Consider the following 240,816-nt stretch of genomic DNA (forward strand, 5'->3'; position numbering starts at 1 on the left):
ACTATATCTTCATGGGAATATTACTGTGAGTATTACTGGAATTAGAGTTCATTGGAGAAGCTTTTTTCATACATATTATGGGATATTTAAAAGACACATAGACATGGAACTAGGCCATTTAGTGGTAGAATTGGCAGTGTGAGGGTAATGGTAATTGAGTGACAACATGAAGCACATATTTTGAGTTTGGATTGATCCTGCTCAGGTTTCCATGCTTCCCTCACCACACTGTTATATCAGAGATCCTTGTGGCAGCAGGATTTTATTCCAGTGGATGGTAACAGACATTCATATTGCTCTACCCTTGTTTCTAAACAGTCTAACTACAGAGAGCTCCTCCAGTGTAAATCAGAGCCCTTGCTCATAACAAACCCCATCTCCTCACTGCAGGGAGACATTTCCATCTTACTGATTTTCCTGAGGCAGGATTTCACACTCTGATGACAGGGATGGGGGCTGCAGGGTCAGTCAGACACTCATTTATTACAAACAGAAGTGACTGGGATTTTGCCCCTATCCCAGGATTTGCCCATCCAAATCCTTGCAGTGGACACACAGCACAGCACATACAGAGCAGAGGGAAGTTTGGCATTTTTCCTGGGATGCAGTTTCTTTACTAAGGATCAATGACTCTGGATACAGAACCCCTATGAGCATTATTAAAAATATTTTTGGATTGGTGTCCCTCAGATTGAAGCTGGATTGAATTGAAACATGTGGTTAGTTTTACAGAGAAATACAGGGATTTTTCCAGAAACCAAAGTCTGACCCTGCAATTTCCTGTGCTGATGGTAGCTGAAAGATTCCTCTTTCAAAGAGTACTTATGACAGTAACTGCAGTAGAAACAGGGCCAGTATCTCCAGAGGTAAAAAGCATTTTTTCTGTGTTTCAACAAACTAAAACCCATCCAAAAAGTTTTTAATTCGTTTCTGTTTAAATCAACTCAAGGCAATATAATCCAAAAGCACTTTTCCCTGTGGAGAAGAGAGAGCCCACCACACCCCAGGTCCTGCTGTAACCTGAGGAAAACCCAGACCACCACTTTCTAATCTGCATATTGAAGGGTGGTAAACCAATATAACTGAAACCTGCCCTGCTGGGATGGGTCAGCAGACTGAAGTTACCTTCAGAGAGATAAGGAAAACCTTATCTCAGAAGTGTCAATTTCCAAACTAAGTGTTCTACATGCACATCTATCACAAACCCTTTCTTGAAACTGAAAACGAAGGGACACATGGATCATTGCCTTTAAGTGGCAAAATCACCCACAAAAAACTCTCCTATTTTTCTGACACTCACTGTTCCACACAAGATGACTTTAATGTTGCAATTAGCAATAGTCTTGCTTGTTTACTTGAGTTACAGTGCCATTCAATACATAACAACACCTGCTCAAGTAAGACATTGCTGGTCCTTAAGCATATAGTAGCTGAAACAGGACTTCCATTGTCATGACTTACTAAAACAACATCACTTCTAAGCAGAAGAGAAAATCCTCAGCAAGAAACAATCCAGATACTGAAATGCAAAGTCAGGTATCCCATCTCATTTTTTCGTTATTATGAAAAAACACCTTTTAGTATTTTCAGTGGAGCTCTGAGCATGTACATACTATAGCTTTAGTTTCCAGTATATCCATTATGTTTGCCTAGAACTGATGGCAGTTGAATGCTGTTTTGGAAGCCCCAAGTAATTTATGAATTCTAGGGATCTGAGTATACTTTCAGCAGACCCTGCTACCTTTCACAAGTCCATGCTGGCTGGGCCTAGAGAACTGGAATGCCATTGGCAGGGAAGGTGGGAAGTAACATGCTAATTTATGGAAAGCCAGTCTCATTCTGCCAGTATAGAAATTCCTCAGCTCCAAGGTAGGTCTAATACACCAAGCAAGTTTCTCACTGCATTAAATAAAATCTGATTCATCTTTCCAAGTACCTAAAAACTGGATTGGAACTGGCTCTCCGAAATAGGTGTTTTCTGATTTCTAGTCCTTCAGCTAACAGAACCTTCCATTGAAAAAGCTGGATCTTCAGAAATCTTTCAAGAAAGAAATATGCATTGCATTAATCCCAGAGAACGGAGATGTTCACTAGGCAACATCTGTGAAGCTAGTTAGCAAAAGCAGCAGATAAACACAAGTTTTGTCCGAAACAAAGAACACATAACAAAGTTTACTTTAATGTTGTTTTTACTTGTTCGAAGTACAGAATTTATTTTACATTCTCTCTATCTTGTGCTCTACAGCAGTGCACCAGAAATGAAAAAATGCCAAACAATGCTGTACCTAACACAGACAAGAGGGAATGTTGGGGGTTTTTGTGGTCACATCTACTGGTAGTTTTTTACTGTAACAGGGAAGTTAAGATTGGCTGTGCTCACAAGTAGTGTGGTGGATCAGTGGCCCCATTTTCGGGGCAAAGCAGTGCTGCAGACCCAGCACCCACACCACACACAGTTCTGGTGGATTATTTAATCCTGGCTTAATTTTCTGTCACAGCCCAAATGCCCTAAAACACCTACACAATGTATTTGATGCACTGCTGCCTCACACTTCTCAGTTCATATGCTGCATGACTGCCTGCTTATGCGAGCCAGAACAACGTTTAAGCAGGTGAGATCAGGGGATTCCATTCATAAAGTTCATTTCTGGTCTGAACTAAACCCCTAACATCAGTATCAGTAGCATGTCTTATGCTCCTGATTTCCTTCCTGAGTCTTTGCTCTTCACAGCTGTCGGGGTTTGGGACTTTTCCTTTCGCTTCTTTCTCTCACGGAATTTTGTTTCATTCGTCGCTAAGGTCGAAACCACGACGATCGATAGTTCAGAGAGACGAAAGGAGCCGCCGCGGGAGGGGTGCGGCTGGCTGTGAACTCAGCTGGGGGTTTCTGCTGGGGGCGGACAGACGGACAGACGGCGGGATTCGGGCTGGGGATTTGGGCTGGGGAGCAGGGCTGGGGGCAGCCCCGGGCTCGGTGCGGCTCAGGCTCTCCCTCTCTCTCGGCATCCCCGGCCGCCGCGGGCAGATGTCGCCGCCCCTGCTGGGCTCCCGCTGCCTTCTCCTCCGCGAGTGGAGCTGTGCCTGTGGGAGCGGCTGTTGCCCTGGAACCTGATTTACACCTACCTCACTAAGAAGGACCCTTCACCATCTGCGCCAGTGCCACAGGGAGTACCCCGGGCGCTTTCCCCTGCAGGGAGCCTCTCCCGGCCGTGTTCGGGAGCCGCTGCCGCCGCCCAGCCCCGCCGTTTCTTTCCCACTTGTCCGGGTTTTGCTACACCGTACCCACGGACCGTGCCCGCCGGGACCCCCGCAGCTCCTGCCACAGCTGCCGAGTGTCCGCTGCCTCTTGCCTTCTGCCCGGAGCGCCTGGCCCGCCGCTCCGAGGCTCCGGCCGCAGCCATCCCGGCCGTGCTGCCCCGTCCGTCCGTCCCCGCCACCCCCGCGGGACGCAGCCGGCGGCACAGCGCCGCCTGGCGGCGCGGGGCAGCAGCGCAGCCGAGCCCGCAGCGCCCCTGGCGGCGGCGGCCGGAGCTGCAGGCGGGCCGGGCCGGGCCGCGCTTCTCTGCCCTGGTACACAATGCGCACACCGGCAAAAACCTGTCCGGCCTCTCCCCAGAGCTTTGCCCGAAAGCCCCCTAATTAAAAGTCATAGTAATTCGGAGGGAAGGGGGTCACATTCTCCATTCCCGCCTTCCTTGGCAGACGCCTGTCTTTCCAACGAAGACACCTGCATTAGGAGTAGTCTCAGAATCACAGAACCATTCAGGTTGAACAAGACCTCCAAGATGAGTCAAACCTTGGACCCATCACCACCTTGTCAACTAGACTAGAGTGCTGAGTGCCACATCCAGTCACCTTTTGAGCACCTGCAGGGACTGGGACTCTATCACTTCCCTGGGCAGCCATTCCAGTGTTTGACAACCCATTCCAAGAAACTCTTGATGCCAACCTGAACCTCCCCTGGCACAGCCTGACCCCACTTCCCCTTGTTCCCTGGGGCAGAGCCTGACCCCACCTGTCTGTCCCTCCTGCCAGGAGTTGTGCAGAGCCGCAGGTTCCCTCTGAGCCTCCTTTTCTCCAGGACAAACACCCCCCAGCTCCCTCAGCTGCTCCTCACAGGACTTGTGCTCCAGCCCCTTCCCCAGCTGTTTCCTTCTCCAGACACACGGCAGCCCCCCAAGGTCTCCCTTGCTCTGAGGGGCCCAGAGCTGAGTGCCAGGTTCATGGAGTGCCCTCAGCACTGCCAGGCAAGGGGACAGTCCCTGCTCTGGGCCAGCTGGCCACACCGGTGCTGGCCCTGGGCAGGATGCTACAGCCCCTGCCCCGTGGGCGCAGCTGGCTCGTCCTCGCTGCTGCCAGCCAGCACCCCCAGTCCCCTCCTGCTGCCTCACTGCAGAACTCCATGCAAACATGGACAGATGAGCTAAACCCAAACATTTAGCCTATTTACAATTGACTTGGATACAATGAATATTAGCAACAGTATCGATTGTTCCAAGGGTAACTTCCAAACAAGCCCAAGAGACAAAGTGCTGTGTTGGTGGGACTCACTGCAGGCAGCCAAAGATCCCTACCCTTAATTCCCTACACCACACACTGCAAACCAGTCACATGATTTGTTTGGTGTATCGCACTCCAGCCCATAACATTATTTAGTCTTTTGGTAAGATTAGAAAGAAGGGGAAATAATCCCAGCAGATCTACTCTTTGGCTCAGCACCTGAGGGCTGCTTGAGCAGAACACAAGGGCTCCTTTCTGCTCCTGCTGCTGAGCAGCCCAGCGGCACAGCCCGCAGCCCAGCCCGGCTCCCTCACCCCGCCTGCAGCACCACCCTGCCCCAGTCCCGCTCCTCTGCTTTTTGCCAAGCTCGCACAGCGCTAGCGCCTAAACAAAGAGCTTTTTCAAGCATCAGAAAGTTACAACCTGGCTGCAGGAACCGTGTCAAATCCTATTTCTGATAGCTAAACTCCATTTAATCTATCCATAATCCTGAAAATACTGTAAATATTTGTCTTTCGATTAAGAAAACAAAGCTAACCCACGGGCCGGGGGGGTCCGGGTGCTTTTTTTAAAGCTTTTACAGGAGTATCTGGGGATGCACGCGTGCTCCCGGCTCCCTTTGAACTGGTATTCATGGGAGCAACTCCTTCCCGGGCAGGCAGAGCATCCCGAGGGGCACCGACTGCTTCCCGGGCAGAGCCCGCGGACATTGCTGCAGCGGGCACATGGCGAGGGGCGGGATGGAGCATGCAGGGTGCGGGTATCGGGGTGCGGGATGAGGCATGTAAGGTGCGGGGTGAGGGTTTCGGGGTGCAGGATGGGGCCTGCAGGGAGCGGGGTGAGGGTTTCGGGGTGCAGGATGGGGCCTGCAGGAAGCGGGGTGAGGGTTTCGGGGTGTAGGATGGGGCCTGCAGGGAGCGGGGTGAGGGTTTCGGGATGCAGGATGGGGCCTGCGGGCTGCGGGTTTCGGGGTGCGGCCCCGTCCGGTACCGCTATCGATGGCTCGGCGCTCAGGCGGCGGGCCCATCGATCAGCCGGAGCTCGGCTGTGACCAGCGGCGCCCCGAGGCCGCGGCCCGATCTTGGAGCCAGGCAGGGCGGCCCCGCGGGCTTAATAAGGCCGGGCTTAGGGGCCGTACCTGGCGAGGGACAGCCATAAATACCGGCACGGGGTGGGCGGGGGATCCGCTAGAGAGCAGCTCTGTGAAGGAGGATGTGGGAGTACTGCTGGCTCATAAGCTGAGCACGGTAATCAGCGTGTCCGGGGCGCTCCGGAGCGTGGCCGGCAGGTGAGGGGCCATTCTGCCCTCTGCTCGGCCCCAGCCGGGGCACACCTGTAGGGCTGGGTGTACTGCTGGGCTCCTAGTATAGCAGAGACAGGGAGCTGCTGGAGAGGGTCATAGAAATGCTGAGGGCTCCGGAGCGTCGCTAAGGAGAAAGGACTGCGAGCTGGGCCTGTTTTTTCCAGAGAAGACTGAGAGGAGATCCCATCAATGCATGTAAATATCTCAGATGGGTGCCCACTGACAGAATAAGGAGCTATGGCCATGAAGTGAAGCTCAAGGAGCTCAATCTCAACGTGAGGCAGCGCCTCCTTGCACTGAGGGCGGCAGAGCCTTGGAACAGCTGCCCGTTGCGGAGTCTCCCTCTCTGCAGGAAACCCCCTGAGCCCCTTTCACTGTCCCCTGCTCTGGGTGGCCGTGGCCCGGCGGGGGGCTTGCCCTGGCTCCTGTCCCGAGCTCCCTTCCAGCCTCGGCAATCCCGGGGCTCCTATCCCGAGCTCCTGTCCAGCCCGACCATCCCCAGCCCGGTCCTCTACCGAGCTCCCTTCCAGTCCTGGGCCCGGTGCTCCTGTCCCGCTCCCGTCGGCCCGGCCGGCGCGGTGCGGCCCCCGCGCATGCGCAGCGGTGCCCGCCGCTCCATGGCACAGGCGCGGTGGCGCTGTCGCTGCGGCCGCGGGAGGAGGAGGAGGAGGAGAGGGGGGGCACGGGAGGAGGAAGATGCCGGGGAAGCTGAAGGTCAAGATCGTGGCGGGGCGCCATTTGCCGGTGATGGACCGCGCCAGCGACTTGACCGACGCCTTCGTGGAGGTTGGTGGTGGGGCAGCGGGCCGGGCCCGCGCGGGGAGGCACCTGCCGGGCCCGAACGGCGCTCCGGGGAGCGGAGCGGGGCTGCGGGGGCGGGCGGGACAGCGGCGGGAGCCGCTCCGGGAGGGGGTGATCAGCCATCGGAACGGGCTGCCCGGGGCAAGGGCGGGAGCCGCTCCGGGAGGGGGTGAGCAGCCATCGGAACGGGCTGCCCGGGGCAGGGGCGGGAGCCGCTCCGGGAAAGGGAGACCGGACATCGGAACGGGCTGCGGGGCGGGTGGGCCAGCGGCGGGAGCCGCTCCGGGAGGGGGTGATCAGCCATCGGAACGGGCTGCCCGGGGCGGTGGAGCTGTCCCTGGAGGTGCTCGGGACTCGGTGCCGGGGTGTGCTCGTGGTGGTCGGTCGCAGCTTGGGCTCGGTGGTCTCAGAAGGCATTTCCAGCCTAAGCGAGTCTCTGATCAGACAGACGTGTTGCAAGGAGGGTGGCGAAGTAATAAAGTCATCTTTAAAGCAGTTCTATTGCTTAGTATATGAGTGGTTGTACAGACTTTACTTTTAAGGCCAATATTTGTCTTTCCTTTTAAAATATTTGAAATACTAAAATGTTTTCAAAGGGGGCTTTTAGTCAACAAACACTTAATATTATTTGCATGTTTAAATCACTTTATTGCACCCAGAGTATCTAGCTTCAACCTTCTTCTTTACAATCACATAGTTTGCAGGCAATATGTAGGGTCTTTTTCAGGAAGGCACTATAAAATAAGTTGAAGTGCAAAATAAGTGGAATTATTTAAGGCCCAGGTTGGATGGGGCTCTGAGCAATGTGCTCCAGTGGGAGACATCCCTGCCCATGGCAGGGGGTTTGAATGGGTCTTTAGGGTTCCTTCCAATCCAAGCCTTTTTATGATTTCTCTTACATGATCCTTATGAGTTTTGATTCATTTTTTCCAATATGAACGACTTAGAACTTTCAGAAGCATTCCATAGGTTTGGGACTCATACTTTGAGAAAAATCAGAGCTATTTAAAAATGGTATGCGCTGGAAATGTGTGTCTTGTAGCCCACAAATGAGAGGTTGAAATTGTCACAATGCAAGAATTAAAGCAGGAAGACAGAAGGTCTTTCTAGACCTGTATACACTGGAAATTATGATAATAGTAATGTAGAATAAATTTGGGGTATGCAAGTCCTGATTTAATTTGGTGCTTCAAGACTTGGTTGATGACAGGCTCTAAGGACATTGCTTAATGGGAGAGTAAGCTGGTGGTAAAGTGAGGATGTACTCCAGCCTTTCAGTGGAGCAGAAATAGTGCATCATTTTATTTGATTCCATGAAACTTAGTGTTTCACTGTTTTGTCACCTGTTTCACTGGTCAGGTTTTAATTTTTAAAAGCTTCTCTTGCAGGCTGCCTGTTAATCCAGTCTAAAATTACAGCAACTCTTGATGCTTGCTACTAGGAGACAGGGAAAACAGGACTAGGAAATGCAGTTCACTGAGTTTCATTTGGCCTGGTTTTACTCTGTGTTAGGAGAAACAGCTCTCCTCTTCTGTGGGTCACTTGTTCACAGCCCTACTGTCAGTGTAGCAAAGTAGATTGTTGAAATTCATATAGTAAAATGCTAGCATAGCAAAAAAGGAAAATAAACATTTTCAACAAGATCAGCTTGCTTAGCTCGGACATGCAGTTCCATGGGTGTAGAAATACCCAGATGGGGGCCTTGCTTTCAGGACTGTTAATTAGGAACAGTGCAAAGTAACTTCTCTTTCCACTCTTTTACATGGAGTGGGCAATACAGCAGGTGAGATTTATTGCAAAGTAAGTTGAGACTGAAACTATTGTTTCATTTTTTCTGTGTGAGATTGCTGAAAAACTACAATGTGTTTTTCCTTAAATAAAAATGAAAAGATGTTAAGGCTGTAGTTCTTTACTAACCTTAAATTTCCTTGTTAAATATTACAATATAAACTTAGAACTAGAAAAGAAAATGAGAAGAGACTGAAGAGCTCTTACTTGGCTCAGGTTATGCAAAACTTGGACTTCACCAGTGTGAGCACAATGATCCTTGTCCCAACTCAGAATATTTTGTTACCATTTCTTCCATAAATGTGCTTTTAACTTTGCACAGGGGACAGCAGTGTGGTGTTTTATTATCTCTACCAGCTTCAATGACCTAGCTGGAGCACTGGGGAAATTCAGTTATAATTGCCTGGGGCTCTAAGGGAACTGATTTACTCCCAAGATAACGCCTTAAAATAGGCTGGGTGGAGCTCAGGACTGTTGGATCCTGGCTGCTTCTGGAGCCAGAACTGGTATTTAATTGGCAGCTCCCTTGCAGCCAGTGCTAACATCACCTGATTGTACTTAAGCAAGTGTAGAATCCTTCAGAGCTGGGAGATGCACCTATGCAAGATAATCACTGTGTTACTGAAACGTACCAGGTGGTCACTTAACACTGTCTTCTCCAAAATTACTACAGTGTTCACATCCAGGCCTAAATTTAGTTTCCAAAATGGCTTTAGCCTTTTAAAAGATAAAAGCTGTCAAAAATCTACGTGCCTCTAACTACAGCATTTCTTTTCTATCTGCCTAGTCATTATCTTCCTTAAAAATCTTAAATAAATTTAAAAATGTATATTTGAGTATTTGTAAGTACTTGCTATGAGGTGCAGTGCTCATTTCTTTGAGAGGCAGCACTCAGAGAACTGCAGGTGTTTGTAAATGGTTTGAAATGAAAGCTGTGGTGAAATAAAGGATCTTCCATGTGCTGTGTGGCTTCCTGATGTACGGAGCATCACAGAAATTCAGTTTCACTTTAAAAAAGGAAGTAAGAAGCCCCCACAAAACCCAAAAGGGCTTAGCCTGAAATAGATGCCTGTGGAGACCATATGGATACTGCTGAAGTAGGTTATTATGTGGTTGAAGGTGCAATAAGCAATAAAAGTATGGCAAATATTCATTTTTACTGGTCCTCTCTCTCAAGTACAGTTTGTTTTTATATTTATTTCGTCAATCGTCTCTGAAGCTGATTGAGAAATCCTAGAGAGAAGAGTATTAAACTATCAATGTTTGGAATATTTTTCCTTGTAGAAGGCAAGGAGAGTATGTAAAGTGACTTTGAATAGCCAATATAAGTGATATTTTTGCCTCTCAAATGATTGAGGAGGAAAAGAAACAATTTTAGTAGTATGACAGGATGAGAGAGAGATTGATTGGAAATGTCATTGACACATAGATACTGATATATGTAAATTGAATTTAAAAGCAACTCAGTGAAAAGAAAATGATTTGTTGAAATAAGTATTTGAAATTATTTGCATATGTCAATTAAACGAGTTTCAAAATTTTTGTATTAATATTTGTAGTTGCTAATTGAATGTTTGTTTTTTTAGGTGAAATTTGGAAATACAACATTTAAAACAGATGTGTATCCCAAATCGCTTAATCCTCAGTGGAATTCCGAGTGGTTCAAATTTGAAGTAAGTGTTTTTTAAGACTTGGCCTGTAACTGTATAGACAGTCTGGTTTAGCTGCCTTAATTAAATAATTGCATTTCCAGCAGAGAGTGAGCACTGAAGTGTATTTGTGTTTACATGCACAAAGCCTTTCCAGCAAACCCAGCTCCAGTCAGACCCTGTTTGCTAAGGGCGTCTCTTTGGCTTTTTAGGAGTGGTTGTGAAGATAAAAGCTTGCCAGGTTGGATCCAACTTGAATGTTGTTCTGTTAGAAAAGAGAGTGCTGTGGGGAAGGACAGCAGGGGATAGGCTTTTCAGTACATTTATAGCACAAGGATGTGCAAATAAATGCATATATATGAAAGTGCGGGTGTTCTTGTGGGCTTTTTTTAATTTTGAGCACGGGAAGTTAATTGGTATTTGAAGTGTTACATTTGGTTGCAAGGATAATGCAGAGGAGAAAATGGAAAATTCCTGTGTGAAGATTACAAAATAAAAAGCTTGGACGACAATTGTTGGACACTTTCTCTTCTTGTTTCCTTATGTAATAATGAGGGCACGCAGCATTTTCCTGTAATTGCTTGTTGCTTTCCAGGATCTAATTTGTTGGTGTCCTTTGATATTATGCCCTGAACAAGTGTTTACATGTTTTTTCATTTTTTTACTACTTAAAAAATGAGGATTATGTTTAGAATAAATTAATTATTGAAAACACTTGAGTGTGTAGTTCTGGTTCATTTACCATGCACTAAGGCACTATCACAATTCTGCAGACACTTAGATGAGTCATCCCATTGCAGTTAGCAAACTTAATTCTTGGTTTGTGACATTGAACACAAAAATTTGTTAAATGACTCTCTTAGTCCTAAAAGAAAATAGGTATCTGTGGATGGATTGTTGCATTTGTTTAGGAAATTGCATGTGTAGAATTACTGAACTTTTACTGCAGGCTGTGTAAAACACCTGCTTTTAAGCCACTGACCAGTGATGGGAACACCATAAACTTCAGAGCATAATAGTCCTCTGAGATATTTTGCCTTAAATTTTCTTTATTTTCCTTTCTTCCTTATTTATCTATTTGTCTATCAGTATGTATTGTGGAGATAGGTGGACAATATTTTAAGTGCAACTTAAAATATTGTGAAGTTTTACAATGAATAATCTCTGTAATCATGCTTTTCTGTTCTTCTCCCAGTGATAGCTCTGTTTCCAGGATCTCACCAGTCTCTGAAGGATAAAACCAAAATGAGTGAATGTGCTGTTTAGCTTCAGGAAGCTGAATTACAGATTTTTCTGTGTCTCTGTTCATTACTAACTCTCTTCTCCTCTGTGTTTGTTTTTCAGCAGTGTTTCCCTGCACGTTTTGAAATACTCAGATTTTTGTTACTATTTGCTTTGCAGGTGGATGATGAGGAGCTGCAGGATGAGCCTCTGCAGATCACAGTTCTTGACCACGATACGTACAGTGCCAATGATGCCATTGGCAAGGTGTACATAGACATCGATCCTCTGCTGTACAGTGAGGCAGCCACCGTTATTTCAGGGTGGTTTCCAATTTATGATACCATTCATGGTAAGCTTTGCTGATTTAACCAGGCTTGTTTGAAATCTAATCTGCTTCGTACAATCTCATAAGCTCTATTCAGAAATTTGTAATAACTTTAGCTTTGAAGTTGGAAAACTACTTGCCTGGCTTTTTTCTCCTTATTTTCTGACATGAGAAAATTTCTGGCAGGGGAGTAAAGACTGGTGCTTGCCTTCTATAGGACTTGTGGCAAGTGGGTAAACATCTTCACTAGTTACTACAAATTTCAGGTTAAAAAAAAGACTCAGACATATTTGTCTAATTACCACGTGTTTGCTAAACAAATGTAATTTTGCTGGGGTTACTTGAAGTGTGCCTTCCTGGGATTTGGGAAAAACTTCACTTGAGATGAAGGGACAAGGATGTGAGATCTTCAACAGGATGAAATTCCCTTTCCCTGCAGTAAGTGCTCTCAGTGCTAGGTGGATTTCATCAGAATGTCTTGAAGGTATGAGAAAATAAAGGCAATGATATTTTTGCTTTTGATTTTAATGGAACAGCTTTTGTCTCAGAGAGCCCATGTCAGTTTACAGCAATTAACTTGCTGTTTGGATACTTTGTGCAGAACATCTCTGTGGCTGCCATTGTCCCTCTCCTTCGTTATTCAGGGTCAATTAAATGACCTAATGATGTTCAAAGGTAATTATAAATCATTGTTGGGAAATAATTAATGGTGTCCACCAGATGCTCATCATAACTGATGCAAAGTATTTTTTGCATTTAAACCAGTTATAGCAAGCAGAAATATCAGGAAATATTGCAAAAATATTGGGTTTTTAATTACCTTTTTATCCTATGCACATTTTCCTATCACACATTTTCTTCTGGAGCTAAATTATGCAAGCACCTGTTTCAGGATGTGTACAGCTGGTAGGTCAGAGTTAGATTTCTCTATATTTTTCCAGATATGTTGGTATTTCATAGCTTTTTTCTATGTAAGTAAAATTGGAATTCTTGTATTTTCATGCTCATAGCACTAGATTCCAATTATCTTTATTCTTGGCAAACATTAATTGATGCTTCCTTAAGGAATAAATATAATGTACATAAGTTTGTATTAAAATTTTTTTCACCTCAACATGATTGTTTGTGAAAATGCCTGAGGCATTTTCTGTTACAACAACTGAAGGCTTCTTCCTTTTGGCATTTTGGAAGGGAGATGCAGCTGATTTTATTGAAGTAATGTCTGAGCTGAACAAGAAATTCAGTGCTGCTGTTTCAGTGTCATCTGCTGATGTGCTAAAGGCTTCTGAAGACGCGAGAGATCAGACTCATCAAGTTTAGTCCTCAATATGTCAGAACCTATAATGTGTGAAATGATTTTGTTACTGGGTGGGGAAAAAGAAGAAAAAGCTCAGAACAGGAAAGTAGAGAAGTCAGAAAGGAATGGCTCCGTGTTAGAAAACATTCCATTTCTAGTAAGATTTAATCATAGTTGAAAATTGACCTTTATCTGAAAGGACTAATAGCGTATTTTTATGTACTTCTTGTCACAGTTAAAGGATTTTGCGAACACTTCGTGTGTCACTTTGTGGTTCTAGAAAGAACCATAAATATTTCTGCTTGGGTTGAACTTCAGAGGGGAGCTTTAGTACAGTTTTGAAATCATTTCAAGGAGGAAACTGAGCAGAGAGAGCACCCTGCAGCAGAGGCCACTGCAGCATGAAGAGGCTGATGGCTTCTCTTTTCCCAGTCCCGTCCTTCTTATCAAGTTCTGTTTGGCCTAGATAGGCATTTGAGGAGTGTTGCTTTCATTGCTTCAGCCCCACAGGCTTGGCAGAGCTAGAAACTTCCTCTGAGCCAGCGTCTCTGCAGCAGACCTGAGAGGCAAGACTATGGCTTCCTGCTCCTCTGGCATTAATTACTAATAACAGGAAATTATTTATAGGTCTAGTTTTGTATTGATGCAGTTATATTGTTATAACTTCTGGTATTTTATGGTTTGTATTGATAGGTATACGTGGGGAGATCAACGTGGTGGTGAAAGTAGATCTCTTCAATGATTTAAACAGATTTAGGCAGTCATCCTGTGGAGTCAAATTTTTTTGCAGTAAGTAGAGGAAAAAAGTTTATTTGAACAAAAGCTTTTTCCCTCCTTTTCTTTCTTTGCCTCTTCTGTCTCCTTTCTCATGGCGGAGAAGAGAGCTCATTGCATAAACCTAGTGGAGATAACATTGACACAAATTGCTTTTCTTTTTTAACACATTTTTACTGTTCATGTTTCAAAGCAATGTAAATAACTGATGGGATTTTTTTAATGTCCAGAAGTTGCATTTCAGTGCCTGTGCATGCACATGTGGTGTTATTTTGGACTCAAATCCTTTTAAAGAGGCCCAAAGTGGAAAGGTTTCATAAAGGTACCTGCTGTAACTGGTACACTGGACAGTTATCTTACCAGGGTTCCACAATTTCATGGGCAAAACTTCTTGGGTGTGTCCATATTTTCACAGAAAATTGTCTGGATGAATCGTTTCTTTGTGTAATTTGATGTTTTTGTTGCTGTGCTTGGCTGGGAGGCCTGTCTCTTACCCCTTTGCTGTGTGTGTCTGTACCAGCCACGTCCATCCCCAAGTGCTACCGGGCCGTGGTGATCCATGGCTTCGTGGAGGAGCTGGTGGTGAACGAGGACCCCGAGTACCAGTGGATCGACCGCATCCGCACCCCGCGCGCGTCCAACGAGGCCCGCCAGAGGCTCATCTCACTCATGTCAGGTACTGGCCCGGCCCCTCGGGGCACAGGCACTGCCCCAGGCAGAGGCTCTCCCTCTCAGGGTGCTGACACTGCCCCTGGTACAGAGATATTTTCCACTTTAGTTATTACCAAGGCAATCCAGCTACACAGAACCGTTAACTTTTTAATTATGTCCTCCTAAAAAAGCATCGATGACTGACCAGTTTCTTATAGTCACAGTCTTTCAGTCCTTGTGTGCAGTTAATAGGAGTTGGCAGTGTTTGGTTTGCAGTAGAGGGGCAAAAAGTAGAAAATAAGTTGAAATATGCTTAAATAAATTGGTAATTGAAGAAATTATAGGTGCTTGTTCTTATAGATTTTAAAGATGTCAGAGTCCAAGACCACAAAAGAGAATAGAAGTTTACTGCAACTCTGAGCTTTTTACCTTTTGTTTTGTAGGTGAATTACAAAGGAAGATTGGCTTGAAGGTGCTTGAAATGAGAGGAAATGCTGTTGTTGGTTATTTGCAGTGTTTTGATTTGGAGGGAGAGTCTGGACTCGTAGTGAGAGCCATAGGAACAGCCTGCACGTTGGATAAACTAAGTAACACATCAGCATTTTTACCTGCATGTAACTCCCCATCCAAAGAAATGAAGGAGTAAGTATGAATTAGTAGCTTGTAGGAAAACAAGTTTCACCTCTCTTCCTTTCATACTCATTCAGTTTTTCATAACCAGTGTGATTTCTTTTTTTCCCCAGAATTTGTTTTTCTTTTGTAGTTTTATTTGTCTGCAATAAGTTTTCTATTGCACAATTCTTAAATGTTTTAGGTTGGATGAGTTGTTATTTCAGTAGAAGCTGGAGTGGTAGTTCTTACTTAAGATGACTTTCTTTGTATTTATGTAGCAATAGTACTATATATCCTTGGCTTGTGATCCACCAGTTTAACTGTAATTTGTTCTGCTTTGATGCTGTGTTTGTGCAATGAGCATTTTTGTGAAGACCTCTCACAAATATACTTTTGGTTCAAGCTTAAATGTTTTTAACTGTATAAGAGAAGATAAATTTTGAATTCTGATAGTTCTGTCCGTAATTTAGACAATGACCCCAAGGAGGTCTCATCTTTTATTGTGAGCTTTGCTTTTTAGTGTTGTAAAACAAGAAAGGCTATGGCAAAACAGGTAGACAGTGAACTTGCAGAGACATCTTTTTACTATGAGAATTAGAATTTTGTGGGTTTTGTCGTATGTACTGCAGCACCAAACAGCTTGAATGCAACGTTTTGATATGCATACAAATTAATAGAAGTATACTTGCAGTCTTCTTTCAACTGTTGCTATTTTTTGCATGGATAAATTAGTTATTTTCTGTTTGGTAGAGCAATACAGGAAGGAAAAAAACTGCACCAAGAAATGTATTACATATCCTGTATTTCTAGATGTATTAATTGAAGTAGCCATTTTCATTAACTTGAACTGTTCTATCACTGCAAGAGAGATAAGGCATTTTTGTTGTGCATCAATTGCTCTGCAAAATTTTGCAAGATATGAGCTGACTTTTAAAAATCACTGGTTTCTATTTCATGGCATAGCTTGTTTGACTTGTCTTGATTTTAAAACATTGCCTTCAAAAGAGCTTCAGGATACAGTGCAGCATAGAGCAACAGCATGGTGTTTAAAAACAAAAAAGGTAGACCTAGTAACTATCAACTTTAAAAGTACCCATAAATAAGCCAGTGGCTTTCATTCTGCAGCAAAATGTGGAAATTCCACCTCCCAAATTATCCGTGTTCAACTCGGTGATGGATATTGTCTCAGTTCAAAAAATGGGAATGTTTCTCTAAGGCAGCAAAATCAATTAATTTGATTCTTCTTATTCTTGGCTTTACTTACTTGATGGCCTGTTGCCAGAAATCAATGATGCAGTCACAAGCAAGTGCTTAAGCTGTTCCTTTCCCTCCTTTTATTTCATCTGGACTCTTGCATGCTAGGAATTGCAATTCTTAGAGCCTGCTTAGAGTAAGAGATCTCCTCTATCTAAATTTCCCTGAAATCATTGGTAACGTAACTTTGCAACCTGTTTGTATGTATTGTTTTCTTTTCTTCCACCCTGGCTGCAAACTCTCTCAGGTCTCCGCTGGTTCACGCGCCGAGCCATGGATGCCGCTCGACCCACAACAGCCCAATTCACACTGCTACTGGCTCACGGCTCACTCAGAACTTCTCTGTGTCTGTTCCCACTCTCATCTACACTGGTACGAGTCTGCTGACACTCACAGCTGGGGAGAGGCAGCCGCAGGCACAGTGCCCCACAGGGCAGGCAGGCAGGGTAGGCAGGTGCTCTCTTCCCTCATTGCCTCACGGACACACCTGCTGTTACCAGGGTGCTGCAGCTCAAGGAAGTGCAGGATAGGTTCTTGGAGATGCTTCAGAGTCTCTTCCACAAAACCGCACTCTTCACTTTAACACGCTCTTGCTTCCTGTGAAATTAACTAAAATAAGGTGATGTAACTGGGAAACATTGATTTGAGCTCCTAATTGCTTTCAAACATAATTCACATGCAGTAGGTTTTAAAGTGGTTCTAGGAAGGGTCTGTGCCATTTGTGGAAGAGAGGGTTGTAGAGAGCAGGTAAGTCAAGCTGTGCGTAAATAAACTGTTTGTCGATAGAGTTGTTCCCATAAAGATTCTCCTCTTTGCTCTGTTTTTAGCTGTGGCATGCTGCTGATGCTATAGGATAAGGAAACATTTTTTTTTTACCTTAAAATGCATATGTGTATATACATAAGTGTATAAATATGTATAAACACAGCTATAATTTGAAATCATTTTTATTTATTAAACTAACTCAAAGCATTGTGTATTTTACCAGATTTTTAAGCCATAAACTTTTCAATTTTTTTATTTTGCATATATATATATATATGATTTTTTGTCACATCTCATGCCTTTCATTTGGCTTAATTGTTTCATTGTAGATGATGAGCATCTGTCTGTAGGATGCTGAGAGGGTAAAACAGCATTTCTTTGCCTCTGGCCTCATTCCCAGCCTCGCTCCTAAGGAATAGCTGCTGGCCCTGCCCCAGTCCCATCCTGGTGTTTGGATCATGCTGCTGTCAGCCAGGTCCTTTGGCACAGGATTACTGAACATGTTTCCACCTTCTTCTGGCAGGATTCCTTTCAATGAAGATCCCAATCCCAATACATATTCATCAGGACCCTCCACCCCTCTGAAAAACCAAACCTATTCCTTTTCACCTTCCAAGTCCTACAGTCGACAGTCCTCTTCTTCTGACACAGATTTGAGTTTGACACCCAAAACTGGTAAGGCACTTCCACCCACTTTTTGTTTAAGTTGTTTCTCTTTTTATATTTTCATTCAAACCCTTTTGCTTTTCGGCATTTAAGTTATCAAAATGATGTGAAAATTGGAGACCTCACACAGCCCACCTCAAGCGCTAAAGGGTTTCTGCAGGGTCAGAATTTCAGTCCTGCCTGTATTTCCACTCTCCTGGATAACATGAAAATTACTTTTGTAACACAACTGTATTGCAGTCGAAATAAAACATCTCAGAGCATTAAGGGAGTCCTAAGTAATTGCCTTTTCCTTATTTCCTCCATTTCATATCACAGATCATAGGAGTGTATTTCTCGCCACAATATGTTAAGGATGGTATTACTAAAGCCATGTAGCCTTCAAGCCTACTGTGTTGGGCCCTAAGTTTACTGCATACATTTATCTAATTTTGAACTCCCTTTTGTAAATTCAGAACTAGAAATGTAGCAGCCACCGTCTTTTAATTCTCTTGGTATATGGAAATAGCTTTACATACAACAGTATACACTTTCAAAGTACCTTAAATTGCATTAGAGGTAATCCAGCCACCTTCAAAAAGCATTTTTCTTTTTCCATTGCTTTATCATAATTTATTCACCTTGTTTTTTCCTCCCTCTTTATTTTCTAGTCTGTGGTTAGAATCGTGTCAGTAATAATGTCAGCAAAACTCAAAGAATTTGTATTGCATGTTTATTTTTCATCATATGACCAATGCTGTGAATTTCGCTACCATAGGGCAAAGTGTTTTGTACAATTGTTTATAGAAGTGTGGTTAGTTTCTAAATGATGTTTTAAATTGTATTTGAAGCCCAGAACATTCTTGGCTTCATATAGTTAGACAAATTTTAAGCGCATAAAGGTAGTTGATTCAGCTTTACTTGATTGCACTCCTTTCAAGAATTTTTCCTAGCAGATAAATTGAATATTACATTCAAATGCAGTTGTATTAAATATTTCATGCAGTTTATTCCCTAGATGTGTTAAAAATATTCCCAGGTAGCAAGCCGTCTTTCTTTGCACTGTCTTCTGTCCCATTTTTGAAACAAACAAACTAGCAAAAAAAGCAGACTTCAGTTTTTGTCCTTTTTAAAGGCTGTCTGTCCTCTGAGTAACCTGTGGTGGTCACTCATTTTAAGGACCTACAGATAGAACTGGATGCATATGACTTGGGAGCACCCCAAATTCAGGTGTTTGCCTTACTGGATCTTTGGAAACCTGTTTCTTTTGCTCAGGTTTCCATGGTAAATGGAATGTAATGTAGGTGGTCATCTTTCTAGATGTAAGTGTTGTGAATTTAGGCATGTGCAACTCACTGTGAATGTGTGAAGGTTTTAAAACAGCAGCCTTGTGTATTTCCTGGCAATATTAGGTAGGTGGATAAATCCTGTTGTCTTTAGTCAGTTCCTGCAGAACTGAAACAGGTCATCATTGGTGCCTCTTATTTGTAGGGATTTTTCAAGTATGTAAAGATATTTTCAGCTATCTTTCTAGTATTAAAGCGAACTGGGGGCATAGTTTTGCTTATTAGCAGTGTCTTTTTGGCAACTTTTAACTCTGCTTCTGAAACTTTGGTCCAGAGAGGATCTTCTAGTTACATTTTAACATGCTGTATCTTGCTATGACAAACTCAATTTTGAATCTTAATAGATGAAAAGGACAACACCTCATGAGTAATTTGCTTTACTTTTACCCAAAATTTGATGAGATGCAGAAGACATATGCCTAACATATTAAATACAGTATGTTTTTCTTAACAATTACTGTATATGTTTAGACCTCTGTTTTCATTTCCCAAGGCTGTTACCAAGTTCAGGTATCTCAGTGTGTAAGTTGGTGATCTCAGCAGTTAAAGTTAAAGAAATGCAAACTTCTCATGTGACACATCTAATGTTACCAGGTTCAAGATACCCATTACTCAGGTTGTCTGATGTGAAAAAAGAAAAGTATTTTCTGCCATTTCTGCAGTATATTATATTCCTCTTTATTTCTCAGTCAGGTAGTTAGTGTGCTGACATGTCTGAGATGGACGTTACCCTGGAGAAACAGTGCAGATACCACACTTTTCCAGTACGAGTAACGAAACACTGGATGCTGGAACTTGGATCTGCTTAAGCATCTGATTTTTAATAGCTCCAAATCTGGAGAATATTACCTTGATGTCTTCTGTGAAATACAATTGTGCTTGTTATCCATTCTCGTCTATAGATCCATTTGCTGAATTAGGGTTTGAAGGTAGAATTCTGGGAGCAGGGATATATTTTATACCACTGCTAAATGAACAGAATCAGGCTGACAAAAAGCATTGTTTTTTAATGAGATAATACATTCTGATGTGCCATAGCATATGTTTGGAGGAAATGGGTAAGGTGGGAACTCCTTTACTTGATGGGAACTTAGAATTCTACAAGATTTATTACTCTAGAAAATCGTAAAACGAATCTATGGCCTCTGTGGAAAATAAGCTTTTCTACTGAGATAATTTAAGTAATCAGATTAAGTGTGTGCAAAGACTCTGTTGTTTGGGTTTTACTCCATACTATTTGCTATCAAATTTTGATTGGCATTTAAAATGTTTAATTACCATGTCTCTAGAAAATTAATTTCAAAATGAAGTTAATCAAGTAATGGTTTTTAAAGACACGCTTCTCATGTACGTTGTGGAGCTGTATTGTCATTCCATTTCTTTGTATGTCAAGAAATAATTGCAGTAAGTGTTAATTCATTTAGAGAAAACAAATATGCTTCATTTTGATTTCTTTTGTCTGTTTCTTTAGTCATCTTCTGAATCTACATCTTTGTCTCTATTACTTTCCTCCACAGCACCTTCCCCGCAGGGACCTAGGATTTTCCTGTTTCCCAGCTCCCCTACACTCTCTTGTGATTCCCCACATCTTAAAAAGTCCTGTCTCCTCCTCTCGGGGTCTAGCATTAAACCTCTACACTCTAGCCATGTCAGCCCAGTTGTTCTGAGGAAAAGTGTTTCTTTCACTGAAGAGCTGCTTCTGGCTGCTTCTGGTAGGATCTATCTATTATGGCCTTTTAAACAAACTTTTAAGGAAATGTTTTTATTTGATTAACACACAGATGCTTCTATAACCCTGGGTTTGCTCAGTTAGCCTCTGAAAACTGCTGGCTACATGACTATGCATTCCATCTCTCACCTCTGCCCCAGAAGCTTGAAACACCTTCAGAACTTCTTAGAGGATTTGAAACAATGTCATTTATGCTACAGAATTACTTCTTTACCCTTGAAAAATATCCTTTGCTAATTGAACTGAAATAATTTGCTTTATTTGTTATCCCACACATTCTCTTCACTTTATTGCTCCTCCATTTTGCATGGAGCAACTGCTCATTGCACTTGCTCGTGAATTCATTCATAATTTGCTGAAATAATGGTTGTCAGATGCTACCAACTCTGCTTTTTAATTTAACCTTTTAGACAAAGCCCATGCTTTTTATTTTTACTGCCCACTTTTTCATTTCACTGATTAAAAATAATCATGGATTATTTTTATAGATTTCAATTAAATAGTTGTTGATATTACTTCGCTTTTTTTGTAGAAACTCTTTCGGTTAGTTTGTATTTTTTGAGTTTGTTTTGTGTGCAGTATTTATGCTATGTTTGTTTGTATTTAGTCTTGTATAGTCCCTGACAGGTATGTTTAGAATCAATGCTAAATAGTAAAAGCAATTTAATCTTGTTTAATGGGACTATACAGATACTAATAGTTTTGTTTCCTTATCCAAGAACAGCTAAAAATACTCATTGAAAATTGTAGTGGTTTTATATCTAATTACATGGTAGTGTAGCCTTGTAACACTTGAAAATGAATGAATGAAGTTAAGAATGAATTTACATACATTATTAAGTTTAGTATTATTTCTGCATCTCCCAGTCTTTGGTAAAAACAAATAACTGCACTTCGATGTATATTTCACTCTTGTTCATCCTTACCAGATTCCTGATCAGAAGGAAAAGGAAACTAGCAAGGAATTTTTATGTTGAATTAGTTAGCAATTCTGGAAAAGAAAATCTTGCCTTCCTTTCTAACTGTTTGCACTGTGCTGTTTGTATTTCATCCTGCTCCTGACACCTTTCTGTTCTTTACGCTCTGCTTTCCTCTGCTGCTTAGGGGCTTCTTTTGCTTTGTCATGTTAGCCCTGTTGGCTTTAGACATGAGGAATAGCAAGGAGAGTGTGTTTTAGGCATGACATATTACCAAGAGAATCTGAGTCACTAGCACTGTTTGTTTGCTTTAGGAGAAGCACAGCCTTGGCATGTGTTTGCAGTGCTGTGTGACCAGAGAGCCCCCAGGTCACTGTCAGACACATAACCTGCAGGTCAGCACACTCTGTGGAGGGAACATGTCCCTGCTATGAGTAATGCCACAGCAAAGGTGTGCAGCTGTCAGCTTCCTCTGCACAAACCTCCTGTGCACAGGTAATGCCACAGCAAAGGTGTTAGTGCAGCTGTCAGCTTCCTCTGCACAAACGCCCTGTGCACAGGTAATGCCACAGCAAAGGTGTTAGTGCAGCTGTCAGCTTCCTCTGCACAAACCTCCTGTGCACAGGTAATGCCACAGCAAAGGTGTTAGTGCACTGAGCAGCTTCCTCTGCACAAACACCTTGTGCACAGGTAATGCCACAGCAAAGGTGTTAGTGCACTGAGCAGCTTCCTCTGCACAAACCTCCTGTGCACAGGTAATGCCACAGCAAAGGTGTTAGTGCAGCTGTCAGCTTCCTCTGCACAAACGCCCTGTGCACAGGTAATGCCACAGCAAAGGTGTGCAGCTGTCAGCTTCCTCTGCACAAACCTCCTGTGCACAGGTAATGCCACAGCAAAGGTGTTAGTGCACTGAGCAGCTTCCTCTGCACAAACCTCCTGTGCACAGGTAATGCCACAGCAAAGGTGTTAGTGCACTGAGCAGCTTCCTCTGCACAAACACCCTGTGCACAGGTAATGCCACAGCAAAGGTGTTAGTGCAGCTGTCAGCTTCCTCTGCACAAACCCTCTGTGCTAGGGGGAGGGCTGGAGGTGAAACTGTGAAAGAAGGAAAGAGAGAATTACCATGTTATGCAAAATTGGAGTTGATCTTGTGTTCAGAGTCTGCAGGTTATGTGTGTGCCAATACAGTAATCAAATAAGTGTAGTTTTAAATGCTGAACAGTAGTAGCCCCTAGCTTATTGGAATGAATCAGATGAGTATTTCATAGTGTAAAGTAATTTGTAATTGTTTTCAGAGTTTATATTCAAATCAAAGGATATGCATTGCCTTTGTACTTTCTTTTTGTTCCTAATCATGCATTATGTAACTGCTGCTGTATTTGTGTACAGTCTCCTACTTGTAGTTAGGAAAGGTGGTTTAGTTACCTGAAACTCTCTGAAAACCAGATATTTATTACTTCTATTAAATAAAAATATTGTCATAATATTAGTGAGAGATACACAACTATAGAGTAGTCTGACAGACTTTTTGATAAGGGCAGATAATCTGGTTATATAAAAAATGAGAAAATTAGATCTCTATTTAAATCATAGGCAAAACAGCATAGCAAGAAATAAAAAAGTTATATGTTGTAGAAAAGAATTTTAAATCAACATCTTTAAGTTTTTATGTTTTAAAGTTGATTTTAATTCAGGTTGACAACAGGAAAAAATCTTATATTGGGGGGGTTTGTTCAAATACTATAAAATCACTGCTAGTTGTGTGAAAAGGAAAACCTAGAACAACCCTCAAACCAAAATTAAATTTTTGATGCTTTTTTTCCTTAAAAATTAAAATTATGGGGACAATTTGACTGTTTTCAATGACTCGTTTTTATCTATTTTGAACTGACCTTTTGATTACAAATTATAATATATGTTTCTTTGAATGTCATTTGTACTGATATTCTTCAGGAATGGGCAGTGGGAGCGCTGGAAAAGAAGGGGGGCCATTTAAAACTCTTTTAAGACAACAGACTCAGTCAGCTCTGGAACAAAGGGTAAGGCATTTTATACTTCCATTTCTGGTCTACTGAAGTGAAAATTTATCTTGTAGTAAGTTAATGTTTGCTGTTACTTTGTTTGAAAACATGTAATTTTAGGTCTGAACTTAAAACAAGTATTGACTGTTTAATAGCTCTTTTATACACAAATTATTTAAATATTAGTATATTACTAAAGCACTGGGAAAAGTGGAGCAACTAACTGTGCACAGCACTCAAGTAATTCCCGTGGTATTAAGAAGTTATGGGAGAAATTACCATTGTGTGATCTCTGAAAGGTACTGATGCATGTTAAGTTTAATACTTGAGTAAAGACATGATGTTAAAGTTATTACAGAAGCCAAATTCAGAAACATTGGCATAGCTTTAAACAAGCTGTAAATCATATTTGGGTTTGGGAAAGGTTTCAGGTTTTGGGAATGGAGTTGATACCTTGTGCCCCATTTAATGGAGTAGAAGGTAGCCTTTAATTGGGAACTTGAACCTGAACTACTTGCCAAGCTGTAAAAGGCATTTATAGATTTAAACTTTTCATCTCTTGGACTAAAAATGCCATCTTTCATTATGCTGAATAGACTATATGGTGAAAATAGTGGTTTTAATTAATTGTTTACATGTGGAATGACTTTTTTTTTATAAACTATAAACTGCTTTGATCAAATGTTGATAATGGAGGAAGAAATGTGAGTGTATTCGTACCCAGAAATTAATGTATTTCACCTAAGCCAGTGTCATGGGAGGATGTGTGCTAGTTGGGAACAGAACCACTTGCAGCTGTGGGATCGCAGTGGGAGCTGCTGTCTGCAGTGAGTGGATGATTCTGTTCTCCTCTCTTGTGTTGCCATGGCTGAAATGGGAGTCTATTCATACCCAGGAATAAATGTATTGCACCTAAGCCAGTGACATGGGAGCATGAGTGTTAGCTGGGAACAGAACCACTTGCAGCTGTGGGAGCTCAGTGGGGAGTTTGTGCACACACAGTACCCTGTTTGGGTGAGTGGATGACTCTCTTCTGTCTCTGCGTTGCCGTGGCTCAGGGAGGATCGCCCCGCAGGTTCTGTGCCAGGCGGGTACGTGTGAGCAAACGGGACCCCTCAGCCCTTTCCCTGCTACTGGGGATTGCTAAAGCGCCATCTCAAATATGGGGGTTTGGGAGCCTTTGCAGATTTCTTTGTGATTTTGTTCATGCAGAATTTTTAGAATTTGTTGTTTTTAAGAGCATTTTTTAGATCTGTGTATTTTGCATGTTAATACATTTCAGTTAACATTTTAGTTTAGGTATGAATACAAATCCATGGCTTTTTGCTTTTAATTTTTTAATTTGGCTGAAGGAATGCTTTTAAACAAGCCTTTTTTCTGTTTACCTTTGATTTTGCTAGCATTTAGATGTTCCATGGCTGATCTTTTTATTTCCTTAGGAAGCTTTTTAAAGACAATAAAAAAGTAAGTTGAGAGCCCTTAACGTATTTTTAGAGCCTGAATTATTTGCACATTATTTTGACAAGGTCTTTGTATTGGCTTGTAGAAAAACGATACTGTAAAATGAGATGGAGATATGTTGAATCTGTTATTGATGGCAATTATGATGTAGCAGCAAAGCATGTGGACAGTTAATTGATAAAAAATATGTTCATTTTACCTTCTGAAAAATTCATATTGGATGTGGTTTTGCTATGGTGTTACCTCTTTTGGTTACCTCAAAGTTAACTGGAATCAATAACATCTATAAGTTATCTTGTCTGGTTTAGTACTACACACATAAACAGTTCACATAAGCATCTACTTGTCTGGATTACTTAGGATAGCAAGTATTTGGGAAAACCAAGAATAAATTCAGTACATATAATGCAGTTTCACATGTATTAGATAGATCATAAAATCCCAGAATACTTTGAGTTTAAGGGACCTTAATGGTCATCTTATTCCAACCACCCTGCCTTGGACAGGGACACATTCTGTGAGACCAGGTTGCTCAAATAGTTCTTTTGAGTCTTAGATTATTGGGGTATATGGTAATCCTAAGGTACCTGAAAAAAAGTTCATTTAGTTGCATGTCTCAACAGCTTTTTTTAAACCAAATGTGGTTTTGGTGTATTACTTAAAGAACCCTAACTGCAAACTGACCAGAGTTAGTTAGAAGGGTAATATTCCTCAGTTGCTTCCCTGCAAATAAACCTGTAGAAAATACAGCAGTGGAAAATTCAGGTACATGTTACATTGTACATTGATAACTGTTGGCAATTTCCTGGACATCTGTAAATAGCAAGAGTAACTGTAGCACAGCTGTCTTTCTGTCTATTTTTAACTAAAAAAAAAAATGCACGCTGCATTTCCACGAGTAGGAAAATTTGATGTTATCTTACTCCTCAAATGTTAGCCTATATTTTTGTAGAAATGGCCAAAAGCTGCTCCTCTCAGTGGTATTTCATGTCTCGCTTCCACATTCTGGACAAATTCTGTTTTCTTCCTGTTTTTACATTCTGCAAGTGCTTGAGTGATCTCTTCTGCTGCCTTTTTGAAACGGGGATCTGGTGGCCTTCATCTCTGAATGGCACCACAGGAAATCTGTTCTCTGGAAGATTTGTTTGGCTGAAATCCTAACTTGAATATCTTTTCTTTGCAGTGACGTCTTACCCACCCATCCCCTCAGTTCAGGTCAAGAAAAGCTGTGAGGTTGTTTGGCCACCTTATGGGGTGGCACAGTAATTTTGAACTCTTACAGTTTACAACATGTAATTGAGGCTGGAACTTGTATTTAAGTAATATAATAGTAACATTTAAAAAAGCTCTAAATAAATAAACTCATATGAAGTGATGGAGTTCAATCTGTGTCAGAATGACTGAGAGATTGTTAACAGAATTCTGTCACAATGGTTCAGTGATTCTGTTACCCAGGTTTGTCTGTGGTTCAAGTTAACTGAAGAACACCTTATTTTATCATGTGTCATAATACAGGTTTGGGAGTAGTGATATATTTGGTGAGATAGAACCAAGTTGTTATTTGAAGTTTTACCTGGTTTCTAGTGTAGGGAATCGGGCAAACTGGAAGCGTGAGCATGTTAAAATTACTTGCAGTACACAGCCTTATGGAAAGGAACAGAAAGGGGAAAAACTTCTAAATTCCCATTTAGATTAAAAACCATTGGATTTGCTCAAGCTTTAGAGCATGGAGTATTGTTTCCTTTGCTCACTCCATACTGCTTCAGCCTGGTGTAAATGTGTGTGTGTATACATAGAATGTAAGTGTAGTAAAGGCTTAGTGGAATTCCATATAGGTGGCAGAAAACTCATTTATTCATTTCTGCAGTCCTGGGAAAGCAAGTATTTTGAGTATTTTGACTATTCTGATAGCTTGCAAGGCACTTTGCTATCTGTTAGAATCTTCTGGGGGAATCTTCACTGCATCCCTCTCTAGAATCCATCTCTGCTCCTGGAGACCCATCAGTCAAGCAGGTTTGCAGAATCCTGGGGTGAAATCTTCTGCCTCTCAATTGCATCTTAAGGCAAAACTACAGGGTTTGGCTTTTGTGATTGTTTTTCTTTTTCTTCTGATTATTGATGCTATGGTGGCTGATTTCAAAGTTTGCCTCTTAATTTTGGAAGTTTAAGCCAAATGAAAATCCAGAGAACTTGAAGTTTGTAGGAGCTTTTAAAAGTTCGAAGAGTTCCGATAAGAAGGGTGGCAAGAATCCTGAAGTATTAATTTTTAAACCTACGCTGGGCTTTAGTTTAAGATGATTTTTCATGCCATGTATTGCTGGAGGAACCTGATCCTCACTGAATCTGCAGCATGTGGGCTGTTCAGGTAGAAGCTTGGTTGAATTGTACTCTTTCCAAGTATGTGAGAAAGGAATCTATCCTGTACTTTCTCTCATATAAAAATACGGTGTTTATTTGTTCCATTTAATCAGTTACTGTTATACAAAACATGATTGCATGATTTTTCTTTTTTTTTTTTTGCTTTCTGCATTTAAAATTGCTGAACATGAATTGTTGCCTTTCCCCCATAAGTGTGCTATTTTGTATAATTAGACATTTCACAGAATGTCTCTGGAGCAATTAAAATCTAGGTTCGGGCTCAGCTTCTTTGAATGACTTTTATTCCATCAAATGTGTTTTGAAAAATTGCCATTATTTCCTTTACCCCTTTTATGATCTAAAAGCTGGACTAGTTACTGGAAGTTAACTCTTCATTTTACTTATTAACTGGAAGTGAATTATTGTAGTTTAAGAATTTACAGCTGTGTTTCAAGACCTATGCTTTATTTTAAAAGATGCATATTTACTTGTTATATTTAGATCTTACTCACAGAGAGACCTTTGATATTTTTTAGGTATGTTTTCCTGTAATAAGACAGACCACATTCTTGCAAGACTACAGTTTTTTTCACCCTGTGCTTCAGAATTAAACTGCAGTCAGTTGTGACAAGAACGCCTAAAAATGGAAAAAAAAATTATTTTTTTATGAGCAATAAAAGAAAAATTCTGGGGTTTAGCAGCATGGTAAAAGTGGATCAATGGAGATTTTGTTAATATCTAAATATCTAAAGTTTTGGTTGTTTATCACTGTTGTGCTGAGAAACAACTCTGTGGGGGAAAAGTATTCTTTGAGCGTGTGGAAGCTGCGCTTTCCTGGTCCATGGGTCCACGGGGGACACGTGGCTCTGGGGGCCTCTGGCCCGGGGCACTGCTGTGCTGGCATTGCAGGGCAGCGAGAGCTCGGTGCATGTTACTGCCGCTCTCGGGGCTGGTCCGCAGGCAATTAATCCCTTTGGCTTTAATGCCCACAGGAATTCCCCTTTTTCACCCTGACCACCTTCCCACCCGGCTTCCTGGTCCACGTCGGGGGCGTCGTCAGCGCGCGCTCGGTGAAGCTCCTGGATCGCATCCACAACCCCGGTACGTCGGCACGGGAACGCGGGAACTGCCTGGCACGGGCACACAGGCCTGCCTCGCTGCCTTGCTGACACCAGGCTTGAGGAGAGGCAGGGCACAGCCAAACTGGCACAGGCCTGCCTTCCTGCCCTAGTGACACCTTGAGGAGGGGCAGATCCATTCCAGCAGGGCACAGCCTGCCTGGCACAGCCTGCCTCCCAGCCTCGGTGACACCTTGGGGAGGGGCAGATCTGTTCCAGCTGTGCACAGCCAAACTGGCACAGCCTGCCTCCCAGCCTCGGTGACACCTTGGGGAGGGACAGACCTGTTCCTGCTGTGCACAGCCAAACTGGCACAGCCTGCCTCCCAGCCTCGGTGACACCAGGCCTGAGGAGGGGCAGATCTGTTCCTGCTGTGCACAGCCTGCCTGGCACAGCCTGCCTCCCAGCCTCGGTGACACCTTGAGGAGGGACAGATCTGTTCCAGCTGTGCACAGCCAAACTGGCACAGCCTGCCTCCCAGCCTCGGTGACACCAGGCCTGAGGAGGGGCAGATCTGTTCCTGCTGTGCACAGCCTGCCTGGCACAGCCTGCCTCCCAGCCTCGGTGACACCTTGGGGAGGGACAGATCTGTTCCAGCTGTGCACAGCCTGCTTGGCACAGCCTGCCTCCCAGCCTCGGTGACACCTTGAGGAGGGACAGATCTGTTCCAGCTGTGCACAGCCTGCCTGGCACAGCCTGCTTCCCGGCCTCGGTGACACCTTGAGGAGGGACAGATCTGTTCCAGCAGGGAACAGCCTGCCTCCCAGCCTTGGTGACACCTTGAGGAGGGACAGACCTGTTCCTGCTGTGCACAGCCAAACTGGCACAGCCTGCCTCCCAGCCTTGGTGACACCTTGAGGAGGGACAGACCTGTTCCAGCTGTGCACAGCCAAACTGGCACAGCCTGCCTCCCAGCCTCAGTGACACCTTGAGGAGGGACAGATCTGTTCCAGCAGGGGAGAGCTGAAGCAGTGCATTGCAGAGAGCCATTGAGGCTTGCAGAATGAGTTACTTAAAGGTTGTGGTTTTAGTGAGAAACCTTTCAGCAAATTAAACTAGTTATAAAAATGCTTTAAATCAGTAACTCTGCACTGAAAACTAGCTTTGAATTATTGAGAGTTAATTAATTTTTTGCCACTTTTTGTGATTAAAACTCGATGCAAGTTTTTCCATTCAAACAAAAATGAGATTAAATGCTTGATCTTAACTTTGAATGTTTTCCCATTTTCAGCTCCTTGAAATCTTTAAGGACTAATGGCTACGGCTCACAACATGGTTTTTCACCTTTACAGCTATTTTTCTGTTCTTAAAAATCTTTACTGAACAGTACTTAAAGATTTTTATTTATTCTTTTCCTGGTATTCCCAGCACAGGAGCACGTGGGGTTTGCATGTCCTAGTTCTAATGTTAGAACTGAGTGACTTTTGGCTCTGAAGACTTGGTGGGTTTAGTCACTGAGACCAGATTGAGGAATGTTTTGCAAAAAGTTGGAGTAGACAGTGCACTTAAAAATGCAGAGGAGAGTAAAAATAGCACCTGTAGTGGTTTTGCACGCACTAGTCAGGAGTAATAAAAGAAAGTTTATGCAAATACATCCTTAAAAACAAGTACAAAAGAACGAATCTTTTCCTTTTCTTCCTATGGCCCAAGGCAAGCAATTCTCCAGGCAGGTAGATCAGGTTGTTGCTGATCTAAAGATTCAGTAAACTGGCAACATGTACACAATATTGCTCTTTTGTTTTCCTATTCTAAGATCTATTTACACAGTGAAGAAAAGATTAAAAGAAATGTCAGAATGTAATTGATATGTGAGTCTTCCTTTGCCACAAAGTTATTTTAGGATTCTCTGCTTTCAACAGAGAATCAATTTCTGATACAGGTCTCTTATGTGTAAAATTTACTCTGTGATAGATGTAAGACAGAATATAAAAAAAAATCAATTCAATTTTTCTCAAAAGTATTAAAAACTAATTTCTTGCATTATGCACTCCTTCCTTTTTGCCAGCTGACTGGAAGCATATAAGCCATAAGGCAAGAAGAGATATGTGTTTGCAGAGCTGCGGTGTTTTTGTGAGACTTGCACATTGCTCCTGACAAGTGAATGTAAAATGCATGATCCTTGGAACTCCCATTGCAAAAGAGCAGGAACAAAAGGGGGAATGAAGGCACATGGCTGTGGGAGGGAAGGTGGAGGAGTAGAAAAAAATTCTGATATAGTTATGATTGTGAAGTATTTGAGTCAAATAAGTCTGTAAAATATTAAAGGAAGCAAACAAACTGGCAAAATAATGAATCAGGAAAACATGGAAGAGGAGAGAACATTTGCAGGTGGATTAAGAGCTTGCCAATAGGACCAAACTGCCATGTACTGTCCACTTTGGTGACGAGTGCCAGATTGCTATATAGCATGCTCCTTTTCCCCTTTCTATTTCAGCCTCTGATTAACTCTGCTGTCTGTGTCTTTCCAGTTCCTGTGGAGTGGTGTTGTCAATTGTGTTCTTGTTGGTAGTTTTTTTCACTATTCTGCTTCTATAACTGATCTACTAATTTGCTGTTTTGAACTCAGCCTTTGTCGGAATTATGGGTAACACAAGATCATACAAACTGCTAGACTGGAATAGTTTCAATTCAGGTATTTTATTAGTCATTCAGTACTACATATGCTGACAGAAATTATGGCAGCTCAGTGAAGTTATTAGAAATGCTCTAGGACACTTAGGTTAATGCCTCAAATTTAAATCTATTTAATCATCAAATGCTTAAATGTCACATTTTCATGCTGTTAAAGACTTTCTTTAAAATTACAAAACATTGTTTTAGTATAACATAGTGTTGCTAAGAATAATTTAATATCCATCTGGAAAGCTGAATGTTCAGGTGTTTATTTAGTAGTCACTTTCAGCTCAGCATCCATGAAGGAAGTAATTTAGGATAAGAGAATGGGTTCTTCCTTACACAGTTGGGATCATGTCAGGTGTGATTTTTTTTGTTGTTGTTGTTTTTAGTTTGGTTTAGGGTTTTTTTGTGTAACGGGGTTTTGGGTGTTTATTTTGGCCTATTGGTTTGATTTGGGGGGATTGTTGGTTAGTTTTGTTGTTTTGCATGGCCTTGCACTTTCTTCAGCAAAGGCTTTCCTTCTGTTAATTTCAGGAAATCAATGAATGCATTTGTTCTTAATGCTAGCTCTAAAATAATAGTTGTAGTATAGATAATAATAGATCTATTAAAAAAAAAATCTAAGAAAAATAGAGAACTATCAGTTTAAAGAGAAGGGTATTATGTAACCCAGGATTTGTTGGTTCATAAATCTTGTATTGTAAAATGCAGCCAGTTACAGGACTTAAAACATAATTATTTGAACTTTTTAATCACTTCATTACCCAGCTTGAAAAAAGCCCCAGTATTCTTTTTAAACAGTTGAGTAATCAAAGTGTGCAATTTCCTTATACAGCTGTAGAAGGAGTGGATGAGTTGATGCAGTCTAGATGCAGTGAAGACTTCTCTCTGTCATGTTTTCCTAGTGCAAAGAACGTGCTGTGGAAGAGGGGCAGGCATAACTTCCCTGCGCAGAACATCCAAGCCAGTAGGCCTTGTCAGACTTGGGTGTTTATAAAGGTGGCACCATAAAAAGGTACAAAGCTGACCTCTGAGGGCTTGCTTCCCCCAGAAACTTTCCTTTTTGGTAATTAATTCTTACCATGCAGCTCTGTATCATGCTCTAAAATTCAGTTTAAATGTGCAGTTATTAAAAACCAGACATTTTCATTCTGCAAATTGTCCAAAAGTAGAGAGGCTTAAAACTATTGGCTCATTTTTATTGTTCCTTTTACAGTAAACATAATTTGATATTATGATTATGAGCTTTTCTGATTTTGTTGTTTGCTTGTTCTAAAGTGATAATCTTTTAAAATCACCTTTCAGTATATAAAAGAATATTTTCAAATTCTCAGGTCTGTGACTGGTATGGCATAATCTGATCCAAGGTGTTAAAAATGTGTTGAAATTTTTGTGTATTGTGTGCGCCCTTGAAAAGCTGGAATTCATTGTTGCTTTTTCTGGATTTAGTAAGATGTTTTTATTGAAAGGATTTTATTTGAATAATGGAGTAAATGAGTTTATGTACAGACACTAAACATGCCTTGACTAGGCTAGAAAGTGATCCATAATGTAAGATTAGTAAGTAAAGTGCAAGTCAGGAATTCAGTTCTTGACAGAATATCCAAAACTGTTGTCTGAATTTTTTTAGAGATTACAGGAAAATGAATGTGCATTTCTATGTATATAAAACATTTTCCCCAGAGTTGTTGGTTGAGTAGAGAGGTCTAAACCAAGGAGTAGCTGTGGAGTTAATCCCTCCTGAGATCTGGCAGTGTTTCTGTAGCCTTGGTGTGTCTGTAGGAGAGCTGGTTTGGGATGAGCAGCTTACACTCCTGTTCCTGGAAGTGTGGATGGGGCTTTTGCAGTGCTAGGTGTGCTGCTGGACAGAGAATGTCATCATAGCCATAAGTGGGCTAAAATTATTTTTCTTTTGGAAAACATTCAGGCTTCATTTCAGCTTGCTTAGTATCTGTGTAGTGCAGAAGGATTTTTTTTTTTTTTAATTTGTCTTGCCAATGATTTAATTGTGTGTAAGGTACCACAGGAGCATCCAGTGGTAGGGAAACATCAGAGATTTGAAGGTGTTTGAAAATCAAATGTGGAAGTAAAGACTGACTATTTCATGAATGGAAAAGAAGCTACTTAAGTATCTGTGAATTGCATATAGTTCAATGAAGAATTGTTTAAATGTTTGTAAAACACAAAAAGGTGGATATGAAGATGAATTTACAAGGTAAAAGTTGGGAGTTGAGCAAAAATTCATGGAAAAGAGGGCACATAATACAGTGGAAGATAGCCTCTGGGGCTGTCTCTGGGAAAGAATGAGCTCTAAGGATAAAAGCATGCAAGGAATCCTCAGTCCAGGAGGCTGGATCTTTGTTGAGGGATGGCATTGAGGTTAAACACAGAGCACAAAGGTGGGCAGTGCAAGAACTTGCTGACTAGAGGCTGCTTTTCCATATGGCTGTTTCATAGCACCAACACATCATGTCTCACATAATTAAATTTTACACTCCTCATTCAGGAAGCTGCTCCAGCAGTGCATCTTCAGCTCCAGTAGTCAGAAATATGGAAAGAAAAAAGATTGTTAAAACCTTCCTAAGCATCTCCTGAGCTCCTTGTGCAATATCCAGTCCCACTGTTGGAGTGTGAAATTCCCCAGAGTTAGTTTTGCATATGAGGAAACACAAGAGGAAAGCTTGGCTGTTTTGTTTCTGTAACTGAATGTTTTTCTTCCACAGAAATACAGAGAATGTGCAGATTACATTTTCAGCTGCTTTCTGGTGTGTGTGGCCCAGTTGTGGTAACACAGTAGGAAATGTCACAATGTGCCTGCTGGTGTTTGGTGTGGTTATCCTTCAGACCAAGTAGTAAAAGCCCCAACATTTTAAGGTTGACCTCTTGCCTTTTCTTGGAGAATTTCCAGGTTGGCTTCTTGCCCATCAGAGTGTTGAATGAAAATGGGAGGTTAAAGCAGTTGCCAGAGGCTTTTTCTGAAAAGAGTGAGGGGTGTGATGGTCTCCAGTAATAATTGACTCCAGTTTTCTGCAGCCTTTCCAGAGGAGTGGATGTTGCCAAGTAATTTCTATGGTTAATGTGAGTGGTGTTTGAATATTATTTCTGGAAGCAGATACACCCTTATGTTAATGAAATCATTTTCATTGGGACTGTGCTTTTTTTTTTTTGAGAGAGAGTTCTAAGTAGATATTTATGTAACTGAAGAAAGGGTAGTCACTGTCACTGAGCACAGAACAGTATTCACATGTTCTGTTAGAGATTAATAAATAAACTTGGCATTTCAAATCCTTGTTTAGAATTCTTTGCCTGCGTAAGTAACGCTATTTCATACTGCTTTAAAACTCTCCCTAAATTCTGGCTAATGGTGTGAAAGCCAATAGAAACTTTTCTTTGCACAAGTGCTCCAGAAAAGCCATTGCTTATTGCACAACTACACTTTGGTTTTGAATTGATAGTACACAAGAGAGAGAACCTTGGTCTGGCAAAAATTGCATTTTTGCACATAACTTGTCCTAGTTTCAAAATACTAAAACTATTGTCTTCATAAAATTTCCTTCATGGATTACATTGAGTTTTTTCAGCCTTCTGATATTTGCTTCTGTGGTTGCAAACATACAGTTGTAGAACTATCTGCCTGGCTCAAAATGTACTATTGTTAGAAGAGAGCCAGAATGATTCTGGTTGAACCAGAACTAACTGCTACATAATTACAGCTAAAATGGCCTTGTAAAATGTCTGCTGAGGTTTTGTAGGAAGATATACAGGCAGAGAACACAAGTTCTAACTGACTGTAACAGGATTACAGCCATGACTGATAAATGTCAATGGATAATAAATACGAGGCACAAGAGATTTTCTTTTCAAGTCTCCTTGCATCCAGAAGTTCAAAGTTTGTCTTAAAACAGAATAAACAGTTGGGAGTGCACAGAAATAATGGATGCAGAGGTTCTGCATTCCTGAGGAGTGCAGACAAGGAATGGGAAATTCAGAGACCATTGCATACCAACTGATGCCATCCCCTTCCTGCAGCAAAAAAAAACATAAAATGGGATTTAGAAAGCCCTGTCTTGTTACAGCATGGAGTCCCCAGCTCTGGGTAACAGCCCGTGGTTGTAGTCATTTAAATCTTTTCTTTGAAGATTGTTCATGTTTTAAAATAGGTTGTACTTACTGTGCTAAGGTAACAAAACAACAGAGACACAGAATAAGTAGTTTCTTTATGGCCTGCTGAGTCACCATTCTAGGATGAGCAACTGAAATAATCACTAAATCACTAAAAGCTGGAGTAACAAAGGCACATATTTGTGCATGGAAATGATTTTCCACAGGCAAAATTATTTCCTATATTTAATGTTTTCTAATTTCTGGCAGTATTTTTGAGCTTTTATAATCCTAAGTATGATGCAATTGAAACCTTCATTTTTAAGTGTTTTAATTTTTAATATATGCTTGTTTAATTTTTGATATATTCTGAATATTGAAATGCCTTATATTTTGACGTTGTATTTTTCATTTTATTTAAGTTGTATTACATGGTGGTTTCTTTTCTTTTAGCTCAGCACTAAATTACTACTGCTGCTTTCACATTATTACAAGATTTTTTTTTTTAGATTGTACTTTTTTGAGCTTGTGCTCTTCCTATCAGAATTTCATCTACATTTAAAAGGAAGAGTTACAGCCACTGTTGTGGCTGTGCTAAGCCTTAAGGGGAACAACCCTTCTGCTTCTCCATCTTGGAGTATATTTTGGGATTGAAGCTATCACTCCTCAACAGAGAGCTGCAACTGAAAGGAATGCTCTATGGAGTTTTCTGTGTGGTTTCTCTTGGAGGCTTGGTGCTTATGTAGTGATGTGGCCTGACTGACCCAGTAGAAAACTGCCCTGCCCATGAAGGGGTTTGTGTTTAATCAGCCAGCCAACAGCTCATCCTGTAAATGCAGTTGTAGCCTGAGTGTTCTTAAAATTGTCTCCTGAGTAATTGAAGAATTCCTTACTTTCAAGCCTTGTTTTGCTCATTCGGCAATTTGGGTTTAAGAGGTGAGGTGTGTGCTGCTCTCTGACTTCATCTGGCAGAAGAGCCCTGGTTATCAGTAACATTTTGCAGGCTGGAGGTTTTGTGTGGAGTTTACCTTTGTAAGAGTAAGTGCCTGTTCCCTTTGGGTGTGGCTACACTATTTCCTGCTAGTTTAGTGTATCCTAGTTTTCCTTTGATGTATCCCTACAATCTACTTCCTTCACTTGCTGTAACAAACTTTTCATTTGTGCATCTTTCAGTCATAAGGATGAATCTGAGGAGTAGTATTTCTAAACAAGGAGGGAGTGGCTTGGAAACTGTTTTGAAAGTTTTAGGTTAATCTGCTGTAGGTTTAATTATTTGCTACCTGAATTTTGTGTTAATCTTTACAGACCAGAGGATTTGTGTTTCTGTACAGTTATTTAGTTATTAAGTGTTTTAGAAAATCGATAATGTCAATGTTAATGGGATAACCAGAAAGGATTAAATAAAACTTCAAGGTCCAGGGAAGGTTGCTTATAAACCTAACAAAGGTGTCTGTTAAAAAAACCCAACCTGCCAAACCTACACAAAAATCCCACGCATCTTTCTGTATAAGCTGTCAGTAGGTTTTTAATTAAGAAGACATAAAAATAAGGGAATATTGAATGTGTGGATAAGGGCTTTGCCTAATGAAAGATTCAAAGATTGAGTTTGAAAGAATATTGACCTCCATTGCCATTTTTGAAACAACAGAACAATGAGTCATTTATAGATCATGAAAATTTTCTCCAGATGGTTGTCCTCCTCCTGTCAGCATTGTGTTATACATGTAAATATTTCCTAAATTATGCAATGTAAAATTGGCTGAAATGAATCAGACAGTCCCTACTTTGGAGCAGGTTGTCTAAAGATTCAGCTTTACGCATACAGCAGCTCTTGGGTATGAACTGTTGTCAAGAGGCCGTTCTTCTTAATCCGACTTCAGTTTCAAAAAATCTGTGTGGACTAGCAAAATGCAGCTTCTGGCTAAATCTTAAACGAACTTGTACAAGTGAACCTCTATATAATAACTATAATAACTTGGGAGAACTCTTGAATCAGAAAGTGGTAGTGTCTAGGTGAAAGATTTGTACAGGATATTGTCCCCTGGATAGTGCAGCTCAACCTTGTATTCTAAAGGAGATGGGTGACTTGGTGGTGGATAGAGCTAACTCAACATTCCAGGTACAGAAGGGCTGTCTGTGTCTTATAAAACTGCTGAATAAAATCAGTTTGGAAGGTTCCGGTTGGCAGAGATTTGAGTTCGCATGATTTTTATAGAACACTGTACTTTTGACAGCATTGTTTCTCAAGTCCTCAACCATAGAAACAGTGTGCTTTGCTTCCACTTGGTTATAAGTATCCTGCCAATTTGGAAACAGTAATACAGTAAGTTTAGTGTTCAGCCTTTGGTTTCCCACAAAGGGGACATAGCTAGCAGTGGAATTTCCTGCAAACCTTTCTGCTTAAAGTTGTAGAGAACCCTTGGTCCAAAGGACTCGGTACATTTGCTAGAAAAGCTTGTGACTGAGTGCTCTGTATGCTTGCCTTCTTGCTTCCACCTAGAATCCAGGGCCATTACTTTCTGTAACCATTTCAGTGAGCTGCCATAGTTTTCAGTCTGTACTGTCACCTGATCCAAGCATGCGCCAAAATACCCACCGTTTCTGGCTCCTGTCTGCTGAATCTGCTTTGCAAACCCTTAGTTCTTGAGCTTTTGCCTTAGCAAAGCAACCAACAGGCACTCTCATGGAGTGTGCTGGACACATGCCATCCTGCTTCCCTAACTCCTCTAATTGTTTATGTAAATCCTTAGCTTTACTAAACTTGTAAATGCTACAACAGCATCCCCATGTGAAATTGTGTGGCTCATGTGTCAAAAAAGGCTGCTTGTGAAAATATTTGTCAGAAGGATATGAATGCTACACATTGCACTGCATTCAGTGTTTTGTATCAACCTATTATTGCAATGTCATGGTGTTTGATTTTAATTGTAGACAATTATTTTGTGTTTTAATACACGAAGGTAAGTTCATGTAAATGTGAATGTACAATATTTATATATAAAGATAATAATTGTTATTTTTTGGCCTCTTTCTGGAAGAAAAAAATAGTCAAATATCTTAAGCAGAGGTCACAGTCTTCTTTACAAACAATTGTTTCTGCATGACTCTTATAGAAATATTTGTTCTTGTACGATAAGGAATTGTTGGATTCTTTGAAAGATATTGGGCCTGATCCTGTTAATGCTGAAGACAATGGCTGGAAAATGCTTCTTACCTCTCAGAAGAATGAAAATGATCGATTACGTTCCTCTAGTTACTCTAGTTAATAGTTTTTTTAGTGAGGATATCGAACAGATTCTTAGAATAAAGGATTAAATGTTGTTTTAGCCAGACACAGTGTTGAGCAACTTCACAACAGTATGTGTTAGCCATAATGGTGAGGTGTCCTTATAGAGGTTAGGTAAGAAAATTAAGTCTCTTAAGTTCAATAATTTAAACTATAAATTTTTGTGGAGGAAAGCTAAATGTTTGCATAGAATTTGGGACCCGTCACTATTTCTACCTTTTATGTTCACTTTAAGGATCCCTGTTTCCTTTCAACATCTCATTCCATTTCAGTTTTTACTGTGGCTGCATTCCTTTCCAATGCCATTCTTGTCTTTATCACTCTTACCTTTATTTCACAGCACTTTTTGTGTTCATCCTCAGTCACCTCACCTGTTGCTAACTCTCAAATCCTCATCATGACTTCACATTTTCTTGCACTTTGATGTTGAAATGTCACTGGTGATAAGTAGAAGCAGTTTTTGCCAGATGGAGCCAAAAGGTGTAAAAAGTTGTAGTTTTGAAAATTGGCACATTTTAGTCTAGAAAAAAGGGTATTTCTTCTTTGCAGGTGTTTTTCTGTGAAGTACAAGAATTTGTGTGGCTGTTCAGTCAATGTTTCTAGCCAGCTGCCTGTGATCCAGTCTCATTGAGCAGGTGTTTTTCTGCATGGTCAGAGAACCACTTTTGCTGCTACTTGAACTTTTCATGTATAAGGAGAAACACGTTGCTTTTCAAAACAATCTCTGGCTGGAGGGGAGAGGAGGAATTGTTCCCAAGATCCATGTCCATGTCACCAAAAAGAGCTAAAAAGAACTTTCACCGAATGTGCCTGTGGTCTCACATCCTCCATACACTGAATTTGTCAGATATTGTGGCCTGGCCTTACAGTCCCTTTCCAGAGATCTCCCTTGGTTGAGCCAGCCCTGCTGCTGTTCCCTGCTGGCAGCAGAGCAGCCTCTGTCCAGAGGGGTACCTGCAGAGAAGGCATCTCCCACTTTTTGTACCACAGGTGGTCCTGAGAACTGAGCTGGGAGCTCCAGCCCTGTGTGTGATGGATTATTTCTGTAGGAATCTCAGCAATTCCAAAGCTGGGAAGAGCAGGTGCTCCAGGAATCTGAGTCAGGATTGCTGAGTATCTTCTTAAGCATTTATTGCCCCAGTCACTGAGAGGATTTAACAGTGTTTTTACCCAGAGAGTGAAGTGCAGCACCTCAAGAGTCTGCCAGTAGTGCACTGAAACCTGCTAAAGTGACCTTGGATTACAGAACATGATTGATACAGTTCATAGAAATCCCTTGGTTGTGTCCTGACGTGTATACTTTTGTTCATTGCAGAGAACATGCCTAAGAACTCTCGCTGTAAGGTTCTTTCTTAAAGAACCTTATAGTGTTCATTTCTTAACTGTGTTCATTTCTTAAAGCAAAGGTTGAATAAACTTTAGTCTGAGCATCCAGGCTGCTGCTGCTCAGTGTAATGCTGAGTTACACAAGCATTGCCATCTAAAGTTAGGTATAATTGAATATGCAAACCTCTGTGCTCTACCTTTGAACTAGAAAATAATCATTAGTTTAGTTTAGAAAAATTAGAGCCTAGTTCTAAATGCAAAGGTCAGGTAAAGTCATGAATGAATACATTTTACTTTACAATATTTCTGTTTCAGTAAATTTTAAATTATGTGTATATCCACATCTTGCATTTTTGTTTGTCATGTTGTCAAGAACCAAGTGTATGATAATGTGGTTATCATACACTGTGTTGGTAAATATTCCTGATAGTACAAAATTGGTTCCAAATAAATTCCAGGTTTTGACTGATATTTAAGTTATGATTCAACAAGAAGAACTCAGTAGCCAGAAGTTTGTATCTGTGTAAATGTAGTTAATTTCAGGGAAATTCCATAAGAATCTCTCTATTCAGAATCCTTGGTAATGATTGTTTGTTACTGGTTTTCCCTTTTTGTATCAACAATTAACACAGTTGCTAACTACATTCATTGAAACAGGTAAGTTTTGAAAGAAGAAACAGCTGACAAATTCTAGTTGTAAATTCAGTATTGGCTCCATATGTAAAAAGCTTGTAAGTCGAGAGCTTTAGTTGTGAGAACTAATTGCTGAGCAGTTAAAAAATAAATGGACTGCATGAACTTACTCTAGCAGCACACTCTTTTTGTATTTTTGTATCTTGTGGTTTTCAAGAAAAGCAGGCAGGATATATTTAACATATAACCTTGAGGAATTCAAATCCATTCATGGGCATGGAGGGAAGGTGCAGTTTCCAGGATACTGACTCAAAAAAGCACTGGCAGCATACTTCCTGTATTTCTTCACTTCCTAAATGTAAAAGTAGTTTCAAATCCAAATGGCTTCTCACAGCCAGAAGTGCCACAGAATTGTCTGTTTGATTAGTGATACGGTTTGGAACAAATATTTTCAAAATCTGGTTAACAGAGAGAACTGCTTCCAGTAGGAAAACTTATTGAGGTTATTTCAGAGATAAGTGCACAGCAATGTAAAATATTAGTTTACTACTAGAAATACTGTTTCTTTACTGTTAGTTTTTCGGTATTACAGAGTTTCTGATGTTACACACTGCTCTTGTGTTGTTGGAAACTGAGGGTGTGGTTTGGGACTAAAACCAGGTGGAGATTGGAACAGTATCTACAGTATTTTAGTGTTACCTGTCATATGGACAAGAAGAATGCAGTAATTTGTGAGAGTCTGCTCATGTGGGGGAAAAACAAGATAATTAGTGAAAAAGCCCTGTTAGTGTTTCCTTGAAGTGTGATAAATAGGAAGGAAAAAGTGTCCACATTGGAAGCATCTGAATATGAAAACCTCAGCTTTTCAGGTTAATTGCATGAAGCTTTGTGTCAGCCTAGTCCAGAATAGTGAACTGATTTATACTTTGTCTTTCAGATGAACCAGAGACACGAGATGCCTGGTGGGCAGAAATCAGACAAGAAATAAAATCCCATGCCAAGGCATTGGGTTGTCATGCTGTAGTGGGCTACAGTGAATCAACCAGCATTTGGTAAATCATGACGATGATTTGATTTTCAAAATGCCACAGAAAACGTATTTCATCATCAGTGGATTAAAAATTAACTATTCCAGTACAGGTGTTGGTACTGTTTAAGTGAGATTAGGAAATTTCAGTATTAGGCATTTTTATATATGTTTAGATCTGGGTTTTAAGTTTTTTCTAATGAATGTTTAAATTTTTTCTTTTAAACTCAACCCTACAATTTATTTTGTAGTAACAATATTAATTTATCCATGAAGTTTTCTAAACCTAACCTACTGAAATAAGACTGTTCCTGAAAGTATATGTATTGAAGTTTCATTATTGGATAACAACTGGCAGACCAGAACTAAAACGCAAAACTTCACATTTCAGGCTCAAAAAAAGCTTGTACTAGAGCCAGATGTGTCTGCTGATATTAAACAGAAAATTACTCTGGTTCACTATTTCAAATTGCATTTGGGAAGTAGCAAGCAAATTCCAACATCTGAATTTATTTTCTTTCAAGTTGATTTTGCCTAAATATTTTAAGGTAAATGCACTAAAAATTTGCATTTTAAGGAGAGAAGTTGGAAAAGTTTTGGTTTACCATATTTTCCTCAATTACTCCATCAGTGAGGGATGAACATACTGACATGAAGCATTTATTCCTTTCCTTGTCAGTCTCCTTGTAAAAATCATGAATAGCTTGTGTTCTTTTTCCTACCCTAACTATGGGGAAAGAATGTTTAGAGCATAGACAGGCAGTCAAGTATTGGGTTATTTAATCCTTGCATTTCTCTAAAGGAATTGAATGTGGTAGTGTTTGATTATTGATAAAATATTTATTGGAATTCCCTTACTTATTGCCAGTCCAGCTTTAGTCCATGCTCAAAGCACAAGCCTGTGTGTGTAAGTACTGGTCTGCCAGACATGTTATGTATGAGAAATTTTGGAACGAGAAACAACAAATGAAATCAAGGCCCATGTATCATTCTAGAAAATGTGGGAAAAATTTTCTCTTTAATTTTTTTCAATAGTAAATAGTAGTTTTATAGTGAATTGTTTCTTATTTAACAACTTGAGAATTATTAAAGCTCTGTGGTCATTCTGAGAGATTGAACTCTGCTAAATCCTAAGTATGGTTGGTTACTTTACATGCAAAATATATCATTTTTGTAATTCTTCCTAGTAAAGTTGTACTGGTTTGCCACTTTTTATCCTTCAAGTACTCTTGTCAATGTTGAGCTGCAACTTCATTTTGAAAATTGAATGTTAATAAGATGCTGGGGCTCTCAACTTCTCTTACTTCTGTAAAACTTTATACCTTGGGTTTTTTTAATGTTTAGTTGGTTTGCTGTATTTCTTTGCATTGTTAACCACAGAACTGAAAACCATACTTAAACCTCGTTAGCCTTTTTGTTGCTATATTATTTGTAACATGAGGCAAAGCTCTTAAGTCTTTCTGTGCAATCCTGCTTCACCTTGTACTGAGGCAGTGGTTATGGTTTAAATACCAGAAGAGGATTGTTTGAGAGTTTTAATGGATAAAATTGCACAAGTGCACAGAATTAGTGGTGATGTTTAACTTCACTGAGACTTGTAGTAGCCCTTTAATCTGATAATTTGATATAAAAGCAGCCACTCAGCAGTAGGAATTCACTGTGTTGTTGTTCTTTTCTCTTATAGTGAAGAGGTCTGTATTTTGTCCGCATCTGGCACAGCAGCTGTACTGAACCCTAGGTTCCTTCAGGATGGCACCATGGAAGGCTGTTTGGAACAAAGGTTGTCATGGCAGCCTGGCTTCTTTTCCATAGGGTCAGAGAAGGGAGAGGTTGATTTTTTTCCTCAGAGCCAAGATAGTTCTTCTCTATTAGGGTAGGTTACAGTGTTACAGTGCAGGATGCGGGACCAACCACTTTACTGCTTTTCACTAACAACAACCACCACAGGAGTAATGGAGCTCTGCACCCATTAGATACTCTGTTTTTATTTCTAACAGTCTCAATAAGGTAACACGTTTGACTACTAACACAGATCATAACTCAGTTTTTCCCTTTGCTGCTCTTCAGGTCTCTTTTCTCAATTTTGTATCACACCATAAAAAATGACAGATGTTTGATAACTTATATAAGCCAAAAGTGGCTGTGTCTGTAATGTGTGTATATCTGCTCCATTAAATACTATTTATGTGTAGGAGATAAAGTGGCTTGGTTATTAAACAAATACAATGCCAGGTTTTTCCAAAATAGGTATGTGTTTATTGAAATTGATGAACAAAAGCATGAAACTGAAGTTTCCCTTTGTTTCTGCTCTTGCAAGTAGAATTTGAAGAATGAGTATTGCTACAAAGTTATTTTTGGGGAAAAAAATTAATGCTTTTTGGTAATTTATTATGTATTTATCAGGATAGTAATCAAATATTTCAAGGGATAATTATAGTTATAATCAAGGCTATTCATTACACTTTAGCACTTGCATTGCTTTTTCCATAATAAACCAGTCAACATGGTTTATTTAGAATTCATTATTCTTTGTTAGCAGAAGACTGTTGTCTTCTAGTGTAGATACTTTTAAAAACAGTAGCCAAAACTCAAATACTTAGTTGTGTAGTCACTCTATGATGGAGAGAAAGAAATATTATGTTCGTAATGTAAAGAAAATATTACTTTTTCAAAACATGTATTTTGGGGCTGCTAAGAGTCTTGGCATGGATTAGAAGTGCCAGAGGGAGGTAAAACAGGTAAACAGACAAAGCATGCTCAACACTAAATCTGTTTGCCAAAGTCTTATGATAGCTAATGTTCCAAATCTGACAGACATGCTTAAGCACCTCTTCAAAATCCCTGAGAAGAACTGTTGTTGTGGAACAGAATCCATTTGCAGTGATGCAGTTGGCCTGTGTTTCCCTGTTCATATTTTTATAGTGGTCATTCCTGGGTGTTCCTCATGATGGGGGAGAGACTGTTATAAGGAAATAATTCATTTTACCTTATTGTGCTGCTTCTCAAAAGGATGTTTGGTTTGTTGTTTGTATTCTGCTCTTATGGGCTTTTGGACACAATGAGAAAAAGAGTTTTTGGTGTGTTTGGTACAGCAAATTCTGTGTACAACTGTTGTATCACGGATTATATTTGGAAGTTACACTGCTTCAAGCCAGTTCAGTGATGTTACTGATTTTTATGAATTGTTGGTCACTGAATGTCGTTTTTCTCAATCCCTGCATAAGTAGTTTCAATGCAAGTTTTATTGATAGCATTTTAGCAAGTAGTGTGCAAGCTTTTCTTCTTGTAGTTGGTGTATTTTAATACTTGTCACGCTGGTGTAATGGAGCAGAGTTCAGTTGTGGTGTATGATTTGAGTAGGTCTCTCTAGGTGTTTATACACATGTGCACTTACTGATCGTGGTTAACAAGATGCAGATGTTTTAAGTATTCTCTCCATAATGTGTTTTTAGGATTGAAGAAGCTTCACCACCAGGTTGTGGATTTTGCCATATCCCATATGATGAATTGAACATGCCATTTCCCGCTCACCTCACTTACTGTTACAACTGCAGGAAGCAAAAAGTTCCTGATGTCCTTTTCACCACAATTGACCTTCCTGTAGAGGCAATAGTTGTTGGGAAGGGATGTCTTATTCAAGCCAGGTATCTGTCAAAATCCTTCCTTAGTCTAGTAAAGTTTTGGAGAGCTCTAAAAGAATTCCTGTTGCTAAAATCCAATGTATCGTCAAATCTTATATTATAAAACACACAATTGGCATGTGTTCTTGAATGAGATTTCTCTCTGAAAGTGTCACTGGTTTGGGCTTTGAATTTCAGCTTGTAGGACTAAACCCAAAGAGTGGAAGATGACTAACATATAGTCAGAGATGGGATTGCTGTGCTCTGTTTTATTTTCAGATAAATATGGCTCATGCTTTAGCTGTGAGGGCACTTGGGTTTGGTTTGGGGATTTTTTTTCTTCCTTCCAATGTGTATCTTAAATAACTGTACTAATAGGAATTTTAACAGTTCTACCACTAGAAATTACAGTAGTAATTTTCTATACTTGTATCTGAAATGTTTGAGGCTTGCAGCAAGAGAAAGATGTTGCATGGGGGATCTTAGTAGAAGAAGAGCTGAAAACAGAAGTTTCAGATGGCACTGTCTCAAGGGGTTCTTGTAAAGAACTGGCTTTTTATTGTACTGTTGCAGCAATCTAGAAGAATTGAAAAGAAGCTGCACTAGCTTATGCCATGAGGAAAGAATTGCAGATACCTGTGGTCCCTCTGAGCCTTCCCAGATCTGCCAGAGCCCTGTCTGTGCTGTTGTGTTCCAGGTTGTGCCGACTGAAGAAGAAAGCTCAGGCTGAAGCAAATGCCACCTCCATCAGTAACCTCCTGCCCTTCATGGAGTACGAAGTGCACACACAGCTGATGAACAAACTCAAGCTGAGGGGAATGAATGCCCTCTTTGGGCTGAGAATTCAGATCACTGTGGGGGAAAATATGCTGATGGGCTTGGCAGTAAGTACTGTTGGGATCCTGGGGTGGTTCTGCTTTCTCCCAGTATTTTTTCAGGACGACACGCAAGTGTTGTGGGATTCAGAGTAATCAGACGTACGAAAATGTCGTTTTAAGAGCAAGTATCTTAATTATTGTGAAATCAGGACAGACTTGTCTTTCATAACCAGCAGAAGAAGATTCAAATCTCTTGAAAATGGTAAAAGACAAGATGATTAAAAAGAGGATGAGAGGAAAAGAAACTTCAAACAGTTAATTGGCACAAATTGTAGAAAAATGATGGTATTTTTTAAAGGTCCTGTCAAAGAGATCCCTGTTCTTCAACTTGAATTTGCAGTTCCATGACAAATAAGGTCAATTAAGCCTGCCAGGAAATCTTTTGGTTATTTAGCAACAAGGGGAAGTCGTGTTGCCTCTTCTTTGATGGAACTGAAGAAATAAATTAAAGATTTGAGAAAGTCAAGAGATGTTCATTAACAATATTTTCTAACCCCATTCTTTCATGCAAGATTAGAATAGTGAAATATGCTGCTTCTTCCTGCATCAGGGGATGCCTGGGTAATTCTGGCTGCCATCTTCTTTTGTCTTTCATGATCTGTTTTCTGTAAATAGAAATAGGGTTGTCACAGCCTCACTGATGCTGTAAATGGTTTGGCCAAATTTTAGATCTTCAAAAACTAAAAAAACCTATTTGCTTATGCAAAACATACTGGGGCAGAGGCTTTAATTTTTAGTTTGTTTGGAATTTTTAGGCAAGTTTTAGAGTTCCACCATGAAAAATGAAAAAGAGGGAGTTTTCTAAAAGAATAGTGAAGTTTTTTCATAGGTGAACAGAAGAGAAAGATCCATTTGTTTATTTGCAAGAGATGCTGCTGTTATTTGCATGCTACAATGCTGTTTTAGCATAAGCATTATGGAAAGCTTTATATGAAAATATTAGGAATTCATGCTCATATACTTGTCTTTTTCTTTGTGACTTTTTAAAAGTCTGCAACAGGTGTTTATTTAGCAGCTTTGCCAACACCTGGAGGTATTCAGATTGCTGGCAAGACTCCAAATGACGGCACCTATGAGCAGCACATATCACATATGCAAAAGAAAATAAATGATACAATAGCAAAGAACAAGGAACTTTATGAGATTAATCCTCCAGTAAGTAAATCTTTGATTCTTAAGAAATAAAGCATTTTGATTCAGCTATATGCACCGTATATCCATTTTTTCTTACTGAGTCATTCGGAACAGATGTTTATTTGCAAATAGAGATACAGACTACTTTCACTGGATTCTGAAAAGCTGCTGGAATTTTCAGATCCCTTTGCTGCATAGCCAAATTGCTGTGGTATTATTTAGATATATTTCTCAGTAGAATGATTTTCAGAATGATCTGATTCTTAGAATTGTTAACAACTTGTGGAGAGTTGAATTTTTTTTAAGCTGGGCAGAACATCTCTTAATTCTTACATTCTTTTTAGGAGTTACCTGAAGAAATTATTGGGTCTCCCATTCCAGAGCCAAGACAACGTTCCAGGTTATTGAGATCTCAGTCAGAAAGCTCTGATGAAGTTACAGAGCTTGACCTTTCACATGGAAAGAAGGATGCTTTTGTCTTGGAGGTGATAAACATTTTCACTACTCATGTTCATACTTTTCTTCTCCTGAAATATATATTTAAAAAATTTTCTTGCTCATCTCCAAGAACAGCTCCTAAATTGCGTATTTTTTCCCTTTTGTATCAATAGAAAAAGGGAAGTATTACATTTTGCTTTGTCTCTCTTTTCCTTACTCTATTTGCTTAAAGCACAGCTCTGTCTACAGACTATCTGAAAAAAGATTGCCCTGCTGTTCATGAATATGTAGCAGTCTCTAGATTAATAATTAAGAGCTTTTAATAAGAAATGTCCTTCTGCTTGCTTCAAGCAGCAGATCAGACTAATCAAAAGCTCAAGATCTATTTTTATAAACACTGAGGTTCTGTGTTGCCACACTTATATCTAGCAAATAAAAAGATTGTATTTTCTTCCTGTTTCAAAGCTCTTACTGTGGTAGGTGAACATTCAGAATTATTCATTTCCAGAATGGGATGTATTCAAAGTATTCAAAAAAACTGCATGTGCCAAGAGAGCACATAGATTTTCTGAATTTCAGCTATTGCTTTTCACAATTTAAGAATTCACAGCTTGTGACAATACCTTCCAGTTCTTTCTACAGCTGCAACCAGAAAGAGCAACCCCTGCAGATAAATAAAGGGTATAGATTTCTGTTACCTCTCTCTTCACCAACATTCAAAGACACAATTGAACATTGTCTGTTTTGAAGTCTTTAATACTCCAGCAAGTGTTTAAAAAGGGGCTGGAGTTTTGGTCATCCTGTAGAGACAGACAGTACAAATACCCATCACTGACTGAAAACCACTTCAAAATACAGCCTGCAATTGCAGCCTAAGGTACATCTAAGGCTTTGTTAACCTTCACAAATCACCATGTTCATGGAAAATAATCTGGAAGAAAGGCTGTAGAGAGGAAGAATGAGGAAGCGCTATAACAAGAGTTTGTTTGAAAACGGAAGTATGAAAGGAGAGTGAAAAAATAACAGGTTGGGAGAGTTTGGGATAATTAATTTAGATTGGTTGGTGCTTTTGCAAAAAAGGTCGAATACCTTTGTAAAAAATTGAGGATTTTTGTAAGGTACTAATAGAAAAAAACTACTTGTTATCTGTGGAATAATTTACTACTTTCTTATTTGGGAAGTTGGGTTTATGATTAATTGGTTATGAGAGACAATACTCCAGAAGATTTAGTTGAACTCCTGACAAAGCTTTCAAGAGTAAAATCATTGTTCACTGGAGCTGTATAAGAAAAAGTAGTAAAAATTTCATTGGGATGAGGATGTGCTAAAAGAGGCTGAGAAGGCAGTTATGAGAGGTAAAGATATCTGGGTTAGTTTTGTTTAGTTTTTGGGTTGCTTTTTAAAGAAAAGAAAAAGACAAGCCCTTTTACGTGGAGAGGGAGAAGGAGACACATTACTTGACAGAAAACCCCTCAATACTGGAGTTAAATTATAAACTATTTCTAAAACCCTTGATAAGAAAATGTTGGCAGTTGGAGGTAAATGTGGATCTCTTGCAGGTCAGCAAGACAGGATGAGTGTAAAACCACACCAGAAGTATTTACAGCAGGGTAGCAGGGCTCTCAGTCTGATCTGAAGTAAGAGTGTTAAAGGTTGAATGGAATGGAGGTTATTTGAGTTCTTTTGGAAATTTCTTACTGGCACAGCATGATTTTCTGAATTATTCCCTTTTTGTAGATTGATGACACAGATGCAATGGAAGATGTACATTCTTTACTGACAGATGTTCCACCACCTTCTGGTATAGTTACAACCATTTTTTCCTCATTTATGCTGTAGGCTGCAAAATGACAAAATATGACTAGTTTTATTAAAAGTTATTTTAAAAGTTCCAAGAGAACTGCCAATATTACTGTTTCTGAAGATTTTTAGACTGAACTACAGATTTGTAGTTTCAGGGTAATGGAAGTAGAATGGAGAACTAATTATGGCCTGGTATCAGTTGTCTTTATGCTATTTATTGTTGTACAGATGTCATACCTTTCCCAGCAGAACTGCTGGATCTGGATAAGAGGCAAATATAGGTGTCCATTATTGGAAATTGCTCTGGACATTTGATTTGTCCTTGTCCTTCCTCTTTTCATTGTAAATTTCCCTGTGTTTCTTCTGAGAAAGTCTTGATTTCATTCCTGATACCAGTGCTAATCTTGTCATGTCGAGCTCAGAACTGTCCTTGTATTATCTATTGCTGTCACCAAGCCTTGGTTTCCTCACTGATTATCCTGTTCTGCTGCAGTTGATTTTGCTGCTCTAAATTAAGGCCATCAGCCATCATCTTGTTTTATCCTCTTCTGTATATAAGTTATGAATGTGTTTGAAGCACAAAATCCAAAATTACAGATGCCTTCACTGTGAAAATGAAGCATTGTTGTCCCTCTTTTCCTAGTCTTACATTTACATTTCATTTGATGATGCTTCACTGTTAGTTTTTTAGGAGACCTTGGTGAGGGATTGTTGGTGCTTCCAGCTGCTCTGGGCTGAGCAGTGACACACACCCCTACAGTGAGGAGAGCAGGAGGAGCAGTGCGTGCTCCTGGGAGGTGACAGTGCTCTGCAGTGCTGTGCTCCCTGCAGTGAGCAGTGACACACACCCCTACAGTGAGGGGAGCAGGAGGAGCAGTGCATGCTCTTGGGAGGTGACAGTGCTCTGCAGTGCTGTGCTCCCTGGGCTCAGCAGTGACACACACTCCTACAGTGAGGGGAGCAGTGAGCAGTGCCTCTCCTGGGAGGTGACAGTGCTCTGCAGTGCTGTGCTCCCTGGGCTCAGCAGTGACACACACCCCTACAGTGAGGGGAGCAGGAGGAGCAGTGCTGTGCTCCTGGGAGGTGACAGTGCTCTGCAGTGCTGTGCTCCCTGGGCTCAGCAGTGACACACACCCCTACAGTGAGGGGAGCAGGAGGAGCAGTGCTGTGCTCCTGGGAGGTGACAGTGCTCTGCAGTGCTGTGCTCCCTGCAGTGAGCAGTGACACACACCCCTACAGTGAGGTGACAGTGCTCTGCAGTGCTGTGCTCCCTGGGCTGAGCAGTGACACACACCCCTACAGTGAGGTGACAGTGCTCTGCAGTGCTGTGCTCCCTGCAGTGAGCAGTGACACACACTCCTACAGTGAGGGGAGCAGGAGGAGCAGTGCTGTGCTCCTGGGAGGTGACAGTGCTCTGCAGTGCTGTGCTCCCTGGGCTGAGCAGTGACACACACTCCTACAGTGAGGTGACAGTGCTCTGCAGTGCTGTGCTCCCTGCAATGAGCAGTGACACACACCCCTACAGTGAGGGGAGCAGGAGGAGCAGTCACTCTAGCACCTCATTCCTTGGAGATTAAAGAATGTTCTCTGATAATGGAATAACTTGACGCTTCAGTGTCACTGAGCTGTTTGATCTTTTGCCTATTCTGTGGTTTATAGGAATCCTTCTTTTTCATTTGCCTTTTTGTTCAGTATCTCCTTCAGACACTGGTTCAAGACAAACAGGGGACTGGTTTTCTGCTGTTGTGGAAAGCTCTACTACACTGCTGTCAAAAGAGAAGCATGTTTTCTGCTCTCATATTATTGTTTCTGCACATCCTTTCTAAATCTTACTTGATTCTTCAACAGAATTTCTGCTTTTGATGTTCTAAAAGACAGTCCATTAATATTTATACCCTCTGCAAGCTGCTACACAATTTCTTTTCTAGCTCATTTTATGCTTTTATATAGGGCCTACCAGATTGGCCTCTTTTCTGCTTATTTAACTCTATCTTCAGGATTTCAGAATCACTGACTTGCTGTTAATAACTTATTTTACTTTATTGTTTAGCCATTATAGTTCTGTTTTTCATTTGCAGTCAGTCACTATGGTAATTCCTTTACAGCCTTTTCTGTGCTCTCTATTAAAGGTTGGCTTTTTAGCTTTTCATATCACACCTTTTTAAAAAATTTCCTCATTTGTGCATAGTTTATCTAATAGAACTAGGTGGAGCAGTTGTGGTTTTGGGGTGTTGGCCCCTCCTACAAGGATTTTGTATTTGTTTTTGGAATGTTGACCTCATTTCTGGGGTACTATTCAGTGTATAAAATAGATTTTTTTCACAAATATTTTCCTCACAGGTTTCTACAGTTGCAACACAGAAATTATGCCTGGTATAAATAACTGGACACCAGAAATTCAAGTAAGGCTATTCAAAATTTTGCTAAGTTGTTTGAAATATGCTGTAGTAATTTAAATATATTTTTTAAAAGCTAAATTCAAAGGATACCCTTGTGACAGAAATAAAAGTAGTATTTTGGTAAGAACAATAATGTATGAGAACCTGGGCTTTTGTTGGTTTTTTTAATGCTGTCATGTAACAAATAACCTAATACAGGAATATTAAAATAATTACAGTAAATTTGAACTTCAAGGTTTTGGCTTTTTCAAAGGTTTGGCTGGGTTTGAACCCCCTTAAAGGGAACAGATTGTTGACTGTGTTGCTTAGCTAACTTTTGTTACTTATTGAACATAAATGTTAACATATTTTACATTATTGCCCTTCTTTATGAATTTGGGTTTAAGACAGTGGATAAAATATATTTGCATATGTTGGCAAAAAATCCCCTTGTTTGTTTCTAATTCAGATGTTCACAGCAGTTAGAGTGTCCAGATTAAGCAACATTAACCCAACAAATCAAACACTCAATAAGAACTTCAATGATCTCTGTGAGAATCTGTTGAAGGTAAGAATCTTATTTCAAATACTTTGTGTTCAAATGGGAGCCAAGGAAAATTCAGCTGTACTGAAATTAACATGCCCCTCAGTTTTGAAAATAGAATGCAAAGTGTCTGTAATTAGCTTGTGAGTTTCTGTAAAGACAGATTTAGCCTGTTTTAGTATATTAGGGAATTCCAGAGCTTGTGGAACCTGAAGGAGTCCTTTGACTAGGAGGAAACTCTAGAAATAGACAGCTCCACAGTAAATTGCATTCTGTCCTGACTTTCTATACATGTAATTCTTCAAGAAAAAATTAATATCATTTGGTGACTTCTCCTATGAAAAGAGTTTTGATCCCAAATTTCTCTGAAATGAACCACCTTTTTTTCCTGAGTAACACAGAATGATCTCCTGTCTCCAACAGAGTTTGTATTTCAAACTGCGGTCCATGGTTCCCTGCTGCCTTTGCCATGTGAACTTCACAGTGGCTCTGCCAGAGGATGAATTGGTTCAGGTAAGGGAATTGCTGCCTTCAGCTCCAGGCACAGCCCTAGGTAATGTTTGCTGCTCAGAGTAACCTGGGCTGGGATCTGATTTACTGCTGGGGCTGCTGAATTCTTAGATGGTTTTTTCCCTATTATGTTTCTATGCAAAGAACTGCTTGTTTGCAAAGTTATTTTTCAGATTGCACAAGAGATCAACTTCCCTAATATGCCAAATGTTTCTGATTTGCAGATTGCAGTCACAGCTGTTGCCATTACATATGACAAAAACCAAGCACTACAAGCCAACAAAGCACCTACAGAAAAATCACAGCAAAGAGGTAAATATTGTGAGGCATCTTTCCTTTTTTATCCCCAGTGCCTAATGAGTCTGAATTGTAATTTCAGTTACATGTACAGATCACAGAATATTCTGAGTTGAAAGGAACCCACAAGGATCATCAAGTTCAAATATACATATTTTTCAGGGAAGGTCTTTCAACACATAGAGGTCTTTTAGAGTTCATGTACTTGACCTCCAGCGGGATGACTTACTTGTCAAGCATTATGTATTTATTTTACATAATCAACACGTTTATAGTACTTTCTTATTCTGTCTATGATACTACTTTGATTAAATGTTGGTGTAACAGATGATGACATTTCTGTTGTATTTTGGAACATGTGTAAATCATCAGGGAATACTTGCTCTTATAAGTATAAATTTTTCTGTACTTGGAGAAGGTGGAAAATAAATTATTTGTAATACTTTTTAAAAAACCCAACCTTCTGCAAACCCTTAAGCAGATCAGTAATAGTTTTGGAGCTCAGTGAAGCACATGCAGGGGATGGAATAGACTGCTGTGGTCTGCATATGTCACCTTGCTAATGAAGTACCAGCTCATGCTAGAAATGCAAGTGTGCAGTCTGAAGTGGGGATTCAGACAGAACTCTGAGCATACTCAATTCTTGAGACAGGAATTAGATAGTAGAACAGAGTCACTTGTTTCTAAAACATTAGTTAGAGGTGACTTCTTCAATACAGTGAAGTGTTTCCTTTCATGTGAAATAAGTGCTAACTTTTATTATAATAGCTGCCATAGATCCAACTGCAGAATCAAAATAAAAATGCGTGAATGGACCTAATTTTTCTCCTAAAAACTTCAAATACTTTTCAGTGGAACACAAGCTCTGTTCAATGTTGCAGCTGGATTTGTTTCTTCAGAACTGCATTATTTTATGCACATGCTGAAAATACCTGTTCAAGTCAGACCTGACTAAACTGACTTTGCTTGTAATTACTGGCAAATCTTATTTTGGGGGTTAATTATCAGTTGGCCATGTTTTCTTTGTTGAAGCATCTACAGACAATGAAGAACAGCTCCAATTTCCCTTGGAACTTTCCTCTGATCCCCATTCTTCTCAACCATTCTCTCCAGCTAAAGGTCAGTTAAGGGGAAGAATATTAAACTGTTGTTTTTTATGGATTTTGAGTTCTGCTCTTTCATAGTTGTAGAGGCTTTAAAATATCTGTACTTTCACAGGCTTTAAATGTGCTTTGCTGCCTAAGCATAATGGGTATATTTACTCCTGTTGTGAAATTTTTTGAGTCACAGAAGATGGCTTGGCTGATCATTCTGTCTATATTTCCAGTCTTTGCATTTAGAATATTGAAGATGCTGGAAATCACTGGGTGTTGGGTGTCATCTGACATAACTATCAATTACCTAAAAATTAGTCTTGTCCCATACTGTAAATGGCCCATATAAAGTACCTCCATGTTTTCTCAGCCTCACAGAATTGATCTCATTGTTTTCATGATGGGAAATACTTCATCTGCCAGATTCTGATTGCATGCCAATTTCCTTTAAGTGAAAGGAGCCTAAACTTGTATAGTAAATAATCTGTACAGTGCAGCACACTGTAGCTGTTAAACAGCTGCTTTATTTTACCTGAGATTGAGCTGCATTTCAGGAAGGGTTATCACAGTTCTTCTATGACTGCATTAAAAATTCAATACATGGAAATCAGCTGTCTTTAATTCCTTCTCCCTTGTTGGATTATCTACCAAAATGGTTTCTGAGAGGAAATTAAATATCTGGGAATTACTGTAATGTTCAAGCTTCCTTTTTTGCCTGTACTTCTGTGTAAAGAAGGGTGCCTACCATGCTTACTTGTATTTTCAGAGGCCAGATTAATTTCAGCAAAAAGATTCTTAATGGTTTTGGTTTGTTTTTTTTTTTTTTTTTTAATGCTTAAATTTTAATTTGCTACATTTTTATTTTCAAAAAGAGAAGCTATCCAGAAATTTCTGCTGGTGTCTCTAGCCATGACTGGACTGTGCTCTGTGTTCTGGGCACTGACCAGAGGAGGGCAGCCTGTTCCCATGTACCCCTTTTCCTGCTGTACTTCATGTCCCATATCATGCTGTAGGCAGAGCAGTTCAGCCTGAAAATTATTCCATCTGTCATTTCTTCACGACCTTATTGTAGTTACATTTGCTTAACAGGTTATTTAACATATCTCTACTTTTCTGTAGGACTGTTGTTTTAAAAATACTGGTTTACAGTCTTATACAGTAGTGACCTTTGATGGATAAACATATTAAAATTGCAAGGTAGATTTAGTAAAGTGAATTATTTATACTAACACTGTTATCAAAGTACACAGTACATTATATAGAAGGTGGGTTTTTTTCATGCTTGACTCTAAAATCTTCTATAAGGGTCACAGAATGATGGAGTAGTTTAGGTTGGAAGGGACCTTAAAGCTCATCCCATCCCACCCCTGCCATGGCAGGGACACCTCCCACTGTCCCAGGTGCTCCCAGCCCCAGTGTCTAGCCTGGCCTTGGGCACTGCCAGGGATCCAGGGACAGCCCCAGCTTCTCTGGGCACCTGTGCCAGGGCCTGCCCATCCTCACAGGGAGAAATTCCTTCCCAATATCCCACCTAAATCTCCTCTCTGTCAGTGTGAAGCCATTCCCCCTGTCCTGTCACTCCAGGCCCTTGGAAATAGTCCCTTCCATCTTTCTTGGAAGCTGTTGTCCTGTAACTCTGCTTAATAGATGATCTGAATGCAATTAATTTTGTTTTGTTAGAAGCCCTGGAGGGTGCAAGCTCCCACACAGGTATTCCTGCTGCTCAGAGAGGTGAGTTTCCTTAATTTAGCCATCTGCCAGAACAGAATGAGCATTCTTGGGATATTGGTATACTCTTTTTGGATGTCTTACTCCAGGAAGTGTTTACTACTTAACTGAGAGTGCATGCTCTGGTGTGGCCTAATGAGATCCTAATATTTTGATGTGATTTTTTCATTATAAAAGTTAGATTTGTAATAATAACAGCCTCTCTGTCAGGTACATGGATATAACTTGATTTGACAGAAAATGAGTCCCTGGGAAGAGAGCTGTTTTGCCTGTGTTAATTTGAAGTTAGCATGTGTTCCTCCCGTTTCTTCAGGAGAATGAAGAAACAGTGTTTGCAACCCCCCCCCTTTTTTTTAAAGATGTGCAAACACCCCTGCAACTAATACCAAAAGTCATAGCAGAAACAACTCTTACTTCTTATTTTAATGATAATGGGAGGGATGTTGGAGGGAGGATGTTGGGGCAAGGAAGACTGTTCTGTAAGGAAGATTCATTTGTGTTTTAAAACAGAGGTGTTTCAGTTTGTGACTCTTATCCTCATCACCAACGGTTTTTTTTTTCACTCTGTAGGTTAGTTATTGATAAAGACATTTGGGAAATTTAAATCCTGATCAGCAGCTCTTTGTAAGGGAAAAAAAACAATGAAAATTAAAAAAGGCTTAAATAAAGTTTAAAAAGCCATAACTTACAGCCTAAATTGAGATTATTAAAAAAAACTAATCTAGCATAAGTCCTTAATGACTGTATTTGCATGTTTTTTCAGTGCTGAAGTCCCACTCAGGCAGTTGGTTCAGAGCTGGGACATCACCAGAAATCGGTACTTTGGTTTGGACAAGTCCAAGCCTACCCTGTAACTTTTCCTCTTAGACAGACCTGCAAACGGATGGTTGTTCTCTCTCAGACAGGAATCATTGCCTCCTCAAAAAGGAGCACTAAGATGAGCAAGAGACATCATCCATATATTTTTTTCTGTTTTTTTTTCTTTTGTTTTTCTGTCTGTGTTTCCAGCAACGTCAGTTGATTACAGTTCCTTTGCAGACAGATGCAACAGCTGGATAGAGCTCATTAAACTGAAAGCTCAGACCATAAGGCGCGGATCAATTAAGACAAGTAGGCGGCTGTTTCTACCACGTTCTGATAATCTGAGACATATCTCTGATTTCCCAGTGGTGACTTAGTCGAGTGCCCTGCCCAGTAGGAGCATTGCAGATCACGTGTGGAACGAATTCCCGAGGGTGAAAACTGCTGGCATTGTTCTGTAACCTCATGTAGGGTTGATGAACCATAGCATAAAAAGCAAAATAGAAGTCTTGCTCTAATTAGTTCTCCCTACATGTGTACGCCTACTAATTGTATAACATCCACTGCATGGATGTAGGTGTATGTATGATCTTGGAAAATTGGGGTTGAGAAACAGGAAGCAATCACCAAGGGGACAGTCAAGGCAATGGTCACTAAATTAGCAAGTGGTGAGTTGGTTTTCAGTAGTTCTTTGGCCACAGGTCTGACTATCTTGCTTAAATTAGCAGAGATTAATACCTGTTTTAATGGAAAATGCTGCACTGGGGAAACACAACAACTTTCACACTTCCTATAATTTGTTCTTCCAGCAGAATACATGTTTCAAAATGTTGGCACTTTTTCCTTTACCTTCACATTATAACTGATGGTTGTCTGTGCAGCTGCTCGCCTCAATGTCTTCCTTTCGCAGGAATGCCACTCTTTCAAATAAATGCCATTTCAGCTTCTTGTCTCCTTTTGCATGCTTTGCATGATGATTTCCTTTCTCACATGTATGGCTGAGCATCACAGGCAGCTGAATGTTGTCACCAAGCTATTTGGAAAACCATAAAGAAGAGTTTTTGTGTTTTGAGGAACACTGATGGATCTTGATAGTTATTTTCTGCTGTTTTTCCCCATTTTTCAGCTACTTCCCTTGAAAAAGCAAGTCCACTGGCTGAGGGATACTTGCGGCACCGCTCTGTCCCGTCGGGCACCAATTCCACTGTCTCAGTTGTTAAGATGACACCTCTTTCCTTCCTCCCTGGGGCGAAAATAACCAAATACCTTGGGATAATCAACATGTTTTTTATACGAGAAACCACTTCTTTGCGTGAGGTGAGCTGCGTGGCACGGATGCCTTTTATGGGAACAATTTTTTGTTAATTTTAGGAATCAGAGGTTTGAATTGAGGTGTGGCACAACCAGGGAGTAGAATTTGTGTCACTTGTGGGAAGGTGCTGAGTGCAGAGCAAGTTCCTTTGTGCTGCTCTTGTTACAGAGCACATGAAGCCATTTTGTTTGGCACTGTTAGGAAGGGGTTAGTTAGCAACTGCCACTGCTGTTGAATTGGGTAGAACACTAAACCAGTGAGTTCTTAAACAGAACTCTATGAAAAAATGTCTTTGACCAGAAGTGGTAGAAGTTGGGATCATTTGAGCCCAAATTAAATGCTAAAGAAAAAAAGTCCTCTATTCTCTCGTGTAGCAAGCTCAGTGAGGAAGTTTCACAGTGTATCTGGTTAATATAGCATTGTCCATATCATAGATAATGTTATGCTGATTTTTAACATTGCATCCTGTGCATTCTCTGTAACTAAACTTTGTGTGTTGAGCATCAAAAATTGCACCATAACTCCGTGACCCCACAGCCAGCTTAGAGGTGATGTTCAAGCCCCGATCTCCATTCTGCATTGGAAAACAAATAATCTTCTGAGCATGTCAAAATGCAAGCCATGTTCCTTTTAATTTTCCTGTTCTTTTGGAAAGTAGCTGTATCTTTGCTTTTGGCCACAGAAAGAGAGCATATCTCTTGCCTGGTTTGTCAGTGCTGAAGAGTTTGCTGGTTTTTCCCAATTACACATTGCTGAAATTACAGAGCAGATGTTAATAAAAATGATCAGTCTTCCTGAAAATGGGCTGTGAACTCTCTAGAGAAACTTGGATCGGACAAACATTTTGTTTAGATCTTGCAAGTTACTTTTAACTTCCCCTTTGAACTTGAGAAATCCATGTGTGAAAAGGACAGTGTTTTCAAAAGGATGTCAGAGCAGGGAAATGGTCCCAGGACATTCCTGGACTAAGTGCAGATTCTGTAGGTACAAATTCAGTAGCTGATGAGCTTTGGTATCTGTGATAGCAGATCCCAACAAGCATGGGTCACTCAGGTGTGTGATTCAGCTCCTGGCTGAAGCTGGCATGTTGCAGAGTCCCTAGCATGCTGTCACTGTGCTCTTTCCAGCACCTAGGGGAGCTAATTTAAATTATTTCAGCTACACAGGCTAAGTCACAAGCTGCTCTTACTACAGGATTGCCTTGAGTTACAATGGAGTCAGAACAGAGCAGTCATTATATCCAACTCCAGCAGTGTGCTTCAGGTCCTACAGGAAAGTAATGACCAGCATTTTTCTCTGTATTGCTTTGTTTTGCTTGTGGTAGTGCTGAGGTATATACCAGAATAAAACATTAATGATGGAGTGAGACGTTAATGATCATTTCAAGTCACATTAATCCATTGTTCTCAGGCTTTGCTGTTTGCAGGTGGGTGTTTTACAATCATTTTGCTACCTCTTGTCATCCAATGTTGCATTAGGTTTGTAATTCATATTTTTTTCCCCATCAGTTGCTGTACCTTTAAAAGACTTGGACAAAATCAAAATTCCATGAGAATTATGAGCTTGTATTGCATTTTGATTTCTTGCTGCAGCTGACTTGATTCCAGCTTTATGCTGGGTTGGATAAAATTGTACCTGTCCTTTTTGTTTGTAAATTTTCATCAGAGATATGGTTTTTTAATGCCTTTGAGTCTGTTCAGGGCACATGATACTTCTAGGAATGAGCACAGCCCTTGGAAATTCTGCTTAATTCAATCTCTTCTTCTGCCTGCCTCTTCCATTTTCTCCAGTGGCATACACACACAGTCATGTGGGAAGTCGGCTGGTCTTGCCCTTCACCTGAAGTTTGAAATTTTATATGTATTTTGAACTGACACTGAGCTCTGTTTGGATCAGTTTCTTTTCTCAGCATTTTCATGGATTATTATTTCTTTGGTTGGTTGCCTGGTTTGTGTGGAATAGATTTTTCCCCAAAAAGGTAGTTGCTCACATTCTTTCATAAGGATTTTCTAGGAAAATCCATATTTGGTTGTTTTCCTTCTCCTCTGACATCAATTTAAATTCTTCAGTTTTGCACCAAAGAAGTAAAAATGCCCCACAAGCACCATCAAGTCAAAAAAGTTAACGAAATGAGATGGCTAGAAGTTCCCTTGCACTTCAAGGGGGAAAATAAAAAAAAGGAACAGCCTGAATAGCTCAAGTCTCTGCTCTATCCCTTGCTTACTTATTTTGAGGAGTCATTTCTTTAGTGAGTGTTCAGAACTAAGGACAGTCATTAACACACATGAAGTTGCAGTGATCAGAGCTAATGGTCACTCCTTAGTGGGAATCGCCAAGAATTTCATATAACCATGGAATGGTTTGGATTGGAAGGGACCTTAAACCCTGTTGTTCTACCCCCTGCCATGGCAGGGACACCTCCCACTGTCCCAGGTGCTCCCAGCCCCAGTGTCCAGCCTGGCCTTGGGCACTGCCGGGGATCCAGGGGCAGCCCCAGCTGCTCTGGGCACCTGTGCCAGGGCCTGCCCATCCTCACAGGGAACAATTCCTCATTGCCAATATCCCATCCAGCCCTGTCAGTTTGAGGTGTGCCATCTTGTCCTGTCACTCCAGGCCCCTGTGAATGCTCTCTCTCCATCTGATTTGTGACTGTGACCCTTCAAACTGTGAATGCCTTTTAAGTTCTCCACACCATGTGGGATTCACTGAGTTTTTCAGCTGATAAAGATGTAAGAGAAGTACTCAGCATCTTGTGGCTAGACTCAATACCATATGTGTCTTTTTTCCATTCTAGGAGGGTGGTGTCAGTGGCTTCCTGCACGCTTTCATTGCTGAAGTGTTTGCCATGGTGAGAGCCCACGTTGCAGCTCTGGGAGGGAACGCAGTTGTGTCATACATAATGAAGCAGTGTGTTTTCATGGAGAACCCAAACAAAAATCAGGTACATCGGGGTGTGAAATGACAAGTGCTGTTGTGGTTAGTATGATACAAATAGGCATTTTATGTGTTAAAAAACCAGTGGTGCTGTAAAACCAGAGCCTGCACAACATTTCTTGATATCTTGGATTATGTTTGAAAAATCCAAGAGTCTTCTTGTATTAATACAAAATTATGAGGATGCTTCATAAATACCCCAGATGGGTATTTACGCTTGCTAGAATAAGTAAATTGCAGGAGACAGTTGCACAGCAGTGCAGAACTTACTTGGTATTTCTGATATTGCAGTCTAGGATTTCCATTCTAACTCCATGTAAAAGTACCTGGAATTGCTGATGTAAAATGCTCCGTTTTGTACGTAAAGGAACAAACCTTGATATGTGAAGACAATAGCAGAATATTCAGTAAATTAAATATGCTCAAAACAGTAAGGAAAGCAGGTACAGATATGCAGCTATTTTACTGTGGTGGTCTCCCAGGAATCCATCTGCATGTTTGGTAGCATACAAGGGAGCATATAGAAAAGAAACTGGCACAGGTTCCCTCACCAATAAATTTTTATAATTTGTCCTACTCCGGATCCCTGTTGATTTTTCTGTGTACTTATATTTAGCAGCTATAAGTAAACATAAAATCTGTGATGGCTTAACTTTGGTAACTGGGCATTGTCATTTTCCAGGCTCAGTGTCTCATCAATGTCAGTGGGGATGCTGTCATCTTTGTCCGTGAGTCTGAGCTGGAGGTGCTGCCAGTGCAGCCTCCTGCAGCTGCTCCTCAGCCCACGGGCTCTGCTGGGGATGTCACCACGTGAAGGCACAGCAACTGGAGTGCTCTCTGCTCAATAGAAAGGTTATTTAAAATGTGGGAATGTTTAGGTTTGCATCTTCAAAGTCAGTGTCTCTCCATGGCATTCACAGCCAAACTCCAGGACAATCACTCTTCTTTTGTTGTCATATAACTGAGGTAAGTCAGAGCAGTGGGCTGGCAGCTGTGCTCTGGTTCTTTATTACTGTTCCTGGCCTCTGTGAAACCAGGCAGCAGGTGAAGCACTCACAGGAGAATTTGGATTAGAATAGCAGGCATCTCATGGAACTGTGGAAGGAAGGAAGGAAAAATTCTGTTCTATTTTTGAGCTGTTCAGTGGGACCATGGTAAGTTGTCATTCAGAACCATTTCTGAGTCTGAGTGTTGTCTGTCTCAGCTCAGGGTGGGAGGGAGGCGCCTGAGAAGTCTGTGTTGGAAACCTTTGATGAAGAAGGGAGAGATTTGTGTGCAGGCCAAGGAAACATGGGCTGGACTCTGAAATTCCTTTACATCTTAGAGTGTGGAGAGAAAAAGCAGTACCAAAACGTTACAGTTTGAATTTCTGCTCATTGAAAATATTTCTTCTTATTTTGTTGGTGTTTTTATATCTGGGAGCTGGGGGGTGTTGTTTGTTTCTTTAATTGTTTTTTAAAAGCTGCCAGACCACAATACTGTGATCCTGGGCATCCCTGTGGTGGGACAAAATAACCCCAGAACATGACAAAAAGTTCCAGGGTGTGTCTGGTGCTAATACAAGATGTTCACTCCAGTATTTACAAAGCAGGTCCTTTTGTTATTTAAGACTTTGGGAAAGAATTATCCTGAGGTTCGATTTCCTATGGCAGGATCTGTTTCGAGGATGACATAAACAGTCCCCCAAAAATCAGTTGTGCAGAGATTATCCTGCAGCCTCCTTCCTGTTTGAATGCCTGCCTAATTGGAGATTGATTTATGTGTGTGACACTGGTTCCACTGGGGTTTCTTTGTTCTTTTCCAGTGCTGTAGCTGGGAAATAAGGGTACTGCAAAGACAGGAAATCTGTCATTTCCAGTAAAAGTATGAAAGATGATGATACTCTATTGTAAAAAAAAAACCCACACAAAAAACCCACAACAAAAAACCTTTGATTTGAAGATGCATTCTTGCTTAATTCTGACAACATTGTACATGGAACTTGAACAAAGATGTAAACTTGAATGTAAATATTCAGTTTAGAGTTGAAATTAAGAAATGGCATGATTATTTGTTAAAACTAATTATTTCATTGTAAATGAGCATGAAAATCATTCTTGCACAATAAATATCTTTATAAAATTCACTGGCTTAATGTACATGCATGAGGTAAGTGTGTAAGCTGGATGTACTAAAGATGTCCCAGTCCCATTCTCCTCAGAGGAATCTTTTCTGTACAGCATGTAACAGCCTGGGCTGAAAACTGTGTCCTGGGCTGAAAATTGTGTTGGGCTGCATCCAAAGCCCTGTGGGCAGCAGGGCAGGGGCTCTGCCCCTCAGGTGAGATCTCACCTGCAGGGCTGGGCCAGCACAGGAGGAGCTGGAGCTGCTGCAGGAGCCCAGAGCTCACCAGGGTGAGCAGAGGGCTGGAGCAGCTCTGCTGGGAGGAAAGGCTGGCACAGCTGGGGGTGCTCACCTGGGCAGGAGAAGCTTTGGGGGCACCTTGGTGGCCTTGCAGGGCCCAAAGAGAGCAGACAGGAAACATGGAGAGAAACTATTCCCAAGGGGTGACAGCGTAGGAAGGAATGGCCTCAACTGACAGGGAGTGGGTTTGGATGGGACACTGGGCAGGAATTGTTCCCTGGCAGGGTGGGCAGGCCCTGGCACAGGTGCCCAGAGCAGCTGGGGCTGCCCCTGGATCCCTGGGAGGGTTTAAGTGAGGTTGAATGGAGCCCAGAACAACTTGGATAGTGGAAGGTGTCCACTGCCAACATGCACCCACAACCTCCTCAACACCTCCCCTCTCCTCCCAACAGATGAACTTTTAAAGCTGTTCTGACCCAAACCATTCTATGATCCTGTAATTATGATATTTTGGGGATTAATTATCCTTTATATGTGAAGTGTGTGAATTTGGCCCTTTCCAGAACACATCACTGACACAGTAAAATCATCTTGCTAAATTCTGTAGCTGTTGCAACCAAAGCTGCCATGAATTAATTTGCCTGTAAATAGCTGCAACTCTTGATTGTTTTGCAAGGCAAATCTTGTTTCCCTTTGAAGCTAATGGCAGAATGTGAAAAACTTCAAAAGGTCTTGGACTGGCATAAAAAGTTGTATACAGCATGAGTATTCAGCATGAAATATCTGAAGGATCACACTACAGTAGCTGGTTTTGATTATTTTCCCTTCTGAGGGGTGGTGGTTGCTTCTATGGAAGCATTAATGCCATCTTTTCTTTTCTAGCTGTGTAAATGTCACAGCTTCCTCTAGTGGGTTTCTTTAGACACAGAGGAGCTTTCTTATCTAGAAATTTTAATTCTTCTCAAATTATTACTCCAGAAGTGACAGATCCAGTTTTTAACTGCAAAAAGTCACAAAATTGTCGCTTCTACTTTGTTTGTCAGTTGTGCAACTGACAAAGGAAAAATCCCAACTTCTACCACATAGACATTGCTTCTTACAGTCACCTATCCTAGAAATAAACTAACATTATTTTAATACTGTAATTAGAGTGGCATCAAATTCAATGTAGTTGTTATTTACTTCCTTGGAAGAAAGGTTTGTTATGATTTGTCTTAAGCAGGCCCCTCTGAAATAAAAGGGGTCTGTACTCCAGCAATTAAATCAGAGTCCAAACTTAATGGGAATGTGAAAATAGCCTGGACAGAAACTTGCTCAGATCCCAGCACAAGCAATAATTCAAATTTAACCTGGTTGATTTTACCTGATATTCTGCAATAAAACAGCTACATTGTCTCGTGGAATTTAATGAAGCACAAAGTCCAGAGTTTCTGCAATTAAAAAGGTGTGTGGGACAAGCAGCTGATCTCTCAAGCACCCTGGCTGTGCTTTAGGGACCAGTCTGACAGGAAATGATGTGAGACTCTCAAAGCAGTTGCCCAGGCTATTAGGAAGTCTGACATTAGAGTTGGGAGTGATTAATGGCTTGGGTGGGTTAAGCAGTGATTTGTTTGATAACAAACAGCTGCTCTGGGGAAGATCCCAACAGTGTTCCATTAATTTCTTTGTAGCTCGTTCTGTTGCGCAGCCAGCTGATCCCAAATGCCTTCTGCAAAGTGGCTGGGTGTGTGGATCCTGCCACTGAGGTCCTGGGCTGCCTCCGAAGCGCCCAGTGAGTCTCTGGGGCAGAATTAAGAGCACGGTGCCAGCCCACTCCAGAAACAGCAGTGCAGAAGCCACAGCACCACACAGACCTTCTGAGGGAGCAGGAGCTGCCTTCCTGTGGTGCTGGAACACAAGAACCTGCAGGTTCAGGTAAAAGGGATATTGCAGCTGGGCAAACACAAAAGAAGGTGTGTGGATTTAGTGCCTTGTTTGTTTAGAAGTTTGTTCAGGATGAACAGTGCCGCAGTTCTGTAAGAGCTTTGAGGAAATCAGAATAAATATTTTGGGAGAGAGTTAAAAGATTGTGCTTAAAAAGGAAAAAAGTTTGGTTTTTGTTCTTCCTTTATGTAGTCCTTGCCCATGGAGTAACACAGGGAGCAGTTTTTTCCTCTGTCTGCCCAGGTTCCATCTGGGATAGGGTTACCAGAGGGATGGGGCACTCTGGTTCTCAGCTGCTGGCTGGGCTTAAACCACAACACTCTCTGGTGATGCTGCTGGAGAAGGAAAAAAATGCACACTCCGATGACAACCACAGATATTTTTGGCTGGCTAGACACAGATTTAATTCATATGATTTGCTTGAATGGTATAATTATGATATTAATTTTCATCATGTTTCCTAAATACAAGTGCAGAAACAGAAAACTGAATTGGCAGCCAATGAAATGCAGTTAACACACAGGAAATATCTCAGACTAAAGTAATTTGCAGATTATGAGAATAGGTGGGAGTGAAGCAGCAAGAGAAAGGGAAAATGGAGATGACAAGAAAATCAAATTAAATTAAATTTTACTTCTGTGCATTTTACCAGCTATGCTTACTTTTCCCATAAGAAAATCTCATGTTATATTAGCCCTGACTACCTTAATGACAGGGAATTCAAATATTTTTTGACTGTTCTCTGGCATCATGTCCAAAATGATTCTTCAGTTGCTAAAATGAGGGGACTGAAGGTACCTGAAGCCTCAGAACAGTCAGAATTAGTGAAAAAAATGCAGTCATGCAAAGAATAGAAGTGTGTATGGCTGGAATGAAGAGGAGAAACACCCATGTGCTGAGACAACTTCTGAGTAGCGGCATCTGAGCTGTAAACCTTCAAACACCTAGAACAGACTGGAAAGTTATGATTTCTGGGATTAAAGAAACTTCTGACAATTAACTCTTGGTCTTAGATGGATGAGGCAGTAAAATATTCACAAAATCTGTTTTCTTCCTTAGCTTTCCAGTTTATCAAGGGAGGGGGCTCTGCCCCTCTGCCCTCAGGTGAGATCTCACCTGCAGGGCTGGGCCAGCACAGGAGGAGCTGGAGCTGCTGCAGGAGCCCAGAGCTCACCAGGGTGAGCAGAGGGCTGGAGCAGCTCTGCTGGGAGGAAAGGCTGGCACAGCTGGGGGTGCTCACCTGGGCAGGAGAAGCTTTGGGGTCACCTTGGTGGCCTTGCAGGGCCCAAAGAGAGCAGACAGGAAACATGGAGAGAAACTATTCCCAAGGGGTGACAGCGTAGGAAGGAATGGCCTCAACTGACAGGGAGTGGGTTTGGATGGGACACTGGGCAGGAATTGTTCCCTGGCAGGGTGGGCAGGCCCTGGCACAGGTGCCCAGAGCAGCTGGGGCTGCCCCTGGATCCCTGGCAGTGCCCAGTGCCAGGCTGGATGGGGCTGGGAGCACCTGGGACAGTGGGAGGTGTCCCTGCCATGGCAGGGATGGAACTGGATCATGGTAAAGGTCTCTGCCAGCCCGAGCCATTCTGTGATTCTATCAAATAAATCTGTGCTATGTACATCTGTGATGTACATAATCACAAACATAAACGAGCAGTGCAAACATATTTGTGCTGAGGGGATTCCTACCTAAAGATACACACACATGCATCTGATTTCGTGGGGTTTTAACTGTTGGAAATTTCTAGTTAATGCTTGGAGGTGACCCAGCAAAAAGTCGAGAGGCACAACTGGACAGCTTGCGGAGAAAAAAGGAGAAAACCTGCTGCTCCTGGAAACTAGGGCACAGAATTGAGACATGGGAAATCAAACTCTGGGCAGACACAGAGGTAACACAGAAGCCAATAAATCAGTGAGTGGCTGATAATCATGGTAATTATGTTATTTTTTGAATGTTTAAACTTATGTTTGGGTTAATTTCTATGAGAAAATGGAGTTAAGTCAATTAGGACACTGCCGTACAGTGCTCTAGTACTCTTGAGTTAACAATCAGGGGAAAGAAAATCTTAACAGACACACTGAAAATCAGCTTAACTTCTAAATGCTCCCCTTTTTATTCACATTGTGACAAATGTTTCAGTTCCCTGTGAAATTAGGTAATACACTTAGTTGAAGTTGGTCTAAAAGATCCTTCCTTTATTAGAAGGGATGATGGGTAGTTAGTTCAGAAATGTCTTGCTGAATTTCTCTAGGTTTAATATGATCTTCCCATGGTTTTGTAACAGTATTTTAGAGCTAATGAATCATTTGATTTGTGATTATTTAAACCCTCTGGAAATCTGACACCTGAGGCATTTCATGTTAAATAACCACAAAATGAATCACTGGAATTAGGCTTGGAATATTTGGAACTCCTCACCCAAAAATCTGGAGACACTGTTTGGACACACACTGACTGAAAACCCAAGGGAATCTGCTCCTGCAATCTGTGTCATGCAGGAAAAAACAGTTTTTGAATTAATGTAGATGGCACCCAAGGCAGAGCAGCACAGGCTATAGCTAAATCCTAGGGCTGAAATTTTGCCTGACTGTAGCCCTGATCCCTGCTCCAAACCCAGCAATCATAAATCCTGTGACCCCAGTGACAGAACACCCTCTGTTCCATCAGCTCTGTGCTGATGAAAAGCATCACTTGCAGATTGACCCAGCTGTCCTTCCACATTCACCTCCTCCTCAGCCTCCATAAATGAACTTATCCTTGTAAAGCTACAAACAGATGCCAACAAAGCTCCCAGATTTCCATCTGAGGAGTTATCTGCTTATTCAACATTTACAGTTTGAAAAATCTGTGGAAGGAAAAGAAATGCAAGATGTTTGATGTTTGTAATTACTGTAAGTGCAGAACACAGCACATTGTTTTTTCCAGTAATCGCTCTCAGCAGCAGCAGAGTGTTTCTCTGTCCTCCAGGTCTCAGCTGTGGGAAGTATTTTGACAGCTCCATCCACAGTGTGGAACTCCATGTGGGCAGAGTTGTGTTTTCTTTTTGCTGCTGAAGAGCGACTTTCCAGTTTGCCACAAATGCCAGGCAAGTGAGCATGTTCCTACTGAAACACCTCCTTACACTCCCTGGCTTCCAAGGGAGGGAAGCTGATCCACACTGGTGCTCGGCGCTGTCACCCTCTGGAACGCTCCCTGCTCCTGGTGGGACACCCAGTGTCTGCTCCAGCCTCCTGTCCCCAAGCTGTGACCCTGTGACGCAGCTGGCACAGTGGGACCACACTGGGCTCGGAGCCTCCCTCACCCTGCCCTGCCCAGCCCTTGGATGTGGGCACTGAGCTTCCCTGGGCCCTTCCAGGGCACCTGCCACCCACCTGGCAGCAGCTGCTGTCACCTGACCCTGGCACGGGGACAGCGCCCTGCGGCCCTGGCGCGGCCGTGCCAGCTCCTGGCAGAGTTTCCCCTCCTGTTTGGGAGGAGAGGTGGGTGGTGCTGTGGGCTGAGGTCCCTGCAGGCACCAGCCAGCCCAGGGCAGGACGTGGGACAGCTGCTGCTTACACTCCTCACAGGAACCTAAAGCCAAAGCCAGCTCCGAGCCTGCAGCTGGGGAATGCAGGGCCAGCTGAGACGCCCCCATGCTGCAAATCCTGGCTCTGCTCTCTGCTCCTGCAGTGACAGGCTCCTTCTCCTGTGCACCCTGCCCTGCCCAGCCCAGCCAGCTCCAGCCTGGGCATCCGCACATCATGTTTGCATTTCCATTTCCTCTCTGAAGACAGCTCCAGAAAGATAGCCGTGTCTTTCTTTTCCCCTCAGTTTGTGATTACAGTGACTAAAACAATAGCTTTTACCACAATTTACAGCTTTCTCGTGTCCTGACATGAAGGACCTTGGCGGTTTCATGTAGTTTGGTTGAGTGGCCTGCATTCCAAAGCTGTTTCAAAGCACTGTATGGCACTTCACTATGCTTTTTTCCCAACACTTTTTTTCATGTCTGTTTGAATCTTCAAGTCTGCAAAAGTCATCATGCTATGCAAGTAAGGACTTTATTTTAAAAATTGATTTTTGAATTGCGCTCAATAACATGTTTAGACTGGTTATTTTACACAGTAATGTATGTTTTGAGCCTTCCAGTTCAGCAGAAATCATGTTAATGATGGTAGAATTACACCTGCTACCAGGTGACTGATTATTTGCACATCAAAGATTTTGTTCTTTGCTCAATTTCTGATACACTGGCAATTTTCTGTTACCCCCTCCAAAGGTTATTCTTTGTGCAACACTGCAACAATACTGTAAACTTATGATGTCATATTTTACCACAAAGTAAACAGGCAGTTTGAAAAGTATGTTGAATCCCCAAATAAAAGGGCTTTGTTGATATTTATCTTCCCAACCAGTTTATGTTATCTCTTAGACTCTCTCCCACCAGCTGGCTGAATTAATGACTTGTGAAACCTCCCTGCCTGACACATGGCAGTGTGACATTTTGTGAGACAAAGCCATCCATCTCCGGGTCTCTTCTCAAGAGAGAAAACTGTTATTTCCCTGCCTTTCAAACGGTTTATAGGACTAATCTCAAAACAGAGGGAAAGCACAGCCCCTCAAATCTTTTCAAAGGGATTCACATTTGAGTAAGTACCTTAAGAAAGATAAGAATGATGAAGCTCCACAGCTAAAGATGTGTGTGTGTCTGCAGTCCGTGGTGGGATGACGTTATCTGACAGCTGGGAAAGAGCTGCTGTGGCCTGGGATGCAAAGCATGGCTCGAGTTCAGCAGTGGAATGTGCAGGTTGGTCCCTGGTCCTGCTTTTCTGGGGTTTTTAGCTGTGGTGTTGATGCTGTGTCTGGGCAATAACTGCAAATCCCTGTGGGAAGCTGCTTTCCCTTGGAAACCACACTCAGGCCCAGGGTACTTCCTTCACTTGCAGTCTGTATTGTCACCCAGCATGAAAAATAATACTCCAGCTGTTTTCAGTTTCATCTCTGTCCTTTGGTGGACAATTTCTGTGTCGAGCCTTGCTTCCATCTTAATTATATTTGTGAAGAGACAGAATGAATTTTCACTATTATTTGCCCATTAACTAAACTTTAAATTTTCTGCCTGGGTCCCAGTGAAGTGATGCTGCTTAAATTTAGAGGCCATAAAAAAAATCATTATGATTTTGAAGCACTTCACTAATATTAGCTGTTGGTGCTTCCAACAATTTGAATCACAGCTGAATTTCTCTGGAACGTGTGTCCCACAGCACTGCACTAGACTTGAAGAAGTCTCTGTTACAAATCTACCTTGGTCATCAGTCAAATATTTTCAAGTCTCTGTCTCTGTTTTCTCTGTTAGATGGAGATAAGGGTAATAACAACTTCTTCCCAGAAGTTTTAAATCACTTCTGAGGCCTGCTTAAAAATGCAAGGAGGTTGTGGTTGTGGTGCCAGTATCCCAGAGCTGCTGTGTGCGTGCTGCTGCTGCACACAACTGCCTGTCGGTGTATTTGGAAGGAGTGTTAGAGGCCAGTAACCTTTGCTGTTGATGAATGGGTTAATGGAGAACCTGGCCAATGCAAACCTGCCAATCTCTGCACAGAGCTCAGCTCTGCACTGCTTCTGTCCCTGAAGCGCCACCTGGCCAGGTTGTTTCACTTCCATCACTGAAGCCTTGGCTTTTTGCTCAATTTGAAGTCATATTTCCATTTTCCCTCTGGATGCTGATCTGGTTTTGCCCATGATCCTGCACCCTTCAGAGCAGGAGCTGTGCTCAGGGTCTAGGTGTTTGCCAGAGGAGGCCACTGACACCCAGAGTGCTTCTGAGGCTTCTTTCTAGGCACTTCTCTGTGCAGGCTGTGAGGGTTTCAGCCACCCTTGGCGAAAGCTTGTCTTTAAACACATTTCTGCATCCTCTTTTTTGCTTCATCCTTTTCTCTGTCACCTTTTCCAGGGTGGACAGCTGAACAAATCCCATCCGCTAGATCTGCTGTTAATTCTCAGCAGAGGAAGGGTCTCCTGATGCCTCACACAAATTCAAGTTTCTCCCTAGTCAGAACTAAGGATCATTTGTGATAAGAAGCAGAGATATAGCAACAGCATTAACAAGCTTTTTCCTCTCTTCTGCTTTTCTTCTACCCACTTCACCCTGGTCTAGAGGTATTACTTATTATGAGACCAAATTTATTATGTCCCCTCTACATCAGACACAACCTTCTCACAAACAGGATTCTTAACCAACACTGGGTTATGAATGATGGCTTCCTGTCAGCAACTGCTCAAATTGAAACTTCAGCAAATGTCAGACATGAGGTCAGAATCTGTTTGAGCTCCCAAGGAAAAGGAACTGCCCTTGCAAGGGAAGAGCCTGTTTGCTTTAGAGATGTGTTTGTAGTCTGTGTGCACGTGGGTGTGCATGCTCCATTGTGCCTTTTATGTGCATTTTATTGCCTTCACAAATTGTGTGTTGTACCATAGGACCTTCCAGCCACAACATCTTTGGCATGTCAGTTCTAATACACAAAGTCATAGAATAGTTTGGGCTGGAAGAGCCTAAAGGATCATCCAGTTCCAGCCCCCTGCCCTGGGCAGGGACACTTCCACCATCCCAGGGTGCTCAGAGCCCCACCCAGCCTGGCCTTGAACTTCCAGGGATGGGGCAGCCACAGCTGCTCTGGGGAGCCTGTGCCAGGGCCTCACCACCCTCACAGGGAAGAATTTCTTCTGTAAATCTAACCTAATTCTCCCCCTGTTTGAGTCTGAACCCATTCCCCCTTTTCCCACTACTAGAGTTCCTCATGGAAGTCCCTCTTCTGCTTCCTTTGCAGCCTTTTCAGATGCAGGAAGGCTGCCATGAGGTCTTCCTGCAACCTTCTGTTCTCTAGGCTGAACAGAACTTAATTGGTACTACTCCAGCAAGTCCCTTACCCTTCTGAGGAGCTGTTTCTGTGAGGAAGCCCATTAACTGCAGCACAGCTCACTCCTGTTAACAGTGAGTACAAACCCATAGAGCTGCACAGGCAGGAATTTCTCCCAGAATTTCCCTGCACTTGTCTTCACCTTACTGGTGCTCCTGCCCACCCACATCTTACATGGGCATTTTCACCTGCATTAAAACTTGCTGAAGAGGCATCCTGAAGCCAGAGCTGTAGAACTGAAGTCTGGGTTTTATGCCTTACTTCAATAATGTACAGCAGTGATGGTAAGGTTGTAAAAATTGCCTGTGTAGAAACACATAAAATTCCATTTTATAAGAAAACCTTCTTTCCATGGAGAACCAAAAAGCAAAGTACCTGTGGCTAATGCCTGGACACATTCCTTGTCATTACTCCTGCATGTTTTCACTCATTCTTGTTCCACCTTTTTACCAGCCAACGTTACTGTCGGCATAAAAAGATGTTTTGAAAGTCCTTTCAACTCTGCTCGTAGAAGAGGTTCTCAGTTTTAGAGGATGATCTCTGTCTTTCATCAGTAAGTCATTTTCCCCATTTTGTGCTTCACTCTTGGGCATTCTGACTCCTGTGTGCAGCTGGAAGGATGACTGTAGATGTTGTCACAGCAATGGTACTATCACAGCATGATAGCTGAGGGGAAAAATTGTGGCAAAACTGGAAATGTTTTTTCAGAGGACTGGTACAAGCCAGGTAAAAACTGATTAGCTTTTGGACACCAGGACTTTGCAGGAATTAATTTGATGTTGTAGTTACAATTCTCCCCGTTAACAGGATTATATAAAAAGTGTCTGTCAAATTAGGAGCTTGAAATGCTTTATCAGTGAGAGCATACATTTGTGGGTGGTTTCAACAGAGCTGCAGAGTAACTTCTGACATAGGGAGATGCATAATGGGAATTTGCCAACAGGGCAACTGTGCATCTATTCATACAGTTCGGTGTTTGTGCTGTTCTTAGGAGGGAGATTCAGATGCCAGTTTCAGATCTGTGTGAACAGAAGGAATTCAGAGAAATCAGCCTGTTCACAGGTAACACCACACCAAAGCGGGCCTACAATGATAGTTCAGGCAGGTGGTGATTTCTGAATGTTTGTGTGTTGTACATCGGGTCAAAAAAAAACCATAGCAGAGGAGCACTGGTTATTTGTGGCAGTGGGAAATTAGGGCTGGGCTCCCTGCATCATTTCAGCATCATTTCTTTCAGCATTATTTTCCCTTGAAAAATAACATCCAATTTCCATGTAGACTCTATTAACACAGTATGAAATACTTGCAGAACAGAGGGCACAGCAGAGCAAGGAATTTTAATCAGGTGGTAACTGATGCATTGGGAAGGTACTGGATTTGCCAGGAATAGGGCATGGTGACATTTTCATCACTAAAAGGATGCCATACCCTGAAAACTGATTCCAGTGCAACTCCTCTGCTAAATTCTGCAGAGCAGAAAGTGTGTGGGATGCTGAAGTGGAGGGAAATTCCCTGTTATTTTGGAAGTGAGAGAGCTGAGAGTGTGAAGACGAGGTACAGGGGATGCCTGTAGGAGTACACGGTGCTTCAAATGAGAGCAGGCAAAGGCTGCATCTTCAGGAGAATGTAATTCTAATCTTCGCCAGTGTTTTGGGCTGGCAGCAAGGGCAAGAAGGAAAGCTGGATTCTGTGGCTGGAAAAGGTGTTGGCCGAGCAGAGTGTCAGCTCCACCCACAGGGACAGCGGAGGAACGCAGGGGATGCTGCTGGTGCATTTTGGGGGGAAACCGGGAAATCCTCAGCACGGCGTCTTCCTTCCGAGCCGTGAACCGCCACGCTGTGTCACCTGAGAGTTTAAAAGGCGTTTTATTCCACCATGCTACCACACTTTACTTTTCTCTGTGCTGCTTTTTAAAGGCACCTCTCAGAACAACTTTTTTTTTTTTTTTTTTTCTCTTTTTTTTTCCTGTAGTGGACAGATTCTGCCCAGGATTGGCTCTTTTCTGGCTGGGATCTTACTTGAACCAAGTAATGGAGGTGAGTTTAAACTCACCATTAATTCTCACTTAAATTGAGTTCAAAAGAGTGGAATCATGCCTGAATATCAATTTTTTGCTTCAATTTAAAGATATAGATTGTTGATCACATCTCTTATCTTCTCAACAATTGCAAAGTGCCACTCAAGTATTTCAGGCTATTTGCTTGTAAGGCAGGTTCATTTTTGGCAGTTTATTCTTCCCTCCTGTTTATTGCCCACCCTCAGCCGTTCCAGCCAGCAGAGAGGAGCGTGTGCTGCTCCTCAGGGCTCATGCCAGAGGGAAAGGACAGAGTGATGAGGCTGCACCGGGCTGGCTCTGAGCTTCCCCTGGTGTGGCTGCAATGCCCAGCTGGGCAGGAGCAGATGCCAGGCCTGTCCAGCTCCCCGTGGCCCAGCACAAGCAGCGCTGGCCCAGGTGTGTGCTGGCCCTGCAGGCAGCACAGGGGGATGGACCTCCTGGAGGAGCTCCTGGAGCAGCCTGCCTGGGGCTTCATGCTGAAATGGACTCACAAAACAGGGCAGGAAATGCTTAGGAATATCTCACAGGATCACAAATAAAAGATATCCCAAAATCTTGTGTAAATTTGGTGTACTTTAACTTAATTCATTGCAAGCAATTGCATGCTGAAAGAATAAGTCATTCCTGCTTTCTCTTGTTCTTTTCCACTTTCTCATTTCCCAAGCAGTACAGAGCCTCCAGTCTGTCTCTTCTCAACCAAAGGTGAGCAAACAGTCAGGATCTTATTTAAGATACAGTTCTGTTCATCTTTTTTTCAATCACTTTTTTTGTTTTACTTTTCATGGCTCTAGCTAACTATGTTTTGAATTAGTCTTCAGAGACTGAATGGTTCTGTTTGTTTTTAACAGACATGACTGAACAGATTCTGGTTTATTCTGCTGTTGGTTAATAATTTCCTCACCAAAATGAAAATATTTACCTGGCTCTAAATATTTTTTCCTAGGGGTTAACTAAAATGCCTTGTTCAGTTTCTTTTCCCACTTTTGTCATTAGAGAACAGATATAACGCTCCAGACAACTGTAGCATATCAAATATGAATGAAAATAATATTTCTTCTGCAATTATGTTTCTGGCATTTTGATGTTCATTAAACATCATGAAGTAAGTGTTCTGTTTGTCAGTGTATATTTCTATGCAGCAACACGCTATGAATGAGAAAGTTATTCCTTCTCTCAAGCACTGAAAGTGCATTGAGATTTCCAGGTTTATTTTTGCACTGAGAACTAAGCATGTTGGGATCTCTAGCTGAAAACATGTGGAAACACCCAGCTAGTATTTATGGTATTGTATTGCTGCCTTAGGGCCAGGAGATACCAAACTAACTGTATCGAACTTTCTTCGTGATTTCCTTCCTTCACCCCATTACCCCTTAACTCCCTTAATTACTACTCAGCCCCAAAAGCTGCCCCAGAATAGCCAAGGCTCGGTGTGCCGAGTCTGGAAAGCACTGGCTGCTGTCTCAGGGTATGTGGCACTCTGCGGTGTTTCCAGGGGTCTGGAAGGTGTGGCTGAGATGGTGAGCACCAGGGATGGGCCAGCCTGGGCTGGATCTGCCTTTTGTGCCAGGGACTAGAGAGTGGCTCTGAAGGTAGGATCTGCCCCTGAGACACTGAGAGGAACTGAGCGTGCCTCCCCTGTTTCAGCCTGGTTATCAGAGAGGCGCTTTCTACTGCTGGGGTGGCTCTGCTGGCATGAAAGCATGGCCCCGGGGATTTAGGAGGGCTGAGGGCTGCGCATGTATCACCCTCACCCTGGTGTGCAGATGGATTCCCAGCGGGAAGCCTGAGCTGGGCACTGCCGCAGGTGTGCAAGGGTCATGCTGCTGCTCCTTGGTTTGTGCGTGGCTTCTCTGCCAGCTCTCCCTCACTCCGAGCACTGCAGCAGCAGCCCCAGAGGGCTGGAACACCATCAGCCCCTCACTGTGCTCCCTTCACAGACCAAACCACCCTAGCGGGCACAGAAAATCATAGAATATCCTGAACTGCCGAAACCCAAAAGGCTCGTCGAAATCCAACTCCCGCTCCTGCACAGGACAACCCCAAGAATCCACCGTGTGCCTGAGAGTGCTGTCCAAATGCTTCTTGAACTGTGTCAGGGTTGATCCCATGAGCACTTCCCCGGGGAGCCTCTTACAGTACCCACCACCATCTGGGTGGTGACACAGACACTGACACAGCTTCGTATCATTCCCTCGGGTCCTTCAGGAGTCACCACGGAGATGAGAGCGGTGCTTGTCCCTCCGCTTCCCCTCACAGGGAGCTGCAGAGCACCCGCGAGGTGTCCCCCCAGCCTCCTCACCTTCAGGCTGCGGAGAGCAAGGTGCCCCCCGCCGCTCCCTGAGGGAGCCGCTGCCCCCGTGGAACGGGCTCTGCTGGCAGGGCTCGCTCTGCGCTGGCTGCGCCGTGCCCCCGGCTGGCTCCATCCTCCCCGAGTCCCTGAACCCGCGGGTGTTCCTGTGTGCTGTCTGTGCGATGTCCTTCGGGCGGGACACGCTCTGACCGGCCGGTGATCGCGGCCCGGGGCTCTCGGCTGTGCCCGGGGCCGGTCCGGAGGGCTCGGGGGTCCCGGCGCGGGAGGGAGGGCGGCACAGGGCGGGCGGGGGTCGGTGCCGCCAGGGCGCGTTGGGGAAGCTGCGGCCTCTGCCGGGGAAGGGAGCCAGGCGCCGGGAGGGAAGGAGAGAGAGGGAGAGCGGTCGGTGGGAGCCGGGCCGAGGCCAGAGCGGGAGCTCCCTCCGTGCCGGGGTCTCCCCCTCGCTCGGTGCCCGCGGCGAGGCGGGGCGGGCGTGGCGCCGAGCGGAGCCCGCAGCACCGAGGTCTCCGCTCCCTCCCCCGGCGGCTGAGGGCCGGGCAGCGAGGCCGGAGCACCCCGCGTCCGGGGCGGGGTGGAAATTTACCGTGCCGGTGCTCAGCGAGGGGCTCGGCAGGAGGCGGAGGGAGGGCGGGGAGCGGCGGAGCATCATCTGGCGGGGAACGCGAGGGACCAAATGACTGTGAGCAAGGGCGGCAGCCGCCACCGCCGCCGAGAGAGCAGCGAGCCGCAGCGGCAGCAGCAGCCCCGCTCCCCCGGCGGCGATGGCGGCGGGCGGCGGCGGGGCTGAGCGGAGCTGAGCCGGGCCAGGCCGGGCCGGGCCCCCGCCCGCGGCCCCGCATGGCGCGGGCCTGATGTCGGAGCGCGGCCCGGAGCCGCGGCGGCGCTGCGGGAGCAGGAGGAGGATGGCGGGGCTGGCGTGGAAGTGGCCGCGTACCCGCCTGCCCGTGGGCGCCAGCGCCCTGGGCGTCTTCGTCCTCTGCTGGCTCTACGTGTTCCCCGTGTACCGGCTGCCCGACGAGAAGGAGATCGTGCAGGGGGTGCTGCTGCAGCAGGGCAAGGCGTGGAGGAGAAACCAGACTGCGGTCGCCCTGTTCAGGTACCGCCGTGCGCGGCCCAAGGGCAGCGGGGACGGGCAGCGAGGACCGCCAGCCGCGCCCGGACCCCGCCGGCCGCTCCCCGCCCCGCCGAGCCCCAAACTTCATTCTTTCTTCCCCGACCCTTTGTTCTGTCACGGCGGGCGGCGGGCGGGCAGGGCCCCTTCTGCCCCGCAAAACTTTTTTTGGGGTGGCTCCGTTGGCTGCGGAGGAGAAGGGGCTCGGCGCGGGGGATGGAGGCTCGTCCCCACAGGGATGCGCTGCCAGGGGGGTGAGCGTTCCGAGGGTGCGGCTGCCGCCTGCACAATGGGATGCTTCTGGCTTGGCGGATTCCAGAGGCACCTAACAAAGCTCCGCGGTTGCTAACAAAGCCCGGGGCTGCCGGCCCGGCTCCCCCGCTGCCGGGGCTGCCCGGAGAGAGCCCCCCCCGTGCGGCTCCCGAGATGCGCAGGGATGGATGTCTGTGCAGAGAGCCTGGGATGCGCAGGGATGGATGTCTGTGCAGAGAGCCCGGGATGTGCAGGGAAGGTTTCCGGGATGTGCATCCGAGCAGCCTCGGCAGGCTCCGCGCTGCTCCTGGGCTCTGTGCAGTTTATTAGAGAAGCCACGTGAAAATGCACCTTTTCTCTCTCCTCTCTGCTCTTGACGTAGCTGGGAAATGGCGATAATCCTTGTGGCCCGTTTCGCTTGCCCAGCTGCACAGGAGAGGGGAAGGCTGCAGCCGAGCCACCCCAGCTGCCAGCCGAGGAAACCGAGCGGGTCCCTGCGCTGGGCAGGAATTTTTAACCACTCTTCTTTAAAAGCGTCTGCAGTGGAGACCTGCATCCCCTCAAAAATTTCTCACATGGTTGGGTAAAATACAGGCAAGTGGAAGAGAGGCAGATTTCCCTCCCTTTCCTGGAGGGAAGCTGTTTTTTTGTCCCTGTCCTCCAAATAACAAATTAAAGATCAGAGTGAGTGGTAATCAAACTGCCTCCAGAAATACCCTCTTTAGTAAAATGAATCAGATCCAAAATTCAAGGGACTTATTTCCCTTTTTAAAATATTTTTGTTTGTTTTTAAGTGGCATCCAGGTTTCTTTTAAGTTCTTCAGTATTTTCTGAAGGGCCGGGCATGCCTTTGTCATGAACTGGTGCTGATGTTAATATCAAGCTTAATATCTTGTCTGCTGGGATAACAGAAACCTTACAGTTCTTGAAACACACATTTGTTGGTTAGCCCCCAACCCTGGAGGAAGTCTGAGCAATGATGGTTGATGAGCAGGAATGTGCTGATACTTTCTCATTAGGCAGGCCTGGAAGAAGTCCTCCCTTTAATACAGAACTGGCTATAAGTTCTAATAAGATACAGGATCCCTCTCCTAAAGCACTTAACTAACACTAGAAGCTATACTGATCTTCTTGACTATTAGTTAATCTTGCTCCTGTGCCCCAAATCCCCCCATTTTTGGGGGTACATGAATCCAGCTTTCTAAAAAATTACCCCACAGGTTATACAGGAAAGGGTTTGGTCTATTAGTTGTCATGTTAGTAAACCAAATGTTGTTTGAAGAATGGTAGTGCTGCTGCAGTTCCAGTTTACAAAACATTTCTAGACCATTTCCACCACATGGTTTAGTAACAAACTCTGTGTAGCTTAGCAGCTATTCCACTTGCCCACATGTTTTTCTACTCTCTAAGCATAGTGATTATCTCAGAGATGCTATTGAAGAGAGTCTGATGCAATAAAAGGAGCTGTTGTTTCTTGTCTGAGCCTCTTGATGAGTTGGTGCAGCACTAAATACAATGAACTTTAAATCAATCTGCTTTAAAAGTAGTTTTTAAGAGAAATTGTATGCTGGAGATATGTAGTGAGTACAGTAAACAGTGTTATTCCTACTTGTGAAGTAGAACTCTGTTTTTGCTTCTTTAACTTGCTTCTCTTTGTGATGGAAGATTTTGAAGTTGAAGCCCGTGTCAGGCAAGCTGCTGTATCTTCAAGGTTAAGAGAAACTCTTTGCTCTGGTCCTGCTGTCCCTAAGCAAGCCAGCTGTAAAAAGTCCAAATTTAACTTTCTGCTGGAAAATTCCAGAGAATGTCAGTCTCTGTTGGAATGGGAAAGGAGGGATAGAGCTTCACAGAAAACCTGCATGTGAACTTTCAAGTAATATGGCTTTCCATAATACTCTAATATTAAGTGTGCTTTAATGTATTATTAATAAAATATTATTTAAGAACAGTGTTAATTGCTGTTCTCTCTAGCCTTCCTGCCACATCCTGGTTAACAGGCAATTTTGGTTTCACTCAATTTGAAGCATAAGTTGGAATTAATCCGGGCTAAAAGTCCAGGTCTGCTTTGTCTAATAGAGTGGCATTTGTGGGATTGTATAGCCAGGCTCTTGCTACACAGAGCAAACACCCGCTAGGTTTGGGACTTTCTCCTCCCATAAACTCACTGCACTCCCATTGCTGAAGCGGATGTTGGGCAATTAATTTGATGAAATCATATTTTCAAACCTGGGAAAGACTATTCCCTCTTTGCCTTCTGTACCAAGGACAACTTCACTAAGTGACTTAACAAGTTCAGCAAAACCATTGGGGTAACTTGGGGTAGTTTGGGTTGAACTCTGGCAACCTCAATCTCCACTGCTGCTTCCTTCTCCTCTCTGTACAGCTAGAAACCTCGAGGAAAGATCTGACCCCTTATGCAAGAACTCAGACTGGCCTGGTTCTCGTGGAATGATTCAATGGGAGTTTTGTGTTTGAATGAATTTCCAGAACTGCTTTTCAAACATAAATATCTGAATAATTACCCATGGACGCCTTTAAATTTCAAGACACTAGAGGCTGAGGGTAGTCATACAGTGACAGCATCTCCTGTCTGACAAATGCTGAATATTCTGTCAGTCAGATGGTAAAACTGCTCAATTTTGAGCTGCAAAGTGGTCAAAATAGGAGTAAGACCATAATTAGAGCCACTAATAGCTAATGGGTCTAATCTGCCTACAATATAATGGCTTGTCATCCTCTGAGGTGGTTAATGTTATTGAGCCCTAATTGTTTTTACAGATTGCTTAGGGGTTTTTTAGGGCCTAGTGCTGCTGAGATTATTTAGGCAGAAATGTTTTTACTTGTTGTCTGTTATTTGCTGAAGTAAATTGCATACAGTAATACCTTTAGGATGATTTTGTTTAAAATACTGCAATTCATTAAAAGCAGAACTGGATCTTTTTATCTGCCTTACAGGCTCCATAGAACCATGAATCCCAAGCACTGTGTGTTTCTATGACACTTTCATTTGTTTGTGGAGGATGGAGCTCCTCTGGGGAGTGGGTGTGCTGTGGGGTCAGGGGGTTTGGGCTGCCAGCTGTCCCCCTGGAGGGACTGGAGGATGGTGAGAGCCTTAGAGGCTCTTCAGGAAGAGATGGGGCAGTCCCTGCCAGACACCAGGAAGGCTTCTCTGAGATTCAGCTGTGTTCTTGCTTCTGCTGCTTCAGTTTTGTGTGATGCTGAAAGGTCACCAGAGATTATTCTGGGGGTGACTTGATCAAACTGGTGGCAGATGTCCCCTGTGAACTCGCTGCTCATGACCTGACTCCAGCCAGAGCTACAGCTTGTCTTTGTGTCTTTGCTCCCCAGTGATGGCTCTGACACGGCCACGCTCACCTTGGCTGAGGTGAGCCACTCCTTCCCACCAGATTTGTCCATTTTCCATGGGCAGAGCAGAGCGGCTGCCCTGGAATCACACAGGGCTCAGTGCCTGGGCTGGACAGAATTCCCAGACTCTGGTGCTGGCAGAGGGGATGTGCACGGGCTGTGCAGCCTCTCCTGCTGCAGCCTCTGTGTGCCCTGCAGAAGCCCTGCTCTGCTCCCAGGTGCCAGAGGGGTTTGCCCCGGAGCTCCCTCCTGCCAGCTGCTCCCGTCTGCAGGGAGTGCAGGCACAGCAGGGCCAGCCCCTGTGCACATCCCTGCTCGTCCTGGATTGCATGAGCACAGGGCTGCAATTCCAGGTCACTCCCCCGTGGGCATGGCAGATGCTATGGCTGAGTCAGCAAGGTTTTCTTTAGTTCAGATGGGTTTTTTTCCTTCTCTTTTTATGGCAACAGGGCAAATTACGTGAGTCTGGGGATCCTTACTGGGCTATTTCAAGGCAAATCTGAGATTAAACTTTGTATTGCTCAGCTTGACTTTAGATAAGAGTTTGGCCCTTCTTAAACAGCTTCATCAGATACAGAATTATTCCTGCTTTCCTTAAATGCATATGAAGGACAGAGCTAGGAACAGACCTGGGAGATGCTGGAGTAGGTTAGTTCTGCCTCTATGCCCTGAGAAGCCCTGCCCTGAAAGCGATGGGTATGCCCACGTGTTGCGTTAAATCCTGTTCATTTTTCTGTCCTTTTCTGTTGCTAGTGCCTGGCTGTGCTTTCATCAACATTTTACTTGATTTTGTTGTTGTTGCTGTTGTATTTGCTTCATTGGTGATAATATTTGCAATTTGTGGTTTCCAGCTGAGATGAGAAGTTGTTTTGGTAAAGAGGTACAGTTTTGAAGAGCAGGTTAAAGGTGAGAGGAAAGAAATATTCTTATTGCATGTTATTGTTTGGAGGCTGTGATGAAGAAAGCAAGCTGTAGAGAGGCTTGGCTCCACATCTTCAAGATGGATACTGAATGACATGAAAACAATGAGAAATAGTGATCCGAGTTAACGCACAGTGTCTTTGCAGATGAGAGCTGTGCTGGCAAGATACGAATTGATTTAAATTCCTGAGTTCCAGCTCCTGCTCTCCTTCTTCCTTGACCCTAAGCAGCATTTTCTTACAGACTCTGATTGGCAGGCCTGAAGAAACAGACTGCTGAGATCCCCGGTATCTTGCACCGTGTTGGATTGCTGCTTTCCTTTGGATTTGTACAAACCCAGTCTCCCAGTAGGTATGGGAGGATGTGGCCAGCTCCCTGAGGCTCTTTTCCTGTTAGCTGGGAGCAGCCAAAGGCCCACGGCCAGGCTCTGGGGAGCAGAGACTTTGCTGGAATTCAGGTTACCCAGCTGGGGCCCCCAAAGTCTGGTATGTACACACCAGGCACTGCTGCATGTATGGATTTTCCCATTTAGCTTTTCCCTTCCTTTGCTGTGCAGGGGGCACTGAATCACCCATACAATGGAGCAGTGAGTGATTTATTCCTCTCCTTGTAATTTTCATCTTCAGAGCAGCCAAGAGTGTTGCTCCCATTTGATGTGTGTTCAGTGACATACATGAAAATTCCTATTTTTGAGACTAGTTGCTAGTAGGTAAATGCATGGAAAATTGTCTTTCACCCTTTAGAATTTGTCTTTCCCCAGTGTGGATGAACCTCACTGAAATGAGGAAGCTGTTTGGACTACAGTCTTCTGTTGTTCCAGTTTTCTGAGCACCAAAAAATACTTACATTTTAAATCCCTGGGTATACATTTTCTTTTTCTGTAGGCTGTATGGGGTTCTCAAAATGCAAGGAAATTGCTCCTGATGCTAAATCATTTTAACACAGATGCACACAGTTAAATTCAGACTGAAGATCATGAATCTAAGCTAAGTAGTGTTTGTAAACATCAGTGTAGATTCAGCTTTTGTCATGTCACGATTTTTACATACAGAAGACCAGAGGTTCTTCTCCCAGGTCCTGGAATCTAACCTGATCAGATAAACAGCAGATGGGGTGGGACAAGGCACTGATAAGTCTCTGGACCCTGGCAAAGCGGATTTTTCTGTGAAGTGTTTGCTGCAGAAGCTCTGAGCTTCCTGAAGAAGCTGTGTGAAATTGTTTACTCCTCTATCTCCTTCCCTGCCTGAACTAACAATACCCTTCTCCGGAGTATTGCAGCTCCCACTGAGGATCAGGGCCTCTGTTGTTTTGCATCCTTGATGTTCCAGCAGTTGGCTATCGGGCTTTCCAGGTAAATTGCAGACTTTGCCTTCCCCTATTAGCAAGATAAAGGCTTTATTTATCAGCTTGCCTCTGCTCTGAGGAAGCTCCCCCAGCTTTCATTTAATAGTTGCTGCATAGATCTCCTGTGAGTGCTGGGAAAACAGATCATCAGCTATTTTCCTTGCTTTCTTGTGGGAAAAACTTGCTCTGCATATTTCTGGAATTCCAGGAGTGGCCGTTGCTGTAATAGAGAAATAACAGCTTTGTATTTCCTGTCAGAGATGGAAGACAAACAAACAAGACACATTTATTTTCTCCAGTGAAAAGATTTTAATATTTTCCTATGGGGTCCATCTTGGTCAAATGTCAGTTCTGGGAATTCTGTTCCATCTGCCTCAGTGTTTGGAGGTCCCGTTGTTCTGCTGGTGCTGTGGTCCTGCCCTGTGGTGGTGTCCCAGGGCAGGGTGATGAGGGACCCTCTGCTCTGGGCAGTGCTCAGAAATGCCAGGAGAGTTGAGGAAACCAGTCCAAAAGGCTGAAATGTGCAGTGAGTGGTGATGCTGAGCCCAAAGCTCTCTGCCTGATGCCTGCCTTTCTCAGTGAGGCAGTCAGATTTAGGCCTAATGGCAAATGGAATGAGGACTATTGGGGTTACTCATCTGGGCTTCAGTGCTCCTGCTTTGAACTGCAGGGGACACTGGGTTTGGTTCCCCATGGACTTCTGTACAGCAAAGGAAGCAGGGTTATAAAGGGAATTAATAAACTATGTACATGGCATGGTTATCTCTTGTAACAACTTCACATCTAGGTCAACAGTGGTGCTGGTTGGGAATTCTGTGAATAATTATCATTGTCCAGAAATTATTGTTTTTACAGTGCCATAAGCTTGCAGAGAGACATTGTGTGCTCAGAAGGATTTTCTTTCCAAGAATGTGCGTAGTGAGATCCTGGCTGTGCAGATGATGAATTTTGATGAATGGAATGGGTTTCCCATGTGTTAGTGCATTTTTTAATGCGAAGGAATGTTGTAGTCCCAGAGTCAGTGGTGATTGGAGTGGGCTGTGCCCAATCCATCCCCCCGAATTGGCTCCAGCTGTGCAGGACAGGTGAGCAGCATTGAAGGGAACGAGCCCTGGAGTGCCCAGGGGCACTGACCAACCCCAGAGGGCACAGAGGGCACACAGGTGCACTGCATCAGCACCAGCACATAAAAGGCTGGGCTGGGGGATGCTGCAGAGCCTTGGAGCCCTCCTTTGTGCTGGTTGTGGCTGTACTGCTGTGCCAAGAAAGGTGAGTGCCAGGCTGTGTGATTGTTCTTGGGGGGTGTCCCAATAACTGAGCTCAGGGTTTGGTGGGTACTGGTTCTTCCTGCTGCTAGAACCTGGGGTACCAGCTTACTGCTTGTGATGTGGGCAATGCATTTGTTTCAGTATTTTTCTTCTTTCCATGACTTCTATTGGAGGGTTTATCTATTTCAGAGAGAATAGAAGAGCTCTTTATTCCATGCGTAGCGTTCACTGAGGATCTGAATCCCTGTTCCTGGATAGTAGCTCACAGTTACTTACAGTATAAAGAATGAATTGCCAGCTATTGGTGAATTTCAGATTTGCTACTGCTGCTGTGCCTGTAAGTTTTGTCACAGCTGAGCCAACAGTGAATGCTGCAGCAGACGTTCCTAATTGGAATGCAGTCTGTAGATTATCCCTGCTCCTTGTGGGTGATTTACTGCCATCCAGTCAGGCAACGTTACCTTTTTATTTGTCTGAGCGAGGTTCAGACCCTGGAGTCTCCTGTGTTGTGCTATTTAGTACCTAATGGCAATGTAAAAAGCATGGGAATTAATTTCTCTAGAGTGTGGCTGTGACATGGGCTAGAAAGGAGATGCAATATTTACGAGACAGGAGCAGAGGAATGATGTTGGATCAGATGAGAATGGGAATGATGAAGTGAACACTCTGTCTACAGCTTGTTTAAAGATTGATTTGAAAAATAATTTTGAGATTAATACATACTGTATTTAATTTTTATTTGCTTTTAGACCTCTGTTATTTCTATAATACAATTAAGAAATGGGTTGAGAAACTTTGGTCTGTCTACCTGTCTGTAAAGCAGATAGCTCACCTGTAAGTTCTCAGAAAGTTTCTATATCTACCGCAATTCCTCAGTTACCTGGGAAGGAGTTTAAGGTTTATCACTGGGGTGGTCTCAATTTAGGGTTATGAGGAGGGCACCTTTTGCCAAGGACCAGGATCCCAGCTTTTTTCAGGCTCTGAGGCTCAGCAGGCAAGGGAATGCCTCCTGCACAATTTCACCTGGCTTGGTGATGCTCGCTCCTCCCTTAGAGCGAATCAGCAAAGGATGCTGAAAGATTTGAGGCGAGGGGCGCTCCATGTAACTTGGAGAATACCAACCCTTGTAAAGCTGTGCCCGCTCCTGCAATCAGGACTTTGTGACAGTCTTGCTTTGAAATGAAACTGAATGTTTGAGTCCTCATAACTGCAGGGATGTGCTGGAAATGTGAATGGTGGCTTGGCCCCTGAAAGGCAAGTAAAAATCCACTGTGGGCTGTTGTAATTCAGATGCCTCATTTCTGTGCTTAATCATCATTTTGGGGGCCTGAGTCACAGTTCTTAAGTGCTAGGGATTGCTATAGTGAGAATTACATATCAGCCTATAATTAGATGCATTTTTTTAATTAAGGAAACTGCAACAGTGAAGGGAATAAGAGAAACAAAACCAATCTGGGCATTCTTTCATAGGTCATATTATTGAACATTTTGTCTTGGCAGCCAGCAAGCATCCAGCACAAACACACTTGCTGAGCCTTATGGACAAATGCTGAACATCTCCAGGTTTATGTATGCCCAGCTGGATGAAGCAGTGAAAATGCACAGGGGGTGGTTATCCTTCCTATCCTGTTTCAGCCATTGCCTTTAAGTGTATCCAGAAGGGAATGGCAGAGTGCTGTTGGAGCTTTCTGATCCACAAATGGTAACAACAGCAAGGAACTTAACCTATCAATAGAGAAATTGTGTGTTTTGATAAATCTGTTTAGACAACAGAACAAGTGGAAAACACTTATTTAATGAAGTTCAGTAACTGCTAATGGGTCCAGCATCTGAGAACATGTTTATTTTTGCCTTGGGTCTTTGATACTTTCTTTCATTTACAAACTGTTTCTCTCACAAACAAACTGTTTAACGCTTCACTTGTCTAACAGGCCATTGCTACTGAAAGTCTTGTACTGAAAGGGTTGAGTTTGTTGTTGTTCCTCACCTTAATCTGTGGGAAAATGTTGAGTTGGTTTAACAAATTGAGTACAAATTCAGTTTTCTCATCTGCCGCAGAACAGCAGATCTGCATCATGGAGAAAAGCCGAGTTCCCTCTGCAGTGTGGGGCTGCTGGGCTCTTCTCTGTGGCATAGCCAGGAGAACATGGGCAGTGTCTGTCACCTGAAATCAGGGCTCACCCTCGATGAATTTGAGCTTTCTCAGCACTTTGGAGCTTAATCAGTTCTTTCCCAGGGAGCTTTCAGCTTCATCATTTGGTTTTAGGTGGTGTCTCTGCAGTCTGCCTGCTGAGAATCTTACTCCCCTCCATTCAAGATCAATAACATGTTTTGCCTTGGAGAAATTAAAAAGAAACCCCAAAGTCTTGAGAAGTTGTTTCCATTCATTAATTGCTGCCAGTGTAGAGGTGTTTCTCAAAAACCTGGATAACTGCTAAGAACAGACCAGCTTTAAACATGCTTTAGGAAGAAATTGCCAGGGATTGTAATTTCATCATCACCTCCTTGGGTCTAAAGGGAATGGGCTGAAAGTATTGCAGTGGAAGATCTCCCAAAACACACTGGACAAGTAATTGAGCACATAAACATGATTTTAAAAGTATTTTATAACCGACTTTCAGGCAATATTCCTGTCTTAAGATGCCGTGTTGCAGGACTAAGTAGGTTGAATGATTTATTTAGTGGATTTTTACTTTTATCCTCATACTGAGTAGATATGTTGGATAAATTTCCTGAAGGATGTTTAGGATTTTTGCTTGCTCTTTTTAGCAGCAGCTTTAAAATGTTAATACTGTAAAAGACCATAAACCTTCAGAAAGTTAACTCCCAGTGAAAAGCACTCTGAGCCCTCTGGGCTTGTGTTATTCCTGAGCAAGCTGATAGACCTCCTCTGAAAAGGGGAGAGGGGAGGCACCCTTGGGAGTTTTCCCTGCTTTCCCTGGCACTGCCCTGCATCCCTCCCTGCTGGAGGTGCTGGCTGTGCCTGCTGTCCCTTGGGAACTTACAGGTGACACCACAGGCATGCCAGCTCCAGAATAACTTGTGCCCTGGTGTTCTGGAAAAGGATTGCCTTAATGCTTTGGATCCTTTCCAGAACCACCTCAGCTGTCACCAGCAGCTCTTCCCACTTGAAAGAGTAATATGTTCTATAAATAGTGGTGCAAATTGGGCTCTGGTTGTGTCCCAGATCCCTCAGCTTCTTCCATCTCTGGTGACAGGAGTGTGGGGTGAGAGGCAGCAGGTGCTGGGCAGGGCAGGGGCACAGCTCTGCCAGCTCTAGCCTTGTCCTGCTGCTCTCAGGGCACAGCTCTGCCAGCTCTAGCCTTGTCCTGCTGCTCTCGGGGCAGGGGCACAGCTCTGCCAGCTCTAGCCTTGTCCTGGCTGTGCTCAGGGCACAGCTCTGCCAGCTCTAGCCTTGTCCTGCTGCTCTCGGGGCAGGGGCACAGCTCTGCCAGCTCTAGCCTTGTCCTGGCTGTGCTCAGGGCACAGCTCTGCCAGCTCTAGCCTTGTCCTGCTGCTCTCGGGGCAGGGGCACAGCTCTGCCAGCTCTAGCCTTGTCCTGGCTGTGCTCAGGGCACAGCTCTGCCAGCTCTAGCCTTGTCCTGCTGCTCTCGGGGCAGGGGCACAGCTCTGCCAGCTCTAGCCTTGTCCTGGCTGTGCTCAGGGCACAGCTCTGCCAGCTCTAGCCTTGTCCTGGCTGTGCTCAGGGCAGGGGCACAGCTCTGCCAGCTCTAGCCTTGTCCTGGCTGTGCTCAGGGCAGGGGCACAGCTCTGCCAGCTCTAGCCTTGTCCTGGCTGTGCTCAGGGCAGGGGCACAGCTCTGCCAGCTCTAACCTTGTCCTGGCTGTGCTCAGGGCAGGGGCACAGCTCTGCCAGCTCTAACCTTGTCCTGTCTGTGCTCAGGGCAGGGGCACAGCTCTGCCAGCTCTAACCTTGTCCTGCTGCTCTCAGGGCAGGGTGTCTTCCTTCACACATTGCTATTTAGAAGCTGAGTTTTCTCCTGGGAGAAATGTCAGGGCCCTCCTGTCGGCTGGAAGGAAAGGATTGTGGAATGGAATGCTCCAGAAGGAAGGAAAACGCTCTTGGGGGGCAGGAGGGAAGGTGGTGAGATGGAGAAACCTTGGGAGGTGGAAGATTGATAGAGGGCTTAACACAGTAGAGATAAGGAGTTTGTGGCAGCTGGGGCACTGAAGAAGAAGAAACACAAAGATCAGAGAATAAAATAAAGAAACATTTCTATGAAGCAGAATAGCAGAGAAAGACCACAGTTAGAAAATTTGAGAACAAGTATGTGGCAAAATCAGAGCAGCAATCAAGTAAGGGTAAAATATTCAGTGAAGTGGACAATTTAAGGACTACTCTGTTGGTTAAGCAAGGTTACCCAAGGAGATAACAATTAATTAAAACAGTGTGAGGTAAATGATAATTTCAGTGAAGAAGTTCGAGTGTCAGATGGAAGCAGATCACTTGAGTAAATTGAGGGTCCAGTTTCAATGGCCAGAGGTATGAGAGAGGCTATGAAACCATAATAGGAAAGGGCATTTTCATGCCACAAGAGAGGAGAATCATTTTGCTCTAGAGATGACTGTTGAAGTGGTGAGATTTGGAAGTGGAGTGATGAAATATGTGGAGTACAGCCCACTCACTGCAGCTATCTCTGGTACCTGTCCTACTTAAGGGCTGTGCTAGGGAAAATGTCCATATGGTTAGCAAAAAGACAGGAAAACAACATTTGTTGCTCTGTTGTTTTTTTTTTTTCATTCTCTGATTGCATTTTGCCAACTAGGCAGTCCGCAGGCTTGGCATCTAGTGAACTTTGTTTGGTGAGGGTTAGCTTGTCCTTTGGGGCACCAGCAGCTCAGGCTGAGGGATGATGAGTTACAGCAGGCAGTTCCTTGACTTCTCTCTCCAATTGGGCTTGGATACTGTGGTTTTGGGGTGAGACTTCAGAACAAGGCATGCTTTGTTCTGGCTGGATGCAGGTATTGCATTTCTGATGAGATGACTCCTCACTGTCTGCTCCAGCAGGATCAGGCACGCTGCTGGCATTGCATAGATGCCCCGAACGTGCCTACTTCCAATGGTTTGGGAACCCTCTGGGGATCTGCAGGAGATCTGTGAGAGGTGTGCAGCATGAATCTGCTGACAGTGGACTTTTATTGCAGTGTATGAAAACACAGAAATGTCTTTAGCAGGACTAATTACACATCAGGTCCTTTAAGTTTAGTTTCCTACCTCTGTCAAGGCTTGGTCCCAAATGCTGGAGAAAAGTCGTGCAATAAATGCAGTAGTAGCATCATCTCCCAAATAAATCAATGTCTCAGGTTCTTAGCATTTTGAGACTTCATTTAGCCTTCACTAACTTACTTCAACACCTCATTCCAAATTACTGTTGTTACTTACAACAACCTTCCATATTCTTGGAGCTTATGTAAACAATCAATTCCTTCATTATGCTTAATTAAGGAAGTGCAGGTGGTCTTGGAATGGTTAGTTCTTAAATATATTTGTCGTATTCTTAGATCACTGTTTAATCACTTAAAAAAAAATGTGTTTCTTCTTTGGCTCATACACTCTTTTGTACTAATTTGCTGTTTTATCTGGTTGATTTTTAGATTTTGACATTGTACCAGAAAATAAAATGTCACCATGCTGTTGAAAACTAAATCACTCATCTTCAACCCTGTAGTAAACAGTTTAATTGCTGTGGAAACTGAATTGCTGCTCTCTAAAATTGTTCAGTTGTTGCTGATCTTTTTTTTTTTTTTTCCAAAATAATTTATTGCATAAGTTTCTTGAAATGAGTAGCATAGACCAACTGGTCATGATGCAGTAGAGCCCTGTAATTTGTCATGCATCTTGAGCTGCATGGTGAATTTTCAAGATGAATTTGAGACCTAAAAAGGTGGCAGTTGGACTGCCCAGCTGGAGGATGCTCTCAAATCAGCTGTCAGGCCTGGGAGCTGAGGCTGGGTCAAAGAAAAAAGCATGTTGGGTTAACTTCTGTGTAGTGCACATCCTGTAGGTGAGAACGTGGGAGTCTTCTCATGCAGGTCAGGAGGCTGACGTTTATCTGCCTGATAGGGCACATTTTTTATCTTTACTTGGTAGCAGGAAGGAAAACCACAGATTGAGTCAGTTCATTGTGGAATAAGTCCAGAGCTGCCCCAGGAAGCTGGGAACAAAGGGGTCAGATAGAGAGCATGTTCTGGGGCTGGGGTTCTTGTTCCCAGCACAGTTCCCACAGTGTTGCTGAAGGATTGAGCTTCCTCCAAGTTAACTGACCAGTTCAAGATCAGTCAATAAATTCGAGGATCTGCCTCCTCCCTTCCTCCCTCCCCTGGGGATCCTGAATGCAGTGTTCCATGGGCCAGTGCTTTTATTGATGATATATCCCCATCAGGGCTTTCTGCTGATGAGCAGTTGTTCCTGCTGTCAGCTGACCCACCTGGTACCAAACTGGTCCCTGACACACCCAGAGATCTCCCAGGCTGCTCACATCACTCTTAACTTTCCTGAGGCTGACAAGGAGAGAGATACAAGTCTCCCAGTGGACAGAGTTTGTGATCCAGGGGTTTCCTGGAGTCTTAAAGGAGGTTTCTCCCCAGCACTGTGCCTCATTCTTTGGGAATGGTGGATGTGGATTCCTGGGTGAAAGCAAACTCAGGTTGGATGCACTAGCCTGAGAGACTGCATGTGTGAGTTTTATGTCTTGTTGGAAAGAGCTGGTTTAGAAATTCCTCCCTCAGATCTTTTCAGAGCCTAGTTCAAGTATTTTTAATATTTAGATTTCTTTGGATTACGGGTAGTTTGTGAAATCTGTAGCATGGCAGCTAATTAAACTCAGGAATTCAACAGTACTTCAACCCAAAATAGTTTCCTGTGATCTGTGATGTGTGTGGCTGTATATGTCAAACTCTTCAGGCTTGGCTTTAATTTAGAATTTCAGTGTTGCAATATATATAACTCTTGCAGGCATTCCAAGGTGGCATGTTTTGCTTTGTTGTATGTGCTTGGCAGCTCCCTGAACAGCACCAGGTCTCCTGTTTACTACCTTTACTCTAATGCATCCTGTAACTGTGTTCTCTTAGAATAAAGAAGTCTGTAAGATGGGAAGCTCAGTCAGAAAGAGGAGGGGAAGGTGAAACTCCAGACTTGATTTCTGCCAGGAGCATTTCCTGAAGCTGTTCCACTGCACTTGGAAGCCCAGGGTTCCCCTGACCCCCCTCTGGTGCTGGGGATAAGGGGAGATGTGATGGGACAGCTGGGGGCAGGGCTGGCAGAGGCAGGAGAGCTGGATGGAAAACAAAACATCTTGGCAAGGTGGGTGGGAGTCACAGCATGCAGTAATCTCTGTGGTAGAGTTGGACAGGCTTTTAGGAATTCTGATCTCACATGGAGTGCTCGCTAGTTAAGGCCACCAGATTGTGCAGGGGGGAAGTTGGATAAATTACATTTTCTGCCAGGACTTCAGGCTATAAGAACGTAGTACATAAATCATGTTTATCCCCTGGGAAGCCGTTTGATTGCTCTGGGGAATGGGGTTTGTGCATTCCCAAGTTATTCACAGCAAACTGGTCAAATTGGGACAGACTCAAACATGCTTCCTCTCTTGTGCTCACCCCTTCTTTTTCACTGTCAGCTCTGTTTTCTACTTCTGCTGCTGTCCCTGTGCCTGCACAGGAAACCTCCCCACTCCAGAACCACTGACCACTGTGGTGTGTTGTGAAACTTCCTGTTTGCAGTGAGTGCTGCCAAATGTCATTTGCTGAATGATAATGGCAGTGTGCAGTGGGCTGAAAGTTGTACATAGGTGATGACCTTGATGGCTGGAGGTGTTTGGATTATATAATATATGATATATAAGGACTCTTTCAGAGCCCTCACAAGCTGTACTGCTGCCTGTGAACTTCTGGGTGCTTTGGAAGGGTGAGTTTTGGAAACTCTGCTTTCAGCACCGTGTGAATATTTGTAGTGAAAGCCAGGTTTATGCTCCTTGCTTACACTGTTGGTTGGGGGAAGTTCTGCTATCTTTTTTTGGGTCTGGAATAGCTCAGATGATAAGCCTCAGCATGCCTTTGTTAAGTAACAGAAATAGGGATGAATGTTTATATGCAAAAGGAGTGCTTAGATCTCCACTGCTTCAGTCCAAGCCGGGGAATTCCCAGTGTTTTGTACCCTGGAATCCAGGGGGTGTTTGTGGCGAGCAGGGGATGTGCTGTGGCTGAACAGGGGGCTTGGCTCGGGTTGGGCGGCCAGGGAAGGAGTGGAGTGGCTCAGAAATGGGGTGGTGTGGGAGGAAACCCAGGAAATGTCTCCTGGACCCCTCCCCACCTCCTGTTAGAGACTCTTGGGGTTTCTTTGCCATAGGACAGAGAGGAGGTTTGAGGATGCTGTTAGTAATCACAGGAGGCATTTTACAGAGAATTGCTGGTAAGCTGGCAGCACTGTTAGACCAAATGGCAGAAGATTACTTCTGCTCCTGCATTTTGTCCTTTCTAATGTGGTGCTAGCAGGAGTAAGGCGGCGTTTGTTACTCAGATATGTTCAGAGAGAAAAAAAAAAATCACTTTCCTGAGTGCAGAATGGAGCTGTGACCATCTCAAATCAATTAACACAGCACACAGCTGTCACTCAGCCCCTGGGAATGGGAGTAGGAGAGTAGCAAAAAGAAATTCTGTGATCCAGAATTTGCTTCTGTTTCTGTTTCATGATAGCAGAGTCCCTGATGATCATCAATAAACTTGATTTTTGGGTTTCACTGGGTCTATGGGAGAGGAAGGTGTGAAGACAAAAAGGGTGTGTGGCCTCTTGTTCGTGGGACGGGTGAGGGTGGGGATTTGTGAAAGCATCTCAGCTGATCTTCCCTGTAACAACAGACTCATTTCAACCCAGAGCTGGGGAGATCCTACCTCCTTTCAGTGAGTCTGTAAAGAAGCAGAAGAATCCAACTAGGATGGAGTTCAATATGAGTGCAAGACGACTGCCATATAATTTTTTCTGTGGCGTCACCAAAAGAGACTTTAAAATATTTGGAATTGGAGTTTCTGATAAAAAGAGGCTCTGGTTTAGATACGTCTTTCCTTTATTTTAATCTACTTAGGGCCCTTAGCAAAGTGTTTGCATTTGTGATTTTATAGCACCTAGTGCTCAGGCAAGGGTTAAAACACATTAGCAAAATTTCAAAAATGAAGCTTTTAGCTGCAATCACAGGAACTGAAAGTTCAAGGTGTGTTTCAGATGAATGGCTCTCTGTTTATCTATGATAGTTTTACTGCTCTTGTTTATCTGTTGGAAGCCATCTGTCAGCACTCAGAAGGAGCCCTGAGCTCAGTTCAGTAACATCTCTGGGTCCCTGGCCAGCTGGGGGTCAGCTGCTGGCAGAAGTGATGCTGGAGGTGGCAGCAGCTAGGGCTGTCAGTGAAGTCCAGTGTCAGTGCTTGGTGGTGCATTAAATCCTGGCTTTCACCCAAAATCAGACTATACAGCTTAGCTGGTATGTAGTTCTGGGTGTACAGAAGCAACAAAGAGCACACTGTTCCGTCAGTGTCCACTTCAAGGAGGCTGAAGCAAGGCATTATTTGGCATTTATGGATTATTTTTGCCTTTTCAGCCAGTAGGAAACGTGATATAACTGAAATCTCAAATCATAACCCACTCACTTTAAGAAATTTCTCTCACTGGTAGATTTCATCCAAATGAAACAGAATAATAGAGGTCTTAAGGGTAGTGAGTTCCTACAAGTTTAATGAGAAACTGGATAAAAGAGAGAGGTCAAGCCCAAGGTTTCCTATTTTGTTTGGCCAATCAGCTCATCCTCCTGGCTGCTAGGCAAAACTCATTCCATTCCTGAACAATTGAGAGTTATGGATGTGGGAAGCAGTTTCTGAGAAATGAAAGTTTCCCTTCAAATCTGGGCTTCCTTCAGTCTGTTCCTTCATATTTATTCATCCATCTTTGATGGGTTAAAACTGTTCTCCAGATGTGCACCTTCGTATGCCTTTGAAGATGTATTGGTTTTTCATACCTTTTCCTGTGGTATTTTTACATATTCTTGTCTCTGTCACATGCACAGGCAGTGGCTGCTGGGTCATACACAGGCTTTGTCACTTGGAGTGACAAGTGCAAGAGTATTCCTTTCCTCTTCATTTGTTGTCTCAGCTTTTAGGAGATCTGTCTAATGAAGGAACTTTTTGTTTTCTCTCTGTCTTGTTCACCTTTTTTATCAAGGGGCATGACTGAACTGATCAAATTAGTGAAAAGCACTCAATGGACTTTTTTGGATTGGAGCACAGGGGCACTTTTGCAAGGAGCATTACTTACATTGCTTTCATCTGGCTTGCTGAAGCAGGTGGAGAAGTCACTGTGGTGTGATAATTAACTGCTTGGATCCAGGTGGGACCTATCAACACTTTAGTGCAAGCTCAAATGTAAGATTAGAGCTGCTCAATTAATTTTTAGTGGATCTCCTCCTGAAAGAAAACAGCCACCCTGTGCCCTTGTTGAGGCCAAATATTTCTCTGTGCTTGTGGTGGCACAAAGCAAGCAATGGTTTCTTGGGAAGGAAGGAGGGAAGGGGTGAGAACAGTTGATTTTTGTCTCCTGCAGCAGCACCTCATGCAGTGTAACTTTGTGTCTCCATTGATGGTTCTGCTGTTTTGCAAGACAGCTGTTCATTAATTTCATCTCATATCTGTGAAAACTGCTCTCTTCCTGCCAGATTTATAAGATTAAAAAAAAAAGGATAGCACATGTAGCAATTAATCTCCTCCCCTGCCCCGCTCCCTTTGCCTCTGAATTCTCTGTGACAAAATCTCCTGTCAGCACAGCTGTTCCAGCTCATTCTTGTGAGGGATGTGTGAGCAGAGGTGAAAAACAATCAGATGGGGCTGCTGGCAGGCAGGATCCCCCATGGGGTGCTGCAGTCCCCTTCTCAGGGCTCACCTCTGCTGCAGGAGCCCCCACTGACTTCCCAGGATCTGCAGCAGCTGGCCTGGCTCCATGGACTGGAATAGGGAATAAAGCTGGCAGATGTGGATGTGTGTGTCTGAGGCAGTCCTGCCTTCATGGTCCTCACAGGTCAGTGTGAGATGAAGCCCACCCTCGGGGGGGTCTCTGTGGGGAGGGCTTGCAGGGAGCTCAGTCTGCATGTCCAGTGCTGGGGCACAGCTGGAGCCCTGGGTCTCCTGTGGCACAGCTGTATTTGGGGGCTGCTGGTGCTGGCGTTGGCAGAGCAGAGGGCAGTGCCCCGGGTTTCAGCCTTGTGGGAGTTTGTGTCTGCCTCCCAAAACCATCCCTGGAGCTCAGGCTCCTCACTCCCCCCGGGAATGTGGCTGTTCACTGCAGCTCCCATGTGAGGTGTCCAGCCCCTGCTGCTCTCTCTCCTGGATGTGGTTGGGAACAATGCAGACAGCTCAGAGACATGCTGCATTCCTGTAGATTTTACTGCATGAATAATTTGGATATCTTCACTTTTGCTAGTCACAATTTGTAGTGGTTTCCTTATAACACAGCTCTTTTATACATCTGATGAGAGTCTTAGAAACAGTTCATCTGACCAAGTCCTAGAATTCATAATCTAGAATTCATACCTTATAATTTGTATTTCAAAGCTTGCAAGCAGGCTTTGTGCATAGGAATTTGAGACAAGTTTGCATGAATCAAAATGTGTTTCTCTGAAAGGAAGTGAACAATTCTGTGTTGCAGTAGCTTTTCAGATCAAAGCTGCTCCATATTTAAGTAAAAGAATTGGCAGGAGGGAAGGTAAACTAAAAGCTTGTCAGGTGATCTGGTAGGCTTTTATTAACTCAGTTACAGAATCATGGAATGGCCTGGGTTGGAGTAAATCTCAAAGATCATCTCATTGCATCCCCTCCCACTGTCCCAGGCTGCTCCAGCCCCATCCAGCCTGGCCTTGGGCACTGCCAGGGATCCAGGGGCAGCCCCAGCTGCTCTGGGCACCTGTGCCAGGGCCTGCCCACCCTGCCAGGGAGGAATTCATCCCAATATCCCATCCAAACCCACTCCCTGTCAGTGTGAAGCCATTCCCCCTGTCCTGTCACCCCAGGCCCTTGGAAATAGTCCCTCTCCATCATTCCTGGAGGTTCTCCTCAGGCACCAGAAGGCCAGAGTTAGGTCACCCCAAAGCCTTCTCTTCTCCAGGCTGAAAAATCTGAATTCTCTCAGCTTTGTATCCTGGCTTCTTCTAGTTCACAAACATTGTTCAATCAAAAAGGTAGTCCCTGGCAAATTTTAGCCTCATCTGTATTTCTCCAATCTAAATGTGCCAAAATGTACAATCAAAGTCAAATCCCTCATTTTCTATAGCACTTTGAATGTGCCTGGAAGAAAAATGTATCCCTTTATATAAAAAACACTAGAGTTAAACAAAATCAGAGATGAGGATGCTACAGTGACTGACAGCTCAGATTTTGCTTTTTGGAAGGCAGCAGGGTTTGTTTGTTCAAGGCCAAGGCAGCAAGGATAGGGTAACCATATCATCCCACAGGATGGAAAAACAGTTTTCTATTTCTTTTGCAGTCTGGGAAATAGAACTGTGAACTCTACTGCGTGGGTGGCACCAGATCAGTGATTTTAAAATAGGTAATGAAAACCCAAATATTCCATGGATAAATCAAAGCAGGTAGTGAAAACTATATTCTCAGATTAAATAAAATACTTTGTTTCCCTTTTGGGCCCCTCAAAAGAGCCTGGAAAAAATTCTAAAAAGATACCAATGATGGAGAAAAGGTACAAGTTCTTGATGTCATAGTTTCTTCCCCATCTATTAATTTGGCAATTTATCATTAATTTGTAGTTTAATTTCTTACTTTAAAAAGTCGCAGCAGCTCTGTTGCTGAGCTGATGAAGATGTTTTCCATGAGTTGTCCTTATTCTGTGGTCTCTGCAGTGCAGCCTCTTTCCTTTCATGCAGGTCGCAGTGCCAGGCATGATTTACTGCAGCCTTTCTGTTGTCCTGACAACTTTCCCCTCTTGAGGAAGTTGGGGAAATATTGCATGATCCTTATAAAGTCCAGACTCCAGAAATTGCTGCAGGTGGCATTGAAATAGGCTGAAAGCTTCACACCAAGGAACAATATAACAATAAATGTGAGGAGGAATACGGTCATGACTTCATTCTTCACAAAATCTTACCATATTGCAGAGACCTTGGCTGGGGAGTTAATCAGATTATCTCTGTTCTGCTCTGCTATTCCCTCTTCTCATATTTATTTTTTGTTGCACTTAGACCTATTCTCCAAGCGTAGGTAACTGGGTGTTTTCAGAAGTGAACCTCTGCACAGCAATGTATTTTTGATTTAGATGTTGTATTTGGCAAAGCTCTTAGTTTTAGCTAGGGCTCCAACTCTGCCTGTTGTCCCAAAATCCCAATTTGGTGTGCTTTTGTGGGTATCCAGAGCATTTGCACTGGCCATTCTCTTATCCATTTGGTACTTGTCCAGCTGATCTTTCTTAGGAGGGGGCTTTTGAGATCACATTGCCTAACAGTTGTGCTGAGGATAATTTTCAATTTCATCTTGAGTGGGGTGGTATGCCTGGGGTAGTAAGGTGCTTTAAACACCATGAGAACCTCAAAGTCTCAGTGAATTCTTCACGCTAATCCCCAGTTTGCAAGGATTAGGTTGAGCTTTTTAGGAAGAGAGACTTTTAGGAAAGACAAATTCAGTGTACGTGACCAAACCCAACAATGTTTGCACAGAATATTCAGAAGCCAAATGTCAGCTGCAGCTCCAAGCTCACTGACTGTAGTAGAACCAGTGATTTTACTGTTATTGGGTGGCTTTGTAGAATTCTGTAGTGCCATAAAATTCCCAGACTGCCAGCTTGGAGCAAAAAATGGCCAGAAAAATGGTCATTATGTGGTGTTTGAGAGGGCTCTTTGCAGCTGCAGGCATTGGCTGCTGCCTACTCTGGGAGATGGGATATGAGCCCAGATTTTTGGTCTGTTCTGGGATGGTGTGGGATGTGTGAGTGATGAGAGGTCAGTTTGTCCCTGGAGTTAGCAGGGGGTAGCTACCCTAGAAATAATATTTCCAGGCTTTATTTAGAATGAAATATTTAGGGGTGGGTCTTGAAAAAGAGAGAACAGCCACAGGAATTATGGAAAGAGTAAAAAGCTTTGTTCATAGGAAGAAATTCAGGGAACTCCAAGCTTTTTGCTCATCAGAGGGGAGGTTGAAATTTGAGCAGCCTCCTATAAGGATTTCTTAAAGGAGGAAGGAAAAATTATTTAAAAATCAGCCAAAACCAGAAGTGCCAAAAAAAAAATCAATCTCCAATCAGGGTTTCTAAAGACAATACGTTATTAAGCAATGATTTTGGCTTTTCCTCTTGCCACTTCTTGCAAAAGCATGGGTATGTGTTATCCTTATGAAAACATTACACCAAAGGCATAATGAGGAGAATTCCAGGATTAGGTTTTCAGACCGATAGAGGTGGTCAAGCCTGATGTGTTTCAGAGCCACTGTTGACTTTAGTCCCTGAAGTATTTCCAGTAGGGAATGCACATGCTGGGAAACAGGACTGCAGGAGGCCCCTGGTGGGTGTCCCTGCCTCTGTATGTAGGTGGAGGCAATAGTAAATTGAACTGAAATGGATCTGTGCAGCTCTTCCCCAGTGACCCCAAGTGACCACTGTGCTCTGGATTCCAGCAGCTCCACAAAACCCTGCTTGTGAGTGAAAGCCTGATGGTTCTGTCTTGATGCCAGCCAAAACTCCAAAGCCAGATACTTTTATTTTTCCTGGGCTTTCATTTGATCCCAAAGCAAACCAAGGGAAGTTGAGGCAGATGGGAGCTGCCCTGTGAAGGGAAGGTTTGTGTCAGGCTGTGCTGCCACATCCTGCTCTGTTTTGCAGTCACCAGATCGAGGCTAGCATGATGCCACCGAAATCCGGGCAGCTGAGCAGAGTCTGACTAAAGCAATTCACTTCACAAATTATTTTTATCTTGGACTTGGATGTGAGCCTCAGTCGTTATTTTAACGCTCCATTAAAGCCATACTGTAATGAAATATTAAGTCTTATGTTAACATTTTTGTGCAATGGTTGAATCAATGCCCTTGCTCAGTGAGGGCACTGCTGGCATTTGCTGGGACCTGCAGGAGCAGCATCGAGCTGTAGTCTTTCCTGTCCTTTCCCCATCCCTGTGCTCTGGGCCAACCTTGTTTTCTGAACACTTCCAGGTTGGTGACTCCACCACTTACTTCCTGTAGGATCTTTGTGAAGGTGCCTTCCTCCTGCTGCTGCTGCTCCCCATCACTCTGCTCTTTTTCACGTGAATGCAGTACAGCTCACTTGCATGGAAGTAAAAGGGAAAAGCTGAGAGGAGGAGCTGCTCCCCCTGCCCTGCACAGCGCTGGGGGTGCTTCCATGCACCCTGCAGGACAGCAGAAATGGTGCCCAGCTGGGGACACAGGACCCCCCACTGCGGAGGAGAGACAGATAAAGAGCTGTGACCTCCTGGCTGACAAGCTATGCCATGGAATTGTCCATTTTTTCTTTCAGCTACTATATTTGCTGCATTTGGTATGTTCAAAATAGCTCCTGTGTCATTGTTGACTTTGACTTGAGTCACACCAGGGTGCCATTAAGCATTAACTCTCTGCAAGCTGAAATCAGACTGCAAAATTTTTAAATTAAGGTGGAGAATAAGTAGTTTGGGAGTTTTATGAAAGTTTTGTGAGTGAATGCAGGTTAAGAACTCAGATCTGAGGCTGCCATTTGCTTAATGACCTGCCTGATGCCCAATTACCGCGGAAATCTGAGGGGCTTGAAGTGAGATTCTCCAAGGAACATTTCTCCTGCTTCTCTCACAAGTCGGGATTTGTCCCCTAAGTGCTCTTGGATCTGAGGACCCCCAGTGCCTTTTAAATTCAACCATTCAGTCCTCTCACATACGGGTCTTCTCTGAACTGGAGAGAACTTTGAATCAAAAGCATATTGTTTGTGTGATGTCAGTGGAGGAATGCTTGCAGTGAGCTGAGATTGCTGACTGAAAGCTGCTGCAGTTCTGCACATTCTGTAATAACATTTATGGTGTACATTTTAATCAAGCTCAGCAAGCAGCTCAGTCTCCCTGATCCTGCAAAGTATCCTGCTACAGGTTTGGATTTGAATCCGTTCTGCTTTTCAATTAACCTTTTCCTGTGAAGCTTTTCTTGCTTTGTAACTTTGGGATTTGGATCAGAAAGAGACTTTTGATAAATTATTTTCTGATGGAGAGCACACACGAGTGCAGAAGATTGTTGTGCTCATGAACACAGCTCCATTCTTGAACAAGTGGCCTGCCTATTTGTGGCCCTTCCAGGAGACCCCTACTGCTTTTCATAATAAGTTTATTAATTAGGCATTCAATGGGAACTGGAAGGAGGCGTTTTAGGTGATGGGAAGGAGGAGAGATGTATATCTCACCTAATAAATAGGGTGGGACTTGTACAAAGAGCTGTTCCTTAGCTCTTCTGTCTACCCTGGCTAAGAAAAGATTCATTAGTATAAAACACTCCCTAGATAATTTTCCACTAAGTTATTTGGGGGTTTCTTTGTGCTTTTTGTTCAGACCAGACTTCCAGAGGAGGTGTGAGCTGCAGAATTTCACTGGAAAATTTTAATTGTGTTATACAGTTTTGTAACAAATGGCTCCAGCTGATCTTGGATTAACTTATGCTTTTTGAAATAGTTGCTGTGGGGATAGAAAAATCTGCAGAATTACTTTCTTTCCGCTTGAGAGAGAGAATCATTTTCCAAAATCTGAAAACTGGTTTGTGGACCGCCAGAAAAATCTCCACAGTCAAATCTTGTGCTTAGAACAGTTTTCCATGCCTGTTTTACACTGTTTTGCAAAGGTTATTCAGGGAGAGATTTCAAATTTGCTGCAATTTGTCTTTCACAGTTAGTTCTGTGGTGAAGGCTTTATTTGGGCAGCAGCAGGAGGGCAATGTGAAGCCTTTCCTTGGTGGATGTGGATTAAGCCATTGGTGTTTTGGAGTGGGAATTGCTGCTCTGGCTGGCCCAGAGCTGGGCCCTGCTCAGAGGGACATAACCAGCTCCAGCACCCCACACCTGCCAGGCTGGGAAGAGGCCTCAGGTGCTCACCTGTGCCAGCCTTTTCGGGGCTCAGACCCAGATGGGAACATGCAGCAGCTTGTCCTCTTGTGTCTTGAGGTCTCCAGCCTTGTGGACTCTGCCACTTTGAGGGTTGTTGTTGCTGGGCACTTATTGTTACTTCAGCTGAAGTGTGCCTGAAAAATAATACACGTTTGCAGAGAATTATGAACTTATGGCAAAATCAAGTTTTGGTAGGGAAAAATCACGTGTTTTTTCAAATGCCAATTATTAGAGATGAAAAGTAGTGTTAAAACTTTTAAAAGTGCTTACATTTAAATTTTTGTGGATGACTTTATGGTTTTGAATAAAATCTCTCTTGCAGAGGAGTTTATCAAGCATTTTAGTAGCCACTGATAGTTGAGGTTTTTCTGCTTACAGCTCCTGTGCAGCCACTGGAAATGGTTCCAGTCTCTTTGGGATTACCTTTTGAATACATGGGGAATGTATATGACAACATGATATTACAGTGTAGTGGTGGAATTCTGCAGTGTGTGTTTACATGCATCTGTGAGTGTCACCCTTCCTAGGGCCATGCAGGCTTTGGAAATACAGGATATTCTGGACCTTTAGAGCTTTCCATCATTCTGTGTTTTAGGATATTAATTGCTGAGTTTGCTGTGGTACAGAATTTTCAGGATAACCTTCAACCCCCTCATCACCTCTCCAGTTTCTACTCAGGCTGAGAAGTATTTTTGGGGCATGAGGGAGTGAGAGGCTATGGAGTTTCAGCAGGGCACTAAGGAGCACAGCCACACTCTAAATATCCATCACACTGGGTGGCTCAGGCTGCCCTGCAGTTGGGAGGGAGGCTCTGACACTGCTGGGAACGCAGCACAAGGACATGCAGAGAGGTGCCAGCACTGCCTTACCCAACTCTGCAGCTGTGGGCTTTTAGGAGGCCTGCTCTTCATAAATAACCTTTGGTACTGACTATTTATGCACCTTGGATTGAGTTTTCAAATGAGTCTGATTTCTGTATGTGTTGGAGACCAGTTTTTACCCATTAAAACAGGCTGTATAGGATGGAGTTTCTTTTGCTGAATCTTGGTTTTGTGTCTGTGTCAGTCTGAATGATAATTTAGAATTTTTTTTCCCTGTTTCTAAGATTTTCTGAAATAAAAGCAGCTTTTCTGGCTCTTCTGCGAGCAAAAAAGAGTGCCATGGTTTATCTGCTGGCTGGGAAGCGTGGGTTGGGAGCACCTGAGTGCAGCAGGAACATGGTGTGAGGGGTGATGATTAACAAAGGTGTGACAGGGCTCCAATTAATAACCTTTACTCTTTTGTTCCCTTCTCTAGGAAGCTGCTGGAAGAATGCTGTGACCCTGGGCAGCTCTTTGCTATGACAAAGATGAATTCCCCCATGGGAAAGAACCTCTGGTTTGATGGGGAATTTTTATACTCTGTCACAATTGACAATGCAACTTACTCTCTCTTCCCACAGGTTAGTAACCATGTTTTATTTTCATTTTAGTATTAAAATACTAAATGGTAACATGATTCAAATAAGTATAAATAGGCTAAAGGGTCATCAAGAAATTGTATCTTCATTTCTCAGTACCAAACAGCATCTGATTTTTTACTTCCACATTCTCAGTGGAATTCCACATTTGTTTGTATGAATGTTAATACTTCCCTGGCTGCTTTTTGGAATGTACACAAGGGATGAATTTGTGTACACCTGTCTTGGCTTCTGAAGAGTTTGGTTCTGGCTGTTTCAGGAGGGTGATTTCTGCATTTCAGTCAGGGGTTGCGGTCACTGTGAGCCGGAGCCCTCACCTGCAGGGCCTCCAGTTCACACCTGGGTAGCCAGGAGGGGGGAAGAGCTTTGTGTGAAGGTGTCCCCAGTTACTTCCAAGTTCATGAAGTTCATTGGTGGCAAACAATGAAAGCCCAACAAGAGCCAGCAGCTGGGCTTTGTTGATTCTTGCTGTGATTTTGAATGTTGGAAGGGTTTGGTTATTAATGTCTATCAAAGGTGCTTTGGGTTAAGTGTGGGGTTTTTGAGAGCTGGCAATTTGTAGTACTGATCTAGGCTGCTTCTTGTGTTTTTAATTAATACAGGAACTGATACTAAATAGTGAGTTTGTTATATTGAATTTTGTACGTTGAACACAAATGTTTTACGTGGCCAACACACTTAGAGAAAGCTGAACTTCTAGCAGTATTAATTGATTTACCTGCTACTGTAACCTGTCAAATTCAAGGTATAGGGATTTATTCAGGCTCTCAGTGTTGAGTCATTCACACAGGGCTTCTCACATGTTGCTGTTTCAGTTAAATGTGTAGCAGAGTTCTTACTTGTTAACTTCATCCTGCAAATAAAGTTTTAGGCGGTTTTTTAAAAGTACTTCTTAGATCTCAAAATCAGAGTTGTTACTTAGAATGAGTTTAGTTTTAGATGCAGAAGGAGGGAGGGGGAGCTGCAGGGTGGGGCAGAGGAGGTGGCAGCAGCCCCGTCTGTGTTGACAGGATCTGGGGGAGCTCTGTTACAGCTGAGCCTGCCCAGGGTGCCAGGTCCTCCACCTGGTCACTTGTCCCTGCTGCCACGGACTGGGAGATGGAGCTCTGACCCCTGAGCCTGCCCCAGCTCAGCAAAAAGCAGCTGCTGAAACCTGCCTGGCAGGTGGGGTTTTCCCTGCCTGGCAGGTGGGGTTTCCCTGCAGCCCAGCTGGGAAGGGTGTCCCAGCCCAGCTGGGCTGGACTTCTGGGGACTGCTGGAGAGTTTGATGTGCTGCAGAGCAGTGCCTGTAAGCTCTGTTGATGGGGATTAGTGTGATGTGCTGCTGCTCTGTTGCACTGTTCTGTCTTTGGCAGAACTTGGCACCACAGGATGCTGGCAGCAGGTGCTCAGTGTGTGTCCTGCCCAAGGTTTCAGGACAGCCCCACCTGGGCTGGCAGAGGGAGGTCACTGGTTTGTGATGGATTGGGGATTTCAGATTTGGGTTTTTTTATTAAAACCAAGCACTCTGCTTGGCCACAGAGGTGTCCTGCCTCCCTTCACAGCACAGAGCAGCTTGCTGCATGGGCTCCTTCACAGAGGTTAGAGAGAAATCGTGGTCTTAGCAGAACTCCACTGCTCCCCAGGACCCTAAGACCTGTCCTAAAGTTGATCAGTAGAGATAAAGAGTGAAGATCTGGCAAGTCCTGCAGAGAGAAGCTCCTGGGGGACAGCATGCCCTGAGGTGTGTCAGGCTGAGGAGCAGGCTGCAGAGGGGCTGGGTGGATCCTGCTGTAGGGCTGGGGGTGGAAAAGGGGAATTTTGGCTGTGTTCCAGCCCTAGAATGTTCCCACCCAGGAATGCTGTCCCTGTAGTGAGGTGATGGGCAGTTTGTTTCTCACAAGCGCTGCTCACTCCTGCTCCTTCTTTCCTTGCAAGTACCACTGCCTCTAATTTGATGTGTTATTCTCATGCCTTTTGCATGAGAATAACATGCATGAATTTTGTCAGACTAAATCCTGGTAGGCTTAAAAGCCAAGGGGGATTTATTTGCAGTTAATTTTTAAATGCATTTTTCTGCTTCTCTCTTTGTTTCAAGAGAAGTACTTGCCTAAATTTTTCAGTCTCCTTTTTTGAAGAGTGGTGTCTATTATTAGCTTGCTTGCTAGCAGTTTTCCTGAAGATGAATATTCCTTTCAAAAGTATTACGAAGCTTAAAACAATTCAAAAATATGGTTAATACTCTGAAATGCCGTGGGGATGTAATAGGAATGTAAAGGGCCACAACTATGTTGATATAATAAAAAAAAATATTTCCTCAGGAATAAATAAAAATGGCTCCATCCACATTGCTGGGCTTGGGCAATTTGGTGATTGCAGCAGATTTCTCAGTCCTGAACCAGTGACTAACTTATAGGATAATGTAACTCAAAATTAAATAGGGAGCTTGCTGTATTTCATCTTACAGAAAAATAAATATGTCCAAAGTTAAGATGTAAAATGTCACTTATTTCTGAATGTGCGCAATACAAAATAGATTAATTCTTCTCCTGAGCAGTCTGTAGATAAAGTTCTTACAGCTGGGTCAACATTTTCTGACAGAGTGCTTTTCCACTAGAAATGGTATTTCATGAAAACATAAATTTAGAATCACTTCATTAGTTTTTCAATTTTTCTTTGAAGTGAAAAGGTTGAAAGGTTTTGATGGTGTTAGGACATTTCATTTTAACTCTTTTTTTTTTTTTTAATGTAATACTTCAGCTGTTGGGGTTTCTTTTTATCAGCTCTGCTGCTGCCTCCTTTTTACTCAGACTTTGAATTACTCCTTTTCTTTTTTCAAGTTTTTGAACCACCAAGGGAGAAATTTGCAAAAGAGAAAAGCTTTTATGTGGAAATAGCCATTCAGTGCTGCATTTCAGTTTATGAGGACAAAATCGGATGTGGCAGGGCTTTGCATGAAGCAGTAGGTGCAGATGCTGGAAGCAGCTCCTCTCAGCCTGCTCTCTGTGTGGTTTTAGCCCTTGATGTTGGGAAGTTTTGGGAGCAGGAATGAGCTGTGGCAGAATGCCCCATCCATCGCTCCCTGCGGAGGAGCCAGGCTGGCACTGCAGCTCCAGGCTGGCTTGGGAGGGACCTTGTCCCCACGGTGGCCTTCACTGAGCAGGACAGGGCTGCTGAGAGCCCAGGCTGCAGTCCCTGCTGCCACAGACAGACAGACACAGACCCTTCCCACAGCCTGGGCTCAGGCAGCGCTCACCATGGGCAGGGATGGTGGGAGCAGGCTCCAGAGGCTGCTGTGACCCCAAGAGTGGCAGGGATAGTGGGAGCAGGCTCCAGAGGCTGCTGTGACCCCAGGAGTGGATGGGATGGTGGGAGCAGGCTCCAGAGGCTGCTGTGACCCTGGGAGTGGCTGGGATGGTGGGAGCAGGCTCCAGAGGCTGCTGTAACTCCAGGAGTGGATGGGATGGTGGGAGCAGGCTCCAGAGGCTGCTGTGACCCCGGGAGTGGATGGGATGGTGGGAGCAGGCTCCAGAGGCTGCTGTGACCCCAGGAGTGGCTGAGATGGTGGGAGCAGGCTCCAGAGGCTGCTGTGACCCCGGGAGTGGCTGGGATGGTGGGAGCGGGCTCCAGAGGCTGCTGTGACCCCAAGAGTGGCTGGGATGGTGGGAGCAGGCTCCAGAGGCTGCTGTGACCCCGGGAGTGGCTGGGATGGTGGGAGCAGGCTCCAGAGGCTGCTGCAGGTTTTCAGCTGCTTGGGGAGCTGGGTGTAACCCCACCAGCAGCTGGATGTAACTCAAAACCGCGTGAGGGATGTGTGAAGTGGCACTCAGCTGCTTTGGGGTTAGAGAATGCACCAAGCCCCAGTTTCAACTGGTTTTTTGAAATAATTTTTCACTTACTGTTAATTTTGTCCTCCTTAGAGCTTCAAAACTGAATTTCACACTACCTTTATCATTAGAGAGGATAAACTGCTCACCCCAATCGTTAGATTTTTGTGCACATATCTGATTTTTGGTGCTTGTTGGCAAAAGTGTATAGCAAGGAAGAACTGAGGTCAATCTCTGAGGTCACCTTTCTCCATCCCCCAAGGGGTTAAAAACCCCAATTAAATCAAATGTAACTTTTCACTCTGCTATGTATTGTTTTGGAGGGTAGAGGAGTGAATACATTTCAAAAGACATTTCAGACATTAAACTTTAACTTTTTAATCTGGCAAAATAAAGTTATTAATTGAAAAAAATGTTCTGGTTTCATTGTATTTCACTTAAGTAGTTAGACACTTTTGGTACCAGTAAATTATTTTAAATTACTAAATTATGGTGCCTCAGCTGCTCAGATCCCTGGTAAAGTTTTGCCTGCAGAAGCTGTCAGTTACAGGAGTGGCTACTTGCACTGAGCTCCTCATGAATAGTCATCACAAATGGTGCTGGAGAAATCCAAAGGAAATAACTGCCAGCCAAAAAAAAAAATTGGGAAATGTGGCATCTGTTTCTGGGTACTTTGTGATCAGGAGAAAGATGACATTTTCCAAATCATACACATAATACAAATAGTTGTTTAAAGTTTAAAATCCCACCATTAATATAAAGGCAGAGAAAAAGTTGCTGTAATTGTAAATGTAAAATGGAGACATTCTCTGACATTTTCTGGATTTTCTGAATGGAGTGTTGGGTAACCGTGACTTACTTGATGATTGTGCTGTGTGATTTGTGTTTTTCATTCAGGGTGCCTGTTAAATGACTTGGTTTTCCTGATTGCTCAAAACATCTTTTGTTTAGCCAGAGATTTTGTGTTGTGCTGCTGGTGCTGTTTCCAGGCAAATTCCCTGCTCTTACAGTTGCAGCCTGCCTTCAGCAAGTAGAATAATTTGTAATTATTTCAGGGGAAAAAAAAAATCAGGTGTGGAAAGGGAATTTGCTGTAGAGTCTTCAGGCTTTGTCCCCTCTTGCATGCTGAGAGTACCAGGAAAGCCCTCCCGAGGAGGGGAAGGGCCCTCGGTTCCAGCAGCAGGTGCCAGGTGGGCTTGGGGACAGCTCAGGGGGAGCTGCTGCGCACTCCAGGCTGGACTGGGACACTGGAGATGGGTAGGGACAGTCAGCTCCTCCAGGAGGACAGTGCCACCTTCCTTCCTTAGGGCAAACGCCCTGCTCTGGTCACTGATTGTAGACCCAGGTGATCCAAAAGCTGGGTGTGAAATGGGAACCCACCTGAGGCGATGTGGGCCAGGCTCTGATGGTTGCAGCGTTGGCAGCAGGCAGGAATTGCTGCCCTGCTGTTGATTTTGGATGTGCTCTGTTAATTTTTTGCTAGCAGTGTACTCTGTTCTCAGTAATGCTCTGTAATTAAGAACTGCTTGGAGAAATACAGTTAAATATTTGCTGTCATTTGTGATACTTTTTCTTGATGCCTTGGATGTGGACATAAATTTTAGGTCTACAGACATTCTTTTAAGCAGCTTTAATTTGTTTTCATTAATTCTGCTGCCTAAATAGGTACCACCTTGTGTACCTTTGAGTTGTATTTAGTTAGGATTTGGGGAAATTTCTTGGTGTTTTCCCTTTTGATCCCCTTTTTTTTTCTTCCTTCATTTTTTTTTCCTGCTCCCTATGCCTACATTAATATGCAAGCTCTGTTCTTGATTTGGGCTACATGTATTGACTAAAAATGAAAATGTGATAAACCTTAGTTATTGGAAATGTGGAAAACATTGTATACTAAAAGGTGAAGAGCTATTTAAATATTGTGAAATATAAGTTGTGTTTTGGGAAAGCAACTAATAGATTATTATTCAAGCAATTGCATTATACAGTGCTTTTCATAAATTGGGAGATGCAATACTGCCTGTAGAGACCTGACAAATTGTGCTCTTTTAGAGCATGAGTCCTCCTTTTGGTGCCTGAGAGGCTCCCTAGAACAGAGGCTGGGCGGAGTCAAAGGAATAGAGCAGGGATTTATTAAAAGGCCTCACGGGATACACTTTGGGCAGTACAAGAGTCTGGCCATGGCTACACCTGAGATGGATGATGGGTTATGAGTTTTCACACTTCTATGAGCTTTGGTCCATTTCCATGTTGGGTTCATTGTCCAATTCCAGCTCCAGGTGATGCAGTCCCTCCCTCCCAGACTGCTCTCCTCCATTCCCTGTTTGCCCTTTTTGGGCCTGAGGCTGCAGTGGTGTCCTTGGTTCTGGGGCTGGAAAAGAATTGTTCTGTGTGCGTGAGCTGTGAGGAGAGCTGCTGACACTTCATAGGGAGTTCAGAATGCAGAAGAGAATCTGCATGATATGAAAGCTAAAACTTAGGGCATCACCTTCAGTCCTGGATAATCTTTAGCCATTGGCATCAGGTGATCCAAACAAAAATGTGGCTTAATATTTAGTTAAGAGAAACCCCTGCCTTCACTATGATTGCATCCTGACTAATGAAGAGCTGTGTAATTGGGCCAGTTTGTGTGGTGTGTTAGAAATGCTGTAATGGAGCATCCTCTGCTCCGGCTGCTCAGCTAAGCAAGAGCCAGTGTTTGTGAAACTGATCTGCGGAGACAAGGGGCAGCCATACCTGATGGTGAAAATCCAATTCGTGCTGGAAAGCTTGAGCTGGAGCGTGTCTAGTTGGAAGTAATTAAATGAAGGAAGGGCAACATGCCCTCGTGGGGTGAGCTGAGTGGGAGCAAGGAGCTGCTGTCTGTCCCCTGTTGATGTGGGCTTTGGTCAGCCTGGCTTGCTGTGTCTCCAGCCAGGCTGCCTGGGTGAGCCTGGTGTTTGTGGGTTTGTCTGCAGTAGTGCAAGGCAGGTCAGTGCAAACACATGAATAGATGCTGCCCTTTTCACATGTAACAAAGGGAAGGGCTGGATCTGGCTGCAGTGTCAGTTTAGCCTGCAGGCAGAGAGGATGGGCTGCCCTGACTCAGCCTCTGCGCTTCAAATCCAGAGTGACTGAGCATCCATCATTCTCTTTCCTGGGTAATAAAGGAGCTCATGTCTCTACTCACTGGCTGCACAACTGAAATGTTCTCCCTAGAGGATCATTTCTACACTACGTAATGGTCACAGCTACAGATGTTCTGCTGTGGGGTTGCTAAGCACAGAGCAAAAAGGCTGAACTCGAAGAGGAAGTGGTAGAGCAAGCAAAGAGGGACAGAGAGGCCTGGGAATTTTATGGGCTTTTTTGTCAATGCTCATCTGCTTTATGAGGACATAAACTTGCTGCTTTAGAAGCAGGAACTGTTGCAAGCAAAAGAATAATTAAAGCAAGTGGGCACAGATGAGAAGCTGCAGGGACACCAGATTTGTGATGGCTGTAAGTGGCTTCAGAGCATATGAGCTGCCTGGCTGGGGGTGCAGAAATAGAAATAAGGGTGGGTTTGAGCCTTCCCAAGGGCAACACAGTCTGGTTTGCTTTGTTTTATTGTACTTTTATATACCTGATAAGATACTAAAAGGAGATTGTTCCTCCATGCAGACGTTTTATGGCTGTGAACTTGTTTATATACTGAGACTTCCACCTACAGGTAGAGTGCAACCTTTGCTTCTAGAGAAAGATTTATCCTTTATATGCTGTCCACCTCTTGACCTTTATTTTATTTATGAATTTTGTTATTTAAATTCATCTTGTTCAGTTTAAAGATGTTTTACTGTATATGTGACTATATATTTGAATTATTCAGTGATCAGCACATTACATTAATTTTCTCTCTGCAGTAGTTTCCTTTTTTGGTAAGAAACTTCTTAAAATAGGCTTGATACCTTTGCTGGCTTATTTGAGGCTTAGGGTTGGGTCCCTTTTGTACCCAGCTCTTTCTTACCACCTGGCAGAATAATGAGTGTGAATTTATGGAACGCTCCTTTTTTTTTTTTTTTTTTGTGCTGTTATTTGATTTCTTGATATGGCTGATGTAAATTTTACTGGAATATAGCAGGATACCAGGTTGTGTTCAGAAGGTATTTATTGTGTAGCAGAGGTACAGCCCCCCTTCTCCCACATATTCCTAAACACAGATGGTAGTGTGGCTTAGTGGAGTCTGCAGACCTGGAAAAAGTCAGGCAAGGTTATGCCACTGCTGAAGCTACTAAGAAGGGGTAGCAAAGTTACACATCTTGTAGGAAGGTTATGTAGTGACTTTCAGGAAACCTGTGACTTTGTCTTCTTGCTTGGGGGGGAGTGTAAGCCCAGCTGTACATGTAATAAGAGCTCTGCTGCATCACAGGTCAGAAACTGACTTAATGTAGCCAGGCATTATTGATTTAGAGTCCTTATCACCTGATATGACAGGGAGGGGAAGAGCCGTGGTTCTCTTCTGGAGCTGCTTTTATCACCTGGATGATTCCCATGCAGCAGGTACTGGCTTCCAAGTGACATTTTGGGCACAGGGAAAAAATAAGGCAGTAGTGCCTTTCTTCCATCAGGATGCATTGCATAAATCCTGCATGTGCAGCTTGCTCAGACTGAGAATCCAGGCTCCTTTCTCCTTCTTGAGCTACAAAGCTTAATGCTCTTTTGGAGTAATTTAAGGAGAAATTTGGCAATTAAATCTGTGCTGAAGATTGTCTACTGCCCAGTCACTACCAGCCTGAGGTGACTTTGGCATGTGGTGGCCAAAGGGTTAGTCTGTAGTGGCAGGCAAAGGCAAGGAAACTGAGAATACTGCTATGAACTGAGACAACATTTGATATTTGATGGCCCAGCAAATTTGGACTTGTGTAATGTAACTGTGAATCCCAAGTGCAGAAAGGAATATTTCTTTTCAGTGCAGAAATTCAGTTGGTTTTTTTTTTCTTCTATAATTTCTTTTTCAAAGACTGTCCTGGAGATTTCTGCCAGCAATGGGCATTTGGGGCTGGGGGCAGTTGGCAGTGCCAGTCTGAGTATGTTGTGGAGAAGAGCAATTTTCATAAAACATACCTGGCTTTGCAGATGGTTTGAAGCCCAAGACCATGGTTTAAGCTCAGCTCATGAACCCTTCATTATTTTTTTCTCTCCTCTGCCCAGCTGTGGCGGGGGGGGATGCAAGTGAGTGGCTACTGTGGGTGCCTGGGTGTTTGGCCCATGTCAAGCCCCAAGAACGAGGCAGTGCAGCACCAAAACACAAGGCAGTACCAGTTCATGGTGGAATCTCAGTGGAACCTGTGCCAAGCCATTGTCTGCAGGGATGCTCAGAGAGCTCTGCCTCAAGGCTGGCAGCTCTGCTAGCACATTGGAATGGTTTGGGGTGGAAGGGACCTTAACAATCCTCTCATGCCGCATGGGCAGGGACAGCTCCCACCAGACCTGGCTGTTCAGAGCCCCATCCAGCCTGGCCCTGAGCACTGACAGGGATTGGGCAGCCTCTGCCAGGATCCATTTCTTTTTAACATCTAATCAAGTCTCCCATTTTTCATGTTTTTCAGAAATATTTATCTAATAATTTTTACAGCTTCTTCATGGAAATTCCACAGCCCACTAGGCTGTCCAGTCTAGTAAGTTGCTGCCCTTATGCACAGAATACATTTCCTGACATCTGACTTGAAATTCCCCCTGGCTTTAAGTTAAGAAATGTTTTTTCCTTCTCTTTTCCACATATGATTGCCATCAAGTCTTCCCACAGTCTTTTTCTCTAGGCTGAACTACCACAAGTCTTTTACTCAAATAGTGGGTTTTTTTTAAACTTCTGAATGTTTTTGTTTTTCTAATGGTCTGTAAAGAAAATATGTGCCAATTAACTCTAAGGTGCCCTCAAATATATTCTCAGATTTATCCTTTGGAATGGTACAACACATGAGTACCAAATACTCCAAAGCAGAGCTTAATGTCACCTTTCTGCTTGAACAAGCTTGTATTTAGTGTTGCTGATTATTCTATGCACAGTGTAGCTTGGTACTGTGGAGCAATGCTGCAGATTTAAGTGTTGGGACTGGGCTCAATAGGAGACAGTTTAGGCGAAAGAAGACAATAAAAGCAAAGACTACAAACATCTGTTCTCTCATCCAGTATTCTGCCAGTCAAAATGAAAAAGCCAAAGAGAAATAATTCTTGTATGAGTATGATACAATTATAACAATTCCCTCAGACACTTCACAGTCATTCAAATTCAATCCATGCTTATTGCACAGGTAAATCTATGCCTGAAGACCTCTGGAGAAAATTTAAATGAGGGTTTCTTCAGGTAGAGTTTGTGGGGAAGAAATAATTGCAAAATTCCTTTTTCCCACACATCCCAGATAGAGATGCTGGACCACTATTCATTTTCCTTCACACAAAGAAAAAAAAAAAGACCTAGAGAGCCCCTGTGATACTCTGGCCAGTATATGAATACAGAAAGACCTGTGGGGGCAAAATGAGTAACAAAGTTTGTGGTAAAATAGGGGAAGCGAAGCCTGGTTACTTCTGAGTCAACAGAAGTGTTCCAGCTGAGTTCAGCACAGCCAGGATCTAGCCCTGTAACCTTTTGCTGAGTGCAATTCTGCTATGGACTCAATTTTGGTATTGTGGCTTCTTGGATAGCAAATAATGTTACTTACTTTCTTTTTCTTTTTCCCCAGTTTCTCAACCTTTATTAGCCATTGTTTTTATGTAGTGAATGAGTTCTTTTTGTCTAGTCTAACTGAAGGAGGATTCCTTCATGGCAAGGACATGGACCTGCTGGAGTGAGTCCAGAGGAGAAACACCAGAGTTGAATCCAGGGATGGAGCAGCTCTGCTGGGAGGAAAGCAGAGAAAATTTGGATAATTCAGCCTGGAGAAGAGAAGGCTTTGGGGTGACCTCATGGTGGCCTTGCAGTGCCTGAAGAGAGCCTGCAAGAGAGGGGGAGAGAGACATTTTACAAGGGCCTGGAGTGACAGGACAAGGCTTCACACTGACAGTGAGTGGGTTTGGATGGGATATTGGGAAAAATTCTTTACCATGAGGGAGGTGAGGTACTGAAAGAGACAAGCTCTGCATATCCCATCCCTGGAACTATTAAAGGATGGGGCTCTGAGCAACCTGGTGTAGTGGATAGCGTCCCTGCCTATGGCAGTGCGTTGGAACTCAGTCTTTAAGGTCCTTCCCAACCCAAACTGTTCTGATTCTGTTATTTTCTGCAACATTCTCTTGAGATACAATCAGATACTACCATGGTCAGGTGTACATTTGCACCAGATTGTTGTCATGGAACCAAGGTAGTCCCTATGTTTTGTGAATTTCACATTGATTATCTTTTTGTATGAGAATAGACCCTCTGAGAGACAAGGAAGTTGTAGAAAAAAACCTATCTAGTGATAATTAGCAACGTTGGTTTCCCTCTAAAGTTTGAAATGTGCTCCCACTGAGCACTTGTAAGACTGAGTACTTTTCTGAAACCTGCTGTTATGTGAAGCCTACAAAATAAATAACATTTCCAAGTAAACCAGAAACTTGCTTTTTGTGCTTTCAAAGGGTCTTTGTTCATCAGAGATAAAAAACGTAGAGGCAAAGTTAGAAAGTGTTCAGCATGGGTCTACTCTAATGTAAATTAGATCCTTCTTGCTTGCTTCATTATCAGCATTTCGATCCTGCAAGAAACTCCTCATTCACAGTAATTAGCTATGCAAGATATAGTACCTGGTTTTATTCTTTCAAACATTAGTTCCTGGCCCTTTTTCTCATTTTTCCTGTGCTCTGAAGTTTGATATGCCAGTTACCTCCATGCAATATTACTCTTGCTAACCATGTAAACTTGATTTTCGTGCTCATTTGGTTTGTAAAATGCATGTTAATAACTATATGTCCCTGCTAGATTTTCTCTTTTCTTTCCCCTTCCTGTGAGCACTGCTGGCTCCCTGTTTGATGGAACACTGCACTTGATTCTCTCTGCCAGCAGTAGTTGAGGGTGATATTTGCCCAGGGTAAGGTGACCTGAAAGGCCAACTGGACCAGTGTGGTGGCTGTGCCCACTCTGCACTGGTGGCTCTGAGGGGAGCTGCAGTGCAGGGGATCTGGTGGAGAGCTCTGTCAAGTCATTTCAGGCACAGATATTTACAGATATGTGAGCTTGCAAAAATGCTGCCCTTTTTATTCAGCAGAGCTTCTTCTTTCATATCCCACTTAATTTTATCTTCCCACTGATGAGCTACACTTGCATTCCTTCAGAGCATCTCCAGCTGCAGAAAAGCCGGTTGGGATGTAAATTGCCCCGCTCCTAAATTGTGTCACCAGCTTAATTGGGTTTTTGTCATACATTTGTCAGGGACTAATGTTCTACATGACTCTGCTACCCTTACTTCTCTGTGGAGATGACAATGTAAAAAACAGATCAAAATCAAGCCTGATTTGCCAAGAGACCTCACAGAGAGGTCTTGATTACAGAAGTTCTCATAAGAGACACTTTGTCTTTAAATCTGCAAGAGCAAAACTCTGGCCTTGTCAGTTGGGACAGGATCTTTCAATGCCTGAGCTGAACTTGGAGCTGGTATCTGACTGAGAGGAGAGAAAGTTGTGAAACAACAGCAAATACGCATTTTGTTGATAGCAACAGGGGTTTTGGTCATATAGAAGATAGGTGAGCTAGCATGTACATTCTATTAAAGGTGTGTTTGTGGTTAATTCTGTTACAGGTAAGAGGGAGAGAGGAAATCAGTATTTTTTCAAAACTCTCTCGTTCCAGTGTACTTTTGTGCTGGCTTTTGTCAAAGACATCTGCTACCCTCAGCATGCCTTTGGATCAGTGTCCTCTTCTCTGGTGGAGAATGTTGACAGCTCCCTGGTCGGCTGCTTCAGTTCTTTGCCTTTCTTTTCTCAGCACACTTTTGTCTCTGTGTTCCCTCCTAGGTAGCCCCCAGGTCTCCCCACCTGCTGCTGCTGTTCTTCAATCTTTATCAGTATCTTTTTCTAGCTGGCCTTTTACCCAATGAGGGGACCAGTTGACTGCCAGCAGTGCTTTCTGGGCTGCTGTCACGCTGTGTGCAGTCCCTGCAGCTTAGCACACACCTCAGGGACAGTGGCATTGCAGGGGGATGCAGGCAAGGAGCACAGATCCCATTTTGCTCCTTCCCCACAGTGTAATGCTTCTAGCACCTCTGCTTTATCCTGCTGTGGGCACAGGAATCCTGCTCAGAGACAGACAGCCCCCTTCCATGGGAGTACTACTCCATTAGTCCAGTACCAGGGTAATCTGCATGCCTGGAGTGAAATTGAAAGGGTTCTAGAAAAGAACCCATTTTCATGGTCAGTTTCTGAACTGTAAAATATTTGCTCATCATTGGTGTCAGGCAGGAGCTGCAGTTGCTTTGCTGCTGCCTATTCTTTTGTTGTCCAGATGGCTTTTTTCTCCCTGTAGTAACACTGTGAAATAATGTTCTCACGTTATTCTGATAGCTCTGTTGTGGCTTTGAAGGTATAGGAACACAGATAAAACAAACATTGTCAGGAAAGGTAGTATTTTTTAATAAATGCAAGGTGCTTTTATTAAAAAATATATGCTTTTGATATGCTTGGCTCTTCTTTCTATGCAGATCCCACAAGACAGGTTTCAGTTCTCTTCTGTGGCTGGGGTAGCAAGCAGATACCTGAGGGTTGAGCAGAATCTGAGTTTGCTTACTCTGCAGGTTCACAGGTGACACAAAGCTGGGAGGAGATCCCCAGCCCTTCAGAAGGACCTCGACACACTGAAGGGATGGGCAGGGAACAACTGTCTGAAATTGAACAAAGGCAAATGCAGATCCTGCACCTGGGGAGGAGCAGCCCCAGCACCAGCACAGGCTGGGGATGGCCAGCTGGAAAGCAGCTCTGCAGGGAAGGACCTGGGGGTCCTGGGGGACCAAAGGCTGTCCAAGAGCCTGGAGGAGAAGGGCAATGGTGTCTTGGGGTGCATTGGAAGAGCAGTGCCAGCAGGTCAGGGAGTGATGCTGCCCCTCTGCTCAGCCCTGGTGAAGGTCACCTGCGGTGCTGTGTCCATCTCTGAGCTCCTCTGGACAGGAGAGGCATGGAGCTTCTGGGGTGCAACAAAGATGCTTTGGAGACTGAAGCATCTCTCTGATGGGAAGAGACTGAGGGAGCTGGGGCTGTCCAGCCTGGAGAGGAGACACAGCTGAGAGGGCCCTCAGCCTGTGTGTCCCTGTTTGCTGGGAGGGACAGAGCAGGACCAGGCTCTGCTCTGTGAGGCCAGCAGTGGGAAGAGCAACGGGCAGGATCTGATGCCCAGGAATTTCCTGCTGAATGTGAGAACTTCTTCCCTGTGCAGTGACCAGGAGTGTCCAGAGAGGCTGTGGAGTCCCTCAGTGCTGATACCCCAGAGCCATTGGGACACCACCCTCTGCCGTGGGCTCTGGGATGGTCCTGCTTGAGCAGGGAGGTGGGGCCAGGTAACACTGCAGGGATTTTACTTCAGCCAGGCTGTGGAACATGGAGGTTACATGATGGGCATCATTTGTTTGGTTTGCTCTATCTGAAGGAAAAAGTTCACAGTTCTTTGGGGTTTTAAATGCCTGTATGAGGTTTTGGTACGTTCTGTATTTCCCTGATCCAAGCCACAGCTGCTTCTAGTCTTATCCAGTAAAATTTAGTGGTGGGAGGACCTCAGATGCTGATAAACATGGTGGAGTCACAGCCCTGGAGGTGCTCAACAAACAGCTGGATGTGGCACTCAGTGCCCTGGGTTAGTTGACAAGTTGGTGACAGCTCAAATGTTGCACTTGATGACCCTGGAGGTCTTTTCCATCCTAAATTATCCTGTTATTATGCTTTCCTTTGCTCCCTCCATTTGTTTCTTTGTCCTGTTTTGATCTTTTCCAGTCACAGAAGCACCCTGGTTCCATTCTCAGTCAGCATGTTTGGATGACATTTGTCTGTGGAGTTTTCAAGTCAATTTGATGTTATTTTAATGGTCTGCCAAGCAGGGTTTTGGAAACCTGGAAAATTTTGTTAACTATCTCGTTAGCGGGTCAGGTGTGGTTCATTTTTGAAATCTCCCTAAAACTTGAGTAAATATGGAAAACAGAAGTTGTTGTGCAGGATTTCTGACTTGGCAGCAGTCCAAGTCAGTCACTTCATAGCCCTTTTCCCTGTACATTTAGGAAGTTTCTTCTGGCAAATATGTTAATACCCTGTTGTGTTTTCAAAGAAGCTAAATGCAGTACAACTTGTAAAAATGTGAAAGATATGCATTTGGCTTTGAGTAGCCTTTCCACCAGAATTCATTGTCTTTCAAGAAGCATTTTCTCTGAAATAATGCTTCCAGAGTCTTCTTCCTTTCACTAACATATGCCTAACTACCACTTAACTTTCAGTGAGTGCACTCCAAATTCCTGTCAGAAAGAGTAAATTTAAAAAACACAGGTTTTACTGCAAAATTTGTCTTTTGATTGCTATGTCTTTGTTTTGCCTTCAGTGGATGTCTAGCTACTTATTCGAGGGATAAAAAAGCTGTCTCTGCAAAAATGATGAGCTGAGTGAAAATTATTTTTGTCTTTGCTGGTGTGTTAAGAGCAATTTATGCTGTACTTTGATATTCTTCCCACTCTTTTGGGACTTGCAGTAGTTTCATTTGGATGGAGGAGAGAAACTTTGATTTGAGGGAAGGAACAGAAAATAAAGCAGATGCAGTTGAGGGTGTGTTGCAGCCTGTAGGTTCTCTGGGGTTTGGAATTCTGTGCTTAGAGTGCCATGGAAAGGCTGCTGGGAGATCAGATCCCAGGCCGAATCCTGGAAAGCTGTGAAAAATCAAAACAGAAATTACACATACCACACATCTGGGTTGCAGTCAGAATGCTGAGAAATGCTAGCCCAAGTTATCCTCTATTTGAAATTCATACATAGAGTATCTCTAATTTAAAATTCACTGTAGAAATTACAGATTTTTATGGAGAAAATAATTTTAATTTCTATCCTCACAGCTGCTTGGACTGTTAATTGAATGACTGAGCTTTACCCTTGTGCTTTATGTTCTTTAAGGCGCCACTGTGGCTGTGAAAATGGTTATAAATTACAACAGTGTTTAGAGAAAATGAATTCAGGGTTGTTCAATCAGCTGTGTAGGCTATTACCTCATCTGCTGGGTCAGCACTGAACACTTGCTCTTCTCATATATTTATTACAGAATCATGGCAGTATTTTTTCATTCACATTTGGAGTTTGTTGTTTTCTCTGTTTATTGCTTATTCCCAGATGTTATGGTGTCTAATGAAATTTTTGTTGCTGTGGCCTCTCTTTGTAGATCTATGTGTGTGATACATAGGAATATACAATTACATCATTCAGCACTTTGGAAGTAACTGAAGAGATTCTATCTACCAAGGAAATCTCTGTTGAAAACTCTCCATGTTAGGGCTTGATATTTCTTCATATGAACACATGCTTCATGTTAGGAACTACAGGGGGGTTTTATCTGACTGTGTGAGCTTTTGCCTTAGAGGTCTGTCCTTCAGAGCAACCTGTTCTGCCACAGGCAGCCAGACCAAAAAACAAAAACCCTTTCTTTTGTCTGCCTGCCTTCGTGCCTTCATCCTTGGAATAGGCTGTGGTGTGTGGCAGCTGCGAGAAAAGGAGAAGTGCTGAGTGCTGGCTGCCTGAAACCCTGCATCCTCCTATGCAATGCTCTTGGAAAGGGGATTTTTTTTTTCACCTTTTACTCACCCAGTATACAAAACTGAGGAGCTGTTCCCTGGACCATGCCCTGGGATGAGTGGCTTTGTGTCTGAGGCTCGAGAGGGAAATTCCTGAGGGAATGTTTAATTTCCACCCCTGGCTGACTGAGAGAGTAGAGCTCCTCCTCTGAAAGACGTGGGGTTTGTGCTTGTTCTGTGGGGAGTCCTGGTACACATAAATAACTGCAAGTTCAGTGGAGCTCTTGCATTTCTTTGCTGTATTGAGTTTGGATGTCTGAATTTTAAGTAGGAGTGGGAGAAGTGATTTAAACAAAACAGTGTAGCCTGTGACCCACCACTTTGCCAAGCTCGCTGTGAAAGACTTGCCCATTTTGAATTCTGATGTACCATGATAGAATCATTGCTAATTTATCTTTAGCAAAGTGCTGTACAACAACCTCCTCTTCACTGGAATATTTGGAGTGCAGAGTCTGCCAGTCAGTTGTATCTGCAAGTGTCCTCTTCAGGCTTAATGAAACCTTGAAAATTCTCACTGCTTAAGTGCAAGCTTTGCCACTAAACTATTTCATGAATGAAAAATGCAGGCTATTAATTTATTAATATGCATAAACTTTTCAGTTGAATCTGGATTTGATTTATGAAAGATTACAAATTACAAAAAAGCTCAATGTAACTCAGTAGTTCTGGTAAGGTTTTCTTTGGGATTTAACTGTGACATGAAACATTCAAATGTGCCATTGCTTTGCTGACAAAAAGGAGAAGCTGAATGAAAAAGAGGATATGTAGGCTCTGGAAGTCCAAGAGTCACATTTGTTTGTGGTGTAAAGAGTACAGATCTATGTTGAAAGGTAGGAAAATGTACGTAACACTACAAGGGGGGTGCTGTTAACAGGAATCTGTTTATTATGCATATTTTAGAGTCACTAAAATCTTATTTACTGGGGGGGAAAAGGGCACGATACTGTTGCTAACTTGGTGGTTAGCAGTGGGATGGTCTAATATCTGCTGTTTCCAGGTGTCATGAATGTCATTGTCAGAGGACCAAGACAAAAATGGAAAGCCTAGGTAGTCTACTTGTATAGAATATTTACTAGTGATGCAAAAAAGAAAGAGCCTAATCTGACTTTCTTCTTACAGGTCATATTATAAGAGATTCTTTGCCTAGGGGAGGAACATTTTCTCTAAGTGTGACTTTTTTGGCTGGACATAATTAAGAAAGAATATATTGGTACAGCATTCAAAAAGTCATTTTGCAATGATTTTTGCCTGCCCTTTAAAGGCTATCTAGACGTGTGGAGAGCAGCAACACTTGAATATATCTCTTTAATTGACTTAGAGAACTCTAAAAACAAATTGAGATCCTGTGGGAAGATGAAACCAGAGGGCACAGTTACATGTAGTGACAGGCCAGGAGGGAATGGCTTCCAACTAAGAGAGTAGGTTTACATTGGATATTAGAAGAACGTCTTCACTCTGAGGCTGGTGAGACCCTGGCAGAGGGTGCTCAGAGAAGCTGTGTATGCCCCATCCCTGGAAGAGTTCAAAGTCAGGTTGGATGGGGCTCTTAGCAGCCTGGGAGAGTGGAAGGTGTTGAAACAAGATGACCTTTTAAAGGTCTCTTCCAGTCCAGGACATTCCATGACTTTATGCATCTCCTATCAAAAGCCAACAACCAACCTGTGGTGTCTTCCATGATATCCATCATGTGAATAAAGAAAGCTAAAGGAAAATTCAGAAGCTTAATTTTGGGGAGTATCAAAATCAGACAACTCAGTTTTTGAAAGGTGAAAGATCATGATGATTCTTGTATGACATATCTTGGTAAAAGGATGAAAAGTAAAGCAGAAGAGTGAGTATAAGAGGCATAATGGAGTAATTTTCTCAGCCACAGAAACAAGTCTGGCCTAAGGATGTCTTTTGAAATGCTGCATGGGAACTGCAGCCATCATGTTTGAGTGTTACTGTTATATGTTAGCAAGTACTGAGAGTGGGTTCAGCAGGAGCCTAATTAACAACCTCTCATCCCTGCTGGGACTCGGATACTCCTGCTGTTACACTCCAAGCTCTTTGCTCATTTACCCCATCCTCTTCCAGGTCACAAGGCTCAAATGTTTGCAGACAAGCTCAGCCTAGCCACTAAACTGGGGCCGAAGTAGGCCCTAAAAACAAAGTGGAGGGAAAGGCTCTAGGCTCAGGTAGCTTGCTGTTGGGTAGTGCTTATTACTCAGGGAGTATTCAATCCATTCCCATGGTGTTAACAGCTTCTTGCTGCTCTGGATGTTCATTAATTTGCCCTGGATTTGCAGCAGGTTTGGGAATTGCTTTAAGTGAAAAATAAAATTGGTTTTAGCTTGATAGGAAGCACAAAAACTACTTGCGGGGTCTGACAATAACTTAAAAATAACAAAATAATATGATGTCCTAGCAAATACTGTGATTTCACAGAACCCTAAAATCATTGAGGTTGGAAAAGACTTCCAAGGTCATCAAGTCCAACCTTTGACCAATCACCCCTTGTCAATTAAAGCATAGCACTGAGTCATTTCACCTCCAGGGATAGTGACTCCACCACCTCCCTGGGTAGTCCATTCCAATGCTTAGCCACCTTTCTGTGGAGGAATTCCATCTGGAACTTCATTTCCATGGCTGTTTGTTCGGCTGGCTGAGGGAGTTGCAGTTTATTGAGGCTTTTGCTGTGTTCTCCGGGGTGCAGAGGCAGAGGGGTTGTTCAGGCCCTCGGCTGTGGGACGCCGTGGCCCCGGCTGAGGGAGTTGCATTTTATTGAGGCTTTTGCTGTGTTCTCCAGGGTGCAGAGGCAGAGGGGTTGATTCATGCCCTCGGCTGTGGGACGCCGTGGCCCGGCTGAGGGCGGGCCGGGCCCGGAGGAGGCCAGCGCTGTCCAGGGTCCTGCACCCACAAACCGCACGCACGGGAGACCCGGCTGCTGCAGGAGGTGCGCGGGGTTCTCTGAATCCTCTGGTGCTGAAAGCAAGGGAAGCACCGAATCAGTGAGGAAGGGCCTTTGTGTGAGGTCAGATTTCAGATCCTAATGTGCAATTGTGCCGTCTTGGTTTGTGTTGGGTCCCTCAGGCCTGGCCTCCCTGTCTGGTGCCACTCTCAGTATGGGAGTGAGCCCCGAAAGTACTTTCACAGAATCACAGGGTCGTTTAGGTCGGACAAGACCTCCAGGAGCCTTGATTCCAATCTTTGAATGATTTCCACCTTGTCCACTAGACCAGAGTACTGAGTGACACATCCAGGTGTTTCCTGAGCACTCCCAAGGATGGTGATTCCCCCACCTGCCTGGGCAGCCCATTCTAGTGCCTGGCCAACCTTTCAGTGGAGAAATTCATCCTGATGCCCAACCTGAACCCTCCCTGGCACAGCTTGAGGCCACCTCCTCTTGTGCTGTAGCTCATTACCTGGGAGCAGAGCCTGACCCCCATCTGGCTGCATCCTGCTTTCAGGGACTTGTGGAGAGTGAGAAGGGTCCCCCTGAGCCTCCTTTTCTCCAGGCTGAACACCCCCAGCTCTCTCAGCTGCTCCCCACAGAACTTGTGCTCCAGACCCTTCCCCAGCTCTGTTGCTCTTCTCTGGACAAGGCTTTGTGTAAGCTTGCAAAAAAATGACATTTTCTGATTACTTTTTAGGGAAGCTATATCCTTATATAGTGAAATGGCACTTTTCCCCATTTAATCTTATGCTGCTAAGTGTTTTATTATTGATGTAGAAATGATTGCTGTTCATTTGAATCAGTTATGATAAGTTATTCATTAATTATTCTCATGCCCCTATGTGATAATAGGTTTTAAGGAGTTCTGTTTTCATTACCAGAAAAATAAATAGCTAATGGAAACTTCATTGGTTCTGTAATTGCAGTAGTTATTCCCCTTTACCTCCTTGGCCTTCTAAACTTCTGTTTTCATAACCTTTAGACATGACATTATACGGCACTGCACTTCCCTCTAATTGCTTCCTTATTTGGTAAACACGGCTTTTTTAGCACATTGGTAGTCACTCATTATGTGTAAATCCTTTGATGCTGCTGACCTCCTTTCTGACTTGCCAGCAAGGGCTTTTAACCTTGGCTCTACTTCTCTGCAGAAAGACTGCCCTGAAGAAAGCGTTGTAAATGCAGACCTGTACCATTGCCTGATGTGCAGTCCTTGAAGGTCTCTGTGTCGTTTTCTTGGTGTGCTGTTATTTGCTTTTCAAGTCTTCATGCCAGCTTTTCATGTCTGGTTAGTTACATCAGCCAGATCGTGTGCCATATGATCATGTGCTTCTGCATGAAGGGTAGAATAAAGGTGTAATATGCAGGCTGATACATTGTTAAATAACCTCCATATCTGTTGTAAAATTTGGAGTTTTCAAGGTCTGAAATTTGTCTTAAAAGTTATGTTTTGCCTCCTTAACAATAAGGTAAATGAAACTTTCTTAAGAGGCCTAATTTTTCTCATTAATAGAGGAGAAAAAAATGGAAGTGTGCAAGTATTAACATCAGCAGTCTTTCCATGCTGCTGAAAAACCAATCTCAGTGTTCAAACTCTGCTCAAACTCTAATTGCAGATTTCCTGGACAGTTCAATCCTTGCTACTTGTCTTTTTAACCAGTGAATCTCAAAAATGTCCGTGATTCATCTGAACTATTCAAAGGTAACAGAAAGGCAAGGCTCACTTGTTTATGAGAGGATCTTTTCCTTGTAGAGGTTCATTGTCTGAGGAACTGTCAAAATGGAAGTGTGTTGCTACTTTGATACCTCCCATGACTACTAAATCTGTATTTTGATGCCTATATCAGTTGATTAATTACCTTTGCTGTATCTGCTTATGAATATCAAAGGGATCAGGAATTCAGAGATCCATTCCTTTCTATAAGTGTTATTGTCCTTTCTGCAATTAGGATTGGAAGCCCTTTTTATTTTTTATGAGCTGAAACTAGCCTTGTTTATTGCATATGCTGCATTTTGCTAATAAGATTTTGAGGCATATGAAATGCTTGATAAACCTTTTGTAAAACTGGGTAAAGTAAACAGTACCTCTTCCTGAGCAATAGTTGGTCTTGCAAAATCTGCAGATATCTTCCTTGCTGACTATGTGTTGTCCCACACTGCCACAAGAGAACAGTTTGACATTCTTTACTTATTCCTACACCAGACATAAGTAAGCAGATACCCTGCAATTTCCCCTGTTCTCTTGTGGTTTCTGCTTGCTACTCAAACTGTGCATCTTGAAATCACTGGGGGAGAATGTACGGGCAAGAGTTGGAGGGCTTTGTCATTTGGCAGTCATATTATTCAGTTTTATCTTTGTTTCTCTTCCTGGAATGTAACAGTTATTTACTTTAACAAATGATTTTGTGCATGAGAGTTAGTGTGTGCCTGCAGAGAGTAACTTCCTCAGCCAGGATATTGTGCACTGCAAGGCAGGAGATTAACTGCCTTGAAGTTCATACTGCATTTTCCCAGACCTGCAGGAAAACTCATTAAACTATTGTGAGATAACTACTTGTGCTCTTTAATAGATTTACATTGACATTAAAAAAGTAGTTTTCCACCCCGAAGTGATGCTTTGTGTTCATTCGGTTTCCATGCAACACAGTCACAACTTGAAAAGGTTTGGGTGCACTTTTTTTGGCTTAAGCTTAGAGCATTTTATTCATGCAGCTCTGGTGTTTACAGCTTGATACACAGCTTTTTATCCTCTGCTCAGACTTGGAGGAGATTGAGCAACAGGGAAATAAGTGCTGGAATACCTGCTGTTCCTCTGTGCCACCTGCTGCCAGTGGTCTGGGAGGCAGTGTAAACCCTGGCAGTGCCTGCATTTCCCCTGAGCCAGCTGCAGCGTGGGGCAGGCTCCTGTGCCCTGCCTCCAAAGGTGCTGGCAGGGCAGGGCTGGCAGTCCCACCCAGAGCATGCTGCTGTCCTCCCTGTGGCATCTGGTGTTGTCAGCAGCTCAGGGAAAAGGAAGGGTTTGCTGAGTGTTGCTGTGGATGTTGGGAGAGTTCAGTGCTTTGCCCTGTGACTCGAGGCTTAGCCTTATCACACGTGATTTAAGCAGAAGAAATCAAGGGAGGCACCCAAGAGTGCAAGAAGGGGGTAGAGGGAAGCCAACAGAGGCAGTTGTTTATGGGCTCTGGTCATGCTGTTCCTCAAGGAATTTGTATGCAATTTTTCCTTTTTCTGCTATTTACATGGGACTGGGTGACTCCACAAAACATTTAAATGCAGCTATTTAGGAGGCAATATAAGCTCTTCTTGAGGCTTCCCAGTTGTGGAAATGTTGGAAACTGTAGCATCTCCTGGAATAAGAGAAACCCTCCCCACACCCACAATATCACCAAATGATACTTTCTTTTTATAAGTTTTAATCAAATTTTGGGGTCCTAATGCATTGCAGGTTGTAAAGCTGGGATCCAGAAATCTTACAGATCTTTGGAATTTCTCACCAATTTATTGTTATTGTCTTGTCGGGGAGGATACCCTTGGCATTGCCAGAGCATTCATTATTTAACATACTGTCTGTGATATACAGTCAGTAGTCTGTTCCAATCTACAGATGTACTTTTTTGGGTTTTTTTTTTTCCATAATCCCCACACTGTGCTGTCCTGGCTGTATGGAGGCTGACTCTATTGAATTAAATGTCACATCAGCAATGTGAAACGTTCTTTTAATTCCAAGCAAGTGCTCCCTTGCAGTGACATCATGCTGGGTAGAAAGCTGTTAAAGATCACGCTATTTTGAAGTTCCTACTTAAAGTACAGCTGGAACTAAAAGTGACTGCCAGCTTAGTCACTGCTGCTCCATGCTTTATGTGAATAATGTTGCCAAGTGTTCTCTCTCTAGTGTGTGGCTGCTCTCAGTTCATGGTTCTTTTAGGGTAGCAGAGCTTTTCCTGCAGCAGCACAGCAATGCATTTAGTCTTCCAAGTGGTCTTTTGTAGCCCTGTGTCCCTGTGTAAATGGTTCTTGAGGTTCTAATCTCACAAAGAACAATACTGCCTAAAACAGATATTTGTGGAGAGCACAAAGTTTGCATAAGCTTGCATGTGAATTCCACCTCAGGGCTGAAAAAAGACACTGCTGTCATGGCTGAGACATGGACACCTACAGAGGAGCTTGTCCCACCTGGGCAGCTTCTCTTTGGTGCAAACACTGAGCTTCAGGTTTCAACATGTACCAGCTGTCAGTGCCAAAATCAACTGAAGAAGGTAACTGGAGGTCCAGTGTGGAATTTCTTTATCTTCTTTCATGGTCACTGCCACCATTTCTTGTAATAATCACATTTTAATCAGGATCCCACCTGTTCCAGTGAGAGAGTAGGTTTAGACTAGATATGTGGAATTTGAGATTTATTTCTGTGAGGGTGGTAAGGCAGTGGAACAGGCTGCCCAGAGAACTTGTGGGTGCCCCATCCCTGGAAGCGTTCAAGGCCAGGGAGGTTTGGATGGGGCTCTGAACAGCCTGGTCTAGTGGAAGGCGTCCCTGCCCAGAGGTGTTGGAACAGGATGATCTCTAAGGTCCCTCCAAACCAGTCTGTGATTGATTTTGTGCCTATTCCCTTGATGTCCCTGGGTCACTCCTTGCTCTGGGCTCTTGCACCTGGCTGGGGTAGAATTGGCAGCTGGCTGGAGAGAAGGAAATGGGAGAACTAGTGCCCCAATTTCCCTGTTGGGACATGCCTTCCCTGGCACTGATGGGTTTTGTGGCCGAGCTCTCGTGTCTCACACCTCTGTGGGTGGCACCAAATGTGACCTGTGGACAATGGAGGAGGAGCTGCTGCCACCCTGCAGCGCCTGGTAGTGTGAAAAGGCACCGGGACTCTCAGGGTTCAGCCGGCTCCTTAGGGAATTCACTACAACCTCACCCACCTCATCGTGATGCTGCCTGCTCAAAAGGCACAGCAAAATCACAGCATCCCTTTCCAATTCAAAAGGCTTATTTAAAAGATAAATTATTCTCATTTATGTTCTCAGCGTTTTCAATGATTTTTGTATCTTCAGCATTAAAGCAGAGGCTGAATACTGTAGTTTTTCCAGTTAGAAACTGGTTTCTGATTAAAGTCTTTGGCAGTGACTGAGCAAAAAATTAGTGCATTAACAACCTAACAATGAAATCAAAGTGATTTAGAATAGCATTATCTAAAATTATTTTTTGTTAGTATGTGTAACGTTCTTTTAACTGATGACAATGATTTATTTCTGCTTAGATGAATGATGAAACTAATCAGTGCATTGCTTGAGAGATGCTTTGTTAAATTAGTCCCATATTCAATTGGGAGTCTTTAATCCATTGCTCTGTGTGCTTATTTGTCATTGAATTTGCAGGGGGATGTGCACGTTCTTCTTTTGTTTACATGAACATGAACTAGAATGCCTTCACTGATTGCCAGTAGAGTTTCATTGTTTAAAAAGGGAAAAATGAGACAATGGGGCCTTCCTGGCTCTGGTTTTTTTGGGAGATACCATTTTAAAAAATGCCTCATGCAATCCATTTAATAAAGTGCTTGACTTATGTTTAGAAAGGGAATTCATCCTGCTTATTTCCAATATGCAAGGTGTTACTATTTAAAAGTATTTGTAAATTCTATGGTAATTATTGTTCAGTAATGGGGATAAGTTGGTGGGTTTCTGGTACATTTTCTCTATCATACTAAATAAACTGAGGCTGTTTTTTTCCAGTCCACCCACAAGACTGTGGCCATTCATAAAAATTTTATGAATGAAGAAAATAACATGTGTTGACAATGAAAATAACAGATTTTCAGGAAGCTAATATTAGTGGAAATGCTTTTGTTACAACTCTGCTGCCTAAAGGCAGCACTTGTTAGGCTAGCTTAGAATTCTAAGGAGAAAAACAGCTGAGATTTTTGTGATCACTTAGCATAAATGACAGCTGGGTCCCTTTAATGTGAGAATTTACACGCTGTCAACTATGAACTGATAATTTGCCCAGAAAAGTTGTTGTGATGTGGAAGGTAAAGAAGGAAAACATAAGAAGGTTTTGAGGAGAGAGAAAAAAAGGCCATATATTTCATAGTTGCTTGTGGGCAACACTTGAGTCTAGGACTTGTATCAGTTTAGTGTGACCAGACAGTTTTGTGTTTGTTTGGACAAAGAGCTCCTGGAATGTCTCTGCAGTCTCAGCAATAACACAGATCTGTGATCTGAGCGTCTGAAACAAAGTCATGTGCAAGATAACAAATGCAGGGTTCTCCCAGGTCATCCTAAGTAATTGCTCTTCTCTGAGCCCAGAGCACCTGAAATGCCACCAAGCAGCAGAGACAGTCGATCCTTTGGACCTTGCACCCTGCGTGCTGGTAATGACACTGGAACCGTGTCTTTTGCTTAATGCCTGGAGCAAGTTTAAAAGTGAGGTCCTGTGGAAAAGAGGCCATTGATCATTTTAAGCTAAAGTGGGGTGTGTGGACTCTGACATCTGTGCCACATCCTGAATCTTCAGGACTTTGCTGGGGGCGGCAGAAGTGTCTGTGGGCATGGTGGCTTTCCACCAAGAGCAGTGTCCAGCCTGGTTTTCCTCCTCTGTGCATACAGTAAGTGGATCTTCACAAGTTAGGCAGACAGACACCCACCATGATGATATCATCTGCCCTTTCTGCTTTCCTTTGCCTTCTTCACATCACCGTGTCAGCCCTGACCTTGTTCTTTTGCTTCTTAGACTCCCTGAAGAGATTCCTAGTCCAAGATGGGATCCAAACTTGGGAATTATTTTGTTGTTAATGAGTAGCTATACCCTGGCGGGTGTGATTGAGTAGTTGCATTGTGAAACTTGTGGAAATTCATAGGCTTGGCTGGTCCTTTGTTTTAAGGGAAAAGGAGTGCTATTCTGAAATGTATAGGCTGTTTGGACAAGAGCCACTAGGAGTGAAGTCAACAGGACTAAGCAGTTAATGGGGGGAAGAAGAATTAGAATGATAAGCAAGAGATATAGATAGTAAATAAGGTTTTGAATAATGAAAAATGATTGTAATTTGGAACCAATGTGTGTTGATGCCATTATTTGTTAAAGTGTAGAAATTGTGTCCATTTACACAAAGTGTGGGTTCCCACCAAGCTCCCTACTTTGCACAAACTAAAATAAAAAATAGAACTACCTCACCTTGATGTGAGAATTGCACTGAGTAGCAAGACTGTGTTCAGGATAACAAAAGGACAAGAGTTTCAAAACTTCATCAGCTTCTGGAAACCAAAGTACGCATACAAATGAGAACTGGTATTATCCTCTCTGAGCAGAACAGAAAATAAGCCTCCCTTGAAGGACAGTAAGTCACCTCAAGCAATATTAAAGGCTGTTTGCAACTCACAGAATTTGGAAGCATTTAGCAAATGTCTGTTTGGGGCGTCTAAAGGCACAGCATTTGTGACAGTGCCCACTACTTTTAAAAGCAAGAGTTAATGTCTGCTGCCTTTGTGGTTTGGCGCAGCTGTCTTGAAGGGAGCTTTGATGTATCTTTAGGAAAGGTACTGTTATTTATAGAACACATCTAGTCTGCATTTCCTCTGCTTCCCACCCCTGTGCCTTTACAGAGAATGTGAGTTCTCATTTGATCAGCATCATCTCAGAGATGTCCTTTGAATCTCAAGATATCCTCCTGGTTCAGTAACTGTTAAGTTAAAAAATCTTCTTGAGAAGGCAGATGCAGGACAAGAATGCAGCTGCATATTCAGTATCGCTCTGCTGTGCTGTCATGGCTGGCTCTCGGGATGCTAAAATTTACTTTTCTGCTTAAGCGTATCTTAATCTAGAGTTGCCAAGTTGTGACTTTATGCAAGCTGAACGGAGTGTAGTTTGCAGAGAAAGGTAGGCAAAGCAAGTAAATCTAGGAAGAGAAATAAGGCAGCAGGAGTAAGTTCTAAGAAACACAGAGTCTTGCTGTAATCCTGGCTCTGCTTTCTGGACCATGTCCTGTATTGCAGCGCCTGGTGAGTATATGATGCAATGGCAGATGTTGCTCTGTACAAGCAAGTGAGGCCACCCAGAGAGAATTGTTCTGTGCTGCTGCATCCTCTCTCCCTGGCATCCGTGTTCTCTGAGGCCTGTGCAATAACTCCTGTCTCTGCTGTGAAGTCAGGATTTGACAGGTTTGATAAATAAAAATTCCTGCACAATTTTTTTTTGCTTGAGGAGAATATTAACTCTTGTATTGTAGACAAATCACATTCTGTAACTAAATCACGCTGCTTTAAATTCACATGTCTCTTCACCACCTTTTTTTTTCATGTGCTGGGCCGTTCTGAATTGCTGTGTGCTGCTTACATAGCTGCCCAAGCTCACAAGAGGCTTGTGGCTGACAGGAACATGTCCCGTCCATAGTTTGAGATCCTCTGGAATGAGGACTATGCAGATCTAATATATTGCTGTGTTTGGTGCACGGGATCCCATACCCATTTGACTTTGCACTTTCATGCCCTGTTGAGCAGCTACAAGAACTCCTCAGCTAAAATGGTCCCATTCTAATTTTAATTTATGCTGATACTAATTTGTAATGTGTCTGGGCAACTGGCTGTTTAAGGAGCTGCTGTAAAGCTCCAAATATCTTTGCCTAAGGCTCTGGATTGACCTGTCAAAGGAACACAGCCATGGAGAGAGCCATGGGTGACTCCAGATTCCCAGAACATTTCTGTCATCACAGCATTCCCTGTTCCTTCCTTCCTTTCTTCCTCAGAGATCTTTTGTGTATCAGCTCAGGAAGATCACTCTCGTGGACTAGGTTTTTCCTGTTTTCCTGTTTGTCTTGTTTCCCCTGTGTCCTTGCAGCTTGCCTGGAAGGCTTGTGAGCTGCCTGACTTTGGCCAGCTCTTTATCAGGACCAGGCAGTATTGGTTTTGCAGAAAATCATCTTCTGTATCATGTTTTGTTGCATCCTGGTTTGGGGAGTGGGGATCAGACTGGTTCTACATGTACTTACCAGCTCATTTCTGTACTTTTTTTTTTCCTTCACTCCTAATTCTCCTTTTTACTTTCTGTCACTTTGAGCCCTAACACCTCCCTGGGCTCTCCAGGAGTGGCTGCTACAAAGATGTTTGTGTTCTCCTCTGTAAAACTGGTCTTGTTTTGTGTTGCTAGGCTACTCCCTTCCAGCTGCCACTGAAGAAATGTTCCGTGGTGGGAAACGGTGGGATCCTGAAAAAGAGTGGCTGCGGCAAACAAATAGATCAAGCAGATTTTGTCATGCGGTAAGACAGAAACCTTAATGACACATTATCCCCCCTTCCACCTGCTCAGCCTCAGCCTTTACAGAGCTGTTCAGCTGGCATTAATCCATGATCATTTGCCTTGTTGCCCTGCCTTTGCAGGATGCTTTACACAAGCAGTTTGGGTCAAAGTGTGAGGAGAGGCAAAAAAGGAGTTTGGGCTTGGTTCTGCAAGGGCATATGGGGTGAGAGAACTATGTCCTGGTCAGTAAAGTTGTGAGGACTTGTGCAGTATCTCAGGGAGATGCTGAGGAGCTGCTTTTCTCATCATTTATGCAGTGGTAGCCAGGCTGCTTGATCCTGCTCTGTCCTCTGAAACTAAATGCCATCTGTGCAACCCATGGACCTCAGAATGAGTAGGGGCTGATTTAGGGGGCAGGGCTTGAGTTGCTGCAAGCCAAAATCTTCCTTTGTTTTTCTTCCCTCAAGACTGAACTGTGGCTGTCTGAGGAAAGGCCAAACTCCTTTCCTTGAGGTTTTTGTGATTCTTCACATTTCCTTTCCCTCCAGCCTTCCTCAATTTACAAAAGCCTGTCAGGAGGGATGTTGAACCAGCTACTGCTTTTGTGATTAAATTTGGCACTTTCTAGGCCTGTGATCCTTAAGGAAGAAAGACAGAAATTAGTTCCTCTCTGATAAACATGAACAAGAGAAACGTTGTCGGGGAGAAACTGGAGGAATGCTCCAAAAGAGATGAGAACTGGAGTTTCTTTGGGTTTCTGATGGACGCATAATGAGGACCCACGATAACAAGTCTTCTTTATTAGATCCTGATGGTTTATTATAAAACTATACAAATTTGCTCAAAACCATTCCTGTAATTTCTGGTTTGCCAAGACCAAAAATGCCTTCATTATTAAATGCCGGGTAATGCAAAGAAACAGAACAAATTGAAGGCAAAGGGAAACATATACTTGGAGCATTTAAGGAAGAGAAGATGTAAAGCACAGGGGTAGACCAGCATTCTGATTGCCACTACTGCAAAACTCCTGAAGTGTTCCATAGACTAAATGCCAGAAACTGCAGTGTGTATGCAGTTTCTTGCATTCTATATTTTCTAGAAATTAAAATGTTGCAGGAGCAACCAGTTACAAAAACAACAGAAGTTAAAAAAAAAAAGAAAAACCAACAAAACAGCAGCTATTTTAGCTTGATCACAAAACCCTATTTCTCTGCAGAGAGGGTAAAGCAAGCATTATATGTACAGAGCTTGTTTTGATTTAGAAATAAGAGATAGGGAGAATCCTGCTTGAATCCCATTTGCTGCCTGCAGGCTCTGTTGTATTAGTGATATGAAATCATTTTTATGGAAAATTTAGTTGATATTTTCTAAATCTCATTTCTATAATCTGAGAGCTAAGAGGTAGAGCACAATAGTGACTTTCAGAACACTTCTCATTTTTAAAAAGAAATTTGTGAAATAACTTCCAAGTGTTTCTCAAGTGTGAAATGTCCTGCCAGGTTTTGCCCTTGTTTGTTAATTCCCTTCATGTGAGTTTTGATTTCACTTTTGTGTATTTCCATAAGCTTTGTCATGTGAGAGAAGATGGCTGCAGTCATATGTTGTAATTGCTAAGGTTATTTAATGAGTTTAGACTCATCTGGTTGCTGAGCATCTTCTACCAACACAGTTGTTCCAGCAGAGATGAAAAGAGCAGCAGTTTTCAGCCCCTAGGGCATAGCAAGCTGCATATGCAATGAGAAAGGCACATATGGTCTCCATGTTTAGGTATTGTGGTTGTAATGGGCTCTTCTTCTGATTTTCAAGTTGCTAATTCTTACTTCCTAGAAAAAAAAGTTTTTCCTCACTCCCTACCTGCTAATGCTTATTTTAGGAGAGAAGTGTTGGGAAGTAATCCTAAGCCATGTCTTTAACTCTGTTTTTTATGTACTTACTTCTCAGTACCAGATATAACAGCAAGAGAATTAAAAACAGAGTTTCTTAATTTGAGTCTTGTGCTTCAGTGTGTTCCTCACCTGCAGAACACTCAGCACTCTGCTGACCAATCCAGGAAAATAACTGGGAAGGTCAAGTAACAGATTTCCTGCAGTTTCCTGTGGTTACTCATCCCATTGCTTAATGTTTCCTGCACTCTAAGGTGGGAATCAGACTTACTGATGATGTGTTGAAATAATGCATCTGTGACTGGCTTATGAAACAATTGTCTTTATCTAGATGCTCAGATGATAAAAACCAGGGTGAGTTCTTAGTCCTTCATAATGCTGTTCAATCAACTTAAACCAAAAATGTTTTTTTAAAAGCGTGCCCTATGAGCTTGTGTTTAGTCAAAGCAGGAAGCATTAAATTGTGGTCTGCCAGAGATATTATGCCACCTCTCTACCCTAGGGCAAATCAGCTATAAATCTTCCTTCACAAATATTTGTTGGACTTTTATTTTACTTTATTTTAAAGAACTTTTTCTTGTTAAGATTTTATAATTTGTCTGAGAATTAAAATTTCCCTATGCTTCTGGCCTTTCCCATTCCCCTTCCTATCAATGATTGCAGTTTCTAAAACCTCTTATTTTGATTATTTTTTTCTGTCTTCTTTTGAATTTCTCTAGCTTGTCCTAATTTGTAGAGTGAACTAGAAGCCGTTTCCTGACTGAAATCTCAATGCATTGTACACATCTTAACAAATACAGTCATGAAAATGAGAAAATGTTCCTGGAAATTCTGTATTTCTTGGTGAATGTGATTTAGTTCATGCATGTTTCATGCAGTTAGGACATTGCTGTCCTTTCCTTGGCATTGCTTGATGATGAAAATTTAAGCTTTTGAGAGCTGGTATTTATATGCAGATAGAGGCTGATATAGCACCACTGTGGTTTTGGTTGGGATTTTTTTGTTGTTTTGTTGTTCTTCTTGTTGGTTGCCTGGTTTTGGGTTGGTTGGTTGTTTTTTTTTTCCCAACTTAAAAAAACTGCAGAGACAACCCCAACAGCATAACATAAACACCTAAAAGCCTGTCTCTGAAAAAAATTCCAAATTGTGCTTGTCTTTGAGAATCACGATTTCTTTTTTGCCTTTTAAGCATTCCAAATACTCTTCATGCCTTTGTTTTAAAGGAGAAATTTGAAACTAATAATATCTGGAAACCAGTTTTTAGTGCACTTTTTGTTGAGTAGTATTGAGTAGATTTCTCCTGACTAATTTTTGGGGCAGTGCACAGGCTTGGATACTGTTTGAATGTACCTTCATCTTTGTCTCCTGCACCTTCCTCCTTCTCCTAGGTCTTTACAAAGGAGCTTTCAGGACTATTCACTGTATGGAAATTTCCCTCTGCTTCTGGTTTACTGAGTCTTGATTTTCAGCTTCCCAAAGTAACTTTGCTCAATTGCTTTGGCTTTATTCGATCATCACCCTGCCCACCAGAGCAAGATTGTGAGCAGAACTAAGACACACATGTCTAAAAAGCTACCTGATTTTTTCTTTTGAGTTTTCTCAGTGAATTCTATAAGGTGATGGTACCCCACAATGTATTATTAGAAATGCCAGTTATTATGCCTGTAATACCACCGAGTAAACAAGAAAAAACAGTGTGAAAACCAGAACTTTTAAAGAGCTTGGATTTAAAAAAAAGTTCTTCTATAGGTAGTAACAGGCTCTTCCACAGCCTTTCAGCCTGTCAGAAATGTCAAGTGCATGCCTTTGGTTTTCCTTAGCAGGTCCACAGATCTCTGCAAAAGGTTTTATTTCTCTATTTGTCCACAATCTGGTACAAAAATGCTTATAGGTGTGGTACAGTAGGGAGCAATTGTAGCCTGGTCCAGTAATAACTTGTTTTTCCTTTCTCTGAAGCCTATCAGTCTTGAATGTCATCTAAAATCTTGCCTGTCTTTGTGTGCAGGTGCAACCTTCCTCCTCTATCCAGTGAATACAGCAAGGATGTTGGATCCAAAACCCAACTGGTGACCGCAAACCCCAGTATAATTCAAAAAAGGTAGAGAGCAGATTTTTCCTTTTCTGGGTGGGGGTAGACAAAAAGAAAAATGCTTCATCAGTGTTACAGAAATTGGGGCATCAGAGTTGTGTTCTTAATAGTCTGATCCTGGAAGGGGATCTGGAAAAGGTGCAGTAGGCAATGATTTGGTGTTAGGTGCAATAATTAGAGCTAAACCTCTGATGCTTTCAGTGTAAGCAGGGAGCCTAGGGAGGGGCATGTTAATGGGTGCCCCAAGCTGCTCTGCTGTCAGGCCAGCTCCTGCTGCATCCCACAGTCCATGGAGATGCTGCTTTGGGTTGCTCTTTGTTTTAGCACAGATAACCTCTGAGTTTCACTGCCTTTGCATTATTTGTTTGATACTGACTGACACAGTATAAAAGAGGTTAGGATGGAACTGCTTGGCAGGATGTGATCATACAAACTTTGCTTTCTTAGGAAACTGGGACAAATTTGTGTAGTTTATTAGAGTTGGTTGAAATTTTCCAAATGTCAGTCGCTGATGAGAGTGGAGAAGAGCAAGTGGGGAAAAAAATGTCAGTGCTATCTCTCTGATTTTGTCTTCCTGAATTTTAATTGCATTGTTCTTTGTTTACCCTCTGGAATGAGGTAGGTTGTTCTCAGGCAGAACAAGATCTGGTAGTAACCTGCCATGTTCACTGCAAAACACAAGAGAAAAAATAGGAGCCAAGGGGATGAGCAGGAAACGATTAAGCACAAAGAAATGCATAATGGGAGTGCTGGCAGGTGAAGGATTGTGAAAGGAAGCAAGGCAGGGAAATTAAATGCATGGTAGAAAGCCAGGTGTTTTGAAAAGAAAGACACTGGCTTGGAGATGGATGTTTGATGGTATTTAAATGTAATATTTTTCCTTCTTTCAGGCATTGAAGGGTTCTGTAGTTTAGCGTGTGGAAGAGATGACAGTCTTTGACAGAGTAGAACAGAGAGGACAAGCAAGAGGGAAATGGAGTAATAATAATAATAACAATGAGCTTCAAGAGCTGATTGCAGGCAGAAGGTGCTTGAGTAGGGGAAGGCACAGCAATGCTTGTGGGATGAGATCAAAGCAAACCAAGCAGAACTGGCCGGGGATGGCACCAGGTGCCAGGCAGAACCAGGGAGTTACCCAGGGCAGTGGATCTGAAGACAGAGAATCTGAAAACTCTGTGGTATGTAGATGGCTAATTGATTTAAGAAGTGGAATTAAATGGCCAGAGCATCCATCAAGGAAAGATCAGTTTGGCCATGGCATTTGGGATGAAATGAAGAGGAGCAGTGTGAAACACAGCCTTTCAGAGGGTTTTACAGTTTGCAAAACAGAGGATTATTTAACTCAGGTGTGTTTGTTTGACACCCTCCCCTCTATCAAGGTCAGCAGTAGAAAGCTCACTGTAGTTACTATTTTTGAACAGAAAAGGGAGAGTTGTAGTGATGCTTGGAGGAGACTGTGGAGCCACACTGGAGAGACCATGGAGTGTTTCAGCAAGAGGGAAGGATGGAATGAGGAGATGGTTGAAGAAGCAGATAGAGAGAGCAAGGAGCTACTTTGTGAGGGGTGGATAGCTCAAGGAGGAGTGGAGAGGGGTGGAAAATGGGGGAAAAAGAACAGAAACAATATTGTGATTAATGTCAGTTTTCAAAGTGAGTGGACAGTTACTGTGATGCAAGATCTTGGATGAGAGGGTATTGTGGAATGTATGTGCATGTGTATTGACTAGGGGGAGATACATAACCAGCAACAGAGAATAACACAGGGAACAAATTCAGAGCCCTGAAAATTGGCAGAAGCCTGCTTTGAGGCTTTGCTTCCTCTGCCTGGTCAGGAAGAAATGCTTTAATTTTTTAAAAATAATTGACTGATTTTTCCTGTGTGCTGCCCTAGGTAATTATTTTATCTCCTGTGTGCTGTTAGAGTGGGGAAATAAAGGTTGTATCTTGAAAGTTAAAATAGAGAAAAAAGACTATAACTGTCATCACTCCTATGGAAAGTAGTTTTTTAGGAATTAAGGTTACTTATACTTCTGATGAAATTCAAAGACATTCATATTTGTGACTGATCTATCTGTTTCTAAGCTGTGAGTTCTCTAACATCACATAATGGGATTATTCATTGCTATTCTTCCCCTCTCCTCTTGTCCTTACTTGAAGTATGTTGATATTGATGAGGCTTGACATCTCAATTATCTCTCCAGCGTCTTCTGGCAGGTTTAGTGAGTTGGTCCTGCACACCATTCATGGTTTTTAAAAGATTTACTCTTACCAGATAATTTATGTTGATGCATGTTGAGTAGGGCAAAGTTTTCATACCACGGATGTGAAAGCAATTTTCTGTGTGGTTCTAAAACCAGAATTAGTGCCTTTAAAAAATGAAAGTGTTGGCAGCAGTTATTGCAGAGACACCACCCTATCAATTTAGCACCTTAGGATGGAAGAGTCACAATTTTAATCTAGGTATACCTTGACTTTAACTTCTAAACATTGCTTTTTGCAAAACTTAGAGTTCAAGTTCCTTCTCTGTTTCCAGCAGGAAGGGAGACTCTGCAGGTAGTGTAGGCACAGAGTCAGTGGTGATTGGGGTGGGCTGTGCCCAGTCCCCCCGAATTGGCTCCAGCTGTGCAGGACAGGTGAGCAGCATTGAAGGGAATGAGCCCTGGAGTGCCCAGGGGCACTGACCAACCCCAGAGGGCACAGAGGGCACACAGGGGCACTGCATCAGCACCAGGGCACAAAAGGCTGGGCTGGGGGACAATACGGAGCTGGTGCCCGAGGCCTTCTGGGGTGTTGGTTGTGGATGCCCTGTCATTCTGATAGGTAATACAGTTTTCACTTGTGCAATATTTTGCTCTGTTCTCATTTGGGTTTGAATGTCCTACCCTTTGAATGTCCTACTCATTTGGGTTTCAGGAATGTCCTACCCTAACTTCAATTAGTGTAATACAGGAGAACTGACAACAGATGTACTGTGGTAGAAATTTTCCAGTGTAAGAGGATGTGTGTTGACTGTCCCAGTTTCTTTTTTTGTCTAAAACTTTTCACAGATGTCTCTGTTCAGTTAATACTGGAACTCACAGTCCTTCACTCCTGTGTGAAACTCCTTTTTCCATTTTGCATTCAAAACATAACTTTTCCATCAAAGCCTGTGTTAAGGTGCAGTTGGGATTGAAATGTTGCGTAAAGGTGCTCCTGGGGCCAAGGTGATCTCTCCCAGCCTCTAGCCCTGAGTATTGTTGTGGGACTGCAGTCCCACATCTTTGTTTCTAGTTCATTCCCCTACCATCCTATTCAGCTGGGCTTCATCTGCAGAGCACCACATTTAGGCAGAGGATTATTTTGTATTTGTCCTGGGTTTTATTTTATTTTCAAGTCAGCTGCTCTAAGTCCCTCCTAGGAAAGAGGCAGTGGAGTACCAGTACCTGTGATGTGCCTACAGCCATTCTTAAGACTCTGGGAAAAATCAGCAAGGTTATGTCACTTACAGAGGTTGTTTCCATATTCTAAACCCTTGTCTGCAGGTGTGGAGAGGTACAAGTCAGTGAATGTAAAAATGCTTAAGAGGCAGTGCTGATTTTTGATCAATGGTATAAGATTCTTAACTACAAAATACAAAGAGTTTGTGGATGTGGATTATTATCTGTTTCTAAAGTCACTGGATCTGGGCTGTTTAGGAGAAGCCAGTTTTATGAATTTATTATCTTCAATAGCTCTTGCAAATGTCATATAATAATCGTTTGTCTGAGCTCCTAATTAAATCTGCAGTCAGATGCTGTTTGCAGCAGTGTACCTTTATAGTGCCATGTCTGCTTATCTAACCTATGCACACTTATATCATTAATAACATGGATATAGTACTCCAAATAGATGTTTCCCAGCATTCAGGGAGTTTTAGACCAGCTGATGATTTTTGGGGAGTATTTTATCCATGAGCTGTGTGCCCATGGCCTGGGTGGAAGTATGAACTTCCACACTGAATGGGAACGTTTTCCTTTCAGTAAATGAATTCACCTTTTTGATCTCTGTGATATTTGACAAGTTTTTGCTGCATCCAGTGTCTTGCACTAAACCATGATGAAGGAATGAGACTAAAGACTAACAAATGCAGTGATTCTGCCTCTCAGCTTGGAAATGCCAGTTAAATATCACTGCTGTTTATTAGGTTCCCTTGGATTTTGAGTGGGCTTAAATTTGCTTTCCAGTGTCCCCTGCATTTTAGAGGCAGCTAATAATCTTTCCTGGATTCAGTCCTGAAGACGTCTCTGAATCCAAGTGACTTAGACTATTAGAATTAAAAAGCTGGAATTGAAGCAATAATTTACTTTGATAAAAGCTTCCTTCATCTTTGATCAAACAAATGTACAGTATTATGCCTGTTGCTTACACTCATGAAAATGTTTCATGAGAATTCCTCTTCAGTGTGTCTCCATGTAAAAATGACATATTCTGTTCCTAGGTAGCTACATTATTTTTTGGTAATTGCAAAAGATCAGAAAAAGAAAGGTAGAAACCACCCATAAAATATGTTCTTGTGCTTATCTTGTCCTTTCTATACAAGTCAAGTGATGGGAAGCTCTTTCCCTGTAAAGTCAATTAGTCACCAGATTTTAAACACTTCATATAGAGGTCCTTTTTTCATTCCTGGTATTTAAATATATATCAGATTATTTCATTGATGAGAAGTCCGAAGTGATTAAGAATAATTATTTTAATTCACACTTAATTATTTTAATTCACACTTTATGTTCTTCTACAAGAGTCTCTGAATATCTGTGCCAACAGCAAGGGGATATTTCTGGGAAGTACTTCTTAGGAGTCCAGACTGTGATAACTCTTGGAGGTTGCTTGAAGCCCCATTTGGTAATCAATTTTTCCCCTCCTCTAATACAAAGCTTCTTTAAAAACCTTTACATTTATAAATTTTGCCTTATCTTCTCTTTGTGTGGAACATCTACTTTTGTCCCTGTTTGAACAAAAAAGGAAGAAAAACTTTGGGGATGGAGGGGACTGGCCCAGTGCTACCACCAAGCCAAAGGCAGAGCCAGGAAAGAAAAAATCGAGAATTTCTGGTTTGCTTTTGTGTTTTCTTAGCTGATGAGCAGAAATACCTGGAGTTGCAAATAAGTCCTGCTGTGATTGGAACAGTTTGCTGCTATGACAGCCATGCTTTGACCCCACTTAAAGCAGGGCCTTTCATTATCTTAACCACGAGATAGAGCAACGAGCAGGCAGGAGATCCAGGACCCCTCAGCCTAAGGAAAGGATTGGTGGCTTTAGAGGTGTCTCAAAATGCACCTTTGACTCCAAAGAGAAAGGTCAGGTGCTGTTGCAATGGGGTGAAATTTTGGGTTAGGGAAAGGGGAACTTGGAGGAAAAGTTATTTAATCTGGGAGAGGAAAGACTGAGGAGAACAGGGAGAGTTTTCTGACATACACTTAGGATGGTACCTCATCAGCAAAAGCAAGTGCTAGATGTTAGGAAGAACCTCCCAGAGAAGCTACAGATGTCTCCATCATACAGTAATTTAAAGGGCAAATTGATGTAGAGGTGAAATGGAAAATGATAAATGAGATCTCATGAAATCATGGTTTGATGCTTGTTCTTGAAAATAAATGTTTCATTAGTAGTTGTCATAAAGTAGAGATAGATGATACCAGGATTAAAAGAACCCATTTGGATTTGAGATTGAAATAGCCTCAAATTTCAATTCTACTGTGTATTTATTGTAGTGTTGGAGAGGAATAGGATGCATTACTTTACGCACACATTTCTAAGTTTCTTGTCTGGGATTTTGATGATAATCATTGTTATCTCCATTGTGAATGACATTTTAATTGCAAAATCTTTGCCTAACCAAAATCACCAGTGCTTGCTTATCTGTGGGGATATTCATTATCACATTGTCTCACACATTTTCATTTTCTTGGCAAGCTATGGCAGGAAGACTGTTCCTTTTCATTCCTTCCCCCTCTCCCACCTCCTGGTGTCTTCTTCAGACCACTGTATCCAAGAGTCTGCCAGCACTACCAAACAGAGAGACAGCCAGCTGTCTGATTTTCCATTATTAGGTCTGTGAAATGGGAAAGCTATATATGTCCCTGAGCAAATCACGCTTTTAATTAACATGAGGTTTTTTTTTCCATCCTTATATTCCTGCAGTAGGACTTGATATGAGAGCTTCTAAATCCTACTACCAATATGTGGAATTATCAAGTGCCTTATATTTAATCATGTGACTAGTATCTTCAAAGTCATTGTAATACTTTAGGGTCTTGTATGGACAACCCAGGTTTTTTCACTGTAACTTCTCCAAAGATTAAGTGCTTAATCCATGTTTAGGTAACCAGTCTTTCTTTAGAGTCCTTAATATTGACCTAGATTTTTTTTTTAGCACTATTGCATCTCTTGGATATTTTCACATACTGATTGGAAAGTAAATGTGGGGTTTTTTTTTCTTTTAAATGGAGATAAGAGGCATCCTGCATTCTGAATGAATGCAGATAATGAGAACACAGAAGATGGCTACTTTTCTGTAATCTGCCAGGTTGTGACATTGCCACTTTTTCTTTTGTTCCTGTCTCTAAATAACTTCCACAGTTTGCAGCATCTGCAGCCATGTGATCCCATAAACTTCCAAGAAAACCTGCAAATTCAGGAGATGGGCACAGGAGTGTAGAAGTTATCCTTATGGATAGCAGGCCAAAAGCTTTGGGTTAATGCATAGATGTCAGAGTCAGAGGGATTAATTAGGGTCTGTTTTCTCATTGAACAGCTGAGAATGAGATAAGCACCTGAGAAGGCTGAATTAATTTTAAGTAGCACTTGGAATAGATGCTGAGGGAAAGGATGAATGGAGAGAGAAACACTCATGTGGACTCCTTTAGGGGAATAGACTCTGCAGTGTAAATCACTGTAGTGCCTCACAAACTGCAGGGATTTTCAGGTAAACCAGAAGGCAGATGGATCTTGAGAAATGTTTTTTTGGGAGTTTATAAATAAACAGCCAGAGTAATATCAGAACCACTAAGGAATAATTTTTGGGACTTTTTTCCACATGTTCTTAGGAGATGGCAAAAAAAAAAAAGCAATGTAGTGCCTTAGGAAAGGCTTAAATTAGATACTAGAAAAGGTTTTTTTCACTGAAAGCATTTTAAAACATTGGAACAGATAGCCATGGGGGGGTCACCATCCCTGAAAGTGTTAAAAAATGTGTGGATATGGCACTTGAGGACATGGTTTAATGGTGAAAAAAAAAATGGTGGTGGTTGATGGCTGGATTTGATTATCTAAGGTTTTTCCAAACCTTAAGGATTCTGTGATTCGGTCAGGGTGTGGGGTGGGGGAAATCAAGGGCAGAAGAAATCAGTTATTCTGACTTAGTTTAGTCCCCAGAAAGAGAGTAGAAATGGTTAAACATGGAAGAAATATCTCCATGCTCTGAAGGCCCTTCCTAGGAGGTAACAAAGAAGTTAAATGGCACCATTATTCAGGGAGAAGTATTGTCAGGGATTAAAACCTATTTTCAAGGCCAAGGTGTGCAAGATATGAAAGCCAGATTTCCAAGTCTGTCTCAGAAAGCTGTGAGTTGCTGATCCTGATTGATTTATGTTCCATAAGAATCCTTGTAAATAACTTAGTTCTGACCATTCTAGAGTGTGCTTTTAAACTTAGAGGCAGGCAAGTGGGAGAAGAAAGTGCTGAGCAGCTCTACCCACAGGCTCATTACTGCTCATTAAGAGGTCTCTGGAGGGAATGTTCTGATTTTGTCTAGATGTCTGTTTCACTTGTATGCAGGCTGACAGAATGAACAATTAGGTAGCTGCGTAAATGCAAAATGGGTAGAATATTTATGGGAGCCAACATTTCAAAATGGCACAACAGGGAGAAAAAGACAAACAACTTATGGAGGCTTTTTACCCAGAATCTTTGCTTTTCTTTTCCGAGTTAGTTGAATTTCTGAAGGTGGTCTCCAAGCAGCCAAGACAGTGAGTTGTGATTGCAGTGTGTTGCTCTAATGGCTTCCCTGGGGCTCAGGTGGGATTTTGTGGTGTGGAGAGATTCAAATGAACGTGCAATGTGTGGCCTAAAGGGGCATCAGTTCATCTGCATCTTCCTCCAGAGAGCTCAACAGCAGGAAATCCTCTGCAGGAGGACCTCACAAGGTGTGTGGTGGTGGCAGGGGAGCCAGCTTACTGAAGAAAAGTCCTGCTCTCTGTGGTGCTCCTGGGCTGTTTCAGTTCTCCCAAAGGTAAATGGAGAAAACACCCAGCAGAGATGTCTGCATTTTAGGATGGGATGTGGGAGGCTCTTGGGATTATTTGTAAACAAGGAAGGCTTATTTCAATTTCTGGTTCTGTTTTCTGACTAAGAATAACCACAAAGACTTCTCATGAATTCCATCAGCACACAGGGCCTTTCAAGGGATGGTGTGTTGATTTGAGCTTTACCTCCTGTCGGTTTTGTCATCCCTGTGGGACTGAAAGTTTTCAGTGCATTTACTTGCATTAATTAAAGCCTGAATATCCGGGGAATAATCATAAAATATGCTCAGGTTTCCATGAGTTGAAATTTGAAAAATTAGAGTACAGAGCTAGATCAGAGTGTGTAGACAGCTTGTAATGTTGAAGTGTGCTATTACCAGCTAATAAAAGATGGAGCTGTAAAGTTGGACTAGAAAATATCTCCAATAGAGTAATTTTAACACTCTCCCTTTTGGTGTATGGAGATACAGTTGTAAGATTTGGCATTGCTGATTTTGGCAGCTGTCTGTGCATTTGGATCACTTGGGCATTTCTCACTGAGGCAGGATGGGTGCTAAAATCAGACCCTTAAGGTTCTAATTTTAAGTCAAATTGCACATTAAAATTAAGGGTCTATGTCACATGAGTTTTGAAGCAATACACAAGAGATTTCTTAAGTGTCTTAAAATAAGAAATTTTAGCTACTTTAGGAGATCTTTGTACAGGAAATCTTACTATTGTTTTTAACTCCATTTGTGCCAGCCCCTATAATTGGCTTGCCTTTTGTATTTAGAAGGAAAAAGAAATTCATTTTTCAGACTAGAATGTTCCACTGTGAAGGTCCTACCTTTTTTGCCTTTTCTACAAGGATAGGAAACAATGGCAAAATGTCAGCCTGGTCTAGTGGAAGGATCCCTGCCCATTGCAGTGGGGCTGGAAACAGATGACCCTCAAGGTCCCTTCCAACCCAAACCATTCTATGATTCTTTAAGAATACATGTATTATTACATTTCTAATTAATTTATTCTATTATGTTGTGGGAGGGTGTTGATTCTTGTGTGGTAATTATTACTTCTGTTACTATTGGCAGGCCTTCCTTACAAACAAGAGAGTGTTTCTGCCTGGGTTTATACCCAGAGCAGCATTTCTAATTGGTAGCAGTGCTGAATTTGTACTCAGAATACTCTGAGCTGAATTTTTCAGTGCCCTGCCTGTTTCATACAGCAGGTTGGCACTGAGCAACACTGATATCAGGCATAGTGTAGAACAGAACTGAGCCTGTCACTGTTTCCATGGCAAAAGTTCATCCTGTGGTTTAAAAGATTGTGGCTCATCAGAACTTCAGTCAAGAATGCCTTCCTCATTTTGATCTCTTATCAGCTCCAGTCTCTGCTCTCCTGAACTATCCAGTAATGAAATACTGTAAATCAGTAATATAGACTTACACCAGATGGTTGTATTTACTATCCAACTAAGAGGGACTAATGTTACCTTTTCCAACCCCATTCCAGGCAGAGACTGGCTAAATACTGTAGGTAGACTTTTAAATCCCCACATCTAAGCACGTTAATTTGTAAAATTCTTCTTACTCTCTGGAGACTTGATTGCTGAGATGACTTACCCAAGCCTTGGCAGTGCTGCAGATACACAATGAAAGCAGCTGCCACCTTGGCAGGTTTGGGTTGAAATATTTTTGTAAAGCTAAGCTTGAGAAGGATTCAAAAAATCATGGAATGGCATAAATTGTAAGGGACCCCTGGAGATGAGCCTCTGCTCAAGCAAGGCCACCCAGTCCTGGCAGCCCCTGTATTGCTTCACAGTTTTTAGAAAAAACTTGAAATCTGGTCTGTAGACCTACTCATAGCACTTTTCTATTCACTCCCAATGACAACAGTAAATACTTTCAAAAAGAATAAATGACAAAATGGAGTAATTGGATAAAATGATGAAACGTGACTCAGTTATCTTTTCTTTTTATAAAGGTCAGCTCAGTAACTGAAAGATGTACTTACACTCTATGAGGTAAAAGGCTGTGATTCTTAGATTTATTAGGCTAATTAAACTTGCTCTTGATATGGTAGAGAGTTGCTTTTCAGATATTTCTGACCAATCTGTCCTACCTTCCATTATGGTTATGCCAGACTAGTGTTTGGGCAAGAAGGGAATCCAAGAAGTAGCCAGATATGTATCCTGACAGTGGACTTGTTGAGCGGTAGCAATGGGAAGCAAACAATAAGAGTTAAGCTTTATTTTTTAAGAAAGCAACTGACTTACAAAAGAAATTTTAAAAAAGCCCTGCAACCAAACACACCATTTTTTAATAGCAGTTGCAGCGATCAATTTTGTGAGACCTGGGCTTTGTAACACAATACACAAACGTACTCAGATCTCAGTGGTTGCCAGTTAAATACAGTGAAGATCTGGCATCAGTGCTCCCATTATTGGTGGAAGTTAGGAAGGATGAATAGCCAGGGGAAAGCCTTGTAAATCTGAGTCAAAGGTGGAGTTTCTGTGCCGATCAGAATGTGAACATGCTGCAAGTGCAGATCCGAGTGCTCTCATGGATGTGAAGCACAGTGTGTTAGCCAGCAGAGCTCATTCTGGGAGAGGGGCAGCTTATCCTCTGCTCAGGCTCTTCCCAGCAACCCTACAAGGAACAAGTAAGCTCAGTTTACTCTGGGGTGGCCCAGCTGGAACTTTAGCAGGTGGGTATCCCAGGAGTCCCAGCTGTGTTCTGTTCTCAGGTCATCCCCCTGTGGGATGCAGGTGTGGACCAGCAGGTGCTTGGAGGTAGAACAGCTCTAAATCCAGGTGTTCACATTGGCACAAAGGGGCCTGGGTACTGCTGAGCAAAACCAGAGGCACCTCAGAAATGCAGCTCCTTCCCAGCTGTCTCCTGGCTGCAGTCCAATCCTGTCCCGTCCCAGCCAGCCTCCCAGGGAATGATGACTGAATCTCACCCTTCTGTGTCAGGCAGGAAGGAATCTTCAGAAAAGCTGTGGAGCTTTTGGGATGAAGGCATGTGTGACAGCAAGAGACATGGTTTGAGTTGGCCTTTGGGAAGGGCTTCTGCCTGCTGGTTCTGTACTGGAGAGCAGGGAGCAAAAGGTTTGTTTGTGGGGTGTGATTTAAAAGATCTGATCCTCCCACTTTAGAAGGTGCATTTTTTGTAAGTTGTAAGTCAAGCTGCTGTTTGCAGATTGGTGCAGAGATGCATTTAGGAAGGTGGATGAAATACTCCTGTCCCTCATTTTCAGACAGGATAACAGAAACACAAGAGAGCTGTCGCAGTCCAGCAGTGAGCAGTGAAGTCCAGAGCAGTGTATCCCTGGTTTTTTGCCCAGTCTTTGATCAGAGGTGTTTGCTGGGTTACCTCATGTGAAGAAGACTTCATGTTCTTGGCCACTCAGAGTTTCTTTAATGAGTATTAAATCTGCATAAAGAGATTAATGAGACCTGCCAGAAAATCTGTTTCTGTCCACGGAGTTGCAAATTGCTGTTCACACACTGTCAGGATATCGCAGTGTTTGGCTCTCATCTCTGATGTTTCTACCTCAGGTGCAGAAGTGCACATCAGGTGGCAAACTTAGTGTCCAAGACATTTTCCTCTGGCATGGGGTGGCAGGACCCTGAGCACACTACCTTCCTAGGAGCCAGTGATGCCCATCAGGGATGACTCTTTATGTTAGTTTCCTACAGTCACTGAGGATCTACAGCAGAGAAGGACCTTCAACATCCTCTTTTTATGTTTGTCAGTGTTCCTGGATGTTGCTGGGTCAGCTAAGTTCCACAGTACTGTTTGCCCTTCCTCTCATTTTGCCCTTTGCAACCTTGCATGAAAATAGGTCTCTGTGACATGAAGCCTTAAATAACCACCATTAGCAAAAGTCTGGGATCCCAAGGGAAAAAAAAAAGTAAATTAATAGTGATGGTGATTAATTATTTAAAATTATTTACTTGGAATAAAGTGGATGTGAGATATCAATGGGGTTTTTTTCCCTGTGTATGCTTAGCAGTTGCAAAGGAAGATTTTGAACTGCCTTTTAAGGGACAGATTCCGTCTTCACACAAAGGGAATTCATGTTTGAGAGGTTCCAAATTATGTTTCGTTCAGATGGCTCTACTGAGGCTCTGCTGGCAATGTTTAGATAAGAGGTATGAGAGCTGAAGCCCTGAACTAGAATTTGCCATATAAATTTTATTTACCTTGCAGTATTCATAAAGGCTTCTCATTCCCTGAAGGATGCTCAGTGTTCATAGTGGCAGCAGTGTTCCAGGGGTCAAGAGCAGACACTGGGAAGCAAGGTTTATGTTGTGTGCTAACATTCATATGTCAGTAAAGATCTTTTGCTTTAGATAATTTGTTTGAGAAATTGGCTGTAATGCTACTGGCAAAGAAGGGGGTTGGTTCTTAGAGTAGGTGTGGAGTTCCTGATGACTTTGGTTAGAACTCAAATTACATCTTCCGCTTAGAACAGAAGGGAGACTGGTTTTGCCTTTGTAAACAGGGTGAGTTCCTAAATTGAGCTGGAATATTAGGTAATCCTTCTCCCATTTTCCGGTTTATGCTTTATTCAGCCATTTCTTCTGGCTTTCAGCGTAAAGTAACATTGTCTGAGGGTGTGGATGGGGGTTCAGTTCAGCCTTTGGAAACTTTCTGTCCAGTCTCACTTTCAGTGGAGGAGATGGGGGATAGCTGGTCCCTCAGCAAAGTCTGAGTAGTCAAGTGACTCCTTCCCAGCCCAAGAGAGTGAAAATTGCTGCTGCTGAAACCAGGGAGGAGTGGGGTGCACTGGCAGGCACAGATAAGGTGCAGGAAGAGCTTGGGGGCAGGGGATGGGGCTGTCGGCAGATAAGAGAGATTTAAAGCCCAGATCTGCTTCTACTCCTTCTTGCATTGTTTTCCTCTTTCCTCACTGAAGATGCAGCACCAGATCTGTGTGGAGGGAAACCAAACTCTGTCAGTGCTGCAGGATACCTGGCCAGGATAATGTATGGGGCTGAGGTGGGGGTGATGTGTGCCCTTAAGAAGGCACCTGTTCCCTCTGTGCTCAGACCGACCATGGACACCTTCCTGCAGCCCTTGGCAAGGATGTCTGGCAATGGCTCATAAGGTACTTTGCCATTTCCTTTAGTGCAGTCTGTCGGGAGTTTTGAGCCATGCAGTGACACAGTGGCTGCATGCATAGGCTGTGATCAGTAAATGCAAGCTGTTCTGGCAGCAGCAGCCTCAAGAAAGAGAACAGGATGAAGGAACAGTTTTCAGAAGGGTGGCTCACTAACAGAGCCAGGTGTATGTTGTCATTGGTTTTCTGTGCATATCCTTCCACTTGGTGAGAAAAGGTGGTTCCAACCTAGATTTTCCCTCCCTTTGTATGCTTTCTTTTTAAAGATTTCTTTTTAAAATATTTGCTGTAAATTTGCCATGAATTTTAGGGTAAATTAAGGAGGGGGGGGAAAGAGTGGCTGAATAAAGTATAAGTGGCTGAATAACAGTAAACTGTTTATAAAGGTAGGAATTCACAAATTATCTCCCATCTTGCAGCAGCTGTGGACTTTGAATGAGAGCAGCTTGAATATGAAGTGTTCAGTGCTCAGAACAAACTGCTATCAAATTGCACAACATGGGTCATTTCAACAATTAAATTATTCCAATAACTTTTTGATGTGCACATGGATCACTCAGTGGGCTTTGGATCACTTAGCCCTCCTAATTACTCTGATCTTAGTTTATTTGCTCTTCCATGTTCACTTAGCTCTGAGCTGGGGGCTGATGCAGAAATTATCTAGGAGTCTCTTATTGATAAATGATATTCTATTAAGCAGCATGCTTCATGCCGTGTAAGCCTTGACTCAAAGATCTGGCTGGATTAGCCATGCAGGCACAGCTGGAGTTACAGATAATGGATAACATCCTCAGCTGCTGCATTACAGCCATATCATTCTAGGGAAGGCAAGGGAGCCACACTAATTCTCACCATCTGAACAGCTACAGTTCCTGCAATTGCTCTGTCTCTCAGCTGCCAAAGCTCAGTTTGTGCCTTTGTGCTTCCCCAGCAGAATTCAATGATATCCCTTGTGTCTGAGAGGGGCAGAGCGCCCTACAAACAACAGGTTCTGTTTGCAATGGTGAGTGTTAGTGTTGGGAGCTGCCTTTGGTCCTCCTCAATGCTGAGGCGTGTGCAGCACTTCTGGAGGAACAGATTTACCTCTCTTGGGAGCTACTTGTGCTTTTTACTGCACCCTTCATTTGTGATGGAGGTAGCACTGAACTAAGGCTGGTTATTTAAATTAGCAGTTCATAAGCCCATTTCATACCTTAATTAGAGACAGATTCCCCATTTCCTTTACCATTTAAATTATCTGCACTTGTGTCTGCTTTCCAGCTGTTAGCAGTCAAATATAGCCAAATACAAATTATTACAGAAATCTATTACATAAACAAGTCTGTACTTCTTAAAAATGCAGGTCAATAATCTGAGTATTTTCCAGAAAAATAGGTGTCCTTGGGAAAATTTTTATTACAAAAATCCTACATTCCAGCATTATTTGTGTTTTTGGCCAAATCTACTAAAAGGAGTAGTTTGAATGTCTTAGCCCTCCTCCAAAACTAATCCTCTCCAGTCTCTCAAAGACAGGAGAAGCTGCTTTGCCTGGTGAACAATGTTTGCAGCTGCTGTATTGCACTTCAGAGAGCATCTTTGCTAACTATACATGCAGCTCAAGATTTGGAATGGAAGGGCCCATGAAAAATGTTGCCTAATTCCCATCAGTTAAGGTCAGCAACCAGAAAAACTGAATCAAACTCTTAGTAGCCTTTTATTCTTGTTGCAGTGTTCTATCTCCCAAATCAGTTATTCTGGATTTGCAATTATGTGATTAAAAGCAGAATTTGGGTTTTGTAGGAAAACTGAACTTATTAGGAACCGGACGCTACTGGTTATTACCTGAAATTGTAATTTCTTGTTTTTATTCAATGATGAACTACAGAATGACTAAGACAGCCCTTCTGGCAATTATTAACATTGATAGAAACCTTAGTGTTTCCCAAAGCCTCACTTGCTGTATATTTTGCAATGCCTATGCCTTTAAATTAATGTGATTTCTTTTAAGAGTGTGATGGAATATTTTTATGGTGGACAGCAAGGAAGGCTGCCTCATATTTTGTAATCTGACATTTTGAGACTCCCCATAAACCAGCAATGTGCTTTTGGCCACCAGAACACCAACATTCCTTTCTTGAGGAATCAGCCAGTCAGTAGCATGTGTGGCAGGAGTGTATTACAAAAAAAGAAGTCTATCCCATTTTTTATTTCCTGCTCCTTCATTTTGCCCTTGTCAGGGGACATTTGGAGCAGTTAGAGCGTGAGGAAAAGCTCCTTTACCTTTCCTTGGATGTAAATGTCCAGTGTGGATGCAGTTTCGCAGCTTTGCTGTTAGTGAGAACAGTTTAACTTGGTCAAAATGTGAGGGAAAAATACAAATCTTAGCTGAGTACTGAGAACTGAAAGTAGCACCTGGCAATTGTTGCTCAGACAGAGGAAACCTGTGAAGCCCAGGAGCTGGTGGCTGAGCTGGACAGACAGAAAGCTCATGTGTGGCAGCAGTGCCTACCTCCTCTTTCACCCTGTTCTAGCAGAAGTGAAACAAGAATTTATATCCTCCTTGTAGGACATTAGGAGATCCTAATCTCCACCAGCTGGTTACTCAGTTCTGCTCTGAAATAAGAAAATACTTTTTCCTCTTCATTTACTGTTCTAATGATTTAAAATTGGACTAATGAGTAAAGTTTTACATCTTTAACTTTTGATGTTTAAAAAATTCTGATTAAAAGATAATCAACTAATTTAGGGGTGATTAATCATTTTCTGAGGAAAAGTATTTTTATACTTGTTGATGAAATCTCTCAGAATGATTATTCTTCAGGCAACCTTTGAATTTCTGGCCCCTTTCCATAGACACACTAGTGCCTTATGTATTATGTGTCTATTTATTCACCCAATGTTGTACACGGATTGAAGTGCCTCATTGCTAGCTGCTTGCTATTGATTTGAAATAGAATTTGTGGAGTTTGGTGCATGTTCCATAGCTCAATTTGTCTCCAAGTGTGGCTTTAGCAAAGTTGCAGAGCTTTGGGTTGAACCAGCCTTCACAAGTTTCATTTTCCTGGTTTTCCTTGGAGTTTGTAACCCCTAGCATGAGGTGACAACAAGCACTTGGGAGAGCAGGTCATTACATTTTGAATCATCTTACAATGAATGTGAGTCAGAGCCTCTAGCAATTCTGAAAATCCCTGCAGCTGTTTCTGTTTAGCTTTCCACTGTGAACTGCAACCTCTTTTAAAGGGACATCCTTTGGTCTTGTCCTTGCAGTCACACATCAGACCTAGGAGCAGCTCTGATGTCTGCCAGCATCATAACCCCTGGGTTTTAAAAGGAACCACCTCTGAAGTGCATTTAAAGGTGAGAAGTCAGCGGTGATTTGTGGGGAAAAAACCCCACAGGTGCAGGGAATTTCAAGTTGTTCAGGGAGTGATAGAAGGACAGATGGACTGGGCCTCGCTGTGACATCTGGAGGGAACATTGCAGTCCACAGTTCTGAATGCTCCACAGAGAGGATAAGTTTTTCAGTCAAGTGGCATCAGCCTGTTTGCCTCAGCACTGCAAAAGCTTAGATGATCTTTGTAAGAGTTCCCTGGCATGGAATGAGAGGGAGAGCTTACAGTAAAGCTTTTTTTAAATCAGCAGAAGGGGGAACTTGATCCCTGAATTACACAACAGCCATGCCAGCTAAAAATGGATCGGAAAAAGCTGTTTTCAATATCAAGAGCTTTCTCTCCAGATAACTAAAAATGTTCTCTCATTCACAAAAAAAAAGAAAATGTAATTTATTGCCCTGATAAGCTGGGACAAACACCTGGTTCAGTGTGCTCCAGGACTGAAACAGGGCTCAAGGTCCTTGTTTATCTCCCTCTCTGTTACAAGCAGCCCTTTCTTCCCCCAGCCCTAGGCCAGAGTAAGAAGTCTGGTACATTTAACAGGGTCACAAAGAAAGGGATGGGGTGTCTGCCTTGCTTCTTCATCCAAGAAAGAAATCTTTTATGTGACATCTCAGTGATGAGGGTGAAAAGCATTAGAACTGCTTGGCCTTTACATGCTGTTCTGCACTCACTTCTCCTTGGTCTCTGCGAGGATTAAATGAAAGAAGGTCAATAAATGAGTGCTCAAGAGATCTGAGAGTAAAAGCTATTATTTGAAATCCTCAAGATGCTCAAAGCTTATTTCCTCTGGGGAGTTTGGACTCGGTTCCAACAGCAGGTTTTAGTTCCTGCCAGGCATGGCTTCCTGGGAAGCAGTAGGAATACCCTTGGCTCCACAGGGAATGAGGCAGCTCCTCGTTGTTCATTGCGATCTTGTTTCCAGCCAGGTGGCAAAATCACTTGATGCAAACACCGTGCACGTTGCTGTGCATCATTTTTGTGGTAAAAGCCACTTGTGCAATACACCACTGTGGAGGATGTCAAAAAATAAAAAACAAACTCTTGGAAATGGTCTTGTGGTGACATCTGAGAGTTCATGTGACTGTTGGGAAGTGAGGAGGAAAGGCAGGAAAGGAGATGAGGAGGGAGGGAGAAATGCTGTGCAGGTATTGTGCTGTGGTTGGCACTGGCCCGAGGCCAGGCACCCACGGCAGTCACTTGCTCACCCTCCCCTGCCACAGCTGGGCAGAGCAGAGATAGATTTAATCAAGGGTTTATGAGTTGAGATGAGGACTGGGGGAGAACACTCCAAGGGCAAAACAGACTCAACTTTGAGAGGTACAAAGGTGAATTTATTACAAGCAATGCCCACAGGCTGTGGGTGGATCTCTGCATCCCTGTGGGTCCCCAGGGGCTGTGGGTGGATCTCTGCATCCCTGTGGATCCCCAGGGCTGCAAGGGCTCAGCTGTCTCACCATGGTCTCACCACAGCTGCAGAGGAATCTTGTCTCTGGCCCCTGCAGCACCTCTTGTCTTTCCTCCACTGACCTTTGTGTCTCCAGGTTGTTTCCCTCACATGTTCTCACCTCCTCCTCTTCTTTGGTGAGGAAAAAAAACCCGTGCCCTGCTTTTTGATTTTCGTCTTAATTCTGTTACCACAGAGGCGTTACCATCATCCCTGACTGGCCCAGCCTTGGCCAGCAGCAGGTCTGTCCTCAGAGCCATCAGGAACTGCCTCTGCTGGACGTGGTGGAAGCTTCCAGCAGCTTCTCACAGCAGCCACCTCCGTGCCCCCCCTGCTACCAAAAACCAGGCCCTGCAAAACCAACACAACTTGCTACAAAATAATTTATCAGGAAACACATTGAGATTTTACTTTATGCTGTAAGTCAGTTGCCAAGGGTACTTTGTAGAAGTTTGTGGGGAAGGAAGCATGTTACTGAGCTGCGTCAGTTTAATTACTACTTTGCTAGTGTTCCCATAAGCAAAATAGATGCTCTTGCTGTCATGGTTGCAACTTCCATTTACCACGGAATGAAATGCGAGAAATTAAATCAGAGTATGCATTTATGTATTTATAAATCTGAGTCTTGCAGAATTAGGCATGTGAGGTAATGGCTAGGCTTGCTTTTTCTTCCCCAGAGTTTTCCTCTGCAATGGATGTTCCAGAATTTTAAACCTCCACAAGCCCCATCATCTGTTTGAATGTGGATGCAGGTGTGAGTTTCAGCACTCAGCAGATTAATCTAAAAGATTTGAAAGGAGAAACGGGAGCAGCCTGTGTGGGTTCACTGCTGTTCACTCGTCAAAACCTGAAACTTCTAGCAAACCACCAAAAATCAGTATGTCCTCATCAGCCTAAAGCCAGAGGATGTTCTGAGCCTGCCTGGCCTTTGCTGAGGGAAGCCCTTGCAGTCTGTCACAGTGAAGGCATTGCAAGGTTTTGTGCTGTGGAGAGAGGCTGGACCAAAGGGGTGATGAATTGTTACTATCCTGTAAAAACTGGTCAGGAAAGCTCTGCGGGACAGACCTGATGGGAGATTCTCTCTCTCTCTCAAGTTTTGGTTTGCTTGGTTTCTCTCCAGTGAGGGGGCAAGTCAGGCAGGTGCTCTGCACTTGCAGCTATAGCTGCTCCCACCAGTGGGGCAAAGGGACTTCGGGTCCTGCAAAGGCTGTTTTCTCTCCTTGCTAAGCTCTGTTCTTGGCAGGAGCCACGTGGCTCTGTGGAGAGCAGTGTGGATGTTGGATGCCAGTGTGCTTAAATGGCAGAGAGTCCCACTCATTGCCTATAAGAAACAGACTTTTTTTTTTTTCCCCTTGTTTCTGCCCTTCAAATGATTTAACAACAATGCACTGAGCCTGTGAGCTGATGTAAGTCCATGCAGCCATCTCAGAACTTTCTCAAAGTACTCCAAGGTAAAGATGATTTTGCACAGTGCAATTTTCTTGCAGAGCGAGGGAAGTTAAACAGCTCAAGAAATGTGTTAACTATGAAAAGGCAAAAGGCTGGGCCATCTGCTAGGCAAGACATTGCCTTGGGGAGTTAAAAAATGGTCAGACACTCTTATACCTGGTCTTTGGCCACCTGCACTTGTGCTGTACAAGCAGACTTTGAGGCTGTGCTGATGGGGCTTTGTTTTTATCCACAACTGCAGCTGCAGTGTTTTCCCTGAACTGTGGGGAAATTGTTTTCATCATTCCATTTTCTTCCTGCATGACAGACTTCTCCACACATGTCCTTTCATTATTTATTTACAGGTCAGAGCATTTAAAGGCCAAGGAAGTTTTTTGAGTGGTCATCCTTCAGGGATTGTGGATCGTTTCTTGCACAGGGTTTAGCTGAGGCTGCCTGGACTGTTGTCAACTCCAAAAGGCTTGAAAGAAGTCCCTCTTCCTTTCCTTTACTCCTTCCCCTAAGAGTGCACGTTTCAAAATGCTGCTGCTGGGGTAATTGTGCCCTAATTGAGGGAAGTCCTGGAGTGACTCCACTGGAGTCAGACATGGCATCAGCAGTGTTGCCCAGGCAGCAGTTTCCATCCATTGTTCCTGTGCCACACACACTTCCCCAGTCCCAGATGGGGTGTGTAACCACATCCAGTGATCACCATCCTTCAGCAGGAGCTGCAGCCTCAGCACTTGGGGCACAGCACAGGGATTTGGATGTGGTCGGTGTTTGCACTTGCAGAAACAAAGCAGACTTCTTTGTTATCAATGATTTTGTTGCCTAAGCAGCACATTCAGTGTAAGATCCTGGCATTAGAGAGGGGATTATTCCTTGCTTGTAAGCAGATTACTTGTCATAGCATGTTCAGGGTGCACTGCTGGTGCCTAACAGACCCATCTGTCATCCCTCGAATTTACAAGGATAAATGCAATGCCTCAGGCAAAGGTGATATATATCATCTCAAAAGTGCATCTGGGATCTATATCAGGGTGATATTGAATTAATCTTTGTTAGATTTAGATAACTTCATCCCAGTGAGTTTCTTGCTATGATAATGATGCAGCTGGATTGCAAGTCCTCTTTCATCAAATAACCGCTTCCCTTGCAGAAAATTCGTATCCTCTTTGATTTGTGCATGTGTGCCTGTCTGCTGAAGTCAACAGGAGTTTCTTTTGTTGCTCTGTGTGGGATCAGACCGTTTTGTTTGAAGGAAGTCTCTCTTCCTTGATGGCATCTGTTTCTAGGCTACTTTGGCATTTTCCATGTTTCACCATCTCTGAGCCATTTATTTCTACTTGCATCTTAATGACTGCTTCTGGCTGGTGTCCCTCGCTCTCATTAGAGCTTTTTTGGATCTCCAGTTGAGCTGATGAGACATGGAGTTTATGCAGTGTTTTTTCAGTCAGTCTCATTGAATATACAATGTACTTGGGAGGATGTATCTGGTTGTGTGTGCCCTGTCAGAGTTAGCATGAGTGGGCTTCCATCTGGGCTCAGCAATTCAGGGGTTACCAGGACTGTTTGCTCATTAACATTCCCTGTTTATACACTGATCATCACAGATGTGTGTGTGATTTGCCCCAGTATTAGTACAGCAGAATCAACTTTTAAAGGTGTTTTGAGTTTTGGGGTACATTTTTCAGATATATAATTTATTCATTGAAAAATAAAATTTACGGATTTTGTGTTTTCAAAAGCAGCTTGCAAGTTCTTCTCAGGATAGTATTTTTTTCAATTGAAAAAATTAGTTGATTTTTACTTTTTCTAAGTGGTCTGCAGTGGTGATAACTGAAAGTCTAGGAGGAAATATAAAATAGGTCCAAGTACAAACTCAAAAACATGTCAGATCCCAGTTCAGCAAGTGATTTTATTTTTTATTGCAGAACATAAGAGCCCTCTCTGGGATGTAGTTTCTGGTAAATGTTGAATGACTGAAATTCGTTCTGGCTGGTTTATTTGGGTATCGTAGTAAATGGCACAGACCTCTTTCCTGTTAATTTCAGCCACTGTCTTTTTGAGAAAGTTTGTTTTAATCAGTTTTTCATGGCAATTTTCTGCCATCAGGTCTGGAATATACTGCAGGCAAGAATTAGATAATTAAATTATAAATATGCCACTTTAAGACTTAATTTCTACTCCCTGTCTACTTTTTTGGGGGGGTGGTGGGGGGGTTGCCTTTTCAATTTCTGATTTGAAAGAGTAAGTGGTGAAAGGACAGTGGTTTTCAAGATATGAGAGGCAATTTGGTAGGTTAAAACTGATCCACTGGAATTCTTCATCTTGGTTTAATCCTTATCCCACAATAGCTTGTTTGTTGGGAGAGGAAACCTGCCAAAAGCTGTAATTGTGCTGAAAGAGAACCAAATGGTGCTGCTGAAAGATAAAGTAGATGGGGCAAACCAAGCTGTCAGGATGCACAGTGCAATTCAGCAGGGCAGAGAATAATGTGGCTCTCATGGCAGAAAAATTGCCCAAAATGAATAAAAAGTAGGACCCAAATCTCAACATCTTCTTTTAGTAGCAATTTTAAAATTATAACTGCTTCAAAATTATAACGTTGAGAATAGATGAAGATGGAAAAATAGATTGGAGAGATTTTATTTCCTTCTGTAGCCAGTTCCTGGCACGTGGGTCACATAGAGAATTTTCCTAGGAGAAAAACCTTTAGCAAAATTTTCTCTTCAGCTTTCATTATTTTTTAGCTAACGTGTACCTCTGTAGGGACAGTCACCAATTTTTCATCAAACGTGCAAATAGCAGTAAAGATGCTTAAAAGTTTCATGGCACTGAAATAGGAGGATTTGTGGAAGGAAAATGAGGAAGTAACTTCTTTCGTTATGGGTGTATGTAATAAGCTATTCTTGCAGACTGGATTTCTTGTAAAGTTACAGCTTAGCTGTGAATGCTCAGGGATAATGTTAAAGAAATGTAAATAGGGAGGTTTTTATTGCAAATTGGTTTTTAAGTTATTTGGGAGATTTTTTTAAAATATTGCTGTATATTTAGAAATGTTGAACTGGTAACATAACTTGTATGAATGTGGGTTTGAATATTATGATCCTAGAATTTTATTCTTATTGGTTTTCAAACACGGCAATGATGTTTTTTAATGGGATATTTCTGTGGAGGGAATGGGCTGCTAATTATATCTGGAAATATAACATGCTCTCAAGTGTCAGAATGTTGCAGAAGGAAGTTGAGGGCTTTTTTCCCAATTCAGGATAGTAAATCAGACGGTGGCTACTTGAATCTTGGAGCTTTCCCAAAGGAAATAAAACCCAGGAGATGACAAGCAGGATATTTTAGGTGGGGACTTGTACGCATGTGGAAGTTGAAAGCACATGAAAGCGTATAGCACTATAGTCAGCATAAATGTAAAAATAAAGTAGAAAACTGTGGACAGTGCACAGATTGTGCTGTAAAAAGTATTATACAAGACTCCATTCCCTCCTGTGAGCATGAGGAATACATTACTGTGACCCTTCAAGGGGAGGCAGTGAGTTCCTGTCCTTCCTTGGTCCTCCCTCCCTGGGCTGACAGCTCAGCCCTGCTCTGCCCTGTCCCCAGCCTGGGCTGGCCTTGCCCTGGCTCTTTTCCTGCAGGCAGGATCTGGAGCTTCGAGGCCTTTCTGAATGGAAAGGGGACACAATTTCTCACAGTATCACAGCACTGTCCCTAGCTGTTAAACAGGAAGGCTGTACAAAACCATTGTCCTGAAAAGGGGAACTTGCACAAGTTCTTGCTGTTCTCTCAGGAAGAATTTTTAGAACAAGGTTTAGAGTGAAGATGGTGTGGCTGCACACAGTCAAGAGTGTGAATTATGAGCCTACTCATAATGCAGCATAGTCAGAGATAGCTACTTAAGATCATCTGTGACTTTTTATATAGCAAATATCATCATAGTTTAGAGGCAAGAGGACACTGGTTATATCCCTGATTTCTTCTACTCATTTGATTTTTATTTTTTTCAGCATCTGACAGTCTAGCATTTGATTTTTTTATCCAAGGTTTTGTGGTAGTTACAGGACATTACAAAGCATTTCAGGACTGCTGGAAGCTCATTAAGAGCCTCCTGAAGTCAGCATCTCTTAGAGAGCTGACACTGCAGGATTTCCAAGGAGCTTTTTGCATCTTTTCTCTTCCTCCTTGGGTTCCCTTGCAGCATCTCAGCTCTGCCAGAGCCTCTGTCCCTGACCCAGCCCTAGCAGAACCCCTAAACCCAGGTGATCCTTTGTTCCCTGACTGGTGAGGAAATCTGTAGGTGGTGCTACCTGCAAACAAGCTGTGCTGTTCCCAAGCAATTGGAGTTAGATTGTGCTGAAAAAGACCCAGCTGCTGGGCTTACCCAGGGCACCTCGGGTTTGTGCAGCTGAACTAGGTCACCACCTACCCCTGCCTGCCTGGGAGGGCAGAGGTGGCATTGGGCGAATGCAGCCAGGAACGAGATGGTGTGTGTTGGCTGAAGTGCTTCTGCAGACTGGCTTTGGGAAAGGAAATCCCTTAGGCACACTAGCATGCTCTCCTGCAAATTGTTTTGCTTTTCACTGTGTGCTCCTAGGCCCATTAAGCTGGAAATGGGATTGGGAATGGTTTCTGGAAGCAGCACACAGGACTGATTTTGCCAGAGCATCCGTGCTCTGTTTATTTTCCTCACTTCATGCTTCAGCATAGTCGCTGCCATCCCTCATTTTCCCTGGTACATTAAACCTGGTTCAGGAATGCAAATGATCGTGCTGGGTGAATCATCTCCATAGCCTTGTGCATCCAGATGATGTCATTGTCTTTGCTTGTGTGTTCACAGTGTGCTTCTTGAATAATGCAGTGTGCTGGTGGTCCCTGAAACTTTCAGTATCTGGCATATGAGATCATCAAGACTGAGCTATATCCTAATTTGATAAAAGTTGGTGTAAATCCACTGATACTGGGGGAATTGTGTCAATTTAAAGACTCCAGACAGGATCTTTATGATTGAATTTTTACTCCATGTCAAAGTATATTCAAAGTAAAGGATTTGTCATATTTGACAGCACTCCTTAGGGTGGTCATTTTTAACATAAAAATGCAGATGTGGGGAAAGTAGAAAAAATGGCCTGGTTTTTTTGTTTGGTTTTTTTTTTAGAACAAGTAAGACTAGTTACTACTAGTAGCTAGTAACTAGTTAAGACTAGTTACTACTACTAAAGAGTAGTTGGTATTGCAAGGAAAGTGCTGGATTTACTGGTGCGTGTAAGGTTGCTGCCGAGCCTGGTGAAGCAGAGCAGCACTGCGCACTGGGGCTTAATCTGCTGCAGTAGCAGATTAGGGAAGGGAAATTCTGGCCCTGAGACAAATTCAGATAAAGATATGTCACTTGTTAAAAACTATATTTGTTTTCCAAATCATTATCTGGGTAAAGCCTGCGGATATAAACCTCAGCAAGAGCTTCCCAGTGTTGCACATCACCAGACAAATTATTCTGGCTCTGGTCTGTGAAAACATGGGGCTGGATTTCACCACTTGTGCTGTATGAGTTGCTGCTTTAGGAATATGTGTGCTGAGCTGCTGGGATATAAAGGTCTGTCAGCCATCATCCCTGAATGATCATTCCAGTGTCTGGAAGTCTTCTGGGACTGATTCCTCAAGGAGGAGTTTATGGCTGTGACTGTTCCAGTGATTCATGGCCAGCCTCATGTTCTTTGGAGCTGCTGACAGACAGCTGCTGACATTTATAGCTACTTTCAAACCTACAGTTTGGAGTCATCGGAAAAATAGTTTGGCCTTCTCTAACAGGTGCCCTTATGGTATTCTCTTTTCCTGTGTCTGAGTTGTGCTGTAGACACCAGGCCATAGCTCTCTCCTCCCTCAAAAAGCCTGGCTTTTAGGTCCGCATCCACATTTTTTTAGGGTAGGATGTTACTGCTGCTTCAGGGAGCCAAGGCACTAATGGTAGCTTTTGTTCCTGTTTGATTAGTCAGTTATACTTCCAAAGAGTGGCTTAATCTGTGTTTGTATCTTTATTGTAATCACAAAAAGCACGTGGAACTTATTTAGTATTAATGTGATTGTCTGAAGTCCTTTGATAGAATTTCTTCTGTAATTTAGGATTAAATGCCCTGAGCATTAAAGAAAAGGAGCTTATTTTTGTGCTGCCTGAATATGAAAGAAGTGCCAATGGCGTCTTCTGGAGTCAAGCTCCATCCAATTCTGAAAATTCATTGGGAGTGACCATTCCCTGAAGTAGGGAGCAAAAGGAAGAAAGGTATTTTTGCATGGTATTTCAGATTGTGAGGAGGTGGGTCCACATCCAAGTTATGACACATTATATAAAAAAGAAGAGCCATGGCATCTTTAGATGTGTGATAGGGGAAACCACCAACCACAATTATCAAGTTGCTCCTAAATAATATAAATATTTCTGTCATTGAATCTTCACTGGCATTTGGAAACTAAGAGAAATAGGGAATTAAATGTTCTGCTCCACTTTCCTCAGGCAATGCATAGAGGGCTCTATAGTACTCAATGGCTTTCAAAAGCATCATTTTGTCTTAGCAAATAGTAGTTCTTTCCTGCTACCTTAGGAAAAAAAGTTTGCTTCATACTTCTTTTACACTGTGTTCCCTTTAAATGAAGTTAGTGAAGGGTAAAAAGGTATAGGAACTAGAACTTGTACAGATATCAAAATAGTTGAGGATATTAGAAAAAGCTCCAGCATATTTCAGCTGTCTGTACTTTGATTCTGTTCTGTTATTTTGGTCAAGATTGTTGTAGCTACAGCAATTTAATTGAATACAGGCTGCACTAAGAGTTGAGGGGAAACCTTGGCAGTTTGATTGTGTTGAAAAGAAGCTTAAGTGACATTCTCAGCCTTAAGCACCAAGAAGCATCTTAGAAAATTCATCTGGATGATCTACCCAAAATAATGGACTCTACTGAGGGTATCATACTGGACAAAGGTCCAGAAGCATCTGTTAAGCCTTAAGAAAAAGTAACAGGAAATTATTGAAGACATCACAAAAGGACAGAGAAAAAGGAGATTAATGGAAACAGAGAAACATCCTACCAAAAGCTGGAGTTGTTTCCAAAGGAAATTGAATCTATAATAAACTCTGGCTAATTAAATATTTTACCTATGTGGCAGATAGAAAAAGTTTCCAAGAACAACTAATCAGAGGGATGAAAGCCCAATGCTACAGCCTCTTTCCAGCAACCGCACAAGCCAAAAAGAAGCAGAAAACACCCACCCCCACCTGCTGTGTGTGTATGGTTAGTTGTTGGCCAGCTATAAAAAACAGGTATAAAAGGGAGGCTGTATGAATTATTTGCATCTTTCCTCACTGTGGAAGACACTGACATCATTCCCTGTGCCCATGGGGAGGCTCATCAGGCTGAGACTGAGATAATTTGAAGTGAATTTAAGGTATAGATCAGGGTGGATGTAAATTTGAAGGCAGAACTGGGCTCATCCATGAAAGAAGTGCAGTGTGTGTTCTTCCTCACTGAAAGCTGCCTTGGTACTTGAAGACTGGAGGGTGTTAGAAATGGGATCAGTGTTTAAAAACAGTCTAAATGAAAAATAGCTCAAATGTATCTGCAAGCCTGACATCTCTTCCAGCTGATTTGGTGGAGACTACAGTAGAAGGTAGTATTAGTGAACACCTGGATAAATGTACGTGGTCTTGCAAAACTTTGGGGGTTCTTTGAATAGGTGCATGTGGATATCCAGTAGGTAGAGAATATTTGAATTTTTAAAAGGCGTTGGACAAAGGCATTGAGGCAATCATGAAGTAAAAAAAATATTGGTAAACTAAATGGTTAGGAGGATGCAGAGGATAACAGATTAGGCAAATATTTGGAAGTAAGATTTACTGGGGTTACTTCATTGACAAACTACACCAATATCAGGAAATCTGAGCTGAAAATACTTGGATGTGCAGTTGAAAATATAGTGGTTTTGTTTCTAGTCTTCCTTAAGGCTCTGTGTGTGAGTTGGAGAAGGGAAAGAAGGCTCTTTCAGAGATCCAGTGTGCAGCAATCAACACACCTTGGACCCTGCTGGAAGCCTGGAGGAGCATCTAATGCTTCCAGGCATGACTGAACAGCACCAGAATGGCTGTAAATTGGTATTAGATGGCAGGAAAGCCTTTTTGTTCTGAAGGTCTACAGCTGTAGTCCTTGGGCTGGTTTGAATTCCCCTGACTTATTTCCAGGAATTTTACAAATGGCCCAAGCTTTTGTGTGCCAAGGACTGGAAGGGACTTCCTTGTCAGTCAGACAGCTGTTTCTCTCTTTTTTTTCTATAATTTCAGCCTCGTGTTTGGTTCCAGAACAATTTGTCTCCTCTTCTGTTCATATTTAGGTGGCCACTAGCTGATTGCTCAGTTGCAATGCTTGTCCCCTTAGGACTCCAGGGGAGGTTGCCCAGTGGGAGAAGCTAACAGAAAAAAATAGAGATGCTCCTTTATGTATTTTAGAGTTGTGTGAATTTATTTTACTCCATTTCAAATATTTTAGATTCACCACATATTCCTATGGGCTCTGAACTTCTGATTTTCTTACCAAACTTCTAGTTGACAGTTTTTAAGAGGGATTTGTGCCGCAGCTGTGACATGGTCTCAGAGACCACCAGTGATTCATGTACTAAAGTTTTAAAAGGGTGCTTACAAACTCAAAAGAGAGCACATCCTAGTTACAGGCCCTGCCATAATCCCTGATGAAGCATTTGCTGTTTTAAATAACTTCCTTCAGTCTACAATTTTTATATCAGAGAGAACCTTTAAAAAGAATTCTCATTCAAATATTGCTGTTTTCCTCTCTCTTTCCAGCTTTTTTTGGAGGGAGTTACAGGAGTCTGAAGAGAGGATGTAGTTGAATGTCACTTTCACTGATATTTGCAAATTATTAATGTGTGAAGGATGTCATGATGTTGAAGAGACAACTCAAGGACTCAGCAAAAGTGTTCTCAGCTATGAATAGGTCTTTCATAACTGCAATAATTTGGTAGGTTTTATGTTTGGGTGACAAAGCACAGGAGGCCAGCACAATCAGGAAGGTGTAATGTTATTAGCCTTGTGTTTCTGCAGTGCTCCTGTGGGCAGTGATCCCCAGGGACCAGTGTCTGGAATGTATTTGAGTGCAAGATCCAGGTGATGAATCTCTGTTTTGTTGCTGTCTCAAAGACACAAGCAGTCTTAGGGACACTGTCTTAATCCAAAGCAAATCTCCTAGTGTCTCTGTCTGGGCTTTGTTGTGATTCTTTTTCCATTAGAACCTGAGGAATTGTGTGATCTGGTTATGTTTCTGCTCAGCTCTTTCTGGCGTGCAGTCCAGTGAAATTCAATGCCAAAGATATCAGACTTAGTTTTGTGCTGTTTGGGGTTTTCCTAGCTGATTTCATTGCTTCTTCTACTTTCCCACCTACCTGACTTCCAGCTGCAAGAGTTTAGAAGTATTCAAAAGACTTAGAAACACCAGGCAGCAGCAATTTTAACAATACAAGTAATTTACGTCCATGCTGTTCTGCCTGTCATTTTTTATTATTTCCACTTGTGTGTGACTACAGCAGCCACAATTTTCACAGAGTCAGACTAAGATGAGCAGCTCATCTTCTGGAAGCTAGGATCCAAGCTGTCAGGTAACAGAAAGGATTGAGGTTTACCTCTGCTGGTTTTGGAAAGAGTAACTATTTAAAGCACATTTTAATTTGAGTTGGCAGAATAAGGATCGCACACAGTCCCAAAATACCAGTGAACACTGATTTTAATGTTTCAGTGTTTTGCTGTACAGGATAGCTGGCTGTGTGTTCCACTGGACAAGTCGGCTTTCCCATGGCACTATATCTAGTATTTCTAGGGCCACAGAGGAATGGTTAGAGGTTTTTTAAAAGCTGTAATTAATGCTTAATTCAGTGAGAAAAGGAGCCTACTTCTTCATGAGGATTAAAACATACCACTGCCATGGCTCACTGGACCCTTTGAATGCGTCAATTTATTCTGAAAGCCACATGCTAACAACAGTGCATGATAAAGAAACAGATTAGCCCAGAAAGTCACTAGAAAGTGTTTTCCCCTGCTTTTGGCCATTTAAAGATGATGGTGGAAGTACCCAGAATCCCTGCATCGGAAAAAAACATTCCAAAGGTTTATGAAAAGGAGAATGAGGCAAAATTGTCTTTAATTCTTGGTATCAGAGAGGACAGAGAAGAACAGGCTCTTGGAGGCTGGAAGCCCCTGTCTATAAGAACCAGCAGTGTGGGGTCTCAGCAGGAAGGGATGAGCTGGAGTGAGTCTGGGAGTCAGTCACCCCAGAGAGCAGCTAGCATCTGGTTCATAAACAGCCAGCAGGGAAGAAGCGCAAAGGGGAAGGAAAATATGGGAATAGCATCACCCCACTTGTGCCATGAGCTCTCAGCTGGGTGACCATGGTGCCTGTGGAGGGACCCAGAGTGAGAACAGGAGAGAATCCCTCCTGCTGAAGGTGGTTGAAATGAGGCCAGACAGAACACTGGGGATCGAGTTGGTTTTGCCATTGACTTTAGTAGGATTATAATTGATCCTTAAGTCAGGTAGCCATCCTTAAGGTGAGTAAACAGTGGCTTGTGTTGTTGGGAAAGCTGGGGTAAAATAAAATGGGGTCCATTTATAGTGCTTTAAGTGCTCAATTCTGGCTCCCTGTGTGGACAAGTAGAAAGTTCGCCTTGCACCTAAAGCATGCTAGAAGTGCCTACATGTGGAATGAGCACACAGAAACAATTTGTTAATTGGGACACAGCCTGTGTGTCAGTAAGATTGTCTGCACAAGCCCCAGAGGGGCACATCATCAGGAAAGCTGGATGTGAGTGAGAGCACAGGGCATAAAGGAGGGCACTGCTGTTTGAATGGCACTCTGAGGAATGAGTGTGGTACAACCCCTCTGTCACAGCAGAGGAGGCTCAGATGTGTGTTTTCAAGATGACTTGTTGTGACCCCAGCTGTAAGCAGAGTCCAACAGCTGCAGCAAATTGCTAAATCATTCTTGGCTAATGCTGACATCAAATTGCCTAAATAGTTTTTGTTAGGTTATTGTTTGTCGTAGGGACATAACAAATATAAGTCTTTGCACCTTCTGCTCTATTCCCTTGAGCTCTGTCATAATTTTAAAATAATAAGTTATTTCTTTGGCATCTGAGCTGTTCCACTCATTACATAATTTTATTTTTTCCCCTCTGATAAGTCAACTCCCAGTTAATCCAGAATGCTGAACCTGTGACTTTGCAGATGCCAACAGAGTCGGTGTCTGGGATATCGTCACGGGCATGAGATAGCGACTCTCTGGGGAGATCAAAAAGAAACCAAGATGCAAGGGAATGCTGCCATAATTATCTGCAAGAAGGTTGGCTCAATGTCACTGCAGCAAATTCCCTGTGGTTACCGAGAACTGTCTCTCCGTACCAGAGAGCAGCACAGTCCCTGAGTATTTGCTAAAGAACATTAAAAACAGATTAAAAACAAAACCCAAAACACTTACTGCTCTTAAGTCTTCAGTGGTTCTGTTATGACATGCCATGGCAGTTTTCTCTTGGATGAATATTTCTGTCTGGAAAGTAGAGCAGAGCATTTGAGGGAATTCTCCAGCTGCTAGCAAGGAAACTATTTCTGATATCTGCACAGCTCTGCCTCCACATGCTGCTGAAAGTTGCTGGGTTTAAGTTGATCTTTCCTAGGAACCTGACAGAAACATGTGGTGCTGATGATCTGAGTTGTTCACTGTCCACTGATGAGTGCAGTGGAAATAGAAGTGCCTGGGCTGGACCTGTTGTGATCTGTTTTTGCCAGGGTTCACAGTCACTCGTGCTTCTCTGGGAGCTGCTGGAACACATCATGGCACATTCCCAAGCTGCTTGTGGAGTCTCCAGGTGCTGCTCAGAGCTTGAAAGATTCCAGCTCCAGTTTTACCCAGATGCTAGCAACTCACCACATGTTTGGATGAGCTTGACTGCAGAAGGTCAGGGCAGGACGCTGACAGCAGTTCAGCCATTTCTTGCTCCAAGCTGCGCTGCGGAGATAACATCGCCTGAGATGCACTCTTGTGCAAAGCTCTAGATGATTTGATGCATTTCTTTGGAAGCTGTGTGGTGGAGCTGCCCTGCTCCTGGGCTGTGCCACTGAGAGGACTGGATGCTCAGAAGAGGCCAGCACTACCCAGGAACCAGCAGCTCCTCGTTCCGGGTGAGGACTGGCACGAGGGAAGGCAGTTGTGCCCGTGTGGATGCAAGGGCTGTGCCAGGACATGCGGGAGACAAACACCTTTGTGCTCCTGTGGGCACTACAAAGCCTCAAGGGAAAAGCCTTCCTGGTCTCTCTGTCAAGTGTGGAGTAGCCTTTTCGCTGCCTGCTGGCATGGGTGTGCTGCGGTACCTTCAAAGCCTGCAGGACTCCCTGTCTGGATTGGGAGTTAAAGGAAAACCAACTTGAGCTTACAGCACCAGCTCTAGAAACTTGCCTATGCACAGCATTTGTCCCCAGATCTCTCAGCTTCCATCCAGCCTGTGAAGTGTCAGAATGCTGGGGAGCGCTCCCATTTTTACAAATAGGTAACAGAAATTTGCACTTGTTTCTAATCTGTCCCCTCATGAGGTGCTCAAGATGGGCAGCAGCTTTTTGGCTGTTAGACCATCAGCCCAGCCATGTTTTATGTTTCTCCATGGGCTCCTGGCCACCTGTAAAATGTCCACGTGCTGAACTGGGCAGGATGCCTAAGGCACTGCCATCCAGACTGTTGGAATGAGGCATGAGTTTGCAGGAGGTGATGTTCCTAAAGGACAGTTTGTGGCAGGGTGACAAATGCTGCTGTCCCTTCTGCATGGACCCTCCCGTGCACTGGTCTCATGGCACTGCTGTTTGCTTCCTGTTACTTTAAAGCTTTTGGGGGGATTTATTCAGAAGAATTGCAAATGTTGTGGCAGTGATAGCAAATGAATATTCAGGGACAGTGTCTGGCCCTCTGAGACTGAGGAGCTTTAATGTGTTCGTGAGCTGTGTGGGGCTTTTCTAAGAATGGTAAATTTGCTAGAAAATGCAGGCTTAGAGTAACCACAACTATTTGCCCTCTACAGTAAAATTTGTGGACTAGTTCTAAGTGGGAAAGGACATGCTGCTTCAGGAGAGACAGTGAACGTTGCCTCTGGCCCTTCCTCAGCCAAGGTGCAAGGACCCCACAACATCAAGGTGTTTGCTCAACACTTCTTACTGTGGAAGGGAGTGTGAGCCTGAAATGCCCAGTGACTGAATCAAAAGTGATTAGAGGCTACTGGGGGTCTGAACACTTAGGTGAATATCGGAAGAATTAAGCTTGAAGTTGCTTTTTTGTTTTTTCCCCTTCAGTGAGAGTGTCCTGATGGAGACAAAATATGCTTGGTAGGATGGAGCCAACTCATGCACCTGGTAATCTGCAGGTTGTCTTGCTACCTCTTGGGAAGAGAGGCTAGTAAAGCTAATTTTGGGGAACACTCATAGGTCTGATAGTGATGGAGGGAGAGGCCCACATGGAGAGGCAGACAGTGAAATTCTGCCAAGGAACCTTGGTCTTGGCCAGCCTTCTACACTAAGCTGTGTCTTGGCTGATTCTACAGAAAAAAATGCCAAATGCAATAAATTATAAAATTATTGGGTTTTTTTTTGTCGGTTGGGGTTGAATTGATGTCTTACTTGGAAGCCAGTGGCTCTGTCTCCATTAGCAAATAGCACCATGCAGTAGGAGCAGATCTGCAGAGAAGCAGTGAGAGCCAGGCTGACTTCAGATTTCAGACCAGCTTCATTCTAATACCATGTGCAGGAAGTTCTGCAAGAACCTTGTAGCAAATCAAGCGACAGAATATTTAATATTAAAAATGTCAACAAAACCTTTCAATTTATCAGGAATATTTCAAGGTTGTTTTTTTTTTTCCTGCCAAAACAAAGACTACAAAAAGACCTGGCATATATTATGGGACATTCCAACGCTGTTGAAGCTGTTTGGGTTTTTTGTTTCCAGTCATTTCAGCTGAAATTTTGTTTAATTCTTCTTGAGGTCATCTGGCATTCTATTTAAACCTATGTCATTCTTGTTATAGTTTCAAAGATGTTTATACATAAAATTGATCTCTTTATAACCATTTAAAAACCTATTAATATGCCTGTTTCTGCCTGCACAAGAGAAAGGAAAAAAAATCCAGTGCTGCTGGCTTAACTTTCTTGTTCTGGTGTGTGACTAGGGAATTAGTCATGGCACATCTGCCTTAGCTGCAGAAAACAGGGAGAGGAGGCAGCAACACAGGCATTTGGGAGCTGAGGACAAAATGGGGATCACATGTCAGGGAACAGCCTAGCTGCAATGAAAGGAGCATGTGAGGCTTGGGCAAAAGTGATTTTTAGTGTAGTAAGCTTTGCACTCTGAAGGCTTTGAACATTGTCAAGTGATAAAGGTGGGGAGGAAACCCCCCTTTGGGATATGGCAAGGAAAGTTTATAGTCCACGATACTGGTTGTGGAGCAGTTTGTCCGTCAAATATCAGATATAAACAGCCATCAGCATATAGCTATTGACAATGAAACAAACTGTAATGTGCTGTTTTGATGTCAAAGAAATAATCTGTACATATACCTTGCTCTCCTAATCTAACTTGGCTTCTTATTTTAGTCTGCCTTTAAGAACAAGAACAACACAGATGTGAAAATTTCTTTTATAGATTCCCATACCTGAAAAATCTGAATGTTTGGACAGATGAAAAATACTGCTTAAAGGGATTGAGCCTTATGGAATGTTGTCAGGGTTCATTTGGGTTTTTTTTAAGAAGATGAAATCAGAAAGGTTTTGGAGTTAGCAGGATACCAGATAGTCATCAACTCTCTATGCAGGTGCCTCTTTTCAAAAGGGAAGCAGTGTCAGCCAGAAGTTTGTCTGGACCTTCTCTGGGCTTGGAAAAGGTGTGCAGTGAATTGTAACTATGGGTATGAGGAGCATCCCTTAGCTGGATTATGAAACATCTGGGAAAACCCATGTGTGACCAGCTCATTTTTCCTTGTGATTTTCCAGGTTCCAGAATCTGCTGTGGTCCCGAAAAGCCTTTGTGGACAGTGTGAAGGTCTACAACCACAGCTACATCTACATGCCAGCCTTCTCCATGAAAACAGGGACAGGACCCTCCCTGCGTGTCTACTACACCCTAGAGGATTTCGGTGCCAAGCAGGCTGTCCTGTTTGCCAACCCCAACTTCCTGCGGGACATCGGCAAGTTCTGGAAGAGCAAAGGCATTCACGCCAAGCGCCTCTCCACGGGACTCTTCCTGGTCAGCGCTGCCCTGGGGCTGTGCGAGGAGGTGACAATCTACGGCTTCTGGCCCTTCTCTGTGGACCTGCACGGGAAGTTCATCAGCCATCACTACTATGACAACGTCCTGCCCGACTCCGGGTTCCACGCCATGCCCGAGGAGTTCCTGCAGCTTTGGTTCCTTCATAAAAGCGGTGTACTGAGAATGCAGCTCGAACCTTGTGAGGACCCTCTAACCCAGCCTTCAGCCTGAGGATCACAGTCACTTTGGGAGATCAAGAATTTTTAATTTCCATGCTCTCCAACAGAGAGTTCTGGTTTATGTTGGTTGTTTTTAAAGGGATCTGCATGGACCATAAAAATGCTACTTGAAGGCCAAATGGAATATGTCCTTCTCGTTTAGTGCTTTATGGAACTGGGAGAGGATGAGTGTATCTCTCCATCAAGTCCATTAAGCAGTGGTGGGGAAAAAAATGTCAGAAGTAGCACAGCTGAACTTTCCAGGGACGTTTTTAGGTGACAAGTGTAAAAAGGGCATTAAGGCTCAGAGAGTAACCGGGCCACTCATAAGCTTTTTCTGACAGTGCCAAATATGACTATTTCTTCCAAATTCCATTTTATTCCAGATCAGCACCCTGTAGAACTTTCCTTTTTCCTTGCTTTTTCCCTCTGTTTGGGGGTGTGTGTGTGTAGGACAGCATGTGTGTGTCATTGACTCTTTGTTTCTTTTCCTTTTATTCTTTTTATTTTTGATGTATCACCCCGTCCCCCAAGGAAGGAAAAGGAAGGGCTTAAAAGCCCAAGGAGCTGAGCACCATCAGCTCCTCTGAAGACTCTTGGGAGAGTGAAGGTGCTAAGAATCTGGTTAGAATGTCATAGGAATGCCTTGCTACTGGGCACAGATAGACCTGTGTGTTGTAGGTATTATCAGGATGATTCAGGTCCCTGCATTTACAGCTATGCCAGTGCTGTACTGTGGGCAAGAGCTGGTTAAGGCAAACTGGCCTGAAAAGAAAGCATGTTACAAAACCAGCAGTGAAGTGCAGCCTGGTTTCAGTGACCCGCTGCAAGATTCCCGCAGTGACTTTCATAGCAGGGATGGTTCCTGACCTGTTTTTCTGTCCAGCCTTAGGGATTAATTCTGTATTCATTTGGACTCCAGATGTTCATGGACTGTTGAGGGTATTAGAGGGGTTCAGTGGAATGTAGAATGAGGTTCTTCATGTGCTTATAGCAGGAAAATTGCAGAAATGAATGTAAGTGTCATTTAAAATTAGTCGAAGCTTTGAAAATCGTTTCTCTGCGTGTGACTTGCTCTTCTGCTTGGATTGTAACGTTAGCCTTAAAGACTTGTACTTCTCACATGAGATTGTCTCTGCTTAAAGAGAGTCTGGGAAATAAAACAGCCTTTGGGAGCACCAAAAAGCTGCACAGCCAGCAAGAAAAAGGAAAAAAGAGAAGGGCATGCCTGATGCAAGGCAGCCCTGCTCGCAGTGGTGAATCCTGTCAGTGTGCACAGTGCCTGAAGGGCTGTTTTATTTTGGGTTATTACTTGGGCAGCAGATGGTCCTCTCACTGTGGAAATGAGAAATTGTTTTGCTTGTTTGCTTTGGTTTAGCACTGGAGGACAAGAGGAGAATCCCAGCTCGGTCTGCAGCACAATTTAAGCTGCAGTATGTTGCCACCATTAACTTGAAAAATCCAGATCAGTGTTCTATTTCTTATCTTATTACTGAAAATTTAGTCAAGGTGTTGGAACAACAAAATTGTCATCAACTTTCCAAACAACTTCCTGTCCTGCTCTAGTTCCAAAGTTCTAGTATTTTGGGGGATGTGTCTTCCCACATGTTGATAAGGTCTCTCCTTGTAGACTACCAGCTGCAAGTTCTATAGATATAAATAATTTTTTTAAAAAGTGAAATCCATGGCTCTTCTTCAAATATGAATAGTTCAACACTCTGTGTAAGAAACTGGGGAAAAAATAGTCATGTTTTTCTTTTTAAACCTATGTTTCATAATAAAAATTTTCTTTTGGAATATGGATATTCCAAGCATAAAGTGGGCACTGTTTTGTAGGATTACAGGGCAGTGCTAAAGGATAATGTGGAGATTTTGGCGTGTTCTAGCTATTGTTCTGATAGAATCTGAATGTACCTCATAGCCCATGTTATCTTTGTCCATGTTTTCATTAAAAGTACAGTAGCACACTGATGGAACATCACCTGATAATTCATTCTGTTTCATTAGTGCATTATCTATGATGGGCGACTTGGTAAGGATTTGAAGTAAAATATTTTCCTTTCTGCTTGTTATGGCAGAATTTGACTGAGCTGCCTTCCTTGGGGACGAAGAGGTGCCTGTATAGTTTTTATTTGGTGCATCAGGTTTGCACTTTTGAGTGCTTTATAGATGACATTATCTGTGAAAACAACAGTTGGAATACAATGTGCTAAAAATGGCACGTCAGGAGGGTACCAGCATTTCCTTGAGAGCAGGAGGAAATGAGGAGAGTGAGGGGGAACTGCCTCTTTGCTGGTCATATTTTGGTGTTTTTACCAGTTCTTAGGAATTCACTTCTGAACCCCTCTTACAGCTCTCCAACCCCTTGGTAATGATTTGTTCTGTGTGTTTGGAAAATAATTGGATTAGAAGAATACGTGGTTTTGTAGGAAAACTCTGTCCAGTGTTTCATAATGTCTGCTTGTTCATGTTCAGCCGGTGCCCTGGATAACTGGAGGTGCTGTGTTCCCCACCTGGGTAGGACTGAACCTGAGGCCTTTGTGAGCCCCTTCTGGTGTCTGCGGTCCTGATGTTTGCTGGGAGATAGCTTCCAAGGAATTATGGGGGCAGGAGGCACCCAGGCTGTGTGAGATGTGTAGCTGATAATGGAGAAATCTTCTGGCTCTGTTCACATCTACATGCAGCAAGTATAACTGGCACACATAGTATAAGGCTGCCACATTTCGTGAGGAAGCAATGGCTTCAAGGGTAAACAATTTTCTATAACTTCCAGAAAACTGGCAGTTGAGAAGAGGAGAGAAGCAAAATTAACTTTTGAGAGGCAAAATCTCGTTTAGCTTGTCAGTCCATGGAAACACTGGCCAGCAATCAGCCTTTTGCCCAGCGGGTAAAAAGGGATGCAGGAGAGCACTGCAAGTCTTCTGTGGCAAGAGCAGTCAAAAAGGCAAAACCAAGTAGCTGGGAACGTAAGAGTGGCTGTTCCTGGGAGCAATGTTGGAGTGAAGGCTCATCCATATGGAGTGTGGAGCTTGCCTCGGGGATGTCTTGGAGGAGAGCAGTCTGTGTGTAGGGACACTGATATCAAATATGGCATTGCATGGAAGGGCCTGAAAATTTATCCATCTTCAGGAGGGAGGTCATTGCTTGTGTTGCTGTATTTTTAGTGAAGTCTTTTGAAATCTTAATATTTGTTAGTGAAATTCCCTGCTGCAGCAACTCTATTTCCACTGCCAGTCCCTGAGTTTCCCTGATAGTGTACTAAAGCTGCACAAATCTGCCAGATTGAAAGCTGCTGCAGTTCATTTTCAATACAAACTGGTTCAGGCTGGCCAAATGATTTGTTAATATTCATAGTTATTAATTTTATTATAGAGCTGACAAGGGACAGAAGTGCTGGAATATTGCTCTGCCTGCGGAGCCATCATTGTCCCATGTTTGTAAGCAGAATAAATTAAATACCTTTACAAGGAAGGTATGCACTGAAATCTCTCTTGATACAATCTTTTTGGGGCTGTATATGTTCTTGAGGAAATCAAGACCAATTTTTGAACTTGTTACAAAACTATGTGAAACTTTCCTTCCTTGTTGATTGGGAAGCCTCCTGGAGCTCTTTCTAGATCCGACAAGCAAAACAGAAACCAGCAAAGTAAAATCGTAGAGAAGGGAGTGGGAGGTGTGCTCATGAGAATAAAAACATCTCTAATTTTGGCACTGACTTTGTTACAGTGCTAAGAACTCTTGCTCATGAATGTTGTATTTTTATATTTTTGCTGGAATTAAGATAACAAGTTTGGTGTGAGGCAGCTACTAAAGTCAAATGTCTAAGCCTCTGTTACAGCTGAAGTTTTACAGAATATGGAAATATTGGCTGTTTTTTTGACTTGACCACTTTCATCTTTTTGTTACTGTCCTCAAAATTAATGTTGTTTTCTAGGCAGCTTAGTTAGCCACCTCTGTGATAGCTGAGACTAAGCAAAGTATCTGCTTTTTGAAACTTAGTGTCCTGAAATGTCAGTTATAGAAAACCACTCCTGGAAACAGCTTCATGAATACTAACGTAGCATGGGGTTTACCCTTGCCTGTAATTAAGGTGCAAGGAAATTTTTTATCTAGAAGTGACCAAAATTAAGGAGGTGACAGCCATCTCACCATTTGCTGCCTCTCTGACTCTTCTTCAGCTTAATAGATTAGTAAGTATTGGAAGAAGTCCAGGTTATAGGAAGGACAAGCTGTTTTTTCCTGCCACCCCATCAAAACCCAGATATAAAATGGACTAACCAGCTGCTGTCTTGAATCATGGCCTCCTTCAAAAGCTCACATGGTGGAGTTTCCATTAGCTGATTCTTCCAGGTAAGCAGAATTCATCAGGCTATGTCCAGAAATGCCTGTTCCCCATCTCCATGGTTGTTTGAGGGGTATTCTGGGTACTGTACTGTCCTAGTGTGCAGTGACCTCCTCTTAATGTGGGCTTCTATTTCTGTCCCAAACCGTCATCCTGAAGAATCTCTCTTCCCTGTCCTTCCAGATGACCATTCCCTTTGGGGATAGAAATGTAATTTAAAAAATCCTGCCATAAGGCAGTTAATATGTTTTGTAGTTTGAACAAGCTTTTTTTTTTTATTTTTTTTAAACTATTGACATATCCACCAAGAGCTCAAAATAGCTCCAAATAAAAAATATGGCTTCAGACAGGTGTTGGTAATTGCCTCACTGAAGAAGAGGATAGAAGGATGTGTTTTTCAAGGCAATTGTTGTAAAATAATACCTGATACCTTGAATTCCCATACTTTATCTCTTGGAATCTATCATATGTTTGACTTTTTTGTAATTTCTGAACAGAACAATTAGTAAAAGACTTAGAGTTCTTTTTGTTAAATATTAACAAACTCGTTTCTATAAGTGGATGCAAAGAGCCAACAGGAAGCTTAACCTATCCTCCCTGGCTAATATTTTTTTTTAGCAGTGAGAACTTAAACAGCTACTCATTCCTCTCTGATTAGTCATTTTCATCAGGTTTTATTGCAGCAGGCTGAACCCTGCTGTATTCAGCCTCTTCAACTTAATGCATGTGCTTTAGCATGAATTTCACTCTGCTGTCCAGCTGTTGTGGTGGGGGGAAAAAGTGTTGCTAATTGAAAATGCTTGGTTTGATGCAACCAGGAGAAAGGCACTGCCAGATTCAGGCTCCTTCTGGCCATTCTGAGTTCTCTGCAGGACTGTGAAAACACTCCAGCTGTGGGTGTGAGGCCCAGCTGTGCAGGACAGAGCAGGGGCTGGAGCTCTCCCCCAATCAGCCTGTGGAAAAGGCTGATTGTTCCTCATAGCCACCTCTGTGGCTTTGCCCAGTGCCCAGCAATGCCCCTGCCTGGGCTCAGCACCAGGGGATGCAGCTCCAGGACCAGCTCATGCCCCCATGTATGGTAAGTCCTGTCCTGCTTCAGAGTCGAGTGCTGGGCTTGCTGGGAATGGTGGTAGCTCATCCCTTTGGAGACCAGCCTGCTCCTAGCAGCGCTTGAAATGCCTGGCAAGGCTCAAGAAGGTCCATTAAAGCTGCATCTTTAATTATTGACCGTGTACTCCCTCTGCCGTGGGGTCAGCTTTCTGCTGAGCTGAATGTTTATCCTGTCTGGAACCCTCTAAAGCAAGGGAACCTTTAGCACTCTGACCATGTGGAAATTACTGTGTTATTTGAGCCCTTCATCTTCAAAGTTAAACTCTTTTTTTTCCCCTTTTATCCTGGATTTAACTCCTGTGAGTGAATCCGGAGTGATTTTAAGAAAGCAGCGTCACTATTACTTGTACTCTGGGCTTATAAAAAAGATGGTGTTCAAAAAAACACTGGAGTACTTTTTGGACAGTTACTTCTGATTTCTAATTGTATATTTAATTAATTGTTTCAATCAGATGGGGCCCATACCAGAGATGAGTTGCATTATTTTCTGTTAATTGGAAGGAGACAATTACAGAATTTTATATTTCAAGCTGAATTCCTATCAACAAATTAAGGAATCTTCCTTCTGCAGGAAGCTTTGTTATTGGGTCGTTATCTTGATAGTAAATGAAAATTCTTCACTGAAAATAAATGCATCATCTGGAGTACTGAGACATCAATTTGAGTCTCTACTCAGACATCTCCGACAGAGATTTTGGTGTTCTGCAAAAGTGCCATAATCACAACTCATTTTTTCTTTTGTGCATGTCTTCTTACAGGAAATGCTTGAATTTTTTTTTTTTAAGCCCTCCATGTGCTTAAACAAACACTCCATCAGGAACACAACTTTCTTTTCGGGTACCCGTTGTATGCAGAGTAAAACTGCCAGGAGATGTCCAGTTTTCAGGAAAATGCTGGTTGGAGTAGTCTGGCAGGACTCCTTGGAGCATGTGAGTTGACTGCTGCCTCTTGAGCTGTAGAGTTTGGGCAGATGATACAGAGTGTGCTGCACTGACAGGAAAAAAGAAAAGATATTTTAGCCAAACAAAAAGAAACCAAAAACTTTATACTCCAAAAGTAGTCAAAAAAAGAAAAAAAAGCAAGCCCAGGACAGGTTCAGCTCTTCTGAAAGCTCTGAATGTTTATGTGCTGCCATTTAGTAGTCGTGGCCAAAGAAGTAGGCAAAGATCAGAAAGGAGATGAATGCACAAAAGGACACAATATTTCTGGTAAAGATAAAGGGATGGAAGCATAGGTTTAAATACTTGGAACCCAAAGTTGTCAATTGATGTTAAGTCTTTATTCTTTTGCTTCTCTTTCTCTCAGTTCTTGTTGTGCTGTTCACAAGTTGCTTAAAATTTTCTCTCCACTACACTGAATTTTCCTCTGGCCCTAAACCTAAAAAATTACCAGAGAGGCAAAAACCACTTCAGGTTTATCAATATTTGTATGCAGCATTTTACATCTTCCTAGTACTTATTACTCTATTAACTCATAATTAAATGAAGTAGTGGAAACTGCTACTTATCCCAGAGTTGTGAAGTCTTTCTTCCTGTGGTGATTTCTCAGTTAGGTGAATGAAGATTACTTTTAGCTCAGATGTTGTGAGAATTAAGTAACTCATGCTTGGGAATTAAAGTGAAAAAACCCCAGAAATTTTATTAAGCTTATCGGTTTTGAACAATGAAAACAAGCAAATGAACTACCCTTTTTATCCGAGTGAATTTATGCTATTGTGTTAAAATCCTCTGCCATTGTTAGGAAGTACAATAGGAACATTATGTTCAGGACACACCTGGATTGCAGGAAGGGAGAAACTGTGCATTTATAAAGAGAAAAGAAGGTTTTCTCCCCTGTCACACCCTTCAGTTTATAAACCAGATTCTCTGCTCTCTTTCACTGTTCTGACTCAATCAAATCAATAGAATTGCCTGGATTTTAACTAGTTGACTGTTCTCAAACCTGAGGGAATTCATCCTATGAAAATTTGAAACTATTTTAAAGCACTGTCAGATTGATACTTAGTCAAAATATCATAATTCTGTAATCTACCAGTTCTTTTTTCCCCACAAGTTTAGACCTTGAGCAGTTTTTGCTGTTTGTTGGTTGCTTCTGTAAGGCAAATATCTCACTGCATTTCTGAAACTTCTGCCGCACGAAGGCATCACAGGTTGAAATCCAGCCGTGATCTGTCACGCCCTTGTCTCATGGAAGTGATCCATGAGCTGCTCCATTTGTTAAGGGCATTGGATGAGCCAAGTGAAAATGAAAAAAGGATTTTTCAACACTGGCAAGGTTCGCCATTGACTGGCTGTAACTGGGAATTGGATATCCTCAATTTATTTTTCTTGATGGATCTGATATCTGCAAATATTTCCTCTCATCAAATAATTTTTGTTAGATTTTATTGATAGAATGGGATGATCTTTTCCCCCTGCTTTTTGACTGCAATTCTTCTTTTTTGATAGTGTTTGCAAGGAAGAAATACTACTTTCTTCTCATTTTTTAAAATGATAATTTATATCTAAGGCATTATTCTAATGTCAAATGCTGGTTTTCTTAAAAAAGTTGGTCTCACTCTTTTTTTCTGTGTTGGGCACAATATTTTCTTTTCATAACAGTACTTACGTTTTCAGTGATGAAATCTCAACATATTATCTTCCTCTTTAAAAACTGAAATATTTTCTGGCTTTCACAAACCCCAGTTGATGAATCTGTCAGGTGTCTTTGGGTTTTATCTTAAATTGAACATAGTTACATTTTGAATCTTTGGTATCTCTTAGTGCACTCATACTCAGTGTGGTGTCAATAAAATAGAAATTGATTTCCAAAATAGCTTTCAACGTCAGTTAAACAAAAAGGAGTTTTCCCCTTAATAAGGGCCTGTAACTGCCATGATGATACTGATGCCTTAAAGAAGCTAGAAAGAAAACAGCACACTTTGGAGATAATTTAGTACAGGTATTATAAAGGCTGGTCTTTATTGGAGGCCTCTGGGGGCAGACATGGAAAATGTCCCCAAAATGCCCACACCCGCCCCACCCCCACAGGCTGAATACAGTAAAAACAACCAATTAGAGACATAAGTGGTGAGGCAATTTCTCCCAGTTCAACCCTCTCTGAATCCTGCTCCCCCTCCCCTTAAATGGGAACTAAGGGTTTGTTTATAAGAACACATTTCAGAGCTGGTCTCAGCCTTGGTTCCTAGGGAGAGCCAAGACAGGATGGGGGCCTTGGAATGGGTTTTGTCTTTCTGTCAGGGCAGGGAAATGTCCTGGAGAAACGAGAATACAATCATAGACTGCAGAACTACAAATGGATGTGTGAAGAATACAGAGAATATATATAAAAGGAAAAAGGTAAAAATCAATTTGGCATCATTCCCCCCTGTTTTTAGAGATTAACAAGACTCTACTTTGTCTAGTCTCTACTCCATATTTAACCAGACCCCTGTATCATACAGCCAGCTATTATATAAAGAATAACTACAGATATAAGGGATATGAACAGTTCCTTTTATCCAGGCCCAGTTCCATAACCCTGAGGTCAGAATGTCAAAGATATAGTCAAAGTCCAATGCACCTTTTGAAAGCTGCCTGATGTAGAATTTGAGTTTGCTTTCAAATTTCAACCAAATTCTTAATAATTTTTTCACTCTGATCTACATGAGAACAACAACCAGTGTCAATGATTTTGCAGCTAGTAGGAAATTTAGAGTCATTCTGTTTTGTAAAACTATACCATACAAATCATGGACTTTTTCTTGTGAGGCCAAAATTGCATCTGAAATTTGCTTTTCAATATGTTCAATAATCCTTACTGTAATCAAATATTATGTTTGGAAGTACAGCCCCATGGGCACAGGCCCAATCTCTATCTAGGGGCAAAACTTACCAGACCAAATTTTCATATATTCAATACCACCCTGGCAAATTGTTCTTATGAAGAGCTTTTTGGTACATTTTTGACTAAAGCTGCATGCAAATTTTGGGACCAAATCTGCACCATGGTTACCAACTGTGCATTGAACATGTGCAGAAGAATAATTTAAGTAACATAGTCCTGATTTGTATCAGTCTCTGTTTTCCAGTTGTTTCAGGAGAGAGGTCTCTTCACTTGGGAGCAGTGAATTGGGGGTTCCTTGCCAGGAACCCTGGCTTGAGTGGGAGTAGTCAGGGCTTTGAATGGTCCTCTCCACTTAGCTTGGAGGGTAACTGTCCATTTCACACAGACCCAGCCTCCAGACTGGAGCAGGGCACATGTGTCCAGTCCTGTTGGGCTGGATAATGCAATGACCTTCTGCAAAGTGGAACTTAAAGATAACCCTAGCCCCAAATAATAAAAACATTTGGCACCAATTACAAGCATCTTTTATTTTATGTCTCATGGAACTTACAAGGACTTCTAAACTTTACTGGTTTTACACATACCAGACATTTGGCTTCAACCTGTGTTAATGCTGTTTCCATCTGGCTATTTCTGAAAGCTCCAGCGAAAAGCAAGCAAACAAAGACACCAAGGAAATGAAAGGTGCCTTGCTGTGATGTTTTTCTAGAGCAGTACATTGCTTTGATAATGAACTGTGAAATGTAGCATGTGGATGATGATGAATGTAAAAACTTGCATGTCTTTTTATGTGAATGTTGTCTCCCTGACACGGATTGTTAGTATGAGCTCTGTAGTGTAAAAATTCTAAAAAGAGAAGGGAAGTGGAAAGACCTTCTAGTGGGTTTTGCAGTGAACCACATTCCCTTTTGACTGCTTTTCCTTCTCAGACTCAGATTTGGTAGCATGGCCCTTACCATTAGGATAGTAATAAACAAACTGCTCTGTTCCTAAAGTTAAATCATCTTCTTTCCAGCACTGGGAGGGACAATCTGTTTGTATTTCCAGCACATCTGATTTGTTCCCAGGCGTGGGCTCACGGGGCTGCACTGGCTGGGAGATCAGTCAGGCTCACTGGTGATGCCTCTGCACGTGGCATTTCCTGCCCTCAGCCCACATCCTGCATCCAAAGTCTGTGCCTCTGCCAGGAGATAACTCACTGTGGTTTGTTACATTTTGCTGCTTATGGCTAGTAGCTGCAGCGCAAACTAAAACTCTGAGAATTCCCTTCCGTTTCTTGTAGGCTCAGCCACTTGAAAGGAACTTGGGCAATTTGGGGAAGTTTTGTGCTCGACCAGAACAGAAATAGGCTGGGCAAAGTTTTTCAAAATTGTTGATTTTGCATTTACCTCGCAGAGGTGTTTAGGAGAAGTGAGTGATTTCACAGGGCACCAGTATATGTTGGAGTTGCAGCCATCCTGAATATGTGCCCTGCCAGGGAACCTGGGAATGTCGCTGGGTTATCCCAGGTCCCTGGTGTTTGACCTTGGGAACAGACTGTGTCATCTGAAGGCAAGCAGCCCAGGAAGCTGAACGCTTCTGTTGGCTTCTCCCTGTAGCTGCAAGGTGCTGGCTGTCACCTTCCCTGAGCTACCATCTGACATCTCACACCTCCTGCTCTGTGGCTGCCTCTGGCTGTGAGAAGGGACAGGGGCAGTGCTCAGGGAAGTGGTGCTTGCATCCGTGGTGCCACCAAAATTTCAATGGGTGCTGGCAAGGAGCTCAGTGTTCGGATAAAACAAGTTGGTTTGGGATCAGTCTGTGCTTTACAGGACTGCTGGCATGCAAAGCCCTGGCAGGACAGACACAAGGTTTCTCCTGGCTCCTTAGGGACAGGGCACACTTGCCATTTTCGCTCTCTCACACAATATTCCCAAAGGAGCCATGTGATGTGGGATGTCAGTGTTAGCTGTTAAATTCTAGTACTTTTATTCTCATTCCTTCTTCTCTTGCCCAGTTTATTGAAAAAATGTGATGGTAAGTGGTAGTTCGATGTCTTGAGGTGATTTTAAAATAGTTAAACCATTATGCCCCTGAGATTGCATAATTCCATGGATTTGTTTTACCTCCAGTGCCCAGCATGTAATATTTATTTCTCATTTCTGATGTGTGTAAGCTTTACAGGCTGGATATTGTGTCCAAATGACAGGAGCACTTGGGTGAACATCTCAAATCATTGGTTTTTTTGGCATGATCAGGGGCAAAGGTACTTGTGTGGAGTGTGTTAAACATCCTAAAGTGTGGTATTGTTCTGAGTCTTGTGATTAGGTCTTCGATCTAATTCACTCTCCAATGTAGCAAATGTTTGCTGTCAGCCAGCACTATTCAAGGACTAAGAGAATCTCTTTCTTTCCCCTGCAATAATTAATTTTCTATTATGTCAGTAGAATTTGTTCATTTTTCAAGTACTGTGCAGTGCTTCTTTGAAGAATGTCCCTTTTTCAGGTGGTTTCATGGTGACTGTACCCCAAAATGTCTAGATGTCTCTTAATAGCAAAAATTGCTTTGTTATTGAATGTATTATTTATTAACAGTATCTTGTCTTTTTCTAGTTGCATTTTACAAAATGTGCCACAAGCATCATCTGTGATTTTTTATAAGGAAAGTCGTATTTATAATGTTTGTGCAAGTGGATGGAAACAAATAATGATTTTATAGTAGCCCATGCCTTTTTTCATAGCCGCAGAGTCTTAATGAGCATGATTAGAAGGGACAGGCTCATTGTTTCATTTAATTTTGATGAAGCTTTTCAGAGTCAACTATTATGTTATTCATTATTTGAAATTCATTGTCTTAACAAATAAATATCACCATTTTAAGAAATGAAAAGAGTATTTGCAGGGCTTCTTTTTCCTCTCTGTTCCTCACTCTCAACCCCGTATGTCCAAACAATCAAGGCAATTTCCTGTTCCTCTTTACATTTTAAACCTCCCCACCTCAGCCCCCTGTAAAAACAATGAGGATAAGGGGGCAGATGAATCTGGCCACTGCAGGGACAGCTAGAGCAGGATTCCGCAGCCTGGTAGGCACCAAAAAGCAAACATCTCTGCTTTCATTTTATTGGAAGGATTATCCACAGCAAAGGTGGTCTCTTCTGAGGTAAGCGGGGAAGACAGACAGCTTTCCTTTAGCTGTGATGGTTCTTTTACAAAAACCCATGTTTCGAGATGAGTTAGAGTCCATTTAACTTTCAGTTTATTCAGGTGTGGGCAGATATAAATTGCTGAAGCCAGTCAAAGATAATATCCCAGTGATTATGTTTATGCTAGAAATCCTCAGATTATGCCTTAGCTTTCCTTGGCTTTGTCACACATTCATTTCCTTTCTCTAAATGCACGTTCCCATGCAGTGATTTAATGAGAGTTCCTCATTCTTCTTGGTTTTGTTTTTTGGTTTTTTTTTAATATACCCTCTCTATCAAGATGACTCTCTAGATTACTTCCTGTTGCAAGGAGGGTCAAATGTCAGTGAGTGAAGGCTCAGAAAATGGGAACTCCCTGCCTCTGCCAACTCCTGTCAGGGGAGCTCTCCATGGGTGGAAACTTCTGTGCAGGATCTCTCTGTGGGTGCTTCCTTGTGGAGGCAAATTGCCTTGGAATGTGAGAAACCCCGTCAAATATCCAAGTCCTTGAAGGTACTTTGCACTTAGAGCTGGTGAAGTGCTACTTGAAAGTGATGTCTTGCAATTTTTCCTTCTGGAAGGGAATCCTTTCTTAGTTGCACCACTGATTCCAGGTACTTTAGCCATGTGCCTCTTCTTCCTAATCCTTTTACCTTGGTACACTGGTATTCATCCCTTGTAGGAAAATATTCTGTGAAAAGGCAAAATGTTGTCAGTATCAGGGCCTTAGAATTCCTTCTGTCTGGCTTGGACAGAAGATGCTTGAATGTCATAGGGAAGGACAAGAGAAGCACATGCAGTGCAGAGAATTCTCTTGGTGTCTCACTTCAAATCCTCTTCCACCCAAATTTCCAGCACACAGTGACATACCTATCTTGGACAGGCGAGTGTGGCTGTTACTTTTCGGCTTCTAAGGATCTGTTTCACTGATGTGCTTTTCCAGTTCATCCCTTCGTAGCGTTTTAGCAGAAGTGCTGCACATCTTCCATTGTTTGATCTGGGTGTCTGGTAGAAAATACACTAAATGTGAAGGTCAGCTGGCAGAAAGAGCTGCAGTGGTGTTGATGAGGGTGAGTTAATGGAGATATCCCCATCCGGTGTAATTTTGCCTAACTCTGTTGAGAGGTTTTGTGGAGTTGATGCATCAGGCACACCAGGATCTATTAGCTGACTGTGGCATTTTGCTTGAGCTTGTTCAGCCACAATGAGGTTTCAGCCTCCATCAGGCAGCATGTGCTGTGTTCTTAATGAGCACAGAAATCATGTGTAACATGAGTAACAACTTCAAGAAGATGATTTTCCAGAGAAGACACGTGGTACTTGGGATAAAAACCTTAATTTGTGATTTTCTGCTGCAGATTTCCTCCTTACCCCCTCAAATTGATTAGCCACTTTATCCCAAGTTGCTGCTGTTTGTCGACAAGGACCATTCTTTGCAGTCTCTCAAATATTAAGGTAAAATATTCTTAATGTACTTCAGAAATTCTGGCAGAGAGAATTGGAGACTGGAAAGAAACAAGCTGCCCTGCCCAGAAGTCCCTCCAGCTGAACACTGGTCCTAGGACACAGTGATATTTTGTGTTGCCCTATCTGCTTAGAGAATATTTCCAGTGTGCCACAGCCATGAGGTTCTGCATATGTCAAATTGCTACTTCATAAATTATCCTCCTCTATTGTCCTGCCAGGTGGGTAATTAAACTTGCCATCATGTAGTGTGGCTTTTCCTCTACCCATCAATGCAAGGCAAAGGCCTTGCATTTCCTCCTGACAGGACTCCCCATTTACTCCCCATTTACTTACTGCTTTGATGAAAGCCATCCAGCAGCTGTGGTTATTATCCCTGTTGCTCTTCCCTGCACTCTTTTCTGGTCCTTCCTCTTTCTTTTTGAGATGAAAGGCTTAGAATTTCATGGAATCTTGATAAGGTTTCTTTTCACTGTTTTCAGTGGTTGTCACAGTGGTTACACATTTCAGCTTTTAGCCTCTTTCCTGAGAACCTCAAGATCTTCAGATCTGGTGGGATAAGCAGCTGAAATTAAAATTTAAAAGTAGAACATTTTTTCATTTTCTTTAATTATTCTCTTTAATGTCTGTATATATATGTGTGTGTGTATATACATACACATATATCCTAGGGTTTGGTGAGAAGGCTTCAAATACCTGAAGTAGACTTCTTACTAAAGAGGGATTTAAATGCAACCCCTTTGGATATCTGGATATTTTTAAGAAAGAATGTTAGGACTCAGCTACTTTCCATTAAAAGGTCTGCATGGGCCCCTTTTGTAAAGAACAAAAAGAACTAATTTAATTATCTCAAAAGATAATGGGAGCTTGAATAATTTGCTTTGGTCCACTCTGCTACAGACTCCTTTTATTTTGTAGGCATTTAACAGGGGTAAGGTTGTAATGTGGTTTAGATTCTGTCCTTGTCTCAAAAATTTTGATCCAGTTCTCAAAAAGATCACTGTAGTATTTTCAATATTTTGATTTTGGTTCATCCGCTTTGTATTTTTCCTTTATTATGTACCCATAACTGAGGAAAAAAACCCAGGGTTTTTTAACCAGTACGAGCAATGCATAGATCCTACAAAATGGTTTAAAAAAATCAAGTACCTGTATATACTGCCAAAGAAAAAGTCAATACCATTCAAAAAAAAAGAGAGATTCTAGATAATTTTCAGGCAGGATTTAGGCATCAATTTCTTAGAGCTTTGTGTTCACTCTTTAGGATTACAAGTGGTGATACTTGCAGAACTACCAGTTGAAATTAATCTATATGCATGTTATTATGCAAAAATATTTCATAAGACATAGAGTACTTTCCCAAAAAGTGAATATTTTTTTTCTCTGTTAGGCAGACTTACTACCAAAAAACATTATAGATGATGAGGCAAAGCTATTCAGAATTCCCGTTATAAAAATTATCTGCCATGACACTAAAGATAAAATACAACTGTGTCTGCTGAATTACTATCAGGCTCTGTGTGGTGTTGAAATTTAAAAATTATTCTAAGGCAATAAAAAGTACTTGAAAATCAAGCTAGTGTGAGATTTTCCAGTAAGGAGATGAAGCTGAAAATATGCATGTGAGAGAGAAGACGAAGTTCAAAATAGTTCGGTTGCATTCTCTTGTAACAACCCTGTGCCATAATGGAGTGTTTTTATCTTAATATGTTTTCCAGAGTCCCTTTTAGAAAAGTCTCCCAGAAGTTGTTTCACTCAAGTTATTAAAGTGAAGATTTCGTTTGAAGGCTTCAACAGTTCAGAAAAGCAATTTAACAAACTTTATAACCCACCCATGTAGGTCAGGTGCTTTGCCTTCCTCACACCGCCCATCTCCAAACCCACCACTCACTGCCATTGGGACATCAGCTGGCTGCTAACAAATGTTAAGTGAGACAAACCAGCTTTGGTGGCACACCAGACCTGTCTGGGGATGGGGAAAGATGACAAAAAGATGACAACAGAAGGAAATTGCGAGTGACAGCACCATGGCCTTAGGTCCATTAATGGCATGACACCTGGGGCTTAGATTGCATGTGGCCTGTCAGTTGTGGTTTGGCTCTTGGAATTATCAGCTGTTGGGATGGATAATTGTTAGTTATCAGGTGTCCTCAGAGCTCATGTCTTATAGGGAAATGGCAAGGGCAACAGTGTTTATGAGGGACAGTGCCTGTGGCAAGAGGGCTTGGGAGGGCAGCAAACCAATACTGCAGACTTGCCATGGCCAGGAGGCTGAGACAGGAAATTTTCCCATGCAATTAAGAAATTGAATCAGTGTCTGGAATGCTACATCTTGTAGGCACAGTGTTTGTGGTGATTGGGGTGGGCTGTGCCCAATCAATCCCCCCGAATTGGTTCCAGCTGTGCAGGACAGGTGAGCAGCATTGAAGGGAACGAGCCCTGGAGTGCCCAGGGGCACTGACCAACCCCAGAGGGCACAGAGGGCACACATGGGCACTGCATCAGCACCAGGGCAGAAAAGGCTGGGCTGGAGGATCATACAGAGCTGGTGCTTAGAGCCTTCTCAGTGTCAGTTGTACCTCTGCTGTCCACATCTGATGATGCAGTTGGGCCAAATGGCCTTTAAAGGTCCTTCCAACTGAAATGATGATTCTTCAAACTATGATTCTTCAAACTGTGAGTACTTCCTTTGATCCTGTTGCCCTGCCAGCTTGGCAACAAGTTACATGGTGAGACTGCTGCTGTTTCTTCACTGGGGCTGTTCAATAGCCCAAGGACTTCACTGCTGGCTTTTCCAAATACCAGTGTGCTGGAGGAGGACAACCAGGCAGTGCTGAGGGTCTGTGTGTCCTCAGCTGGCGGGACAGTGGGAGAGTGGCTGAAAATGGGAAGCTGGAGAATCTCCCTTCGTGTTTCTGTAGGACTGGGTCATGGTGGGTGAGGGCTGGTTTCCCTTTGCCTTCCAGATCCCTTCCTGCTCCCACCCACCCTGGCCGAGGCCTCTCAGAACCATCACCTTGTGTAATTTTTTGAGTACTTCACATTTCTTCTTTTCTTCCATTTCATCTCTTACCTTTTGCTCCTTTTCTGGTCCCTAGATTTCAGCTTCCTTTTAGGGCCCTGCTGTTTGTGGTGTTCCCTGCCCACTCCCCCACTCTGAGAGATCCTCTAAGCCCCAAACTTGTTCCTACTGAGATCCCTAGAGGCATTGCTAAAGCTGCTGCTCCACATTAAAGACCTTTGACAGACTGACGCAGATGTTGTAGGGAAAAATTCCACAAAAGTAGCCTGGAGGAAGCAAATACTTTTTCACCTGTGCATATTTTGCTGGTCTGAACTCTAGAAAGCTCATGACAACCACACTGAATATAAAATAGGTATAAATAACTATTTATTCAGTGTAAAAAGAAGAGATTCCTGTCTGGCAAGAAAAAAAAAGTTCAAAAGAGGAAAAGGAATACAGAAAACAAATACTACTGAAAAAGTGCTTTTGAAGATGATGCCAACATCATCCTTCTGACAAATACTGGTATCCATTTATAACTCAGATGGCTATTACCTACTTCCTGCAATTCTGAGTTCATAGATCCCCATGGCTTAATTCTGCAAACCCTGCTGGCACCAGGCAGGGCTCAGAACAGATGTACCTAGAAAATGGAAACAAATATTATGCAAGCTCCTCCACAAATATCTGGCACAGGCTGGCCATGTTGAGGATTTACTGATAGCAACACAAAGCTGTGGAGCAGGGTGGGATTGCTGATCTAAAATCTCTGGGCAGAAAAAGAAGCCTTGTAAATTGAAATTACTGTTGTTAGGTATCACAGGTGATGTCTGTCATCTGTCAAAGATCATCTGGTCCAGTCTTTTCAGTAAAAGCACGGCCTAGACAAGATGGCCCAGCCCCTTGTCCTGGTGCATCTTATGCAGGTTCAGTGTGGATGAATCCATCGCGTCCCTGGGGACATACCTCCGATGGCTGATTGACCTAACTGTGAAAAAGTTTCCTCTTGTGACTAGTAGCCATCTCCATACGTGTAGCTTGTCCTCATTGCCCCTCATCTTTTCCATGTGGTTCCTTGTTAAAAGGGAGTCTCCACCTTCTTTGTAGCCATCCCTTAAATACTGGAATGTTGTCCTAAAGTCTCCCCTAAGCATTCTTCCCTCAAGGCTGTAGAAATCCATTTCTCTCAGCCTTTCCTCATAGAGCAGCTTCCCAGCCCTTTGACCATCTTTGTGCCCTGCTCTCGACCCTCTCCAGACTGTCCACATCATTTTTGTGCACTGGGAACCAAAACCGGGCATGGTATTCCAGGCATGGCCTGGCAAATGCTGAGTGGGACAATGACTTCTATATCTCTGCTGGATGTCCTTGTTGATGCAATTTAGCACCCTGTTAGCTTTTTTTTGTTTGTTTTCCACCAGGATTCTCTGTAAAATTGATAGTGGGATATATTTACTCAGTAGGTAAAGTTTGGGAAGGTATCTGCACTACAGGGAATTGAGTCAGAGGAGGTGTAAATAGAAAAGGCTTCTGCAAGTCCAGTAACCAAAGCTGGACTTTTGGGGAATTTTTGTGGTGGTGGTGGTTTTTTTTGTTTTGTTTTGGGTTTTTGGTGTTGTTATTTTTGGTTTTCTTTGGTCTCAGCTGGCTGGTTTTCTGGATTATAGAATACTCTGTGTTTGGTTCAAGTTCAAACTACGTAATAGTTTCTTTTTCAGTTGTTGAATAATTGAGTAACCAGTGATGGGGCTTGCTTGGACAGGTTCCTGTCACTGATTCATTCTACAGAGCAAGAGCCTTGTGTGGGCATTGCATCAGCAGTGCTCTGCCAGGAGGAAAACAATTCAGGCAAGATCTTTAGATCCATGTTTCTTTTCTTCTTTTTGTTTTCTTTTTATCCTTTTTTAAAAAATATCTTATCAAGCCTGCCTGCTATATGTGGATGTGCACATATATTTTTCCTTAATAATGGATTAATATAGGAAATGCTGGTGGAAACGTTCCTCACACAAAGGAATAGGTTCCACTTTTTCCAGTTTGATTACAGAGCAGGGCGTTTACTATTTCATAACTTGCCAGAAAATATTTTCTCTTCCCTTCTGCTTCTCATTAAGAAATGATGGTTGAAGTCTGTCTCAAGATATAATGTGATTACAAGGAATGTGTTCATGTTTTAATCCATTTTCAATAGTTCATAAGTCTTTTGCCATGCAATTAATGAAACAGAATATGAACCAGAATTTTCTGATTTCAGATGTGTAAGGGGATGTGTAAGGGGAAAAGTTCAATTCTGTGTTAAAAAAATTTGTGGGCAGATGATCTGAATTTAAAGGGAAGAGTAGCAGGATTTCCAGAAAAATTGCACAGGATTAATAAAAATGTAAGATGAGTTCAAGCTCAGTTCACTAAAAATCTCAAGGAGAAGGAATTAGAAACTCTATTTCAGTTTGACTTGAGAAGAGCAGAAATAAAACTGCCCAGAAATAAATATCGAAAAATCTTGCTAGTGACATACATTTCTGTTAAAATTGTTGGGAATTATCAACATCCCTACAAGTTTTTAAAATTCCTGTCAGACTCAGATCATTGTTCATAAAGGGTTAATATATATTCACCTATGGAAAGACAGCTTTCCAGAGGAAGATTAAATTGTAGTCAAGTGCTACCAGAGCAGCATCAGAAAAGCTAAATATCTAATCTTGACGTTTTCTTATGACAACCAAAGGTTAGTCTGGATTTTCAAATGCAACCAGGGGTAGTTTAGCTAAATTCTGGGAAGTCCCCAAATTCAGCCTGTGGCATTTCTGGGTCCTGGTTTTCAGCAGCTGTCTGCTTTACACTTTTTAAGAACAAAGCTGCTCTTGGACAGCTCTTAGACTTGCAAAAGTTGATCCTTGCAAACTTACTAAAAATTATGGCTGGCTCTGGAGATGACTTCTTGTTTTGATTTCCTAAAAGAAGTAAATATCCCTTGCAGAGCTCTCCTGTCATTCTGCAGGAGATGGGTAAACCAGCCAACATAGGGGCCTAGGAGGGAAAATCCTGTGGAAGTGTTTGATGGAACCATCATACACAGCTATTGACACTGGTGGACATCTGAATACTGGCAGGGAGAAGCTTGTATAGCACTCAGAGGGCCATACACAAAGCTTTCTGTCTAACCAGCTGTGAGGCTGTTTTGTGTCTCATAAGGACCTGATGGTAGCAGTAAGAGCATTCACTTTAGCAGGTGGAGATGGTCTGAGTGTAGTGTAACACTCCTGGTGGTTTGGGCTGTCCTCGGTGGATTCCCACGCTGGGGAAGTGAGGATGAGTTACATTCCACGATTTGTCATTGCCAGAGACTTTATGGCTGCATCCCTTCCAGTAAACTCCTCATTGCCTGGGCTGGCTCCCAGGCACAGAAACACAACCACTTACACGGGGAGGCTGCCAGCATGCTTCCCACGCCTGTGTCAGCTGGGGTCTCCCAAATGTTTCCCAGGCACAGTTTAGAAGTTAGGATAATCCAGGGACCATTCCCAAAAGCACACAGGGAGTCAGGCTCTTTTTCTGGACAAAAGTTTATATTAATTATGGATGTGGGCAAGACTGGCTCAAGGGAATCACTGTGCATAATTTATTGGTAAAGGTGTAGTCTCTGGGTGCATCTGTTGAAAGAAGGTTTTGGAAATGGATATTACCTTTAGCTTTGTAAATCTCAGGAAACTTGTTGTCACTAGCTATGGTAGACAAAAGTGAATCAAAAGCATCTGCAAAGCTCGCATACTCCTCTGGCTCTGGACTTGGGAACAGGGCCATTTATAAAATGAGGTGAAGTAGTTTTGGGTCTCTGTGGGAGGAATAAGCAATAGATTAGTTGGAGTTTTCTTATTTTTAGTTTCTAACATCCTCATGATAAGATGTGGAACATCACAATTATCAGCCATGAGGGCTGACTCAGGATTTGCACAGGTGGAAACCCAGACTCCCAAGCATGAGCTTCTCATGGCTTGTGGACTTTCTCTTTACAGAAGATGAAGAATATCTCTTTATATCTTCTACCGTAAATTAAAAAAACCCATTGGTACTATGGTCCATGGTATATCATAGGATCATAGAATCATAGAATGGGTTGAGTTGGAAGGGTCATAAAAGATCCTCTTGTTCCAACCCCCTGCCATGGGCAAGGACACCTTCCACTGTCCCAGGCTGTTCAGAGCCTCATCCAGACTGGCCTTGAACTCTTCCAGGGATGGGGCAGTCACAGCTTCTCTGGGCAGCCTGTGCCAGGGTGTGGCCATGATCACGCTTACTGAGAAAACTGGGTTTGAGTTGTGATAAAGAGTAGGCTAAAGCCATTGATGAAGAGATGGAGTAAAATTGTTGTATTTTTAATATTAGGAGCTACAGGATTCCAAAGAGGACTACTGTGTGCACCTCATTTCTATTCTGAAGCCATCTGAGCTCATAGAAGGGTCCCAGGATCTTCTTGTGCCTCCCTGCTAGGCTGAAGAAAGCTGTCCTTGCACTTCTTTTCCTCCCCAGAAGTATCTGTAGACCTACGATCATTGTGCCCTTGCTGCCTCACTATATTTAAATGTAGGCTCCTCAAGACTGTCTGCAGAATGTTTGTAGTACTTTAACAAGTCCTAGATTGTTCTTCTCAGTCTTCTACTTTTTCACTTTCTTGAAATGTGGGCAGCAAAGCAGCTTGTAATATTCCCAAAGCATTTGTACCAGCATTAATGCAGAATTAATAGAGTAGGAAAAATCAGTTTGCATTTTATCCTGACAGAAGGCTAGAATTTAATTACATCAATTCAGGAAAAAGTTGTTTTTCCTTCTTCATATGGTTTATAATTATTTTTTAATATGGTGATAGCCTAATATTCTTATAGATTTCATATGTCAAATCAGCTGTAATGGGTATGTTTGGAGTGCAGCATTTTTCCACAGATTAAGCCTAGACTTAAAAGTTCATCAAGATACTAAACAAAAATACGGATCATTGCTCAGAGCAGGTTTATTTTCCAATTTAAATTTAGATTTGGTTTGTGAAGCCACAGTAGTTGCACATTCCAAAGCAGCATAAGCAGTTCTGTATGTTTTTTGTATCTATTGGACATTTTGCCCCAGCTTTTCTATACTCACAGACACAGAGTCAAGGTATATTTGTATAATCAGTGATGAAACAAAAAGACATATTTTTACTTAGTTCATTTGATTGTCCCCATGGGGAGCACTTGGCTATTACCTTTTGGCTAATCAAGCTCCATTCAGTGCTCCCTCTTTTCCATGCAGTGTGAACCTTCATGGAAAACCCATCATTTATGGAGCAATTAGTCAGCTGGGCAAGACTGACTACAGGGGAAATTAAAAAGCAGGGAACTTTTTCAGCCGTCAAACCATTGACAGCAATTGTATAAATGGGTAAATTACAATTCTTTTGGTAATTCATATTCATTTGGCCTAGAGCAATGCAGATGTTTTGCTGTTGGGCAAAACAAGCACAAAAAAGATGTGAACAGGCACAAATTAATTGTCTTTTCAAGTGGAAAACATTCTTGGGAAACATATCAGACATTTAAGTAATACCGCTAAACAAACTTGAAATTCCCCATGCTAGTGTTATTCCCACTGCATATACACTAATTCTAATAAAATGTTGTTTTTCCGAAGCATGTTTTCCAAATCAGAAAAATGCTTATGAAAGCTCTTCTTTAGGGAGAAAGTAGCATCAGCATTTCATGAATTCACACATCAGGGAGAAACATACAGGACTGAAGGAAAATAGACCTGTTGGTTCAGAGGATTTTAGCTCGGCTGATTCAGGAGACAACCTCCAGCCAATCTGTCTCTGTTTTTATGGACAAATATAAATTCATCAAGAATTAACCACTTGTGATTTTGCTATTACAAACAAAACTGAAGGACTACAGTTGACTGCCAGAAGTCTTCACATCTCTGGTAGCTGAATATTTTGGGCAGATGAAACATACACCTGCTGTAGTGCTGTAACACAGAGGTATGCAAGAGTGGGCTGGCATGGATCATAAGGAATCCAGGATGCCTCAGTGGCAAATAACAGGGGATCCGAGCCAGGGGATAGAAATATAATCTGCTATCTTTGTTTTCAGTTTAAAAAAATTAGGGAAAAAACCCTATCTATGACCACTTCCCCATTCCTTTTTCTCTTTTCTCTGCGTGGTGAGATCTTCCACCATCTCTTTAGTACTTCCCTCCAAAAACCTCGTGAAGGAGTTCCCTCACACACCCTCCCCTTCAAAGACATGTTTGATGCTCTTGGGTATTGCTTCTCCTGAGTTTTTGTGCTCCTAAAAGACAATTTCAGCACAAAAGTGCTTCTTCCTATTAATGTTATTCAGCTTGTATGGAGCCCTGCTCTCCTGGGGATGGCAGAACCCCTGCCCTGCCCATGGGAAATAGTGAATGAATTCCTTGTTTTGTTTTGCTTCTGTGCACAGCTTTTGCTTAACCCATTAAACTGCCTTTATCTCAACCCACAGGTTTTCTCACTTTTACTCTTCCAGCTCTCTCCCTGACCCCACTCATGGGGGAATGAGCACGTAGCTCTGTGGGGTGTGGTTGCCAGTTGGGATGACACAAGAGCTGAGATAATTTCCTCTTTCTTTAGGAACTGGGAATTTACTGTTATAAAAATATGACTGATGGGTTTTTTCCCCCCTCATCTCCTGTTTCTGTCTATATGGACCTCATTTAGAGTCCCAGCAAACTTTTCTGGTGGAATAGCTCCACATTGCTCCTATATCCCCGCACTGCTTTCTTTTGGCAACTTCATTGTTTATTTGGCCACAGCTGAAACCAAGCTGTGGTAGGACCAGTGTGCCAAATTCATTTTTACTGGGAGACCTGGTGCATTTTCAGCATTGCTGGGGCTTCGTGGTGCCCAAAAGAGAAGGAACAGGTGAGGTAACATGTGATGAAGTACCGATGAAATAGCAGTAGGTGGGATCCGTGTGTTGCTGATGTGTCCTTGGTGTAAAGGCCGAGCTGCTCTGGGATATGGAATTAGCAAGTAAAAATAACCCCCTGGATAGACACTGTGCCACCCTTATGATCAGTGTGTTCCTTTGCAAGAACTGGCTTTTTCTAAAATAGGAAGTAATGATTCAATTACTCTGACACCAAAATATGAGTTGTCTCCTAAACCAAATTAAAGCAAGGGAAGAGAGATATCTAATTATTAAGCATATAAATCTTGCTTTCAACGGCCCAGATTTGCCTCACAGTGCATTACAGACTCTAAGCTGTAGGTCTAATTTAGTGATAGAACAAACTACTAAAAAGAAAAAAAATTACAGAACAAATGAATCATTCTCGCTGCAGGAAAGTGTATTTAATATTACAGTGAAATTATTGCTTTATTATAATTTTAATTATTTTGATTTAACTTAAAATAATCTTCCATGGTATATTACGCAAGTTTAAGCAATAGGGATTTGAGCTGCAGCAGTGTGAGAAATTTATTTTTATTTTTTAAACTTTCCTAAGACTTAGAACAGGCAGAATATAACAACTGCATCAGGTTATTTTAAAATTTGACCATAGACACCTAGAATGGGCTTGGTTGTGGAAGGAATGAGAAGGAGATGTCTTTACAAACTGTGGGTCTGCTGGTCAATAAAGCCAGACACTGAGAGGTGAAAGAAGCAATGAGGGGAACCATAAGTTCCATAGGAATCCCACTGATTGACACAGACTGTTACTCACCCAAGGCTGTGCTAAATCCCAGGATTTAGAGAAAAAGAGCAGAGACACAAGGAAAATGAAAACATGGGGGAGAGCAGTTGCTGCAGTTCCAAGCAGGGCTGGCAGAGATGGTGCTAGGGCAGGGTACAGAGGCTGCAGTGACTCCCCAGAAGCTTTAGGGTGTGCTCTGATATGAGCCAGCAAGCTCTTCAAATGGTGGAGGGAGCTCAGGCAAAAAGAAAGATGGGAGTTATCTAAAGAAAAACACTGAACAGTGCAACCTGTTAAGAAAGTATTAATTTATTCAGTACTGGAAGTGTGCTGGAGGTGTCCCTTTCCATAACTATGCTTGTTTAAGCATTGCTCTCTTGGGTTTATATACATTATAATATTTAAAGAATTCCCCAAATCACGCCCAAAGTCCATCCTTCTTGGTAAGTAATCAGTACATAAATCCCGATTTTTTTTTTTTTGATTTTTGGTTTTTTATATTTTCTTGGTGCAAGATTGTCACCTGCCTTTCACTGTTCAGAACTGGAGCATTTGTTTGGGGGTTTTGGGGTGTTTTATATCTCAGGAAAATCCACAAACACCAGAAGTTTATGGTCAAAAAGGAGACAGAGGAGTCCTGCAACTTTATTTGAATAAAAGGAGAGGCCATGGGGCATTTTCCCTGGGGTGTCTCAAATTTTTAGGGGACGCAGCCTCCTTTTTATCCCAATTTCCCAGCTGCAATTCCCTTTCTCTTTCCCCGTTGGCTGAGGTACTTGAGAAGTTCAGACTTCCCAGAAAGCCTAATACCTAAGATCCCTTGTAATGTATAACCGCCTCCCCCTTTTTTCTTTTTCTTTGTGTCCCTGCTCTTCTTCTCTAAATCCAGAGCTTTACCTTGGTCTTGAGCGAGTAGCAGTCCATGTCTATTAGGGGAATTCCTATGGAATTTATGGCTTCCCCCATTGTTTCTTTCACCTTGCCGTGTGTAGCTTTTCCTACCATCAGGCCCACAGTTCGTTGGCAAAGACACCTCATTCTCATTCCTTTCATTCTAATATCTAATTGTCTGAACAGTAACTAAAACAAAGCTACCAAAGTCAGTTAGTTACGTGGTTAAACAAAACTACAGACTGAAAGTTACAAAGTTTAAGAAAAATCAAGTGAGTAAAGCAAAATTATAAAATGAAAGTTACAAAGTTTAGGCAAACTACAAAAATGAGTAAAAGCAAACTACCAAAACAGGCAAAAGTAAACATTGTTTGTGTTAGTCCTTCCAGGAGATTTCTCCTTCAGCCAAGCCCACAGGCAGCAGCTGGCGCCGGCACGCTCTGCGGAGATGGCGAGGGCAGGAAGGCGAGTGATGGCGGCACCCCGCACTGCGGCTCGGGACAGCCAAAGGGCCGGGAAACGGGGAGAACACGAGCCAGCCTGCAGTGTAGGAGCTGCAGGGATCCAAGTCCCCAGCCCGGCAGCCAGGAGCAGCTGTGGCCAGCAGGGCTCCAGTGCAGGCCCGGCCCGGGGGCACCCACGCCTGGCTCTGGGCTTCCACACCACGGGGAAACAGGTGAGCGAGCAAGCAGGCGGGCCCTGGTCAGTGCCGAAAAGGTGCCACAGGCCAACAGGATCTCAGGCCAAGCTTACGCTTTTTGCAATATCCCCCAAGCCATGGAAAACCTGGACAGCGAGGCTTTGAAAAATGCCTGTGCCGAAGCAGGGCCTCTCCCCTCTCCCGGCCCCACACAGACCCAGTCCCTGGCCCTAAAGGTACAGCAATCACTCTGGGGCGCAAAGCAAAGGAACGTGGAATATGCTGTCATAATAGCTTACTTCAAGACAACCCATTATAAGGTTTATTAAGTGTGTCGGGTTTTTTTCCCTATTGTCATTTTCTTTTTATTCATAATTTACTCTATTAAGTTAAATTAGTTTTTGTCCTGTTTCTTTGTGATATCCAAATCACAAAGACATTTTTCTAAACCCCCTTCTAAGCTGTGCAACACAAGGCAATGCAGAGATTACCGTGTCACTTGTGAATGATTACGGTCACACCACTATGACAATTTTCTGGAACTAAGTGGTTGAGTCACTTGCCTAATTAGTTCAGACACAGCACCACAGGAAGGTGCCTATTGCCAGTGCCTCTGGACCCAAATACACTGGAATCAGGCTTGCAAAGAGCCATCAGAATCATCCATCATCCCCCAAAACCCTGAAAAACTGGAGGGAGCTTTACCACTTATGAAGTGACTTCAAGGCTTGAAAATCTGCCCTGTACTGGGAGATTTAGAAATTCCTTTGATTCAGCTCATTGGAGGGAAAGCATGAAACATCACAGTCTGAAGCAAAAATATTTTCTTTAGGTAAAATTATGTCAAAATTAGGGTCGAGGTAGCGGTAAGAGGGAGCCAATGGGAGAAGTGGTGACTTGTCTAGGTCAGTCTTCAGCTGATATAATAGAGGCCAGAGGAACTGTGCTTTAGCAAGGCTTCTTTTTTTTCTCTGTATATAAAAAGAGTCTCTCTTGGGAATAGGTATCTAGAACCAAGAGACAAATTCTGGTCACAAGATATATTTTAAAACTATGTGGATCAGTTGGAAATGGAACAGTTTACAAAAGGGAAGGGGATGGCTTTTTACACCATTTGCCATCCTTAGATCAAGATTGGGTAATTTTAAAAAATTTTTCTCAACCCAAGCTTGGAAAAGGAGTATTAGATAGGATGTCTTGGATGGTGATACATAGATGTGACTGTTGCAGTAACAAAAATCAGTGTCTAAAAGGGATGAGGCAAATGCAGAGTAATTCAAAATCCTGACAAGTCCTCATACTGTAGCACTGTGTTTCTTCTATGCCAGAACTTCACACTGAGAGTTTGTGCCCTTGGCTTTGCTATTAAGAGGTAGTGTGAATAACCAGAAGTTTGGGGCACATTGCACATCATCTCTGGGTACAACACAACCCAAATTCAGCCATCTGGAAACTGCCTGAAAGATGAGGACCCAAACCCCCCCCTTTAGTAGTGATTAGAAATTGTGCCAATTTGGCAATGAACCAAGTATATATACCATGATTTTAAAACCTAAGTGCTGTTAGCAAAGCAAGAAAAAAGGCCATAAATTTAAAATACTGTTTTATCTTCAGTAAGCACTAAGTATTCCTTCCTTGCATGCCGTTTAATCAAATATTATTAAAATAAATTCTAAGTCACCAGAGACATACCAATAAAAATGTCTCAGGTGCTAACTCCTAACCAAATTATGAACTTAGTGGCTTTCTGGAAAAAACATAAAAAGAAAATTTACAGCTTATATTTTCTATTAAGCTTCTTTTTTGGATTTGCAGTCAGTTCATATGTCTGTCTGCAATACCCTGGAACACAGAAGGAAAAATTGCCTGAGTGTTCATTTCTCTTTGGAAAAGCTGATAATGCTTCCTGTTCAATGCTATTCAGTAACAATTCACTGTTTCAACTAAATGCAAATGCCACACCAGGAGCAGGCTGGTAAAACCTGTCAGGAGCTGAAGTCCATAAGCCATCACCTTCCATGAATGCACTTTCCTTCAAAAAGTCATGAAAGTGCCTATACAGCCACAAGGAAAGTGGTGTAGGAGCTGAGTTAGCTGGCAACAGATTTAACCTCCTGCTGTGCTGGAAAATGATTTGTCAAGCGAAGACCACTTTTCTCATAGACGTTCCTTTGTAATGTACAGGAGATTCAGTAATTGCTGCAGCTCTTCAACCCCTCAGGCAGAGGTCACTGGAACCTATGATCAAGCCCCTAAATATTATTGCGTGTACTCTGGTGACTGAATACACAGCAGTGTATTCAGCACAGCAGTGTGTTAGCATTTAACACTGGTGTTCACCTTCTGCACGGGCTGAGAGCCTGCACTTCAGTACAAAATGATTGCTTGTTCTGACCTGGATGCCACTCCTTGTCTGGCACAGCTGCTCAGGAGGTCTGAGATTTGGGATTCCCCCAGCCAGTCAGAACTCCTTTGGAATAGTGCATATGTGGTTGAAGCCAGGCACTGGTGGCAGTGCTGGGAAGGTGGCAGCAGAAGGAAAGGGGGCCTAATGACTAAATATAAAAAGACTAAATGACTAAATAGGGGGATTTTCTACCTGACATAAAACATGGGAAAATGTAGCCTTTTGTACGCTTTCGGAAATGTTGCTTTACGCTGTTGCCACCAAGAGGCTGCAGCAGAGAAGAGCATTCATTCCTACCATAGAGCAATGTGTAGATGATAGCTGAGGCTTCAAAATTCATACACTAGGATTTTCCACATCATCCATGTCATAGGAGAGAAACGCAAGATTGGTGCAAAGGGAATTCTAAATGTCACAATTATGCACTAGGTGCAGGTATTATTTTATTCAATGAGAAAACAAAACTGAAATGTCAACATGTTTGCATGCAGGCTTCCACCTTGTCCCTTCAGGAAAGCCAAGAAGAAGACAGAATTAGGAGAGCTGCTCGGCAGATTCTTGTTGCAACAGCAACTAAGTACCAGTTACTTACTTCCCTGATGTTGATCTGCTGGGGTGACATGAGGAAAATAAATAAAAAGGGGAAAAAGAAGAAAAAGTAAGAACAGTTTAATAGCTGGAACAAAAGAAAATATAAAAATCATTATTATATTAAGGAAAAGGAGAGAGAAAGGAATAAAACCAAAGAGAAGAATAAGCACCACTCCCCACTGAGTGACACCCAGCCCATTCCTGAGCAGCTCATGGCCAACTTCTCCCAGCTTAGATGCTGCTATGGAATATCCCTTTGGCCAGTTTGGTTCATCTGTCCCAGTTTTTGTACACCTGCTTGCTGACAGACCATGGGAAACCACGAAATCCTTGATTTAGGGTAAGCACTACCTAGCAACAGCCAAAGCATCAGTGTTATCAATGTTGTTCCCATTCCAAATCCAAACCCCAGCACTGCCCCAGCTCCTGGGAAGAAAACTCACTCCATCCCAGCTGAAACTAGGACAGAGATCCCTCTTGGTGTTGCTCTGTAATAGTAGGACATGCTGCAGTCTCCCAAGATACTTATTGGAGGTTAGTGAGCTAGACTACAAACTCTGGAGTTTGAGTTATTTTAAGGGCCATACGGAGCAACATTATTTTACCTTCTGGGCATCCATTCCCCAGCATTGATCAGAATCTTGTTTAAGTCCCTACAAAATAAATGCCCTCTGCTAAAGCCCTTTAGTTCAAATGATGAGCCAAAAGGATTAAACACATTGATAAAAAACTAGATTTCGGACAAAAACGTGGCTGAGAGTTCTCAGAGCAATAAATGTTTATCTAAACCTTCATTTTTCTCAAGCCTTTGCTAGCAAGGAATGCTGGAGGAGCCTTGAGAAGAGAAGCTTTGGGGTGACCTAATTGTGGCCTTCCAGTACCTGAAGATATCCTACAGGATGAATGAAGAAAGGCTATTTACAAAGAGCCTGGAGTGGACAAGGGAGAATGGCTTCAAACTGACATAGAGTAGGTTTAGATTGGATATTGGGATTAAATTCTTCCCTGTGAGGTTGCCCAGAGCAGCTGTGGCTGCCCCATCACTGGAAGTGTTCAAGGCCAGGTTGGATGGGATTCTGAGCAATCTGGTCTAGTGGAATGAGCTGATCTATAAGGTCCTTTCTAACCCAAACCATCCTATGGTTCTCTGAAGACTGTGGATTTCTTTCATATCTACCTCATCTATGCAAAATTTTACAGGTTGTTTTTTCAATGGGCATTTCCCGCAACTCTCCACTCACCACTTCACATCATGTTTAGAAAACAGCGTTCGAGCTCAGGCATAGCATTTTGACAACATGGATTCTCCCTATGGATCAATCAGAAAGCTAAAAGAGGATGTGGAATTTATTGGAGAAAAAGGAAATTTGTAATGCCTTTCCAATTTATAACTCTTACAGGGACAAAGCTTTTTTTCGGTCACTTTTGAAGGAGTCTCAGACTTTACGGCCCCCATGTCTTTGTATTAGGAATTGTTTGGAACCTGTGACTGTTCTCTTGGATTTGTGAGGAGAACAAGGAGGTTGGGATTTTGCTGGATCTCAGCTGCCCAGGTCTAGAATGTGTATTTGGTGTTGCTCTGAAGGATTATTTTTCCAGCTTGTGGACTGCTTTATTAACGTGATGGATGCAGTGTGAGACTTGTGGATGAGAGAATGTGAGAGAGCTGGCAACACTTTCTTCTGAAGCATTTGGGTTGTTTGGGAGCTGCTCCAATGTGTCTGATGGACCTGCAGTCCTCAGCTGGAAACACATAGCTTAAGCAGGGGACTCTGCCAGCATGAGGGAAGGGGATGATGCTATCTGTATAGTTGAGAAGGAACGAGCAGATCACTAAGTGTGTTTGGTCTAGTTTACAGCTGCAAGGGGAGAATGAACATCAGCATCGGCTTTTTGTCGTTGGATTTTTTTTCTTTGCAGGCAACAAAGAAAAAGTCCATGGATGTTTTGAAGGGGTTCAAGATCAGCTGAGCTTGAGAGTGTGGAGTGGTACATAGAGCTTGAGGGAAAGTATGCAGCTCAGTAGGTGCAAGCTACCTGTTGAGCAGCTGCTCCCACAGAAAAGGTTCTAAAAGAAGGAGGCCGTGCTGGAAGTTGCATTTTCTTCCGCAGCCTGTTAACTGCACAGCCAGCAAGGCAACGATTCCTCTTCCTTCCCTGCTGCATGCAGGAGCCCGTGCCGTCAGTCTCCAAGAGCCGGGAAGCACAGCGGAGCCGTTCCCTCCGCACGAACGGGGCCGGGCCAGCAGAGCGCTTGTCTTTGTCCTGTCAGCGCTCGTCCAAACAACCACACGACGGCGATGTCTACTCGCAGAAGAAGGAACCGCACCCAGCCCAGCTAGGAAACACCCCACGTGCTGAAGAGCCAAGCTGAAAATGTCACTGCTCTCCAATCCACTGTCAGAACACAACGATTTCGCTGATCTTCTCCTTCCAGGGACTAGCTCCTATTTGCACCACACTCAAACGGCAACATGAACTGAACTGCTTTACCCTAGGAAATCTTTTCACTCTCACAGAGTCTGCGAGACTCTGAAAACACCAGAGAAACAGAGCTCACAAAAGCACCAGCTGAGAGAGCTCTTGCTGCTTACAACTTCAGCTGCCCCCAAAGAGCTAGCAGCACACCCCCTGGCACCTGCACTCTCCTTCGCAGCTCTATGTATCTCATCACAATCCTTTAGTCTCACGGAGTGAGGATCTAAACTGAAGGGCACCTGGAGCTGCTCAGACTCTAAAGGTACCAGGGCAAAAAGCTCAACAGTTTGGCTTTTGCCTTCCCACTGCAACAGCTCTAGCCGATAGAGCTGCATATTAGGAGAAGCCAAGGAACCCACTAAGACCGCATACTGTGTACAACCAAAGTTGGCTTCTTTGGCAAAGACAGGAACAGTAAGAAATCTCTTGCTGGAGTTTGCCCCGCCATGGTACCTCATCATTAAATGACTCTGAGTGAGTACCTCACCTTCAGTACCACTGCCTGTTTTTGCCTTGCCACCTTGCTTTGCCTTCCCTTGCCTGTGTCCCCCTTGCCCTGCCCTGTCTGCAGCTGCTTTGCTTTGCTTTGCCCACTGCCCCTTGCCTTGCTTACCGCCCCTTGCCTTGTGTTGCCTTTTGCCTTTGCAGGCAAAGCAATGCAATCCGAGTGCAGGCAATTGCAGGCAAGCCAAGGGAGAGGTAGGGAAGGCACCACCAGTGGGGGAAAGCAAGTGGGGTGGGAAGTGAGAAGAGGCCCAGAAATTGCAGGAGAGGCTGAGCACAGGCAGGTGAGTGCAGTGAGGGCTGGGCCAGGCAAAGCAAGGCCAAACAGAGGGGCAGGCGAGTCAAGGCAGGGAATGGTATACGAAGTAAGGCAAGGGACGGGTAGGAAAGACAAAGCAAGTCAAAGGGAAGGAAGGCAAAGCATGGCAAAGCCAGGGAAGAAAGGAGGAGGCAGAGCAAGGCAGGGGATGTGTATGAAAAGCAATGCAATGGAAGGGAGGGCTAGGTAGGGCTAGTCAAGTCAAGGGGTGGGGTTGCAGAAAATGACATCATCATTCTGTGGGATGGAGCTAGGCCGCTCATTCAGAAATCATCTGAATTTCAGCCAAGGCAGTAAACTTGAATTATTCATGAATGCATGTTACAAGACTTGCTTTTTACTAGCCTTTTGTTTCTTCTTTCTTTTTTTAACAAAAGTGGATAAAATCTGTCTGCTTTCTTCAGCACTCTAAATTTGGACAGCTGGAAATCTCCAGTGCAAATCAGCAATAATGAATGCAAGTAACAGACTAGATAATCATGTGGAATTTATCAGGTACATATGGGTGTCTATTGTCAAGGTGCCTTTGTGCTTTATATAGGAGTTTTTAGAATGTGCCTGGTCAGCAATAATGAACAGAAAAATCAGTCTGAAAAGAAAAAGGCCTTTCTAGAATGTTGGGGTTTTTAAATAAAAGAAAAAACCACATTTATTGTTTGCAGGTCACTCATAAAACAGATACAGCAGTTTAGTTTTAATATAACTCTTCTGAAATGCACTGGACCCATAATTATATATTTCTATGTATAAATGAATGACATGATAATTTATCATCAATAATATGGATTTGTTATAACCATTATTTTTGTGACCCAAATCAAGGTTTTAAATATTTTTATTATAAGTCACAGTCTCTATTAGTGTATTTTCTAGGTGTATTGAAGCTCAGAGCGGCAGCCAAATGAATACAGGCTTGGATCACAGACTGCAGTTCAAAAACCTTCAGAATATGTGTATTGGTGAGTATAAAGGCATCCCTATTCACCCTGCCAAACTAAGGCCTATCAGAGTTGCTTTTCCTCAGCCACTATATATTAATATGAAAAATTAATCTGTTTAATCGCTTCAATTTCATAGTGTGTTAAAGCTCCTCCCTTTTAAAGCATCTTGGCATTTTACATGGTAGACATGCTTGTTGTCTTTGAGTTGTCCCTGACAAACTAGCTACAGTTATTTCTTTATTGCTTTGTGATTACAGCTGTTATTCCAGTCTTTTCATTCTTTACTCATTGCTTTAATTTCATGCTCATCATTTAGGTATTGTTAATACCTAATAGCATGATAACTGCTCTGTTGTAAATAGGACAAGAAATACGAGATGTCTTAAGGAATTTATAATTGAAAATGGGTGGACAATCATAGTCACTGCATTGCATTCCAAAGTAACTCTCCCTGGGTCTGTGATTTGTTTTCTTGGGGTTTTTTTTTCCCTTATGGCTTCCAAATATTTCACAAACTGAATTCAATTTAGAGCACTGGCTCTGTGGTTCATAACTGCTCACCAAATCCTTTTTTGCAGCTTTTGAAGCCTTGTCTTTACTGGGTGTTGATACAAAGATTTGTACCTGGGTTTTACATTGCTCAGCTGCTCCTAAATCCTTTAATAGGAGACTAGAATATGGAAAAAGACTTCATAAGTAACCAATGTAATTATTTACTTACTTGTAATAAAATTTTCCAGAATGAAAGTTCGAGTCAAAGATACAAGCAGACCATAAAAGGAAAGATGGTATAAAGTGTATGCCATTTGTTTTGGAGAGCTCATTGTATGAAACATGTATCTTTTATAATTTTAATTTCAAACAGGGAGCGTAGGACTTTCTTCATTTTGTAAAAAGTAATTCTTTCTTTTGGAATTTTTGAAGGTTTTGTATCAGCCAGTATTTTTATTGCTATCTAGATTTCATTTATCTCAAACTTGCTTCTCTTCAGGGAAGGAGGCATGTCCTCAGGTCACGTCAGCATCCCAAGGCATGAACAGTTCAACTCTGTAAGCAGGTCAATATCAGTATTCCCATTTATGACTGTATCTCTTCTTTGCTTTTTGGATTTTTTTGCATAATCTAATGATAAGCAGCTTAGATAAAGAATGTGTTGATTTAGGAGATTTTGGAGAACCCCTGCATTAAGTGATGTAGGTATCTTAAAAATATATATCCTGTTTCTTTCATGTGCAAATCTGTCTAAGAGAGGGCTGCCTCAGAGAATGTCTGTGAATAAAGCGAAAAGCAAAACCTGGCACAAGTAAAGAACTAGTAAGTGTGGCAGAGATTTAGGATTGTCACTTGCCATATGGGCATGCCAAGTAAAGAAATGCAGCAAAGTCTTTCTGCCTTCTTTGCTGTGGGGGAGGCTTAGGACAAGTACCTAAATTGCTTTCTCTTTTGTTGCATTTAAGTTTTCAAGCATGAAGATTTATGTATTTATTTATTCGTGTTAGAAAATTATTTCTGAAGCCCACTACCTTCACTGTTTACTTGTCTCCTTCTTTAAGAGAGAGAAAAGCATGTAAATATGGAGCAAATTATTATTTCATTGTGATATCATTCAAATTTCCACCCTGCTGCAGATGGCTTAAGGTGTTGTAGCCTAATTTTTGGCAGCAAGAGGCCTCTTTTTTCACATCCACAGCTAATACTTCAATAAGCTAAGCAGCTTCTCTCTGGTAATTTTTTTGTAGCTTGTGATGAGCATCATATCCTCAGACTACCGGAAGGAAAAAAACTAGCAAACTATCCTGTACATGCTACACAACTCTTTCTGAGGCCAAAGAGATGTAAAGATTAGACATATGTTAGGAATCCCAGTCATGAATCTGTCTTCGTCTTTTGCCCAGAATTCCCTGAAAAGAAATTAAATGGAACACCATAGCTGCTCTCTTCAACAACTTCTTTGCTTAGAATTGTAACTGCAAGCAAATATTTTGCATTTCTAGTATTTTTGAAGGGACTTATGTAGAGGGAGAGGGTTCGATGAAGTAAGAGAAAAAGCCCTGCAGAATTTTAGGTGAGGTTTAAGGTCCCATCACATTGCAAGTGATGGGACAGGGTGAGATCTCAGTTAATGCTACAGGACATGGAAGAAGCTCTGGGAGAGCTGCATGCCTCAGGGCATCATTTTACTCCCCAAAAGGGGAAAGGCTCATGCTTATCAAATGAACAGTGTTCACTATCCCCTTGGGCCCTGGACAAAGCCCTGTTGGGCTTACAGACATACTAGTATCCATTGTAGTTACCCTAATCTTGGAACAAAGTTTGTATTTTTGATGCTAAGGTTTAATGAGTAGTTTATATGGGTATGATCTTGCTTGTGTGTTTTACAGGGCTAAGGTGCAAAGTCTGCAGCAGGTATTATGACATTAGGTGAACTAGCTGACAGGAGCAAGGTGTGAAATGTGTAATAGATTTATGTTCAGATTATTAGGATTCTAGTATTTGTACTCTTTCACCTCAAATTATTGATCTCAACGATCAGGAATTTGTGTCAATAGACAATAAATTGAACTAAGTAAAAATTCTGTGGGTTGAGGCTTTTGCCACTGATCTTGCTAGAGGACCTGAATACTCAAATGAAAGGGAAAAACAAAGCATCAAAAACAACCATTTGAATAGGAGATCCCTGGTCCCAACTAAAGAACAAGAGAGAGCAAGGAAATGAGGCAAGGATGGTTATGGGGTTTATTGCTTTGTCTAGGCCATGTATTTCTTGGCTAGAGCTAGGAAAAGCAGTAGTCTTGCAAGGTTCATGTGGCATTTTTGGGTACGTACCTATATGACTGCTGCACACATGTTTACACCTATAATGCATCCAAAAAGGTAACTAAGTCAAACATAACAGTTGTGTGTCTGGGGCTGGAGTGTGTTTAGGTCAGTGCAGAGTTGGACCTGGGAAGTGATGCTAGTGTAGTAATTCCCTCGTTGGTCACCATTTTAATGGTGGGATACCTCAAAAAAAGGGATGTCTTTTGTCTAGCTATGAACTTTTCCAAATTCCAATCAATGTGTTTTGTAGAACTCTTTGCTACTAGGTTAATTATCCTTTTAGTATCATGTGTCTCCTCTGCTGGAGATTGTTAGATCACTATCAGGTCTGCTCAAGTGCTTAACCTTGTGTGTGATGGAATGAGGACAGGGTTTCCAGTCCTGAAGTCACAAATTTCATCCTTATACCTTATTTTGGCTTCTTTGAAATGCGGTCATGGGCAGATAACCTGCCGGCTTTTAAATGGGAAAGGGGAAAATTGAGAGACCATGATCTTTGAGTCTTTTCATTTTTGCTATTGAACTTGTCTTTTCCTGAAGTCTGTGTATTTGGAAAATACCAGACTTAGACTAGAAATATCCATGGTTGTTAGACTTGTTTCATACAGTGCAGGTATATTTTTCTAAGATTCATACAGTGCAGGTATATTTTTCTAAGATTTTTAGAAGTGGGTAGGTTTTTCCTACCACTGAGGAGATGTCTGGGTGTGTTTAGTGCCTTAAAATTTCCCAGTCCTTCACAGTACCTAAGCTGAACATTTTTAGGAAAGTTTAATCAAATTGGCTGCTTTTGGCATGAAAAGTCAGTTTTTTGAGTCATCCCTTCCCCACCAGAAAATGCAGCCTCTGTTGCTTACGAGCTGCATAGGCAGCATAAGCATTACTCCAAATAGGGAAGCAGCTTAGGCTGAATGCTCAAGGAAGCTGGTGTGAATTTTCCTTTCTGGATCAGCTGCATGGAATTGTGCAGTGCTGTGTAAAGATATTCTTATTTCAATGCAAAGTCCCACTGAAGTCAGTAGGTTTGTATTTACAGACTGTTTGAAACATCAGGGCCACAGCTTTGGCTGTTAAAAACAGCCAATGGATATTCACTAGCCTAGGTTGAAACAAGATTAGTATTTTTAATATGTGCACAATAATGAAGCTGGATTTCATTCTTCTGAATTCTTCTACATGTACACATTTCTCTGTCAATATGCACTACAACAGAAACCCACTGGAGCAACTGCAGAGCATGAAAATATTAGAAATACTATATTGTCAAACAATACATTTCTATCCAAAAGCTTTAATACATTATGTGGTGCATATTTAGAAAATGAGGTATTGTGATTTAAGGCCTATCCTGCTTAACTTAAATTGCTGTGAGAAAGAAGAAAAGAACTGAGAATGAAGAATTAAAATTGGTTTTTCTGAAGCTCTTCTGAGCTGGGATGAGTATCAGCAATATGATACCTGAGTAGGGAACTGCCAGGATCTGCCTTATTGGAATAGAGGAACTTCACAAAAGGTCTTTCATGAATGTCACAAAAGTTGCATTTACTATTCTGGTATATTGTCATGATTGTGTCTTAGATGCAAAAATCTTATTTGTTCTCTCCATTTCCTCTGCAGAGTCACTATGGGGGGAGTAGTATCAGGCATTCATTAAATATTTTGTTCTGTGCTGTCAGTCTGCACCTCCCTCTCTTATGCTCCCTTTAATCTTTCTAAGCAATTTTCTCTCTTCTTGCAGGGGTGACTGAAATGATCCTTTGAAGCAACCAGCTTTGACGTTTGGAAAAAAGAATTAAAAAACAAAAGAATGCTCTAATTAAGGAAAACATCAGTTAAAGCTCAAGAAGAAATCTAAGATTTTGATCAGTTCTTTAATGTATGGCTGACAACTGCACAGCATTAGCAGAGGGGCTCATTAGAGGGTGTTCACCCAAAGTCCAGATGAAGGAGCAGAAACACCTGTGAGTGATATGCAAGACTGCTTTGTGGAGGAAAAGTAAATATCTGCTACCCTTCACAAGGGTTCTACTGCCCAAGTAGTTCAGGAAAAGAGAACTTCTGTTTACAGTGGGGCTATTTAACACTGTTTCAGAAGTGAAAATGGGCTCAAAAGGGTGTGTATGTTCTCTGCTGTTGGTTTCACTGAAAGTCAAATCCTCTGGGTCCACGTGCTTGCCCAGAGGTGTGCTTAATTGTACCTGCGTGACTTAATGAATATGGCAAGATTGAGAGGGTTTTCAAGGTAATTTTCTTCTTTGTTCAAGTGTTTCGTCCTTCCCCACTGTTATCGCTGTCACAGGGACTAATGCCGATACCTTGATGCTCACAGTATGGTAGGTTGAGGAAGTTCTGAGAGTACAAACTTCATCTTGTGTCTCTGTGTTTTGTGGCCACCTGCTACAAGATGGTGAATTTGGATGTTGTGAGAGCTGAGTCAGCGCTCTTCCACTCAGGATTGCCTCAGCTCATTGTTCCAGCTGTGATGCCATTGTGGATACGCAATTTCTTTTATTACAAAAGTTACACACATTGTAATGAGATTTTGTGAAGTGTCTCTGCAGGGTTGGGGAGGATATCAGGGGCCAGCAGTGCCTCAGCCAGACAGTTCACAGAATCTGTAACAGTAGTGAGATACAGTTAAAAATGAATAATTGTAGCATGCTCATGCAGTCCTTTGAAAAGCAAGTGGAATTATATAAATTGCTTGCATTGTTTTACTCACTTTCTTTTTTTTGCTGAGTGAGGAAAAATTTTATGCAGTGAGGTTGTGTGCTGCTGAGGCTTTTTGCCTTCCTTTCTTAATTAATTTAGTGGTTTTGGGGGAAAAAGCTAGCAAGACAGGTGGAACTCACAGAAAACCCTGGTTTCAGCCAATTTTGGGGGTGTCCACTTCCTGGAATGAATTGTCTTCATTCAGTTACAGGGTTTCTTGCTCTGGGCCTGGACACAGTTAGTTAACTGCATCTTTAAAAATACAGCCACGAGCCCTCTTGCTGGAAAGCTGCGCACCCACAGGAGGCACAGTGGATTAAATGAGCACTGAGGCAGAAGGTGACAGCACTTTGGTAGTCCCAGGAGCTTATTGCCTGCATTAATAATGTGCCTGCACAGGAGAAATAAATTTTGAGAAGTGACCCCTTGTGAAGACCTTTCCTGCAAGACTGCATAGGCTTTTTCCTTCAAGGTCTCCTTGTCATCAAACACCATCCCAGGGTACTGGGCAGCTTTTGCCTGGCTGCTTCAGGGGCTTCTCTTAAGATGTTGCTGAGCTTGCCTGCCTGACACAGAGTTGTAACATGCTCTCTCCATGGGCTGAAGAAGGAGCCTCCTCAGTGTGGAAAGACTCTTGGCTGCTGGGGGAGCAGTGGTGGGTTCTGGTGTCTTCCTGCTCCAAGGGCACCTTGCAGAAATTGCACTGCTGGGGCTGAGTAAGAACCTTTTCCCCTGGGCAGAAAGATCTTTTTATGGACAACATTTTTTTTTATGAGGACAACAGATGAGACAATTCCTGACTACTCTGGTCATGAGACAACACAGTGCTCGTGCAAGTGGAACAGCTTCTACCCACTTTGCAGTTATCATGGTGGTGCTCCAGAGATGTCCATAGTATACTTGAGATGTGGATTCCTGTGTGGCAATTATTTTCTCATGCACAAGTACAGCATAAGTTAAATAAAGGTGCTTTCTAGAAAAAATTGTGAAGTACTGAAATCCTGAATTGCTAGCAGAATAAGGAAGAGAGTGTTCTTTACTTCTTCAGTCATCAGGTTTTTGCTGACAATTATTTTGGCATCCATAGCACATGCACACACAATGACTGACCATACATTTATGGAACCTCCTGAAAAAATGAGGATTGTGCTGGTGCGTGATTCTGCAGACCCATCTGATGACCACTGTGACAGAAAATAAGATCTAATAGAGTAAGTTCAGTTTTAGTTTTATAGCACACTCCCAGAGCATTTACTGGCAGCAGATATGGTGATACCATTTTAAAGTTGACTCCTTTGATATCTTCCATCAAATCTGAAAAAGAAGTCTGTTCCCAACAGATATTTGGGGCTTCTTGGCTGAAGCATCTTCCCAATCTTTTGACAAATTCAATGTTTCAACACTCTGAATCTAACACCCACCACCCCTAAAATACTGTCAAAGCAAGTGGCTTTCTTTAGAAATGCCCTTTTTCCAAGTTTGGGATGCTGCAAATTCCTCTTTATGCATTAAGTCTAGCTTGTGGGAGGATCTGATGATGTCCTTTCTTTTTATCTTCATCTGTAACATATCAATTGTTCTTTCCCTGTAGCCTTGATGGGTGATCCCCTCTGCACACACCCCTCTGGCCTGCCAGTGGGTATTAATGAGGCTTGAAAATTAGTTTCTTGGTGCTCGTGCTGGTCCTGGAAGCTGCCACAAGCAAAGTCTGCAAAGTCCAGTCATGTCACTGGATCACGTGGTGATCAGTGAGTAACAAATATTGCCATCTGCATACTAAGAATGACAGTTCTGTGTGACAGTCAGTATGTATTTTGATTGTCCTTGCTTTGTAGGTTATCTCCCTGTAAGAGGAGAGTAGGTGTGTAAAGACGTTCCTGAAAAAAGAAAGGATGCTCCTTCCCTTAGGGAGCAATTGAATTTGGCCAAGGGAGAGAGATGTTTGGGTCCTGGGGTAACCCAGAGGAAGCAGCAACAAAGCAGCAGTTTGCAGCATAGTGGGGGAATGAAGGGCTGCTGAGCAAAGCTGTGAGCACGCTCCAAGCTCTGCTTATGTAAGAGAAAATATCTTAGAGAGCTGAGTGTGCATAGCTGCAACCCACCAAAAACCCCTAAAAGACAGCTTGAGAGCAATGGTCTGCTTTTCTAGGACACAGTGAATCGGGAGAGATTGTTTATAAACCTCTTATATTATTCCTCTGTCCAAGTGACTCCTCGACACTTATCATCGTCTGATCTAAAACTTCAGTAAGTCAGGTTTTTGGTGTAGGGAAGACTAAATTTGAACACCTGCTAAGTTATCTTTGAGGAACTCCCTGTGAAAGAAAAGGTGGGCAGATTTCTATAAAAGCTAGGTCTAGTCTGGAATTCCATCACACATTCATAAAATTCATAAAATGAATTAGCAATCTCACCAGATTGACAATAATTTTTTGTAGTAAATGACACTTCATTCTCCTGTTACCAAAATTTTTAGAAAATCATGGGACTGAATCATGAGCTCATCATAAAGTGCTTTTCCATCCTCTGTGCCTGGTCTCTGCAGATCTGCTCTGAGGGCTTTGATCTTTGCATAGCAGTTGATACCTAATGATCTTCTTCATCACGTATTGTACACCTCAAACACTGAAAACCGGCTTCCCCAAAATGTTTCTTCTCATTTTGCAATATTTTGGGGTGGGGTATGCTTTCCTCCGTCCTGAGGGGTAGAGGGCACTGGCAAGTGCCTGGAGAAGTGGTCACATTAAGTTTGTGAATCTTTCCTTGTATGGCTTTTCTCCTTTCCATCTCTGTTCCACTGTCATCTCTTGTGGCACAAACTGTCTTACTGTCTTGCACTGGGAGAAAGAACCGCAGTAAAGAGAAAACAGGTACTTCCCACAGGAAAAAAAAAATTACTAGTATGCAGATGAACTTGAAAAATGCTATACAAATCACTTTGAAACTCTTTAGTGGATTTGTAGCTGTTCTAACCAGTCTTCTACATCATGGAATCTTCCCCTACACATTATTCATTAAACAAAGGTATTTATTAGAGCAGCATGTGGCATAGATAACATCTCTATTGCAGAGGAAAGAAGCTCTAACAAGGTCTTTAGAACACACCTTGTTTTTGTGTGAATGGCAGGTACAACACATGCCTGAGGCCTAGGTGCAGGATTCCCACCATGGGAGCAGGTAGGAGCAAGCAAATGCCCTACAGTTGCTCCCACCCACCTCATTCATCTCTGGCTGTTGCTCCTCGAATGCTTTTCCACCTCATTTATCTTGAATGCACCATGCAGTGAACTTCCAGCTGCAACTCAAGGTGGCTTTTAAAATCAGTACCTTTCACTTCTTTCCTTGGGGACTCCCAAGTGTCTCTGACTTTCAGGGGTCCACCCAAAGGTACAAACACAAAAGCCATCCTCCTGGCAGGTGGGTTTTTATTCAGCATGTAGGAGGGTGCAGAGTCAGTCACTTGGAAGGTGCTTCAATTACAAAGATAAAAGGAGGTTAAAAAAAACCCCGAGATTAGATAAAAGCAGGAAGGTTATCCTTGTAATTGTGTATGTTTTGGCTGCTGGATAATGGTCATAATATGGAGCAAAGGCCTTCTCCAAAGAAATCAAATTACACAGGCAGCATTTCTGATGACACACAGGCCTTTCCTTCAGTTATTTGGATAGGTTGTTCATTTTTCTGTACTGATAAGCATTTTTGTCTTTTAAATTTTGTCTTTGAACTTCTCTCCTCGGGATATCAGCACAAAAAAACACCTTATTAACTGTACCTTGCTCTGCCATCAAGGATGTTTCTCTCACACAGAGCTGCTCTTTGCAAATGTCCTGATGTTTTGACCAGGAAGCTGAGTTGTTCATGACAGTAAAGTTGTCCTTTAGGTAGGAATGCTACATTCCTATCTATGTACTTATCTGCATGGATATGACTTGGCCTTTTGAAAATACGAAACCTACACACTTTGGATCTTGATGGAGTATTAAGCTACCTACTGATGTTTTGTTTTTTACATCATTGCAAGTCTTCTGCTCCTTCCTTAAGGAAGTAATGCTCATGAACAGCTGGAATTTTCTCAGTCTTCCATTATTTCTCCTCTCCCTCACACGGAGTGGTTCCAAGGTGTCTGTGTTGATGCCTCACTGCTTTATGGAGCCAGCAGATGCCAGCAGCTTAAGCTCAAAAAACTTCTAACCTTCAAATATATAAGAATTCTATTTGCTGTTGGAGAAAGGTCAGCTACAGATGCTGCTGCAAACAAGTGTTACCCAAAGGATAAATGAGGTAGAACAGATCTGAACAGTTCTGGGCAGCCAGTTATTATGGGAGCAATATGTCTGGGTACATTGGGAGTAAAAAAATCTGTTGGTTTTTTTTTTTTTTTTAATTTGGAAAAAGTAGTGTCTGTTCAAAGACAAATAGGATATGCTGTTGAAGTCTTACAGAAATTTCAGATCTTTTATGGTAATTTTTAAAAAGAATTGTTTCAACAAACAGCAAATATTTAAGCATTTATATTTCATTGCTTTTAGTCTAGTATCAGAGTAATAATGTTATTTATTAAGGTAATTTTGGTGAATGGATTTTGAAGAAGATATTATCATTCTCTATGCTATTACTAGTGCACTGCTATTAATATTTAAACTCTATTATATGGGGCTACTGTAAGTTTGTTCTTCAGGGCATTAAAAACAGTACTTAAAAAAGAAAACAGACTCCCTTAAGGAAGAGCCTCAGCAGCAATAAACAAATTTTTCAAAAAACAAATCAAAAATATAAAGTGAAAAATATTAAAATTAAAGTATTTTGTAGAAAGTTGAAATCTTTGCAAATGATGCATGTGGGCTCTTTAGCCGAAGACACCATTAAGCACTTAAACTTTTAATGATATGAGATGTAAGAATCCCTTTTTGTAATCAGGTAAATGCAGCCAACACTGGCATGGAATGTGGCAACCCCTTAGTAGCAAGGCCAACAGCAGTCCAAATTTATTAATCACCTAAAATCTTAGAAAGATGCCCAGAGAAATCCTATAAGCAATTCCCTGGACCTAAGTGACAGATTTGGACGGGCAAGAGCATGACAGCAAAAACTACCTGCATCAGTATGTGCAGCAAAGCACTGCAGAAACAGCTTTTACCTCCTGTAACACTTCAAAATTCAAATTATTATCTTTTGTTTGTTTTGATTTGGTTTATTTTGTTGTTGGTTGGTTGGTTTTGGTTTGTTAGTTTGTTTTTATTAGAGCTGCTCTGCTTTTGGGGAGGTCATGAGACAGTGTCCTGGCTGGCAGAGTCCCAGTACCTGCTGCCCAGGAGAGGCAGGGACAGTGTGGAACATGAGGGAGCTTTGGGAAGTGAAAGGACAAGGGAGCAGTGGTGTGTCCAGCTGTACTGCAGTCTGAGGAAAAGTGACCCTCCCTCCAGAGGCTCTGCCAGTATGGGTGGGAATAGGGTGAGAGGGCAGCAATAGCTTCTTTGGTAGATTCCTTTTGCTGGTGGATCTTGTGCTAGGGACTCACAGGATTCATGCTGCCACTGTGCAGTTTTCTCATGTCCAACAGGAAGGTCATGAGGCAAGAGCCTGTTTCTTTGTCCAGTTCATAGTGAGCAATTCAGACCAAAATTAATAGTTGCAAGAAGAGACAGAGATGGATCCTCCTTCAAGCAGCCAATCACTGTTTTAGTTTTGTTCCTATAGACGCTGTGTGAGACCTGCCTGCAAATTCAGCAGTTGAGTCAAAGCAGGACTTTGGGTCCCTGGCATTCTAGAGAAACATCTTCAGCCCTCAGGTGCATTGAGTATTCTCAAGGTAAACTCACTGACTGGGATGAAAAATTTCAGATCTTCCTAAAGAATGCTTCACTCAAAAATTACCCAACACCGGTTAGTTTAGACAAGATCAAACACAGGAGGATCTCTCTCCCCAGTGTGGTTCATAGTCAGCACCTGTCTGGGATGGTGGGTTTGTGGCTGTGGGCCCCTGCCAGACTTGACTGAGTGGGTGAAGCAGCGCCATGTGCAGAAAGAGCAGAGATCCCAACTAGTATCTCTGCAGAGTACTACAGTGGTGTTACAAGGAGTTTTGCTCAGGGTGACACTATGCTGAATTGCATTGTCAAAGATGCTGGGTTTTGAAATGTCAGCTGAACCGTAGTTTCTTTTCCTTTTCTGCTGACCAAGTTGAAACTTCTGGCTTATTTCATATATCCTCCAACGTTGGCCAAAACAACTCCAAAACAAAAAGTGGTTCTAATGTTCAAACCTGTTCGTGTTGAAGCCATGGTGGCAGCCATCTACTGCTGTACTTGTGCTTAATTTACCAGGACACCTGGGGATACCTTGATGCTGGAAAGTTCTTGAACCTCTGAGAAGCAATAGGAGATGTGATATTGGAGGTCTCAGACACATCAGTGGTACATCACTGATTTGCTACATACCCTTCAGCAGCTCATACCGCCTCTTCTATTGTAAATAACCTTACGTTCATTTTGATGTTTTAGCTATTGCAGCTATTTTGCAAAATATTTATCAGCATCTCAGCTAGATGCTATGACAGAACCAATTAGTTAACATTAGTGAAGCATTTGCTATTCGTGGATAAAAGACACTACAGAAAAACAAATTATTATCCCTTTGCAAATCAAAATTCCACTCTATTCCTAAATAATTGTATTATCCTTGGCTGATGGCAAAAACCAAGACAGAGTTGCCTGAAGGCATCCTTAATCAGAGATTTGTCCTTTTCAGGTGAAAAAAAATAAATTCTGTAGTGAACAATTTCACTAGCCAAGAAACAATAGAAAGGCTTCCATGCTAAGGTGTTAATTACTTCATGGTTAGAGAAGGGAAGAAGCCTGAGACAAGCATCCAACTTCTCAGCTATTCAGGTTATGGAAGAAACTAAAAGCCTACAGCTCCATTAAGAACTAGAAGTCAGAGGTTTTTATCTCAGGAGTCCTACAGTTGAGAAAACTATTTAATCACTTCTGCCTTGGTTGCCTCAGTGAGTTCCCTTTTCCTTTTATATTGACTGTACTTTTGTACTATAAGCCCAATTTAAAATGTTGTGTTTATAGTTCATCTTGACACCCCTTGAGCTTCCCATCTTCAACTTCCCTGACAACAATCCCTAGATGCAACAGTAGGGTCATGTAGAATAAGTGTGCACACAAACACTATAATTATGTCCAATAAAGTAAATCTGACCTTATATTAATTGTAACCTGCTGGTAAAAACTGAGCTCTCTGCTTTTACTTCAAGAGTTTTAAAAGATGACTGGTAGTGAGTTTTTGTTGTGAGATGGAGGGAAATATGTGCCTCCAGTAATACCTGTGGAATTAAGTTGCTTGGAGGGGGCATGCTACAGCTCAACCAAGGCCACTGTGGCAGTCATACCTCTTCCACAGTGTGAGATGGCACTTTTCCACAGCCTTTACCCAGGATCAGGACATCAGCATTTTTCCATTAACTTGTCCTTCCTGTAGCTCTATGGTTTCCTCTGCTTGTTCTGGTGTGAATTTCCTTCCATCCACAACTTTGTTATGCAGCTTTTACTTCAGGAGGCAAGAGGTCTGCCTTTGTTTTGATAATTGGGAACTGCTATGGACATAAAAATGCACTACCAGCCATCCCCCTTCATCTCCCAAAGCCCTACAAACTCTTTCTTGAAGACCTGCCTTGAGCTTGGCAGCCCAGCCCAGTATGACTTTTACAGATGTTCTCACTGCTCACCTTGGACTTTACTGCTGCCACTCAGGCTGCCTTGGTCATTAACACGGTTGGCAGGGGAATAATTAAGGCTTGGTTCCTATGTACAGATAACTCTCCACCAGGCAGTTTTGCTGTCCTGGGAACTGGGGCTGACTACAGTTTATAGCAGTCCTAGTCTGCTTCCTGATGCACTTATATCTGTGTGGAACTGACAGGGAGCAATAAGATCAGTCGATGCTTTCCCTGAACTATTTTCTCCCTGTTAGAACTGTTTCCAGTGTAGTTCTGCTGTACTAAACTCTGCCCATCATCTCTTGCACTCACACTAGCAAGAAGTTGTAAGTATGCAGTTTAGACCCAAGCAGGAAGATGTTGCTAGTGATGATTTTTTTTCTAATGCAGCTGGATTCATGTGACTGGTAGCAAAGTATTCTGACTGATGGGACTCCATTTGGCGCCAAGATTTATTTGAAATCTTTGGTGTTTTTTCCTGCTGTGAAAACTAAATATTTCTCACACCAAGACACCATATTGGGGTGGTATTTCACCTACCTAGCATAATCACAAATTAATCCAGCAAAGTGAGGCTCTGATGCCATAAGAGGTTCCTAACAGAAGTTTAGTGCCTGTGGCTTTTGATGGAAGCCAGCTGAGCTGCGGAGAAGTACAAAGCTCATTCAGCTCTAGCTACCATCCTGTAGTCAACGCTTAAGTTCATTGTAAGTACCAATTTCTCTTGGGTTTTTGTTTGCTTGTAGTTTTTAAAGCAAAGCTTTTGGGAAACTTTCAGAGAGAATGTAACCTGTGCATTTTTACTTTGTCAAATAAACAAATGAATGTATCTGGGGCTTCTGATGACAAATTCAGATAGCCATTCCTACCGAAAAAGTATGGCCCAGTAGTGATTCTGTAACACTTGCATCAAAGACCCTCCTATGCATGATACCCTTATATATAATGATACATAATTGTGTTTTAATAATTTGGTTTAGATTTTGCTAAACAGAGACAACTTAAAAGAAAACAGTGATGAAAATGTCTCTTCCATGGGCTTCAGTTTGTCCTAGGGACCTACTGTTTGAAAAAAAATGCCAGATTTGGAGAAGAAACTGCTCCTCAATTCTAAGATTAACTCTTCCTTGCATTGAGGGACAAGGGCAGCAAGGGAAGTTCTCATTCCTCCACTGAAGATTTGGAAGGGCAAAGTTGTCTTTCTCAGATTTCTGGGTCACTTAAGCTAATGAAAAATCATTACTTACTTTTATGCTGGATTGTAGCTTTATAGCTTACATGACTCTTGTACTACTTAGTCATGAACGTGGTTGTTTCACCATTTAATCATGAAAGACTTCATTAATTTGGCTGGTACATATGATGACCCAATAACAACTCATATACTGCTGCTGTTTTCTTTGCAGTCAGGAAATAATTGCTTTTAAAGTGTAATAATTTGTCCTGAACATTGCCAAGGAGAACTCCTTTATATGATCCATATTTCTCTTCTATTAGATTCCTTCATATACCATCACCATTTAAAGTCCTTCTAGTTGGAATGCAAACTGGATCAAATAGTTACAGTCAATGGTGATGTCCAGCTTCCACTGGAAGACTATGAAGCATGAGTAGTCCCTAAGACTGTGTAGGTTGAAACCTATGGTACTGTAACGTGATATAGTGGCAGTAACATGCAAACACAGCTGTCATTTGAACTTGCTTATTGGCACTGTCATTCCCTCAAGCAGGACAGCTGAAGCAGGTATGAGACCAGTGCCTGCCAGATATCCCAACCAAGCTATGATTTGATGTGGCTGAAAGTCAAGGTGGAATTGATTTCATAAAACTTTCTTTGGTTTAAACCCTTGCAAGGTGTACCTAAAATCCCATAGCTCAGATCAAAACTACCCCTTCCAGCCCCGGCCAAAGCACCAGTTTGGGATGATACGGGGGCCGTGGAGCACACTCCGGCCAGCCCTATGCTGCACTGCGTGCTCCAGCAAAACCCTCGCCGGGACCACTGCATACCCGGGTCTGTGTGCCAATGGAAGAAGGGTGTGACGCTTCCTAGTGGCCTTCCAGCTCCTCCAGCACTGGAGCACCTGGAGAAGCATCATTTCTCCTTGACACGCGTGAATGCGCTGCTGCCTACACCTGCACCGTTCTTGTGTCTGTGTGTCGCTGCATGGTCGCTATCCCTTGTTTCTCTGTGGCTGGGGCAGTGAAGGGGCCCATTGGCCGGGCTTGTTCCGCAGGACACACCGCGGGCCGCAGGCAAGCGCGGCGGTGCCTAGCCGGCCGTGGCGCAGCACCCGCCGCGACCCGTCCCGGGGCTGGGAGTGCCGCCGGCGGCCCCGCCGGGCTGGGCTCGGGCGGCTCTAGCGGTTCTAGGTTCTGGTTTGCAGCCAGGTTCCGCCCTGCGGGGCCGCCCCCCGGCCCGCCCGTCCCCGCCCCGCCGGCGTGGCTCCGCGGCCGCGCATTGTGCGCCAGCCGCTGCCCGGGCGGAGCTCCGGGAGGGGTCGTGGCCACTCAGCGCCCCCGACCCCGCCGGGCCGGGCCTCGCCGCCAGCTCTGCCCTCAGGGGCGCCGTCCGGGCTCGGGCGCGGTGAGTGCGGGTTGTGCGGTCCGGGGGAAACGGGCGATGCCGCCGCCGGGTCCATCCAGCCGGGGCTCGCCCCGGAGAGCTGTGCGAAGGGGGCGTAGGTCTGTAGTCGGCCCCCGCCGGGCGGACCTGAGCTGCGGTGCCAGGGGCTCGGGGAGCGGCTCAGAGCACCCGCGGGGCCGGGCGGCGGCGGAGGGTCGGGGGCTCTCGGTGAGAGCCGTGGGCGCGGGGGGCTCCTGGCTTTGTTCATCGCTGTGAGCTGCGGTGAGACACAGCCCTAGCAGTCTTTCGGAAGGTGCCTGGGAACGCTGGAGCTCGGGCTCGCAGGTTTTACTCCCTGCAGTGTTTGTGCAGACACTGCTCTCCTTCTCTTCCAGTCTGTAATAGAGATCTCAGGTAACTGGAGTTGGCTGTAAATGTGATTCCTGTGGTCTGACTGCTGTAAGCTTTATTTACGCAAGTAAGACCTCCATGCATGAGTAAAATGTTTTTTGCAGAATGATTTTGCATGTTTCCCCCCTGAAATGCACCGTCTCCGATGGCTCATGCAGGAGACGGGCTTGTCCCTTTCTGTGTGTGCGTGTGTGTGTGCCCGTGCGGTCGTTGTTCGTCTTGGCAGCTCCTAAGTGATCGTTGGTAAAGGTCCGGTGTCTTCGTGTTTTTCAGGAATGCATTAGGCTGGATATGTGCCTGTGTTTTGATATTGCAGAAGCAACAAGAGAATGCAGCCTTTAAAAAAGGTTAAAGGAAATTGTTTAGCTTTCCTAATGCTTATTATTTCCAGCTGGCATACTTGTAAGCAAGTCACGGTAAATTGCAGGAAACAATTAGGTTTTGTATTTACTAGCATATTGATGAATAATAGAAGATAGGTCTAAAGCTAAATTTTGATGCTTCATTTCAAATAAATTCTTGTAATTCTTGTAATTTCTTCTGTCTGTTGCACCTGTTTGCTTTTAGGAAAAGATTATTAGGTGATGATTAGGCAGCTTTCTTACAACTTTAATTAAAGGAATACTTCTCTATAGACCAGCTATAGGATAATGGACCCAGTTGTCATCTCGCAGGTAGCTGAATGTAGAGCTGTGGTACTGCCTGGTGAAACTGTTCTTTGTCTGAAACTTCTCTTATAGCCAAAACAGAGCTAAAGCTTCATTCTAGGAGTCAGGTGAATACAGTGTATAAATCTAGTTCCTCTGTGGTAAGATTAGTGATAAGTGGCTTATTATGAAACATGTATTGACAGGGATTTCATATCTATAATATACATCGTTGATTGACTTCATGTTTCATCTCACTGTTTCTTATTCATAATCTAATTAGGGGAAAACTCTGGAAGGAATATGGAATTAAGGTACAGTCCCAGTGGAACACAGTAAAAAAGACATTGCAGAGCAGACAGAGTATAAGAAGAATTTCCAGAAGTACTTACTCATCACCCAAGACATATCCAGATTTTGAATACGTCTAGCTTGTATTCAGACTCCAGAGTTAATTGCTAGATTTTCAGGTCTTTCTTTTCAGTATTCAGACTTTTATATCCAGAATAGTGAGGGAAATGTGTCTGTTGTAAGCCAAATTCTCTATCCTCAGTGCCTAAGAAAATCACACCCTGAGCACTTAAAAAAATCTGATCCTTGGGTTGCATCATAACTCCTACCGCTTCCATGCTGGAGGCACTTCCATTTAATTTGTGTAACGGATAGAATTACAATTGTAAAATCTAGCCACAATAAGGATGCCAGTAAAATTACTTTAATTAATTTTTTTTTGTAGTGTAGAAGCTGTCAGGATTGATAAACAGCTCTGTAAATATAGTAATAGTATGTGGCACTTAATCTCTGAACAAAAGTAATAGGTAATGGCTAAAAATAGTATTTCTTCTTTCAACTGTAGAGTAAATATGGATATTAACTGTAGCAAGATAGATCGGTCCAGAGCTGGAGGCTCAGATCATTCATGCTTGCTGACGTGGCCTACTTCTTTATTTTCCTTTAAAGTACCACTTTTGTGTGTGTGTTTGAAAATAAATCACAAATGCAAATTAAAAAGCTGTTCTTTAAAGTGAAAATTGGAGCATGTTTTGCTGCACCATGAAGGCACTGTAATTTCTAGAATGCATTCTGATCCCATGTAGCTCAGCGCAAACTCCTGAGCTGTATTGAGGTTGTGCCTCCATTTACATGAGTGGCTGGTCTTGCACGTGGGCAACAATATCTTTGTGCCAGGGAGAACTGTTAGGTCTGGTTCTGATCATTTAACACTTAAGTGGTTCAATGTCACTGCTCAATAAATGCCTTCATAAAAAGGTCAGTGAAAAATTTGCCTCTCCAATAGCCCTGTCACAGCCTCTCAAGAAACTGTTGAATTATGAGAGCTGGTGATTATCTGCCTACATCTGTGGCTCGGGACTCATTGACACTGAGCACAAAGAAGAAAAAAATCACAAGTGCTTGTCCAGCAGCACATCCTCTCGGAGGTGTTTGCTCTCCCCCAGTTTCGTAGGATAAGACTGGTGAGTTTGAGGTGTCGCTAAAAGAGTGATTAATTAGCTAGTGCATATTTAGCTCTTGGAAGATGGAAAATAATGTATGGGGATGATTTAAATTAAGTGCTTTTATTCCCTACTATTAAAGAAATTCCTTGCCTGCTCTGTGTCTCAAGTTGGAGCTCTAGGCAATTTTAAAGCATTATTTAGCTGTGGTTTAGGTTTCTTTAAACAGAAGAGTGAGGGAAAGTCTTTCCACAGGAAAAAATAGTAGGTAAAGATTTTCTTGTTTAAGCCTTTTTTTTTTAGCAGCAGCAAATCTGCGTATATGGGAATGAGGAAAAGGGAGTTGAATGTAACTAAGCAGGGAACTGTTGTGTGAGGTAAAATTCTGATATTGTTCTCTCAAGTCATCCTAGAAATACATTTGCATTTAAAATTTCCAGGCGAACCAAGCCATAGGACCAGTGCAGAATGCTAAATGAAACCTGACAGCTCACTGAAAATGCCACTCAGTGGTGCTGGGCATTCCTCTGCTCACACAATTGAATTGAAGATTGTTTCTTTTAATGATTATGGATCTGAAATGAAGACTGGTTCTGAAAACAAAGGGGATGTCAATTTTATTCTGAGATATTTTCACTTGAAAGATGTTTACTTTCTGTCATGTTACCCTGCAAAAGCTTGAAAACTCACAGAAACTGTAAAGTGCAAATCCCTTTTTGCCCATCAGATAGCCACAATATACTCTTTTGTGTTGCTTAGGCTGAAATTCAGTCTGCTTGGGAGGCTGCTGAGTGGATTGGGACACAGTTGGGATTCCAAAGATACTGGGTACCACCACAGAGGTACCTTTACGTTGCTTGTGTGAGCAGACAAAGTAGCAGCTCTTACAGGAAATATGGTGATGCATTTCCTGAGCAAGAGTAAAACCTGTTTCTGCTCAGGAGTAGGGAGATGTAGAAGCTGTGGATGGGATGTGAATGGCAGCTGGGGAAGGGATGTGAAAGGGACCATGAAAGGCATCAGAAGAGGTTGGTGAGTTTTACCGTTTCATGTGTCAAACTTGTGTGCCTGCAGTTATTGGCAATACACTGTCGCTGTGCAGACACACCAAGGATGCAGAACAATCTGAGGAGACTAAGGGCTGGAAAGAGAGAAGAAAGTGATTGGTAGGTTAATGTGTGTATTGGGTGTTAAAGGGCACCTGAAGTCACAGGGCTGGAATAAATCAAGGGCCTGTGCTTGGCTGTGGCTGCTGCAGTTCAGCAGTTGTACAGACAGCACAGTGGTCCATGATATCCCAGTTATGACAGAAGAATAACAGGCTTTACATCTTCAGTCTGGATGCATATTTAGCTCCCTGCCATAACTGTAAGGTACTTGCTCTTGGAAAGTACCTGAGGGAATGGAAGGAGCTGATTCGGAGAGCAGAGTGACTGATTTCTGAGGAATGATAAAAAATGTTTAATATAGATAATCTGAGAAGCAAAGACTCCATTGATTTCAGGTATGATTACTCAAGAAACATAATCTCTTAGCCTTTGCAAGAGGCTGTGATTAGACATAATGGGCTGCAAAAGAGAAGGTACCTTGAACATCAAGAAAAGCTGCTTGCGATGAAGCTAAGTAATCTTCCATGAAAAATGGTGGTAACATTGTTTGGTGTTGTGTGACACAAAGAGCTGGGAAAAATGGTCTGCAGCGCTGGTCATTTGGAGTCACATCTTCCCTGGCTGAGCTGTGTCTGGGGATTAGGATGCAGGTTTTGGAAACAAAACTCTTCAGTCTGCCAGGTCAGCTCCTCTGTTGGGAGCTGGCTGCTGAGCCCCCCTCTGTAGTCTGCTGGCAGGGCAGTCGTTCCCTGGTAGCTTGGATTTGTATGGATGAATTAATAGGTCTCGTTCCATCTTTAACCTCTGATCCAGGAAATAGATGAGCATCAGCTGCCTGCTGTTATTCTGTAAAACAAATGCTAGAGCATCTTGAATTCTGTTCTGATCATGTGGTGAGGGAATATGGGAGGAGGCAAGTGATGGAAGGTGCTCCAGTGGTGAGCACAGCAGGCTGGGCTGGAAATATTACTGGGTTTGCATTGACTTTGTGTTCTTGGACCTGAATTCTCCTCTTAAAGAAAAGCTGGAAAGAAACAGGCCTGGGGTGAGTTCCTGTTTGAAGTTTCAGCCGTAACTGGCAAAGAAAACCTAATGGATAGTCTTGGACAGTAGTTGCCTCTTCCTTAGCCAAGCCCAGTAATAGGCACAACTTGTTGGTAAAATGTGAAGAGCCATTTCAGAGGGTTATGCAGCTCTGTGTTTTATTGTGTTACTGCAGTGTCGTGATACTGTTCCATTTCTTTCTTCAGATACGAGGTGGGTGGGTTCATGCAAAGTCTGATCAGACCACTGAGAAGTACAATGTATGATAACCTATGTCTCCTGGGTGATTTGATGTTTTAACAGGCAATCTCTGCTCCACTAGATTTCTGGTATCCCACAATAAACTAAGAGTTTTTATAAATTAGACATGCTCTTCCTGCAGAACTGATGGAGTTACAAGGGCTCCAAGATGGCATGTTGTTGCTAGATAGGGAGGAGTATATTTATTCTGATTCATAGTGGCTGTTTTAAAAATTGGAGACAGTTTGTCTTCAGCATGAATGGTTTATTGAAGGGCAGGCAGGTAATACATGGACAAGCATTTGCAATACTAGTTTAAGGATGAACCTCTTTTAATTAACTGTAATTTGAGTCACAAAAATACCTCATCTGGTGATTGGGAGGGAAGGGGGGGGGTCACATTTTCCATTCCAAGGTAGGTTCCCATCTTCCTTGGCAGATACCTGGCCTTCAGACCAGAACACTTATCAGTGAAGTCTGGATCAATCCAGTTCACAGTGCCCAGAAAAATACATACTTGTGGTAATTCTGGCATCCCTGATGACAGAAAGTATTGGAAAATTTGAGGAAGACTTCATTCGTATAAAATATCCGAGCCAGTTTTGTCTAACTGAGAAGCAGCTTGCAAAGTTCAGATAAGAAGCCAGATGTTGGCCTGAATTAGTGAAATTTGCTTGCATGAATCAAATTTGGCATTATAGCATGCTTCCCAAATTAATTCTGTCGTGTATAATTCCAGTGTGAGTTGATTTTCTATTTTATTCTGCATGACTTCTGTTCGTTTATCATTATTAAGCTATTTCCTGGAGAAACTCAGGCAGAAGTGTGTGCTTGTGTGACTACCAGAATTGTCTGCAGTTACACAGACAGAAAATATTAATCCAGGTTAAAAGGTAAATTTTTCCCATGTACTGTGTATACTGTGTTTCAGACACCATTTCTCAGTTAACCTGAATATGTGATTTGACGGATTATCCCAGCCATGTATAAGATACAAGATTTACACTTAGCTTATTGTACTCACGTACAGTAAATTCTTTCTTTTGCTGTTTTTAATATTGGTAATACACTTCTGGTGTCATCTCTTTTAAACTTTTTTCCTGGGAAAAGACTATGCAAAAGAATATTTATTAGCTGATTTAAATTCAATTAACTTAATTTCCTTTTCATGGAGTTTTTAACAATGCTTAATGAGAGATGTAACTGAATTGCAGAGCTATTACTTCCCTCTGAATACATTGAGATCTTCACTGAATTCTCATGAAGGTTTCTTGATCATTCACACTTTAGTCCTGGCCTTTGTAATTATTTTGTAGCATAAGGAAAGTCCCATATATGCTAATTCTGTTAGCCTTTGTCATGCTTATTTATCAAATAATTCCAGTTCCTCATTTATCTACCTTAGTATCTATTGTTTATTGGTCATTTTTTTTCTGCCTTTCAAGCGCTTGGCTGAGGCACTAGGACCACACTGTGCTCGGCAGAGTATAAACATAAAGCAAAGTGCATTCCCTGCCTTGCACATTAACGCTTTCATTTTATGACTATGTAAGGGAGATTACTAACTGCCTTGTACTCAGACCTCTACAGACGCTCAATTGCCACTTCAGCCACATTTAGAAAGCAAATCTCTAGCTTATGGAAAAAAATAATTAAAATGGAGCGCCATTGTTGCTGAAAAAATTCTTGTGCTTGTTGGAAGATGCAACAATTGAAGTTTATAAAGACTATCATCTGCATGCGTAGGCAAAAATGTGATGCTCTTTCCTCTCTTCTCTGCCTTGCCTTTGCTCTCACTCAAGCCAATGGGCTGATAAATGCTTGGAAGTTGTGTATCCCTATTAGCCTCCTGGTTTGCTTGCCTTCCTTCAATAGCTTCTCCATTCACAGTGTTAAACAACAGGAGAAGAAAAACACTTATAAAATGAAAATGCTCTAATATCGAGTAATCCTGTGAAGAAGGGTGTCCTCCTCCCACAGATGGTCAAAGTAGATGGTAATTTCTTGTCCTAAAGTCTGTTATGGCAAGAAAAATGATAAAAGCACACTGAAATTGCAGATCATTGCATTGCTGAACACAGACTCCTGTGTGTGGAGCACTCTGAACTCTGGAAAGACTTGAGCCTGCGGTGTGATTTTGTGGGCAGCAGGGATTCAGAGGCAGAGCTTGTGGATGGTAGGGCAGTTAACTGAGCTAGGTTCTTTCCTAAGCATTTCTTAAGCATTCCTTGTTTTTCCTTTGGTTGTCCCTGCAGGGATACAGATCTCCATGGATAAAGATGCAGACACACGGTGTTTACAGACTGAGCATGATAGCTGAGCCACTACTCTTAAACCGGCGTCGCCCGCTCTGCTGGGTGTGCAGTGTGCCCTCCCTAGGGCCTGGTGTAACCTTGTTTGGGAAATTACATGGCATATGACTCCCAGAAGCACACATTATGTATCTACATGATGTATTTCTTCTGCTGACACAGCTGGTGGAAAATGTATATGTGGCTTGCCGTTCTTTTCAGCCAGGAGACGGCATGTCCAGGCAAACCCTGGATGGCCTCTCTGAGGTGATCCCATCAGCTGCTGGGAAGGTTGGTTGCAGCTTTAAACTCTGGGACATATCCTTGGATGCTCCTTGCTTCATGCTGTTATAGGGAATGCCGAGAATGCTGCATGGCCATGAAGGCCACATCTGTTGGGGTTCCTGCTTGATCCATCTGAGTTTTGCAAAACCTGGTAGAGCCTTGAAGAGCTCAGAGTGGCTTTTTGTCCACAAGCCCTACCAAACAATGTCCACGTGACTTGGGGCAGTGATCTGATCTTTGGGTAGGACCCAGCTCCTTATGGGATATAGTCTGGAGGCGGGTTGTGGTTTGGGATGGCCATGGTGATTAGGAGACCTCCTGGAGGGGCATGACAGAACTTAGGTAGTCATTGCTACTGCTTTGGCTGGCTGTAGAGCTCTGTACATGCCTTCAAAGATCCCAGATGCAGCCAAGTAAAAGCTTTTGCTTTGGTTCCCCTTATTGGGTTGGTTTTTTTTTTAAGCTGATAAAGAACAGGAAAAAACAGTGGATTTAGTGGAATTTAAAGACAGTTCATACCACTGAGCAGCACAGTATGCTGTGCTGGAATAAAGTGCTGCAAGATGGTGCCCTTGGTCAGGATTTGCAAAGTCATAGGAGATATTTGAAGCTGTTTAAGAGAGACTTGCTTTGATTATGCTTTAAAAACACTTTCTTTTGCTGACTACAGCAAAGCCCTTATCTTCCTACTTTGAGAACAGAAATCTCTGAATGTGAGTTCTGCAGATCCTGCTCAGACCAATATTCAGTTTTGTTCTTAATTTATGATGGTTTTGGCTTATTGTGAGGAAGTTAAATGGATTGTGGCTCTTTGGGAAGTGACAGGAGATGTCTGGGAATAGTGACTCCAGCCCTGATGCAAACAGATCTCAGTGTTCATGTCTTGTAGCTGCTGTGGGGGTGCGATGGACCAGGGCTTGCACTGTCCTGTTGCAGACATGGGTGAACTCTGAGGAGCAGATGGGTAAGAAATCAGTGAGTGTGGAGAAGCTGAGTGATGACTGTGCATTTAGAATAGCCAAAGGTGCCGATTATTCAGCACTGAGTTTTTAGGTACAGCAGCACCACGTGCCCTCTTCCTTGGAGCTTTTCCATGCCAACAGTGCTATCTTGGGCCGTAGCTGAATCCTGCGGCACTGACAGCTGCGTCTTGGCACTGTCCTGCTTCCCATCCCTCGTTCTTCCCCACCCTCTCTGATTATGTTTCAGTTTCTTCCATGTAAGACTGTAAATTACTACAGTAAACCTATTACTCTCTGGGGTTACGTTTGTCTGTTGCTCATTTTAATAAATGGAACTGTTCAACAGCCTTAAAGATAAAATCATGTGAATTAGGGTACTAGGTCATGTTGGAGGTTTTTACTTTCTACTAAATGTAAGAGCAAATATTGCAAGCCTGAAGAAATACAAGGGAAATATTTTTCTACTTCCTTTATGCATGGAATAATTTAGGGGAGGATGGCCAGCTCTGCTGTACCTCACCTCAGTGAAGTGCAGTGCAGCTCTCTGGTACCTCAGTGAAAGACGGATACTGGCACAGCACAGCGCTGGATGCAGCTGTGACCTTGTGCCTTTCCCAGTAAGGTTGTGCAGTGGGGGACAGTGGCATCAGGAAACAAGGACAGAAAGGATTCCCAAGAAAACCTGGGTCTTCTGAAGTCACCGTGAAGCTAAAGCAGTTTAGACACTCACCAGTTCAACCCACCCCCTTTGGTGGAGAACAGAAATGTTGCCTTTCTTTCAGTTATTTCTGGTTCAGCCACCAAAATGCCTTTGTGTTTGGGCCTGAAGCCAATCTGGCTAATGCCATCTTGGGGGAAGAGCCTTCCTCTTATAGGAATACCAAGCCTGGAGGTCCTCTGGTTCCACAGAGAATATTTGTACTCAAACAGAAACAAGCAGAGCTTTTTACTGAATCAAAAATCCTTGACTCCCTCCGGTGTGTTTGCCTGCTGCCTCCTGCAGTCTGCTGTTAGCTTGCTTTCATGGCTTCCTGGCAGCATCTCCCTTGTCACATTTCTTTGTATGTTTTCCATGAGTACAAAGGCATCTGTGTTAATCTCTCATTTTGCAGGTGGTTTCACATTCTCTTCCAGCCTTTATCTGCCTCCTTTTTCTCAGCTTTGTCCCAAGATGGAAGTCAAATTTGGTAAAGATTAGAAACAAATACGTATAAGAGGGATTAACCAAAGTTTTCAAGGCTTGAAGATGACTATGAAGAGAAATAAAGTGCATTTACACCCTTTTTTAATTCTGTTGGATTTTTTAAAATATCATGCTAGGTCCAGCTCAGCCTGTTTCTGTTACTGTAGTAGGACAGGCAGGGCAAGAGAGGCTCTTGCATTTTTTTCTTTAGCAAAACTTGAAGATACCTGGTCAAATCCCACCACCTTAGATAGGCAGCATATTAAATCAGGTCTTGAAGGCCTGCCTACGAACTGCCCCATCCCTAAGGAAAATGGACTTGGAGGGTTGGGAGGGAGGAGTGTTCACTTTGTTTTTCTCTTTCACTTTTTGAGGACTCCTTTTGTTTATCTGGTTTGTTTGTTTTTTGGTTTTTTTTTTTTTTCATTTCCTTGAGCGTCACTGCCATGACAGAAATGTAACCTTTTAGAAAGACTGTCTCTCTTTTCCTGCCCTTTAATTAACAGGTGAGAGCTACTAAACATCATCCCATCAATATTTCTGCAAAATCAGGATATTTCTGGTGTGTATATGGAATAAACAAATTGAAGGAAAATCCTGGATTTAATAGCAGTCTCACAGTGTTCATAGTAGTCTTTCAGCTTCTTCTGAGGCTTCAGAATTAATTTTGAGGCATGGAACTAATTTTTAAATTACCTGTAAGTAAAGTGCTGCTGAGGAGTAGAAAAAGCTGCATTGACCCTGTGTGGAGAGCATAGCACCAAGGATCTGGCCCATCTTTCCTTGGGAACTGCTGCCTTATCATCATCTCAGTGGTGTCTTTGGAATTTAGTGAGATGCTAACTCAGCATGGCATAAATGGAGTCCACCAACCTTTGGTGACATCTTGACTTTTTCTCCCTCATTGTTTGAAAATGAAAGGATATAGGAGTTTTCAGGTTTGTTTTTGAGTCCTCTGGCTTCCTGCTGTGAGATTTTGTGGAAACACTTCCACTGTTCTTTAGTTACCCATAAATGATTGTGCCTAGAATGTATCCTGGGAGAGCACATGCTTCTATTTTTGCTTGTGCTTAATTATCTTTTTTTGTGCTGCATTCCCACAGCAGCTACCGCTGTCGAATTTTGGTCTGTGAGTCTGTGACTGAGGTTTCACAGTTTGAGAATAATGGGAAAAAAACCCACAAGAAATAAAAATTCTAAACCTTTCAATACAACTGCTTTTATGCTATTTGGTAAATGCTTAGTAGCCTGCTCAATAAGGCCTGGGGGAAAAAATTGCCTGACCTGCAGTTAATTTGTACTGAGTGTAATCACACCTTCAAGGTGTGATTGCCATTGATGGTCAGAGAAAGTTTTCCCTGATTAAAAAGTCTAAGAAATGGTGCTTAGGTTTGTGCAGGCTTTTGAGCATCTTTCAGGTTTGGGGTTAGTTTTTGGAGAGTTTCCCCTCTTAGTTTGCTTTGCCTGGACCCTTGGCAGCTTCCCAGCACTGCTGGGAAGGAGTGGAGGAAGAGTGCTCTCTAATTCAACAGAGGCTGGGTGATTTTGTGAAGGTTAGAGCCCTTACTGGTTGGTATTGTCCACCATCACAGATTCAATAAGCTCTCCCATGCCTTGATACCCAGATTCTTCCTCCTCTTCAGTTATCACCTAATTTTTGCTATTGTAATTTTGTAAGATTTTACAGAGTTTGGTTTCATGTGTAGCAAAATCTTCTGGTTGGGTTGTGCCACTGGATCTAAAATCTAAATAATGTTCTTCAGTTACTTGTCATATCGGATCTCTAGTGTTTCCTCTGTTTTTGTGGAAGCTTGAAAACTCTTCAATTCTATCATCTTTTGTTGAAGAAGCAGTTTTGTTCAGGTTTGAAATGACTTCTACTACTCATACAGGGTTGTCACCTGCTTGCACCAGGGCAGGGGAACTAGTGTTTAAAAAGTTCATAGGTTTGTGTTCTTCTTGCCCCATGAGAAACTTACCTTGAGACTTTTGATGGATGACTTAGATAAAACGTAGCAAAGGTGCTGCACTGCCATTGACTTTGCAAACTACTGCTTCCAGTTAAAATATGGAGAGGCCCTTTTGCCTTGGCTGTTTGGTAGTGCCCCTTTGCCAGCACTTAGTCTTGCATGTGTCTGCTGAGCAGAACAGAGCCAGCTGAGGTAAAATCAAAAAGCTCAGGTTAACCTATGGATAGGAGATGCTTCAGTGAGATTGGCTGTTCTGGTTCTGTTCTGGCTGCTTCTCTCCTGGCCAGGCTGGAGGGATTCCTGGGCTGGTGACTGCTTGCACCCTCCTGTGCTTGCACCCACTAAGGGATCTGTTTGCACAGGGTGACAGTGTCCAAGCAGAAGCTTTGACTGGTTTAGATAAATCTATTTAACTGTTCTGGCAGAGCTGGAGGGTTCCGGTGATCTTGGGTAATGTGTTAGGCTGCAAAATGTTCACCTTTACCTTCCTCTCCACATGGTATTGTTTTTCTATCAGCTCTTTTCCTCTGTTTTGCCTGGTGAGAGGCTGATCCTTGAGGCTGAGTCTCTTTTTCGTCCATGTGCCTTCATACAGGCTCACAGAGTGCTGTGTTAGTAGCAGGAGGCCTGTGTTCTCTCAGGAGGTCATACCTCTTCCTTTGCTGGAAACAAACTCATCCATCCATTTGTGTGTGAAAATTTCAGTGGTCTTGAAAATTTTGGTAGGAGTGACAATATGATGGTGAAAGTCTCTGCGGCCAACTGGGAAAATGAAAATGGAGAAGCAAAAGACACCACCACCCAGACTGAAAAGGTTTTTATTTTAAAAAGCTTGAAGTTGCATAGAACTTCAGCCAAGCTGGCAACCTGTTGGGTGGTCCAAGATAACTTGTTGCTTTATCAAGTGAAGGAGAATGGGGAAGGAGTCTTAGGTTGTTCTTTATATTGATAAATTGGGGTTCCTTTTATTACCTTCTTTTTGTGGTAAGGTTATTTATCTTTAATTATTCTAATATCAGTCTTGCCCTCAAGATGTTCCTGAGGCATTGATGTTTGTGTGCCCACAACCATGGCAGTTAGATGCCAGTGAGGATCTGAAAGCCTCCTTCAGTCTTCCAATAAAGGCTCAGTGCCAACTGGCACGATCCAAGACTTAGTGGACTCATCCATTAGGCTTTTCTCTGATTAAACCACCAGCCACTCTGCAGGAACAGCTTCCAAACCACACTCCCCTCTGCAACAGGCAGGGATTTTTTCCTTGATTTCTTTGCAGCTCGTGAGCCAAACCGACATCACACCTGCCTGCCCTGCCATTCATCTGCCAGCACTGCTGGTGCCAGACCAGCTGTGCAACAGCAGTTGCTTTCCGTCTGGGGTGAGGACAGATTGCTACTCCAGAGACTCAGGAAGTAATTGGATCAAAAACATAATTTGCTCTTTAAGCACACTGAGGTCCAAATAGATCTCCTTCCCCCTGCCGAAAGAATTGAGGGGGGAGAGGGGGGTTGGGTAATATAGGATGATAGGAGGGAAATAAAGAGAGGAAAGAATTGAGCCATCTGTCTGCCTGGAGTGGTGCAGCTGCTCTGCCATTGACAGGTTGCTGTCTCTCCGCTCAGTGCAGACAGCCAAATGATTTGTATCATGAACAAAATAGCTGAAGATTAATACCACTAAATAGCCGGGTCACAAAATCTACCCTGAGGCAAAGCCTCTAGCTGCTTGAAAACCTTAAGAATTCTCTCCCTCTTGATTCACACTTCTCTTCAGAATCTTACACCATTTGGGAGCCAAACATTTGATCCAGAAAAAGCACATGTGATTTTTCTGGATCAAATCCTATGTCTTTGCAGCACAGTCAGTTTTGGAACATTGATAGGTTATCCAGAAACAGAGAGCAATGGCCAGTTGGAGTTACAGTGGTACTACTACTGTGCTTAAAATTAGTTAAGGATGTATTTAAATGCTTCATTAGCTTAGGGTCTGTCTGCTACCCAGGGGTGCAGAGTTTCTGACAGTCCCAGGGATTTGTAGAAGATGCTCTCCTTTTAATTGTGAAGAAAATGCTCTTTGCATCAAGTGCTGTGGAAAACAGGCAAGCATGAACTGCAAGGTAGCAGACACAGAACTAAACAAAAATTCCAAAGGCATAGTGTGCTCTTGTGAATGGCTGTAAATACCTTTGTTGAAATATCAACTGGGCACTCAAGAGGTGTCTGAGGGATTAACCCAGGCCATGTAGGGTTTACTTTTCCTCTCCCAGACCACAGGCTATTTGAGGTGGTCTCATGACAACCTGGATCCTGATCCAGTACTGTTGACATCCATAGAAGAATATATTGTGTACCCAACCTAAAAAAAATAAAATCCAGCACAACACAATTTTGGATCCTCCTCCCCTGGAGTTATTAATAATGATAAAGATTTTCCAGAGATGAGTCACTGGCAAGTGTCCCTTCCTGAGCCTGAAGGACCATTCAGGCAGTTGTTAAACCCTGAGAAAAGCTCTGCAACCGAGTCATTACAGAAAATCTGAATATGGTTTAGGGGCTCAAGTTGTCCCTCAGAACTTTTCAGTGAGGTCATGATGGGATGGCAGTCTTTACACCACATGTATTTGCAGCGTGGGACTGTAAATTAGTGACAGCAGGAGGACAAAAAGATAGCTGAGTTGATTCCAAGTGCTTTTTGTGATAGCCTTGTAATTGCTGCTACTTCTATTCAGCTCTTCTTTTCTTTTTTTTGTCAGTTTATTTCCCACAAAATCATTCCCTACATACTGCCTCCAGCACACCAAGTCCTAACTTTGGTGCACAGCTTATCCAGCCTCTGGCTGCTTTCAGTTATGGAGAATCAACAGAGCCATGAACTTGCCAACCTCTGTAGCAATCCAAGGCCTATACTCCCACCATCCCAGACTTTGTGAGCTAAAAGATAAGAGACCTGCTCTGTCTCCTCCCACAGTAATTTGTTCTCTGATGTCCAGGCATATCAGCCTCACTGGAGAGGAGGCAAAAGCTTCTTTTATATCCTTTTCTTCTGTTATTCTCAAGGGGTTCAGGCAGTAGTGTGTGCTCTGAGAAGGGCAGCAGATGCAGGCTGTGTTCTCATATTTCTGGGTTTCCTGAGGAAGTTTTTGACTAAGCAGCTGCCATCTCATGCAGAGTCAGAATCTGAGTCTCAGAATGTGGTAGAAATGTCACAGGAAATATAAGAAGTTGCTGCCCCCAGCTATTTGCTGCCTTTCTTCAAAATCTGGAAGGCTGCTGGAGCAGAAAGTTAGCTTACTATTGCATCTGGCAGCTTCAGCAAAGCTTTGTCTCCCTTGGTAGCAGAGCTGATACCACTGGATTTACACAGGAACAGTAAAAAACAGCCCCGTGACCATCCTTGCTTTGGTGGGGCAGGAGGGATGGTGGCATCACTTCTTAAATTTCTCTTTGCAGACTTGAAAGCAGTCTCTAATGAGCTTAGGATGAACTGCCTGCTTAATATTCTTATTCAATTTTTTTCCTGTTTCCCTCATACTATTAAATGCAAGTGATAATTATTTCTGTTTTCAGGATTCATGACGGTAGAGTGCTGTTCATGTAAGGATTGAACTCTTTTTATTTTTCCTTTTTTTTTTTAAGTTTCCCTGTAGTCATAGTGGCCATGGGAATTGAGAATTACAATGTTTGCCATTGCTTTTGCCCAATCCCTGCCATCAACTCAGAGTTTTTGTTTGCCACTGGGGCCTTGTGAGCGTCTCTTGTACAACTCCGCTATATTTCTCCATATGCCTCTATCTGGTGCCATTGCTGACATTGTCTGTGATCCCCACCGTTGAAATAAGTAAGCCCAGCTCTGCTCTGAAAATAGAGCCATGTGAGAGGTGAATTCCTGAAAGGTGGTGTTCCAGAAGCCTCATGGTTTGAGTAGAGATGTTCATGATAACCTTGGTGATCCTTAGAACATGTTCAGCAAAGTCTACAGAACTGTGAAAAGAGACAGATAAAGTTATCAAGGGGGTTTGTGGGTTGTGACTTAATAATTCCTTTTTTGCCATGCAGACTGTAAATTCCTGCTGCACTGGAAGTCACTCTTGGCTCTGTTCTGCTGTCAGATGCCTCTCTCCCCCTCTCCTCATGCTTCTTCCAAAGCTTGCTTGCTGCTGGGTGTGCCAGGAGCAGTGGCTTGGATGAGAAGGGTGAGATTTGTTTCTCTAAGCTGGTTGCGAGTCCAAGTTGCCCAGGACCCATCACTGTCTTAATCTCCTTAGAGGGTTGCTATTGTTCTTAATAGGAAGCTGCCGTTCCTGAAGATGTTTTCCACATGGGGTCTGACACCTCAGCAGACAGGCTGAGCACTGGGTTCGTTGGGTGAGGATTACCAGGACCTCCTCACTGTGCAGGAATTCTTTATAAATAGAAGGACAAATTGACATGTTCCCATTTTCTTTTCCCACCTCCTACAGTTCCTGGGAATGAGGAAGGAAGCCAATAAGAAATGTTGATGTTGGCATTTGGCATTTCAGTCAAAAGCAGAGGAAGAGGAATGGTGGAATGATTTTTTTTTTCTTTTTTTTTTCTTTTTCTTTTTTGTGGTGGGCAGAGAAGTGTTGCTGCAGAGGTAGTGCCAGGCTGCTGCCTGGATTTTTTCAGTTTTCAAATTCAGGGGGAAAACAGTTGACAGTTTTTGTGTCTGAGATTCCTAAAGTGACTAAGCCAGGAAAGGAGATCCAGCATGTTCTCAACTGAAATTCTTACAAAATGACCTCGTTTACACTCACTGCATCCTCTAGCATTAAAATCCTTTAAATGCCACTTCAAAAATTCATGAGTTCAAGTGCTTTAATGGAAGCAAAGGAAAGACCTTTCTGTTTTGTCCTGAAAGAGCTCATGGAGAGTTCAAAGGGAACTTTTAGTGTCTGGTTATGCTGCTCCCACCTGTCCAAGAGCTCTTCTCCTTGAGTTAACTTGAAGCTTTAATGTTTTATTGAAATCACTGTGGGACGTTAACTTTAATGTGAGACTTATAAATGGGCAGCCTGTAAACTAAGGCACTAATACATCAAAGGTGAATTTAACTTCAATTACACACACTATGAATAGGATTTTCTAGTCTTTTCCTGCCGAAATTGTTCAATATTTTTCTATGATTTTCATGAAGGCAGAGCTAAGAGTGCAGAAAGATTTAAAAATCTCAGTCTATAAAGACATTTATGAATTTGAGGAACATTGCCATCATGATGGGTTTTTTTATCTGTTTTGTTAAATTGTAGTTCACCCCTTGAAAGATATGTTACTCTTCTATCTCTGAGATGAAATTCACAGCCTGCTTGCAGTGTGAAAATGCTGGCAGTGCTGCAGTTGCATTTGGAAGCTTCGCTTGCAAGGTGTTCTCGCTTAGCTGGATCTGAATTCAGCTTGGGGTGCTGTGAAATGCACTTCATTTGGTGCGCCCTGCAAAGTGGAACATCACCACTCTGCCATGTAGGCAGCTGGCGGGGATCTGTGCATCGTTGTTCCTGTCATCAATTAGTCCTTAATGCTTTAGAGTCAGTCTATGGGAAGTGAAGGATGAGAGATTCTAAATATGGATTCCTGGAGCTGTGAGTGTGAAGAGAGCTTTTAAGTAGGAGCCTTGAGTATTGAAAAATTCATAATCTGAGGTAAGATGGGGGATATATTGATGCTTTTAGACCATTTTAATCCTGTAATCAGCCCCTTAAATTTTCAATTCTGTGTTTAGTACATTCTAGCTTTCTCTTTGTTTTCAGAGTTAAATTTGACACTTTCTAATGCAGAGCTCTCTATAACTTTTTCATCTGGCTTCTTTTAAGACTAGCACAAAGGATTTTCAGGGGAATTATTTCCTTTCGGTTTTAATCTTCATTAGTTTATGTCCTCAGAGATATAAAAGCAGACTAAGTGGAACTAATGCAAAAGAAAAAAAAGAATACGTGCAACAGAAACAGGCTGCCAGGAGTAACATTTTAGTTTTGAACAAATTCACAAACAGCATCACTAACCACGCTACACCTTTTCCTCCTCTGCCTCACATGTAGAATTTACCTGGAAATTGTACTGCCCTGTGGCTCAGAACAGTTTGGGATGAGTCTGGATTTTGTGGCAGCTTTAGGGTCCAAAATCCTCTGGAGTCATGTTTCTTTCCATGCTGGTCAGGAGGTCACTAAAGCTAAGCCTGAAGGTAATTTTGGGTCATTAACAGTGATACTTCTGAGAGCCTTGCGCTGCTGCTGTCCCTGGAGTGAAGTGGAGGGGTAGGCCAGCAGTGTGTGCCTGAGAAAACTGTCATGCAATTCTGAAATTCTGCTTCTGGGAAATGCTTGGTTTAAGGGATGGTATCAATACTTGATGACAAATGAAATCTTCATTTGCTTTGTCTGCCAAAGAAATGCACTGGTCGCTCAGCTGGAGAAAGGAATATTTAGTTACAGTCTCCTGCAACTTCTATGCAACAGCATCATGAGTTGGGTTTTTCTAGGCATTCTCATTTTCTTCTGAACCTGTAAGTATTTTAGATATACTGAATGCCAAATAAAGGCAAGATAAATATATTTCAACAAGTTAAAAAAAATTATACTTCATGCTTGCATTGATAGAATAGCTGAGCTTTAATCATCAAAGTTAAGTCAGTTTAAGTAAAAAAGGCAGTGGAATTTTAGGCTGAAATGACCCCCTTAAATCCTAAAGAGTAGCACTATGATGTAGTTTTATTATCCTGGCTGATCAAATTATCACTGATTATAGGCAAAATGGAGGATTTTTTTTTTATCTGGTAGCATAGAAATGCTGGTAGATAGAAATGTCAAAGCAGGTTCTCCAAGCAAAACACTATTTTCATACCCATAAGCACTTCATTTTTTGAGAACAAATTAGCTATTATTATGCTCTCTGCTGATAATATCTGTCTGAAGTCAGGAGGTGTTCTGCCAGTTGATGGGGGCGATTTAAAGGACACAGACACCAATGGAAAGAATGGTCTTATTTTACTGTGACTTTTAAGGCAACACAAAAATAAAATGATACATCTAATAAAACTACATGCTTGGCTTTAGCAGCAAGCAAAAGTAAGGAAGGTAATGCACCTAATCATTACTGTACAAGAGAAGGAGTAGTGATTGACAGAGATAGATCCATCACCAATTGCCTAAATACTCCACCATCATGCAGAGCCCACAGCCCCAGGGATCCCCATTTCACAGCGAGGACCTGGAGAGCCCTTCCTGGCAACTGGGGAAATCCTACACAGTGCTTCCACCCAGAGGAGAGGTCTCCAAATTCACCCCAAAAGTGGGCCCAGTGTTTATAGGCACAAATCAGCAAGTCAAAGTGGCTTGGTTGTATTTTATCACAGAAACTCCTGGGTCTGATGGCACACTTCCCAACAGCAGGGACCAGGGCTTGGCCAGGGCCCTGCCTTGGCCGGGAGGGTTTCCCATAAAATACCCTACTACCAAGTCTCTGTTCATGTCAGTTGGGGAACATTCTTGAAATGCTACGTAGCTTGCAGATAACTGCCCAAGGTTACGTGAAAGTTTCTAAAGCAGTTGGTTTGGTGTTAAACAGATAGCTTCAGCATGTCACTCATGTATTTTTAGCTAAATAATACTGGTGGTGTCAGCCACATATTGCCCAGGGTCCATCTTGTAAGTCAGCTCTGGCTGAGGCCTCCTGCTCAGACCTCAGCACATCAGTGGGATTTTTCATACAATTAGGGCAGCTTTTCATTCACTCCTGCAGTGTCCAGCTGTGTCCGCAGGAATTGCTGTTGTTCTGGGTGACCATGTTTGTACCTTGTGTTTTGCACCTTATTTCCCTCGTGCTGCTGACAGGTTGCTTTCCCGACCTTGGCCCAGGGGCTCAGGACAGCAATTCAAGGCTCTGCAGCCTCCGAGCTGAGAGTGATTTCTCCAGCTTTGCAGCTCTCTGCTGAGCTGCTGTGTTTGTGCTCCTGAATGCATTGCGGGCAAAATGCACTGACTTTGCCCAATGCGCTGACTTAAGCAAACACCTCTAAGTTCACCTAAAATAAGTGGTAACAGAGTGAAGCTGATACCCGTGGAGCAGACAAAGGGGGAATATAAGGGCATTGTTACATTCTCTGAAGTGCAGCAAAGATTAACTTTAAAATACATATTTTTATACACATGGAGTCACATCCTTGCAAAGTGAGTATGAAATGTCACGAAACAAAAGCAAGAGTGATTTATAACCAGGATGAACTAAGCCAAAAAGGACATATATGTATTTTTAGTTAAATTTAGCAGTGTGTTAGAGTTGGTACTAAAAACTGTGCAAAGTGCAAGGCATGAAGAACTGTACTCAGAATGTGGATGCATGTGAATACCACTGTGTATCTGTATATAGTATATGTATGTATGTGCATGTGTGTATATATACATATATATATATGTATGTGTGTGTATATATACACACACATATATTACTTTCCTAATAGTGTTCTATATTTAGTAGCCAGTTATTTGAAAAAAATAATCTTTTAATTACGAAGCTGTTTATGTTGAGGTTAGAAGTCACATCATTCTTAATTCTGTGCTTCACCTATTTATCCACTCTGGGTTTGTTAACTGTGTTAGTAGTCACCGCAAAGGGGCACTTCAAGACTAGCCCAGGGCAAGCAGTGATATTGTACCCATCATTTGAAGAAAGAATTCCCAGTATTTCTAAATTATTCATTTAAGGCTTTCTTGGGCCTTCCAGGACATCTGCTCTCTAAAGCCAGTCACAGTAGATCTTGCAGCATATTTCAAACCTTCTTTTGTCCCCTCCTTAATGTTGGGACACAAAACTGCTTTC

The 240,816-nt window shown here is 42.7% G+C and overlaps 2 protein-coding genes across 24 annotated transcripts; both read left to right on the forward strand.

The window, feature by feature from the left end:
* The first annotated feature begins 6,473 nt into the window (after positions 1-6,473).
* Positions 6,474-63,121, forward strand: C2CD5 (C2 calcium dependent domain containing 5). Of its 22 annotated transcripts, none has more exons than XM_084206968.1 (27): positions 6,474-6,589; positions 9,979-10,065; positions 11,443-11,614; positions 13,581-13,676; positions 14,182-14,337; positions 14,756-14,954; positions 16,426-16,550; positions 23,534-23,619; positions 28,413-28,521; positions 31,105-31,170; positions 41,438-41,552; positions 43,212-43,307; positions 44,980-45,171; positions 45,845-46,031; positions 47,016-47,180; positions 47,504-47,644; positions 49,335-49,398; positions 51,741-51,802; positions 52,248-52,346; positions 52,746-52,835; positions 53,057-53,144; positions 54,162-54,248; positions 55,904-55,954; positions 56,960-57,061; positions 57,879-58,069; positions 60,859-61,005; positions 61,681-63,121. In XM_084206968.1, exons 1-27 carry the CDS (start codon positions 6,500-6,502, stop codon positions 61,810-61,812), a joined length of 3,195 nt encoding a protein of 1,064 aa, XP_084063094.1. In that variant the 5' UTR covers positions 6,474-6,499; the 3' UTR covers positions 61,813-63,121. The 22 variants fall into 22 exon arrangements, with proteins under 22 accessions (XP_084063094.1, XP_084063097.1, XP_084063084.1 ...); XM_084206971.1 differs by having other exon boundaries at positions 56,990-57,061; XM_084206958.1 differs by lacking the exons at positions 16,426-16,550; positions 31,105-31,170 and adding exons at positions 17,467-17,618; positions 20,452-20,646 and having other exon boundaries at positions 43,212-43,400.
* Positions 63,122-77,224: 14,103 nt separating this feature from the next.
* On the forward strand, positions 77,225-173,189 carry ST8SIA1 (ST8 alpha-N-acetyl-neuraminide alpha-2,8-sialyltransferase 1). 2 transcript variants are annotated; one of them, XM_084205401.1, is made up of 5 exons: positions 77,225-77,621; positions 103,208-103,352; positions 131,969-132,078; positions 135,947-136,039; positions 170,721-173,189. In XM_084205401.1, exons 1-5 carry the CDS (start codon positions 77,377-77,379, stop codon positions 171,205-171,207), a joined length of 1,080 nt encoding a protein of 359 aa, XP_084061527.1. In that variant the 5' UTR covers positions 77,225-77,376; the 3' UTR covers positions 171,208-173,189. The 2 variants fall into 2 exon arrangements, with proteins under 2 accessions (XP_084061527.1, XP_084061528.1); XM_084205402.1 differs by lacking the exon at positions 77,225-77,621 and adding an exon at positions 92,585-92,716.
* Positions 173,190-240,816: the final 67,627 nt, after the last annotated feature.

This window comes from Fringilla coelebs (genome assembly GCF_963513975.1).
Source record: "Fringilla coelebs genome assembly, chromosome: 5".
Lineage (NCBI taxonomy): Eukaryota > Metazoa > Chordata > Aves > Passeriformes > Fringillidae > Fringilla > Fringilla coelebs.

Coding starts and splice junctions, on each gene's coding strand:
- C2CD5 (XM_084206958.1), top strand. CDS start 6,500: ATGCCGGGGAAGCTGAAGGTCAAGATCGTGGCGGGGCGCCATTTGCCG. Junction 14,955..17,466: donor CCATCCAAAGAAATGAAGGA/GTAAGTATGAAT, acceptor TTCTTCTGGCAG/GATTCCTTTCAATGAAGATC. Junction 41,553..43,211: donor AGTGAATCAACCAGCATTTG/GTAAATCATGAC, acceptor TTTCTCTTATAG/TGAAGAGGTCTGTATTTTGT.
- ST8SIA1 (XM_084205401.1), top strand. CDS start 77,377: ATGTCGGAGCGCGGCCCGGAGCCGCGGCGGCGCTGCGGGAGCAGGAGG. Junction 103,353..131,968: donor CTTACTCTCTCTTCCCACAG/GTTAGTAACCAT, acceptor TTGTGTTGCTAG/GCTACTCCCTTCCAGCTGCC. Junction 136,040..170,720: donor CCCAGTATAATTCAAAAAAG/GTAGAGAGCAGA, acceptor GTGATTTTCCAG/GTTCCAGAATCTGCTGTGGT.